The 240,380-nt window shown below is 42.2% G+C and overlaps 7 protein-coding genes and 1 long non-coding RNA gene across 19 annotated transcripts; 3 read left to right on the top strand and 5 right to left on the bottom strand.

The window, feature by feature from the left end:
* Positions 1-3,271: 3,271 nt before the first annotated feature.
* Positions 3,272-6,699, top strand: LOC113014791 (uncharacterized). Its single transcript, XR_003271016.1, has 3 exons — positions 3,272-3,480; positions 5,578-6,201; positions 6,306-6,699. It is a non-coding gene; the product is annotated as an uncharacterized LOC113014791 (long non-coding RNA).
* Positions 6,700-8,557: 1,858 nt separating this feature from the next.
* LOC113014578 (DEP domain-containing mTOR-interacting protein-like) lies at positions 8,558-13,543 on the top strand. The gene is made up of 5 exons (XM_026156208.1): positions 8,558-8,877; positions 10,736-10,954; positions 11,176-11,246; positions 11,583-11,687; positions 11,957-13,543. Exons 1-5 carry the CDS (start codon positions 8,859-8,861, stop codon positions 12,083-12,085), a joined length of 543 nt encoding a protein of 180 aa, XP_026011993.1. The 5' UTR covers positions 8,558-8,858; the 3' UTR covers positions 12,086-13,543.
* Positions 13,544-18,725: 5,182 nt separating this feature from the next.
* Positions 18,726-180,603, top strand: col14a1b (collagen, type XIV, alpha 1b). 8 transcript variants are annotated; one of them, XR_003271026.1, is made up of 52 exons: positions 18,726-18,757; positions 19,239-19,540; positions 19,943-20,125; positions 20,343-20,490; positions 21,964-22,078; positions 30,670-30,786; positions 42,754-42,897; positions 45,547-45,630; positions 79,432-79,590; positions 79,713-79,832; positions 81,930-82,094; positions 82,807-82,968; positions 83,307-83,476; positions 84,764-84,890; positions 87,651-87,796; positions 91,836-91,965; positions 99,279-99,418; positions 99,635-99,761; positions 99,852-99,991; positions 100,870-101,002; positions 101,210-101,254; positions 102,462-102,607; positions 109,866-109,995; positions 117,696-117,818; positions 118,800-118,949; positions 126,521-126,637; positions 131,795-131,944; positions 134,886-134,960; positions 139,396-139,535; positions 142,626-142,749; positions 144,775-144,918; positions 145,093-145,257; positions 145,430-145,468; positions 146,577-146,715; positions 146,983-147,125; positions 147,366-147,475; positions 151,242-151,400; positions 154,231-154,308; positions 154,963-155,049; positions 156,247-156,300; positions 167,598-167,693; positions 167,783-167,836; positions 169,034-169,087; positions 169,813-169,866; positions 170,115-170,186; positions 172,058-172,093; positions 172,558-172,624; positions 172,709-172,897; positions 173,175-173,252; positions 173,877-174,032; positions 176,924-177,108; positions 178,084-178,132. XR_003271026.1 is itself a non-coding variant. In XM_026156697.1 (51 exons), exons 5-51 carry the CDS (start codon positions 21,997-21,999, stop codon positions 177,502-177,504), a joined length of 5,349 nt encoding a protein of 1,782 aa, XP_026012482.1. In that variant the 5' UTR covers positions 18,726-18,757; positions 19,239-19,540; positions 19,943-20,125; positions 20,343-20,490; positions 21,964-21,996; the 3' UTR covers positions 177,505-178,151. The 8 variants fall into 8 exon arrangements, 7 of the variants coding, with proteins under 7 accessions (XP_026012482.1, XP_026012481.1, XP_026012484.1 ...); XM_026156697.1 differs by lacking the exon at positions 176,924-177,108 and having other exon boundaries at positions 177,476-178,151; XM_026156696.1 differs by having other exon boundaries at positions 176,924-178,151.
* Positions 156,676-159,075, bottom strand: LOC113014895 (C-type lectin domain family 9 member A-like). 2 transcript variants are annotated; one of them, XM_026156702.1, is made up of 7 exons: positions 158,869-159,075; positions 158,572-158,679; positions 158,282-158,371; positions 158,090-158,182; positions 157,939-157,992; positions 157,675-157,817; positions 156,676-156,982 (listed from the first exon to the last, which is right to left on the bottom strand). In XM_026156702.1, exons 1-7 carry the CDS (start codon positions 158,990-158,992, stop codon positions 156,917-156,919), a joined length of 678 nt encoding a protein of 225 aa, XP_026012487.1. In that variant the 5' UTR covers positions 158,993-159,075; the 3' UTR covers positions 156,676-156,916. The 2 variants fall into 2 exon arrangements, with proteins under 2 accessions (XP_026012487.1, XP_026012488.1); XM_026156703.1 differs by having other exon boundaries at positions 158,090-158,122.
* Positions 161,761-164,911, bottom strand: LOC113014896 (natural killer cells antigen CD94-like). Its single transcript, XM_026156704.1, has 6 exons — positions 164,602-164,911; positions 163,922-164,041; positions 163,698-163,817; positions 163,485-163,609; positions 163,045-163,163; positions 161,761-162,104 (listed from the first exon to the last, which is right to left on the bottom strand). The coding sequence occupies exons 1-6, from the start codon at positions 164,753-164,755 to the stop codon at positions 161,978-161,980; spliced, it is 765 nt and encodes a 254-aa protein (XP_026012489.1). The 5' UTR covers positions 164,756-164,911; the 3' UTR covers positions 161,761-161,977.
* A 1,072-nt stretch (positions 180,604-181,675) lies between the features above and the next one.
* Positions 181,676-188,175, bottom strand: LOC113014104 (CD209 antigen-like protein E). 2 transcript variants are annotated; one of them, XM_026155418.1, is made up of 8 exons: positions 187,877-188,175; positions 187,439-187,555; positions 185,870-185,959; positions 185,723-185,785; positions 185,328-185,467; positions 184,745-184,851; positions 183,733-184,016; positions 181,676-181,735 (listed from the first exon to the last, which is right to left on the bottom strand). In XM_026155418.1, the coding sequence occupies exons 1-7, from the start codon at positions 188,031-188,033 to the stop codon at positions 183,896-183,898; spliced, it is 795 nt and encodes a 264-aa protein (XP_026011203.1). In that variant the 5' UTR covers positions 188,034-188,175; the 3' UTR covers positions 181,676-181,735; positions 183,733-183,895. The 2 variants fall into 2 exon arrangements, with proteins under 2 accessions (XP_026011203.1, XP_026011202.1); XM_026155417.1 differs by having other exon boundaries at positions 185,723-185,959.
* Positions 188,176-198,962: 10,787 nt separating this feature from the next.
* On the bottom strand, positions 198,963-226,685 carry LOC113014107 (CD209 antigen-like protein C). 3 transcript variants are annotated; one of them, XM_026155422.1, is made up of 8 exons: positions 226,659-226,685; positions 225,791-225,994; positions 210,015-210,125; positions 206,467-206,556; positions 206,319-206,381; positions 205,924-206,063; positions 201,052-201,158; positions 198,963-199,340 (listed from the first exon to the last, which is right to left on the bottom strand). In XM_026155422.1, the coding sequence occupies exons 2-8, from the start codon at positions 225,933-225,935 to the stop codon at positions 199,220-199,222; spliced, it is 777 nt and encodes a 258-aa protein (XP_026011207.1). In that variant the 5' UTR covers positions 225,936-225,994; positions 226,659-226,685; the 3' UTR covers positions 198,963-199,219. The 3 variants fall into 3 exon arrangements, with proteins under 3 accessions (XP_026011207.1, XP_026011206.1, XP_026011210.1); XM_026155421.1 differs by lacking the exons at positions 210,015-210,125; positions 225,791-225,994; positions 226,659-226,685 and adding exons at positions 208,042-208,158; positions 208,479-208,735; XM_026155425.1 differs by lacking the exons at positions 201,052-201,158; positions 210,015-210,125; positions 225,791-225,994; positions 226,659-226,685 and adding exons at positions 208,042-208,158; positions 208,479-208,735 and having other exon boundaries at positions 199,215-199,340.
* A 4,890-nt stretch (positions 226,686-231,575) lies between these two features.
* LOC113015140 (C-type lectin domain family 4 member M-like) lies at positions 231,576-238,174 on the bottom strand. The gene is made up of 7 exons (XM_026157077.1): positions 238,018-238,174; positions 236,415-236,462; positions 235,705-235,800; positions 235,557-235,619; positions 235,162-235,301; positions 232,715-232,827; positions 231,576-231,986 (listed from the first exon to the last, which is right to left on the bottom strand). Exons 1-7 carry the CDS (start codon positions 238,172-238,174, stop codon positions 231,833-231,835), a joined length of 771 nt encoding a protein of 256 aa, XP_026012862.1. The 3' UTR covers positions 231,576-231,832.
* Positions 238,175-240,380: the final 2,206 nt, after the last annotated feature.

Below are 240,380 nucleotides of genomic sequence, written 5' to 3'. Positions count from 1 at the left end.
CACAACACTACGAAGAGAGCGCTATTAGTCAAAGCTATCTCGTCTCTGCACCCTCTCTAATGGCGCCCTTTGTACGGCGGGCGAGAGGCTTCAGAAGATGTTGATCTGTTCTGTAAGGCTGGATGATCACCGCAGAAAGTCACAGCTTAGCCATGTTTAACAGCACATGCAGGCTTTTAAAAGGCTCTGCTCTCACTGACAGTCTGGACTCTGCTGGGAACACGATGTTGGGGGGGACGTACGGGGGGAAGGGAGCTCTCTGGGCTTTGAAATGGATCTGTACATCCATCCCCTCAGGGGGAAACATCCTCGTCTTACAAAGACCACACACAGACATAAACAGTCACATATGCATGGGCACGCATTCATACAGAGGCATGGCCCACGGCGGCATGCCAGAAGCAAGCGCACGGTGATTTCCATGGACAAGAAGACAAAAGCCAAAACATTTGAAAACATTTTAAGAAACTGCGCCTCATTCGTGGTTGTTTCTGAGCCAAGCTTTGATGCTTCGGCTGGCTGATGCTGGTCAGGCCACAGCTTGAATTTCAAAGCACCTGGACAAACCACAGCAGCGAGACCAGTGAGATTAGATTAGATGAAACTTTATTAATCCCTCGGGTGGGTTCCTCCGGGAAATTCAGTTTCCAGTAGCACAGCACCGACAGAAGTTGCATGTTACAGATACAATAAAGGGGAATGTGAGTGAGGATATCAGCATAAATATACCATATGTACACATATATAATCCATATAATATGGATAATGTGGATGTGGAGGTGCATGAGGCTCAAAAACATCCAGACTTGTTGTGTACGAGCATCTTATTTCATTCTTCAGGGTCACCAGGGGCCTGCTGCCGTAGGCTGAGGATGGCTGGATGGATATTTAATTACCTTGCTTATCTCAGTATTTGAGTGCACGATGAAAATATTCAAAAGACTTTGCAGACATGCAAATATAAACAAATACACATGAAAACTTTGTAGGATTTCAACACTATTCAAATCTTCAAACTTCAAACATGAGACGAGATGACGGTTTGCAGCCAAATCTTCATGATCCTCAGCCTGAACTGAACTCTGACTCATGAAGAAGCGCTGACCTTACAGAATCTGAACTTCCTTTTCTCGTGGCTCACAGCGCCGCTGTCAGCTCAGCCTAACCGGAGAGGCAGGAAGAAGTGTGACGCAACCAGAAAGGCAGATGCTTCCTAAACAGTGCTTACACGTCTGCACTGAGCCAGCAGCTTACTTACTAGATGACAGTTATGTGACTGCATTAAGGTGCCAATGACACCATTTAACTTTAGCACATAAAAAAGGCAGCTAGCGAGAACAGCTGTTTGCATTTGTGTTATTATCAGCTGCAGGTCAGGCAAGAAGTAAAGGAAGTCAGTGACATGGCGTGTTTTTCTTTTTATGATCTATATTTTAAAACTACAAATACATTTCTGACAGATTTAGTGTGAAACTTCAGCTTTGTTACATCGATCACGTTTATGATGTTTGGGTCATTATTTGGTGGTTTTTCCTGCTTCATTCTAAGAGCTCATAGTCTTACTGTCATGGGGACCCAGGGTTCATGTGTTTGTGGACTTGTTTATATTTCTCGGGCTGGCAGTCCTCACTGGTTGCCCTGCCTGTGTGTCTGTTTAACATGTATGTGCTGTTGTTGTTGTTGGCGGTGTCCTGGTTTCCCTGGGACACCAGGCCTGGAGAGTGTTTCCCACCGTGAGGCCAGCCACACCCGAGGAAGGATAACTACACGCACCTATCGCTGATCAGCTGATCTGTTTAACAGAGTAGCTGAGCTGCAGTGGATTGTTGTGAGAAACCCAGTCAGCTAGTTTGCAACCGTGTCTTGGTTCCCAGGTCTTTGCATGTACTAACAGCAGCCTGTTGTTGTTTGCAGAGGGTTGCAGAAACAAGTAGAAGCAGTGGAGCGCTGTTGTACGTCAGGATACGATGACTCACCACAGCACAGGAGCAGGGAGCGAGCACAGGAAGAAACCCCGTGGAGAGGATTATTTGCACCTTTGTCCTTTGATTCATTGTAAATAAACGCACTGAACTCTGCACAGGACGTCCTGCGTTTAGGCCCTACTCTCTCCATCTCTGACACTCACTCTGGTTTTCTTTGTCTGTGCTTCTTTCCCAGCTTGTGTGATTGTTTAAGGAAACGTTTTGTTTCGTTTGTGTTCAGTCAGTTTTCACTCAGTTGTCGGTCAGTTTATCTGTCTGTGGGTGTTTCTTGGATTTTCTGTTTGCTTTCTGCAGCATCTTGTGTTTTCTCCTTTTTTAAGTTTCCTTAAGACCCCGGCCAGTTGACAAGAGGGCCTTTGGGTTTCTGTTTGGTTAGTTTAACCCAGTAAAACTGCAAATTTTAATAATTCATGTGTCTAGCATTCATGTCAGGTATATGGGAAACAGTACTTTTTTTTTTTGAGGTCTATAGAAAACATTAGTATTAGGAGAACCCGGTGAACCGACAGGCCAGACTCCCCAACGTTTCACCATAAAACTGCAATCATTGTTTTTAAGCCTTCATGACAACCTTAAAGTTGGCCTAATAGTCCCATATTTTTATTCTTGGACTAACGTATGTTTGCAAAATGATCCTTTTTACCTCTGCTTGGCCTTCGTCCTGCCCTGCGGTTTATCCATGTAACTTTTTGGCCACCTTCCCTTTAAACCACATTACTTCTGATTGGCCTGGAAATTTGGCTGTTGGCCTTCTGGGCTCACTGTCAGAGCTGTATGCCTGGTGTGAATGTATAAGGGCAACCACTCTCACTGACGTTCTACAGATTCAAACATAGAAAGCAGCTGTATGGTTTGAAGGCTGAGCCTTTGACTCGCATGCATTTATCTTATTCTTTGAAATGCTGCCTATTGTAATAGTACACATGAGAGAAAATAAAGAGGAGCAGAGTAGTCCGCTTTAAAACAATCACACTCAACATCTTCTTTCTTTATAAAATTGCTGCAGTAACACATTAACACGTGGTTGCAGTTCCCACCGTTGAACAGCTTCACATGTCTGAAGCAAAGCGTGGAAATGTTAGCATTACACATTTAAATGCGTGTTTAGAGACACATGTGCTCCTGAATGCCGTTTGAAGTTCAGATAGCATCGCACTGAAATACATGAACTCTTTGCTCATCGTAATTCTGGAGCAGTAATGTACTTTGGACGGGGTTAATATTTGCCTCACTACGCTCAAACACACACCCACACAAACAGCCTGGTCCAGTGTTCGTGTGTAACATGAGATATTTGATACATAAACTGCTTTTTGTGTCACTCAATTTCATTTTATTTCTATTGTCCCAAATCATTCAGCCCAAGTCACTTTATAAGGATCACAAGCCAACGGTGTCATTGGAAACAGGAACGAGTCAAAAATCAAACTCAGAAGCTTTCAACGGTTTTCAGAAAGAAAAAACTATCGAAACACCAAAGATGTGAAAGGCAGAGGTGAGTGCTGGTCTGGGATTAATTAACACTCAGGACTCAAGTTCTTCATTGGTGTTATTTAGCAGGTGAGTGTGCAGACAGCCAATGGAATAAAGCAGCATAACATTATTTAACTGTTAACAATTAAGAAGAAAATTTAGCAGCGACGTGTGAGTGAAGCTTGTGTCCAGCAGAGGGCAGCAGTGCTTCTTTTACAAAGGAGGTGAGGCGGTACCTGCAGAGAACAGAGGAGCGGGGAATGAAACAGATATTAAAGTTTACTCATAATCCTGAAAAGATGAACATAAATAAACCCTGCCAACACATTACTATGAATCAAAGTCAGATCTTTACAGCTGCAGCTTCATATTTGTATGTGCACGCAGCACTCTGGTGATGACCATCATTTTAATGGATGATCTTTCCAAGAGTCAGAATTTACAGCAGAGAAAGGGCCGCATATTTAAATACAGACAGTGGATCAATAGTGAAACACGTTAACAGTTCTGTAAAACATTATGTGTATTGACTCTGGTGCTCTGTGTCCTGTAGTCTGGGAGCTCATTGATCCGCGTAATCAATGAGACACGACAGCGTTAGATCACCGCTGCTGAGGACAGTGTTCGATTATTAACGAGGAAGTGCGCAGCGAGTGATACTTAATCACTGGAATTTACATCCAGCAGGCAGTTATTTAAACGGCCTCCAAACATGTCCGAATCACAAACGGAGGCCTCGTGCTTTGCTCAAGGGCACTTCTACTGAATATGCAGTGACAAAGAGACGCGATTAGTCTTTTATATTCTACTTTTTAACCTTTATGTTTTCCCAGACTGGGAATTTAATTACTTTGTGATTAAAGAACTAAAAACGGACATTATAATAAGCCACCAAGACAAAGAACCTCATTAGCGGCTCTCGCTGCTCCTTCTTGGGACACGTGTGCCTTAATGTAACCGCTGTCTCGGGTGATTGATTTTAAATGAAGCCCAATTGTGAAATAAGCTTTTAAATTAGGACAAGCATTTCCCATACAAAGGTTATTAACGGGCTGCTATTTTCTACATTCTCCGGAAGAGTATTGAAATATTATATTATCTACTGATTTGTGTCCATGCGCATCAAATTGTCCAATTTCTCCAAGTGTTGTGGTTTCACCACCCACACCAGAGACCAGTTTGATCAAAAGTGAACCACAATTTTGACACTTGTTGGTATCAAATAATCACTCATCTGCTGGGTAAAAGCACCAGTTCTTCCTGTTCGTTATCACATTGGTATACCAGCCTATATGCCAGCATCAGTCCAGTTTTAAAGTTGCCTGACTTACTTATCTGAATCTCAGATCCTCCTCCCAGACTGCAGCATGCATCTCTGTGTGAGGGAGGTGCAGGGGGGAGACACAACCCCCCTTTCCTGTTGCTAGAATTTGTTGCAACTTGAGTCACTTCCTGCATTTGTGAGTTCTGGTTCAGTTTTGAACAGGTTGGTTAGCTTTAATTAGAGTTACCATTTATTTTATTATTTTTGCTATAAGCAGTAAAGACGAGAAAGAAATGAGAATAAACTGCAGTAGCTCCTTAAAGAAAGAAAATAACGTGGCTGACAGAACTGGCTCTGTGTTAACATGTAGACAAAGGAGCAACGTGCAACACGAGCACTTAATTTAACTGAGACAGAAGATTGTTTTTACACTTGGATCTTTCAGAATAAGCTTTACTCAACAAACTCAGAACTGTAACCTGCCCATCCTGGTTTACTTCACATTATAGGTTTGTAGGCCTGCCATTCACACGTCACATGCAGTGAGATTCTCAGAAAATACAGAGAACCCCGGAGTCCTGCAGGTTTTAGATGTGTCCTTGATCCAGCACAGCTGATTCAAATGGCTAAATGACCTCCTCAACATGTCTTGACTTTCTTCAGAGGCCTGGCAATGAACTAATCATTTGATTCAGGTGTGCTGACCCAGGGTGAGACCTAAAACCTGCAGGACACCGGCCATGAGGCCTGGAGTTGGACACCCCTGCTTTAAACTATGAGCAAAGAGCACTTCAAATGGTCTAAAACATGCTGAAATGCTGTGTTTGTTTCATTTTCTACTCATATGAAATCAAGAAGTGCCACGTGGGATGAAGAAGCGTAAACGCTGCATGTTCGTTTCATGATGAAAGCACCTTTGCCAGCCTTCAAATGTCACTGAGGAGAAAAAAGTTAACCAGCAGCCTGACGCAGGTACTGAATAGTAGCAGCTCAGGCTCACACCTTTAACACTTCTCAACACTTTAATAATAAGTCTGAGCTGTTATTAAACTGCAGCAGAGATCCAGGCTTTAATCCAAGGATACCGCCTTTGAGGAAACATCTGAAGGCGATGAACTCCTGACTCTGTTAGTCCTGCGGCAGGTTGCCATCCTGCCCGGGGCGTACCCTGCACCTCTCTCCATGACAGCTGAAGACTCCAGCTGGGGCCACACTGCAGAACTGAAGTGGAAGAAATGAATGAATGGAACTACAACACAATCGGCTCACTGTTCCTCCTGGTTACATTTGGAAATAACTGGAAAAGTCATCACATAAAGAAAACCGTGTGAGTCACAGAGGTGTCCAGTGAAAAAGCCCAAGATGGAAACTGACTATAAAACTCCTTTATGGATGAGCTCACGCCCACATAAGCCCTAAACTGCTTTAAAGTCGTATACTTTACAACTACAGAGGCTTGCTTCATTTTAATGTTTCCAGGTAAATAAAAGAAACACATGAGACGTGTTGTGTTAGAGGAGTTCATGACCCACATGACTCGTGGGTCACTGTGTCAAAGGTTAAGAGCTTGTTTTGTTTTGCAGGGCTGAACTCCTTTAGCCGATGGCAGGAAATCCCACCTCATCATCCGTCCCCAGTACAGTGTCACATCTGCTCGCAACAGCAACAACTTCATATTAAAGAAAACTGTCCACGACCTTCCAGAAATTCCAATAATTAAATCCAAGTTGCAGGTGGAACAACTGAAACTCCATCATGCAGTAGAAGAAGGAAGTCACAGTAAAAACTGAACATGTGATTGGTCTCCAGCAGACAGTGAGGGTGGAAAAATGAAGGGCTTTTTTAGAAAACCATTAAATGAATGCATAACATAAAGTGCTGTGGATATTAAATCCATCTTAATTAAAGGAAATATTTGACAGAAAAGGTAAATAAATTAAAAGTACAAAATAAATGATCATCGTTTGATCCTGATACCAGAGCCACCTGAAAAAGGACTAAATTTTATCTCCAAAGTGACGACGCACAGGCTTCGTCGTTTTGTTTATTTGGTAATATATTCAGTTAAATGCAAATCTTGCTCCTGGATTCTTTTTGATGCATCTAAAAAGCTTTATTTATTTATTTATGCATTACTTGATGATTAGTTATTTATTCATTCGTTTTGGACATTTGTTTCCTCCAGAAACAAACACAAATGTCTTCTGGTTTGTTCAGTTTACACTCTCACCTTCATGTCACTCCAGGATTAAATCACTTTTTATTCAAACGGGTATCATTGGCAAAAAGTGTCGTTTAGCCCAAGATAATGTTAATGGTGTGAAACCGGATATTTCCTGATTCTATTGATCTGTTTGTCAAGCCAACAGCTGTCCGTGTATCTTTGTAGTTTTATCTTCAGTTTAACGAGCTCTGTTGGCCTCATGATCGACTCACTGATGAGTAACCTGAAAACTCGAGATTTTACCTCCAGACATTAGAAAGGAATGTGGATTTATCTCCCACATGTTGTTGTTGTATAACGATGATCACGACCACATGTCCTTCCGTGTGACTCAATTGACAAGTTTAAACCAAGTGACAACCTCGGGGGCTGAAACAGAAGCGGCAAAGGCTGCAGTTCCTCTGATGGCCATTTGAAGCTGTGTCCTGTAGCCCATACGTTTCTGTAGACCTCCAGGTTAAAATCAAGCTGGAAAAGGAAGCCAACGTAGAAGTTCTGTAGTTCCTCCAGAGTCCTCTATGTGTGTTGTTGGGGGAAACTTCAAAACCAGAGTTTTCGGTGGTTAACTTCACATTGGAAACGTTCTTGTCCTTCCCTTTTAGAGACTAACTGTGAGGGCCATTCATATGTGTGTTTATTGAGTTGTCCCTTAGTTTTACTTGAACTTTATGTTTTTATTTGTTTTTATGCCTGAAAGTGTGTGTGTGTGTGTGTGTGTGTGTGTGTGTGTGTGTGTGTGTGTGTGTGTGTGTGTGTGTGTGTGTGTGTTACTATTAAGGTGTAACAAGGAAGTCAAGAAACCTCATTACATGAGGCTCAGAGAAAATACTTCAAAGGACAAATATGGATGAAAACTCGCTGCTCTGTGCTGACCGATGGAAATCTCCACTGCTCTGCCCATCAGAGCAGAAATGATCTTTGTGTTTCCCCTTCCTCTCCACCTGCAGCTGCTCCTGCATGGCAACCAGGCTGAAGCTCAGTCCCATTTACGAGCAAAAACCTTCCTAAATCCTTCACGTCTCTGCATGCTTTCTTGTAAAGTTGCCAAAAGCTGCCAAATGTTTGAGTGTTTTTATCTTCTAAAATTACACAGTGCAAAACTGTAAATGCAGAAACCACCTGTATTATCACACAGTGACTTTCAGTGGGACAAAAGCTGAAACTGAAAGGTGATTGATCCTCAGGAACAGTGAGTTCTGTTTGAGGTGATGGCAACACAAAGCTTGATAGCTTGATGTGCTGCAGGAGCACTTGCTTTTGTTTTCTGCTCTCCAAACAAAGGGCATGCAAGCAAAGTCTGCCAGCAGGTAAACATGCATGCAGAGTGTGCAGGACGCCACTGTGTCTGCAGACAGAAAGCACAAGGTACAGTACTAAAACTCTAGCACCACACCGCAGATTCATCTATGTGCAACAGTCTGTGGAGATTAGTGCAATACTCATGAAATCCCCTCTTGCTATGGAATATAAGAGCTCCCATGCACTCTTTGCATTAAACCTGATTTTTTTGTGACAATAATTGTTTAACGGTTCATAAGTGACAGTTAATAATTAAAATGTACTGTGAGATTTCTACATTTACGAGTGTTATTTCTCATTTTTTACATTTTACTACATGTCGCCTCTCGCCTCCTGCTGACGGCTGGTTTGTTTGTTCGAGGGTTTAATATTTAACTCGGTCACGCACGTCTATTCCTAACCAGCTGACTACCCTCCCTTCAGACCACAGGTCCAGTAACTGAGTACTGAACTGAGAAAACTGATAGGTGTCATCAAGCCTGTGCAGAGTCTCACTTGAAGCCGGGCAACACTCAGAGACTGATGGTCCGTCCATCTGTTGGTGTGCGCCTTTGAAGCTTGTCGTCTTCCGGATTCATTTTCTGCATTTTGCTTTTCTTGGACTTGAACAGAGATGGGACCTCGTACAGGAGGTAAGAACATCTCGCTTTACTTTCCAAACTCTGAACATGTGAGAAAAAAGAGCAGAGACCCCTACAGGAGCCATGACTCTCAGCAACGTCACAAACAACACACAAGATACAAGAAATTTAAAAAGTTGTAAGAAAGTCAAAGTTCAGAGCTTTAGTCTTTATTTATTTCTTTCTCTTTAGTTTCAAAGCTGCTTGTAATAAGTCAACAACAGCAACTTCTCAGTTTATCCCACATGAGCTGCTTTTCCATCAGTGGCTGGCAGATGGTTCTCCTGCATGTGTCACTGATGCAGAGTTAATAGAGTTCAGCTTGTCTGGTTAATTCTTATTATAACCTTTAAAAATAATGTTTCTTTTCCATTTTTGTCACGTGAAAAAGAATTGTCATGTTATGACTGCATGTACTGATGGATACTGACTTCTCACATTTACTTCACTACACGAGGAAGACAGTAAATTATTATCCTGCAGAGGAAGAACTGTGATGACTCAAAGGCAACCATTTCCTTCATGAAGCAAATAAACGCACTTTATTGTTTGACTGTCGTTTTCTTATCCGGGTGAATCTTCGCCGAGTCAGCCGCTCTTAATAAAACGACCTAAGCGTGGATCTGTGTGATCGTGTGAGACTCCACAAACACTCAGCATCATTTTGTGTTCTGATACATTTATGGAAATAAATAAATGGACATGACGAAACTTTAAAAAGTGACCCAGAGGTTTTGGGCAAAATCAGTTTTAACACAAATTATTACATATGTGATAAAACTGTTTGCTTCAACACATTAACAGTTTTACACCTCAAGTCATCAAAGACTGTAAGGGCGAGGGAGCAGAGCGGCCTACACTTTCTCACGCTCAGCTAATCGTGTAATGATCACGACCCCCGGGCGTCACATGTCAGTGGTTTAACCTCTTCACTCATAGCAACCTCAAGAAACGTTCCTCTGTCTACTATATGTTTTTTAATGTTGCTGTTAATGTTACAACTGTAACCACTCAAACTGCTTCTCCGTTCTCATGACAACTGCAGCAGAGCAAACATGGCTTCAGAGTCACGCGTAGGTTTATGTGCTACAAAGGGAGAAAACGAATGAATCGCCGTTAAACTCGTCTGGCGTGAATGTGCAGCAGCGGCGAGGCGCTCGTCACACTGCCTCGTCTCACAGCAGAAGGAACAACTCAGTCAGCACCATGAACTCTGTTAGCCCGGCTTATCTCTGCTATTGAAAGAAGCGTAGCTTCTTATCAAAGCATGTTTGAACTGAATTGTTGGAAGTTAAATTCAGGAAGTCAAACACAGAACTGGGTCAGCTTTAATCGTTATTATTGAAAACATGGGAGTCTCCATCTCATCACTTCAACACTTTCCTTCTGTCCAGGGCCAAGTTTTCCCTGATGGGTGGGGTAGTGAGGGAGAAGCATAAATACATGCATACACATCATATTATTACTACAATGTGTATATTTTCATTCATTTAAAGGTGGCTTATTGTGAATAATCCCCCTCTTGCCTCTGTATAATATCAGGAAATATCTCTGATGTGGTGACGTTAGGCACACGGCTCTGACTCACAAAGCTCAGCTGCTGTTCAAACCTGTGTGTGACCTGCAGATGATCCGAGCAGCGCTGGCCTAAATCGGCTCAGAGGGCAAAGAACTAAAATAACTTGTTTCAGGGAGCAAACTTTGAGATTCAACCAAAATGAATCATGCAGAGCTGCTCTAGTACATCAGAGCAGGAACTCAAGATGTTGATGTCAATATTCATTTGGTAAATAACTCAAATGTTTTCGCTGACATGTAAAATATAATCAACAGAGTATTAAGGTTATAGAAACTTCTTTGTCTCCATCAGTCACAGCATCCAAGGATGAGAAAGCTGTCACAGGTGGATGTGGCGGAGGTCATGGTGGAGGTCGTGGCGGAGGTCGTGGTGGAGGTCGTGGCGGAGGTCATGGCGGAGGTCGGGGAGAAGCCCGGGTGAGAAGCTGCAGTGATGGAAACATATACACCCGAGGACGAGTCGGTCTCCCCAGCACCTCCTCCTCCCTGGTGCTCTCCAACCCCAAATCTGGTAATAAAAATGCTGAACAACTGAAGGAAGGAGCAGCTTTAGACCTCCACACTGTCAGCGTCGTCTTTGCTTTTCCAAATATGGAAACCAAACTGCTTTTAGTCATAAAAATCTGCCAAATCCAACATGGAAAGTTACCCACTGTGGCGACTCCTTGTGAATAAGGGAGCAGCCAAAAGCAGCTTGCATTAAATATAAAATGTCTTTTACTTTTGTCTCAGTCCTCAAGAGACCAGTGAGCACAGAGGAGCTACAAGAACCAGGAGGACCCTACATCAAGAAAACCTTCACGGTAAATTCATTTTACACACTTCAAAGAGTTTTCTATCAAGCTGAGGTAAAAACTTGTAACATTTTTTTCACAGTACAAGAGAAAAATGAGCGAATGGGACACCTTCTTTCTTTAAAAATGCTGTTCTATTATTTCAATGTGAACATGTTTCAAAGATGATTGTGGATGGTGTTGGTGCTGGAGTGAGTGTAACAGGTGTCAGGAAAGACAAATGCTTCACAGGCTTCATGAACAAAACACTAGATGAGAACGACGATGTCTTTTTCTCACTTTCTGTGTAAAAGACTTTTGCATAGCACACACCCACATGTGTGACTGTCGTCTGCGTGTCTGCAGATTGTCGGTGATGCAGTGGGCTGGGGCTTTGTGGTCAGAGGAAACAGGCCGTGCCACATCCAGGCCGTGGAGCCTCAGGGTCCAGCTGCTCTCGCAGGGATGAAGGTAAGCGTGACAGGCCACGTGGCTACTGAAGGAAGCCCAGTCACAACCAAAGCAGTTAGAAGTAGAGGAAGAAGCTACTGCTGTGAATTTATGCACCAAATATCCTGATATTGTGCTGAAGAGATACAACTGAACTGTACTGTACTGTTGTTTGTACCACAACACGGTGATGGGCTGGCAAAATCCAACTCTGTTAAGGAACTGATGTTGATTTGAGCAGAGGACACTTGAAAAAGTTTGTACTTCCTGTCTCGTGTCCTGATCTGCAGGTTCGCCAGTTTGTGGTTTCAGTCAACGGCCTCAACGTTCTTGATCTGGACTACCGGACAGTCAGCTATCTGATCCTTACTGGGCCCAGAACTGTGGTGATGGAAGTAATGGAAGAGGCTGAAAACTGAAATTAGAGTTATGTGACCTACGTGTGCCCTGTTCCAGTTTTTCCTACAAAGACTGCAAAGATGCAACCGTTTGTTAGGAATTACACGGGAAGTCTTCTGTTTTTAAACTGTTGCTGAGCTGATGATGGGTGCGGTTGTTTTCAGAAGGGACACTTTTATATATTTGAAAGATGATTTTGCAAAATCTGAGTAGCTTCATCAGGAATGAGTCAGGCTGCGATCCAGAGAGTAGAGTTTATCAGCGATGTGCGATCGGATAAAGTGGTGAAAGGTTTCTATTGAAATGAATGTTCAGCCATGACGGATTTGTTCATACATGCACCGTGGACAGGATATTTTCCACAGTTATTTCTCCCGTGTAGCACACATGCTGCAGGGAATAGTCCAGTCCTGATACTTTAAACTACTGGAAATAAAAATGAGGCAAAGCTGCTGAATGCAGTGTGTAGGAGGCGGCACACATGGTGCCAGCAGTGCGTGGAATACTAGCTGTGCTGCTCAGACATCACAACAAGTTACTAGCAACAATGTGCTGGCTTTGTACTGTAGCAGCTCTTATATTATATCAGCTAAATGCATTCTGGCTCAATGAGTCCAACAAGAATAACAGTGGAAAGGAGAAAACGTTGGCTGAACGCGTTTATTTTCAGGCGTTTTGAGACACGCCTGCACGCCGTCGACTTTCACAGTGACTCCCAAAGTGACATGATGTTGACAACAGTTGTTGTCTTTTCTTACTGTGACGGGTTGGACTTTTAACCCCACGCGCCACCTCACTTCCTCGTCCACACACAAATACATTACTTACGTCCATCACAAGAGTGTTTACACACACCTGAACCCCCACGCCTGGAAACTCTTCCTGCTCTTTAGCCCTTCGTTGTGTTTGCCTTTCCATCTGCTCGTGTCTGATTCCCAGTAAAGAAGCTTCGAGTGTAGAGAAGTGTGAAGTAGATCAATTTAAACTTACTGACGGAGCAGCTGTAACTGCACTGCTTAGTTTTGAAGCCTCTCTAAAGTGTCTCTTATTCTTTTATCTTTTTATACCTGTTTTTATAACGTGCCTGTGTGAGAGAGAGTTTGTGGGATATGTAAAGCCTCTCGGCGGGCAGCACTTTGCTCTCTGCGGGAGGATCCTGGAGACTCGGTGACTCTTTTGGCTCCTCTTGCGTCGTTAACGCTGTTTTCAGTTTGAAGGATCGTTGTTTAAAATACCAGCTGCTGGAGATTTTATTGAGAAACTGAATTTTTAAAATGTGTTTCACTTTTTCATTTTCCGACAAAAGAAATAATCAGTATTTAATGTGTAACTGTATATGTTACCTCTTTGCTTAATTATTTTGTAATTTGCTTCAAACTACTGTTCCTTTCTTTTATTTGTGCATGTTTAATTGCTTGCATTTCAGTTTCGTTGTGACTGTAAGTAAGCTTTAATTTTTTAATGCTGAATACAAATAAAACCCTTCAGTGACAAAGACAGGCTCTCCTGTTGTATTCTTTATAGTGATTAAAGCTCATTAGTTGGAAGACGTGTAACAGAAATGTTACAAAGAATGTTCTGAAAACATCAGACAAATTGTATAACCAACCAGATTAATACGAAGCAAAATAAACCAAAGTATATTGATCGGTTTGAGCTTAACTGTCTGTTTCCAGTAACTTAAAGTCCTCACAGATAATCTCATCCTCCCACTGATGGCTCGCATGTTTGCTCTGGTTTCTCTCACCATCACCAAACACGCCGCGTTAACGCTGACTAATAATTAACCGTTCATCTCAAGAGTTTCTTGGTTAAATGTAAGTTAGAAAAAAACAGCCAGTTCATAAAAACAGGCTTTAATGATCTCAGAGTTGCAGAATGTGCACTGCTGTTCCAAGAAGAAGTGATGTTACAGTCGACCCCGAGGAGCAAAGTTCACTGTCCTCTGTTTACTTTTAACCCTTTATCCCTGCAGCTGCTGACAGGGGCGAGTTTGAGAGCTTTGTTTCACCTTTTCAGCGTCACTTTCTCCGCTGCCCTGCTCATCACTACCACAGCTTTTACTTCAAGTGTTCACGCCTCACTAATGGCAGATCTATCTCTTATTGTCATATTCAGGTTCTTGCCCTCGTCTCAAGAGTGGCATCTTATCTTAAAAAGTTTGAGGGAGTTTCAGAAAACACATTCAACACAAACACACAAGCCTGCCAACATGATGTAACACAGCTCTGGCTGTGAGCACAGGAGCACCTGCCCACTTTAAAACCTTAAAATCTCATGTATAGCTCATGCACATATCTTTCTACGTAGCACTTTTAATTCTTATCCCTACTTTTATTTTTTCATGTCTATTTAAGTGCTATTTATGACACTATGTTTGCACTAAAGCACCGCAGCAATTTCCTAATGTTGTAAACCTGCTCAACATTTGGCAATAAACCCCTTTCTGATTCTGATTCTGATTCTGATTTTGTTCGTGAGAGGAAGATCATTCAGATGAACTTTGTCTTAAAGTAGCTAAAGCAGCTTATTTCATACAGAGGATGAATCGAGGGCTCGTGAATTATGCAAAGCTACTTCAGAGCAGATAAATAGTGACATGTGTCATCAGGATGAGATTAAAAAACTATTACCAGCCAGTAGAAAGGAAAATAAACCTTAGTAAACAACAAAGCAATAGAATTTGTCATAAACTACTGCAAGTGATTATAATCAGGTCACAGAGACCAATGGACAAAGTTAACGACTTCTACAGAAACCACAGCATCTGATGATGACAGAAACATTCAAGGTTATAAACTGATGGCATCTTAAACAGGCTGACATATTAAAACAAAACACTTGAACACTACAGGACATCAGACCAGCACAAGTCTCACCGAAGGCTCAGAAGCTACTCGAGTCGTTATCATTTAGAAACCAATATCTTCAAAAACTGCTCCCCACCATTACAGCTAAGATCATATCTAATATTTTAAATCTCATGAAAGAATCGAGGCTTGGCATGATAGTGATTGTTGTATAATAAATTCACTGTCACTATGAAGAGTGCATGAATGTACTGTCAGGAAGGGCAGCATAGTAATGCTAGAACAGAGTCACACTGGATCCCAGTCAGGAAATAAACATCAGGACATGATTTCAGGATATTTTACTCTTACTCCCCTGGATGGTGTCAGATGTGCTGACAGCTAACAGTGGCAGTGATAAAGGGGGGGATAGTATTGCACTTACAGCTGCGCGGCTCTGTTTCAAGCACGATCGTGGTTACTGTGATATCTACGCCAACAGCAACGTGTTGGACAGACGGAATAATAACGAGCTGCTAACACAGTAAGTGTGTGCAGGACAAAAGCTCAGATGTGGAAGAACAGGAACACACAGAACCAGCAGTGTGCTCAGCAGCTTCTCGCAGCTTGGTGTTTTTTATTATTGTTGCTTTGGAACAATTAAAATCAGTCCAATCACATTGCTGTGATGTAAATAGACGGGAGAGATTAACTTTGAGTTATGTCTTTTGCATGAGCTTAAAATATAATCTAGCACAGCCGTTTACAGAAACAAATAAACATGACAAAAAACTACCAAGGCTTTGGTGAATTTTTAAAGATTTTGTTTTTTGAAAGAGCAAACTGATGAGCAGGATTTGTTTCTGTTGATGTCACATGACTCTAATGTTTCAATTTTAAGACAATGAAGGGTTTGAAAATGGGCTGTAGGACAGCGTGATGTGTTGTTTTCTTTTAAATTAACCTGCTGAAGTGAGCCGAGAAAGAGCTGTCCAAAGAAATGTTTGGTTACTAAATGAAATATTCTTAAAATCACACATATGCCTCCTGACATCTAAACAGAGAATCTGTAAATAAGCTTCTCAGCAGCTATTTCTCATTTCTAAAGGTTAATTACTGTTTGCAAAGTGTTTGCAGGTCTCAGAGTATATGCAGGTGCAGCTTTGCAATTGTGTGTGCTGTCTGTTGAACCGTGACTAGCCTCTAAAGTAGCTGCAGTATCGAAAACAATACTTGCAGTTCAAATCTTTAACTTTTAGGTAAGAAGAGAATCCAGGATGTAAAAGAGTCCTTCACACAGATGTTTGACTGGTTACAACTGAAGCTTTAAGTCAAACACAGAAACAGACTGTAAATATGTCTTTGAAGCTGCGCTGTCAGTGCTGCAAAAACTATGGATCACCTTTGTTGCACTGCCCCCTACTGGCAGAACCAAGGTCCACCAAAAAGCCTCTTTTTTAGTAGATACTGTGAAACTATAAACCATATTTATAGTTTATAGTTTGCATAGTAAACGCTAATAAGAACAGATGCTCTGTGGGAGTAATCTGTAAATGATATTCTTTGAAGTGTTGTTGAATAGATTATGCAGAATAATTTCATACATACTGCTGTCCCGTTGAGACTGATGATGTCTCCCTGTCATCCTCGTAGAGCCGTGTCAGTGTGCTTCACGCAGCCCTCTGTATCCTCGGTGGGGGAGCGCATCATTATTATTTTCCTTTCAGTCACAATCAAGACGTGTTGCGAGACTCTATCTGTGACTCTGCAGGTGAACAGGGTCATATTTTCAGCTTCAGCATGAGCAGAAATATAATTTGTGTTCATTTGAATCTTGTGGTTCAGTCGGTTCATCTATGACCAGCCACAGGCTCCCGTCAGCTGAACCCTGTCACATAATGAAGCCTTGGCTCGCTGGCTGATCAGTGCACAAGGAGACACTTTGCTTATATTCCCAACAAAGAGTTTTCTTGCACAACACGATCAGACAGAGAAATGTTGGCATGAGAAATCAGCCTGGCTGCAACCAGACAGTCAGAGAAGAGTCATGACAGCAAATATCTGCTTTTTAGATTATTTTTTGTCACAAAGATGAAAAAGATAATGTTTAATGCACACGCCTAATTATAAATGTCACACGACACCACATACTGTACTGTATTTGCACTAGTGCCTATTCAGATTACAGTAAACTCTCCCGAGCTCTGTCGGTGTGAGTGTAATATGCTCTGAGGTGCACTGCACTCTAAAAATACAGTTTGGACAGAAACTCCCATTGAAGAAAACTCAGTGAGACACACTGTTTATTCAAGCTGCTGTTTGAGAGCCATGAAACTCAACATCTGAGGGGAACACATTTTTCCTGTTAAATATTTATGATTATGATAATACAAGAGACTCCAAAGACCTCAATTTCTACTGTTAAAAGCAACATGCTCACCAAACAAACCCGGAATATCCGAGGCACAAAAGAAACTTAACCTTCACCTTCAGGTCACAAAGCCCATTATTCATTCAAGGCTCTGCACTATCTCAAAGATAGCAACACCTGCTCATTCAGTGCTGAAACTTCTGTGTGGTTGTTACTATGTTGCTGTGAAATCCCAAAGATGACATGATCGGTGAAGAAATGAGCAATTTAAAATGTAGGGAAAAGGGAAATGTAGCGTCTTTTTCATCTTAATGCCAACAAAAGCCTTGACGGTGTCACAGTCCCTGGGTTTCTGGTCCCTGTCGTGTTGCTATTTCTTCTTTTATTCTAGTTTTTCAGGTTTTGATTATGTGTTTGTTGAATTTTCTGAGTTTCTATTATTTTAGTATTATGTAGGTCTTAGTTCTTTCATTTTTAAGTCTTTGGTTAGTGAGTTTAATTTATGGCTTTGGTAATGACGAGTTTTGGTTTTTTGTGTTTGGTTCTTGCCTTTCATTACTGTTATCAGCTTAAGTAGTGGTTTCCCCAACCCAGCCTTAGGTTATAACCCAGTGTACTGCTAGTGCTGATCACAATGGATGAACTCTGAGTTGAGGTCAAGCAGGATTGTCTATAAACTATGAGGTTCGCAGACAATCTGTACTGATAGTCAGGAGCAGGTGGAGGAATGAAAGTCGGTGGTTCAGCAATGGTTTTCCTGGTGTTCCTCCTTTTGTCTCTTTTACATGTTTAGACTTTGACTAGTTGTTGTTGCCTTGGTAAATTTTTCAATTCAGTTTTATTCATACAGCGCCAAATCACAACAACAGTCACCTCAAAGTGCTTTACACAGTAAGGTGGACCCTCCAATAATACATACAGAGAAAAACCCAACAATCAGCGCAAGTTCCTGGTTTTGCCTCCCTGTGTGTTCTCGAGTCCTTTCCCCTTGTGTTTTTGATTTTACCCATTGGATTATTTTTGCGTTTGGAAACTGGCATCTAGATATTGTAGGGACTACTTTTTGTTGACATAGCTAAGTTGTGAGTGACAGCAGCAAAAACAGATGAGGAAAATAGTTTAACATTTAACCAACAAGTGTAATTAGTGACATGATTGGGTATAAAAACATAATCGCAGACATCATAAAGAGGCTGGATTCAGCAAAGATGGAGAAGCGTTCACTGCCGTGGCAAATAGCTTAGCAGTATTTTAATAATGTTTCCCAATTTTGTTTCTGTGGTGCACAATATCATTCAGTCTCTGCACACGAGGCAAAGTGGTTTTTGAACCCAAAGGCAGCTTTGAATGAACACATTTATTGCTGCATCCACAAAGTCAGCTCAAATTCTACTGTGCAATGAAAACATTCAACCCACAAATGCGTCTCTGAGCTCGTTTAATAAAGAGAGCGCGCCAAACTGTCCTGGGTTTGACCAATCAGAACTGAACATGGCACAGCAGCCTGCACACCTGTGAAGACGCCATTAACGGTAAACTGTTTGCAGCTGGGTTTTTGAGCAGATGACAAAAGTCACACATTCTGCATGCATGACTGTGCAGTACGTTTTAAAATCCTACAGCTGGAGAAAACTGTGAAAACTGGGCCTCATCACTTCCTGAACATCTAGTGTTGTGAAGACAAAGCTCATCCAGCACCTTTCTGTTTGTTTTTCCAACATGCTGCAGGCATCAACTTCAAAATGAGAATATATTTTTCAAAACAGTAATGAAATTGTCTGTTTCGACATTCGGTTTTATTCCGTTTTATATAAGGTATAAATTACTGCCTTCTGTGTTTCTCTTTCTCAGATGAAGAGGGAATAAATGCAGATGTTTAATTTTTAATTCGCCATAGCTACAGCTCATTTGTGCCTTCACCACCCTCCAATGGATCTTAGTGACAGTTGCTATTCAGCCAATAATGTTTCGCAAAGAAAGTCCCATTCATCTTCCTTTGTCATGGATTTTTAGGTTTACAACGAGCCACCTGCCCCAAACTGAAGGAGGCATATTAACAGGATCATATTGGGCGTCTCGGAGCATTTACCCAGGGGTCACAGAAACACACATTTCGCTCCTGTCGGTGCTCAATCTGCCTGCCGCTCAAACGCATTTTTCTGCTGCCTCGTCTCGCTTTAAATGAGGTAAAAGGAATGAATAGCTGCAGGCGTGGATGGTGAATGAAGCGGGAAACACCCATCAATCCACTGCAAGTCTCAACTGAAGGGAGTCTTACGGAAGAAGTTAACTTGGATACAAAGTACCACAGAGAGGTGGGAAGTGAGACACTTTTACCTTCAAATTAAAAGAGAGACTGTAACGCGCATCGAGCCCTGCTCTAGGTCTGTTATACGTTACATGTAGCTCATCTGAGTAATGAGAGGACGCAAAAACCTGTTTAAAATCCGAATCTGACCGTCTATAAAATGACGGGCAGTGAATACAGGATGAGAAACAGATCTCTAAAAAGAAATCAGACTAATTATAAAATAAATACACAATAAATAATTTGCCTCTTTTCCAGTAGATTTATTTCTACCTTTAATCTCTTTAGATAACGACACAAGTTAAACTCAACTTCCTGTAAAACACTTAAAACAAACTAACTAAACAAGAACTTTGAAAGTATGTTGTTGTTTGTTTGTTTGTTTGTTTCGGACTTTTTCCTTTCATAGCTTCTGGACTGCAGCGCGTGCCTGTGTCTTTACTAAGGTCTACATAAATGCACCAGCTGGAGCTCGGAGCTGAAACATGTTCACGTGTTTGCTCAGCAGCGGCTCACTGGGAGGCTGGTAATGGTTTGTGGGTCCTTCAGAGTCTGTTGAACTGGATTCATCGTCCTACATCATATACAACACGTAAGCGTGTGTTTTGTATGTACTACTATTTTAATATTCAATACTGCAAAACTGGACCAATCAAAGCGAGTTCAGACGACATCAGAATCACAGCAGTGTCGTCGTGTTTATTGTTCTGGTGCGCACTGGCTCCTTCTGCATAATACGAAACTGGCCAAGAAGGATGAAACATGTTGTAGCAAGTTTGTAACTTTATTTTGAAATTTTGAATCGGCAGTCCCGCGCAGCACTCCGTGTAACTTGTCTCGGGGTCGAGAGCGGAGTTGGTGAACAGTGTGAATCAGAGTCGCTGTGGGGACTGCTGAGCTCGCCACACAGCTGTCAGGAGGAGAGCCGCGGAACCTGCAAACTTATGAACTGAGAAGGTAAAGCTGCTCTTTATTCACACGCCGCACAGTTGTTCCGAAATCAGCTTTGAAAATCTGCGACCCTTTTCTCCCCACTTCCACGCGCTGTGGTGCTGCGGGTGGCGCAGCGTGCAGACCTCACCTGCGCTCTTTTCAATTAAGAAACTTCCGCTGCTTTTATTTACTGTAATTAAGAGGTGCGGAGAGAGATGGCGTAGCATGTGTTATAGTGTTTGTTAGCACCGGGTGGCTGTGCAGGAGTGCGCAAAAGCCGATTCCACTGAACGCGCAGCGTCCGGGCTTCTCCTCACTGAGGAGCTGGTTTAGCTGTCAGTGTATTCACGACCCCAGCAGATCTTCAGCGGTGCCTTAACACGTGTTAGAAGCTGATCAGCGTCCTAACAGCCCAAGTCCTTCCTGCATTATTACAAAAACTGGACATTAAATATTTGTTTTCTCTTTTTTAACTTTAATTTCTTCAGAAATATTAAAGCAGTATTGCTCTCAGTAGCAAAATCTGTTTGATGGCAGCAGAAACGGTTGGTCTTAATACTGGGGCGATGAATATATCACATCAAAAATATCAGAAAATTGGCTAAAGAACCGAATATTAGAAACAGACACAGCCATTTCTGAGACAAACGTGTAGGTGCTGTAACGAACAAGTAACTGCAATTATTTTTATTTGTATTATTTAATACATTTTTTGAATGTTTCCCTCAGACATTTGCAGGAGTAAACATGCTTTACTTTATTTACCTTGAAATTCTTACAGAAGTATTATATTTGAGTAATAACTCAGTTCTATAAATGTTTAGAATTTACCACATTATTTCTTTTACATTGATAAAAAAATACTTTGCAATGTCCTGCTGTGGGGTGAAAATTGTGACAGTAAGCATAGAAAGACACTTAACACAGTCACAACCCAAAGGAATGTGATGGGAGGGGCACTGTAGTCCTGCAGTGGCCCAGAGATCACATCGTCACATCTCCATTAAGATCTCAGTGCAAAGCTCCACAAACACGTCTGCCTTCATATTTCTGCACATTCAGAATATGAATGTGTTTTAACTGTGAATGGATTCATAAACATGGACAGAAATGACTGAATTTAACTTATGATAACAGGATGACATGATGTTTTTCTCCATGTCTTCATCTTCTTCACCTTCCTCTGCCATGGCTCCCTTTCTCACTCCCCCTTCTCCTCCTCCCTCCTTTTTCTTATCTTTGCACTACTCCATCCTCCCTCACATCCTGCTTTGTCCTCTTCCTCATTCTTTCCTTTCTGCTCCTCTTTCTTTCACCTCTCTCTACTCCGTTCTTTTACTTCCTTTGTCATCCTCTCTGGGTTGTCTGACTCCTGTTCTGTTGCCTCCTAATCTCACGCCCTGACCCGTCCTTTCCTGCTCGTTCATTTCTTTTTTTACTTCCTCTTTTTTCCACCCTGTTGTCTGCTTTCTCCTCTTGTACTGCTTTACCAATCAGGTGTATCGTGTCCTTCGGTCTGCTGGTATCAGGATGTGGTTCACAGTCAGACTGAGTCTCTGCCTGCTGGGCTTCTTTCTCATCTCTGTGTTCCCTCACACAGCACAAGGCCAAGGTAAGTATCACTGCTATCCTGCTGTCCACTCAAGAATCAACAATCCCAGTTCACCACACTGGGCCCAAGCAGAGCTTTTTATACACAGCCCGGCAGGCCTAACCATGAAGTTCCCTAATGATACCCCACAGGGAAAGCCAGAGCTTTCAGACCGTGTGCTAAACTGTCAGGATTTGCACATGTATAGATTTTCTCCTGTGTAGAAGAGCGAGGAACGGGGCTACCTGACGATGTAGGACTAGTCTGGATTTTCAGTCCAAGGTTTTGCAAAGCTACATCCATCCACTGACTTCCCCAGACTGTTACTTATAGAAGCCAGGATTTAGTGAGTGTTGAACACAGGCCATACAAGGTCTTCCACTTTCTTTTAAATCTCATCATTCCACTGATTGGACCTTATCAGTCCCAAACATGTCGCCTGTAGGTGGCCTCCTACATATGACGTTCCTTGTTCCTTTCACACTGTTAAATGGGAGTAATGGTCAAAGTGTTTCCAGGTGAAAAGTTACATTTGGATGTTGTAGGGATTTCATTTGTAACCCAAAGTTACAAATTTCTTCAAAAGAGAATGTGGACCTGACAAAGAAGATAAAATGATTGAAAAAGTGTATACAGCACTGAGATGGGGAAACTAGCATGGCCAATTTAAAATAAATAAATAATAGTCATGTGCACCCTTTCACATATTTAAAGCTATCCTACAAAGCTAGTTAATAGCACGAACGGAGATTTTCCATGCACTCCTTTTTGCAACCACTAGAGGTCTCCTATATCTCCAATCTGTCTTTCTCCCTCATGGATAACAGCCTAGTAAGCTGCTAGATGGTGTAGTATCATGCATGTCTTTGGGTTGGTACTCCAAAGACATGCATCGCAGGTTCATTGGTAAGTCTGAATGGGCCGTAAACGACACGGTAATGAAAGTGTATAGAATAAAAGACAGTATTATTGATTGGTACAAAAAGATGCCAAAGCTCGAAAAGTGCTACTGATGACTGCATATCATTGACATGTATGGGCTGATACTGACTGATAACATGCGTTTAATGGGCTGATAACATCAGAATGGATGGATCATTGCCAGAGAAAACGGGGTTTTGCAGGCTTTCCATGATGGTAACATCCAGCAGAATTTTCTTGGGCCCACCGTTTTGGTGTCAAAGAAGCCCAGCGAGGGGTCTCCATATCAGGACCAAATATAGCCATAAAAAGTCGAGGTTGATATCATAATGGTATCAAATGGCTAGAAAGCCTGCAGAACCTTTTGTGCTTTAGCGTTCTCCTAAAGTTAATTGCTGGTTGGATAAACCTCAGTGTGGTCCCGCTCTCTAAATGTGAAGCTGTTATACTTTGCAGCCACAGTTTTACTCAGCAGGTCACATATCTGAATTTCACTGTGACTGTTTCGATGTGCAGCTTTGTTCTGGAAAAAAGGTTGTTTTTATTCTCTTGATCCTTTTGTCTGTTTCTCTGGGAAAAGCCTCGATGCCAAAGTCGGAATGAGAAAACCAGTTTTGCCGTCGCTTAGCCGAATCGCTTTGCTGTGGCACGTTTTGTCACAGTGTTAAAAAATACACGTGTTCATCTTATTTATGAGTTACCGTGGAGTGTTGAAATGACAGTGACAAATGTCTGTGTAACCCTTGTTAGAAGCTGTGAGATCTTCAAAAGTCCCGAATCTAAATTTGATCAAGTTTATCAACATGCTTCACCATGACTCTTAAATCAGCAGCTGTTTGTGTTGTTTTCCCTCTTTTTTTTAAATCACTCTACATGCCGACGTTGTCTTTCACCCTGTTTAACCCATTTAGGATTGAATATATTACCTTGTTAGTGAGAGATGACTCTTCATCTTAACACCATTACGAACAACCTTAAACACCATATTTTTCTAGACCTTTTGTCAAGAATGAAAATGACTGATTGATATTCATGACGTGTCTTGAATCGGCTGAGCTGAATGAGTTTGACCTGACCACATGGATCTCAGATGAAGTTTGGAATCAGCCTTAATGTGTCGAGCGTCACGTCTGGTGGGGAAAAACACCCTCTAACATACTCAAAAGTGTTTTGCTTTGAACACAGTCAGGTACTTGCGCTCCATCCAAACACCTTCTGCTTTGGCTAACGTTCAAAGGTTTTTGGCAACACTGAACATGAAGTGTTTCTAAACCTGCTGAAAACCAAAGCTTGGTGCTGTTCCACAGCCACACACTCAGGACTTGGGCCGATGCTGTGCCACGCCATAATAGCATGTTGAGAGTGTGAAAGTTCGTCCTGTGTGAAAATGAGCTTACCGTAGTTGGTTTACCTTTGTGCCCGCTACCAGGTGACTCGGGTATACCTCGTCATGATTGGCTGGAAGCTAGTCACTAAAGCTAGGACAGTACATGGGCGGTCTGCTTGCCCACCCACCCTTTACCCTGCACTGTGTTTCATATTAATCCAACTCTAATCTCATTCAGTCATATTTTTAATTAGCTCGACACGATTAATATATTCAACCACAAAAGTGACACTTTTTATGTTTGTGGTGTCTGATATTGTTGAATAGTGACAAAGCCGAGTGTTAGAGTACAATGGTGGTTTTCCTTCTTATTTACAACAATATGTTGAGAAACTCTGCGTCGCCTCGGTGTATTAAATTGTGACACCAAGGCTTCTTTTCATTACCATGAACATTATTACATTATGATTATTTTATTCTATATATGATAACTGGGAAGTAAAACTCTTGATGTGAAACATTTGAGGAAGAGAAACTTGAGAAAGTGAACAGGAAGTGAAACGCTGTCTTTTGTGAGTCCGTGTTCTGGACAAAAATAAGCAAAATTCACCAAACATGCTTTTTTGAAGGTTTTCAAAATGTTTTGCACTGGAACAGATCAATTCCTTTAGTGAGGATATTACCCTGATAAGCCTGGAGGGATAATGTCCATATTCACCCGTCGCTCTGCAGAGAGAATAAGTCTAGTAAACAACAGAATAACTCTTTCACAATAAGGAGAGTTGCTAGGTTTTGGCTAAAGTGCGAGTAAACTGAGAGAAACCGCAGCATTCCTCAGTGAAGAGGCTATAGTGCGTGAGCCTCGGCTACAGCAGTGACCTGGGAAGAGCTAAAGGTTTCCGAGCAGCTTGGACAGCTCCCACAAGTGAAACTGCTCACTGCAATGGCTCTGATTTATTGCAGAGAAGAAGAAACTTTATGGCACAAAGAAAAAATAAAAAAATAAATAAGTGGAAATGGTTCCTTTGCTTCATATCTATGGATAATTTAAATAGATATGAATTTGTTTCTGATATATTATAGCCATTCCTCAGCTTTTCATGTTAAAGTTGAGGCTGTTTTAAGAAATTACTCTGCGCTTGTCTTAAATTACCCTCGAGCTCAGCACCTGTCATTAAAAAAAAAAAAAAAAAAAGGTCAAAGAATGATTTCAAAGGCTCAGGCCCAGCTTTGGAGGAGCTTTTCATTTCTTTGTTGCCTGCAGACATAAAGGAGCAGGTATCTAAACCCAGGGGGGGGGGAACAGGCATGATGAGTGTGGTCAAATGCCAACGTTATTTTGAAGTCATTTTAAGGGTTTAGTTAAGAGAACTTCTGGGATTAAAGGGAATGAAACGTGTGGAATGATGGCCAAAGTTATCAAATAAATAATTATAAGATTATCATCATAATAGTTATTGTTTATTGAGATGTTACTTGCAAAAGTCTTGACTGTCTTTCACTGTTTTTTTTTAGACATTGGTTACTTTTTTTATTCATTTTCAGACCCGTCTTTGTAACTTACCATTATCAGAGATTTGTTGAGCCACTTAATGCTGACTTATGATTCATTCAAGCATATAAAAGTGATCTAACCCAAGGGAACATCTTAGCAAACAGACATTTTTACATTGTATTTTAAGCCACTTTGTTACAGCCTGTCACAAACCATATGATTTGTTCCCATTTCTTTAGTTGAAACTACAGAAAATGCCAAAGATAACAGTTTGACAGGCATAAAATGGCATTTTTGCACCAACAAGCTGATTCCCAAAATGTTCACTGAAATCTTGGCGTATCTCGGCAGTGTGTCATTAAAAAACACTGAGGAAATTGAACAAGTGTGGGAGACGAAGAAGCAAGATTCAAAAGAAAACTATTTACAGCAAGTGAAAAGTATCTAAAAGACAGGACACGAGACCTGAGAGATACGTCTGGTTCTTCAGTCCATCCATTCATTGTTCACTAAAGCATCAAACGGTCTCGGACAGTAACTCTCTAGTGTCTGATTGCAAAGTCAGTATCACAAAACACACTGCCAGTGCAGTAAGGGATACCTGGACCAGTCAATGAGCGGGCTCCACAACATGATGGAAGCTGTGTGGAGTGATCTTAACATAGAGTGAAACGTAAGACAGCCAACATCCAAATGAGAACTTTGAATGTCCTTGAAGAAGCCTGGAGAAATTTTCCTGAAGACTAGTTAAACAAATAGTCAGACAGCTTTCCTAAGAGGGTCTGAGCCAGGGGTGGGGTACTCCAGGCCTCGAGGGCCGGTGTCCTGCAGGCTTTAGATGTGTCCTTGATCCAACACAGCTGATTCAAATGGCTAAATTACCTCCTCGACATGTCTTCAAGTTCTCCAGAGGCTGGTAATGAACTAATCACTTGATCCACGTGTGTTGACCCAGGGTGATCTAAAAGCTGCAGGACACCGGCCCTCGAGGACTGGAGTTGGACACCCCTAGCTTTTCCCATTTTCCTAGCAAAAGAAATGAGCAGTGACTCAAACCTGTTGAGCTCCAATATTCATTTCCGTCACTGACAGCACAGTTTGCCTTCAGCACTGCTTTCTTGTTTTGTGGTGTAAAACAATTAAAGACCTTTTTCCACCTCAAGCCGTGGTGTTAGGTATGGGAAGGAAAAATAAGGAGTGCTGTGCAGTAATTATCCCGATGTGTAAAAATGGTGTTAAAATGTCCTGTGTTGCATCTTTAAGATGAGAGTGTGTTTGGTAACAAGAACCTCAGTGTCAGAGTATTTTTCAAAGTGACTTTGATTTGCAGAAAACTCTCCAGCTTGTTTTTTAATAGTTCCTGTTAAACCTTCTCATTCCTTATTCTTTCCTCTCTGCTCACTGTTGCCCTTTTGCCTAATATTGCCCTTTTAGTCTGCTCTCACTGACTTTAAATGCACTTCAAACTTTGCACTTCCGGCTTGCCACACCGCTCGCGGAGGGTGCGGTGGGGCCCTTCTCCATCCTCGGCTGTTTGCACAGGATTCTTCATGAAAAATAGATGAGAATTAAGTTCCCATCTCTACTGGTGAGGCCTTTTGTCGTCACCAGGCTCTTCGCTCGCCGTCCAATACTTGTCTCTGCGTGATAATACAATCCTGCAGAGAAGATCCACGGCTTTCTGTGAGTGTGTGTGTAAAAGGCATGTGTGCATGGAGCTGCAAAGGAATCGGCAGGTTTCAAAACAACCACCTGAGTTCCCCGGAACAAAATGCATGAAGAATGTTTTTTTTAATGTGGAAACATCAGAAAACACTTGCTTCCAGCTGCGGACACGTATACATAATTAATGCACACATATGCAGATGTGGCACACGGGAACACGCGACCGAGTTCAACCACACTACAAACAGAGCCGTGCGAAATCTGCTTCTCGAATCATTTGGGATTTGAGCAGCTCTCTTCAGACGAGAGAGCATCCTTTGTTTCCAAGACAGAGATCTGTAATACCTGAGCCGAAATCCCATGCAGCCCTCATTCTCATCCGCAGGTTGGTGCAATCACTGGTACTGTATTCCTTATGTGTGTTTCTGTATATTTGTCTGCTGTGGAATGCACCAGCTTCATATCTTCTCCACTAAAATCAGGATTATCCTTCCTGTGCTGAGCTCAAGTTTCTTTGTATACCTACATGAGTAGTTTTCTGCAGATAATCTCTTTGCATAAAGAGGTGGTTCACTCAAAATGCTGCAGAGGATTGGGGTGATGAGCCTTATCGGCTTGACTAAATCTTTGATTGCCATCTAAATCGACCTAAAACTGTTACTTTCTCTTCAAACGTGCCAGTTTCATGTTTAACATTGATATACGTTATCATGTTACACCTGGAGAAAGCGGCATGCACACATGCAGATATAAAGCAGTAAAAGAATTCTGTAAGAGGTGACTTTACCCACAGTTTGGGTTTTTTTGGGTGAACCATTCTTACAAGGCTCTTGTTTACTCCGCTCTTGAGCTTTTGAGCTACAGCAGGCGTCAATCTCCGTGTAGGTATTTAAAGAAGTCGGCAGCAGCAGATGGCTCACCTCATAATGAGTACACAAACACAGAGACGAGTTTGTGGGTTTCATATCTTATTTTCCACCCCCTGGCTTTTCTTTTTTTTCCACAGTTAACCAAAGTAAACTGGGGAATAATACATATTTATTATCTGGGATTTGGCGCTGCTGGTGTGGAAATGATAGGCTGTTTTGGTTGTTGACTCTGGAAATGTGGTTTCTGCCGTTGCAGTGCTTTACAATAGCCTTATCCCTGTGTTTTAAACCAGCGTCTATGCAAAAACACAACAACGCCACATACACGCTTGGTGAACTGTGAAAACAAAGTTCTCCCAATGCAGTGTTGTTGACCTTTCAGAGGTTTTGTGCACAGGTTGAGGCCATTGTAAAGTGTGTGTGGACATTGTGCAGCTCAGTGGATCAGGTGCTCCTGCTGAGGACAGGAGAGGAATAGTGTGGAGATGCTATTCCAGCGTCTTTCCTTTTGGTTCCTTTGTTATTTTTTCTCTTAACAGTTAAAAAGAAGTCGCATTCCCTCCTTTTTGTTATCCTCTTCTCACCCTGACATATTTCAAAGCACAGATGCAGAAAAAAATAATAAAAAGGGAAAGAAAATGAGATCAGGACAAGCAAGGATATATGGAATACAACTCGGGGACAGATGAGGTGACAGTGAGCACGTAAGCTGGAGAAAATGAATATAGGTGAAGAATGGAAGGCGGGAAAGGGGGGATATGTAGCCCTCTAGGGTGCGGACGGGGACAACAACTAATCAGGATGAGAGGCAGGGGTGTCGCTTTGATGCAGACAGGAGACAAGCACAGAGCAGGAAGACGAGGATGAGGAAAAGGAGGAAAATGGGACTTTTGGGGCTTTTTTTTAATGTGACATCTGTGCAAGCTAATCTCTCTGATGTGTATCCTCTACTTGGATGAGATACAATTTATCCTTCCTTATTTTTTTCTCCTCTTTCCTTACGGTTTAAAAGCACAGATGGATCGCCTGCCTCGACGCCATCATAACTCTGGAGGGAGTTCAATCTAACTCGAGTCAGTCACAGTTGTGTTTTGCGCTCAGCGGATGAACGAGTGTGTTGAAGTAAAACAGACGGAGAGCAGATTCTGTGAAACGTGCAGATTGTAAAACTTCCTGAGCGCCGATGCTCTATGTGACTAATTAAGGGGAAACGTTTTGTTGCGTACAGTTGCAGGGGAAAGTTTTTGGTGAGATATTTTTGCATAAATATGAACTAAAAAATCATCCTTTTTTCACAGAATTCAGTGTTTACCAGATATACGTAGACATAAATTAACAGCTGCCAAAATGATCCAAAAGAATGCCAACCTTGCTCAGTTTAGAAGTGGACAGGTTCCTTGCTCTTATTTTGAAATGTCAGCTAGCCCCAGCTCTTCCTGTTCCTTGTTTTTCTGTCAGCTGGCTATCCTTCTGCTGCTTCTTCAGTGAGTCTGTCGTGTAAAGATCGTACGGACTCCAGCTCCGCCATCTTTGAGCTGAAGAGTAGTTCCAACCAGAAGTTGCAGCAGGCGGAGAGCAAAACACCATGAGGGTGGAGTCTGCTGGAGGTGAAAGGCTCATGGAAAGGCAGCTGATTATATTGATCCATCATTTTTTTTGTCACAAAAAATAGATGCAAAGGAGTTTTTTTTATTTTAGAATATTGAATTTATAAAATTATACCTGCACATACACAATAGGTGAATATTACAACTGACAGAATCTTTATCTGTGTGAATCACCAACAGTCCTGTGAGACTAATCAAATGTAACCCAGTAAGTTATATTGTGATGTTACATATTTACAAAGGCAAAAGAGTGTAAATGTATCAGTTTGGTAGCTACAGAGGAGTAGTGGTGCTCAAAGCTATTCTTAGTTCTTAGAATTTTTGCTGAAGATCAAAAAGCCAGAGGTTTTTTGTGACTGGATGACACATAAACTTAACTTTCTGTACTTTTTGAGCATTTTATTTGGAGGAAGTGATGCAAATCACATGATGCTTTAGGTCGTCTTTAATTAGAAATGTGGAAATCTGAAAGGACTGAAACGTTTTCCTGCAGCTGTATGACACCATGTCGCGCAGTCGGCTAAATTGAACTCCATCCATTGTTATGGACACAATCTACTAATAAATTAATGATGACATCAGTTTCATTTCCAATATTACAGCAAAATATTGGATGTTGATGGTGCATGATAAGGAGTTTTATAACCACTCATTCTGCACATTTATACACTAAATATCAAACTGACAGTTATTGTGTAAAGCTGTGTATTGGTTTTTTTTATGTCTAGTTTCATCACCAAGAAGGCTTCGTACCAAAGTCCTGAGCCCCACCAAGCTGCACGTGTCTTGGAAAGAACCCAAAGGACAGTTTGAAAGCTACAAAGTCATTTACACCACACGACCAGGTAAGATCCAGAACTGATCCTGAGTCTGTGCCTACACTGTCTCCACCTGTTATTAGTAGCTTCATCGTTAAAAAGAGGGAAATTGGTTTGGGTCTGACGGTGACTATCACATTTAGTTGTTTAGTTTGTTGGTTTGATTAACTTTTTCGGCAGCAGTCAGCAGACTTAAAGCTTTGGCCACTGCTGGAGGCTGCTTACAAAATCACACACGATTAGTTTTTCTGCCACAGTGTGGTTCGTTTACGATGATGGCTGTGCTGTGATTTTAACAATCGCTTGCGGAGCCACAGAATGCGTCTTTTGTCTCTCGGCCCCGCTGTGAGCTGCTCGCAGAGAGAAATCTGTCCCTGTGCTGACCTCCGGTGTGGCGCAGCGAGAGCCCTAAACTTTTCTCTACACTCCTCCTGACGGGAAAGTTGCTACACCTAGTGAGAAATTTGCTAAGTTGGGAGAGACGATGTGAACTGAAGTGTGATATGATGACTGCTGTGAGAGTGGGATATCAGACTGAATCTGCAGCTTTGTGCTTCATCATTTGCAAAAATCAAACAAAATGAATAAACTAGCAAATTCTTTGAACATGACAATCCCACACCACGCGCCACAGGCTGAGCGCTTTCAGGCTTCACCTTTGCACAGAGCTGCTGCAGAGACCTTCCAGTTTAGACTTGATTTGTCCGGGAAATTTGACGAGGAATTCGCAATCTTCTCTGGTGTTCACACAGCTGCCCACAGTCACACCTCTGTGATGGATCGGCTGTCTCGTGCTTTGCTCAAGGGTCCCTCAGCAGTGATGGCTGCAGGAAGGCGTGTCATTAAAGACCAATCACCGTCAGCAGGAGCAGTAAAAAGCTGCACCGGTTTTGTTCTCAAATGACAAAAAAGTGCTCTGAAATGAAAAACAGATGCAGATTAATGCATCTGCAAATTAATATGAATGATGTCTTTTCATAAATCATGTTTTAACAATGCGGTATTTGTCTTTTGCTTGTGGGACAAAAAATTCTAGCTATGCACGGCGGAGCACAGCAGTTGAACTTCTTCCCCTGAGGGGAAACAAATCGACCTTTTTATGCGGTTTTCGCTTGCATGCAGGTTCATAACTCACTGTGCAGAGAGAGACACGTAACCACACACAGGATCTGATATAACTGATACTGGAGCTGTTCGTGTGGCCAGTGTGGTAGCCTGTGGTTGGTTGCGGCTGACATTTTCTTGATTTATTGATTAAGGCTTTGACGCGTTTGGCTTTTACAGCTCTGTAAAACGACGTCCAGCTGAACACTGGTACGGCAAAGCTTTGGCTGAATCTGAGGTTTTATTGATGACAACGGGATTTATTTTGTATCCAGTTCAGCTGCATCTGTGTGTACATAAGTGAAGACTTCCCCACAGCAGCGCTGTGCACCTCACATCCTCAGTAGTTGGCATCTTGGCTGCGTGATGAAAGAAGGAAGATTTTTTTATTTATTCTGTTCTTTTTAAAAATTGCTTCTCTCACAATTTCACTCACAAAACTGGAGCCCAGACGTCTCGGTTTGGACACTTAACCGCACAGCCAGTCAGGAGGTACAGCTCGGTACCTCGTTGCTTTATGTTGTATCAGACAACATGCTGATTTCTGTTGGAGTGAACAACACTGCTGAACTCTCATCGTTTTCAGGGGAGTGCATGTGGGATACTACATGCAAGTGTCCTTGGAAGTAATTGAATAGAGACACACTGAAATTAATATATTTATTTATTTATAGTCAGTATGCACAAATGGAGTTGATAAATTAGTTTCCAGGATGACTCTGAAGTTGACTCGATGAGGTTCTTGAAGGAGGGTTTGTTTAAAGGGCAAGCCTGCATACGTTTTATCCAGGTGCACCTAATTAACTGGTAGCTGACTGTAAACTGGCACTATACTTACTTGGCTCTCACAGACTCTGTCATCCTGATGCAGCTTTTCGAATGAAAAGCTCTGCACTGCTTTTTTGATCTGAATTCCTGACTTTGAATCACGGAGCGTATGCTGTTTTTATTGCTTTTACATTTTAAAGGAAGGAATTCTTTGTCATACGCTGACGATAATTACAGCTGTAAAATGATGATGTGTATATAGTTGTTGTATATAGTTGTTGTATATAGTTCCTAAGCTACATTGTGATTATATGCATAAGTGGTATTACTCGGTTTCAAACTTGTGGCCAAGGCTTTTTAATCACTGTTAGTGGAAGCAGGTGCACTGCAGACATCTTTACTGTCTGTTTATATTGATGCAAAGCTTGAAAGCCTGGAATTTGAATCATACTGCTGTTTGCAAGTGTTATTAGTTTATAAACTACTCAATGTGTCATAAAGAGACTTTTATTTGGATGATATAGGAGCCGTGTCAGCATCTTGGGAATGTATTTTATTTAAAATATATGATTCAATTTCTCCATAAACAATAAATTCTGGAAATTCTTCAAAAGACAAAAAAGTTTGGATCCCAGTCTGAGAGAAGATGAATGCTGGGTTTATTTTTAGAGTTGTTCAAGGTTTTTCTACCAACAAGTGTTAAATATAAAGCTGCTTCATGGGCATTCATCTGTCTAAATGAGAATAGTTGTTTTATTTTTATCGATACACAAATCGCTTTGATTCAAAGCTTGTACAGTCTAATTTAACACTGCTCAGCTCTCTTCAGAGTGCTGCCAAATAAATGCCAACACTTCCTCTGATTCAGGTTAATTTTAGGTGTGTCTCATTTGGTGGGGAGGATAAAAATGGATTAAGAAATGGAGAACACGAAGCCCTAATTAGAGAGATTGTGTGTGTGCTTGAGTATGCTGAACTTGGAGAACAACAGTGTTGTTTTTAATCCCCTCAGTATTCCCAGGTGAACTGCAAGAAATGCTGTAAAAACTGGAACAGATTTGTGAACTCTTCTGTTGAAACACCCAGTTTGGAATCAGCTGCTGATATTGAGAGGGTGTCCAGAGCAGAGAGGCAACATTTTTCTTAGAATTTCTTTTGCCGTTTCTTATCTGTCGTCTCGATGGATATTTTTTCCTCTGAGGGAGACATCAGGGTAAAAAGGGATATTTTATTGCAGTGGGAAAAGGTGCTGCTTTTAAAACTGTCAACCTGTCCCCAAGTCCTGTTACCGTTATGATGGAGAGTTACAAGGATTGGTTCAGTAACAGCACAGTTTGAATGTTCCCACAGCACGTGTGGGCAGCATGAGGCGTCCTTCAGAGCATTTATAAAGACATTATCAGAAAGGCTGTTTGGACGGATCATCAGCAGAGGAGAAAAATAGCTCCTACTCTTCATCTCAGTGAAGTAGCACCTAAATGTACTAAAATCATAGTGCATGCATAACCACATAGAAATGGCAAAGAGTTGGTGGTAGTTGGGGCTACCTGTCAAAAGCTACAACTTCCTACAAACTTGGTCTTATTTCCAAAAGAATGTCTAATGTCTAAAGATGGATGAAGCAAATCTGTAAGGCCAAAGATGCCATTGACTTAATTTCCAATATTCAGTTCAAATAGATTCAATGTTTTTCACAGTTCAGTTCACCACAACATAAATAAGAAACCATTTTCTTCTATGAGGAACAACTCTGAAAATATGGAACAGAACTTGAGCCATCAGGTAATGAATGTTGAATAAGTGGTGATGGTGGGGAGGAAGAACTCCCTTTAAAAAAAAAAAAAAAAAAAGGATTCGGGCAGACATCTGATCGGGTGGGGAGAAAACAGGGGCGTGGAGAGCTTATAGTAGAGCTGGGCGATAGAACGATAACGATATGTATCGCGATATAACTTTTACTCGATAGAGAAATTAAGCTATCGCGATAGACCTCGCCGCTCTCGTCCTCTTAAAAAAAAAAAAAAAAAAGGTCAGCCAATCTAAATTAAGTAGCGCAGAGCCGAACCAATCACAGCCGCAGTGTCACGTCGCGTGACTTGTTACGTACAGCACAAGTGCCAAGCCGCACGTGTGTTTGTTTGGGAAGCAGCCAGCGGGTAATGGAGCCAGCGCGTAATGGAGGAAATGAGTGTGCCGACTAGAAAAATCAACCGAGCGTGACCGAAGAGAAAACGGATGACGGTTCCAATGCCGGAGAGATTGTCGAACGGAAGAGCCATAGAAGTTCCGTAGTGTGAAGGTATTTCGGCTATTTCAAGTCTGACAAAAAACAGAGTAGCGTGCACTGTAAATTGTGCCGAAAGCAAGTCTGGAAATACAATAAACTGGTGCATGCGTCACACTGTGCGCCACGTTATTGTTTCGGTGAAATGAATTTCTACAATACTGTTAATTCTACTCTCTGCAGTGTTTAAATGCTTACATATACACACAGTTACTGTCCCTCCACACATACGACTCGGTTCTGCTTCTATGCCGCAGCTTTGTTTACTTTTTCCCACCGAGGCTTCTAGACTTCTGATTGGCCAACATTTCTGCACGGTTAGGAATCTAGCGCCACCTGCTGCTTTGGCATGTTCATAGCAGCGTTTTCCTTCATTTCTGCCTTTATGTGTGGACGGGATTATTTTTTAAAATGAAAACGGAAAATCTCAGTTTTCAAAAATACCCGTGTACGTGTGGACGTAGCCTCAGTCTCTGACTGGAAGCGCTAATTCGTCATTCGGCTTTTGTCAGACTAAAGTAACTGTTAAAACTGTTTGAAAAGCTAAGCTATACAACAAGGAGAGATTGAGAATTTCCTTTTAGTTCTCAGTTTATTTGATATTGACAAAAGTTAGTTTTGTCTGTTCTTCTGTAAAACAAACTAAGATTTATTTTTAGAATTAATATTTTGTTTCTAAGTGGAATTGACAATTTAGTCTGTTTTGTTTGTTCTGTTTTGAAACTTAAACGCTTTAGCGGCTGCCTTTTGTGTAGTTTGCAATATTTGCCTTTATTTATCTGAAAAAGTCTCATGTTCCTTAAGTACATCTACCCTGTTGAACTTATTATGGGAAATAAACATTTAAATAAAAACAAGCTGCTGATTATTTCACATTTTACTTGTGAGCAACAGCACATTTAAATCTTACAAATATAGTTATTTGGCTTATATCGTGATAGATATCGTTATCGCCTGAAATGAAAAAAACATATCGTGATATGAAAAAATCTCATATCGCCCAGCTCTAGCTTATAGTCAACAAACATGAAATGCATGGATGGTATATGGGTCTTATATAGATCTGCTCTCCTTGAGCACTTGAAGCACTTATACAACATGTCTCAGTCGCACTCCAATGGGCGCATTGGAGATCTCGCATTTCAGTAGCCAAGGACACCTTAGCATCAAGTAAACCTGTAGCTTTTGGTGGGGTTTGAATGTCTATTTGATCATAGTAATAGAGAAAAAGTCAGATAAGGTGCAGCTTTCCCCTGATACTCTAAGGTAGAATTGGGCAGATGGAGGGAGTGACACAGGAATACAAATGGAGGGAGATACTAGACGCCAGGATAGAGCTGGAGAGGCAGGAAGAGAGAGCAAATGGAAAGAAGGATGTTGGATATAAAACTGAAAAGAAGCAGATCCAGAAAAAATCTCTATCTGTAGCTCCTGTCAAAGAAAGAAAAACATGTTCATAACGTGTTTCTCTTTTTGTTTGTATTTTCAGAGAATGGCTCTGTTTTCATTTGGTGACTAAACTGAAGGCTTACTTACTGTTGTATGTTGTTTTTGTGGCACTGCGTAAAGGGTTTGGCAGTACGCACACAATCCTGTTCTGGTAAGCAATTCAAAACCACCTAATTGGAATTGTTTTAAGCTGCAAGAAACTGGCAAGCCAAAGGACCAAAATGAAGAAGTCAGATGAAAGACACCTGGCAGCCTCTTAATGAACCGAACAGCAACGGGAATAATTCATGCTGTTACACGATCAGGGTGCACTGCCTGTGGTGTGTGGATGGAAAAAATGGAAACTTGCTGGTAGATGACTAGCAGGAAACTCCCAGAGCATGGGCTTGGGAATGCAGAAATTAGTTGTGCACAGGAATGTAGACTTTCTACATAAGTATAGCCATGAGTATAAGCATGTAACAAGTGATTGGCATAAAAGTGAAATAATAAAAGTACTGGAAGGCTAGGTGCACAGTAAAGAGGTGGAGGTATGCTGAAGAGGAAGGAGGAATGAATGAATGATGTAGATGCCGAGAGAAGAGAGTGAAATATTCTGTTGCTCGCCTCCAGGTCACTACAGGAAGGTGAGGAAGAGAGTTTAGGCTGATGAGCATCAGGGGTGATCTGTGACAGAGAGTGGAGGAGTGGAAGGGAAGATGGTAGTGGGACCTGCAGTGATGCATTTTTTGGTGGCACTGCAAAAAAGACAGGAAATCAAGTTGGAAGAGATGAAGATTTTCCTTAAGATTTTCATTGGAAGTGACCAGAATGGACGAGATCAAAAAGGAGTACATCAGAGGAACAGCTCAGTTTGAGCGATTTGGAGATGAAGCCAAAGAGCCACGGGTGAGATGGTTTGGACATGTGCAGAGGAGGGTGTGGGCATGTTGGACAAAGGATGCTCCAAAGATGGAGCTGCCAGGCAAGAGAAGGAGAAGAAGGAAGCTGAGAGAGAAGATTCAAATATGGAGTGAAGCTTTGGTCTGACCGAGGAGGATGAGATGTCGGCGACCCCTATAGCAACCATGAGAAAGAAAAAGATTATAAAAGTCCTGCGAGTTAGTATGTGTGTGTTCCTGGTTACTTATTCACTGAGCTCAATTACCAAAGAGGCAGACAACTAAATTAGGCAAAGCAATCAAACAGCGATGGGCAACCACAGATGTTCTGCCCCACTCTTATGTATGATATTCTAGAAACACGAGTTTCCTTTAAGCACAGAGGCCTTTTCTCATTTTTCACACATTGTACTGTAGGCCGAGAAAGCTTTCAACTTCTCAGTCGAGAACACTGCAGCCTCACGAGCTTCATGGCTTTTTATACAGTCTTACGGGTTTCCAAATAGCCTTGACATTTTAGCAGAGCGTGATGCCCTTATTTCTGAAATGTGCTCGCACAGGCCCGCTTTGCAACATGTTGCCTAAGGAAGTGCTTAGTTTGGAAGAAAAGGATAAAAATTATTTCTAAAAAGTAAGTGAAAGTGCCGGGATGACTGAGTGCCTTCTGGGCTAAGTGCAGGGAGCAAATGACGGGAACGATCATCTTCACGCTGCAGGCCGCTGGTATCGGTGCGAGGGTAATGAAGGTGGAAAGGCAGCGACTGAGCAGCAGTTAATTTTCTTAATCAGCAGGGATGTTTTTGTAGAGCTCTGCCGAATGGTTTTCATCAGGCTTGTCTATTCCTGGTTGAGCCCAAGACTCGAGTCATTTACCTTTTTACTTCCAAAATGTGAAACAAACCAGTTATTATTTAATTGAATTAAAATGTCTTCAGGGTTGAAGATGCTGTTTTTGACAGTCAAAAGTTCAAGGAAGCAATTGCTATTGAAAAAGCGTCGTATCATGTTGGTTTTTGCTGTCAGTCAATTTGAAGGAGCAGCTGCTGCAGAAGAAATTAGATTTGGTAACTGACAGTTTAAGATTTATGAATCCCAACGGGAACGTTTGTTCTCCAGCAGCAGGAAAAGTACGAGAAATGAACAGAAGGAAAAGTGGCTAATTTTAATTAAGCCTCGTGAAAAAAAGGCAAAGAAAGAATAAGCACTTTCTTACATCACAAATTCTTAAACTAATTAGCATGTGCTACTCTGATGATCTTGGACTGCTCAGTAAATATCTGGTACACTCTCTCTCAAGCCAGGAAGCAAAAACCTACACTGCACAGTCAATTTGCAAACTGCTGACTTCTGCCAAAACTTTCTCCTGCTGCTACAGCAAAGCGCGTTTGGCAGAATCGGATGCTAAACACATACTCTTTATATGATTTTTATTTACAGTCTATTACATTTTTGCTCACATCCTCAGTTTCTCCCCTCAGCTTTTGAAGCCCGGGGCTTCTCAATATTTCTTGAGCAATTTAAGAGATCGTTTTAGCATATTTTGAGATTGCACAGCGGTGTGTGGCAGGTGTGCACGCTTCACACGTGTAATGATGGCCGAGAGACACTGAACTCAGAGTGTTCAACACGGGGTCAATGGCAATCTCATCACACCACGCATCTTCATCAGAAGTCATCTGCTTGTGTAAAGTGTTCTTGAGCAGGCCCAATTTGTTCAAGAACATTAAATACTCGAGATCCAGTAAAGGACCAACAAACATTACGCTCATAAAACTGATATCACTCAAAGTTAAAAACAGACATGCTTGGTGTGGCTGGTTGATCATCTGCCCTCAAGTAAGACACTCATGTGGTATGTGAACAGAAGGAAGTCTGTGAAGCCTCCACTCAAAGCTTACATGAATTAAATATGTTCTATTTTGCAGATTTATTAAATGATTGACCTTTTTTGACAAAATTTATTGTTAATCTGATAATAAAAAGTGATGTAGAGTCAGAGGGTAAATGCAAAGCTTCAGCATAGGAGTCGTTACAGGTAACGTTTTGAACTGAAAGACATTTTCTAAACAAAAAAAATCCCTTTTCCTGTTTGCAAAAGGCAATAACTTTCATGCATTCTTGTTAACTCGGACCAGCACACGTTTTTGTGCATTGTAAAGCTAATATTACACAAGCATAGCTGTACGAGGATGAACCAAAAATAGGAAAAAGTGGCTTTGACCCCACAGATGCAGTTCACAGATCTGAAAGCGTTTGCTCAAGGCTTTTTCACCGGTTAGTTTCAGCACAGCTGAACAGACGATTATTCATGCAGCTGCAGATATTTGTCTGCCCTACGCGTGAGTCACAGGTTAAACTGCCTTCATGGCCAAAAGGAGCCCAGTATACAGGGTGGGCCATTTATATAGATACACCATAATAACATGGGGATGGTTGGTGATATTAAAGTCCTGTTTGTGGCACATTAGTATATGTGAGCGGGCAAACTCCTCAAGATGGGCGGTGACCATGGTGGCCATTTAGAAGTCGGCCATCTTGGATACAACTTTTGTTTTTTTTCAATAGGAAGAGGGCCATGTGACACATCAAACTTATTGGTAATGTCACAAGAAAAACAATGGTGTGCTTGGTTTCAACATAACTTTATTCTTTCATGAGTTATTTACAAGTTTCTGACCACTTATAAAATGTGTTCAATGTGCTGCCCATTGTGTTGGATTGTCAATGCAACCCTCTTCTCCCACTCTTCACACACTGATAACAACACCGCAGGAGAAATGCCAGCACAGGCATCCAGTATCCGTAGTTTCAGGTGCTGCACATCTCGTATCTTCACACCATAGACAATTGCCCTCAGATGACCCCAAAGATAAAAGTCTAAGGGGGTCAGATCAGGAGACCTCGTAGGCCATTCAACGACGACCAATCCACTTTCCAGGAAACTGTTCATCTAGGAATGCTCGGACCTGGCACCCATAATGTGGTGGTGCACCATCTTGCTGGAAAAACTCAGGGAACGTGCCAGCTTCAGTGCATAAAGAGGGAAACACATCATCATGTAGCAATTTCAAATATCCAGTGGCCTTGAGGTTTCCATTGATGAAGAATGGACCCACTATCGTTGTGCCCCATATACCACACCAAACCATCACTTTTGTTGTTCCAACAGTCTTGGAGGGATCCATCCAATGTGGGTTTGTGTCAGACCGATAGCGGTGGTTTTGTTTGTTAACTTCACCATTCACATAAAAGTTTGCCTCATCACTGAACAAAATCTTCTGCGTGAACTGAGGGTCCTGTTCCAGTTTTTGTTTTGCCCATTCTGCAAATTCTGTGCGCTGATCTGGGTCATCCTCGTTGAGATGCTCCAGTAGCTGGAGTTTGTAAGAGTGCCATTTGTGAGTAGCTAATATCCGCCGAAGGGATGTTCGACAAATCCACTCTCCAGTGACATGCGGCGAGTGCTACGCTGAATGAAGCTAGGACAGCCACTGATGTTTCTTCATTAGTGACAGTTTTCTTGCGTCCACATTTTGGCAAATCCAACACTGAACCAGTTTCACCAAACTTAGCAAGCAGTTTGCTGACTGTAGCATGGGAGATGGGTGGTCACGTAGGGTGTCTTGCATTGAAATCTGCTGCAATGACCCGGTTACTGCATTCACCAGATATCAACACAATTTTGATCCGCTCCTCACGTGTTAACCTCTTCGACATGTCAAAGAGAAACTTGTAAATAACTCATGAAAGAATAAAGTTACGTTGAAACCAAGCACACCATTGTTTTTCTTGTGACATTACCAATAAGTTTGATGTGTCACATGGCCCTCTTCCTATTGGAAAAACAAAAGTTGTATCCAAGATGGCCGACTTCTAAATGGCCACCATGGTCACCACCCATCTTGAGGAGTTTGCCCCCTCACATATACTAATGTGCCACAAACAGGACTTTAATATCACCAACCATCCCCATGTTATTATGGTGTATCCATATAAATGGCCCACCCTGTATTGTAGCGGTACAACAGTGCTGGTGCCAAGTCAACTCAGTGGTTTGTAAAATTTGGGAGTAGAGAAAACTGAACAACATAAGGTTGTTTTTTAGTCATAAATTTTTCAGTCCAGAGATTTACATCTATTTTTAATTTTTACTTAATCGTCATGATGACCTCATCTTAGAACAAATTACAGCTGTTACAGAAAATGAAATGTACTCTTAAGCTTACCTGTTCTCTTTGCCCTTTCGGGCTCTTTCTGCATATATCTGGGCCGTGTGTTGTATTACCAGCTGTGTCCATGAACATGTTAAATGTAAAAAAAAAAAACATTTCTTATAATGCACATCTGAAACACACCTATTGATGTGGATGGATATCTAGCCTGAAAGTTTAATTTAAAAAGTTTTGAAGCTTTGCAGTGATCTTTATGCTCCTAAACAGGCGTTGTGTTAAATTGAAAACATAACTACATGGAAATTACTGAAGTTGTGCAATATCTACAAAGTGATTGTCACATTATGAAGGAGGCTGGCACTGAAAATTATTCTGCCAAATCTACTTTAATTGTAAGGTTAGAGTTACAATAGAAAGAAAATGAAAGGTAATGAAGCGTTTTTTGTATTTAATTTGTTTTTGTGCAGCAGTCTTACTAAAGACACTCAACACAACACAGAATCCTCCTGAAATTCTCGATAATATACTTTCGCTGTGTGACCGACAGTCTTGCTGTCCAAAATGACACTGAATTGTTTTTTCTTGACACTAAAAAGGTCAAACAAAGCCAGATTTCTATTGCATGCAGTCCAACCGCTGCTGTCTACCTGTGTGAGGTGATTTATTGATTTAGCTATGTTTTATCTTCACTGGTTTAAACACAGCCTTAAAATTCAGGTTGTGTCGTGCTGTGAATAAGTCCTGGGGGATGAGCTCGTACCCTCACCGACTGATAGCTGCACGGACATCTTGTCCTCACAGTGTTTGTGAGGACAAGATGCTATCACTGTTGAATTAACACCATTTCTGTGGCAGCTGTTTTGGACAGATTTACGACTGATTTGATAAATCTTGGCATATCTTTAGCTTAACCCTCATGTCTACCATGGTCTCTGTATTAAAACGACTGGCTAACACCCTGCTTATTCTAAAGTAAATGGTCTGTCTTACCCTATGGTAGGTTTTAGACAATGAAAGTCATAAAACTTCAGGAAAATGTTTACTGAGATGAGACTTTGAGTCATTTTCTCATAGACCTCTATATTGTTTTGCCAACAGAGGTTTATAACGGCTGCAGCTTAAAGAAACTTAACTGAGACTTTGGCTTCACTTCTCAGATCCAGAGGCTTCATCGGTTTTTATCATACAGAGTCTATCAGTTGACTTGAATGCATGTGGGGGTGAGGTTTAACATACAAACAGAAACAAGGAGAAAGGGCCGCACACCCAGAGGGTGGGGTGTGTGTTTCTTGCTTGTAATTATCAGTCTTAAGTGTCTGTGCTTTTTCTTTAATAGGCGGAGAGCAGAAGGTGGTTCAGGCATCAAAGCAGGAAGCAAAACTGGTCATCGAGGACTTTGATCCTTCTAAAACGTACAACTTTAAGATCATTGCAGTCCATGAGGGGCAGGAGAGCAAACCTCTTCAGGGCAAACATGAAGGTAAGAGAATGACTCCACTGATTATTAAATCTGTTGCTTCAGGGATCCTCCAGCTGATTTCTGATTGGACAGCTTGATTGATGTAATTCGAGTTGTAAAATTAAGAGAACTGAAACGGCGTCGCAGTCGCACCGAATCGGACAGAAAACTGCCTCCGAGTTGATTACGGTGTGACACCAAATTGCACTTTTGGCTCCAATCAGTGATGTGACAGCAGGTGCTTTCCATCAGCTGTGATTGGCAGAATACCTGCTGTGACATCACTTATTGGGGTGTGGCGACAAGAGCACACTTTAGTTTGAAAGACTACAGACCAGTGCAGCAGCTCTCTCGTGGGGAAGAGATCCCGACCTCCTTTGTTCTGTAAGAACTTCTTATATGTTATTTAAGCTGCATTGTTGGATCCCAAAAGGTTCTGTTCATCTGGACGTAGCATTATTGTTGGAAGACGAGAGCAAAGCAGTGAAGAATTCAAATAGCCACCTCATCTCAGTGTTTCAGTTCTGAATACAGAGCTGAGTGTTTACTTAGTTTCAGTCATTGACATTCAGCGACCTGCTGGTATTTACTTGCTTTCATGCTGTGCTTTAGGAAAACAAAGCTTTTAAACCTGATGCTGAATGTACATATCCACAGGTGCTGAGTGTTTCCAGTATTCATGTCAGGCTACAAAAGCCCTTTTGACTCAGCATTTAGAATACTGCTCTGCTCTTCAGAGCTGACGAAATGGTGTTATATAACTGTGTCCTGATGTCTTCGATTCACAGCTCTGACTAATGTTCTGTTGTTGCACTGAAACTCTGATGTGCTGTGTTCGGTTTTCACCAGTGTGATGTTCTCATTATAACCAAACTCTGCCCCACTTTGGACTCGTCTGTCCAGAGAACATTGTTCGGTCTTGTGGGTTGTTCAGATGCAGCTTTGCAAATGTGGCTTGTTCTTTTAGGGAGAACAGGCTTTCTCCTGGGAACCCTTCCTGACAGGCCTTCACCTGTTCAGTCTTTTTCTAATTGCACTGTCATGAACATTTAACATGTTAACTGAGAACCTAAGAGTCTGACATGTAGCTCTTAGTTTCTCTGAGCATTTTGCAGTCTGACCTAGGGCTGGGCGATATAGCCTAAAATCCATATCGCGGTATAATTTGAAGCATCTGCGGCAACGATATATATCGTGATATACAGTGACTTGCAAAAGCCACTGTATTATTTTCTTCTGTATAACATATTTACACACTAAAAGGCACACTTAAAATCCTTGAATTTTCTCTAAATGCATCTTATAATCCGGTTCACCTTATGTATGAATTCTGGTTGTGCTCACTGACCTCGAACCGATTTTATGTGGTACACGGCGCACAGAAATCTGTCAAAAAATGTTTTAGTGTGACTTTGGTAAGCTATGAAGGCGCACCGCTTGATGGATTGTTGGAGCATTACTGCTGCCGTAGTCAGGAGCCTCGCGGAGTAATCTGGGTCCAAAACTCCGTCGACTTGAGGTCCCAAAGTCAAACGAACACTGCAGCATCACTGAGAGTTAAAAACTGTCTAAATTCTTTCATCTTTGATAAAATGATCAGTGTTGCTGCTTTACCAGGTGTAACAATTAAGTTTAACATCCAGGCATCCTTGAAAACAGAATTTATTACATTCAATGGAGTTAGAAGTTAGCAGGAAGTAAGCGGAAGTTAGCTCGCTAGCTTCCTGCTAAACATGATATAGCATGTTCTGACTGAGAGATTTCTGAAAAAATTCAAACATGCAGCTCTGCTGTCACTTCCAACATAAATGAAGACAGAAAACTAAACAGCAGTGACGTTTGCAGGGTTACTGAAGTTGGACTAGCTGGTATATAACGATGTGCTACGTGATCGCTAGCAAAACAGCTATGTTAGCATAACATTAGCACAGTGAAGCTGGAGGATGAATGCTAACTTTTTTCCACTCGATAAAAGTTAACGTGAGAGTTCCTGATGGTTAGGGACAAATGCAATCGCATGGCAGGATGCTGTAAACGGACCAAACTTCAGTCAGGAGAACAACTGAGATAATCCATCCACAATACGAAGTTAGTCATTAACATACTGCAACAACATGGGAATAGAGCAGCTGTGAGAGAATTCAGCATTAATGAATCAATGGTAGGGAAGTGGAGGAAGCGCAGGTTTTGGCTTTCCCCATATTCCCAAAGTGCTTCGTCTCTTTGCTATTACTGTCGCCGGCATAATTTGCAGTTGTTTGCAGCCGCTGCAATGCTTTCGACCAAAACAGGCGGAGCTTGATGATGACACCATCAACATGCGCTATCGCGGTAGAGCGTTATAGTCAAAATCTCTACTGTTGGCCAAATTTATACCGTTTCTAACGCCCACCCCTAGTCTGACCTTTGGTTGAATGTAATAGAATGCCCACGCCTGAGGAATCACGCAGCTGGATGCTCCAGACAAGCAAACCTCTGCTTTTATAGAGGAACTCACACCTGCTGATTATCAGACAAACGCTTGAATTTGAATGACTGGCTGCTGCGAAGGTTGTGTGTATTATTTAACACATGTTGTCATATGTCGATGCACACATCGAGTCCTAGGCTTCTTCCAGTGTCCTACCATTCGTTAATGTTGTTTTTTGCATCATGTGTTATATCTTCCAGCTCAGCAATCAGCTGTTGAAATGGCTCCATCCCAAGGGAGAAAAAACGGCAGCGTCACACAGGAGAACAATGAGATCTCAGAAGGTAAGATCTTCAACAGGGAGACGGGAGATGATCCAGGTGAACAGACACAATGAAATGATAAAGATACAGCCGTCTGCTGAAAGTCTCGAGTTGTCTGGATTCAAGACCAGTATGGTGCAGTGACAGAAGATGATTTGCTGAAATACCGTTACAGGAAGACAACCTGCTGTTCCTCAAGAACAAGTTTGAAGAAGAGCAATTTTCAAAGTATCTTGTAACACATTCAGGATCAAGATTTCATATCAATGGAAGATGTCGTCGCCGACCTTTTATGTCACAGCTGCTCTTCTTCTGGCAGTTTTAAACAGATGCCATGCAGGAAGCTTTCGTTTTAGTAGCTGGAGATTTTGAAAGAGAAGAAGAAACGACTGACACAAAAGCAGGTAAGTGTGAAGCTGCAGGGCTCTGATTTTTGCCACAATGGTGGTGCGGCTGAGTCACCGACTAAATCCTGATCCGTCCGTTCGTTTCAACAACACCGCCGTTTCACGATGTGTCAAGATTACTGTTCTGTGAATGTAATACTTCTGCAAATTGCACAGTGATTGTCAGTGAGACATACCCAAGGAAATGGAGGGAAAGGAAATGAAATGGCACAAAAATGGGAATTTAAGCAAGAGCCTCCAACAAACAGGAAATGAATGGAGAGAGGAGTGCGGTAAACAAGCCAATTGTAATTTCTGGTAAGTGGCGCATGCTGAGGCAAACAATCAGATGCCACAAAAAGAAAAAAAAATCTTTAATCTCTTTACGTCCTGCAAAATGCAGGAAAACTCAGTTTTGTTTGAGCTGTAATTCACATTTCTACCTCAGAAAAATTGAACTCAGAACTGTTCTTCAAATCTTTTTCTCATTTTAAAGATGTGTTTTTGTATTCCTGTTGTATTGTGATGAAATAATGAGTATTTTTTATTTTACTATGAAGTGGACAAAATATAATAGGACTGCAAAATTGGAAAAAGTCTGCACACTAGTTGGATCAAATGTAAGACAAAGCTTTGATTCAGTTTTGCAGACATTTGCCTCTCTCTCTCTATCTCTCTCTATCTCTCTCTATCTCTCTCTATCTATCTATCTATCTATCTATCTATCTATCTATCTATCTATCTATCTATCTATCTATCTATCTATCTATCTATCTATCTATCTATCTATCTATCTATCTATCTATCTATCTATCTATCTATCTATCTATCTATCTATCTATCTATCTATCTATCTATCTATCTATCTATCTATCTATCTATCTATCTATCTATCTATCTATCTATCTATCTATCTATCTATCTATCTATCTATCTATCTATCTATCTATCTATCTATCTATCTATCTATCTATCTATCTATCTATCTATCTATCTATCTATCTATCTATCTATCTATCTATCTATCTATCTATCTATCTATCTATCTATCTATCTATCTATCTATCTATCTATCTATCTATCTATCTATCTATCTATCTATCTATCTATCTATCTATCTATCTATCTATCTATCTATCTATCTATCTATCTATCTATCTATCTATCTATCTATCTATCTATCTATCTATCTATCTATCTATCTATCTATCTATCTATCTATCTATCTATCTATCTATCTATCTATCTATCTATCTATCTATCTATCTATCTATCTATCTATCTATCTATCTATCTATCTATCTATCTATCTATCTATCTATCTATCTATCTATCTATCTATCTATCTATCTATCTATCTATCTATCTATCTATCTATCTATCTATCTATCGACACAGTATATATAAAAATAAATAAATTTTATATGGATGTGTGAACGCTCCTAAACAACAGATGGAATAAACCTATCGTCAGTGTAATTGGCTGAGCATTGTTCTTTAAATCCTGCAGGATCATTCCTTTGCTGTGACCTGATATTTTGCTGTGTTCCTTTGCAGCTTTTCAAAATGTGATGTGAACACTTGTGTGATTGGTTTTGTGTTTTGAAGACCAGAACTGATGGAATGATGGTGGGGTGAGACTTGTGGCAGCCGGTTAGACACCAGTTTAAAACCCAAATTACAGCTTTTGCTTTCAGAGTTGTAACAATGGAGAAAAACACTTGACATTTCTTTCTTTCTTTCTTTATGAACAGCTAAATCTATGCTTAACCACTTTGTGCATTTTATCTTTGTCACGTTTTTTTGGAGCAGGTAAAATTGAATCTGTACAAAAAAACGAAAAAATATTTTGCAACGAGCTCCAACTTTATCACTTCATCCTTTTCCATGAATTCTTCAGTAGGACTTTTTATTCCCCCCTCTAATCTGTCAGGCCTCTGGAGGACAGCTTTGCTGAACTGTTTGTTGTTGTTTTTTGTCTAAAGTTGAATGCAGTTCTTGGCTTTCTCGTCTTGCAGCTCATGTTGTTTGCAAGGATGTAAGATCTGATCCACAGAGTGAAAGAATGATCCTGGTGAAATCTTTGGGGGACATTAACTACAAGTAAATATAGAAGTGTCATACGCCCGAGTTTAGTACCACAGAATTAAGAGCTCCGTGTTATTAAGGGTTTACAGCCAGCATTGTTGTGGTTTGTTTGTTGGTTTGTTACAGACCATGAAAAGAGGAAAAGGTGTTAAAACTGTAGCTTACAGCGGCGCTGTTATGCCAATTTCCGTTTTATAGTGTGATTCTTGGACTGTGCTCAGCATGATTGGCACAATACTGGTTTATCTCATACGAGCCCTCCCAGTTCATCCTCTACCTGAGACTGCTGTTCTTACACCCTGAGCTGTAGCTGATGTGGAACGAGAGCGCATAGCTGCTGTCTGTGTAATGACCACTCAGTGAGTCTTCATCCAAACTGTGCTCAGGGTCAGATTTGTTGTTTTGCTGTGAACTGTGATGGATTGTGAGTCGGATGAGCTGTTACACACAAACGTGTCATATTTATGCTGTAAATGAAACCACTGAGGTTATTGGGACATGTAGGCTCAAATCAGTGAGGACAGCTGCGTCAACACTTGGACAGCACGCTGGTTAAAATGATCGTGTGATGCAAATTTGCCTGATGCAAAGCGTGAGGGCCCTTGTTGCATGGCAGGTGACTTGAAGTGGAAGCTGGAGTTTGCAGACACTGACTTGTCCTGTTCAGTGAGCGATACGTGGAGATGGTGAGGAACAAAGGTGTTAAGTACAGCCAACAAATCGCTTTTCTCTGATTGTTCATTTTCTTCTTTCTGCATCTGTCATGTTGCCAGTTTGAATTCTCACCTCATCCTTATGTTAAAATAAGACGGGATAAAAGAGTTACTGTAATTCATACGGTGTTTTGGAAAATGTGTCGCATTATTCCACGAGTAGTCGGGTTGATGCAGGTTCTCGTTTGTGTGTCTTTGGCTTTACTATTTTTCTTTCTGTATCTCACCTACGACCTTTCCCTTTGTCAGGCTGTCTCCTGCAGTTTACCATCAGTAGAAGCTCTCAGTGGAGGAGGCAGGCCGTTAGTATAAGAGTGAGAGTGAGGTGGGAGTAAGTAGAGTAAGAGTCGATGGTGTTTGTCAAAGATGCCATGGTGCAGCATGTCAAATGTCCTCGGGTTCGGCAAGAGGAGGAACCGTTTGGGTCATTAAAGGAAAGGAAGAGGAAAGAAGGTGACTGAGCTTCAGTTATGGACTCAGTCTGCTCAAATGAAGTTACTTACAGTTTTGCAACTACAAAATTAACCAAGCGATTGTAGTGAAGAGCGAACTGAGCTGATCGAGATGATCTGTGTTCTAATCCTCACCTATGGTCACTGAGAAAATGAGGTCACAGGTACCAGCGTCAAATATGAGTCTGTGGAGGCCCAGAGTGAGGCTGAGAACAAAGGTGCTGAACCAGCTGCAGTGGTTCAGGCATCTGATGTCCTGGGTGCTTCCCAATGGAGACCCAGCGTTGCACGTTGCTGAGGGAGCTGTGTCCTGTCAACCTGGGAACACCACAGAATTCCCTGTAAGAAACTGAAAAACATTGCTTAACCTCCTTCAACACAGCTTCAGATAGATGGAAGAAATGCGGTCTGAGTGATGTGTCACAATTTATGCCCAAAAGGATCAAGACATTTGCATTGGTCTGTGCACGAATCTAAACTTGGTTCCTGTCCTCTGACCTTTGTTGTTGGCACTTTGACTTATCGGTTACTTTGTTTTCAGTTGCTTGTTACTTTCACTCGCAGAGACTCCTCGGTTAGGTTTAGGAAAAAGATCGCAGTAACCTGTGAGTTTAAAACTCAGAGTAGCAGAAAACAGGCAGAAAAGTCCAAATGCGTCTGGTTTATGTGTAAACGAAATGCTAACAATCATTCTGACCTTTTAAATCTGACTTAATGAGTCACTTATCACAATTAAATCAATTAAAAGACATTTTTATGCTGACAGAAGCTTAAGCATTAAGTGCACCCTAGCCGTTTTGTCTGTTTATGTATGCTTACTAAGAGCTGCAAGCCCAACTCATGAATACAAACACTGAAAAACCAACTCTACATTTATATGCCATCAGTCTTTATGCTCATTTGATCATTTGTAATGGTTGGGTTTGTTTTTTTCTGGTAATGAGTGAGAATTCAAATAAACCTGCAGTACTGCTGCAGTGAAACACACTTCCCCCAAAAACTTCTCCATGTAAATGTCCTGTATTTGTAAAGCGCTTTTCTAGTCCTTAAGGACCCCAAAGCGCTTTACACATGCAGTCATCCACCCATTCACACACACATTCACACACTGATGGCAGCTACATTGTAGCCACAGCCGCCCTGGGGCGCACTGACAGAGGCGCCTCCTTAGTCCTCCGTCACTCTCACCTCTTTTAATCAGTTCTCTGATTTAAGTCTAAATTTCTGCACAAGTCGCAGCAGAAATGAGCAAATTAACCTGATCGTTCTTTCTCTTCTAGCACAGTCACTGTCACAGTTTCATGTTTTAGTGCAGTTTAAGGTTGCTGGGAGCCGTAAATTTATTACTTCTGAATATATTTTTCCAAGTTTTTTAATAAGAGCTCTGCTTTATCTCTTAAAACCAAAATGTCTGAGCTGGTGGAAATGTTTGTTTTTGTCTTCTGTGTCGATTTAAATTTCTCAGTATTTTTATGGTTGATCGTCTCTGTGAAATGGCATATCTGCTGACTGCGAGGCGTCTTTCATAGTCAATAGATTCTGCTAATACGCCTAATATAACTGACATTTGTGTGTCTTCCTGGTGAAGTGCCCTCAGTGCTGATCCTATCTAGTCTGCTTTTTATCAAACTGTGTCGTGAGCTGGGTAGCTTCTCCGCACCTTTTTAATTTAGTTCCTTATATTTTTTGTTATATGATCAAACTCAGCTATGTTCCAGGCAGATCAACAATTCAGTGTCAAAGTCATCAGCTCCACATCCACCTGGCAAACTTCATTATTTAACTTGCTTTACCCCAGCCACAGTCACTAAACATCTGCAAGCCAACTGGCAACCCACTTCCACTCCAGCTCCTTCTTTCTGTGCTATTAACAACTGAAACAACGCCATGTCTGTTCTGAATGTTCATGTAATTCTTCTGATTTATTTTTGATTATTTTATTAATTATTTAATGCCAAAGGACTTTTTATAGCGTCTTTAGTTCATAGAAAAGATGGGATAGTGAGGATGCTTTCAGAATTAGTAGGTATTTATCAATTGAATTCATTCAACGTGCACTAAAACATAAATTAATATTTGTTGTATTTTTCAAGGTGCTTGGCAGGTAAGTCGTTCATCATCTTGGAGAGCGTACGTCAGTGCTTCTGTGGGTTTAGTCTGTCTCCGTGTCTTCATGTAGTTCCAGACTCCATGATGTTGAGATCAGTGCTCTGTGGGGGCCAGACCATCTGTTGCAGGGCTTCCTGTTGTTTTTGTCACTGCAAGTTTGTTTTCCTGCTGCAGAATAAATTTGTACCGGTTAGATGCTTTCTTCTGGTGCTGCAAAACAAATAAACCATAAATCTGAAATGCCGAACATTCAGAGTAAATATTCATAATTAGCCTGTGCGTGTGGCGTTTTGTGGAGTAGTTTGTTTGTGTACATGGACAGGATGTGGCCTGTATCATTTGCGTCTTGTTGCATGTGTCACAGCAATATTTGATGCTGAGAGACAACAGTCATTTTTTTTTTTTTTTTTAAAGGACCGATTTTCACATTTTGGTGTAGGACAGGTGGAGTAATTCACGAGTACACCAGCCTGCATGATGAAAAATCAGGCTTAGCCAGTGCAACTGAACGTGACACTAAGTGGAGCCTTTACAAGCATCTATGTGTGACGAGCTGGAAGCAGAAGGAGTGCTCAGAGTTTCACTATTGTAAGACACACACACACACACACACACACACACACACACACACACACACACACACACACAGTATTTGATGCTCTCGGAGTAGGAACATGTTGCCCGTTAACGCATCTGTACCTGGATTTACTTGGATTTTGTAGAATCAGTCGTGTGTTTGTGTATCTCAGGTGTGTGTTGGGTTTGAGTGTGCGTCATCTGCTCTAACTCGCGGTGGGTGGATGTGGGTGAGGGTGGGGGTTGTGTGGGTAGAGAAGAGCCAAACGCTGATTAAAAACACTGAGCTTTTTATACGACTCCAAATCACAAACAACTTCTTCACCCCCTCCCTCCAAACTCTCACACAATCCTTGAAAACTCCACAATCATCACCTCCACCTCTCCTTTTCATCAGCCCTCCACTTTCTCTTTGCCGAGTGCTATCTCTGGTGGAGCAGTTATTTCTCTCTCATCTCTTTTTCTCATTACTCTGTTCGATTTCTGGTCCTTTGCCACTTTTTGGCTTTTTTTTCTCTTTGTCCCCTCCCTATTGTCCTTAACCACCCTGTTCTTCACTTTATATCTGAACTATGACCCTTCATCATCACTGTACCTATTAAGAATCCCTCTTTTACAGACCTGAAACCCACACCTGTAGTCTCTTTTGCTTGTTTGTGCCTGGTGGCCATGTTTTTACATTCAGAAGCTGAAAACATGGAGGATTTGTTTGCTTCTTTCTGACTGCTGTAATCAATACTGCATAGATATGTATGCTCCCTGTGGTAATTAGAATAAAACCTGCAGATCATATTCTCAGCGTACGTATATGGCGACTTCATTTTCCTGGACTTGTCTGAAATGTGTGTCCTCTTTTATTACAGTTTGTCTTCCTCTCTTTTCACCCGTCTCGGCACCATTGTTGTTTCCTTCCACCCTTTTCTCCCTCTTTCCCCGCAGCTTCACCTCTCTCTCTCTCGTTCTGCTTTTCCATGCTCACAGCTGATGCTCTCCTCCTTGCCCACACTTGCTGAATACCTCAGCTATAGCCTCACAGGCCTGTTCTTGGGCTCCTGCCTTGCTGCTGATGAGACCTTTAACAGCTGTCTGCTTGCAAGGCTGTCAGTCTGAAGCTTTGGCTGCTTGTTCATCTGCTGGTGTTGTTTTGTAGGTCTTCTCGTCTTCACGCTTGGCTCGCACGGGTCCCCTAGGTGGTCACAGAACATGTCTTACTTCCTTCTAAGACTGGCGGGCTCTACATGTCTTAGAGGAAAATCGAAAGCTTCAGTATTTCAGCCCTGTAAACCTCAGCGGTTGTCTTAAAGAGTTTGCAGCTGGTCTTTGACAGAAGGTGGTGGTTTTAATTAACTTCACGGCAGATACAATTATAACAGCGGTTACTAAGAAAACACTTCCTGAAGCACGGCATCCTTCTCTGATGTTCACACATCTGATTCAGATAATAATAATAATAATAATAATACTGAGCAAACCTCAGCAGATATCTGATGCATATAAAATACACAGCCACTGTACTATTGTTATGAATGGAGAAACTGGCTGTAGGGACCCACTACAGCTCTTATTTCATGTTATTCTTTTAAACTAGGCTGTAAATATCTTTTTCTGAGTGACCCTCAGGTGGCCGTTTGAGGAACTGCAGCTTCTTTCCTGAAGGTTGCATATTAGGCTTAATTACGCTGAAGAAGGATAATTATAGAAATATCCTTTAAGAGTGAGTTATTATAGTATGGTCCTCATTTCAAGCCTTTCTAGGAGACGGGGTTGTTTAATATTGATGGATTTTTTCCTCTGTATCTTGCTGCCATCGCAGGTTTGTATGAAGGTGATATCCAGCTCTTTTATGCTCGTCAGTAAAAGCGCTCTCACTTTAGAGAAAGCCTCCAGCTATGCACCTTTTTAAAGACACTGAGAATTAATAGAAATAATCCTCAGTCTCTCGTCTCCTCTGCATGTGCAGTGTGTTAGGAAAGCCTTTTTAGAGTACAGCCCGGTGAGAAAACGCTGCTTTGGCTTTGAGTCTGTTTTTATCAGCTTGACCTGCAACAGTTTGTCGGCTTGCCGAGTTTATATTTCAGCATCTCTGAGTGTCTGAGCTTCCAGGTAATTCCAGCTCATCAGATAAATGTTTTGTGTGCGTTTAACTCTCGTCTCATCCGCCCTCCATCGTGTGATGGATGTGGAGTGTAATCTGACACGACCGCGCTATAACTCATCGGATCTGTTGCTTCGATGTCAGAGCGCCCAGGTGGCACCCACAGGTGTCCCTGCAGGTCGGCACATACATTTCACTTTCCTCTTCGTTGCTCTTATAATGCTCTGCAGTATGAGTATTCTACTAATAAAAATAAAACTGTGTTTAAAACATTTTGTAATGATCCCTGTAACGTCTGCTCTTCGTTGCCTGATCCTTGTTGTTCCCCGATGATTTTTCGGATGCAGCTCAGCCGTCCACCGTGCAGCAGCAGCATTTAGGTTAATAACCTCACATAAGACCTGAGTGCCACATCAGACGGTTTAAATAATTAATGAAGTTACTGCTGCTGTGCATTTATTACACGTAGCCTGCGTCTCAGTATGAAGACGTATCTGCAAATGGTGCTACTTTGTGACGGCTGCGTCCACTTTCTGTTCGGTCGGTGTAAATCTGAAGAGGAGTGAAGAGTTTGGTGAAGCACTGCCTCTCACAATAATCCAGATGCTTTAATGAACTCAGCTCTACTTTATATTCCTGACAGTTGAATTTATTGATTCACTTGTTTTTTTTTTTTTGTCTTTTCTTCACTTTAAGTGCTGAAAAAAACAAAGAAAATACAGACGGATCAGTATCTGCAGTGAATCCAGTCAAATACTGTCAGTTCTGATGGCTTTCCAGGGACAGCTCAGTAGGTAGAGTGCTGGCCCCATGATAGGAAGGTCGGTGGTTCGAATCCACTGACCTGAGGTACCCCTGAGCAAGGTACCGTCCCTACACAGTGCTGCCCACTGCTTCACTGAGTGAATGGGTTAAATGCAGAGAGGAGTCTCCCCACAGGACTCAATAAAGTATACTTTCTTTCTTTCTATGAGGAGAAAAACTATCTGCAAACACACATTTTTATTATTATTTTATTTACGAGTTATGTTATTAATTCAGAGGTGTTATTTTGTGAAAGGTGTGATTACGGTTTGATCGCGTGGTTTCAGTCTCTTTGCGGCCAAAAAGAGTGTTAAACTTTAGTTGGTGCTGTGTGTCGCTGTGACCGGCTCTTGTAGTGACTTCCACGCTTGGCCTGCAGCCACCTTTAGGGTGGTTGTTAAAAGATTTATTACAGCGATGTCCCAGTAACCCCGAGGAGCACAGATTGTGACAAAACCGATGTCATAGTTCAAACAATATAAGAAACTGAATCCAGGGTCCGTGGGTGAGGACGCCGTTTGTGTTCCAGTAATAATGTGTTTATGGAGGGGAGAACACTGTACGTGGTTTAATCTATAAGCCACAGCACGTATATTTTTAAGAACCTGTTGTTGTTGTTGGTTACATTATAACTAAAAGGTCTCGCTTTTTTCTTTTAATATAATATAAAAATGAGAATGACCATGTTCTTACGTTTTCAGCTTTGCAAGTCCTGTAACGCAGCCACTTGGACGCTTGCTTTTCCTCTGACCACCAGACTCGGGCACATTTTTTAGAAACTCCTGTAGATAATTACGGGTGCGCGTTAGCCGTGAAACATCTGTGATAGGTGGCTGCCTGCTGAAAACTGTATGCACATGTCTCACCTTTATCTCACCTGCAGCAGGACAAGTTTTTATGTTGAGGCTCGTCTCCTGTCGAAACTACCAGGAGGCAGTTACAGGTGTGACAGTAAAAGTACTTCTGAGGACACACAGACAATTAAGCTTTAAGGCACTGATTGAGGGAGCAATGCAGGAGTGTCAACAGCGGCCTCGAAACTCCTCGGCGCTGTGAGCTGTGCGTTGGTGTCTATCACCAGTCTGACAAAACGGCACTCTTTTACTAAAGTGACCAAAACTGAGAACAACCAAACTGTGACATCTGACAGTTAACATAGTTCACGCTGCCACTTCTGCAGCTGCCAGTCAGACTTTGCCTGAACATGTGAAAAAGGAACACATGTCACATGCTGATAATAACATTCTATTGTGAGGCGTGTGCGCGCTCTCTTTTTGCTGTCCAAGTCGCCTTTTCTGTTTGCTCGCAGAACAAACGGGCTGCACAAACACAGGTACAGTCTTGACACACGCCCAGAGATTTCTTTTGAAGAATGGATAAACAGTAGGACTCGTGCCAGTTGCCATGGCACAGTTTATTGTCTGAAGGCCCATATGTTGGCTGCTGGTTGTTAGTTCTTTGCATCATTCTGGGATGGAGAGTTTGTGCTTTTAATTTAGTGAATTTCAGACAACTTACACTCTAGATGCTTTAAAGAAAACCAAACTGGTTCAAGCGTGTCTGTGCATTGACTTCTGCGTTTTAGCTGTGCTTTTAGATTTTGGCAACAAAGTAACTGCATGAAACTATACTGAGCTCTGTCTTTATTATATCAGCCTTATATCCTGATACACTATCTCACTCAATTGGAATCCAAATTATTCACATCCATGGTTCAGTGATCCAGCTGAATGAGCACACACTGCCAGGATTTGTCTGAAGACTGTCAGTCTGACTTACATCACTGTCTTGTTGCTTTAGTCTACTCACCTGTCCACAGAATAGTGGCAGGAAGGTGTGTGTGTGTGTGTGTGTGTGTGTGTGTGTGTGTGTGTGTGTGTGTGTGTGTTTTCCTGCATTCCTTATCTACAGTTTGTGAAGCTAATCTCCTGAAAGGACGGGAGATTAGCAGGAGGGCAAATACTGATTCAATAAATCACACACACAGTGCTGCTTAGCTTTGTATAAGAAAATGACACCTTTTAACTTTTCTTTCATGCATGTAGCCATTAGTTCAGTTTGTTTCACTACATCTACACTGACCATCAAAATGAACTTGCAGAGACTTGAAAGTTTCTGCAGACCGAATAATCTGCTTCAGTGTTAAGAAGGACATTAAAGTGTGTGCATCTTAAGCTAGGAGTCCTCACTAGGTAGCATGGCAGCGTGGCAGCGTAGCAGCTAGCACGCTCATGTCACAGTAAAGTGAGTCAAACCTCTCGGTCATCTGACTTTTCTACATGGAGTATTCATATTCTCCTTGTGCGTTGTAGGTTAACTGCTGATTCTAAATCAGCTGAATACGGGGATGTAACTTAATGTATGTAAGTTAACTGTTTCCTGTAATGTAAAACATGATTTGTGTGTGTATAAGTGAGATATGATCTAAAGGTTCAGCTATAGTGCTGCTACACCTCTCCCACACTTCAGCCAGCTGAAAGCCTAGCTCATCTGAAATCACATTTTTGGACTTCTAAGTGATACAAACTGAATCTCCTCCAGTGTGTCAAAGCAACACTCCTTACCTCATTTCAGCTTGTTTCCACCTTAGGCCACCTGATTAGAACCAACTATCTCTAGAGACACTATCTCTACTTTGGTTCCTCTGGAGGTTTCTTCCTGTTAAAGGGAAGTTTTTCCTTCCCACTGTCACCAAAGCGCTTGCTCATAGGGGGTCATATGACTGTTGGGATTTTTATAAATAAAACTGAATAGTTTTCTTCTGAAACCATGGATGCTTCAAATCCCAGTGTAGCAGGACAGCAGTGTGCACAAGGAGAGATGTTTGAAGGGAAAATATGTCACAGTTAGAACAATTGTGTATTTGATACTAAAGCTCGTTAGTGCATCCATCTTCCACAAGCTTTCCTGCATACGACAGCAATGCTAACAAACCTGCACCACTTACAGAAATCTTGTGTTTGCTTTAAAAATTCAAGTTAAACCTGCATGCTGATAAATGGGGAATGTGGAAGATGCTTGGACAGCAGAATATTATCCTTCAGGAGGCAGATTGGGTGTTTTATTAAATGTGTAGTGCTTCTGTCCTGGCTCCACGTCACCGTGTCCTTGAACAGGACACCCGACTTTAATGACTCATTATGGTTTGGCCAGTGCTTTACATGGTTCTGCAGCATCCCTGAAATAAGTGCGTATGTCTGCACCAATGCAGCCAATTACATTTTAATGCTGTTCATAATTTTTCCCGTCTAAATTTTCTGTCTGACTTCATGTCAGTTTTTGTAATAGGATCAGTTCTAAATGTATATTTAATGGCATCACTGAATCTGTTTACCTCTACCCAGTTATTCCTCAGTTATTCCAAATACTTTACTCCTTTTCTAACTGGACATTTCATATTTTGATTTCGTCTCAGAGACTTTGAACGTGTGGCATGGACCAGCTTGACCCATTTACTGAGGTGTAATTCCTGCCACGTTTGTTCGGCTGCAATAATTCGACGTTGTCACAAAAGGATGGACAGGAATTTTGACATCACATAGCACGGATGTCTGTGTGTCTGTGAAGGACAAAATAAAGAACGTGTGACAGAAAATTCAGTTAATGAATTGTGTACTTTTCTAACATGTATCGATCCAGCAGGGGTTGTATGAGCAGTATTTTCTCTAACATTCAGCTTTTCTGCTTATAATTAAGATTCATTATATTCAAATATATAATAAGGTGAAAGCAAGATTTCCTCCTTAATTTCTCCACTTCTGCCTGATTTTCAAGCTTTTTAAATTAAGATTGGAGACGTAATGAACCCATAGACCCATTTGTCTGGGTTCTGTTTCAAAGCCTTGTTTTTAGCATTTTGGCCTCTCTGTGGCTTTTTCAGGAGCCAGAACATATTTGAATGTGAGGCGGATGGGAAATGTGAGCAAGCCTGCAAGTTGCATCCATAAACAGTAACGATGCAACACAAAGACACAGATGCCTCCTAATTTGTGGTTAGCAAGAGAAAAATAACTTCACTCACCAACACTTGAGCGCATGACTTTCTTTTTGTATTTTTCAGATAATTCTGTTAAGAATTAAAACCACGAACACGAGAGAGAGTTGGAGACAATGAGCGCCTGCAGCCGTTTGTATAATGCATGGATTGAAGCCTCAACACAATTTGAATCGACAAGTTAACACAAATCAATCTGCAGTCTGTAGAAGTTTAGACAAACCTTTTATGAAACTCTTGAATCTTTTGGTGCATCGTTTTTATGACTCTGCATCTTTTTGCTTGATCTTTACAGTCTTTGCAGCATTGAATGTCTGATGGATGCACTTGGTTAGAGATTGTTTTTGCAATGCACGAATTAACTGATCAGACTGTTTTATCTCATTTGTTTTATCTCATTTGTTTTATCTCATTTGGTATAATCTGGATGTCAGAAGAAAAATCCAAATTCAAAAGAGACGTTAAATGTTAAAACAAAACTTCATATAAGTGGGAAAGAAGTGAAGCTTCAGTGTTTCTGTGTTTAGCATCTTGAGTCAAAATCCTTTTGAGTCCAGTGAGGCAACTTGAGACACTTTTTCCCACATAAACTACGTGAACCAAGCTTTGCAAATTTTTAGGTGATACACTTGGTATAACTTGTATTTTTCTGGGCAGATCAATTCTCTGCATCGATGAACCAAAGTGAGACGGTGGGTGTGGACGGATAGTCAGGCTTGGGTAAACGGCATGAAAAGTGAGTCATCTGCGGCATCAAACAGCTGCACACAGACGGTTTCGATATGGATCTGCACTGTTGCATTTGGCAATACTCTGACATGTTGATGTGGATTCGTTCATGTTTTTGTTTGATTTTGTTTCTGGGCACAGGCACAGAAAATCAGGCTGTAATGTTCCCCATCATAGTCGGATTTGGGAAAGCGTTCAGTGTTTTCAGTGTTGATGAATCTCTGGAAGCGTTTGTTCTTACTGAGGGGAGGGGTTACACGGAGTTATGAGGCGGGCGTACAGGGTCCAGTGAGTTGGTCATTTGGTCTGGGTGGGGCTTGTTATTTTACTCGCACGACTGCCTTACAGTCAGAAATGAGCAGCTTCCTGATTTAGATAAAAAGCTCAGATATGAGAATAACTAAAGCAAACAGGTCAGAAATATGTGATGGATTTCTTCCCTGTCGTTTATATACTCGTGCACTCAAAATATGTGTATGTGAGCAGAGTTTTAATCAAGATGATTCATCTCTTAAAGGTTGGAAAAATAAATGTTATTTTTCAGGTGATTTATCAGTTTTTACATCAGCATGTAGAAGGAGCCTCTCTGGATCTATAAAAGTGTAATCAGGGTGGAGACGTGGGGTTTGCAGGTGGGGAAGCCTAAGATCCTGTGTAGCAGTGCAGTGGGAGGAAATGAGTCACTTAGAATTGAGCTCCATAATCATTTCTGTGTTTTTATAATGGGGCTGAAATTGGCTGACCTGTGCTGTTGAAGTCCAGCTCTGTTTGTGGATTAATGCAGTCAGGGCTCATGTTACAAGAGAATTTTAACCCTTAGCCATTATAAACCTTTAGCCTTTATAAATGACTAATAATGGTAACAAACTTCTTCCAGAATCAAAGAAGCCGTACATTCCAGTTCAGAGTTATTTCAATGATGTCTTATAATGTATCTGCTGCTTCCCAGTACCTAACCTGGCAGTGATGATGGCTACCAGTCTGCTATGCCCCATAATACTACTAACTACCCAGTTTAGCCTGCATCTGCCCAGTAAAACCTTTAATTTTACAAAATAATTGAATTTCCCTGCATTCTGAGTCAGACTTGGAGACATCTTCAGCAAACATCGCACATCAGCGGATTAAAAAACCAGTTGGGACATTTCATGTAAGTTCAGCAAATTATATTTTTAAAAAGTTGAGTCTTGAACAGTCCTTAGTTTTTCTTATCTTCCTCTCTTATCCTCATCTTTCTCCATCTCTGCGAGTTCTTATCACATGTTAACCTTTGTTTTTCTTTCTATGTCAAAAGACACAGTTTGACAAATTGCACTGAAACAAAGAAAAACTTATTGAACAATCAAGGTGAGCCAGCCAGGCGTGCACCACTCCGGTTAGGCTTTGCAGTTTGACAGAGCTGTGATTGGCCCTCTGAAACAAAGGTTTAAAGCCTGTTAGGTATTCTGCATGTGATCATTAAAGTCCTTCTACTAGCTGCTTCAGTCTGATTTAAAACTAATATACAGTTATGCTATAGTAGGTTTCATGTGGGAATGTGTTCCATACGAGATAATTGCATAAATTCTAAACGCTGCACTGTACTTAAGGCTAAGTAATTATGCCACATGGGTGTAATTATTCTTATTTCCCTGTTGTTGTAAAACGTGTGCACGTGATTCATTAGCCATTAATAAGTCTGGAATTGGAGGCTGAGATAGCTTCAGCACACAGCGTCCTCCAACTGCATGAAGAGGCCTCGCACAGCAGCTTTAACAACAACACAGTAATGTCAGTCTGCAGTGCCACAAATAAAGATGAATGATGAACCAGTACATCAAACGTGGAGGGCTCTAGGAAGGCCAGAGGAGAAGAGATGTTGATTTAGTGAAATTGGAAAGGGAGGGAGAGGGAGAGGAGGGTGGTGGTGATGTGGGTTCAGTGCAGATGAAGCTCCATCGCCTCCTATTTGACACTGTGACAACCTCATTTAGATCTGAGAGAGAAATGAAGGGACGCAGATGGAGGAACAAGGAGAAGGACCAGAGGACAGCTACATCACAGAGCCAGCTGCATGGAAATGCTTGGCGTGGGTTTTGACATCTGGTACTCTGAAAGAGGAAAACGAGGGAGCAAAAATCTTTGTCTGCACAGATTTGCCATAAAAGGCTGCGAGCTGAGAAACGGGCTTGTTTGTTTATTGCATTTCTTATCCATATATATTGATCACTATTAACCTTTGTGTATCCGTGTCATTCAGTGTAAAACGTCCATGCGTGGCTCCAGTACGGCCTTTTCTCCATCCTGGCGTCTCCACCGTGGGAATACAAAGTAGCATATCTGTCAATTCCTCTAATGATTTTCTGCCTTTTTTGTTTGTTTGCTTCAGTCTCTGTTTCCATGCTGTAAATATCCAGTCAGCTCGTCTCTCCCTCTGGGTGTTTTTGCACTGACTGTCAGTTTGTTCTTTCCTAGATTCAAAAAGGAGAAAAGACACTTCATCCACTTCTTTCTGCATCTTTTGTCTCGCTCTCTGGCTCGCTCTGTTTTTGTCTCAATAGGGTTCGAACCCCGGAGGTGTCGAGTCCTGTTCAGTTTGTGCTGCTTTATGATTTGTTGTCTTCATGCTTTGGCTCAAATGTTCTCTTTTCTCCTCCTTGTCTTCCCTCTCTCATTATCACCTCTTCTTTCACTGTCACACTGTTACTGCCTTTATATCTCTGCTGCTCTTATCTTTTCCCACCTGTGTTCCTTCCTCCGTCTTCTGTATATTTCCTGAGCCTCTCCTCACTGGATTGGTACCCAGCATTTTAACCTTTAACCTTTCTCTTGCCAGCTTTCTTTCTTCGGTGTTTTCTCCCTTTTGCCATCGCTTTTCTTCACATATTCCTCGATGATGAGACTCTTTACCTTCTCTCTGTTTGACTGGCAGATGATTCATATTCAACCTCGTGTGCTTGTTTGAATAATAACACATTTTCTCCTCTGTCTGTCCACCTTTCTCTGCTTCCTCTTATTTTCTCCCCACATCACTTGTTTGACAAACAACTCATCTAATTTGCTTTTTTTGTGTGTGTGTGTGTTGAAAATGACATCAGTGGTCAAACTTCTCCTAATAAAAATAGATTTAAACACGAGTATAAAAGGCCAACAGCCACCGTTGGACCTGCAGAGACGAGCTGCTGCTGCAGGGATTATAAAACCAGCACTTGGATCTATTTATAGCTGCTGATGTTGCTACAGTATTTGTACAATTACATCGTTATTCCCAAATATTAGTATTGGGTAAAACTTAATTAGAGCCCAGTATTTGAATGGAAGTCCAAACACTTGTGATAATTTTCTTTATCTCAAACTTTGAGGGCATCAAAGCGACAGTTTAAGGATATTTTAATAATAGAACCACTGACTCAACCACTGTTTGCAGAAATACAGCCACAAACAGCATGAAGGTAACTGGAACTCGGTGTAAAGCGGTTAACGATGCTCCTTTTGTCGGCTGAGCTCTGAGTGCAAAGACTAATGAAGCTAATCTGTTTGTCCTGGTCACACAAACACTGCTTCACACGCTGCTGTTCCAACAAGGAAACAAAAGTTAAAGAGGCCCAATTTCTGCTTCCACATTTCACTCTCAGACCTAATGAAGCTGTAGAGTCTGAGAGGTGAAGCAGTCCACGATCCTCCGGTTCAGTCCTTGTTTAACATAAACTGGTCTCGGTGCCGCTCCTCACTCACCCTCTGCCCTCAGTGTTTGGAGCTTTGTCTGAAATCAGTGGAAATGTACACCAATGCCAGAAAATGACTGATGGCCTTTACCTTAGAGATGCTTGCTTCAGCTGTGATACGGGAGTGTGTATATATGCTGTCACAGAAATAAATCATCTTTAATTTCATGATAGTTTCGTTTTAGTGGAGAGAGAAAGCGAGCAGCTGAACATGTAAATGATTTAGAGGAAGTGTGGGAGGAAGTGTGGGAGGAAGTGCCGTGGTCAGAGGAAACCAACAGTGGCATCAGCTCGTCTGGTGGAAGACGAATGCTGAGCATGACCCCGAGAACATCTTCCCCAACACCGGAGCGTGAAGGTGGACTCGCTGTGCTTTGGGACTGTTTTTCTGCTGGTACAGAACGATTTCACCACGTTGAAGGTCCGATGGGGTCATGCACCATTAAAATCGTGGTCGAGGAACTCCTCTCATTCAGAAGATGGCTCTGATGGCATGACAGTGATCCAAAACACCGCCAAGGTAACAACAGAGTAGCTGAAGAAGCACATGGAGGTCGTGGAGTGGCCTCCTCAGTCTACAGACGGCAACCCTGCAGAAAACGTGTGAGGGAGCTGAAGCTTCGAGTTGCCAAGCAGCAACCAAGGAAGCTAAAGGTTTATTTAGAGTTTGTGTAGAGAGGAGTGGCCCAAACCCTCCTGTGGTCTGAGCAAACCTGGTGACCAACTACAAGAAACATTTCACCGCGCGTTCTACCAAGCACAAAGTCACATTTTGTTTTGAGATCAAATAATAATTTCAACTTTTATTAAATCAATGCTTTGGCTTCACGTTCTCTCCCCGCTGAAGTGAAACTACCATAAATATGGAGCTTTTTTCTCATAACAGTGATGCTTTATATATTTTAGCATTCATGAAATGTCTGAAGCGTTTCCTCTGTCGTGTCACTGCAGGGTGTGAAAGTGTTTTTGAATTTAAAGAGGGAGAAAGAAAAGAACAAACACACACATTCACCATCTGTGTTATTTATACCTGGAACATATTGGATTTAACGTTTATTGTGACCAATCCAAGGACTTTTGTGCAGTTTTTACTTTCTCTCTTTTTCTTTTTTTACTTTGTAGTTGAAAAAAAAAAATTCAGCAAACGGAAGTGACACTTCCGGCTCGTTGGAAAAACAGCTGCAGTCGAAGCCACAGTGACTCAGTGCTGCCTGTCTCTCTCACACACTCTGCTTCTCAGTTTTGCTCTTTCTGCTGCTGCCGAGTGTGTGCAGCTCGGCGTGTGTGTGTGTGTGTGTGTGTAAGCCCCGTGGGACTTCCTATGGTTTCAGTTTCTCTCAGTCTTGTGACGGTGCTCATTAAAGAGCTTCAGGTTTTCTTCCTCTTCGTCTCTCATCTTCTGTCTGATGCTGTCTGTGCTTCTCACATCTGCACACACAGACTGTCTTTTACAGCTTCGTGTGAATTCCGTCCCCGGTGGTGGCAGCGTACCCGTGAAGTTAATGTCAACAAGAAGTCGCAGCAGCCCTTTGGTGACAGGTGTGTTGTCACCTGTTCAACCTGCGCGCAGTGAGGAAAGTTCACTATCACCTTATGATGAGATTAGATCAACTTTAACACTATTCTGTCTTCAGGTAACACTGAAATCGAGCTTGTCTCCTTCTGCTGAGAAGGGAACTGAAGAGGAAATTAAACCGTGCCGACACTGTTTGATAAACAGTTTTTTCTTACTGTTCATATTCTTGTTTCTGAACACAGATAATAACGATTCTAGACTTTTAGAGTTTCAGCGTTAATGAGGTGTTTGTAGATTTATGGGTCGTGTTTTTGGAGCTTTGCTCTTTTTGCCCCAGTTTGTGTGACTGCTCACTTCCGTCAGTGTCTGCAGTGGAGGTTGAACGTGTGGTGATAGCCCAACCCATAGAGCCACAATGCCCACAGTGACAGAGGAAATGGTACAAAACAAAACAGCTCTTCTTCTTCTTCCTTTGTTTGAATGTTTCATATTTGAACTAGAGCTGGACCAATCCGATATTACGTATCGGTATCAGTCCGATACTGACCTAAATTACTGGATCGGATATTGGAGAGAAATAAAAAATGTAATTGATCCATTAAATATCAAACAAACACCTCACAAAACTTGTGACACAGTCTAACTCAGCTCATAACCGTAGCACGTCGCAGCAGTGTGGTCACGTGATAGAGCGGCTGTGTGTATTTGTAGCCTCAAACCAGCATTTCATCCCTGAGGAAGTTATCCCAGAGAGAAGTAAAGCAAGTGTGTAAGTTCATCTCTGAATGTTTGTAAAGCATTCCCACGTTAAGCTTAACAGCCGATATATGGAGCTACTGCCCCTCTCTCTCTCCCTCTCTCTCCTGCTGCTACTTCAATCTTGAAACTGATCAATGATCAGCTGATCGTCTCTCTTCTTTGTTTTTGGCCCACTTTGCACCAGAAAGAGGAAACCAGCGGCTGAACAACAGCAGCACGTTTAAGCTTGATCAGCTGTTGTTAGAATTTATTTAATATTACTTTCTACTCCAGGATCTTTTTCTACAGCTGACGGCTGGTAACTGTGCAGGGGCGGACCTAGCAAAGTTTAGCCAGGGGGGCCGATAGGGCATGAACAGGGAAAAGGAGGCACAAAGACATACTTTTCTTTCTTATTCTCATTTAAAATGTCGAGCTTTTAATCAATAATTATCTGACTCTTACACCCAAAGTTTTCATCTGATGTAAAATGTATAGAAGTTCATTACTGTATATAGTAACTGTTAAGTCTAATATACCCTAGTCAGCTATAGTACTTTTTCCTTTGGGAACCATCTGTGCAGTCTGCAGTTCTGTTGAAGAAAGATGTTGATTTAATTTTAATCTATTTAATTATTCTTGAAAAATTATTTATTTCTGTGCATTTTTTCACACTGCATCAAATTAAAGTTGATTACATCGATTAAGCATCATGAGGTGGAGGGTGGGGGGTGGTTCCCTATTATTTTTTGCTGGGAGTTTGCAACCCTATTAGTTAGGTTGCTTAATATTTCTGCTAAGTTCTCTTTAAAACACCAGAATAGGGAGGATGGAGCAGGTTTAAGTTCATTAGATTGATCAGTTTTGCTGAACTATGAAATATTTTGGGTGCAGTGTGTTTTTTACATACAGGTATAACAGAATAGCTTTAGTGTTGTTGTTTATTTAAACTTGAGTATAAACTTATACAAAATCCAGCAAGATATTAAAAAAACAGTTTTATTGATTAAAAACACACTATATCGGATTCATATTGGTATCGGCCGATATCCAAATTTATGGTATCGGTATCGGACATAAAGATGTGGTATCGTGCCATCTCTAGTTTGAACCAGTGTTAATAATGTCATAACAGGAAGCTAAAATGAACCGAAGTTGAGTTAATCTAGTAAAAGTCCCGACAGCCTGCAGGTGCTGCGTCAGAGTGGTCACGAGCAGAGATTAAAGTGATGTTTCTGCAGCTCAGTTAGATGCTGAACTGCTGTGACTGAAACTTTATGTCTGCACCTGAATGCATCACAGGGATGAGAAGGAAAAAACTGTGTAAGTGTGATGTTATTATTTTCATATTATATACAAGAGTCCATGAACCTGCCCAGCAGATTTAGTTGTTCTGGAAAGTTCCGGGTGGTTTAACCGCAGGTAATGAAGGAGAACTGGAAACCGTGGAAACCTTCATTTAGTCTTAAAGTCTTTAAGTCTAAAGATGTGCGACTCATTGTGTGTCTCTTTGTGCTTCAGTGCAACCTAAGCTCAGCTGTTATCACTGGAACTACAACAGAAGATTGTAATGTCTTTTTCAGACATCGTAACGAGAACATATCGTACGACGTCTGCAGGTTGTGTGTCTACACTCATCTAGTGTGTGATTCTGTAGAGAGGGCAGTGGGCAGCTGTGGGTTGTTTTTAAAGCCAGAGACACTGGAGCAGGTTGAATCCAGGGATATACAGTCACAGCTGGTGTCATGAGCTGAAGGCCGACTGACACACCTTATAAAGGCTCCAGTCTGGGATCTTCAGCTGCTATGCTGATTCCCAAAAAAAGTAATTATGTAGTAGTTAGGCACAATTTGGCTCAGTCAACCCTGACAGGTGCAATTACCACAGCTCTGTGCTCGTGTGTGTGTGTGTGTGTGTGGTGGGGGGGTCTTGATTTGAAACAGTTCATTGATTTGTCCTGATTGACTTGCTGTCAGTTTTATCTTTTCTGAAAATGGGCTGCAGCCAAGTGCTGATTCATCTGCAGGGAGCCTTTAATGCTGCGCCGGTGGAAGCTGGAGTTGGATTCTTGACTCTGAAAAAATGAAGATGTACGAGTAACCCTGAGATAATATTTCCTGTGCTAATCACAGTGTATCTGCTTGCCCTCCGGTTTGTGAGGATTTGTACTCTAGGTGGAAAACTCTACCAGAATGTGAACGTTTGCTCACTAATACGTCTGCTAATTAGCTTGAAACTGTCTCTTTTTTAATCTTTGCTGTGTTGCACTCATCACTCTGGTTCTTCCTTCCTGCAGTCAGTCGATCGAGACTGTCAAAGTGTGCAGGACAGGATGTGCGCTGTTCCATTTCCTGTGCATTTAACTGGAACCATGTTCTTTATCTGTGGGGTGGTATTTTTGCCACTGTGCATCTTTTCCACAGCATTTGATATTTTATAACAAAACTTATTTAAATGAAACAAGTCTTAGAAATCCTGCTGCTCGTGTCAAATGCAACTCACGTTTTCAGGGTTTCTGAAAGTTTTGATGATAATGATCGATTTCTCCAAAGACTTGTGGAAACCCTTTAGTCTTCCTAGGAAACAGGTGGTCTGCCCTCCCAGAATCTCATTGCATCTCACCCTTTGATGTTTTTAATGACCTCTACAGCAGAAAACGAACGTTTTTATCTCAATATTACATTTCCTCTTTCATGACACCAGATCGTTTTTTCACCTCAGTTAACAGAAGTCACAGAAACAGACTTTTTAATGCATTTATGATGCAATTATCTGACAATGATGTGACTTGTGGAGTAGTTAACTCTGCTAACAGCTCACTGAAAAGCCTTTGCTTCAGTTTTAATGAGTGAAATTTTAGTATTTTATTAGTCTGTTAAATGAGCACCAAGCAGACGTTACCTACGTCTCCAAGGATGCAGCGTGCCAAACAAGCTAGCTAGCACCTACACCTACCTGTAGCTCCACCCTCTCATACAGGTAACGTCACTTTTGGCTGCAGAAAATCAACATCTATGCTCGGATATTATTTGAATGTTTTTGTGTCTTATGCCGCCCCCCTGCACCCGGGCCCTCTCCTGTTTCAACAAGCATTAATGTAGTGTTAGAGTTTCACTTTATCAGACACATTAGTGCTATAATTGGTTAATTTTAATATGCTCCTCTAATTATATATATAATCCCTTTTCTTCCCTGTGGTACTGAAAGCAGTATTGAGTGTTTTCCTCAGTATCACAAGAAGAACAATGTTTTTCCAGCTTTGAGTGGTTCTACTGAGGCGGAGGAAAAGTTCATGTTTGGATGATTCCCAATCACAGCTCCTCTCCTCAGTGGTGAACCTGTTGTTGGGGCACCAGTCTCACATCTTCATGCATGAGAGACGTCTCGTTTTTATTGTAGGGCAAGGATTCATTTCTGTACTCCTGGCAAAGAATAAATACTGCTACTGGAGCTGATTCTTTACACTTTGTTTGGAGCCATCGTTTCTTTTATTTTGGGGTAAATAGTTCTCTGGACTTTGTGAACGTCTTCAGTGCTTTCACTCACTTCACTTCAGTTCTTGTACCTGAGAAGTTTCAGAGGGATTTTTATGTTTGCTAACGTTGATCTATGAATCACTCAAGAATAAAAAAGCACCTAGCTTACACAATGACCCTGCTCTGTGTAAATAATCATTTTAAAATTTGATCTTTAAGCACTTTGTTATTAACGTCTATTAAAAAAGGGGGTTGTTTAGTTGACTCTATAAAACCCACCACAGATAAGTCTGACTGGTATATAATAGTATTTCTGCACCACTAAGGTGATTCTCAAAGAGCTTCAGTATTAGTAAATCTCAATATGCTGTGTAGTGTATTCTTAAAAAAGTTAAGTGAGCTGGACACGTGAAGGACAAAAATAAACAACCCCTCAGCAGATGGACAGTATCTGAAAGTCGTATCTTTAAAAAAATAAGAAAACAAAAGCAGCAAAGATGTGACACAGGACCCGAGTTCATCCTCCTTCAGTTGTTCTTCAGTTGTTGAGAGGCCTCAGTGAACAGTAGGAGGCAGAAAAAGGCTCAGAGACGCCCAATTATACAAGAACCCGGTTGAATCAGTAGCAACAGGTGGTAACAAGTGATGAGTGGGTACGTATGGAGGAGGTGATCTGTCAAACACAGTGGAGGCTCTGTTGTTGATAGAAGAGGCCTCATTACAGAAAGCACTGAAAAGTACCCTCAGCTATTGAGCCACCACATCAGATCGTTTCATTATCAGCGTGACGACGATCCCAATCATACTGCCAGCGTAGGAAAGACTCAAGACTTTTGCACAGCACTGCATTTTCTGGATAATTATTTCATTGCACCTGACTTTACATGACCTAATCACACCGTGGTGTGATGCACACCTGTTGGCCAGCTGTGCGTGGCTGATGTGTTCATGCAGCTACAGGAGGAACACATTCAGACTGGGTTTGTTCCTTTTCTACCAGAACTTTTAAAGAAGTTTGGCTTTTTGAACTTCTCAGCTCCGCACTCTCCAACAGAAATATTACACCTTCTTGAAAACTTGTTACAGTTAATTAGAGTAATTTAATGTTACACACAGTTAGATGTAGAAGGTGAAAAAAGAAGTCTTTGATCAAAATTGCTTCAAATTGGGGTGCCATTACCCCAAACAGTGGACCTTTCCTTACTTTTCCTGCATTTGCATGAGAAATGTTTCCTGCCACAGCCCGACACCTGAAAGCAAACTTTTCACTCACCACCCACGAGCTGAGACTCATCGTGGTAACAGGAAGTCACTGTGGCAGAATGCTGCTGAGGGCTCAGAGCTTTCAAGAAATCTTTACGCCATAATGAAGACAAATTGATTGTAGTAGCTTGGTCTCGATGTTATAATGAATTCAATTACAAAATTCTTTGGAGAATATTTGATGCTGACCGGAGAATCACCTCTGAGCTGTATTTCAGACCTTTGTTTCTCACTCAGCTTCTCACGGCTGAAATGGGCAACTGTTCATGAGCTCGCCTGTCCCGGTTTAGATTTATGTTGACTCTGATGAGGTGCATTAATCTACTGCAAGCTTGTGACTCAGGTTCATCCAGCCAGTTAATTTCTGCGCCCCGTAGCTGGAGACGTTCCTTCCAGAGGCTCGGCAACGATAAAAAACAGATCATTCATTTGACACTTAATGAGATTTCTACATCACAAATAACTATCTGGCCTAATACTGCTGAATGTATCTGAACCTGTTTTAGATTTACAGCACTGCAGCTTGTTTCTGCACACTGTGCACATGACCGTGTTTCTCTACTTATTTGTGACCTTTGTTTTTCCAGCCGCTCTCTTTATGCTGAGCTCGCGTGTTCACCACTCCAGCAGGAGTGACCACTGCAGGAAAACCAGGAGCTGAGAAGCTTCATTTGTGCAAATTGGAGCTTAGTGCCTTGCTCAAGGTCTAATGAAAACAAATGAGTTACGTGAGTATCGGTGATCGACGACCGGGACCTCGCCTGTTGGTCAATTACATCTCGTTAAGCCTGGAGCATGTTGGTGTTATGAAAGCTGATGGCACATTAAAGGCTTGGATTTGATTAGTCATAAGTCAGATCTGATTAACACATGTTTATTCTCTTTTCTGACTCTAACAGTGACCAGAAATTATAAAAAATAACTTCATGTCTTATGCTTTAAGACTGGTGACTATACCCATAAACTCACCAGGAAACTGTTCACTAAGCCTGTTTTCCTGTTGACTTCGGTGCCACTAGAAGTCGTGTTTGTAACTAATGGAGGTCCCCCTGCTGGTCATTAGGAGTAATGCAGGTTAAATATCCGCTTTGGCTTTTCTTTTGAGAGATAACTTATCTGTAATATTCCATAATTCAAAGATAATTATGTAAAGTGAAAAAGTCCTGGATATTTAAAGTGTGAATATTAATGAATAAATTGAAGTAGTTAACAATCACTCTGTGATTTTGTGACATTACTGGCTGCATGCTAACAACCTGCTCCGCTTTAATGTCCCCGACAGAAACTGGACGAGGCGGTTTTCCACAGTCTCGTTATTTCTCAGCGACTCTTTAACAATCTGCAGAGCACCTGGTCTTTTCTAAGTAAACAGTTTTTGTTACATAAGTAGGTAGATACTGCATCATTGTTTCCAGGTGACTATGATGATCCAGATGATGGGAAACAGGAAGGCACAGACGTTTTGTAAAAACCACGTTTACTGTTGTACTTGCTGAACTTTCCAGGCAGATGACCATGTGGAATCTGAACTCAGCTGAACGCTGAGTTTCTCTCATGAGCTTTTCCTCAGTGTGTAGTGATGAAATTGACTTTGCTCGGAAGTTAACGTTGACCTTTGACTTCCCGGCACGTAGGTTAGCTCTACTGTAGACAAACCCATCAGAGAAAGCGTTCAGGTGGGCTAGCTCACCTTTGACACAGCAGATATTGGCAACGCAGCTCTTCTGCTCTTGCCTCGGGCGTCTTGCTAAGTGCTGGACTTGCTTTGCTACTTCTCCACCTAAATAAGCTTCACACTGCTAAAGAATCACAGACATGCTGTATTTTAAAGCCAGAAATGTTGCACATGCGCTTCAGATAAGCTTCATCAAACAGTCGGTGGCTGTGGGCTCATGGACTCGGTGTGATAAGGAGTTTTGGGTGCTTCCTGAGACGGGCTGGATGTCTGGGCTTGGTTGCAGCATCCTGCTCTATTGTCAGTGTGGCTGTCTGATTGAAACATGAGACTTTATTCTTTCAAATCTTCATGCAGTCTCTCTGCTGCAGCTCTGCTGATCGCTGTCTTGTCTAAATCCATGCGAGCAGTAGCCGCACACACACTGTGTAAACATAATGGAAGGGAAACATGAACCGTGACTCATTCATTACACAGTGAATGTAACTGAACCTGTAACCTGACAGTTACGCTGCCTTGTTGTGGACATGGTATCAGGCTGAGCTTGGACCCAGCTCTGGGCCCTGCTTTCACTCATGAATATGTAATATCAGTAAAGAGAAACAGACTCATTATAATATTGTTTACACTGAGCTGACTCGGGTCATGTCCTCTGTTCGCCGGTCTCGACACTTCCTGTCTCAGCTGTGCTGCAGACCTGCGACGCTTTGACTTCTCGACCTGGAACACTTAAAGGTCTTTTTATGATCTGGTTGAAGAAACCATCAATGAAGCTTTTTTTGTTTTTTGCTACTGTCTGTTTGCCGCTCTTCTTGCCCTCCTTCCCAAACGGCATCTGTACACTGCAGCACAGTGAGCTGCAGGACAGGTGATGCATGCTGTCTATTTATTTTTATTTAAATACCAAGAAAACCCAACAGTCTTTGTTAATGACTAAAACTCACTCTTCTCTCCTAATTCATGACAACTTTGTTCAGTGATTATATCAGGAAGTAAACAGCTACAGGGACACAGCTGGCTCACAGCTGGATTGTGACAGTGAAAGAAAATAATTCTTAATTACAGAATCAGTTTAAAACCGAATCTTTGCTGACTCATTACATATATTTAGAGACATGTTTGTAGTTTGTTTTGCAGTGGACGAGCAACCCAATTCCTTTTTTTAATAATGTATCATCATCATCACCATCATCATCAGGGATGAACTAATTCCTTGATGCAAACAGTCTCAGGGTAACATACAAAACTTGGTTATATGAGTAAAATCCCAGCAGATGAGCCAGTCTCAGTCTCAGTACCGGATCCCAGCATCTTATCCTCCTCTCGACTGTCAGTCAGCTACGCTCGTCTTCGGGCTGACGCTCGGCTCTGTTCTGAGGCAAAGCGTGAACAGCAGACAACATTTCAGTCTATAACAGTTACAATACTACCAAAACATATAAAACTGCAACTTTCTGTGTGGAAACAATCAAAGTTGTATCTCAGGATTATTAAAGATATAGAAAACTGATGCTCTGCACAGACTGTTCCTGTAAGGAGACTTCCTCATGTTTCTTCTGTTTGCTCTTTTTCATCCCGGTTGGTGTCACACTGGGTTGACCTTTGACCTTTGCTCTTTTCTCCTCCCTCCATTGTTGACTTTTGTTAGCTTTGTGCTTTTTCAACCAGTGTTTACTTTTGTTTCTTTGCCTTTAAACAAAGTTAAAACGAGCTTTAGTTTTACATTTCAAAATAAAAGTTCATTGTTTTACTAACATTTCTATATGACATCGATCTCAAACGTGGCTTTATTCACATTATTATTGCACTTTCTGCCATGTATATGAAAACACCAAATTATAGACACATCTTTAGAAAACGAAAGGTTTCTAATACCCTTTCCTACATGTTACTTATGGCTGCTCATGTGAGCCTGTGGCAGGTACCACTGTGTGGCAGGCAGAGGTCGGACTCAAACACAAAGGGATTAACTAAAAAAGACGAAACATGAAACTCTAAAACTACAAACTGGGAGCTATAAGCTACAAACAACTAATAATTAACAACCAGAACATTAAGAGGGAAACATGGCACAAAAGGAAGCACACAGCAAACAGGGACGACACAACCACGAGCAGAGAGTGAGGACTTGAACGAGGGGCAGCAGGTGAGAACACAGGAGGAACAAATCAACACATAAGGAGAAAGGGGAAGCAAAGCAATGCACTACTAAAATAAAACAGGAAACACAAAACGGAGACTGAGCGACAGAGACCACGACGAGCAGGACACGACCAAATAAACAAGTAACAAAGAACCAGAAATACACACGACGAAGCTCGAAAGCACATGGAAGCTAAACAAATATGGATCATAGAGGTAAACAGAATGCACAAAAACACCGTCACAGACACAGGATGGCCTCTAACGAAGTCATTAATGTTACGGTTTTGCAAAATACCCAAAAACAATGATATTCTTCATTTTTGCTGCTGTAGTAAAAACAGGTGTCAGTCCGCTTCAATGGAGCTGTGACGATAACGGTCTGTGTGCTTCCTTTGCAGTTTGTGCTGTGAAACCAAACAGTGTTTCCTTTGTGTGATAACAAATGTCAGTCGCTTGTGTTGTTACACTCATTGCTCAGAGTGTGTTGGCCCCGCCCTCTTTTCTCTCTGCGTGTCTCTTTACCTCCATTTTTTTGTTTGTATTCTCACATTATCCAGTTTGCTTTTATCCTGTTTGCTGCTTCTCGTGTGATTAGTGTGTGCACAGTAGTTATTAAGTGAAAATATAGATGTGCATTGCAATTACAGCATAATAAAACAGAGCAGTGCTGATGATTAGTGCTGGAGGAGAATCAGTGCAGCGCACTCACAGAGAATAAGAAATAAAAGAAAACAAATGCCAAGGGGGGCATTAGGAAATCAAGCAGAGAAAAACACAGCATTGGTATTCGCAGCAGACTCACTTGTGTACTTTCATCCTTTAATACGCGTCTGCCACTTTTTTTCCCAGTTCTTCTTCTTCTTCTTTATCTTTTGTCCTCTTTCTGCCATCTGTCCAGGCACTAGTCTGTTCCCAGACGTGCTATTAAAAGAGAGGTAGTTCTTTCACCTGCTGCCCCCAAGCACTGCTTTGCCCTTCTGTTTCATTTCCTGTGCTGACTAAGAAGAATCCGCCTCTTCCATCTTTAATTCTGTTCAAATCCTTCATCTTTAGACGATTCTGTGTTTAGTTCGGTCTTTTCAAGCTGTATCGTTTCATTTAATGCCAAATCTGGCAAACTAAAAATAACACCAAAATAGTTCATTCCAAACTAGAAAATATCTGTTTATTTACTTTGTGTTATAGAGTTAAAACAGCACTTTATAAAAACTGTAGTCTTCTCAGGTCAGCCCAAGACTGCTGAAGGTTCTTCATTTGTCAAACTGTTGTTGGCTGAATATGATATGATTAAGTTTTTGTCCTTTTATTAGTGACTTGAACCGATCTAGACTCAGAAACAATTTGCTCTTTCACTTCAGTTCAACATGAATCAGAAACAATGGGAGACTTCAAAGAAACGAACAGGAAGCTGATGCAACCTGAGCCTCTGTCTCAAATCGTGTTAATGATGTCGCCGTCAGTGCTCACACATGCACCGCGTGCTTTCAGCACTTGACACACGTATTGGACAACAACAGCTGATGACTTTTGAAAAATGAAGAAGTTGGATGCTGCAGTGTGACCCTGAGGTTTGTCAGAGGCTGCGGTTCATGTCAGGAAGCTTTGTTTATTCAGGAAGAGATGATGGTTTGGCTGCTTCACCACAGCAACTCTGCACACTGACTAATCTTTCTTACCCAGTGCATTAAAATGTGTCGTGAACCGGTCCTTAGGCATGCCGGATGAATCGCTCGGTATCACGGTAAAACTTGTGGCCACAACACCAACATGAAGCGAGACCATGTGCATCACAGCAGCTTGTACAAAAGCGTTTGGTGCAGTAAAACTGGACCAAAGAGAGGATTCACTGTGTTCAGTTTCTGCTTCGTCCATCTGAAGTAAGTCTTTCCTCCAGCTGCTTTTATTTGTCTAAATCATGAGCAAAAACAAACAGGTCAAAAGTCTTTAAGCCTCCAAAATGATAGTTTGGACCAGAAGACTACAGCACATTGATACAGACAAAACTTTCAGATGTTTGTGTGGTGCAGACAGCAACCCAAAAACGACTTTCAGTTTCTGTCTCACCACACAAACCTGATGCCAGGCTCACAGCTCGTCTTTCCAGAGCCGCGGAGTAATTGTGTGTTTTATGTGTCACTGCTTTCATCTGAAGTCACGCTGAACAGCGGCTCCGAGACTCGGCTGGAAGACCGAGGAGGAGGCTTAAATTCCTACACTGTAGAGACTTGTAAGAAGTGATACCTTAGTTAGTTCCTGTCAGCGATGAATGAAATGACTGCTGAAGAATGCCCTTGCCCTCCTCCAAACACACTTAGCGATACACCTCTTGAGACATGTTATAACCCGAAAGAAATATTCTCCTTTACATCTGCAGGATAAGTAATTGGGTGCCACGGGCATCAGCGACACACGTTAGATCTCACGTATAGAGACGCAGCAGCACTGAGCCAACTATGTGTCAGATTTGTGCTCATGCTTGAAATCAATGCTCGTGTTTCTTCCTGGGAGTAAAATGGTTATTCTACTTAATCCACTGTTAGGGCGAAGCATCGAGGCTCTGTTTTTATAATCGGTATGCATCATGGCTGCGCTTTTGTATGTCAGTGTGTACTGATAAGCTTTATTTGTTCAAGGAAAACATGCTGGGCAAGTATGACCCTGTCTCTGGTCCCTGCTTGCTTCATTTGTTTCCACATTTTAAACCTTGGAGATCCTCCCCGAATGACCCTCCAGGGTTCCTGATGGGTTTTACGTCTGCTTGAATCCTGTTGCTAGTAGGAAGAAATTAAAAGCCACTCATCAGTGAATATCCTTGAGCCATTTGTAACTTTTTCTGCCAGTTGGTGCCGGGCAGGTAGCGCACGGTGGATTTATGGTGCTTGAACCTTTGAGTCTAAAACATTTAATAAATGCACCACAAAACTGAGCAAATATAAAGAGGCCATTCCACAGAGCTGCACAGATGGTGGTAATTACATGTGATGAAGCCACCGTGAGCGACCCCCGTCACAGTACACATTCAGAATGACACAAGGGGCATGTCAGTATTTTTAATTAAGCTTTTAAACGTAGAAGGGAGAGCCTCTGTGTCCCAGAGGCAAAGGATGCTTCTGCATTTAATCTTTTTGGATGACACTCCGTATTTCTCCTAATGCTAAAACATGGAAACACAAAATCAAAGTTTAACACAGCACCATACGGCCATCTGTAGCCTGGTTTCAATTAAAGGGAAAACCTGAACCTCTGACCCTTACACTGATGTCACCTGGTGGCCTCTTATGATGTGAGGGCATGGTGCTTTCTCCACTTTGATGAAAGGCTCACTGCTAATTAATAGAAAGCTTCTTTGAGCAGAGGCACTTGTGTCCTGATGACAGCGGCCTCCTCTATCCAGAGCACACCGAGCTCGGTGAACAGCCTGATGAGACGAATGTGAATCGTATGCTTGGAGCGTCACAGTCACCTCATCTCAACCCAGCTGAAAACCTTTTTTAGAGTTTTTTCACTGATGCTTTAGACACAGATCTCCAGCACTATCCTCAAAACATCAAATCATGGGAAATGCACTATAATGCACCTACACATTACACCTACAGGAGACCCGTGCCATGAAGCTCCTGGTGCACAGTGATTCAGCTGATATCAATGCCAGATGGTGTTTGGAGACTTTTAAACACCTTCCTCTGTTGCTTTAAATGATCTGCTTGTTTGTAGCTGCTGTTTTTCCTGAATTCTTCCAATTTGTAATAATTCCACTTACAGTTGATGGTGAAATATCTTGCTGTTAAACGTGTATGCAGAGATGTTAGCGGCTGCTAATAGCAAGCTAGTGTGGTGGGCGTGGTATTCATCGCCGTGGGGCAGACATTTGGATTCATCTGCTTGCTTCGTTCACGCTGCATTGACGGTTGGTTCAGGGGTGTGTTGGCATTAAGATGCAGGTGCAGTCACCTGTTCAGTTTACCTGGTATTGATCAGTGCTGGCCAGGGTGAGCTCGAGGCGACAGAGTTCTGTTGGCTGTTGGTTGAGCAGTTTCTATCTGTACATGAGCACACGCCTGTTAAAACTGCAGTGCAGGGATATGGAAATAAAGAGGAGCTAACAGTCTCTGAAGTCCCTCACAGCCTTTCTTCTGTGCATCGTGTTTATTTTTTCTTACACTGGACAGTTATCATCTTCTTATAATATATTGTTGACTGTCCAATAAAATATAGAAACCTGCTGTAAGTGTATGAATGCATCATGTAAATAGTAGCTGCAGTTAATCTTACAGCAGCTGCTAACCCACAGTAACACTACTCATGAACTGTAACACGATGGGATGTCTTCATTCACATTTAGCATGGGATTTTTGTGAAGTGCAATGTCATCATTAAAAGAAGCACTTAAATTTCAAAAGTTATATACTCTGATTTTCTATGAACATCAGCCACTGGATGGAAAACAAAGTTTTAAAGAAAAAGTGTGAAACAAACTTGGATCTTGATTCTGTCAGTGGAAGGGGACATCCTTATTACATCATCTCAGGCATAGAAGCCACACCCACCTGCTGTTCAAATGCTTTGTGACCGACAGCCAATCAGTAGAAAGTTGACTTTAAAGGAGCGGCTGCTGAAAGCAAACAGAGGATGAGGGGCTGCAGAGAGGTGATGAAGCTACACATGTTCCCACTGGGAAACTCCCCAGTATAGCGACCCTCTTCCAGTGGATCTGCTGGGAGTTTTAGGTGCCATATTCAACTCCGGTTTGAAGCAGTTTGGAGGCTTCTTGAATTCAAACCCAGCACCCTTAACGATTGCAGTATTTCCCATCGAGACCCAAACTCGGGTTTCCTCAGCTCCGTGTGAAAGATAATTGGTGGACAGAAATATGTCTGTTTCCTAATTTGCTTGGCCTTTGGCTCACTGTGTGCTGCACTGGCTTTTGTAAATGAACTGCTGTTTCCTCATTAGAGTCAGGTCTGTTTTATCACCCAGTAAACTGTTGAGACAAACAACAGAGGGGGCTGTTATTTTTCATCTGCTAAAACGAAGCGCCTCGCTCCTCTAGGGTTTAATTATACTGTGTTGAACTGAATTAGAATTAATGAAACACTTTGTAATACTTTGGGACAGAAGCTGCACATCAAACTGTCCTACTTTTACCAGTGCAGATTTATCACGTATGTGCTGTAGGCTGCCGTGGAAGTTTGGGATCCTGTTTAGAGTCTCAGTCACATGTTAGGCAGAAGGCTAAATGTTTTTGTGGTCCACCATCATGGCGGGAAACCTTCCTCTGCTGATTTAGCTTTTCAAAGTTCAGAGTTTTCCTGTTTTCAAAGTCTTTTCTAAATTCCTGTTTTCTTCTTGTGATTTTAAGCTGAAGCGGGATTTATGTGTAAGACTCCAGCCATAGCCGACATCGTGATCCTGGTAGACGGTTCCTGGAGTATCGGGCGGATCAACTTCAGGCTGGTCAGGACCTTCCTGGAGAACCTGGTCAAGGCGTTTTCAGTGGAGATTGACAAGACTAGGATTGGTGAGAAGATTTCAGTCCCTTTGGAGGATGGAGTCTGAGCCAGACTGGAATCTGTTATTAAGTTACTGTTAAATATTACTACCTAATTGTAGTTTAAATTCCACTCTTACTTTTGCACGCAGGTCTGGCTCAGTACAGTGGAGACCCCAGGATCGAGTGGCATCTGAACGCTCACACCACTAAAGAGTCTGTAATCGATGCTGTGAAGAATCTGCCATATAAAGGAGGAAACACACTGACAGGTGCGAAACCCCAGCCTCCCACTGGTTATTATGGTCTGCTCTCCCCATCAGAGTGAACAGATAATGCTCAGAGGTGCACTTGGACCAAAGCCCGTCCTTTTGCCCGAGCTTATTAAACTGAGGGGAGCTCATTTTGGATTAGTCTTCAAGTGTTGGTGACCTTGCCGCATTCGGCTGATAAGAGCTGAGTGTGAATCAGAAGGTCAGCTAGCTTTCTAAAGTTTCAGCATCACTTTTAACGGACAGTAGAAGGAAATAGCTTGATGTTCACGAATCTTGGCCTTTCATTAATATAACCAATAAGATCTGCTCTGGGACTGAAAGCAGATCTTATTGGTTATATTAATGAAAGGCCAAGATTCGTGAACATCAGGCATATTAAAACATACGGTACTTTGTTATCGATACCTAAGCACGTGTACGTCCACACAGGCTGACTCAGGGTTCAGCATCTCGCCCATGTGTTACTGCGCCACACTGACAGGAGGAGCCAGGATTGGATGGAGATGACCTGCTCGGGCTTAGTGAACATCACAAAACAGTCAATATCATTAAATGCAAACTGACTGGACTTGAGTGGGCGTCTTCCTCGTGCACAAACTTTAGTTATGGAGTTCTGAGCAAAGACTGATGCATTTCCATCACCATCCAGATGATGTGCAGTTACATTTCTAAATTATGAGTTTGACCCTAGAAATCTCTGGAAGGTTTCATGTGTGGCTGCCCTCCGGTCACGTTGTAAATACTATTGTTTTGCTCTTAAATTAAAAAACCAAAAAATTATGACAGCTTTGTTTTATCTGACAGAATATTCACAATTAGGAACATTCAGTCTCAGTTTGGGCCTAAAAATCTCCCCCACTCATCTGACACTTGTAGACTGAAATTGTAATATAGTCTTATGGAGGCGTCCTGATAGCTCACTGTGAAGCCTTCACTTTATCTGTTATTCTGATTGGAGAGTACAAACAGGATCGGAAAAGAAAAACCGTTTCACCCCAGGGATTTATCACAGACGTCCACCCTCCCCGACCCTCCTCGTGGTTTTGTTTTTGTTGATAGGGAATCATTGCAGGGTCTTTACCGTGAAGTATGGATCACCTTGAGACAGGCTGTTGTAATTTGACCCTCTTTAAATAAAATGTAATTGAACTTCTTGTGTTGCTAATGAAACTGATCTATCGCTCGAGGGAGCAGCAGGACTTTAACAGTCTGTTAGAAGTTGAAGAAGACGTCTGTAATGTCGTTAATGGACACAGCTGAACTCAGCTGCTCATTATGTTATCAAGCTCATTAGACAAAAACCTTGTTGAGCTAATAAGGCGCTCTATAACAATCATTTTCAAGTCTTTGATTGCAACTCTTGAGGCTACGTCTCGGCTCAGAGGCATTTATCTGTCCTCGCTACACCTCAGTGGGAAACTTTAAGTACACTCAAACTGTCAGCCAGGACGTAACTGTTGCTTTAAAAGTGCAGACGATAAACGGCTCGAATCTCCCGCATTTTATCCAACTCATGATAGATTTAATATGTATGCAGAAGTATGTTATAGTAAAAGTAAACCATGTTTTTATGGTTTTCCTACATTTAATGTTTTTGACTCGTCAGCTTTGCTCCACGCAGCAGGAAAGCTGAATGAAAACAACATTTTCTTCATTGTTGTGACTAAAATGTTCATGTTTTCTATAGGAATCTGTGAAATTCAGCTATATATCACTAAGTGACATTTACAAGGTTTTTGTTGTTTTTTTTACTGGTTTGTGCCCAAATTTGGGACTTTGGGTCTTTTTTTATATTTCAACTAGCCAGTACTTTTGTTCCCAAATTACAGATCCTGGTTTAATAGTTTTTGAGATATTTATGTTTGAATATTGCTTCAGATTTCAATGTGTGAAAAAAATATCTGGTTTTCAAAAAAATATTTGATAAATGAAGCAAAATTTCCACAGCACTCAGTATCTAAGTCCAGACTTTAGAGTATTTAAACAAATCGTAGATGGCCGAGGCTGCGATGATTCCAGATCAAATGGCTCCTCTTCTTATTTTTATTTCAGCATCTTCATGTTTTCGCTTTGTCTTTGTTTGAATCCGACCAGGTCTGGCTCTGACCTTCGTCCTGGAGAACAGCTTCAAACCCGAGTCAGGCTCCAGACCCGGTGTTCCCAAGATAGGAATCCTCATCACGGATGGGAAGTCCCAGGATGATGTCATACCCCCAGCGCAGAGCCTGAAGGATGCTGGGATAGAACTGTTTGCCATTGGTATGACAGCACTAAATGCTCCACACACCATGGGCTCGGCTGTTGCTCTGCTACACGTGCAGCTGGTTGATGGCAAACATAGAGCACAATGATACATCTGTCTGTATGTGTTGAAATGGTGCAGCTCCTTTGGTTCACTGAGCTCTCCTTCATATAAACCAGCTGATGTCTTTAAAGATTCACAGTTTTTCCTTTGGAGTTTTCTAGGCTGAACTCTGTTTTCTTCCTCAGCACAGTCACAGCTTAATTTCAACATTTCCGCCGTTCTGTGTTTGTGCTGAAATAGCAGGTTATTAATTAACTGACAAAAATTGAATAAAAGACCTTTAATGATATTTGCAGATATTCATGAGGCAAGAACAGCAGGCAGCATCTTAGATTCATGCTGATGCTTCTTGTCTTATAAATATTTTTAATGCATTTCATTTCGGACTACCCCTGATGCTATGCTACCTTTGGACTCAGTCTGTTGCTCTTGTCAGCCTTCAGCTTTAGCTTGTAGTTTCAGCAGGGGGAAAGTTTAGAGATGGAATAAGAAACCCTGTTGCAGACAGCGCATGTCACAGCCTGGCGAATAGTTTTGCTGTTGTAGATGAAGTCCTGTGTATATATTCATGTTCTGGTTGCGTCATGGAAAACTTATTTCCAACACCTTTCATGTCACCGTTGCTGACAGTCGGATCACTCGGTTTTCTCTCTCCTCTCCCTCCAGGTGTGAAAAATGCTGATGAGAATGAGCTGAAGGCGATTGCCTCACCTCCAGAGGAAACTCACGTTTACAACGTGGCAGACTTCAGCGTGATGAGCGACATCGTGGAAGGTCTCACCAAGACCGTTTGCGACCGCGTGGAGCAGCTCGACAAGAAGATCAAAGGTCTGAAGAGCAGCAGGAATCAGCAGAGTCGGAGATGATACCGCGAAGATGCTGCTGTTTGCATCGGTGTTGCTTTGTTGATGCTGTTGGTTATAAAAATAACAAGACCACTTCCCCACCAAATATATTGCAGCCTTGTTATCTTTGTAATGAAATGCCCACAACGTTGTGCCGCATAAACACAGATGTGGCTTCAGATAGCAGCAGAGATGTTGCAGTTTATTACTTTCAGAGTCACTTTGCACACACAACAGGATCATTTCAGCTCTCGCAGGCTGGTCTGACCCGAGTTTCACACGTAATAGAAGAAAAATCTCTGCTTTCTTTATTATCTGCAGGGGGGGCGGAGCCTGCCCCGCCACCAGCAGTCGTGGCTGCACCTCGTGACCTCGTGACCTCGGAGATAACTGCTCGTAGTTTCCGGGTGACATGGACACACGCATCGGGTCAGGTGGAGAAATACCGAGTGGTGTACTACCCTGCCAGTGGGGGGCAGCCAGAAGAAAAGGTATTTTACTTGTTTTATTGTTGGTCCATTATTATTTTAATTATTTTCATTTATTTTTGGAGTTTTTCATGCCTGAAAGAAACACACTTTTTCTTGGCGATTAATGCAAATCATGCAATTTTCAAGAAACTACAAATAGTTCTCTTTATTTTTCACTTTAAATTTTCAGCTTCCATCATAGTTTTTCCACCACAGCGAACGGCCCTGCTTTTATTGTAATTGTGCAATAAAGTCTAAACTACTGTGTGATTGTTAGGCGGCTCATCTGGCTTTCTGGCTTCTTATAACTGACTGAAGGGAGCGCTTTTCTTTTGTCCCCTTAATTAGTGGAACTTTGGTCCTGATTCGCCTCCACAGAGCAAATAAAATACAAACTGTCTGTGATGTAGTGGCAGCATTTTAATTAAAGCTGCTCGGCTAATCCTTTTAAGGGTCACTTCCAGAAGTTAAGTAATTTCTCAGAGTGATCTGCACGATAAATGCCAACAATTATGCAGGATTTGCAGTAAGGGAATAATAAAAGCGAGCACTCTCGTATGCTGTGGTAAACTATATTCTGTTATTTTCATTATTAGCCATTAGCTGTGGAAGATGTGAAAAACTGGAGCACTGATGTGTCTTTTTAATCAGTGTGCCTAACTACAGACATCCACTGACTTATTCTGTGACGTAGGTGTTTTCCCATGTGCGGAAATGTCCGGATAATACATTCAAACTTTGTTTCCATACCTATATCACCACGCAGACATGCAGTGCTGTAATTTTCCAAGTTTATATTTATGCTCCTGCAGTTCCTTCTTATTTTTATCCCATTTCTCTTTGATGTTTATTACAACTTGCAGCTGGAACGGCCCAGTTTCCCCACAAGGAAAACTGAGGTTTCATCAAAGCTAATCTGATCTAGTTACACTCAATTTAAATCTCTTTGGAGAGAGCTGAATGCCTGCAGCAACATGTGGTGCTTTTTTCAACCTTGTGATATGCACTCGCTTAATAAACAGAAGATTTTTTTCTGTATTTTAATGCTTTTTGACAAACAAAGTTCTGCTGTCTATTACAAAGACATGAAGAGCTCTAATTTAGAGCAAATTAAGATTATTTTAATCCCAGCTGTATCAGACAGTTATGTCCCTGAGAGCACAGCAGAAATGAATGAGCATCACAAGCAAACGTACTTGTTTAGTGTGTCTGACTGACTGGCTTATCTCATTCCAGCATTGTACACTTACTGCACTTGATAACACTGCTGTGATATCCAGGCTGTGACCCACTGGGATCTGTTTTTAGGTGGTCCAGGGGACACAGAACAGCGTGGAGCTGAGCTATCTGAACTCTCTGACAGAGTACCAGGTGGCTGTTTTTGCCGTCTATCGCAGCGCCGCAAGTGAAGCCCTGAGAGGAAGTGCTACTACATGTAAGTTTATATGTTTACGCATTCAAACAGATGGAAGCAGGAAACATGGTAGTAAGCACCATGCAGCATCTGATGGTCTGTAAGGCCCATTTTGAAGCCTCAATTGCAACAATATTGGCGTCTTCATTGAGACATGTTGAAGCTAACAGTGACTTCTCTGCTAATGCTAGCAAACCTGGTGCAGTCACCTTGCAGTCCTGTTGCCTTTGAGTTGGGGACCAGGTCTGCGACCAGTCATAGTCAGTTTTTTCATGCATTAGTTCAGTATTGAGTGGAAATGAATGCAGTATGTTTGTGAAATTACAAACCTGTTACTACCTACATACACAGAAAGCCACACTAACTCTTTATACAAAGTTTTGTCAGAACCTCACAGATTTGAAACAATCTGTGGTTAGCACTGTTGCCTCACAGCACGAAGGTCCTGAGTTCAATTCCACCATCAGGCCGGGTCTTTCTGTGTGGAGTTTGCATGTTCTCCCCGTGTTTGCGTGGCTTCCTCCCACTGTCCAACGACATGCAGCTTGTGGGGATAGGTTAATTGGATAATCCAAATTGCCATTAGGTGTGAATGTGCGAGTGAATGTGAGTGTGAATGGTTGTTTGTCCCTGTGTGTTGGCCCTGCGACAGACTGGCGACCTGTCCAGGGTGTACCCCGCCTCTCGCCCTATGACAGCTGGGATAGGCTCCAGCGCCCCCCGCGACCCTGAGAAGGATAAGCAGAAGAGAATGGATGGATTCAGAATTTCGTCTACAAACAGTTACACAGTTTAGTGATGCAGGGACTAGGCAGCCGTGCTTTTATGAAGATGTGTAAGCAGAATGCAGCCAGTTGGCAATCAGCTGAGTCGAGTCTTGAGTTGCAACGTGACATCTTGTGGCGAAGTTGCGCTCATAGCTCATCGTTACAGACTGAGACTGACTGTAATGTGTCAGCAGTTTATTTGCATCTATGATCGAGATGTGATTACCTGCAAAAACCGGTGAATGTGTCTGAGAGCGACTGCAGTTCCTTTGAGTCAGACGGGTTCCCTCCCACTAAGAGGCCTGAGCCATCGCCAGTGGTTGAGGGTGTTTCACATTCAGGTGAACGTTTGGTGACCGTGACTACTTCAAATTGTTCAAAGAGCTCCAAAAGGCATCGCCAGCACAAACACAGGTCAGGGACGAGATGAATTCATTAATACATTTTTAATGAATGAATGAATTTTTCATATTTCTGTTGTAACTTGGCTTGATAGCGATTGATTCACTTTTGGATTGAGTCTCAAGCGGCCGTTTGAAGAACTGTGAAAACCACACGATGAAGATTTACCTACATGTTGCAGAGGCAAATGAACAATGTCCATTTGAGCCTCATTTAAGAATTAAGTCCCAAATGAGGGATCTGAACTCTTCATTTTTCCCAGCATGCACCTCTTCTATTATTCACTATCGCTCTCAGTCTTAAACCTCCAAGACAGTCTTCCCCTGGGATCTTTCATTGTGCTGTTAATTCTCTGCATCAAACCATTTCTGCTTCTGTGCAGTAGAAATGTGTTCTTGCTCACACTGAAGAGAAAGACTCAGTGTTAACCTGCAGAGCTTTTAATCATTTATTTATTGCTTTAATTTTGCTTTGAAGAAACTGACAGGACCGAGATGAACAACACACCTTTGGTCTTTTCACTCAATTCCAATGAAGCCAATTTATGACTGTTGAGTTGCAGCATCTGTAATAGCAGTGATAGAGCAGCAGACATGTGTTGTACTACAAAGGAAAACAGTGAATTTGGGCCATAAAAGCTACACAGGTGTTTCATTATTTATTCGTGGCCCGATCCTCCTCTGACAGGATGCCTGTGGCGAGCTCTAATTCTGGTGGTATTGCCTGAGGCCTCGTGCTGACATGTGTACCCCGAGCCAGAGCCTGGCTGGATTCTCTGACCTTCTCGACCTGGCGTTCGCTGACGAATGACAGGGGATTCCTCCCTGTTGGTCGAGGATGAATGCAAAGTCACAAGTTGACCTTGTAGCAAAGTTAATGTGCTGTGGCTGTTTGCTGGAAGCTGCCACTTCTGCCCTGCTGCACTGTCTGGTTAAGGCAGCAAATTAAACATGATGCTAGGTACTAATTGATTTGGGGGTTTGAGCAGAGTGTGGTACAAAAGTGGAACATTTATCAAAGCAATAAGTGAGGACTTCACTCGTACTGTCTGACTGTCTGAAATATATTCGATTTCATGAAACCAGACCTCCATTTCAATCACATCAACTGCTTGACTTAAAATACACTGTGGTGGTTTGCAGAGGCAAAACTACATCACGTCGGCCGTCGGCCCAAAGCTTCAGGACCTGGTTGTAAATCTCATTAGTCTCTTTTCTAGTTAAAGCTCGTTTGGCTCATTGCCGTGCAGGACAATGACCTCTGAATAACTGCTGTTTTTAACAACCCTGACATTGTGCATTACTGTTTAAAATACATCAAAGAAGATTTGGATTTCTGTTTAATCATGCATGAACTTACAAGACCTAATTTACTTCTATTGCTGCCGGAGAGCCGTAGGATAACGAATTCCTTAGACTTTAGAAAAGAGCGAGTTTTCTATGAAATGTGAATTTTCAGGACTTGTCTGGCCCAAAACAGTCGAAGGTTAGTGTAAAAGTGCCAGATTACTGTTTTAGGTAAGATTTAATCAGCTACACTTCCTTATTGTTTAAAAGTAAATGTGTCAAAGGAAGAAACGCCGTCATCCAAACCCTGTGCTTGTGTCCGACAGTGGCCCTGCCCACGGTGAACAACCTGGAGTTGTTTGATATTACCCACAGCACTATGCGGGTCCGCTGGAAGGCCGTCGCTGGGGCTTCTGGGTACATGATCCTGTACGCCCCGCTGACTGAAGAGGATGCTTCAGATGAGAAGGAGGTGAGGAGTGTGCTCGTGTGCAATGAGAGTAAATGTGAGGCAAAGAATGAGCTGTATGATGCAGAGCAGGGTGCTCCCTGCTGGGCGCCAGCTCCTTTTCCAAAACAATGTTTCCTCAGATTTCTTTACATCACACAACGTTCCTCACAGGCCTACTTTAAACTCTGATCCAAGTAAAATATCTCCTACTTTATGTCATTTTAAAAGCCATTCAAATATAGTGTTCAAAACTTTGTGAAAGTAACTGAACTCCTGTGCTGCCTTGTGTTTATTAATTGATGAAGTCCAGTTGCCCTCATCAATTAGTCCATATTTCAAAAAACCAGACGCCAAAATGTTGACAAAGAGACTTTAATCAGGTTGTAATCAACCTGAGTGGTAAGCAAAGACTGTGTTAGTGTGGCTGAAAAATGTGGTTTTTAATATGTGCCAGTGTGAATATTTAACATCTTACAACTCAGCATTGTTTGTCGGAAAAACATGAGCTGAATTCTTGATGTTGAGACTGATGATGGAAAAAACCAAACGACTCCGCTGCTCCAGGTCATTGTGCTCACCTGATGCGCCGCTCTCAGGCTTGGACACATCATCCAATGAAGGCTGCTCTCTGGTCACTGACGTATAGACCCAGCTCTCACCAGCAGAGTATTTCAACATGAGAGGCAGCAGTGATGGAAGAGTTGATATTTGCTCTTTGTCGAAGTTTGAAGTCTAAGACGTCCAGCCAGACAGGAAGTGGTCCTGTGGTGCAGGCGGCGACCCTGGAGGAGGTTCAACCAACTTTACTTCAGGCATTTTTAATCAAACAGAGTAACCGTACTGTATGACTGCACATCGTATACTTTATAGAAGCAGAATTCTGGATGTGCACTTTTCAAATTGTTAACTCCAACACTGTTAGAGTTAACATGGATGTCATTATGGTTTGATATAACCAATAAGCCAGCATTCAGGTTTCTGGTGTGATGAACAGTCTTTTGTTAGAGTGAACATGAATAGAAAAACTTGAACTATAACTTCAAATACCTGCAGGTTTGAGCGGAAGAAACTTTGGACTGAATGTAATCAGCAGCTCCGGATCTCACAATTTGACTTTTTGACTTTGGAGAAAAATCACAGGATATCGTTGGACATTTGCATAACAAAGACTTTCTGCGCCTGTTGACTTTTGTCTGTGGTTTTGCTTCTCGTTTGGTATTTTTGTCTTCGGCGTTCGCAGGAATTCCACCTAAATTTGCTTTGAAATAGTCTATTAAAGACGGTGACTGTCGGAGCTGACAGACTGCTAATTTGCATTCAGCTGAATAAAGTTGACCTTCTTAGATGTCTTTGTAATTATAATTGAGTTGCTTCAAAGTAAACGTCTGCTTTCATGTGCCGTTTCTGTTATTTTTCTACATATTCTGTATCTTTGACTACTTTGTACTATGAGTCTCAGGAAGGAAACAAAGGAAGGGGGATAGAAGGAAATGGCCAAAAACATGTACCAGAAATATCAGATAATATTAGAGAAAGCGGTGGCAGTAGAGAGTCTTTAATTCACTCTAATAAACAGCACGGCTGATCCTGAGCCACCTTTCAGTGTCCCCACCATGCAGGAGTCAAAAAAGTGCAGCCACCCTCTGAGTCACAGTAATATATCTTTAAAACCTGTGACCAATTAGAGGACAAAACACAACCAAAGCATCAATTACACCTTAAAGACTGAATAACACTTCAAAGTGAAACAGGCACGCATACAAAGACCAGCACTGATTGGAAAGAAGACATTAAAAGCAAACAGCACGACAGACTGGAACATGGGGATCCTTTGCAGGTAAATTCAGCAGTTAAGGAAGACGAGACATTCAAGGGAGAGGAGGAGAGGTATGAAGGGCACAGGCAGCCGTCCTTATCCCTCCTTCTCCCATTAGACCTCATTATGCCTACCGTCACATTCGCCTCCAGGCAGAAAGCAATAAAAACAATTTAGAAAGGAATTTGGAATCAGGATGGATGTTTTCCAGCGGTGAGGATAAGCCTGGCTCTGAGGCACTCCGTCAGAGCCCAGGCTTGGCTGGCTCGTCCTCGTGTGGCTTCCACTTATGGGCCGTGCGGTGACTTGTCTGGGCCAAAGCCAGCCTCAAATCCAGCCCAGTTTGACTGGAAAAGTGCTTTCATTCAAACAGGGACCCAGTGTAGGTCTGCACAGACTGAACCCGAGGGAGAGAAAGGACGAGCACAAATGTGAACAAGAGGTAGATCTTACAGCAGGATGTGACTCCAACGGTCCCCGAAGCTGCTAAATGTGTCCACGCCAAACAAACACAGCAGTAACACGAATGTGGTGCACGTAACAAAAGGGCCTTCTTGTCGAGCAAGAAATGCTTCAGCTCATGTACATCGGCCCGGGTCCAACCCTACACCCACATCAAGCACCGCTCCAAACCTACTAGCTTTAACTGGAGGTGAGTGATGAAGCCAACTCAGAGTCCACACCGATGCAGACTCCACCTGCTTTGAGTCAGGAACGGAGGAAACTCCACACAGCACAAATATAACTGTGGTTCTAAGAAGGGTTGGACTCTGCTGGGTAAATGAAAGCAAAGGGATGAGATGATGTTTAAAGGCGGTGATAGAGAATAATGTTGTTTCAACAGGAGCAAAGGGGCAGTGACCTTTATTTAAGTAAAATTCCACGTAGATCCATTTTGATTGTTGATGGTTATGTAGGTCATGTGCGCTTCAGAAAAGGAAACTGTATTTCCTTCCTCTGCACAGACAAGAAACAGGGTTAAGAAATTCCTCCTGTGTGCCAAGCTACTTAGAAAATGTATGACCTGAAGTCTTTTACGGTGTTTATCACAGAAAACAGACAAAATGAAAAAAGTCAGCAGATTAAATAGGTCACATTCTACTAAAAACACAAAACATGCTTTAATACCCCTCCTGTAATGATGGTAGACGCTCATATCAAACCGAGACAGAATTTGAAGTGGTAAGATGTGGACATGCAGCAGCTCTGGCTTCACTCTACATTAGTTGATCTTCAAAGAAGAGGATCTAAAATCGCTGCACCAAGTCTTTGTAAAGGAATAAGGATTTTTTAAGGATGCAGAGTCGCTTTGATAGAATCCAAGAATAAAAATATGAAGTGAGAAACAAGCAGAGTTGGTCCTCTTTAAGCCATCCTATCTGATTGCAGCAGCTCTGATTCTGATTGAAATTCCTACTTCAGTGTGAGAAAGGCAGGGGCGTCCCAAAGCTCGGCGGTTAGAGTCTATTCAGAAAATTGTCTCAGGATAAAAAGAGATAAAGCCTTTAGTTATTTAGCTGTTACATCTTAGGCCAAAAGATAAGGTGGAAATATTCTAAAATGAGGTAAGAAGTAAAAAAACCTGTGAAAGTATTAACAGTAGTTATTGATCACGTTGACCCTTCTGGCTGATTGTTCCTGTTGTACGTTGTAGTTCTCTAAGGAAACAACAAAAGCCATTTGTTGTATTATGTCTGCATCCAGTGTATGTTTGGCAGAATAAGCGATGGTGAAGTTGAATATTTGTGTGCGCGCTGTGCAAGCAGCTGCAGACTGGTTGAGTTCTGTGTTGGCGATTGAGATGAAACAAATCGGCCTCTGTGGGGACAGAAAGGTCTGTTTCAGCTACGCAGATAAGCTCCAGCTGCAAAGCAGAAAACAACCGATGTTTTTCTCACATTTTAAAATCGACCACTGCGGTCCTGCAAACAGAGTTTCATCATCTTCCTTTGTTCTGAGTTTCAGCTCAGTAGATGTGGGACATACTACAAGAGCCTGATTGGCCCCTCCTGCTTAATGTAAAAGGAAGATCTCCATATTCAGAAATCATCTCATGCAATCACACTTTAATTCTCTGCTTGCCTGGACGAGACTGCTGATGATAGAAGAGTAGACGTGCAGAGAGATGAGTAACAGGGCGGATAAACGACTGCATGAAATCCACTGACAAGACAGAGATTTAAAGGATCTACTAGAAAGTCTCTGCGTCTTCGCTAAATGCACATACCTGCTGTGTGTGCGCAGGTGAAGGTGGATGACTCGGTGACTGAGGTGGAGCTGGAAGGATTGACTCCAGCTACTGAGTACACAGTGACAGTTTACGCCATGTACGGAGAGGAAGCCAGTGACCCCATGACCAGCCAGCAGACCACATGTAAGTCTAACATGCAAAACACTCCCATCATCAAATATTTCTTTGATCTGTTGTTAGCAGCCAATACATGAAGAATGAAGCCAAAATCTTCAGTTCGCCAAAGATTCTCATGTCTCATGTCTCAAGTATCTGTTTAAGGCTTAAACTTGAGCATCACTCGAGCCACAGGCCCAGCCCGGCTCTCTGCTCGGTGCCACCTTAGCTAACAGGCGCTGGTCCTCATGGCCACTATTTGTTTTTGGTGCCATTAGTAGCTTTTTAATGGAATTATCTGATACCTGAACATGGATTATTATGTGGCCGATTGGTGTAATAAAGTTGTTGTATTTTCTGTTAATGTTATTTAGATGATTAACATTCATAATAATAATCAAACAAGTTTTCTAGGATTTGCTAATAACACTGTTAGGTCTCCAGAACATTGTCAAGCTTTGGCTGAACCTTCAAAACAGGCGTCCAAACCAATCAGTAATGACAGAGTGGCTACATTTATGCTTTATATACAGTCTGTGGTTACCATGCAGACTTCACTGGTTGGACTTGTCCTGTTGGCAGCCATTAAACTTTGGCTGATTCTTGACTGAACGACATGGATCCACCTCAAACTCTGGCTGAAAAATAAAGTGTTGATCTGATCACCAGAGTTATGTAACGACAATGTTGACGTCATCCAGGTCACACAAATATCAGCATCACAGTTCAGGAGCTTCAAGTGTAAACAGTTGTGCCTGCATAAACAATTTCAGTCAATATTTAAGCATGCAAATATTTTTTTAAAGACACAAGCCTTCACAAATATTCCACGAGGGCTTTGTAATCCTTCACACACTACAGCCGGATACAGTTTAAAAATGAGGCGCAGGCACACAGTTTTCACAAAGTGTCCTCATCTTCTTTTAATGTCCTGGGAGTTGAGATCTGAAAGAAAGGCAAACTGGTCCTCGCAGAAATGGAAATATAAGGCCGCCCATATGCTTTACTAACTGTTGGTGAAATTCAATTTCATTAAATCCCCGACAGATTGTGTGACCCTTTGAACTCGAGTCACTGCTATTCTCATCTCTGAAAGCAGCCGGCACATTTTTCATTTTCCTCAGGACGTTAACTGTCAGCTGTCTGATCAGGAGGAAACCACATCTCCAAGCACTTAAACCTACATCCTCCATGTACAAACCTCCAAACCCTTTATCAGCTAATTTCTTTCATTATCTTTTTTATGTGTTTTCTAATCAGAGGGATCAGCTGCCGCAGACATATTTGCTTTTCATTTGCTGAGTGTTTGCTCATAGTTTCTTCCCAGACGGCTGCAGCGTGCTGAAGTCCTGTCCCAACACGTATCCTGCTCCTGACAAACTAGCAGCCAGCAATGCCAAATTCTCTACATGGCGCCAACTTTGATTCCCTTATTCCAGCTATTTTCTGCACCTCGCTGTCATTCTGTAGAGTTTTGATGAGAGTAACTCGGCGCTCCGCCCACCCTAAATCCCCACTGTGCTCACTAATTAACATTTTATGAAGTCTCCTTTAAGGTTTGAGGCCTGCGGCTTTAAGTCAGGGCATGTTTATGTCTTTACGGTGTGTGTAAGGCTTTGGATGCGGGTCAGAAGAGGACACTCTGTCAAATACATTTTCATAATAAAATAACTTTTATTGTTCCATGCAGGCAGGACTTAATGCCCTTGAATGAAGATGGGACACATTAAGTTTTGGTCATCATCTTTGTATCGGCCCCGTTCCCTGAAATATTCCTTCTGCATTATAAAAACGAGGTTCCTCGTTAGCTACACACCACATGATGCAAATGACGGTCGTGATGTGCTTTTCACTCAACGAGCTTGTTCGTATTCATTCAGTCTGCCTCTCTGTGTCATCAGAGGCCTCTCATCCCTCATTTCCTCTCGTCATTTAACTGTCGTTTCTTCCATTGTTAAGACAAAATGTGCTTTAATGATCATTGCAGTGAAACGAGGCCGTTGCACATGCAAATGGGTTGGATTTCTTTTTCTTTGAAGGAGCATGATGGAGATTAAAGATAAAGACTCATACAAAATCAGACTACAGAGAGCTTTGCACATCTTCCCACTTTGTGGTTTTACAACCAGAAGCAGGTCGTGAGGCCACAGAATGCAGATTTGATTTTGAATTGTTTTTTTCATTGGTTGTTTGTTATTTAGCTGTAGCTCTAAGTGTGTGCGCTTGCAGAGGTTATACATGTCATGAGAGACTTGCAAACACTTGATCCCTTTTATATAAGAAAGGATTTAAAACAAAAAGGGTTTTTTTTTTTCAATAATTTAGCTACAATAAAAAAACTGAATATTCTTCTGTGGAAATGGGACACTCAGAAACAAGAACTGCACTACAGAAGCTGACAGATGTTTGAAGGTTTCTTGTGCTTCCCACACAACTTTTTAATGACATGCAAATCTCCAGTTTGACTTGGCCAGTCTGTATCTGTCCATTTTCCTTTTTTTGTTTGTTTGAGGGGTTTTTGGGGATATTTTCTCATTGGTCGCCTTTAGCTCTCAGAGACATGGCTTCACTTTGTCTTCAAGCATTCTTGGACATGATGTGGTGTGATGCAGAATTCAATTACTAATCACACTGTGCCCTTCAATCTGCCCCATCATTGAAGCAATGAGGCAACCCCAAACCACGGCCGTTGTATCACTGTTATGGGATTTTACTGTATTGATTGATTTTCTTTTGCCTATTTCATCTGTGGTCTTTATTTTCTCCACAACACATTATTTCAAAAGGCCTGGTGTTTAACTGTGTGTTCTCTGAAAAATGTCAACTTTCTTTTTGGACAGCAGGACCTTTTTTGTTGTTGCTGGCTTGATTCCAATGCATTTATGTGCAGGCACATTCATATTGTAAATGCTCACATTCTGATGCCAACAGTTATTTGCAGATGCCGTTGTAAAACACTGGAGTTCTTGAATATGTCTCTTTGCCTCAGACGGTGTGTTGCTGGAAGTAAGTGAGACTGTGCTAGCTTTATGGACAGAAGATGTAGGCATAGACAAGCGCTGAACGTTTTCTGCTTTGGTGCCCTGAGGAGCTTATTACTGCTCTTCGCAGAAGCTGGAGTTCTTCTGGCTTCATCGGGCAGTGACCTCCACCTTGCACTGGATCAACTTACAGTCGAAAGAGAAGTAGCTGGGATGAGAATTAATTAGCACTTCCAAGGCTGATACCATGGTTCTCACCCTGAAAAGGGAGTTCCCACTCCAGGTCGGGGAAGAGTCGCCATCCCGAATGGAGGAGTTTAACTATTTCAGGGTCTTGTTCATGAGTGAGGCGAGAGATTGACAGAAAGATTGCAGCAATGTTAATGGTGATGCAGAGGCTTTCTTGGTCTGCTGTGGCAAAGAGGGACCTGAGCATGAAAGTCAAGCTGTTGCTTTGCCAGTCAAGCTATGTCCCTACCCTCACCTGTGGCCACGAGCTCAAGGTAGTGACTGAAAGAATGAAATTGTGGATACAAGAGACAGACAACAGGGTGCCCCTTAGAAATGTGCTAAGTGGCTCGGTCAGGTGCTCGGAGTAGAGCCACTAGTCCTCCAAATTGAAAGGAGTCAGTTAAGGTGGTTCGGACATTTGGTCAGGATGCCTAGAAAATTTCTAGGTGAGGTTTTTTGGCCATGTCCATCAAAGCTCTAGAGCAGGGGTGGGAAACTCCAGGCCTCAAGGGCCAGTGTCCTGCAGGTTTTAGACGTGTCCTTGAGCCAACACAGCTGATTTAAATTGTTAACTGACCTCCTCATGTCTTGAAGTTCTCCAGAGGCCTGGGTTTAACACACCTGAATCATTTGATTCAGGTGTGTTAATCTAGGGTGATATCTAAAACCTGCAGGACACCGGCCTGGAGTTCCCCACCCCTGGTCCAGAGCCACATGGCTTTGACCTTGGTACAATGATACTACATACTCAAAAGTGAGCAAAACAGCAGAACCTTGATGTCAGAGCTTTAAATAAGATGGGTTCCACTAGGGCTGGGCGATATGGCCTAAAATCCATATCACGGTATAATTTGAGGCATGTGCAGTAACAATATATTCTTTTCTTCCTTATAACATATTTTAAATAATATAAGGCACACTTAAAATCCTTTAATTTTCTCAAAATTCGACAGTGTTCCTTATGTTTGAATTCTGGTTGTGCTCACTGACCTCGAACCAATTTTATGTGGTACACGGCGCACAGAAATCTGTCAAAAAATGTTTTAGTATGACTTTGGTAAGCTATGAAGGCGCACCGCTTGATGGATTGTTGGAGCATTATGGCTGCCGTAGGAGCCTTGGAGTAATCTGGGTCCAAAACTCCATCGCCTTCAGGTTCCAAAGTCAAACTGTCTAAATTCTTTCATCTCTAATAAAATAATCAGTGTTGCTGCTTTACCAGGTGTAACAATTAAGTTTAACATCCAGTAATGGAGGAAAACAGAGGATTTCACAGAGGATTTCACAGTGTTTGGACACATTTATTTGCTCACACTGGCTGCTGGTCTGCTTGATCTGCAGTTGGAAAATGAAACTGAAACTTTCATATTGTTTGTTTACTTTTAGTATCTTCAGAGGTATCGTACTGCTAATCGCTCTACTGGATATCAAACCAGCCTCCTTTTCATTTGATTAACTACAAAGTAGCTCTAGAGCTTTGGCAAAGTCACTCTAAACAGGACATTTTTCCTCCACTTCACAACAGTTCTCATCTTTACGTAATAAAAAGTACACAATTTTAGTTATTGTTGTTCTATAATTTCATAAATGCAGCAGAAATATGGTGTTACTGTAACCATCTAATGATAAATAGCCCACTGCAGAGCAGACACATGAGTAATGTTGGAAATTATCCTTCTACTTCAGGCTATGTACTCTTCATTAAGACAAGAGAAGAGAAGAGTTATTCAAAGCTAGGACATTTCTTGTTACAGCAAATAAAAGTTAAAAAAGTTAAAGTTGAAAAAACAAATAAGTTAAACACAACAAACCTATAAAAATAGCTTAAATAAGTAGGCACTGTAAGATTCAGTATTTACTGGGTCTCCATTCACATTTTTTAAACTCAATAATTTAATAAGCTTGGCACAGTTCCTTTAATAGCACTAAACCTAAAAATATTCGCACTTTGTGTGTGTAAAACAAACCCCCCCTCACCCACCCACAACACACACACCTCCACATGTTACCCAGAGGTTACCCATTAGATAAGACAAATTATGTCAAAATGTTTGAACTTTTTTTCTAGTCTTGCAAAAAAGAAAAAAAAGAAGAAAAAAAAAGAGAAGAAAAAGAGAAAAAAAATTTTTAACATCCAGACATCTATGAAAACAGAATTTATTAAATTCAACGGAGTTAGAAGTTAGCAGGAAGTTACCTCGCTAGTTTCCACCTAAACATGATATCGCATGTTCTGACTGAGAGATTTCTGAAAAAATTCAAACATGCAGCTCTGCTATCACTTCCAACATAAATGAAGACAGAAAACTAAACAGCAGTGACGTTTGTAGGGTTACTGAAGTTGGGCTGCTATATAATGATGTGCTACGTGATCGCTAGCAAAACAGCTACGTTAGCATAACATTAGCACAGTGAAGCTGGAGGATGAACGCTGGACAAAAGTTAACGTGAGGGTTCCTGATGGTCAGGGACAAATGCAATCGCATGGCAGGATGCTGTAAACGGACCAAACTTCAGTCAGGAGAACAACTGAGATAATCCATCCACAATACGAGGTTAGTCATTATTATACTGCAACAACATGGGAATAGAGCAGCTGCAAGAGAATTCAGCATTAATGAATCAATGGTAGGGAAGTGGAGGAAGCGCAGGTTTTGGCTTTCCCCATATTCCAAAAGTGCTTCATCTCTTTGCCATTACTGCCGCCCGCAAAATTTGCAGATGATATTGTTTGCAGCCGCTGCAATGCTTTCAACCAAAACAGGCACCATCAACATGCTATTGCGGTAGAGCTGTATAGTCAAAATCTCTACTGTTGGCCAAATTTATACCGTTTCTACCGCCCACCCCTAGGTTCCACCTTTCACTGCCTGATCTGGAACCCCTAATTAAATTAAAGGAGCACACTTTTCCTGTATTGGTGATCTGCTTAATGAAACTTCATCAGAGCTGTTATAATAATGTTGAAAGCTCTGATTGGCTGAGCTGTCAGTTAAAACAACACTAGAGTTATGTAGGTGTTGAGCAAAGCTGCCAGCTGCAGTGACACCCCTGAGCTGTAGCGTCATCTATATGGTTCTTGTAATACTTTATATGGAAACGTTTGGAAACTTTAGCGACTTACCTGTTGTTAAACTTTTTTAATTTGCTTTTTGCTCATTGCTGTTGTGACCCTGGGATACCCCGCTGCAGTATCTCACTCCCTTCAGCCCACTCTGGATTTCTCTCTGTCTGCTGCTTTGTTTTTAATCTGACCCTCGGTATAATTGAGGTGAAGCACTGGTGGGTACAATCAGAATTATTTTTCTTTTCTTTTGAAGAAAACAGATCAGTGATTCTAAATGTAAAAGTTCCAAAGCTCAGAGAGAATCAGATTCTACGGCAGAATTTTTAAAGTGAGGGCAGGGGGGGATTTTTTTTAGACCTCCGAGACGGCGAGAAGAAATGAGAAAGAGAGGACGTTTAGGCAGAGCCTGAGGGAGTGCGGTGATGTAATGAGCTTCTGTCCACTTTATAATTAAAAGTAGTGGAGTCCAATAACCCTTGTACAAACCCCCATGAGTGCGAGTGTGAATTAGACAGACCTGCTGTTATCAGGGGTCACGATTTCAGGCCCCTCATGAAGGCTCGGCTGTGTTTGCGTGTCCATGTATCTGCTGTTGATAAAGAACATAAAGCTATTTTGTTCTTTCGTTCTTTCTTCGTCTTTTTGCGATGTATACGTTCAGTTTGAAAAATATTCCATTTCCGAGGCCACACACGCTTTCTTAGTGTTGGATTATAACTATGCTAATATGAGCAACTGGGAAGTTTATATGATTTAAAGTTTTGGAACATTTTCTGAAAGGCACATTTAATAAAGTAGTATGGAGGAACAAAGCTGCCAGTCTCCCAAAGTCAATGCAGGAACGCCAAGTTAAAAAATAAATAAATTAGTGAAGGTAAATAAACAGGTTAATTCATTGGTATACAAATAAAGCATAATAATATTGCATTATCTGTCCAGTAGTCATACTGATTAATATATATTTTGGCTGAATCCATCCTCCATAGGGAGAGGAATTTATAGTCAGTTCACAGCCGTTTCTTTCCAGATGTTGTGTTTATGGTTTGCTTTCTGTCCCTCAGTACCGCTGATCCCAGCGAGGAACCTTCGTTTCTCTGAGGTGGATCACAGCTCTGCCCGAATCACATGGGACTCCGCCTCCAGGAAGGTTAGAGGGTACCGCATCATGTACGTCAAAACCAATGGAGTCCAGACCAATGAGGTGAGGGAACTCTGGAGGACACAGGTCATCAGGCTAGCCCAAACTTGTCAGAGAGGAAGTAGTAACGTGTCGTTCCTCGATGAAGTTTAACAATTCCAGCAGAGCCTGATCATTGGTCCAGCATCTGTGCACTGTCCGTGCTGCTAATTCCAACATGACAAACAAACCGAGTCGCTTAGGAACAAATGTCATTGTGTTTTGGTCCTGTGTCTTCAGGTGGATGTTGGCCGTGTGACAGCCTGGCTGCTGAAAAACCTGACATCACTGACGGAGTACACTGTCGGTGTGTTTGCCGTCTATGATGAAGGACAAGCTGAGGTTGTGACAGACAGCTTCACCACAAGTAAGAAACTAACATCATTGTAAATAGAGATTGTTACATTCAAAAGTGTTTCTGAAATGGTTTCAACCAGAATTGTTGGTGTTTGTTTAGAAACTGTCCCAGACCCAGTGGACCTGAGGAGCAGTGACATCTCCACGAACAGCTTCAGGGTGTCCTGGGCTCACCCGGCGTCTGATGTGGTGCTTTATCGACTCACCTGGACACCCACCGACGGAGAAGAGAGCAGTGAGGTGTTCACGTGTTTCTTATACGCTTATATGTGTATTTTAAGCTTAGAAGATGAAAGAAAGTCACCTGGAAATCTTATGATTTCTGAAGTGTCATCTCTCAGGATGGAAAACGCTCATTCTTTTAAGTAATTCAGTCCTTAATGACCATTAAAACTCTCTTTATAAAGTTTTAGACTGCTCAATGCTTAAATTAAACACATGTTGGCAGTGTTTCATGTGGCCAAATGGCAGTTTCTACTCTCAGCTCTGTGTAATGTTACAGAGGGAATATCCTTATATGATCATATCACACGAAGCTGACTGTGAGCACAGAAGACTGAACCACCTTCTGTTCTTCTCAAAGGACGATGGATAAATGTCTTCATCCAGGCAGTGGACAGACTGAGAGGCTGCACCAAACTCCTCAGTCTGACTGTCGCAGAAATAAGGATTATTTTTCATCACCTCCATAAAAATATGGAGCTAGAAATGAGCAGATCGGATCCTTTGAAACACTAACGAGCACTAACGAACGAAGCTGCTCCTGCCAGCACAGTCAGGTTTAATAACTGTGTGCTGACTTTGTCGCAGTCATTGTTGACTGGCAGCGTCTTTGAACCTGATAAGCACCAATCAAATGATTTCATTAAGATATGAGAAGAAGTGCACGTGACAGCAGATAAAAGCCAACTTTGTCACTCCAGTGAGTCTCTGAGAGATAATGTGGGCGTCACCGGCCTTTGTATGTCTTCTGATCTTTGTCTTAACTGATGGTGACTTTGCTTTTATGTACTCTGCAGAAAGAGGTTTTATCAGGAAACTCTTAGAATGAAACATTTTGGAACATCTTTTTCTGTCACCTGTCTGTCTAAAGCAGATTTGTTGTCCTGCTGTTTCAGGTTTTGGTGAATGGGAATATCAACACGTACCTGATAAAGGAACTCACCCCCTCGACAGAGTACGAAGTCCTCCTGGCCGCCATTTACGGGAATGAGCTGGAGAGTGATGAGGTGATCCTCGTGGAGTCCACCGGTAAATTTATTGTTACAAAACCTCAGATTTCTTCACGCTTTCATGTTTGTTGTGTTTATTAATGAGACTGTTTGTCGTCTTTCTGTTATTATTCTCTGATTTTATTCTGTAAACCGCTCAGAGGAATCAGACATCAAAGGATCCTTTAAACTTTCTGAATTAATGGATCAGTCGCATCAGTGACATGTTTCTGCATTTGATTTTCAGCTGAAAAAACAACCACCATTGCCACGACAACCACCACCGTAGCAGGTAATTAATCCCGGGATGAATTTGGATCTTTTTTTCTCTTCTCTCCATCGTCTGTGTTTTACTTCATCCTTCATCAACTCTGTCATCCTAAGACTTTCATTTCTCACTTGGCTTCTTTTCCACCAACGTGTTGCTGAGGTTTAATGTAACGAAACGCACTGAAGCAGCGTTTGTGGTCCTGTGCTGATGAAGAACATGGGTAATAGATGCCTTTGAACTGTTGGTGTGTTTTTATCAGCTCTAACTTGCATGAAACGAGGGATCTTCATCAATCAGCAGCCCTGTAAGTGCATGTGGAACTGCAGACTAACGAGTGCTCATGGGAATTCTTTAGGCAACAGAAATCTTCCAGGATCTGTCGAATAATGACTCAGAATTTCCAGAAACTCTGGCAGTTTTCATTTCTCCACGCAGTACGTGTGCCTGAAGATCAATGTTTTTTTTTTTACTGTAGTAACCAATTAGCTTTTAAATGTGAAACACATATTTTCCATGAATTTGAAATTTTCCAGACTAAATAAGAAAAACCACACTGTTACCTGTGGGTGCAGTTTGGATCCAGTGCAGTTACTCAGTATCGATTATTTAGTCAGATTGACAGAGTAAAGCTGCAGATATGAAGTAAATGTCTGGTTCTTTCTAGCCTGGCACAGGACAGAGACACGTAAATGCAAACCAGCCGAAGTCGTCTCAGTTTGGATTTCGGGAAGCAAGAAATCTCGACAGGATGGAGAGCAGTTATTGTCTTTTAGAAATCAGAGAAATAAAGAAAAAAGATAAAGATCATAATATTAGGACTCATGTCAGAACACTCTTTGTGGTTTTGTGTTGAAATGGCAGCACTGGGAAAAAAGTTTCCAAAAATTCGAGCGTGTAAGTGACGCTATAAATGCTGATGTTATAAGATCAAAATTCTGAAACGGTAAATCAGATAAGAAGTTTGCTCCTCCTGTTTCACTGATAGCGTCTGTAAACCTGTTTCTATATTATCAGAGGGAGGGTGCGTTGTTCCGATATGTTCTCCGAAGGAACGTTTCGATATTCCGAAGACACTGATGTGATATGAAAATCTGAGCAAATTAAATGCCAGAATGATGACATTTTGATACCATCGCTTTCTGTGATAGGCTGTGACAGCTTCACGCTTCACTGAGTTAATCTTTGAGTCACTGATCTGCAGCCAGAGTTTCTCTGTCCAACCCTTCAGCTCCTCGGTACGGGGTGAGAAGCATGAAGATCGATGAAGAAACTACGTTCAGCATGCGGGTGTCCTGGCAGCCCGTCGACCCCAGAAATGCTCGACATTATCGACTGAGCTACATCAGTGCGAGGGGAGACCGAGCAGCAGAGACAGTAAGACAGAGAGAGACACTTCATTTCATAATAATTACCTCCAGGTCTGATGCTCATTTGAACGGTCTTCAGCAATGCCTGCTTTTCATTCCCAGCATCAACACTCAGCAACACTATCTTAGCCTATAGAAGCCGCACATTAATAAAGTCAACAAACAATCAGCCCCAGCACACAAACACCACCTAAAAACAACAGGGAACTGACAGCGATGTGTTTTCCATGCTGATAGAGCCTTCCCCTCTCATTTAAAATAAATGGAAATCCCTTGTGGCAGCCATCACGACCACATCACCAATTTGCAGAAGTTTAATTTGCAGAACATTTCCAGCCGTAAACTTTACTAAGTCACGTTTGTGTGATTTCTTTGAATACTCTTCAAATTTTATGCTCTGAAAGTCAAACTCCTACAAATTCATACAATGGAACAGACAAAAGAGCATCAGTCTTCAACAGGAGGAGGGTGGGAGATTATTGATGAAGACAATGGCAGGCCCTCAGATTAGAAGTCCTCCTTGGAGAGAAAGTCAGTGCTACTGAAGTTGATGGCAGGCCTTCAGAGTCTAGTTAAGGGGCAGAGACGAGAGCAGGAAGAGGATAATGATGATGAAAACAGTGGCAGGCCTTCAAAGAGTTTTTCTTTTTTTTCAGTGAGGTAGAGAGAGCCTGGCAGCTTCTGCAGTAATGAGCAGAGAGAGAAGGCTTTTATAGAAAACAACACTCGTGCAAAAATATGCCACAGGCGTGCGTGACAATACATCAATAATGGGGTACAATCGTGGCCCCGCGTGCCGAAAATGTCCAAAGGGAGCCAAATATTATTTTTAATAACGAAATATGAAAGTTCGCTCACAGGTTCTGGCTCCGGGTCTCTACCTTAACCCCGGAAACTGTGACTTTTATTGCCAGAACTTGCTTTCATGCCTACAAAGTGACTCATGCAACCCGTCAGGATGTTGGACCAACACTGAGCACAGGCTCAAAATCCCAGCTTGGTTTTTGTCCAGTTCCACTTAAATGGCAATTTAATCAAAGGGGGAAAAGGGCATTGATGCTTTCTGCACTCCTGCCACACAGGAAGGACGCAGGAGCTGGATGGTGCAAAAAAACCTCTCGACACTGTGATTTTACCAACAACACGTGCATGTGGGAAACCTGAATGTGGAATATTCCAGGGGAGGGGGTGTGCTTTAAAAGATAGTTGTCCTCGGTAATCAGGGTCAAACTTCACGGTTCCTGCTCAACTAAGACGTCTGTCTGGTTCTCGGTGATGAGGAGAGTTTTGACTAAAAGTCCCCGTTAGAAGGCAGACATGTCATGTTTACAGTGTGATTAGTTTTCATGATAAAAGCTGCTTTGAATCCTAATTAAAGACAAACTCCCAGATTTCCTGTCTTTAAACTCTGCTCACACACACACACACCTTTACATGCATCACAAACACTTTTTTCTTTTTCATGCTCTCATTGTTTTCTTTCACATTTGTGCAAATCACATTTATTCTGTAATAATTGTCTCTTTGGTGTTAATAAATGTAGAGCATGGCTTCCAAGGTTCTTTGTAATCCTAAGTGGTCGGGTGTTCCCTTTGCCAGGTTAACGCGTGTCAAATATCTCCAGAACCGTCTCATCTTCCTGTGACTTTTGACTTCACTGGTGTGTGTTGTTGTGTGCTGGTTGTGCTGCCACCGCACCAGAGGCCCACTCTGGACACAGGTCCCGCTTCAGCCTTTTCATCCTGACAATAAAGAGCCACCAGCTGCTCGCACCGGCGGCTTGTTAAATGAGATCTCTTATCAAAGCACGAACAGCTGTGGCCTCTGTTTGGCAATCCGGTCAGGTTATGAATCACCAAGTGCTGTGCTCAATAGCTACTATTTAGATGTCTATCTGCTGTGGGGGGAGAAAAAAACACCTGCTTTGTTCAAAGTTTCACTCTGTGGTTCTCGGCTGCCAAAGCAGGGCAACGCGCCACCGAAGGAGCGCGTCTCATTCACGTGTTATTGATATGTGGCTCATCCCACTTCATCTTCACTGGTGGAATCTTGTCCTAAAGAGCTAACGTGTAGTCAGCATGTTAGATCTGCAGCAGCAACAAATCATATTATATGTAATTAAATTGTGGACATTAGTGGTTTTGTAACACGATTACAGAACGCTCTGCATCACAGGAACACGCAGCAAAGAAAAGCCAGAAATCAGACTTCCTTGGCCTTTTTGCAACTTTTGAATTATTTACATTATTTAATTATCGAGTGGTTATGTCTTAGTTTTTGTCCTGTTCTTCTCTGGCTGATAGAAATATCTGCATTTCCATTGTTATCGTCAAATTTTGACCTCCTGGGCAGAAGCATGAAGCCAGCACAGAGGTATTAAGAAGCCAGCTGTCCTTCAGACGGACTCCACAAGTCAGTCTGTCCCCAGTGCCTCCCACATCAAAATGCCCAATTTCCTGACACGGGGAACTGTAGGCAATCAGAGCTCGCCTCCTCTGACTGAAGCCACTGAGTCTGTTGGTGCCTTATGAAGCTTTTTTCATCTGACAAACACTGTGTGGCCTGCTGTCAGATACAGACATCAGGGAGTGAAATGCTAGCGTGTTATTAGTCTGTTACTTAGCTGTAATTAGCAGGTATGATTGTGTTTGTGGTGCACCTGTGCAGTCTGACGGGAACATTTCCAATCCGGACTTTTTGGGTTACAACCTCTAACCTGGTCTGGTTCTTTCTTGCTAGACTTGTACTAGAAAATTAATGCACGAATAAATGAAACATTTCTCAGTGCTTAGGTCTCTACAAGCTTATGAATCTAGAAGTTAATGGTTCGGTTCATTCAGATGGCTGTGTCACTGCCGTACCAGATGATGGTGTCTACACCGTAGCCATGGCGTGACTCAACTCTGAAGCCATCTGTCCACAGGCAGCTGTGATGCTCAACTCATTGAAGCTCCATTATTTCCCTGTGCCGCTTCATTCAGCGTCCAATAAACCAAAGCTGCCGGGCATCAAGAGCAATTCCACCGTGTGCAGGGTTCTGGCTCTCGCTGCTCGGGAGCAGATTCTTGTTCCAGGAGGTTAAAAACTGGGGATTAAAAAGTTTAAGGGATCTTTTTCTTAAAAAACTGTAACTGTCTGTGTGTGACACTCACAGCTATTAGAAAATAATCAATAAATACAGTGTTTTGCACTAAAGCTTTAATTTCTGATCTTTGAGCCATGTCTCAATTGCCGGTTTTAGCTAATGGAAGCCATTTAGGTTTAAGCACCATAAGTGTGGTTTCATGAGGGAGAAATCCAAACTGTGATCTTTGGCATCATTCAGCAGAAATGTCTGTCCCCTAACTGCTCATTTAGTGTGTCTGATCCACTTCCAGTTCTCTATCTATTTGTTTTTTGTTAATGTTAGGTCTGTTTCTGATATTTAACAGTAAGTGTCTCTCCAAAGTCACAAATCCTGGAGGATTTGTGACTTTGGAGAGAAAAAAAAAAAAAAAAGAAAAATTTTATATTATATATATATATATATATATATATATATATATATATATATATATATATATATATATATATATATATATATATAATATATAATTTTTTTTTTTTTTTTTTTTTTTTTCTCCAAAGTCACAAATCCTCCAGGATTTGTGCGTCCAGCAGCTACCAGCTGTCAATAAACTGAAGGCTTCTTATGACTTGACCTGAGCTCAAAGTCCTCATCTAAGATTAAAGGTGTTTCTTCTTTAACATCGTCAGTGATGTCGACCACTACTGCAAAGCTAGGCATGTTAACACCAGAGTTTATGAGCATTTTTCCCCAAGTGGCCACTAAAGGAACTGCAGGTATGGATAGTTTTTTTTCTCAGCTTCAGTTTTCAGCCCCTGGAGGTTCCCGCTTGGTTGGCAACATAAGGGATGCGTCCCCACTTGGATCTAGGGCGACTATTTGGATTTATCATAAAAATGATTTAAACAAGATTACTGACAGTTCAACATTATTCATTAGTTTTGTCACACTGACTGGCTGTGGTGTGTTTATGTATTTATTAGGGGTGCAACACGCTGACAGCACTAGTGGGAACACAACGAATATGACTGCACGTTTACTCCGACATCATCCTCGTGCAAAGACAAGTGGAAGCAGACAAAAACACATGCTACAAATTTTACCCGAGTCATTTAGACAGCCGTTAGCACATGATTCTCCTTATGGGGACCTGATATGTTTAATATGCTGCTGAGAATATAGCCCAGAAGAAGCGTATAGTAGAGCTTTTATTTTGAAAGAGCCATTTCTCTGTAATAAACTCTCTTTTCCAAAGATGAGGGATTTCTCCATCAGATAGATGAATTTATTTTTATTACTTTGTTGTTTCAGCAACATTACATTTAAAAACTGTACTTTTGAGTTAAAATATATATTTATAATTTTAATAAATGACAAATTAAAAAGGCATGAACATTTTTTTGTATCGAAAAAATATCGAACTGTGAATTTTGTGTATTGTTGCAGCCCTAGTATTTATGTATTTATATTTTGGTTTTAGGTCAATAATTGTTCTGTAATCTCAATATTGACCAAAATATTCTTCGTAGTAGTCTTTCTGATTTTTTTTGTTGGTTCCAGTTGTTCTGGTCTGAAGTCTTGTTTCTGCTTTGGCGTTTTGTCTGTACAGCTCTTCTTGTGTCATCGCACTCTGACTCTGTCAGCTGTGTGTTTGACTGTCTACCCTGCAGTTTACCTTTAAGCCTGGTTGTTCCAGCGAAGGTGGATCAAACTTAATATTCCAGACCTGCGTGGAGCCTCTGTCAAAACAAGATTGTGTTTCTGGATCACATAAATACTTTATGAGACCGCGTTTGCATTTACAAAGAGGTTGGAGTAAAAAAGGGAGTGCAGCTGGAGGTGGTTTATTCCAACTGTGTGACACTGTGACAGTTTAGAGACTTGCTGCCTTTTTCATCAGACTGGGCTGAAATTGATTTGTTAAGGCCCACAGTGCTGCTCTGACTGACACGTATAAGAATTTCTTTCTGTTTTTTTAGAAAGTGGAAGTTTTGCGAATGGAGTCGGGCCAGACTCTACATGCTCAGAATGCAAACTGGCCCAGCAGACAGACAGCAGAGAGAGCTCAACCTTTAAAGATTTCTCCTACGCACAATACAACAATAGCTCTGGTTACCTGGAGCGAGATGAGCTCTGTGTTCAATCATATGTAAAATACAAACATTTCCCTTCACAGAGCCACTTAGAGCATTCACAGCATGCTTTATGCAGATCAAATAACAGACGAGTGTTTCTTAACTGTATCATAAGGCTCGGCTGATATAATATGTTCAGTTTACTGAGAGAAGATTTGGCTTCTTTCTAACCAATAGAATGTGAGGAGCCACTTGAATTTGTCAAGATTTTCTTTTATTATGTTGCCACAACCAGACGACGCCATCCTTTTCAGTTTGCTCCAATTGGATTTTGTTGGAAATTACTGTCATCATACATAAAATATATATATGTGTATCATAGAGTTTAATAACAGAAGGGGGAAGAGTGTGGAAGAGAAGGTGATACTTTAAGATGAGCGGAGGGGAAATGAGCCAGAGGTTTTGGAGAATAAAAACAAAGAGAGCTCCACTGGGTTTCGGATTCAAAGAACAAAAATAAATAATATAAGTCACCATATAAGTATAATTTATGAACAGCAGATGTGGTGAGACAAACAACAGCAGAGAAATCGAGAGAAGCAGAGATGAAGAGCGAGGAAAGATGTCCACGGGGTAAAGAAGGAGATTAGATTGTCTTCAGTGTGAGATCATCAGTTTTAATAAAAGACTAAGCTCGCCCACAGGTGAGGAGGACACCTGGACACAATTAACCTCTGCAGCACTTTGAAACCTCGCAGTCCACTGCAGCCACTCTCCCTCCTTCACCTCTATTAAAAAGGCTAATGCTATTTTTTTGCTAGCTCGTGCTTTAGAAATCTTAATTCTCTTTGTTAACTCATTTTTAAATCCGCCCTTGTTAGACTCTAAATCCATGGCTCAGAGGAAGCCAACACATGAGACAGGAGTTCAAAGAATGGAAAATAAAAAATGATAATAAAATATTAACAATAAAAAATACACAAAGCACAAAAAAGGGAGACGGGAGTCAGAGAGACCAACAAACCCAGCGGTGAGCTGTTGGACTGAAGATCAAGCGAAAAAGAAACAAAAACTGGTTTGATTTTAATTAAAAAAAACAAATGAATTTGATTTAATTTTAAACACATATGACCTGCTAATGTAAACACAGTAAAGTTATAATGAAATTAGTCAATTACAGTTAAAAAGTCTCCCATGGAAACTTGTTCCTGTCACAAAACCTGCAACATTATCATTTGACCTTCAGATCAGACTTTGAAGGAGAGGTCAGAGGTCAAATGTGACATGATCATTTAAATCTATATGGTACTTCCTAAATGTTGACAATAAACACAACATGTTATGTCAGTTTTCGACCATTAAATCTTCAGGTTGACCTTGATGACCTCAGTGGACGAAGCTGTGATGAATTGTTAACGCGGCTCCTCGACGTCCCTGCAGCGTTTTATCATAATTCATTCAAAAGTTTTCAGAGTGCGTTTAAAGACTGAATGCAGATACAGAAATGCTACCAAAAACATCAACAAACAGAGGGAAGAATGCAGAATGCTTGAAGACGTTCTCAGTCGCAGTCTGTCACCTCGATCATGCTGTGAAGGAAGAGGGAGGGTAATGAGAATGATCAAAGAAACAATCATTTAGACGCAAACGTATCTCTGCATGTGGACACAAATTATAATCAAATCACTGAAGACATGCACAAGTTTTTTGGGTTTGCAGAAACATCATTTTCCTATTTTTTTTTTTTTTAAAGCAAACTCGAGGTCCTGTTAAATCGAGAAACCTCGGCAGCCACGTTATCCTGCTGTTACATCTGATCTACATGAAGTGATCCTGCAGTGAGCGTATGTGGTGCAACATGATTAAGAAGCAGCTACAAAAGTCCACACGTTTAATATTACAAAGCAAAACTGGACGATGAGCTGTGGAAACTATCGAGATTAGAAACAAGAAAACGTCAGAGTGCAGTTTCTCTGTTTGACTGGCAGCTGAACTTTGGGAGGTGAAATGTCACATCAGTGCAGAGAGACTGAGGATGGGGAAATGTCTAAATGTTAAAGTCAAACATTAACGGCTTTGCTTGTCTTTCAAAACTGTCCTGACTGGTCTTTCTGTGCTTACAGAGAACAGTGCCCACTGGTCAGAACAGCCTGGTTCTGCAGCCTCTGCTGTCAGACACAGAGTACAAAGTCTCCATCACTCCTGTTTACCCCGAGGGAGACGGACCGGCAGCCGCCGCGACGGGACGGACGCGTGAGTCATATTGATGCTGAGTTCGCTTGACTTTTGTTTCTTTCACTTTCTTTTCTTCACTCTCTGCTCTTTTTAAGTCGTCTGCAGTATCGTGTTTTATCATTAACCTGTGATCAGGACCTCAGAGCAGAGCTGGAGTTCCACTTGACACCAACTTATCTGCTGTCTAACACAAGCATACAAATTAGACCAGGAAACAGCGATACAAGAAGAAAGACTTTTTTTGATGCATCTCTGCATCTCTACGCTGTTTACAGGATGGATGGTTTGGTTTACAGGAAGTCCTGCTCTAACGTTTGAGTCTGGAGAACAAATCCCAGCACATGCTCCTCCCCTCAGCCTGGCTCTGATCAGGTTTCTTCCTTCCCACTGTCACCAAGTGCTTGCTCATAGGGAATTGTTTGATTGTTGGGGTTTTCTCTGCACTGTTGTGGGGTCTTTGCTGTACAATATGAAGCACCGTGTGGTGACTGCTGTTGTGATTTGACTGTCAGTTTGAGACACAGACTTTTGAAGGACAGCAGCAAGTGGTCAGACGTGAAGAATAACCACACTGGAAAACAAATATGTAACCTAGAAGGGACAGAACATTGTGGAACCTCTTAATATCATTTAGCTCTTTGAGTGTTCAGTCAAAAAGAGCTGTATCATCATTATTATTGTTGTTATTATTAGAACCAGTCCATTTACCATTTTATTCTTTCTTTTTTATGCTTATTTATTCATTCAGCAAGTTATTTGTATCATATCTGATCTTCTAAGCCAGTTGTACTCACATTTGTTCAGCTTCTTGTGTCTAAAAATACTGGCATAGTGTAGAAAAAGAAGAAACACATGGAGGAGAAACTTCATGTTGTCCTCCCAGCTGACTGTAGGAGTAGTTTGTTATAGTTGGACAAATAACCCCGGCTGGGGTTTGAAAGTAGAGCTGAGAAGCTGCTGTGGATCAGAGTGCCACACTTGTGACCCTCCGACACTCTCTGGCATCTTTGCGCTCTGATCTCCGGCACAGTCCTGCTGCTGTAGACAGACTAAAGTATTATTGGATTTGTGCCGGGAAAATCTTGTCATGACAGAGCAGACAGGAAGAAGGATGAAAGTGAACAAAGGCAAGAACGGGATGAAGAAAGGTGAAGGTGCTTGTTTTCCACGATGATCTCTTCCCTGTTGATCTGATAGAGGTTGATTTCTACATTCAGTGGCAGTTTTCAGGATTCCTCTTTCACCCTCTGTTTATTTATCGTTATTATTCCTTTTTGTCCTCTTTGAAAAGTGGAAACATCTCAAGCGAAAACTAACAGAGAAATGCCCTCAAAATCTGTGGATGTTATGTTGTGACAGTGTTATGGTATGACAGTGGCAGGATATGCTTCGAATATTAAATGATTAAATATGTGAAGCTAAAGTGAATCCAGAGTAAAGGCAACAAAGCACGTGTTCGACTAGCCTGTGTCATCCTGACTTTAAAGTTTCTTTGCCACCACAGATTAAAAAGATGAGCTCTGCAGAAGACCGTCTGTCCTCACTGTGCCATCACGTTTTGTTGTTGTTGTTTTAGGACCTGGTTTCATTTTTAGTTTCTCTTTCTTTTGGTTGGTTATGTTTACATTTATCATGGTTTGGATAAAGATACATCATTTGAAGAATAGTCAGTAGTTGGGGTACGATGCCGTCTTTGGTGATGTATGAACAGCTCTCAGGATTATGTTGCTTCCTTCAAGTCGTGCTGTTGCTGCTCCTGGTGGCTCCTGGATCTCCAGTGTGGTGAATGTTGACCTCGTGCTCCAGTCTCCATTTAGCTCGGTCCCGACTCTCCAGTTTAATAACACAGAAGGCTTTTCACTGCGGGCCAGCAAAGCTGTTGCACACTTCAACAATGGCCAGGCTTTAAAAAATAAACGGCTCAGTGGTATAAATCACACAGAAAACAAAGAAGGACAGAAAATGTGTTGTCCTGTACATCTGCTGTCCATCTCAGCATGTTCTAATATTACACTAAGTTTCAGTATATAATGATTTAATTATGCCAACAGATAACTCATTGAAGAAAGCCATATGTATTCATAAAATCATAATCATACGTCTCTTTTAACAAACAATCAGTTCAGCATAATTCAAACCAAGTACATGAAGCAAAGTTTGGATCTGAAAGGCCAAAAAGATTCTGGGAGATAGAAAATCCTCCAATCCTGGAGGTGTTGAGGGTCAGCGAGGACCAGGAGACAGGCCAGAACAAAGCAGCGCTGTGGTTTGCAATTAAAAGATAGTGGAAATGTCAATGTCATGTTCACAACCACAAGGGTGCAAAAAAGTGAGCATTTTCAGGATCAAACGTGGAAACGACTTCACTGATTGGGAAAAGTTTGCTAATGGGACCCATAACGAGGTGCTGGTGTCTCGGGTGTTTGTGCCTCCTGAGAGGGAGAATCTGTTGTGGGTGAGTTGAGGATGAGAGATGCATTTCTGCCCACAGCGGCTGTCGCTTTCTTAAAGTCTCATTACTGTGAAACAAACACAACAATTTAAGCCGAGCAGCAAAGTGTTCGCCATTCATCTTGTTCAGGACGCTCAAGAAAATGTTGCCGGAAGCTGAATGATTGAGGGGGCGTTTTTCTTCCTGCCAACACGGGCAAAGAGAGGGTTCAATTATATTGTAAAGTTTAAATCACTGCACAAGATAAAACGTTGATTGATTTGATGAAATATGTAACAAGATAGAAAAGTCTCTGTCAGTGCTAGATTCAAAATACTGGAGCCGAACCTTTATTAGAAATTAGGTGTGCGCTTCCAGTTTTGCTTTTCGTTGCAACTTTGCCTTCATTAACAAGTATTTAGATGAAAAATAGGAAGGCGTACTTTCTCCCTAACCCAACCCCGGAGATCTCTGCAGCTCATTACACCTGAGACAGTTTCCCAGGAAGGAAAAGAGACGGCGGCCGCTCAGTGCTCAGCATCCATTTGCTTTACTGTGGAGCTGAAGACAGAAATATGCGGGAAGCATCTTTTCCTCTTTTGTTAAATATGACAGAGCGCCGCTGCGAGTGCAGCAGAGGCTAATGATTTTCTCTGCCGCCAAGTGCATTACAGAACAAACACTCCACTTTTAGCGTGGAGGAAACTCTAAATTTAAGTCGTTCATCTTTCCGCTCCGTCCCATCATGTCTCCCCCGTGCGACGCGTTACACACATTAGCAGACGCTAACGACGTTCTCCGCTTTTTAAGCGACGAGCCTGCGACACCCGCTGATGATGAATGGCTCCTGTTAGGTAGTGAGGGATGAGACGATCACCTGGGGAAGAATGACGGGGATTGCAGAGAGAGAGGAGGGGGGATGATTGCGTTTTTTAAGGTGGAGATAGATGATGTGACAAACGGCGCCCGTGTAATCTTGGGATTTGAACCTATGAGGGATGGGGCGAACGCCGAGGGAGGCATGACAGGGAATGCAGAGAGGATGATTGGGTTTTTAGCCCCAAACTGAAGATAGATAATGTGGCAGAAGAGGCAGATTAAGCTGCGTTTGATCCACTGAAGGATGGGCCAATCAGAGAGAGACGTGGGGGGTAATACAGAGAGGGCGGCGGGGAAACAAATATAATGTGATAGAAAAGTCACTACCAACTTGATGGCAAAGAGATTTAAGACCGAGAATTAGAAGATAATTGACTTTCATAGCCTCGGTGTGGAATATGTTGTGACGAGGAATGAATGAGGAATGAATTTAAGAGACAGCAGGGTGTTTTAATTTGTGCGATTTGGATTTTGAAGCAGCTTCGAATCTGTAAGAAGCACTAAAAAGCAAAGATTGTAAAGCAGCAGAATCACAGTCTGCAGTTCATTTTATTTGGAAAAATACCTTCAGACTAGAAGAGTCCTGCTTATCTTTTCAAACGAGGTGGTTTCAGGTCTTCTCATTAACAGAACATCACACAGTGTTGTTTTGTCAGAAGCTGCTGACATCACAGAGAAGCGGACGTGTTTACTGTGGCGGCGATGCGGCGGTCTAAGCATTCGCAGCCTGTTAAACATCAACGCTGGTGCAGGATGCCTGCACTGACTGAGCCTCCCACAGCAACTTAGCTGATTTCAAACACAGCCAGACAACAGTGTGTTTGTCAGGTGACGAGTAAAGTTGGTAATTCCAGCATGATTCTCTTTTTCTGTAACATCATTTAGTCAACAGTTGATGACCAGTCAGATAGAACCACGCTTTTAAAGATGACACCTTCAAAAGGTGCTTCATTTTGAACCAGTGCTGGTCCCTCGGTGCTTGTTACCCTTCCTGTTGGCTCGTGTGGCTGTTGGAGAAAAAGAAGCAGACAGTTACTCCTGTAGCACCGTGGACGAGTGGTTTCTCCAGAACGCTGCAGCCCACAGTCTGCATCACAGAGTTTGTCTCTCCTCAAAAAGATTAAGTCAGTGGCTCGTGACGCTGTTAGGAGCCATCTGTAAACATCTGGGTAGTTCAAGTAAACATGCATTTAAATTTGAAAAAATAACAACACTCAAGCAAAAATAGATGTTTTTAGTGCTTTAATATTTCGATTTACTTTGAAAAATGGGACAGAGTCAGGTTTATCCCCGTGTGACAGCCTGGAAACGTCTGGGAACCGAGGAGAGACGTTTCTGGACTGGAGAGGAATGTTGTCCCGTTGTTGGCTGATAGAAAATTCTAGTTCTTCAACATTTTAGAGTTGTGTTCATAAAAGTTTTTGTTTGATGCTCCAAATGTTTCAGTTGGGCATTGGCTTGCTGAGAAATGCAAAGTCTCCCCTGGATGTTGCTCTGAAACCCGAGCACGCCTTTCAGCACTGATGGTGCTTTTCCAGATGTTCAAGCTGCCACTTCCATAGACATCCATGTGTTCCTTTGCCATCAAACATGCAAACTTCAGAACAGAAATAAAGAGCTTTCCACTTTGTCCCAGTCCAAAAAGAAGGAGGTGGTGTTTCTGGGTCATGTTTCCATACAGCTTCTTCATGTGACCGAGCTTTAACCTGCAGTGATGCCGTGGTTTCCATGACAGAATCATGCCAGTTTGTAAAGGAGCCCCAAAGTCACGTAGACTGATTTTTGCTGTTTCCTGCAGACAGAGATTCCTTCAGATTCCAAAAACAGTTTCTTTACTCTCTCCGTCTCTCAGCTGTTTTTGAGATTTTCTGCTGTCATCCGATTAAAACTGATCTAATATTTAAAAATATTGTTGATCTCTGAGTTCTGTGTTGGAGGGTGAATCAAATATAGATTTATGAGATTTATACACGATTGCATTCTGCTTTTGCTGACTTTTCCACAGTTTTTTCAGAATTGGGTTTGTAATTAGATCATTTTCCTCGTTTTCTAACTGAGACTCAAGAATAACATTTTGCTGCTCAATTAAATTGTTGGCTGTTGTCTTGGAAGACTTAATGCTCTGCTGTGTAAAAATGCTTTAATTTCCCACAGGAACTAAAAAAGTGGGCAGCAGCTTGGGGACTTGATGTCATCTCAACAACTGTTAGATGATAGATGCACAGAGTACAATGGAGGAACCAGTACGACGTCTGCATGCAGAATTAGTACCTTAGATCCTCAGCACCCAAAAAAAGCATTTTTTTACTCTGAAAGTTTCATTAAATCTCCAGATTCTCATTACCCTCAGGCCTGAAGGGCGAAGACATAGTGGGAGGAAATGCAGACGGAGTTCAGAGGATGATGGTAATTTTCTCAGGACCAGGAAGGGCACAGTGAAAATAGATAATACGACCGAAGAGGCGGGTATAACAGAGGGATTTGAACATATGAGGGTGCAGCAGATACCGGCGGTGTGGGGGGAGTACGGCTTTCTTGCAGAGAGCATGATTAGCTTTTTAATGGTGAACGGCCGGGAAGGTGAAGAGGGAAAATGAGGCAGAAGAGCCGGCATAATTTGGAGGGTTCAGTTGCAGTAATGGTGAGACGGCTGCAGCTCAGGGAGAGTGATGGGAGGTTTTTAGCATTTCAAATGTGCAACTCAACAGCCAGCAGATTCACTCTGGGATTTCCACCCGAAAAGTCTCACAGCTTCCCATTAACCACGGCGATCTGGAATCTATCACGGCTGTGGGAGAGCAGAGGAGGCTGCACGGAGGTCATAAATGTATGTGAATGTACAGACGGCTCGAAAAGCACACGTTCCTCAAAGAAAGCACTTTATTTTAAGATTCGTATTATTCCATTCGGCCATTTCAAAGGACGTGTCCCAGCTGTCGAGCCAGTGATAAGTCCTCTGGTTTTAATATCACTCTGGCAGATTAATTCGACTGTACACTCTGTAACAGTGGGGAGACTTTACTTTTCTGCTGTGCCGACAGTTGAAATTTTATTAGGCGTTATCAAACTTTTAGGCCTTTTTTGACTCGTCATTATCTTCCTTTTGCCAACTCGGCGTCTGCCCTTGCAGTTCCTCTCTGTACTTCCTGTCTCATTATTAAAGCTCATACTAATCATTCTGTACTGAGGAATATATTCAGTACTTTTGCTTCTGCTGGATTTACCTTATTTCGATTTAAACTGTGGCTTCAGTTTGTTGGTATACAGCCGACTTCTCTTCTTTCCCTTTCATGTTTTTTCTCTGTTCTCTTTGTTAATGATTTTTCTGCTTCACCATCTTTCTCTCTCACTCTGCTTTTATAGTTTTTTCCCTGTTTTGACTCCAGACACTCACACATAAAATGCCCAAATATTTGCTTATATCGATATTTGTTCCTTAACCCTTTAAGACCTACCATTAAAACCAAGTCCGCCAGAGCTTATATTATATTTTCACATGCTGTGGAGCCATTTTTGGGAGCATTTCAAGTTGATATACATCAATACGACCATTATATTTTAATAATATGCATGCATTAAGTGCATAGTAATTACATAAATTGCAAAAAAGTACAATAAACTACAAAAAAATTTGAAAATCGTTTTTGTTTTTTTAACATATATTTCTAGTTAGAGAAATTTAAGAGGCTTATCCCTCAAAACTGTAAATACAAAAAAGTTGCACAAAATAGTTTCCCACCACAGGAAATTTATTTTAAGTGTCTTCATAGTTTTATTTTTGAAATACACCAATTTTTGTACACTGCAGGAAAAATGAAAATAAATATTATCATGCAAATTTGCAAAAAAAAACAGCATGTGCATCAAAATAAACTATTTCCAGCAGTGCAATATGAGTCCTCAGCATCCCAGAAACGACACAGGAAGTCATAAAGTCAAACATAACTTTTAAAAACACCAGTATAGGCTCATGAGGCGCTGATGGTAAAAAACTACATTTCCGCAAAATGACGTCACTTCCGGTTTCGGGCAGGTCATGCTGTCATGTGATAGTTCGCGCTGATGGACGTAGGAAGTGTTACAAACAGCTGATCGGATCGGCAAAGCGTGTTTCTGTAATATTATGTTTTTGTTGCTGCAAGCGCTTTTTATGTAGTTTTTGCAAAGCTATATGTGGAAGGAAACCGTGACTGAGGACAAGCTGATGGCATAAGATGCAAGTACAACTCCTCCGGTTTCATATGCAAAACAAATTATTGCGCTAGCTTACGTGGTTGCAGAGCTACCGGGATTTAAAAATAGTTACGCAAAATGGAGCGTGCTGCTCTGACCGGCTTTAAAGGGTTAATATTTGTTAACACTTTGCATACATATAATCTGTCTTTTCTCGTCCCTCTCTGCTTCTCAGTTCCTCTCTTAGCTCCCAGGAACCTGCGTGTCTCAGAGGAATGGTACAATCGCTTCAAGATCAGCTGGGATGTTCCACCGTCGCCCACAATGGGCTACAGGGTCATCTACCAGCCTCTAACTGGTAATTTAAACAATACCAATTATTTCTCCCTAATCTCTCTTTTAGCTCATTTCAAATATTACAGTTTAAGTCCCATCGAGTCCAGACAGTTTTAAGAAATGTTTGCAAACCATAATTCTATAATTTTGTCAATTTCATAAATATGTGGATAAAAACTAAAAGACAGAAATGCTGATGGATGGGGGCAGGCATGCTGAAGGAGTTTCTTACTGTAACAAACCACCAGGGATAAAAAATGTAATCCAGTGCTGAAATGCACATTTGAAACTGTCACTGACACTTAAAATGCCAAACTTTACCTCAGAGGAAGGATCAAAAAAGGATGTTGGTCTTACTTCCTCACCAACGCTGGAGGACTCGGACTGGTTTTTAGTACAATTACCCACACAGTGTACCGAATATGTTTGCAGTAAAATCCTTTAAATAGCTCCAAAACCACAACGTGGTCGAGAAACCGAGTTCAGTGACAGATGAGTGAAAGTGAAGGCAGACAGCTAACTGCAGCTGCTAGCATCTGAGCCGCACCACTAACCCAGTGTAAGGCTCGGAACAATTTAAAGTTTCACCCTCACGCACAGTCTTTGCATTCAGAGAAGAGACCCAAACGTTTTTTATAGAAGGCTGTTAGCATATTTTTCTGTTGTAAAGCTGAGATTTAAACTCAGCAGTCTGCGGGACTGATCTCAGGTGGAGTAAAATACCTGAGCTTTATTCAGCTGTTACCTGGTTCTCATCTCTTTTTTGTTGGGTTTTGTCAAAATAGGATTATGTTAGGAACAAATGAAAGTATCCCGGACCTGCTGCACTTCTCACAGCTGTCAGTTTTAACAGTATAGAGGAATGTGAGAGGAAAACTGATATTTTATGCTGCAGCTGAAGCTAATGATGACCTCTGAAGGTGCTCCTTTGTTCTCCTTCTGCTTCACTGACCGTCTACTCATCCTTGACGTGTCTCCTCCATTATCCCACCGCACCCTGCAGCCCCTGGACAAGCCCTGGAAACCTTTGTGGGGGAGGATGTGAACACCATGCTGATCGTTAACCTGCTGAGCGGTACCGAGTACAGCGTCAAGGTCATCGCCTCCTACTCGACCGGATCCAGCGAAGCCCTGACAGGAAGGGCCAAGACCTGTAAGTTCATCATTCATTCCTTTAATTCTATAGTCCCGGTCACACTGAATTAGATACAAATGTGCTGTTTAAGAGCGTCTCTGGAAGTTATTACTGTAACAACATAACTCGGGCCCTGTTCAAAGCAGCAAATAACATTAGAGAGCTTTGTGGCCTCCAGTTAAGCTCATTAAGTGTTTCCTCGGTTTAAACCGATGCTCTTCAGCAGTCGTACAACTTTTCTAATTTAATTTTTCAAACCAATATTTCAGTCACTGGAAACTGTTCATGGATCCTTCCAACAGTTTACAGTGTAATCTCTTTTTGTAATGGAGTTTGTCTCCATTTTTAATATCACGATATTTTGCAAAAAAACAATTGTTCTGAAAAACAAAGCAACACTTTTTATTTACTTCAAATCTGATTTCATCTCCATCTAATAAAACTACACCTGCAGATTGTATATATAATGTTTTTACCTGCAGCTTTATTTCATTGCCCCAAACAAATCTCTGCTTGTTGTATTTCGTCTTGAATGTTGCTTTCAACCTTTTTAAAGATTCATTTTTTGCTGACCTTCCTAAACTCCACCAGCTTTAATTAAGAACAGCTGCAGCCTCTTAGTTTATTTCATTTCAATTACAACAGGCAGTCAGACACTTCAGAGGTTGATTCCTAGATACCCGTGCGATGCTCTTAGCAGCAGTCGCAATCTAATTACAGGATATTGTCTTTAAAATTTTATTATGTTTGTCTTCACTGTAACTATAACCATGATTAAAAGAGTAGGATGAAGGAGTCTTCAGCTGTTGCCTCGTAGCATCTCAAATCCGTCTCTTTTTACTCTGTTATGGATTTATAGTGTTTTACTCTTTAGATGTAAAGTAAGAGGAGCCTCGTATTAACAGACGGGGTTTGTGTTTTCATTGAAATATTTATACCTGCACCTGTTTTGAGTGCAAATTTGGTTTTTTGTTAGTTGTAATCAGAGATGGGCAGTAACGCGTTACTGTAATCCGATTACTTTTTTCAAGTAACGAGTAAAGTAAGGGATTACTATTGCAAAAACGGTAATTAGATTACCGTTACTTTCCCGTAGGAACACTGCGTTACTGCGTTACTAAAACCATGATTTTTTTGCGAGAATGTCTCATGACAGTGACGTAAGCGAGTGCGCCGTTGGTGACAACAGCTGTGTGCAGATCAACAATGGATCACATATCGAGTGCAGAGAGAGTATGAGCGTGCAGTGTTTAAAGGGTGGAAGTACTGACCTTACTTTGAGTTTGATTCCATAAAAAGTGACAAAAACATTAGTGTCCGCTGTGCGTGGGAAGAAAACTTCTTTTTACAGCGAAAAAAACCCCTAAACTTCCAACAAGCACCGAGTAGCTACGACGTAATGGGAAACTCACAGAGAAACTCGCGGATTCTTCCACTGACCGCAGCACACCTACACCAGGGTAACCCTCCGCCTACCCCACTCCTGCTTTACAGGTGAAAATAGAGCAACAGGACCGCTGAGTCTTTGACTTTATTTATTTTCTGCTGTGTTTTACTTGCATCTATTTGAAAGACTGAGTGTAAACACAAAAAATATTTTATTTTATGAGCTGGAATGTGCAGAAAATAGGTTTAAATGTTAAACTAATTTCTTCCAGTCAGAGAATGTTGCAGATAATTAAATGTTTGCTTGATGCATAAAGTTAAAAGATTAAAACTAATAAAACAAGTTTTAAAAAGAGACTTTTCCATTTGATTACATTTTGTATGATGGATTATGCAGAAAAAGTAGAATTGGGCTGAAAGATCTATCGCTTTATCACCTCTTCAGGTTGTAAATCGTGTTTTTAAAAAATAACTAAGTAACTAAGTAACTAAGTAATTAATTACTTTTGGAAATAAGTAATCAGTAAAGTAACGGGATTACTTTTTGGGGGAATTAATCAGTAATTAGTTACTGATTACTTTTTTCAAGTAACTTGACCAACACTGGTTGTAATGCACTGATTTCATCAGTCCTTTCAAAGACATGTTAACTGTTTGAATGTTATATCCTATATGCTTTAATGAGGAAGAGCACTGCATCTTCCTCTTACCTAATTCTGCTTTACCTTTATAAAGTGTGATATTCTCTGTGGAGCTGCAGAAGGAGGGATATTCATGTGCGACTTGCTTTATTATTATTATTTTATCTGCAATCTTCATTTTAAATGACTTGTGAATGTGCTGAGAAGTGCATGCACTGCAGCACGTGCATTTTGGCAGCTGGTAGTGTAATTGCGACCATAAAAGCCATGAACATTAACACGCCACTCAGCTGCTTGTTAATGCAAACGTCCACGCAGCCAATCACATTGATGGTGCAGTTAGGGATGACGTGATGGAGAGATGACCTGCTGTTCAAACTGAGCGTCAGAATGAGGAAGGAATGACATTTAAGTGACTCTGAACATTTCGTTCTAGTTGGTGCCTCATGAGTTGGTCTGAGTATTTCAGAGGCTGCTGATTGGCTGGAACTGTCCTTCCCGTAACCATCTCCGGGGTTTTCAGAGGTCAGAGGAGTGAGTGCTTGAGCTGAAATGAAGGCGACAGTAACTTAAACCAGTGTTGCAACATATGCAGAAGAGCATCTCCAAATACACAACACATTGAACCTTGAAGCAGGTGGGCAGCAGCAAACAACACTGCGTGCCACACGCACATTTCTATTGCAACATTCAAATAGTACAATCAGAATCTGACACAAACATGAAAGCATGGATCCGCCTGCCTTGTGCAGGTTGTTCCTCATGGTGGTCTAAGGGTGTGGGGAATCGTTTAAACACTACACCTCTATGACCACAGTCTACCATCTTCACTGCACTCAAATGGCCTCTACAGTCACCAGATTTCAATTCAACAGAGCACTTTTGGGATGTAGTGTAATGGAAGATCCTCATCATGGATGTGCCGCAACAATCCTATGATGTCAGCTTGGACCGAAATCCCTGAGAAATGTTTCCCGCCCTGGTTAATGGTAGCAAGGCGTACCTGATGTAGAGTGTATTCCACCACTGTGGTGACTAGTCCCAGTTTAACAGGTGGTATTATAAGGAGAACCTAATTATTGTATAAATAAATGCACATGTAAATGCCATATTTGTCAGTATTGATGTTTAAGGGGATTTCATGAGCCGGTTATTTAATTTTATAATTGAGCTGAAAAACTCAGCACGTGGCCCCGCCCCTCCCTGAGCCTGGTTCTGCCGGAGGTTAAAAGGGAGTTTTTCCTTCCCACTGTGGCCAAAGTGCTTGCTCACAGGGGGTCATGTGATTGTATGTATTATTCTAGGGTCTACCATACAATAAATAGCCCCTTGAGGCGACTGTATAAATATTACTGAATTGAAAAGAACCAAATATTGCAAAAGCTATGATCGGCACTGACTGGATGTGTCAGACGATCATTATTATTTTTAACTTAAACAACTACTAAAGAAACACAAGAGTAACTGGTTTGTTTTAGCGTTGAAGTAAATGAACTTGACACAAATAACAAACCACTTTCATATTACCTGTGGCACTTTTTGAAAAAAGTCATTTGAAAGTCCAACCTTTTGCTCAATTTTGTATATATATATTTATTTTAATCAAATATGAGTTCAAAATCTATTTAAGAAAATAAAGATAAAAGCAACTATAAACTACAAAGTATATCTTTCCTGCACCGTGATGATTTCCCAATAGACCAGTACATCTTTGCTCTGCTTGTTCTTAATTGTTCTGTTGGCATTTTCTACCCAGGATCATTTATACACCTTGTTATTGGTTTTCTCGGCCCATTCTACCTCTTTGAGTACAAGTGAATAAACAATATCATCTAATCTAATCAGAGAGCAGTCAGACTCCTGCAGGCTCAATATCTTGATATCCATCTGACACCTTTAATGGCGACTCCACCTAATTACATCCCAGTGCTGGAATGAACTGTATGGATTTAAGTTATCTCACTTGTGATGTGGACACTTCCTGGGGCTCTGTGAGTGTGTGGCCTGGTTCAATCAATCACTTGCTTCTCAAGTACAATCATTAGAGTAGGAGCCTGGATTTTCCTCTCCTGCATGATAATTAATCACTTCAGTGCAGACTGGCCTATCGGTGAAATAGCCCTTTTTGAAAGGTCTCTGGTTTGATCTCCATGACAGCCAAAGCATCCAGTGAAAACTATGTGTCCTTTTGAAGTGTCCTTGAGCAGGACTCCGAACCTCTACCCTTTCATCCGCTCTCATTGCTCTCTGCGCGAGAGCTCTCGATACAAGTGTCAGCTAAATGCCCGAACACGCAGCTTTAAATGGAGCGTGTCACTTTGCATTGGAGCCACAGTTTCCGCTGCCTGCATGACAATTAAGCACTTCTTGGTTGACTTGAAGGACAAGTTTGGAAGGAAAATGAGGAAAGAAGAAGGGGATGAACTCTGACAAAGATGGAGAGATGGGTTGAGTCGAAAAGAGAGCAAGATGATGAGGCCAGTGGGATCCCAGGAGGTGAATGGAGCATCTGTCATATTGCTCACCAGCATGTTAATGAAGCCAATGGACCAGCAGAGCTTAGTGGGCTGATGTGTCAATGTCACGCAGAGGACGAGTATCATGGTCGTTGTGGCAAAAAGAAGAATGACACTCCAGGTTATCTGCTTACACTCGTATACCTAAAGGTTTATGAAAGAAATACCCCAGAAAAAATGTTGTATATGGCCTTTAATGCTTATTGCAAGGATGCAGCGAAAGGTTACTTGTTGTGAAATACTCAAAATTTAAGTTTTAAGTTCAAGAATTTCAAAAGTAAAGCAGTGATTTAGAAGTAAAGCATGAAACAATCAAAGCATGTTGAAAGCCACAGAGTGGCCATACTCCGGACACATGAGGGATCACTGAGGTTGTCCTTCCCTCCTGGATCGGCTGGAGCTTTCTTTAGGTGCCTTCACAGGTTTGACAAATGTCCAGCTGGGATAACCACAGTTACTCAGCAACGTCTTGCTCTCCTGCTTCCCTGGCCGCTGTGTCTGTGGGGATGGTGTTCGATCTGTATTGTAGCGTCCTGATGGCGCCCAGTTTGTGCTCCAGTGGATGTAGGTTTACGGTACGCATCAGCTTTTAAATGTCCCCCACTACTGATGGAAATCTCACAGTCTAAGAAGGCTAACCTGCCACTTTTCATATCCTCCCTGATGAATTTGATGTGTCGGTCCACTGAGTTAATGTGATCCCTGAATTTTGGTCGTCCTGAGATTTGATTTTCACCCACATACCTGAACCAATGACTCAGTGGGGTTCCACTGTTTCCATGTAGAAGTTGGCCACAATGGGTGAAACTGGGGAACTCATGGCACATCCACCCACCCACCCGTCCACCATCTCATAGTTATTCTTGTCACACAAATTGTTTTTGTGCTCTAATCAGCTGTTCAAGCCTTTTCACAGTGAAATCGAATCTTACTTTAATGAATTTACATCAAATATCAATCTACTGGTAACAATCTGAGCGACTCGATATTAAGGGAACAACCAGAAACATTATGACCGAAGCTTCCTGCACATACAGATTGTGTGGCATTTAGAAAAGTGCAGCTGTTTGGAGACGGGCTCTCTCTGCGAAACAGAGCCTGAGAAACTGACATATTTTGCATCTTAAAAGATACTAATTAGTAAAATAAAGCTGATGACCTAATCGTTAATGTTTCCATGTCTCATGAATGTTGCGCATTAGATACTTTTTCCATTGCAGTGGGAGCACGTTGGGCAGGCTAACGTAGCTCTTTATATCTAACTCTTTACAGGTGATCCTGCATCCTTTGTTAGGATATGTCTCCAGTGCTCGGTTTGCTTGAACATATCTGTGAGCAGCATGTATGTGCAGAATATAAGTTTCCTGAAGAGCCTCATTGTAGTTTTTACAAGACAAAGAAGCAGCTGCTTTACATCCATCTGAGCTCCTTTAACTCGCAGGGAGTGTGAGCGTCTCTGCCCAACGGGACAGTCTGAGGTCACTCTGCTTGTAAACGGTGCATTGCTCTTTTGGGGGTGGGAGTGAGTAACTGCCCAAATGAATAAGCATCATGGGTTTTTGTTAACGAGCGTGGGTGAGATGGAGTCTGAATGTGCCGCATCAGCAGAAACGGAAACGCTGCGCTGGATTGTCGTGGTGAAGTGGGACCACTGAATCAAAGTTACTGCTGATGATTCTCAACATTTTCCTCTGTGTGAAATTTACCAGTAATTCCTGTCGAATATTGGCAGATTATCAGTAGTAGCAAATTCAAACAGCTGGAGTGTTTTGCCTCCCGCTGCCTTTACTGTGTCGACATATATGTAGAGATGCTGACTTAAGAATCCCTTTGCGTCTCCTCATTAAATCACTTGCTGAGAGGTTTGCAGGAATATTATGCAGGGATACATTATGCATTTGTATGAAGTTCACAATAATGCAGATTAGATATTTGGCTCAACTGGAAATGTTCTGTTTTGTCAGAGGGAATGATACTGAGCTGTACAGGCCATTACCAGCTCACAGAGACACGCATGCTAATGTTCTTCAGCTGGGAACAAGAGCTGCTTTCAAACGTCGCACCATAAAAGCGCATACATACCATTTGCATAAACAGAGTGTGTGTGGGTTTGTTTGTGCGTGTGTGCATAAGCCAGACTTCTGAAGCAAAGACAGTGCAGCTACATTTCTGTGTGTCTGTAAATAACTTCAAGAAAGTGCACTTTGGTGTCCTTGAAACCAACTGGCCAGAGACTTTTGCATCTGCCGTGTGGAAACAGGATGCCGTGTGGTTCCTCAGATGTGAGCTGAGTGCTGTTAAACATATATATAGCTTTGCTCTTATGGCAGTATAGAGAGGAATGCTTACAAGTTTATAATGCACATTTTTAGGCTTCCAGAAAGGTTTAGTTTTATGTCTCAATGCTGCTTTTGTTCGTGTCCAGACTCATGACATCAAAACTCGTAGCCTCCGCCACAGCTGACTGTAGGAGAATAGCAGAGACATCAAATTACATTAAAATGTCCAATAATACAGCTGTCACTGACCCACATCACATCTGTTCTAAGACTAAGAGATCTGAGACAGATTTTAGCTTTAGTTTTTGGAAATATCTTATCATGTTCGGTTCAATTTAAATCTAAATAACTTTCTAAATAATTAAGTTTCTAAATAACGAGAGCAAATGTTAGATATGTACGTAAAAAACTGAAACCTCCACAGCTAGTCGGGGGCTCCTGGTGTGAGGAGGCTGCTGCTTGTCTGATTGGTGAAATGTTCTTGGTGCATGCCATGAAGAGGCTCACGGTGCTGTGATGTCATTGTTCCAGTATTAATAAGAGATGTTTAAAGTTGGTAGAGAAATATGTTTACTGCAGAAACCCCACATTCCTGAGCTGCAGCTCTTCATTCACTGAACCAAAGCAGTCGTTGAGCATTTAGTTCTTTTTGTAAAACTCAAACACGGTGCTCCGAGTGACACATTCAAGAATGGAATTTGGAAATAACGTCTGGGCCCGTAAATATCTGCTCTGCAAGTAAAAACACCTTTTCTGTTTCCCTGCAGTGTACCTGGGCGTGACTAACCTGAGTACCTATCAGGTGAGGATGAACGGGCTGTGTGCCCAGTGGCAGCCTCACCGACATGCCAGCGCCTACAGAGTGGCCCTGGAGTCGGCGGTTGGTGAGTGCAGTGATGGCAGCGTGATTTTAAAGGTGGTTTTATTCCTTCTGTGTGATGTTTTGCTCGTACTCCCATCTGTACTGTGTATGTAAGCAAATGAAGGTCAGCCTGAGGCGTTTGTTGCATCATGTAAGTAAATATTTCTCAGTATTAACATTTTAAACTTATGAACCTGTTCTCATCATGAAGGTTTGTAGTTATTATATTTGCAAGTGGGATTCCTTTCATCCCAGTATCTCTGCTTGACTACGTGCACAATCTCAAGCTGCTAAAAAAAGACTCGTTTGTAGGTGGTGGAAGATCTGTCAGCACGTTGGACGGTTCCAGTGTTTGTGCCAAGCTTCGTAGGCACACCAAGGAAACACATTTCTGATCTCTCGTTCTGAATTAGGGAAAGACATTGTGCATGTATTTTATTAATGTTTTAAGATTATGTTATTGAGAAGTATTTACAGCTTTGTTTGCAGATATTTAAGATACAGCTGTGTGAACATGTGAACCCCAAACATCCAGGTCACACGTATGGATACAACACAGAGCAGTTTGGATTTCTTTGTCCTTAATAAGCACACAGTCTCACGGCGCACACCTGGAAGAAGAAAAAACGAACTCTGTGCTCTGTTGGAGGAAGAAGGCCTGCTCTTTGAAACTGTGAAGCACCGTGGAGGGAGCGTCCCGAATCGGGGCTCATTTGGCACCTTGGGGCACGGATGCCTTCCAATGACTTGGAGAGCAATAAATTTCAAAAATGTGTCAAGAAATTTCAGAGGAGAATGTCAGGGAATCAGCCCGTGACCTGAAACAAATAAATCGAAACCATAATGATTAAAAAAGAATACAAAAGGTCCCAACATTAACCCAGCTGAGACGATGCAGCAGACCTCGAGTGTGCTTTTTCAATCAAACCGTCCCACAAGTGCCGATGACCCGGAACCCTTATATAGGAGTTCTCCTCATTGTTGTGCGAGCTTTATGAGCCATGAGAAGAAATGGTTGCTGCTGTTGGAGCTAAATTCAAAGGTTCGCTACCTTCTCCCACCCTGCACGTGATTCCTCAGTCTGTCCTGTTTAGACATGAAAATGACTCAGATGAAGATCTCACCGTTCTCCTCCATATTTATATAAAGCTCCTATAAACACTGTTAAAACAAAACATGTCCAGTAATCTGGAAAAATCTTGCCAATAAGCTTGTGTACCAGATCAATATTCGATTATCTTTGTGTGCCTGCAAAGCTTGGCACAAACACAAACGCTTGGCTTTACAGTGGGAGTCACTGAATCAAGAAAAACCTGCTTGCACATATTTTAAATACACAATACGCTAAATTTTCAGTGTGAATTCACAAACATTTTGCTGCTATATGTTTGGAGATGTTTGCAAATGCGATATCAGTGCAAACGTGCGAATCTGAACTCTTCTCCCATCATGCTGCTGGCTTTGGATTAAGGCGAGGAGTTAAACGTGACAGTGCATCGCTTTAGCATTTACAGAATACTGCATGCGTAACTGTAATTCTTCCCATCAAACTCCTACGCTGCATATCCAGTGCAGTAGGAGAGCAGCCTCATTCATACTCACATGCTTTCATCAGTAGGAGTTTCAGTATGTAGCTGAAGCAGAGGGTCCAATTTTCTGAATCCCTAAGCAGCCGAAGATGACAAAGATATTGTTGTATCCCATCGGAGACGTGCTGACACTTTAAAGGTTTAGCTGTACAATCAGACACTGTGCCGCTCTGTAGAAAAGGAAGGCTTACGGATCACAGCACGGGTGACATTTACATTTGCTGCACGAGGTAAAATAAAGCGAACAAAAAAGACAAAAGGTCGCGATTACGGCTGCCGAGCGAGGAGATGTGCTTGTTACAGCAGTGACAGTAATTATGCCCTGTTGTGTCTATTCTCAGAGGTAAACTTTAAGGAGGGGGAAGGAAAAAGTACAGTTATTTTCTTCTTATGAAGTTTTCTGTTGAAGTTTTGGTTGCACCTGCAACTTCTTTCCTCTGATTGTGACAATATATAATTTTTTAAAACAATAAAAACTGAACTGCTTCTATTTAGAGTTCATTATGTGTGGGAGTGTGAAGAAGAAGGGAAGTGAAGCCTGCCGTCTGCATGAGTCAGTGCGCGCGTAAACGGCAATCAAGCCGTGCATCCCAGCGTTAGCTTGAAGTGTGCCGAGACTCTGGCAAATTCAACAGATACGTTCTGCTTGCAGAAACGTGTTTTTGTTTATAGCCCACCGCTGACGTTCGTTTAACTAGACTGTCAGCTAATTAACTTTAGTGTCATGCTAAATTATGCCTGCATCGTTAAACATAATAATATAAGCTAGGTGGCTGTAGTGGCTCAGTAGTACGTGGTTTATGTATGTATAGCAAGCAAAAGCCCCCGGGTTTGATCCCAGGAGGAGACGCAAACCCCTCGGCGGGGGGGGTCTCGAAAGGGAACCCAGAGTATAAATCTGCCAAACATCAAACATGCGACAGTACCTGCTGTGGTGAGGCCTTGTGAATAAGGAAGCAGCAAAAGTACAAAGGTGTCTGCACGTGTGAGTAATAATAATAAATGCCCTTGTTTTTACGGTGAGATTATACTTTTAGACGCGCAACAGAAGGAAAAGCACCTTTAATTTTTTATGTTATTTGCACTTTGGCAGTAAAAAGCTTCGTCCAGCTCTACAAAGTTTGATTCAGGATAGGCCGACATGTCCACACATCCTGCTTCTGCCAAAGGTTTCTTCCAAGTGCTTGCTTATAGGGTCCATTTGACTGTTGGGGTTGTCTCTGTGTTACTGTAAGGTTTACATTACCAGGTAAAGTGCTTTGTTTAGGTTGGTGCAGAACTTTTATAACTGCAGTTGATTAAGACTGGAACAAACAAACAAGGATCATTCCACCTTTCATTAATACATGCACCGTACAAACAAATTCAGATTTACAGGAAGACATGTCCTCTCGGTGGAAGTCAGATGTAAAGCTTATAAGTAGCAGCTAGTTGTGCAGCTAGTTGTGCTTCTCTGTTGCTTCTTGCTTCTTACCCTGACTTTGGTGCTGTGATGATCCCTAAAAATAAAAATCTAATAATATCTAAAAACATGATCAAGGATTACAAGATTCCCACAGAGAGTGGGCATTCTTGCTAACAGTGTAGAAGTTCTCCAAATGCATATTTAAAGGAACGGTTTTCTAATACATGGTTCACCTATGATCCTTTTCTAAATGGAACCAAGTAGATCGTGTCCTTATAATCAGATATAATATGTCCACTAAAATCCTGCGTTTGTCCCTTACATCCCTCACAAACATGTCTTTATTTAGAATTCCTCTTTAGCTCTGCACTTCCTCCACTACAGAACAAATTGGCTGCAAGGCCTTATTACAGCATTTTGATTGGCCGTCAGTGATGGTCCCCAAACCAATATTAACTTGATGTTCTAGGAAGAAAAACAGCCACATGGCGACAGCAGATACACTTTCACGTTACCTCCAGTGTCTGTTAAACTCTCCTGAAACTCTCTGCAATTTATTTATGAACTGATGAACTTTAATGTGTTCGTTCGTCAGCTGCCAAACAGGCCACTGCACCAAAGTCACCTCTGTGAAGCAGCCGTATGCTTATAAAAGTCATTTCCTCAGTTATGATTCTGTGCAGCCACCAACAAAAACAATAGTTCTTTGTCTGACACTGAGAACACGTCCAAATAGCATCAAACAACAGATGGTCTGGCCCTGAATCGATTTTAAACATCCACCACTCAGTCAGCACCTCAAAGCTAAGACTAACTTTTAATACAGCCGTCATCCACCAAATAGGAAAGTAATAGCTGTTATTCATCACCTTTAGGCGTCCAGCAATAACACTGGCGTCATTAACGTCACATAAAAGGCACAAATTCCCCCGTGTCTCCTCGGGGAGATCCAATGTGTTGGTTCTCTCAACACACAATGAAGCTAAATAATGACTTATGTTAGAACAGCTGGTAAATAATTACACCTGCTGCTGAGAATGGGGGAAATGTGTGATTATCCTGTTTTATTATTGAACAGGCTGGAATTTAAAGGGAATGGAGGGAGGTAAATGTAGGGAATAGGGTATAGAAAGAAAGACAGAGTGTAAAGTGTGTTTTCATACATCCTCCTGCAGGACAGAAGGATTTACCATGTTCAGCTAGAATTTACAGAAACAACTCTTTGATCTTTTCCTGCACAGGATCCATTCTTCACCCTTATTATGGTCTTATCCCAGTTTAGCTACACAGGAATGTTGTGGTGCATTTAGGCGTCTCATAGGTTCCTCTGCCTGATGACTCCCTCACAGCTCGAGCTTCCAGCCAATGTGATTAAATCATGTCACAGATTATATGCAGTATTACTCATAGCGGCACTTCTGGCATGGATTCTGAGGGATTGAACTCGATTTGATGATGCCTGAGGAAAAAGGAGCATTTATGGGTTCAGTGACCTTCGGTGCAGAGGTGGCGAACTCCAGGCCTCGAGGGCCGGTGTCCTGCAGGTTTTAGATCTCACCCTGGGTCAACACACTCAATCAAATGATTGGTTCATTACCAGGCCTCTGGAGGACTACGAGACATGTTGAGAACTTAATTTAGCCAAATAAATCAGCTGCGTCCTGCTGCTGCTGCTCACATTGGTTTGATTCACTTGACTTGACTTAAACTGAGATTTTTCCACCCATACACTCCCACCTGTGTAGTTTCGTGGTGAGCTTGTCCCATTATCTTTGCACTCGATGCCTCTTTAAGTCATTAAAATGTTCCACCAGTTCCCTGTAATGAAGTGAATGCTTGGTGTTTCATGGATAACAGGTTTTTCTTGGAAAACTGTTTGACATGTTACCAATGGACCCTGACTGTTAGGATGGAGTGAACAAGTACAACAGGAAGGTGTTTGATTGGTTCAATAATTGGATTTGATTCATCAATTATTAACAAACCAAGCGAACAGTAGCATCCTAATGACAACAAAGATAAATAAATGCTTTCATTTTCAATCTGTGACAACGTGCTGGGTTAACGATGTTTGCAGATTGTTCTACACACTTGCATGTGCATGCACTTGCTTTTATTTCTGCATGTGACAAATACAGAATCATTTTTGAGAAAGATAAAGATGTTCTTTGTACTTTTGTTGCAGGCAGCCAGAAGCAGGAGACGAGACTGAGCGGGGGAGCGAGCAGGCACTGTTTCAACAACCTGAAGCCCAACATGCAGTATAAGATCAGCATCTACGCTCAGCTGCAGGACGGGACCGAAGGGCCTGCAGTCACCACCGCTGAGAAGACACGTAAGGACCTGAGCTTTGAACACACGTGTCATTCACATGTTGCAGGTCGAGGTGCACTGCAGTTCCACGACTGGATTTCTCCTGCTGCTGCTATTTTAAGATCACTGCACAGAAGCCTCGTTTACATTTACACTTGTGTGTCTCTGTGTGTGCTGGGTTGCTTCCACTCTTTCAAATTGGGCACACTTATATATTGCATGCCATTGCACAAGATCTTAATTTCTGACGCCAGTGGCCAACGTTTATCTGATGCCAACGTGTCCATTTATCCCCGGCTAAATATTCAACAACAGTGTAATGAGGAGCTAAAAGGCTTTTAAGAGTGCAAATATTTCACAGTAAATGCATTTGTTGAGGGTTTCTCCACACCCCCAGAAACTCTTGAAATCAATGCCTCAAATAAGCTTAAAGATTTATTTTTAAATCTTAAAACGTTGATACTTTTCACCAGAATATAACGAATCGTGTTTTGTGATGCCAAAGTTTAAAATGTAAAACGTGGTCTCCAGGTTGCTGACAGCTGCTGCCGTGTGTATTTTGGGCAGAAGGTTTTTCCAACTTGGCTTTGTGGGACTCAAAGCAGTGATCGCCAACACAGGACTGAGTCAGGCAGCTCCAACAAGGCAGGCTGCAGCAGTCCCCTACATTTATTCAGCAGTTGCAGATACAGACAAAGAATAGTTTGCATTAATGTAAACACAGCAAACAGCTGGTGTAGAGAGAGCACGTGGGAATTCATGTAGTTTCATTGAGTTCTGATTGGTTATGTTGGTCGTTCATCATGTCTCTGGAGAAACAAAAGAAATCCACTGACAACAGCTGTGCTGCAAATATTTATTGTAATCGTCAATATCAGCCTAAAATTTCACGATCCCTACATGACCTTTGTGTGGAGACTGGCCACTTTTATTTCTGATAGGGATGCATGTGTGTAGTATTTCCCATTTAGTGTGAGACAAATGTTTCAGAGCAGGCGCTCTGTCCTTTTTCTTATTTGTGTGTTCTATGAGAGAACTAATGTGTACGACCGTAATGCCGTCGCTCAGTCATTCTCGGGCTCGTTTATTTCGACCACAAACAGAGGACTGAAAACTTTGGCTGCCTCTAAGGTTGTCAGATCTGCAGCCAATTTGAAGCTGAAAAACTGGGAAATCCTGTAAACTGCTTTTTGATGTGCAGCGTTTCGCACAAACCCACTCGTGCACTCACCGCCGACACATCCAGAAGTACTTTGCCTCCTCCATTCGATCTGCCAAACGCCCGTTTTAAAAGCGCCCTTACATGTGTCATAATAACAATATAGCAGAAGCACACGGCGGGGAAACACACACACAATTATACACAAACTGCTGTCAGCTGTCATCGGTTTAAGAAGAAGCCCGGTCCGGGCTGGGAGGACGATCACGTCATTTTCAACATAAAACATCTTTTATCCTCGCCGGAGCGCCGAGTGCTGAATCCTCTTCCTTTTCAGGATGAGCCTTTTGTTCTGCAGCAGCAGCCCCAAACACTAATCAAGACCCACTGTCTGGAGACGGGAGGGTGACGGGGTGGGTGGGCTGTTGTTTTATTTTCAATGAGGCCCGTGTGCAGTAAATTCACTACTCGCTTTAGTTACGTTCAGCTGTATTCAACACTTTAATCACCAGCTTCACTGCAGAGATGAAGAAGTTTTAATCAACTGCTTTGAGAGCGCGCACACGTCAGCGTGTCTCACGTGTCACTTTATAAGATCCACCGTGTGTTGAAGAAGCGCTCGAGATCACAGCCAAAGCTGCGCGACGGTGCAGCTTTAATAACGAGTCGACCAAATAACTGGATACAGGTTTGTTTTCAGTCAGCACAGCTGCCAGCAGCCGTGCTGTGAGACTCACAGGGTTCCAGATGGATGCAGATATGTGCGTGCTGTTTTATCTGTTTTCCATTGTTATTGAAGCAATAGCAGTATTGATTTAGTAACGGCACTTGATTAGTACAATCAGCAGAGGGTGTAAAAAATACAATAAAATGGATAAAATAAAAGTTTTTGGAACTGCAGGCAAACTCAGTTTCTGATGAGAAGTTATTTGGCTAACCTCCCATTCCTGGTTGTTTCCTCTGCACTGTGTTCAGTGCTGCTCTGAGTTTTACAGTGCAGGTGATGATCACTGGAGGTCCTGCTCTGCTCTCATCTATGTGCACATTTGCAGTTTCAGCTCAGACCCACAGACCAACTTTTACTTTGAGCACTTTTATTGTTCCTGAGGTCGCCGTGAGTAAACTCAGAGGTGAGGAGCCTGTTTCCTTTGCCAACTGTCTGCAGTGCACTGAAGTGAAGTGAGAATGACGAGCCGGGAGAAAAGCATAGTTCAGAGGCGGCACGGAGACGAGAACCCGCAGAATTGAAAACGAGACAAAGAAAATATCCAGAGATACAAGAAAGAATGTTCCCTCCTCGAAGCTAAGCAGACATTTGTTTGCTTGAAGCTGCTCCCGTCTGTACCGCAGCTCTGCAGTGAGCCTCCACAATGATTTATTGCTTTGTTTTGATGCAAATGAAAGCCAGAGCCTTTCCTCCAAATGACTATCCCCATCGCTGCAGGCAGCCACTACTGAATGCTCCCTACCTGCCATCACAAGTAATTCTCAGCCTCAGGTAGCTGATTTACTGCCTAAACAGCGCTGAGTGCATAAACGCACAAAGACGCTCAAAGACACACGTAGAATACAGGCAGGAAGTCGAAGGCAGAGACAGTGGGAGTGCGCGTTGGACCGCAGCTAACACTGTGATCAGTGCAGCAAATTATACATGAGCTGAATGTAGTTACTGTACACGTTTGGGCCATACGTGAGCGCTCTGTGCAGTTTCACCGCGTGTTTCACTCAGGGTCATGTGGCACACGAGGGTTGTTTTGTTATAGTTACAGGCTGTCACATCCTCATGTGTTTGTTTGTTCTGCAGTACCCGTCCCGACCCCACCACCCACCAAGCCCCCGACCACCACGCCTCCACCCACAATCCCTGCTGCCAAGGAAGGTATGAGAGCAGTTCTAATACTGTTATTGATCGTCTCATCTTTCGATCTCTTTGTGTTGATGTATTGTTGTTGATGTGTTTTGGTGACATCAGGCTGCATCCAAACAGCTTCTTTTATTTATTTCTTTTGCTCAGTTTTCAGTAAATATGTATAAATATTTATGTATTCTAGTTTGACTGGTTTGTTTTTATGAAACGTTTTGCATAACCAGCTTTGATATTCTGATTTGTAGTAGGAGACCTTTTATTATTTTACAGGTGTGCAGTCAGATATGTCAGTGGCCCCCAGCCCCCGGTACCGGTCCGTGAGTCGTTCGGTACCGGGCTGCGAGATTTGAGGCTCGGGTGTGAAATTTCTGGTTTTCAGAGTTTTTATCGTTAACTTGGTTTCCCTGGGTTTTATTGTGTCTTATTTTGAAATAAATATTTACGCGTTACCATAGCGACCAGAGAGCATTAAGGGGCAGAGAGGAGGACGTTACTCTCAATGTTGTTGGTGCATTTCAGGAGGACGCTGCTAATAACGTTACACAATTACACAGTACATCCACATTTACTATTATATTTACAGAGACAGTTTTTGTCGTATTATTTTATTTTGTTGTATTTATCCGTGAAGATTAAACCGGCCCGTGGCCGCTGTGATATGTGACACACTGTCTGGCACGATGACTTTTTCTTTATTAACATGACTGAAGTCCAGGCACTAACGTTTTGTACAATTCACTTGATAAGTGGAGGACAGTGGGTGGATAGACTGTACTGTAGTATTTTATGTGTGGACTGTGTACCACGATTGGACGAAGCCTGGCTGAGTCTGGAAAGTGAAGCCAGAGGCTCGAAGAGGCTTTTCGGGGACCTGGTGGTGTTTCAGCTGCGCCCCCACAGACAGCTGTTCAGAGACTCCCGCTTCACTCACCATCCTCTCAGTTCACAATAATTCAGCTGTTAGGTGCTGTGATTGTCAGTGTCACATCTCTCCACCTGTCAGATCCACAAAGTGCTGCACAAGCCAGTTACATTATCACACAGCAAAGACGATGGTTTTGTAACCTGGTAACAAGAGTTTGAGATAAGTTCACGAGCTCTTTCCTCATCTGGCAGCCATAGTTACCAGTTACCTTTATTTACTTCTTATATAATCTTACAATGTGGAGAATGGATCTTTGAAAGGCAGAATCTTCATTCACTGCACTTATTATGAGATTTCTCATTTAAGTTAAATATAATCTCTCTGTACTTGACACGAGCTTTAAATAGGCTGCCAGACGCATTCAGGGCGAGCGTTAAATGATGCACTTAATCTTCAATTTAAGGCCAACTGTTGCCTTTTTCACTCGGTGCTTTGTTTGTTTCCTCGTGTGGACGACATTGAATAGTTGTACACTCCACTGGAGCGCCGTCAGAATAATAGCATCGCGTGAATGTGAATGAATGTCAAAGATGTAATGAAGAATATTCTCAACGAGTCTAAATGATGACTGCAATTAACGCAGAACTGCAGCTTCCACACAGCCACAAGACACTAGAGCCATTACAGCTAAAGAATTATAAAGTACGACATAATCAGCCCGAGGAATTCAGTGTGCGGATAGCTCTGAACATTAGTAAGGGAAGCTTCATTTTACCATGGAAATGTCTTCATATCAGACAACACTGCAGATCGTCCTCATCCTCACAATGTGACAGTGTCTCAGGTCAGGTTTTATCCTCAGATCATCTTTGCTGGGACAGAAAACATGTATATCAATGACACTGTTACAGGAAATATAAACCCAATCTGCAGCTACAAGCTGAAACCGATAAAAACTAAATGCATAAATACTTCCGTTCATTTTTAAAGTATACGTTTTTTAAGACGTCCTGTGAAGTATTTTGGGGGGCAGAGTTTGATCCATATGCCCACCTATCAAATGTCACTCGTTAAAGAAGCAAATCTGCAGCAAAGTCTGAAACTTGCTGTAATTTCTAATGAGATCAGCTTCAGAGACATATCAGGCTGAGAGTCTCAGTAGACTTTCTCTTGATGTCACAGACAGTCAAAATGCAGACAAGCTCACTGTGCTATAGAAGGAAGTAGGTCTCCTATTGGCTGCTTTTTGGGGTTCCTGTCACTAAAAGCCAACCTTGTTACAAACTGATCCTCACGCTGGCCGGGCAGGAGAATGAGAGCTGAACAAAGAAGAGCAACGCTTCTCAGCTCCAATAACAACACACACAGTAACATGTGACACACAGTGTGTCTGACGTCAGTGTAATTATAAACCGAGCGAGTCTTGGATCTGTTACAGCGGTTCTCATTCTTCTCCTGCCGTCACCACAGAATCACCAGCTTCACTTTCAAGCTGCCACAAAAGGTTTCATCACCTCTGAGAGAAGAAAAAAACACTATCAGGTGAAATGAATGAGTCTTATCTGTTATCAGTTATGTAGCATGTGCAGCAGGTTCGTGTGATTGAGGACAGACGTGGGAACAAGTGAAGAGTGTTGAGAAGGTGTAAGGAGTACTTTGAGGAGCTGAAGAGCATCGAAAATGAGTGAGAGAGAGAGAAGAGGATGGATGGAGGACAGTAAATCAGAAACCAGTCGTGGACCTCTGCATCCACAAAAGATCCACGATGTCCTTTCATTCCTGAATAAACCAGATTAATCAGAGCTGACCTGAAGAATCAATCCAGAGAGACCCAAACACGAACATCGACAGCAGCATGAGCTCGCTGCTTTGTCTTACCATTAACAAGCGCTCTCCATGGGACAGAGCAGAAATGTAGTAGTAAGAATGCACCAGCATAGAATCACTCTGCTTTCACGACACATTTATTGAACAAAAACAGAGAAGGATGCTGTTTACGTGCTGTCGGCATCAGCGAGGAACAAATAAGGACACATTTACACACAAATGAAGACCTGTGGTGATTTAGAGAGAAACAGAACGATCTGGACCGAGTCAGAAAGAATCCACTGACAACTAAACGAAATAAAAGCAATAAACCTTTCAGCCGCCCTGCACATAATGTGGAAATGTGCTTTCTGCATAAATCTTATTTGTGATGATCCAGAAAATTCAGAGGAATGATCACAGAGATCAACACATTCAAATCATTCTGGCTGACGAGGAGAACAGTGGTTGTTTCCTCCTCACGTGTTTGATTACAGCCTCCTCTACAGCCCCGGCAGGTACGCTGCGGCAGGTACTTAGGAAACACTTCCACATGTCCCAAATATGGGATTCATAAAGTATTTCTTATCTCATCATCGTCTCATTTCAGTTTTTTCATCACTAGATGTGCACTAGCTTTTTAAAGAGCATCATCATCTGGTCCCTGCTCAACCCTGAATAGGATAAAAGATGAAGAAGAGGAAAGGATGACTTCATCTTTTTACATCTTTCATCCAGTTTCTCCACATTTGATAAATTCTCTTTGAATTACTGCTAATATTTCAGTTGCATTTGATTTGAAATATGTTTAATTAGTTCAGCAACTCTCTAAAAAAATCCACACATCTGTGGGTGGAGTCAAAATGCTCTAGTTCTGTACAGTGTTATGCCACAAGGGGGCGCTATACTGACAACAGAAAAAACAAAATCACTACTATCGCACTGAAGGTTAGAAACACAGTTCCACCTTGAAAGCTCAGGCTTGTTAGGATGACAGTAATGTGTAATACCAGCGTAAAACTATAAATCTCTCTCCTGCTTTCAGCTGCTCTGTCAATGTTCTGCAACCACCTGCAGTTTTGACAGCAGTGAACCAAAGTGTCCTTACAAAGAACGGGTGAATAATTCTAACAATCAACTTACAAAATATTATATTTGAGCAAAACAGCAATTTGAGTTTCACTCAATCTGTTTTCAGACTTCAGAACAAAGTCAGTTTGATTCCTCCTGAGATGTGTTTATGAAATGTTTGCAATAAACAAAGAGTCGAATGCCGGATTGAAGCGTCTGCAGATCAATGTGGCGCCGGCTGACCCTTAAATAGGGTTTGATTAGAGGAGAGAAGGAAGTGATTGGAATGACTTTCGAAGAGCAGCAGAAGCAGCTCTGTGTTTTGCATTTAATGTGTTTCAATCGTTTACAAGTCGAAAGCTCTTTGAGTGCAATTAATCACAGGATTGCTTCACTCACAAGCTGCTTTTATTCATCGGTTTCTAAATGAAGCCAGTTTGTTTATTTTCACGGCAATAAAGCGAACAAATGAAAGCAAGTGGATAAATATGTGTTTTTAATGATAAATTATCCTTCAAAGTAAAAGAAAGCCAATCAAAAATGATCACAATGAACGTTCCAACAAAACCCTTCAATCAGCTATTTTCAAGCTTCCATACAGCAGACTCACAACTTTTTACTTATTCCCATTTGAAGTGTTGCCTTTGTGAGTCAACCAGTTGCTGTTGTTGTGTTTACTTCATGTTTCTCTGTCTCCTCGTTCAGTCTGTAAAGCTGCCAAAGCAGACTTGGTCTTCCTGGTTGACGGTTCCTGGAGTATCGGAGATGAAAACTTCCTGAAGATCATCCGTTTCCTGTATAGCACCAGTGGAGCTCTGGACCGGATCGGCCCGGAAGGCACACAGGTACCACCGAGGGCGACCTGTTAGCCTTTAGCAAGCAGTTCTCTGAGAGCTTTGGCGTGTGTTGCTTCTGGTAGCTCTCAGCGCCGTGCTTTGACTGACAGGTTGTTGACAGACATGCCACAGAAATACCAGAAAAACAATGACTTGATGGGAAAATGTGCACTTTGCCTGAGGCACAGCAGGCTCCTCGTCCTCACTGTGGATGGTGGAGGTTTGCCGCGCGCTGCTTTGGCAGCACAATGAAAGAGATCATCAGTGGCGGTGTCAGCGCTGACTGTGGGTGGGGCCATCTACAGCCCACTGCACATACCACACCTGTTTTATCAATGTGTGAAGACCAGCCTCACACTGTCATACAAACCCTGCATGTTGTTGTTTTTATGGATAAATATAGTTTTATTATTCAAATATTAATTAACCAAAGTGTTGTCGCCTGGAATGACGCTGCAACGGTGCGACTGCGAGCCAGCGATGGTCATCGTTTGTTGGCTGATGAATCTGAAATCATAGAATAGAATTCAACTTTATTGTCATTGCACATGTCACAAGTACAAGGCAACAAATGCAGTTTGCAGAAAGTGCTTTAGCAAAAATATAGATATATTACAAAAATGTGTCTATTATTGGTATGAAGGTGTGTTATGAATATGCTATAAGCTTGTACAGGCTGTGAACAGGATATAAATATGAGGACTATACAGAAATATGAACTATACAAGTTCTAACAGTTGTAGAACTATAATTATTATTGTACAGAGTGATTGTCTGTACAGCAGCTACAGTGAGATATGTGGCTCCTACAGAGGTTCTATAAAGTGCTGGTGGGTCAGTCCCTGTTATTATTGTGTGTATGAGGGTCCAGTTGTTTGTTTTTGTCCATTGTGTGTGTCTGTAGGTGGTTGTGGGTGTGTTTAGTCCATGAGTTTAACGTGGGTCAGATGTCAGGAGGCCGAGGAGTCTGACAGCTGTAGGGAAGAATCATCTCAGCAGGGTTGAGGTCAGGTGACTGTTCGTATGTCAGAGAGCTTTTACGTAAACGTATCCAACAACTATCCAAGTAAGTTCACACAGTGTGGAGATAAACAGCAGTGACCCCAGCAAAGCTGCTTCCCTCTCCATCACTGCTGCTCCTCCACCCTCCACACATGCAGGGACCGTCCTCTCACCTGTCTCACGAAGAAACCACAGCTGGATTCATCAGTGTCACAAATGTGACACTGATGAATCCATTGGTTTAATTCCCATCTTTATAGTCATGATTCTCAGCAGTTCTCTTATTATTATTATTATTATTACTGTCAGCCTGTGTAAGACGTGATTGTCTGTAGCTGTTAATGTGGAGACGTTTGTTCTAACGAAGACCATTTCACTCATGATGTAGCTGCATATTTATGTTTGCCAACACTACCATTGATACATCACAGCTGATCATATGAAATCATCTTTGTGGAAAGACTTAAAGACCGCGTGCTATGAATTTTCTTCTTACCAGATCACATTTGATTTATCTTGAGTCATATCTTCACTATTGTGGGACGTGACAGGAATAAGACTACCACGTGCACAGAGCAGCCTCCTGGGTAATTCAATTGTAAAAAATCTTTAAACTCAAAGATTTGATTTCTCGTGGTTGTTTCTTTGGCCTCGCTCGGACCTCTTCATCTAAATGAGTTTCCCCGTCATCTGTAGGAGCGTCTGATGCACTGTAGATGCAAAGAAAAGGGAAACTTTCCAGGACAAACGAGAGGAAGAGAACAAACTGTTTACATACAGCAGTTTTCTCCCAGTTGAGCTAAACCTCTTTTTCACTCCTGTGTTCAGAGCCTCGGTGTAGCGAGTCAGCACCAGCGCCAAGTTTCCTGTAAGCTGCTCTCATTTTGATTTTTTGTTATTTACAAATAAAGAATGTTCCTGAGTGGTCTCCCAGGTGGCCACAGCCCACTTCACTCATGAAACAGCTCATCTGCACGCTCTGTGTTACAGCTGCTCACGTGTCTGTCAGTGCTCCTCTTTCCTCCCCGTTCAGCTCCGTTCAGTCACAGTGGCATCAAGTATCGGCTCAGTTTGTCTGAGCTTTAGAGAACATTGTACATACTGTCTTTAAATGCTGTGATATACTGTAGAACAAAGCGTTCCAGGTGGAAGAAAACAACAAAACAGAAGGTAAATATGAACGTCAGCATGATTTTATGAAGCAGTTTAAACTAAGAGCTGTGGCTCTTTCTGAACAACAACCTGGATGTCGATCAAAGTAACTGAAAAAATCTAATCTGCCCTAAAGAGGGTTAAACAGGCTCTCACTAGCAGCTCAAACACACTGCCAGACTGATCCACTGGTGCTGGCCAAGAGCTCGCTGAGTGCTCCACCCAACTCACTGAGTCCTGTACCTGAGGCAGCGAGCAGCAGCACACAGCCACCCACAGCAGGTTCAAGCCAGGAACAGATGGAGAAGGAATACAAACGTTTTGAGTTCAAACAAACAAAAAATAATTGCTTAAAAATATATAGCGTGGGGTTAATGTACCTCACTGTTTTAAAATATCCCATCTAACACAGCCTGACTCTTTGCCCGCTGCAGGCGTATCATCCGCCCGTATTATCTCATACTTTATTATTGAAAACAAAACTCTATCCTCCATTTTTCATAGTTTTTAAATGTAATAATTCTTAAAGACCTGTCCAGTAATAACCTGATTCGTTAGGAATGATTTTGACGGGAGAATCGAGGCTCTCGTTGCAGCGGTGTAACCCTCCTCCGTCTCCATCCTGGGCATCATTATCCTTCTCTGCTCTTTGTGGTCGTTACAGTCGCTCTGTACCAGCCCGGGCTGTGATGCTGATCACGTGTAGTGATGCTGAATGTGGTTTCAAATAGAATCACGGTTGTATAAAAGTAATACAAACATGATGTTCACTTTCTAAAGGATGACTCCATTCGAGTCTGAAAGGAGGATTCATGGAGATCAGCTTTTCTGTATTCTGTGACGGTGCTTCTTCTCGTAGTCTCCTCCTAACCCTCGTCCCCTACACCTAACAGTGGCCTACTTCCTCTTTTGGTTTATTAGCTACGTTCATGTGTTTTGTGACAGGTGGCTATTGCCCAGTTCAGCGACGATGCCCGGACAGAGTTTAAGCTGAACTCCTACAGTGACAAGGAGGGTCTGCTGGACGCCATCAACAAGATCTCCTACAAAGGAGGAAACACTAAGACAGGTGAGGACGCGCACAGCATGCAGGCTGCTGCTTTTCTGTGAAAGCACTGCGTATGAGTCACTGACGCTGGACGAGCGTGCTGCTGGAGTCTGCTAGAGTTTCAGGATGACAGATGTTGGCGTGCGCGCTTGAAGCCGGTGCGATACAGTGTACGAATGTATACAAGCTGTGCGACTGTGACGGATCAAATCCGTCTTTACCGCGGCAGAAATAATCTCTAAATCTGAGAAAGACGCCTGGTCGAGACAAATCCACAGTGTAACGTGCACACGCTCAACACAACTCCCTCGTGACGTTATCAATGCTACTGAGCAGGAGGTGACCGCAAACAGAAAATGAAATCACTGTGGAAAAGTGTGTTGTCCTCTCGGCTCTGTGTCAACATGCGTGTGTGCAAGTCGAGCGTGTTCATGCATAGTCTTATTCATGGATGTGTGTGTGTGCGATGAGAGGAAGTCTGCAGGGAAGCAGTGAGAGTCATTAATCGCTGTTTACAAAGCAGCGCGGGCGGTTTCTCCTACAGGGATGAGACTGAGGAGAATAGATTTGTAACAGCGTCACTGGTGGGGAGGAATTCTCCCACTGCTGATGCGTTGCTGTAAAACACTAATCCTCCGTTTCTCACAGGAAGCAACAGTTTCTGGGATCGCCGCGTTGCAATTAGCAATGTGCTTTCTGTTGTTTCCAGAGGCCTAGAAAACGTCTGATCTCTGGATGTACTAACGGCCGTGCAGCAGCCTCACATCCAGGCAGGTGCTCATGGATTTGTTAATGACTCAGTCAAGCTGTGGTTTAAGGTGTGGGTCTGAGTAAATATACAGAAAAGAGACAGAAGAGGCTCAGTAGATGATCATTATTTGACTTTATGGGGTTTTTTCCATTTATGCACTAAAGACATAAAGTGCACTAGTTCCAGAGTTTCCTGATTCTTAAGCAACATGAAGACGCGGCGCCGGGAAACGTCATGACCAAGCACCAAAGAAGAAGACTCAAATCAAGAAACAGCTTATAATCACAATATATAACATAAATAGCAATAATAATACTACTAAAAATATAGTCATCTTCATCATTGCTCATTATGTTGGTCGTTGCTTTGTTAATTCTGCAAAATGAAATGAATATTAAAGCCTATGAAACAAATATTAAGCAGTGGAAAAACCACATGAGCCTGTATGAGCACATTTATAAGGCAGAAAAGAACAGAAACATTCAAATAAACATCTAAATATTAATATGTGATGGTAACTGTTGGTAGTAATGTGTAAAATTTGATCATAGTTGAAGAGTGTGAGTAAGTCGGGGGTCCCGGGTGTCTGGTGGGTGTCTGAGCCTGCAGCGCAGTGGCTCTGCAGAGTGGGGGGGGGGGGGCAGCCTTAGATGTTGAGCTGGTCCTCCAGCTGCTGCAGAAACATGAATTCTCTTCACACATTCAGTGAAACTTGTGATGTGATTTCCCTGGTGGGACGCTCTGATGCAACACTCTCTGATGTCCTGTACATCAGCAAGGCATGCATCAATAATCGTGTCCTTTCATCACGGTTAATGCTACAGTTTGGAGTCAGATCTTCATCCTGCACTGATGAATAATTAGCATGAAATTTGAAATTAACTGATCGTGTCAAGTTTATGTCGTACAAACCCTTAAGCTTCCTTTCTTTCATGTTTTTAATAGTTAACTCTGTAAACAGGGATCCTCTGAAGCTGATGGTGCTGCAGGATTTTCTGACTTCCTCTCAGAATAATGTCTGCCACACCGGAGACTGCAGCTGAAAATTGATTAATTTTGATTTCCCATCACTGCCAAGTCCGCTGTGACAGACCTGCAGCTCCGCTAATGACTTTTTTAACCAGAACAGATGGTGTGAAGTCAAATCAGCATAATAAAAAAATCCTCTGGTAATAGACATGTTGTTTCAAATAACTCGTCTGCTGCTGTTTCTCAACTACTGAGAATACGAAGCTGAAAACTAAAAGTAGAATATTTGGAGTTATTGGAGATGGTTGTTCTGTCTGCTCACTCAGGTCGAGCCATCCAGCACGTGAAGAAAAACATCTTCACAGAGGAGGCAGGAGCGAGAAGAGGAATCCCCAAAGTCCTCGTGGTGCTCACTGACGGTCGATCTCAGGATGACGTCAACAAAGTCTCCAAAGAGATGCAGATGGAAGGTCAGAACGGTTTCTGTGTGAAGCTCTGAAGAAGGCCTAGAGCTGCGGTCTGTGTTACTGGAAGGCCAAACTTCATCTGCCTTTAAAATGTGCAAGAGTCTGCGTTCATATTGCTCCTCCAGTTTTCCTGCAGTTGGAGACATGGATCTTTCTCTCTCTGAATTCTCATCAAAGGTTACATCGTGTTTGCCATTGGCTTCGCTGATGCTGACTATGGGGAGCTGGTGAGCATCGCCAGTAAACCCAGTGACAGGCACGTCTTCTTTGTGGATGACCTGGACGCCTTCAAGAAGATTGAAGAGAAGCTGGTGACCTTTGTGTGTGAAGCTGCAACTGCCAGTGAGTCCCTGACCTGACGTTAGAGCTAAATGTAATCCTGAAGAGATCCCTGCACTGGACATTATAGAGTAAATTATACAACATGTGGTGCTTTTTCCGTACATTAATAGAAATGGTTGAATGTGGTGGTTTCTAAATATTTGTCATCAAACTCACTTTTTGCCTTTCCCAGCGTGTCCGGCTGTGCCGATGAGTGGCAGCACGATGCCAGGTAAGAGCTGGAGCGCTACTGCAGCCAGCCTGCTGTGTCCACGTGTCCACGTGTCCATGTGTCCACGTGTCACGGTCTCCGTTATGAGTGCTTACAGAATAACTTCAAATAGGAAACAGAATATAAATCAAGTGTGAGCTGTGGCTTTAATGTGTTTGGATGAACACAATAATGTTAAAGCTCTAACCCTTCATTTCAAACAGTATGGAGAGCCAACACTGCCAACACATGTACAAACAAATAACTTAAACAACTGAGAATGTTGTTCATCAAAATGTCATTAATCATCAACATATCATTCTTTTTTATTATTATATTTAACTTTTCAGAATAAGCTGTTGCTCTGTTTTATTTCTTCTGTATTTTTTCTTTTCATTTTAATACATTTTAGTTATTTGTTTTATTTTAATAGCATAATTTACATATCCTCTTTTTGTGTGTTTTGAATAAATGCAAAATCAAATTAAATGGTATCTGTTTAGCTGACATTTCATGAATAAATAGATTTCTATTGGTTTTTGCCACATTTATATTCATTAAAAATGCACCAATACATTTGCTGAATATGAGTAAGGGCCAGTATTTAACAGATGGTGTTTACTGTTGACAGAGACATCTGTGGTATCACATCAATATCTTGCTGGGCGAATTGAAGCTCTGAAAGACAGAACAGGGCAGATATGTTTTATAATGAAGAGCTCTGACAAACAGCAACAACAGCTGAATAAAAGATATTAAGCTATTTGTTATTCAAACATCATCATCAGCCCCAGATTTCACAGTTGGCACATGTTTGTATTATATTATATTATATTATATTATTGAGTCACTTTGTTATTTCTTTTTAATTATTTTTATTTTTGGCAGTTTTGGCCCTCTATACTGGTGAAAACTGGTATGTTTAAAATGATTGGCTGAATTAAATATCTTGTATCCTGCTGTCATGTCTTGTATGTCTGGACTGCTTTTTCTGCAGCTCTATATTTCTTTACTTACAAATGTACAAATACTTCCTCTGAGCTTTTTTGCTGTTTTTCTGCTTGTTGTAACTTGTTGAAAACTCATTGAAATGGTTACAACAGGTGATAATTGCTCCTTGTGTCATCAGGCTTTCGCATGATGGAGCTGTTCGGGCTCGTGGAGAATCGGTACAGCAGCATGTCTGGCGTTTCCATGGTACCCGGCACCTTTAACACGTTCCCCTGTTTCCACCTGCACAGCGACGCGCTGCTGGCACAGCCAACCAGGTACACCGGACACAGTCTCCACGCTCATAAAAATAGCACCTTATTTATTGGAAGCTTCACTGCTGCACCTTGATGGAAAAGACATCATAGCATGTTTTTCAAAGACAGATGAAAGTGCAGCAAATAGCTTCTGGAAGGAGAAGCAAGCTTTGATTTCACCAGCTGAGTATCAGCATCCAGAGCCCATAACCCTCACTGTTTGACCTAAAAGAGACATCACCAATGAGGACGTTTACCCGGCTCTGATGTTTTCACCCTGGCTCACAGGTACATCCATCCTGAGGGGCTGCCTTCTGACTACACCATCACCCTGCTGTTCAGGCTGCTGGCCGACACTCCCGAGGAGCCTTTTGCGCTCTGGGAGATCCTCAACAAGAACAACGAACCTCTAGTGGGCGTCATCCTGGACAGTGAGCTGAGACGTGTTTATTTGTTTCCACTTTATTTCTAGACTCAAACCTACCAAAATAAATCAGTGAACACAACATATTTGCCTGATGTTAATGAAAAGGAGAGTCGGGTACAGTGCAAGCTGCTGTTCTACTTCTGTTAAACTCGAGTTAAAATTCTGAACAAGATTGTTGCTTCTTATAAATGTTGTGTTTTATTTGTTGATTTATGTTTTTTAATTCTCATGTTTCTTCCTGCAGATGGAGGAAAAACTCTGACGTTTTTTAACAATGACTTTAAAGGAGAGTTTCAGACAGTCACCTTCGAGGGGCCGGAAATAAAGAAGCTCTTCTTTGGAAACTTCCACAAGGTCAGAATCACACCCGACCTCCACTGTCTGTTTGCCTGACACGTGGATGATTGATCGTCTGATTGGCTGACAGGCTAGAGAATAATTTGAACTTTAACCCTTAAATATTTACCAAGATGATGTGTGACATAGTTGTTGTGCAGTCAGCAGAAATCATACAAGCAAAATATTTTATAAGCAATATTAAAAACACAGTGAAGACCAGTGGAAGCTGGGACAATGTCTGTCTGTCCTGCACATTAACATACAGTCTGTGGCCTGATGGAAGCTCCTTTGATAGCTAAATACAGCTGCGTGCAGGTGTGGGAGGTCCTGCAGGCTGCAATCACACGTTGAAGGTGCTTTTAGTTTTTAGGGTGGGGTAAACCGAACCCGCTGACAAAGGAACATGTAAAAACAAAGCAGATGCAAGAAATAGTTTGTGATGCGTCCAAGAGGGAAAACGTGTTGGTGGAAGTGTTTGAAGCAATACAGGTCTGGTAATATTTTACTGAGATTTTAAGTAAGTAAAGTTTATTTATTAAGCGCTTTTCAAAGACAGGCAGTCACAGAGCGCTGAGCATGAAGGGTGAAATAAACAGGTTAAGTGATAAAATAGAAAATATAAGCAATAGAAAGGGTTAAATGTTTAAAAGCGTTGATCAACTGAAGGCTTGTTTGAACAGAAAAGGTTTTATCTGCTTTCTAAAGGATTCCACAGAGTCAACCAATCGCAGCTGTGGTGGTAAACTGGTCCACAGACTGAAAGGCTCCGCCCCCTTTGCTCCAACAAACTCTGAGCCTGTGAGCAGAGGCAACGAGCTGCTGTGTATTTTATGAGGAGTTTGGATTAATAATCTGGGGGCCTGGTCATCTACTGCTCTGTATGTTAATCTACTGGGGGCCAGTGCACTTGCTAGAAGATGTTAGTAGCCTGGCTGCTGCGTCTTGTGTAGTTTGGAGGTGATGATTGTAGGTGGTCAAACATGCTGAGAAACTTTCCCTTCTTTAAGTCTTATTGGTGTTCTTATGCAGTGGATTGATTAAAATTATATAGATGTTTTTCCTCTGGTTTGTTGACTGACAGCTTCACAGGTTTCTATTGACAAGCTCCGGTCCTTTCCCTCCTTCCTTCCTTCCCTCCTTCGCTCCCTGCACTTGTTCCTCTGCCACGCGAGGCCCTGTCGAGCAGTGTGACAGTAGTGGAAGTCCTGACAGGCGTACTGTAGTTGAGTCATGCCCCGAGCCTGAACCTGCTTGCAGTCGTGTTGTGTTTTTGTCGGCGTGTCAGAGCCGAGGGACGCTGACTGATCTGCTGTCTGCGCGCTGTCAGCAGAGCTTATCCTCCTTACCTTTTCACCCTTTGTTCTGCTTGCTCTGCATGTGTGTGCGCGTCTGCCTCTGCATACATTTTTAAATCCTAGACCAGCATCTGTAGCGCCTACCTGACAAGTCTGTGTGACATTTGTATAGGACTCTGTGATTATGGATCAGAGGACTCAAATGATTTGATAGTCAGCTCAGTTTGGCAATTATCCTGCTTTTAAGTACTTTGAAGATTAAAAAAGTCTCCTGTAAGTTCTCAAGTTCACTTTTTCTTAAACTTTTTCTCAGTTATTTGACAAACGCAGGATGTGTGTGTTGTAGTGGCTAAAAAAACTGACATTTGGAAACATGACTGAACATCTACACTGCACACACATGTGGGCATCCACAGCTTTAAACCTGGTTTACATGTTCCAAAAAAAAGGTTTTAGGTTCTATCTCTTTAAGACCGCCCACTTAAAGATCCCTTTCTTCTGATTGGCTGCCCTCACTGGTTTCCTGTTCTTGAACATCTGGATGTTAGTGACATCATCATGCAGTATGAAGAAAGGTCTGCAGTTGCTCTTGTTTCATCATTATTATTATTATCATTAGGAAGTTTGGGATGTGTAGAAATTCTAGTCCCGTCCTTCCAAATATAAAACGCATGTTAGCTTCAGTGCAACACTTTCAGCTCTTCAGCTGCGGTGACTTCCTTCTCACTTTCTCGCTGTATTAACATTAAATTTAATGTTTAATTCCAAATGCAACACAACATTAACCAAAGTAGACATCAAACTGTCAAAGAACCGCAGATTGATTTCTGCAGTGGAAATGAATCTGACTTTTGCAGGCATTAGTAATCTGAATTATTATAATCATTTTTTTCAACCCATAATTTTGCAGACTATAATTATCTGAGGATGCAAAGCAGCCAGAAAAGTATTTCATCCAACATTAAGATCCCACCTAAAAGTAAAATAGTGTGTTTATCTCCTGTGATCCAGGTTATTACAGGAGCTTTGAAGGCTTCACAAACGTTCGTCTCCAGCTGTCGGAGAAAATAGAAACATTTCTTCATCCGTGCGTACGTGTCACAATTTGATGCAGGCATATAGAAACTCAAATTACAGAGCAGACTTTTTGGGTTTACAGCCTGTTGTCTTTATAGCAGCATGCGTATGTTTAGCATTTTCAGTGTTCGCTCTGCCAGGATAAACATAGACCCTTTTAACAGTTTAATTTGCACTTTTCAAAAGTAGCGAAACACGAACAAACAACTCAGATGGTCCAAAAACAGCTTCTCTGTAAACCGCATCACTTTCACCAACGCACAACAGTGCACTTACAGACGGAGGTCAGTGGGGTTTCAAGGTGTGTTAGTGTGTGTGCATTTGTGTGTACTGCTGCTGTGAAACCAGCAGAGTCGCTGACGGCAGCCTGGTGGTCTGCTGCCATATTGGGAGAGGAGGGGTAATGGTGTCGAGGAGCCACTCGGAGGAGACGGGCGGCGTTTTATCCGCCTCGCAGTTCAGCTCTCGACTGTCCGTGATGGTGACAGTAATACCTGTGTGTGTCTGTGTGTGTGTGTGTGATTATAAATAGTGATGTCACTTAGTCTCAGTCTACTCTGCTGGTTTGTGTCCCAGTTCCAGCTCAGGCTGTGCAGCTGCTGTAACACTGTCCTGTGGGAACAGTGCAATGTGCTCCCTGTGGGGTGTTTTTCCTTTAACATTAAATTAATTGGATGTGGCTCATTGTATTATTTTATTCCAGCCAAATATCCTTCAGTTCTTTTTTAACCTTATTAAAACAGTTTATTAGCTGCTGTGTGTTTTAATGCACATTTAAATGCAATTTAATAATAATAATAATTTAATTATATAAGTGCTGGAAACAGTTCAAATATAGTTGTACTCTGTGATATTCTGTTCCTGTTCTGTGGGGCTTTTTAGCCTCCCTGGGTGAAGGTGCAAAGGTCAAAAATCCTCTTCGACAGAAAGAAAACGGCTGAAAGAGGACAGACCTGTGCCTGGACTGGTGACTGAGAGGACGGAGAAAAGAAAAGTCCATAAATAAGTTCACATGTGAAGTAAGAGAGAAGTCGTGCGAGGTCTCCCAGCAGTCTGAGCTGTAATTTTAAATCCTTTGAGCTGTTCTTGTGTGTTTAATGTTTGTGCACTGTTGGTGCTCGGTGTTATTCAACTGTTACTGTGTCAGTGTGTGAGCACCGTACTGACAAACATGAAGAACAGCTCGGTCATGTTACGGCTTCACAGGAAGAGGGCGCTGTTCTCCTACTTTCTGCAGGCCGAGACGTCTGCAGGGCTTCTAAATGCTGCTGATGTTTGTGAGGAGTCATAATCATCACAGATATTAATAATAATTGCTTCTTTATTAACAGCATTTATCACTTGTTTTGCATTCATGTTTGGACCTCTAAAACTTTAAACGAGTGGCTGTATCTCTTCCTTCTCTGCAGCTTCACCTCGCCATCAGTAAGACGAGCGCCAAAGTGTTCGTTGACTGCAAGATGGTGTCTGAGAAGACCGTCAACGCAGCAGGAAACATCAGCACTGATGGGCTGGAGGTTCTCGGTAGGATGGTCCGCTCCCGAGGGAACAAGGACAACTCTGCACCGGTGAGAGCAGCACGCACACAAATACTGTGAACTGCAAAGGAAGCTGCTGGTTTGAGCCCCTGCTCCCTCTAGTCTGCATGTTGAAGTGTCCTTGGGCAAAATACCGAACCCCTGATGAGTCCATGAAATAGTGAGTGTTGGAAGGAACACTTTGACTGCTCAAATATAAGAACCAGTCCACACATCGTGGACGTTAGTCTGCTATAAAAATGAAATATCAAAATGTTTCTGCGTGTTTCGGCCTTTTATGTGAGCCCAGAATAAATGTCAGAGTAAATCTCATTCAGTTACATTTAAGGACCCTGCAGTAAGTCAGAGAAAACCCCAAACAATCAGATGACTCCCTGTGAGCAGCACTTGGTGACAGCTGGAAGGACGAACTCCCTTTAAACAGGAAGAAACCTCCAGCTGAGCCCGGCTCACAATGGGGCAGACAAAGATGCACTGTGGGAGCAAACCAGAGAATAAAATTCATTACTAATGGTTAAATGCATCTGAACTGTTGTGACAAAACAAACATTTAGCTGCTGAAAAAGTAGCAAACGAAAACTGTTGTGAGCCAGCCTCATATCGCCTTTGGGCTTTTGGAGCCTTGACCTGACTTTTAAAAAGTTATTGGAAATAAAGCTCTATGCTGCTAAAAAATTAAAAGAAAAACAGATATTTGCAAAATTCTGCCTAAATATGTATTTTACCTGGTTAATGTGTGTGGCGGGGGGGGGGGGCGTGGTCTGCAGCGCCACTGCAGGGGAGGAGGATGCACCTGAGCAGCACCCACAATCACGCCTCGCCGCTTTAACGTCTGTGCCATCTATGCTGTTGTGTTGTTGTTGGTGTGTGTCGGGCTGTGGGCTGAAAAGCTACAGCCGGCTGTGTGCGTACAGCAACCGTGTGTGAGAAGTGGTCAATAAAGAGATGCTGAAAAGCGTGTTCATGCAAACATCGTCGGGTCTGCTGTGATATGTTTACAACGGGACTTCTGCTCCTGAACCTCTGCGCACAGCGTCTGCAGATCGGGGCTGTACGCAGTCACTTTCATCTTTACAGGACTGTAAGCTGTCGTCTGTGAGGCGTGAGCGGTGTTTGTTTTTAACATAGTTCACGGTGGAGAACAGCTGCTGACATAATGTGGATCCGAAGATCCATAACTGACCTACCTGGGGTTGAAAGTCTCCATAAATGCAGGCGTTTAGGCGGGTACACCGGCTTCCACGAGTGTGACGCTTAAAAAATAGTTTTATTTTTATTTCAGTATCGCAATAATCTTCCAATTTAGAACTACAAGTTAACAAGAACGAACATAAATAAAATACACTTCAGCTCAATTCGTCTCATTTATTTTCCCAAACCACGCGGAGCCGCAGTATAAGCACTAAAGAGCCGCAGGCTGGAACAGGCCTACACCCAGGGACAGAGTATGGGTGCACGTCATGCCCTCCTCAGACCCAAATCCACCACTGTCAGCCTTCCTGTGGTTTACTGCACATGTGATACATGAATTCTAACACTCAGGGTTTCCTCACATGCATGCTGCACTTTGTTCACTCTTTTTTTCTCCATCTTTCCTCGAGCAGTTGTATGAATGCAAACAAATCAATTTCCGGCCTCTCCTTCAGAAATAGCAGCGGCACAGAGGCCGTGTCTGATTGTTTGATCTCCCTTTGAAGAGAAAACGTGCAACGCCGACTTTGCTCCGAAGCTGCAAAACTCAACCGTTTGTGTCAAATAAGCAGCGTAATTATTTACTTATTTATTTTATTTCCCCGCCAGGCACGGCCGTGTCAGCGCCCAAAACGAAGCAATCGAGTACGGATTTATACTGGTGTCAAAATGGCAGCGAGATAAGGCGCAGCTTTTCATTTTCACTCATGCAAAATTCCTTGTGCGTGCATTCAGACCCGCTATGATTCAGCAGCCAAACGCACAAAGAAGCCCTCGCACACACGACGCCAGGCGCTGCCACACACTCCCGCTCTCGCAGGCAGCTCTGCTCGCTCACCTCACTCTGACTTTTGGCAGTTTGGAGGGCGGAGCCCAACAACTTTGATTGACAGGTTCAGTTTTACACTCGTATTAAACTCAGCTTCATGGCATCGGCACAGCTGCCGTTTTGGATCGTACGTGTTTACAGTTTTGAAAATGAAGTTTGCAGAATGAAGCATCGGCAGGTTTTTGCAGGTAGCAGCAAACAACCATCACAAGATTACTTCTGTTCTTAGAAGATTAGAAAAAAGGACACTTTCTGGCCTCAAAGTTCAAACAGTTTTATGGATTTTGGCCTCCACGAGCGTTTAAATGTGTTCGACTCTGGTTTTTTAACTATTTCCCACAATCCAAGACGAGATGCAGAGACTCCCGCTGTGCTTTAAAGCCTGTGAATCGTAGGGCGGCCCTGACTAATGCTCTCATTTTACACCTCCAAATTCTCCACACTTAATTAGACAAGCAGAGAACAGGCATTTGAAAAGATTCAAAGGAAGGTGTAAAGCTGGGGTGATCTTCCCTTTCTTTATGGGTGCAATACAGGATTATGGTGAAAAGCCACACATGCTCAGCACCAAAATGAGTGATTTATTAGTGATTAGTTGCAGTGAGTCATCAGCAGCTTTTTATGTGCCAGGTAAAATAAAAATACCGCTGCCTGCTGAGTCCCATCAGCTGATCATAATTAGCTTTTATTGATCCTCACTGACGTCCTGATCCAGCCGTGCTTTGAACTACCTGCAGTTCTCAGTGCGTCTCTGTTTCTCTCTGTCATAGACACCTGGCAGCTGATTGGCTGTTGTTCATACCTGATGTGGATTTCATTTCTTTCTCTCCTTCTCTGCAGTTTCAGCTCCAGAACTTTGATATCGTCTGCAGCACCTCGTGGGCCAACAGAGACAAGTGCTGTGAACTTCCCAGTCTGGTGAGGTCAAAGTCTGAAGCAGTCTCGATGTTTGCTTGTTTAAAGCAGGAGGAGATGACCTGGAAGCTCTTAAGTGCTCATTTACACACAGTTTATTAGCACTGCCTGCACCAAGGTGACAGTTTCAATCTATTTGAGACTGAGAGAGAGATTTTTCCATTACAGTAATTTTCTTGATAGCATTCGGGGTTAGAATGAGTCATGTTTTCTTCCATTTTTCACTGTAAAACCATTGAAAGCAGTCGTCTAGACTTAAACTGCCTGCCTGGTTTTATTTGGATCTTTTCATGACGCCAAACCAACATCAGAGTGTGTCGGGAAGCAGGTGCTCTCAGGCGTCTGTGGCTAACGTGTTCTGCACAGTCGTGCAGGCTGAGGTCTTTACTGCTGGGGCCGAAGGTTTCCAAGCAGAACGTAGTGAAGTAGCAGCATGACAGTCACTGACTGCTGTGTGCCACAGTGACTGTAGTCTGAAAATATCTGAAATTCAAATCTGAGACGGAGAGCTTTGTCATATTTCCACCTTGTTTGGTTTGTTTTTTTTAATCACAATTCATGCCATTACGTTTTCTTTATTTTCTATTCTGTTATTATATTTATTTATTTGCTTTTGTTTTTTCTTTGTGTCATCCTCATCATGCTGTGGTCATCCAGAGGAAGGAGGTAGACTGCCCGGCCTTGCCTAAAGCCTGCACCTGCACCCAGGACAGCAAAGGCCCCCCAGGCCCTGCTGGACCACCAGTGAGACACACACACACACACACACACTTTGGTTACTGGGCAAGTCTCACCTCTGCTGCATTGCATTTCATCGTCTGCTTACTTGAATGAAACATGGACAACGACCAAACGTGATCGCACATCTGCATCACAACAATGACACAAACATCATTTTTCCTGCACTTTGTCACCTCACTTTTTACTCACATTACATGTTTCTTTGATATGGTGAAGAACAATCACCAAACGAGTAACTTTTTGTACCACTGCCAAAAGCACCATGACTCTAATATACCACCTGGTATTTAAAGAGTATGCAATTTCATTTCTCACCAGCAGAGAGCGACAGTGAGACTTTTTTGCCGACCTGTCATTATCCATATACTAAACACACACAAAATATGGAGGGCCAGGAGTGACAAAATGAATGCATTAAAAATGCCATTAAACAATGAAATATAAAAGTCAATAATTAAATAAAAATTTAAATAAATAAATAATGTATTACATGTTTTAAATTAAATGACTGGACATTTAATTAATTATTGAAATATTTATTTAATAAATGAATTCCAATTTTAATTATTTAATGAAACATTTAATTCATTCATTTTGTCACTCCTGGCCCTCCATAAAAGCCATTCATTCATGCAGTCACAAAAGTCTCGTCTGATCTGAGGTCATATTCAAATGGTCTTGCACCCCCTCCGCCTTGTGGAGGGTGGGGCAGAGCATTTGTGGCTCCCGGGAGAGGCTCACGTGCGCCGTGGTGTTTTTTTTTTTTCCCCGGACGCGGCGAGTGGCGGCGAGCTCCGGAGAGGCCGGCAGCCCTCTCGAGCCATGGCAACCCACCGAGTCACCCGCTGGAGCGATCCTCATCTGGTGAAATACCACTACTCTTATCGTTTTTTCACTTCCCCGGTGAGTCGGGGAGGCGAGCCCCGAGCGGGCTCTCGCTTCTGGTGTCAAGCGCCCAAAAGTCCAATAACAGGACAAAACACCAACATCCTGTTTTATGTTCCGTTTACATTTCTTTAGTGGAATTCCTTTTTTTTAAACTTTCACTTCCTGGCAGATTAAACCTTTTTTTTTCTTGCACCATGACTCATCTGTCAGCTTTGTGGGTTATAAAGTCATCTGTCCTCACCTTCAAACCTCAGCAGCAAACCTGGTAATCGTGTGTTTCTAAGCACCTCCTGCTGTTTGTGTATCTAACAGGGAGGCCCAGGAATCAGAGGAGCCAGAGGAGAACGTGGAGAGCCAGGCCCTGTGGTGAGTTGTTGGTTTAGCCTATCAGAAACCACGGCTGTGTCCGATGGGCCCGCCTTCAGCACGCTGCTGAATAATATCAACAGATGTTATCAAGAAATCGCATTTGTTTTTATTCAGTTTCTCAAAGTAAACACACATCCATTATGCTCGTGTTCATCCTCGTCCTAAAGAGACAGAGCCGATTTAACTCACCCACATCCCAACTATTCACACTCAGAAACACGCAGAATCATTTCTGATCAGTTTAAAAACTTCAGCAATAGTTTATAGATTGAAAAGAATTAGGATGCAGAAAGCTGTATACATAAATTTACAAAAACACTTTTATAGATATTTTTTCAAAAGTTATTATTATTATTATTATTAAATCCCTAATTTAAACAGAGTTCAATCAAATCATTTTTTCCAGAAAGAGCTGTCTGCAGAAACAATAAATAAATACAATAGTAATGATGATAATAATATGAAAGAAACGCACAGATAAATAAACATCAGGGAGGTCAATCAGTCGATTAAATTGGAAAATAAAAATAGCTTCTTTCCATATTTGCAGTAATTGTCGGGTTTACACACACACGCGAGTTCTTGATGTGACCGCTCTCATGAGCTCCTCCCGTCACGGCGGAGCAATCGCCGAGCCACACAGCAGGCCATCTTTAGGCGTTTCGCCCTCCAGTATTCTCTATGTGTAGAAAAATATGAAAGCTTCTAAGTGTCGACTCAGGTTTTATGCAGTTAAGACAACAAATGTATTAGTGAGTTAGTTTCAGAGCATAATTAATATAGTCATGCAACTCCTCCCTCTGCGCTCTGCTGCACAGCCTACATGTTAAAGGTCATTTCCTGGTTGGGCTCTTGCTGTTTTGAGCCACGCTTGATGGCGTGCTCACTGTTGCTGTGCCTGATTGTGGTTTAGATACGACGATTCAGTTTCCTCGAACAGACTCAGAGCTCCGGGCACGCCCACCTCTGCACAGTTCGAGTGTTTCATGCCTCGTGTTCCACTATCACAGCGCTGCTTTGTGACCTGCTCTGATGCTTTGTCAGATTCATCTCTTGCAGTGACGTCTTGCAGACTTTTAGCTTTTCTTTCAAAAGCAAAGGTGTTCAGTTTTCTGTCATTACAAAGTCAGAGGCATCATCGTTCGTGTTTATAGACACCTACATATCTGAGTTTTCTTCCGTTGCTTAAGAACCAGCTGCTGCTTGTACTAAGCTCACTTCCTTTCTGGCTCAACATGATTTTATCTGGGTGACTGCAGAGACGTCAGAGGACAGTTTTCTGCACTTTTTTTCATATTGCAGATTTAAACTTCTTGATTAGTTTTTATTCTCACGTTTTAAAGTCACGCTGCTTCAGACAAACGCACTCACCTTTTTTTCGATGCTGTTCACAACGATCAGCATTCCTCCCTTCTTCTCACAGTCTTCTTGGCTCTTCTGCAAAGCGGACACTATGATGTATTCATAGTAACAGCTGCAGCCGACCTTCACCCATCCTGGAGGACAGCCGTTCCCTGAAAACATACCGACACCCTCTTACTCCAAACTCCTGTCACGTGTCTTTGCTCAGTTAAAATGGCTTTAAATGAACATTCTGAGTTCTGTGTGTTCCACATTTTAGGGAAAGTGTAAAACCTTTCTCAGTCGCGTTTGAGGTGTTGTTCACTTCAGTGATGTTTGTGAAAGAGCCTTAAAAAAGGAAATAAAATGTGAAACACAGTAACTGCTTCAAACTGCAGATAAACACGGTTGTTTCAGTTACTGAGGGGAAAAAAAGCTTTGTAACCTCTCTCAGTTGCGTTTCGCTCGCGTCGATCATCTGGGAATTCAAAATCAGGCCAACCATCAGTTATGTTTGGATTCTCGAAGTCTGAGAAGTCTGGACACGGAGAACCAAAGAAAACTTGTTATGAAATAATTGTTCTTCAGCCTGTGAACTTTGCTGTCACTGGCTGTGAGTTTGATTTTCCTCTCTTACCTGAGCATTGGCTCTTCAACTCGGTCATTTCCTCATTTAGTTCATCCAATTTTATTTTGAGCTCGTCTCTCTGCACGGTCACTGAGATATCTGCAGAGGAACGTGCTCATGTGAAACTTTAACAAACGTTTGTGTGTTTATTTTTTAAATTAACAGTTTGAAATCATTAAAAAGTTCAGCACTTCTCTGGGAACGATGAGAGCATTGCTGTAATGTTCTCATCGTTCCCAGAACAGTTTGCTGGATGCTGAACACTGATCGTAAACAGCGCAGCACGTGTCGGCCCTCACAGCGGAGTCCTGTCGAAGTCAGCGTGAGCAGAAGAAACGTTCCCAGCACTGCAGCGATGACTCGAACGTCTCTTCTCTTCGCTGAATGTTTCTTTCGAGCACGCCGACCTGTAGAGATGAAAAGCGCAGTAACTATACTTCGTTCAGCACGCGGACTTTTAAATGAGCTGCTCTTCTCAGTACGAGGACAGATGTTTGCTGTATGACACATTTATTTATTTCATGTTTAAAATAAGACATCATCCATGTTTTATTTGCGTTTACTGCCAGGCCATGAGTGTACTTATTCATGCTTACTGGTTTTCTGTGACCCAGTCCTGGTGGCGTGGGCTTCAAGCTCTCGGATCTCCGCTTTGTTTTTCTCTCCACCGTCCGCTCGGACTCCTCTGCTGTATCTCACATGTTGGTTTCCTGTGGACATCTTGGGCGAAGTAAAAGTCTCGTCTGTCTGCTTCTGTCTTTGTCACGCAGCTGTTTTTAGAGACGAGCATGAAGGAAGTAACAGCTACCCACAAACACTCTAACTCTAATAAATGCTGTTACACCCACTCTCTCTCTCTCTGTGAGTTAAAGTGTAGGATCTAAGAAATCATTGACGTATCACTTCCGATCCTCTGACCTCAGGCAGGTGTCACTGAGACACTAATGACAGAGAGGTTGTGTTTGTCACAGAAACATGCAGCTGTGAGTCATGAAACTCTTTTTGACTTACTTACTTACTTACTTTTGGTATTTTGGTGAATAAAAACGAGTGAAGGTCTGTTCACCAGAGTTCATCAGAGTCTTAAAGCACATCTCTGTTGAACGTCTATCAGATAAAGATCCAGATTTTCCCCCGCTCACTGTGAAAACACAGAGCACCACACCGCGCTTGCATTTCAGTCGTATGTAAAAATCTTTTGTTATGAAAATTCTGTGCGAGCAGCTTTTCAGTCATGCAGAACATCTTTCAGGAGAGAGAAGTTATAAAATACTGTTTCATTTATGAAAAGTATTGTTTTTTCATAAATGAAACAATGTTTCAAAAATATTGAAACATTGTTTCTCTTAGCTCGCTCCTATCGTTACTCTTCCCTCCAGATACGAGAGAGCACTCTGTCTCTTTAATTATGTAAAATGTAGAAGTAGATTGATGTCATTTGGTGCACAAAGAGGTGTTTATGAGGGTTAAGGAGTTAGTTATTTGGTGGTTACATGTTTTGATATTTACATGTTTACATATCTGAATGTTTACACATTTACATTCAAACAGTTATAAGTATGTGCTGATTCCACCTGGTTGGTTTTCCTGCATTTATCCGAGTGCAAGATTTCCTGGCTTCTGAGTTGCCAGTGAAGTATCACGATGGCTGCACACAGGAAGTGCTCTTTTTTATGTTGAGCTGTGCAGAGAGTAAAGATGCTGCTATGGAAATTGGTAGAGCGGGAGGTTTTGTGTTTGCTATGTGTTGGTGTTAGTCTGTAATATAAGGCAGTAAACAGGAACAGGAGTCTGGGCTTCATTAAAGGAGCTGTAATTGCACAATGTAACTAAAGGTTCCAACACTAGGTGGCAGTGTTTTATCAGAAGATATCAGTGTCGTTGTGCCAGCAGTGAGAAACGGTCTGCCCTGTGAGTGTGGTGCTTAGTGCTGACGGATTTGTGTTCAGGCTTCCTGTCTGAGGCCTTTCTGTGTCGTTTGTCGTTCCACAGGCCAAACACACACTCGCTAAGCTGTGATCCTAAACGGGCCCTAGGTGAGCCTGCCTGTGTTGGTCCTGAGCCTGTGTGGGGGGCACCCTGCCTCACCCCGTAACAGCTGTAGTCAGCAGATTACATCATCTGTTGATGTTTGTGGTCTTTCTAACCCACTGTAATCCACAGAGGTGGAAAGCAGCTCCCCACACCTCTCCACTGTGTTTATTCCACTCTCTGAAGTCATAGTGAGTGGACACTGCTTCACTGATCAAGTCTACATTATGTTGCCTGCTCAGCGGTCCCCAACCCCCGGGCCACAGACTGGTACCAGTCCGTGAGTCGTTTGGTACTGGGCTACGCTGAGGCTTCGATGTGAAATTCATGGTTTTCGGGGGTTATATCAATTTTTAGCTTTTTATTTTAAATCATTTTTATCATTAACTTGGTTTCCCCGGGTCTCTTCCTGTGTGTTATGATTAAATCTTATTGTTTTGGCACCAGTACTGGTTTTATTTTGTTGTATTTATCCGTGACACCTTATAGTCCGCTCCGTGAAAATATTGTCAGACATAAACTGATCCGTGGTGCAAAAAAGGTTGGGGGCCGCTGACTTAGAAGACATGATTTACTGAGATACGATGGAGATTAGACTCCGATGACCTCGACATGGCAGGACAGCTTCTCAGCGGTGGGAGGATTTAGGAAAGGACCTCCCTGTGTGAGGTGGAGATGGGAGGAGGCGGGGTGCATGAAAGAGAGTCCGAGAGGGAAAATAATGGAGAGCACAGATTTACACCACGCGAAGCAGAGTTTGATCGGCTCCAAGAAAGATGATTGGACTAGAGTAATGATGTCATTACTGAGGTTGACAGCGTGATGGGAAATCTAAAAACTATTTTAATTTACAGTTCGTGCCTTCAGAGCCCAACTATTAAGCCAGTGTAATGTGTATGTGCTAGCATGTAACCTGAACCACCACATGCCGCAGTGTGCACAGCATAAACTCATTTTCACTGCCAGTGACTAAAATACATAAAGCTCAGCACTGCAAAGTTAGGGGACAGTGCAAAACACACTCAACAGTTAACATGTACAGTAATAGTTAATGAACTAAAATGCAACAAAAAGACAGAGCAATGCAAATCACAATAAAAGAATAGAAACTGACATAAACTGACAATGTTGACTGAAAACTGACCACCAGAGGAGACGCGTGTTTATTTCTGGTTGATTAGACTTTCACACATTGTTTTGTGTATTTCAATCCTTTTTAAGTAGAGAAGAAAAAATGCCACTGCATCCAGATTCAGAGGAAATATGGAATGAGCTCAAGTTCTTATTTGAACAGTTACAGTGTCGGTCCTCTCGCCTCTGAACGCCACCATCGCGTATTTTAAATCGAACAAATCAGGTGTGATTGAAGTTCAGACTTTCAGCTTTAATTCAAGGAGTTTAATAAATGTATGAAACAGTTTAGGACTCACTGACATTTTATACATAATCCCTGATTATTAAAGTTCTGTGGTTTTCAGTCTGGGATTTCACAACAACAGACTTTTGTTGACTTTTCAGCAAAACATAAAGGTCAGAACACCATTATGTCAGTTTTACCTTCACACAGCTGTACTGGGACTTCAGTTTCTCTATTAAAATCCTTGGTAAGGTTTAAATCTGATACAGTGCAGTTACATGTTACACATGTCAGACTGAGAGGTGACCAGCAAACTCTCAGTAGATGTCCCTCTCACAGATCCAGTGTTTCGATCCAGTGTTGGTGTAGTTCCATGTTCCTTGTAGATCCATAAATACTTTGAAGTCATCCTCAGGATTTAATTTTGCAACTGGATTCCAGCCTCTGTTGAACAAGTACAAAGTTGTTACAGGTAAAACCCTGAAAACACCACAGAGTATTTTGCAGAGAGCTCTTAGCAGTGCTTAGAAACACACATCAACATATTGTCCTGCTGAACTATTTAACTTCCATTTGTCTTCCCAGTATTCCCATTATTACCAGTTATGCAGTTTTCACACATGAACTGCAGCTCTGAACTTTTCTATGCAAAATGATGCAGGACGCATGAGAACCATATACTGTAAATAAAAGATGGACGTTGCCACTGTGACATCACCCGTTAGTTACAAAGCCGTGTTTTTAAAGCCTCCTGAGGATCTGGCCTTTAAATCCAGGAACATCACATACTCATCAGTCACCTTGGTAACCACACAGTCCCCTCCCACTAAAGCGTACCTGCTTTATCACCTGCTTTGAACATTAACAGGAGAATAAATGATTAAATGAAGATCACTGTATCCAGTAAATCTTAAACTGAGACCATGGACTCATAGAAAAGTGTTCATGAGGACTTGGATCACTGCAGCTGAAGGACATTTTCCCACAGACGTCAACACAAGCTGACCTGTGTATGCAACCACAGGAGACGCCCCCTGCTGGCTGTTAGAAATAATGCAGATTTAAGGGATTTCTACATTATCTTGGTGAGAACATAAATGTTCAGTGTAGTCAGATCAGACCTGAAATGATCTTTAACAAACAGTAACTGTGTGGTGTGAGCGAGTGGGTGTCATGTATCCTGCCTCCTGCACACTCTCTACAGACAGCAGCTCCTCCATCAAGTATCTCCAGCTGGGACAAACTCTCTCCTGTTCTGTGCTACATGGAAAAAGCGTCCCGTCCTGATTCTGTGACAGTGTTCAGAGTTCATATGTGAAAACGCCCATAGCTTTTATCCAGGAGATAGATCACAATTTTATAAACTCTAAATTAAATTTCTCACGTATGTGCTAGTGGTGATCCGTCCACCCACTCCCACTTCCACGTCGTTGACCAGCGCTTTCCCTTTCTCTCCAGACCGATCCAGAAGTCTCCACGTTTATTCAGCTCTCTGAAAAATTCCTGACAGTTTGTCAGAAACAGGAATGATTAGTTTTTCGTCTCATTCCAGTTTCTATAGGAGTAGATTCATGTTTCAGGTTTTTTTCATTTTGTTAATTTTTACTAATCCAAAAAATAACCAACATGAAGATCTTACTCATAATTATTGATTTAGAGATTCCATATTTAAACAGAAAACACTGAACAGCAACGAGAGACACAAAAACATATCACATGTACCGCCGCACATATTTAAATCATTCATGGACGACTGAGCTCTGACAACAACATCACGTATATCACACATTTAGTATCTTAAGTTAACAGTTATGACACACTTACATGTTTGCTCCTGGTCTTTATCACCAGCAGATCTGCTCCTCTCCTCTCACAGTCTTTCCTGCTCTCACTCCAGTTTTTCCTCTCAGTAGAAATGTAGTAACAGCTGCACTCAAATCTTTTCCATTCTTTAAGAAATAACACATCGTCAACACAAGGTCCAGTTTCAAATCATGTAATAACATTTAATAAGAGTCAGTTTGAGATGTTTCTCACCTGTGGTGTTCGCCTGTGTTTGGTTGTTGTTTCCAAACTGGCAGTTCATCGTTTCCAGATCCGACGTCAGCTTCTGATTCTCGGACGTCAGCTTCTGATTCTCAGACGTCAGCTCCACATCTCATGAAAACCATAAAACGAGACAGTTCAGGATGTAAATACAAATCAGCTGCTGAAGGCTTTGACCTTTTGACCATGTTATTTAAATAAATGTGAGTCCTCACAGAATTTGTAGAAGACTGTAAGCCCCGCTACCAACAGGAGACACAGTAGACCCAGTATCAAGGCAGGAACTCTGAACTGGTCTCGTCGGGCTGCTGGGAGGTGATACTGAGTGTGCGCTTCTACAACGTGAAGCAGAAGACACAGTTGGATTAAACACATTTAAGTTCCTCCTTCAGTTTATCTGAACAGATGAGATGAAAACATTTGATATTAGTGAAAACACCACGACACCTACTGCAGCAAGCAGCCACCAAACACTGTCTAACATGAGGGGAGATGCTAACAGGTGTTAGCTAGCTGCTTTTGGTTCATTACTACCTGAGCGAGGAGAAGAGAAGGCTAACCTCATCTAACCATCTGCTGTTACTCTACCACAAATGTCTCGGAGCAACAAGGACGTCACGGCTCCAAGCAAGCTAGCATGTTACAAATCGTCTCTCCTGATCGAATAAATAAACCAACAACATCTATTAAAATTTCCTGAAATTATTTCAGGCATTTTACTGATACTTTTCAGTGTCACTGCCATATCTCTGCTTTCAGGCAGCAGTGTGCTCAGCTTTGCAAACTGGTTGGTTTTAAAAGAAAATGCTAGTGTTTCATATAAAGTATGATCAGCCCACAGTTAATACTGCACTTTTATATCTAGCATGGACGTCTTGATTCTTGTGATTCTTACCTCCGTGTCGTGTTGAACGAGCCTTCTGGTCTGCGTAGACGTCCGAAGTCTCGTAGATGTCGACTTCTCTCTCCAGTCTCTCCTCTCTGTCGTCTCGGTTTCCATATTTAAATTTAATGGTCAAATCTGGATCCTCGTAAATGTGGGAAGACATTTCAAGGTGTGCGGCTTCCAGCAGACTCAGTTTTCAGTGCAGCAGAGCTGTCAGTTATGTGTCTCTGATGCTGCTGTCAGTTTCTCCGTCGTTCTGTGTCGAGCTGAAAAGGTTTGAACAGGATGTCGAGAGAAAGCTCTGGCAGGAAACCATAAACACAGATATTAGATTTTTAATGATTTGGAATTATAAAAGTGTTGTTTTTGTTCATGTTTGCTTCTAAATGTATGAAACAGCAACAGCTAAAACAAAACAAACTAGAGAAAGAGATGCTGGCGTGCAGTAAAAAGGCCAATGTGTTCGAGTCTGTACGTGCTGTTTCTCCACTGACAGATGTGATGATATGAATGTGCCTCACTCATGTCCTCATTTGACACCATGAGATAAAAGATAAAAAATGGAGCTGAAGAAGTTTCATAGACCAATAAGAAACAGTTTGAAGGTCATGTGGCACATATGGAGGAAATGGCTGAATGACGTGGACGATCCAGCCGGACGTACTTACACTGTAACTCTGCATTTCACTAAAATCTAAAGACACGGAGTACTACACAGGAACAATTAAAAATAGGTTGTGATAATTGAGGAAATGATAATAAATGTAATAATTGTGAAAGCAGGATTATTCAGGGAGTCCTTTTAATAATTGGAATGATTGAATATTAATAATATTAATTCACCAATGTCATCAGTTTTGTACCAGGCACGCACATCTAATCTTTTTAGTAACCTCATTATGACAGACCATAGTCATGCTCATCAACAAACATTTGGAAACAACAAAACATTAGGCTCCGCCCTCTGCAGGGCCAGTGTCCAGGTTTTCTTAGTTTTTCGGTTGAGTTTTGATCTGTAGAAATATTCTGTAGCTGTAACATTTCCCATGTTAGAAAAGCCAGTTACAAAGTAAAAGCATTTTTAAGAGATAAGATAAGATAGAACTTTATTAATCCCTCGGGTGGGTTCCTCTGGGAAATTCGACTTCCAAAAAAAGCACAGCAACGACCGAAGTTACAGTTACAGAACTGTTATATATATATATATATACACACACACACACACACACACACACACACACACACACACACACACACACACACACACATATATAAATACAGAGACAAATATAAATAAAATATACAAAGGGGATAAATAGAATAAATAGGAATAAAAAATAAAAATACAAGTGAATTGCACATTTCAAGTATTGAGTCTATTGCACTGTTGACTATTTACAAAAGTATTGCACAAAAGGTATTGTACAGTGAGGTGCAGAGGCACTACAGCTTAGTTGTTCCCCCCTCCTTTGTCCTCCTGTCTCCCCTCCCTCTCCCCTCCAGAGAGGAGTTAAACAGTCTGATGGCGTGTGGGACAAAGGAGTTTTTAAGTCTGTTAGTTCTTGTCTTGGGGAGAAGCAACCTGTCACTGAACAGACTCTTCTGGTTGTTAATGGCCGTGTGCAGAGGATGCCCAGCATTGTTCATAATGTCCATCAGTTTCTTTAATGTCCTTTTCTCTGCCACTGTCACCAGAGTGTCCAGCTTCATGCCGACCACAGAGCTAGCCCTCCTGATCAGTTTCTCCAGCCTGCATGAGTCCTTCTTTGCTGTGCTGCTCCCCCAGCACACCACAGCATAGAAAAGTACTCCAGCAACCACCGACTGGTAAAACATCCTCAGGAGCTTCCTGCAGATGTTAAAAGACCTCAGCCTCCTGAGGAAGTACAGTCGGCTTTGGGCTTTTTTATACAGGTGCTCTGTGTTGTTTATTATTTGCTTCAGAGCTGAGCAAACATTAATGCTGCAAACAACAAAGTTCACTAATCAGCCCTAAATTTTACAGAAAACACAAATCTAAGAAATATTTAACAAGATTATTAAACCAAAGGGAAAAAACAGACTGTTCACAAACGAGGCGTCTCTGACCTTTGATCAGTAACTTTTAATGTTCGTCTGCTTGCACAGATCACGTTCTGATCATTATGAGGGAAATACACCAAACTACGCTTCATCTTTAATAAGGAGTCTTTAAATAACCTCGGACTGGATTAATGTCTAGTTTGAACTTTCACATGTTTGTAGTGACTTTGACTGAAACGTATCACGTAGCTGATCATAAACCCACTTCCTCCTCTATGAACTCACAAACTGATTTCCTCCCGAGTATTTGAAGCCGTCTTCTCAGACAGCAGGACTCGTTGGTGGTGGAGTTAGACGTGTTATTATTTCAGTTAAAGCACTAAAACTGATTCAGCTCACTGCTTCCACTGTTTGTGACTCTACCAGCCTGAGCTCATTTCCCACACAGATATTATAACTAGATCGGTTATGTGGTGTGTTTTGAGGTTTAGGTAACACAGAATAGTATCGTATTAAAACGTAATAACGCACAAAATATAGTGAACTTAATCAAATCACTATAAAGGCAGAATTAAGTAATTAAATAATGAAATGATGCAAAGCCTTTTTATCCAGCCTGATAAATACAACGCTCCCTGTTTAATCAAAGTCTGCTTTCCAGGTTTGTGTAAAATCCAGCAGCCATTGTAGCTGAGGGGGTGAATGTTACTGTACACTGATGCATGCACGTATTTGAAAATGATTAGAGCTGCTGTGTGTGGCGTGTCTCACCTTCTTGGATCTTGGATTGGCTCCGGCCACCCTGTGGTTGGTCAGTTGGTTCATGGGTCACCTGATAACCAGTAAATCTCTGGGAAAGTGTCCCACATGACCAGTTAAAGCCACCATCACCACCTCAGAATATCCAAACCTGCACGTTTGCCTACATCACATCCGTGTTTTTAGCACATTAGCTTCAACTTTCTCTGTCCTGCTCTCTTTAGGGACCAACTGGTCCTGTTGGAGATACGGGTCTTCCAGGACCTCAGGGACCCCCAGGACGGCAAGGACCCAGTGGACGCTCCATTATTGGACCCCCGGTGGGTTATACAGTTTTCAACAACCTTTTAGTCTTTTTTGTTACTTTTTTCCTTAATCTTTGATTTAAAGTGTGTTGTTGTGCCTGCAGGGCAGTCCTGGAGAGAGAGGTCAGAAAGGTGATGTGGGACAGCAAGGAACTCAGGTAATAATAGTGATCAGCTTTTATATACTGACAGATCACAGCTCTCATTGCACTCTGAGTAAGATACCAACACTCAGCTTCTCATTTCTTTACATCAAGTGATGCTTAAACACATTACTGTGCTTTCATAATTGAATATAAATTATTTAGAGAGATAATAAAGATCAAATTTAGACTGTGAGGTGGAATTACCTGTTACTTAGGAAAGAAGGAGACTTCCACATCACTTCTAAAATCCTTCACTCTCTGCGAGTGTTTAACCTCCTTTCATCCCGATGTCTGTCATGTTGTGTCGACCTCGAATAAAACGCAGGTACAGGACTTCATATCCTCAGACTAAGGCTACGTTCACACTGCAGGCGAAAGCGCATCAAATCCGACTATTTTGACCCCATGTGACCCACATCCCATCATGGTGTGACAGTGTGAACGGCACAAATCTGACCTGGGTCACTTTCGTATGTGGTCCTGAATCTGATACATATCTGATGTTTCAGAAAGCGACTGCTGTTTGATGGTCATGTCGCATTAAATCCGTCTTTTACGTCACTGACACAAGACAGACGCCAATTATCAGCGCCGGAGAAGACATCGCGAACGCTTCCTGGCCATCCAGCGTAGATGTCAGTGAAACTGTTGGGAAGACAACGTTGGAGAAACGTGAACATTTTATTTGTATAATCTGCAGATTCTGACAGAAATCTGCAGCTATCCTTTGAAGCAGCAATAAGGATCATTATTAGGCCAAATGTAAATAACAAACAAAATTGGGAAAGATAAAGTCTGAAACAAGTCTTTACATTAATCAGTCACACAATACTGTTGGTCTGGGTCTGAACAGAGCGCGTTGTGTGTCTTCTTTTGCACATGCGGCCGCGTTGAGGGTTCACACAGGAGCGCGTTTGCTGTCGCATTTTATTTGTAGTGTGAACAAGCAGACAAAAAGATTGGATTTGATCATTAAGACCTGCAGTGTGAATGCAGCCTAAAAGTGTCCCTAAGAGTAAAAGTCCGTGTCATGGGAGCACCTGTGAGTACTCTTCTCTTAGGAGGTATTTAGGAATCGTGCATCCAGAGCTGCATCACAGGCCCACTCACATATAATGAGTTACAGACACTGATCTTGATGCATGTTGAGGTTTAGGGCTGGTGTGAACGTGACCTGCAGTGACCTCTGCTCTCCTCGTGCTGTTTCAGGGGGTTCCTGGAACACCCGGAGGTCCAGGGAGGGAAGGACCTCCAGGACCCAGAGTGAGTCATAACAGACACACTAATAATTCAGCTGTTTGACAAGTTTGTTGATACTACAAATATTAACAGTCAGTAAACCACTGGGATGTTGTCAAATACTAATATGAACAATATAACCTGTAATGTAGATATTTTATCATCTTCACCTCTGATACTGTTCATATGAGTACTACTGTAGTAACACTGTTATATCTGTAAACTGTCTCTACTGTCATTGTACTACTTTTGTTTTTTTCTAGATTATATTAAGTTATATAATACCTGAATAGAATGAGATTATGTACAATTCTATAAACTGATCTGCAAATTTAAGACAAATTACATATCAGATGTTGAATTTGAGGCATTGGATTGATTTTAAATATGTTAATTTGGGGCAGGAGCAACAATGAAGTACAAAAGAGGTGCGATGCTTTAGAAAATGACACGTTAATGCACGGCATGGCTCCACGGAAGGACGAGTGGAAAAGAAAACAGAAGAAAGATAAAAGTTTCCTAAAAAGTCCAGAGGTTGAAAAAGGGAGACAGTCGAGCTGCTGTCAAATGAACAAAAAGACCCTTACAGAGCGAAGCAGCATCTGTGGCCCTGCAGCGCCCCCCTCTGGCCACAGTAGAGTCAGCATCACAGCCAAGGCTGGAAAGAGCGAGACACAGCTGCTGGGTCAAAGTCATCGGAGGAACTCTTTAATCCTTTTTTATTATAACATCTACTTTCACCTTCTCAGGGACTGCCAGGCAAAGATGGCCCCCCAGGCACACAGGGCCCCCCAGGAACCATCGTAAGTCACTGTTGCTGTTTTTGTGAATGTTTTGGAGGATTCAGAGGAGGATATATGTGCATGCAATGCCTGCAGCTTCTCTGTTAGGCACTTAAATGTAAAGTTTAATTAAAACTGTGACTTTAGGTGATAATGATGGAACTGGGTCAAGCTGGGCAGGGCTAATAAGCTCAGTCAGGCGTGTACAACAGGAACAACTTTATAATAATTCAAATAATATAATTAAAAATTGCTTTTGATTTCTTCAGGGAACTCCGGGAGCTCCAGGATCCCCAGGAAGTACAGGCCCTCCAGGAAAGCAGGGAGAGCTGGGCCCACCGGTGAGTCTGTCAATGAGTGGAGCTGCCTGTCCCCATTAACCAAACTGGCCGGGGTGGGCGGGGTTTTTAGCTCTTAGAAGGAACGCCATCATTTGTTTTATGAGCATGAGCTGCTGCATGTGAACAGAGACGCAGGAGGCAGCAGAGTGCAGCGAGGTGAGCGTCTGTCAAAGAGGTTAACAGCTTCCTGTCCAGTCTGAAGCTCTAGAAGCTGTTTGACACATTCACTGATATGTGGAGCTCAGTGTTTTGTGTTTATGTCAACAGAAAAGTGCTGTTTGAGCCTTCACCTCAGCCTTTCAAATGGCCAACACAAATCCTTCTTTCTTTCTCTCAGAGGCTGGCAGTGTCGTTATCCTTCTGGGTAAACGCTTGAGTGAACAGATCCATCACTGGTGCTGACGGCTCCTCTTTCTCTCATTCTGTTTCTACATCAGGACTTGTGTTATGTTGCTGCGATGACTCAGTGGCAGGAGTCACAGTTCACTCAAAGTCATTTTGTTCTCACTTAAACGTGTTTATTTCTGCTGTGAATGTGGAAGCTTTTGGAGCCTGCCTCTAGTGTTCAGAAGAGGAACTGCACTTATGCATAGCCTTAATGTTTCAGCCCCACAGTGTCGTTATTGCAATGTGTTAAAATATTTTGCCAGCAGTGGAAATAAACTAAAAATTCAAAGAGTTTCAAGCATTTAAATCAGACTAAAGGAGAAACAGGTGGGACAGCAGCTTCATGCAAAACGCAGCAAAGTGTCTCAGTTTGATCTCCAGCTGTTTGCAGAGTCACTGATCAGTATGTAGGCTGTGCATGTAAACCTTTGTCTGCAGTCCATTTGCTGTGCTGGTTTCTACTTCAGCCACTGTAAACAGAGGTGTGTGAGCGCTCGCTGCTTTCGTATTTATTCCTGATTATGTGAAAACTTCATGGAGAGTAAATCACATTCGAAGTGCAGCAACAAAGAAAGCACTGGACTCTGTGGGCGGTGATACAATCTGCTGACAAATGATTATTCATCACTGTGATAAAATCTTTATAAGCATGTAATTACAGATGCATGGGTGGCCTGCAGAAAGGCCTCATCAGCTCTTTACCTCATGCTGGCAGATTCGTAATGAGAATTTAGTAAAATATACAGTAGTTCAAGTTTTGGGTATTAACACTGTTTCCATAAATACTACATTCTGGGTTGTATTTTTTAACACTTTTTATTCTTTCTCATCTCGATAAACATCATTCAGTGAAAGTTTTGTATTAGAAAGAAGCACCGAGGTCACAGCAGCTCCATCGAAGTTGGTTTATTATGTGTTTGTTCCTCTGTTCTTCCTGGATGTTTGTCTGTTTCGTTATTATTATAAACACGGCGTTAAGTGACAGCGCTGCACAAATATTCATATTCTCTGTTTCGTGTCGACACATTTGAAGCTTTTAACGATGTTTCTTGTAGATTTGCTCCAGACTCTGAGAGGGAACGTTAAAGTCCCGACAAACGTACCACCATCACAGTCCTGTAGGCCAGCGGCCCAACCCCCGGGCCTCGGACCGGGGGTTGGGCCGCTGCCGTAGGCCTCTCGCTGGTCTCGACACGTTCCTGAAATCTAATCCCCTCGATTTAGGACGTGTCTGTTTCCCTCTGAGACATGTCAACGCTGAAAAGTATAAACATTTGAAATTATGTTTTAGTTATTATTCATATAGATAAAGATTTCCAACATTTTAAATAAATGACAAAAACAAGCAGGCTGCAGTTTAATCAGGACAGCAAGATGATCAACATGCTGCCCTGACGAGAGAATCACCTGCTTCATCTTGTGTTCGATGTTTCACAAGTTTGGAGGTTTTTTCCTGGTTTTTCATGAATTCGTTTCTCTTGCAGGGACCTGCTGGAACTAAGGGAGAGAAAGGTGAACGGGTAAGCTCTCTGTCTTCATGTTATTACTTCCCCCCAGTCACAAACGTCCTGTCTGTTGACCTGCACATTGAGATATATTGTTGTGTTGCAGCAGCAATGTCAAACTCAAGGACACACAAACAGTATAATAATATATATTAATATATGTTTTATTACTATGCAGTAAACATTAGTCACTGTTTCCTTCGTTGATTACAATAATGAAATATCAACATCATCCAATAAGTAAATATAATATGTGTGTATTTGAGTTTCATAAAATAAATTTACTTTAAATTTGCTGTAACTAAAAATTTGACACTAGCAGCTGAAAAAGAAACGAAACAAATCTGCAGATTTATGAGTGAATTTCAGTCCTAATAATTTGAGTCTGTAGCGCCTTCATAAAACGCAGAATATGAATCATTTAAAAACACTCGCACATAACTACGTGTGTTTTATATGAACATCGTGTGTTTTTTCAGGGAGATCTCCAGTCGACAGCATCAGTTCAGGCCATTGCCCGACAGGTCTGTGAGCAGCTGATCCAAAGTGAGTTAAAAAACCCCAAACCTTTATTTGTTAATAATAATAATAATAATAATAATAATAATGTTTGACCTGGACTGTTTTCAGGCCACATGGCGCGCTACAACAGCATCCTGAACCACGTGCCGAGTCCTCCGGTGTCAATCCGCACAGTTCCCGGACCACCGGGAGAGCCTGGTCGAGAAGGACCCCCAGGACCACAGGGAGAACAGGGACCCCCAGGCAGACCAGGCTTCCCAGGACAAAATGGACAGAATGGGCAACCAGGAGAAAGAGGCAAGTTTAACAAAACAGTAAAACTCTGTTACCGTTTAAATCAGTGTGAACTGAGGGGCTGCCACACGGCCCAGTATAAAATAAATACAAAATTATTTTGAACTGCAAACGATGCAAAGCTGCACTGGTTCAGTCTAACAGCAAAAAATAAATAAAAAGTCAGAAATGTGCAGGAAAGGTCGAACTTCCTGACTTTCTCCATGTTACAGTGTATCTGTATGGAATGACACAAAATATAGAAATTTAAGCAGTATTTATTTCTGTTGTGTGTTTCCAGGACAACCAGGAGAGAAGGGTGATAAGGGATCTCCAGGTGTGGGTGTACAAGGACCCAGAGGACCTCCAGGACCACCTGGTAACTTACCTGCTAAGCCTTTCTGAACCATCCCAGTGATGCAGTGAAGAAAGTCCTGAACACGATTGTCTGATTAGTAAAAGAAAAAATGTTTCACATGTTTCACATGGATCATTAAGATGTTGTAAAATCCACAAATTCAACAGAAAATATAATTTTTTATCAAAGGTCTTAACTGACATGGTAAGATTATTATTTTTATTATTAGTATTAGTACTAGTGTTGTTGTTGTTTTTCTGAACTGAACCAAAAAATGTGAACAAATTGTCTCTAAAATTAAATAGTTGATATAATTTTTCTGTAGTTTTAGTTGTTGAGATGTTATTAAGTTAATTCTGAGTGCCATTTAAAAATGTCTTAAACATTTGTTACCTGGAAACGTCTGGAAGTACTTTAACTACTCGACTCTGACCATAAAACCATTAAAATAATCACTTTGATAGCTGCACAGTGTTTTTCTGTCCTCTGACTGACAGAACGCAGGAGAAAACACAAACACATGTTGTGATAACTTCGGGCTCACAGTCGGGGTTCTTATGACTGATGATGAGTTTGACCTCAGAGTGATTCTGTAATTCTAACATTCAGTTTTGTTTTCTAAACTCTTCATCCTCTTCCTCCCAGGTCCCCAGGGACAGGGCAGACCAGGTAGCTCTGGACCCTCAGGACGACCTGGAAATCCCGGAGTACCCGGTCGGCCCGGAGCCCCCGGACCCATCGGCCCCCAGGGGCCTCCGGGTTACTGTGATCAGAACTCCTGTGTGGGCTACAATGTTGGAGGTACGTAGTCTCAGAAATATGAGGAAACTATGATCCACCGGTGTTATCAAGACTCTGATTCTGGTAGTTTTTAATCGTGCTGCTTTCTCTGGAGTTTTTCATCAAAGGAAAATACTGAGATCTTTGCCCTGGAGCTCTTTGCCCTGGAGCTCTTTGCCCTGGAGCTCTTTGCCCTGGAGCTCTTTGCCCTGGAGCTCTTTGCCCTGGAGCTCTTTGCTCTGGAGCTCTTTGCTCTGGAGCGCTTTGCCCTGGAGCTCTTTGCCCTGGAGCTCTTTGCTCTGGAGCTCTTTGCTCTGGAGCGCTTTGCCCTGGAGCTCTTTGCCCTGGAGCTCTTTGCCCTGGAGCTCTTTGCTCTGGAGCTCTTTGCCCTGGAGCTCTTTGCCCTGGAGCTCTTTGCCCTGGAGCTCTTTGCTCTGGAGCTCTTTGCTCTGGAGCTCTTTGCCCTGGAGCTCTTTGCTCTGGAGCTCTTTGCTCTGGAGCGCTTTGCCCTGGAGCTCTTTGCCCTGGAGCTCTTTGCTCTGGAGCTCTTTGCTCTGGAGCTCTTTGCTCTGGAGCGCTTTGCCCTGGAGCTCTTTGCCCTGGAGCTCTTTGCCCTGGAGCTCTTTGCTCTGGAGCTCTTTGCCCTGGAGCTCTTTGCTCTGGAGCTCTTTGCCCTGGAGCTCTTTGCCCTGGAGCTCTTTGCCCTGGAGCTCTTTGCCCTGGAGCTCTTTGCCCTGGAGCTCTTTGCTCTGGAGCTCTTGTTGTCAACCACATGATTAAAGCAGCAGCCTCCACCGTGACTGTTGTGTAATTACAGCCACAGACTGAAGAGGCTGTAATGAGACAAACCTGCATGTTTGTTCAAATATGTGAACAGAAGAAACTTTTTAACTGAGCATGAAAACATTTCACTGCTGATTGTACTTGGACTGAAGGCATGAGGACAGATGTTCAGTTCTTGTGGTTCATTTTCACACTGAAAAGCTGCCACTGAGTTAAACAGAGTGCATGTCACAGAAGTGGGCATGAAACACTGCGTATATAAAGGTTCATTTACACTCTGGAACCCTGCTTTCAAAAACTGACAGAAATTTAAAACCTCATGAAGCTGAATTTAAGAAAAAAGTGACGTCCGGCCACAAGGTGGCGCTAAACATGTTCTAAGAACTTTAGACACTTATTTCTTAATTCCACCTTAACAATCAGTCTGTGCCGGTCTGTGAGAGCAGCCTTCATGGTGTAAATGAGCCTTTATACATTTAGTGCTTCACATAAAGTCATCCACCCACACTCAGTGTATCTGAAGGTGAAACACGTTCAGATACACTCACAGCTAAGATGCAGGATTCAGTTTCACAAACACAGAAATTCATCTTCAGTGTGTGATTTTTACATTTTGTACAATTTCAAATATCATGCAGCGCACTGGGCTCAGAAAACAGACTCGATGCAGCGACAGAGACAGAGATGATGTCTTTAACCATTTAGCCTCAAAGTGGTCGTGCTACGGACTTTAAAGGCTCATTTCACCCAAAATAATCAACTCTGAGCAGAATTTGTTGAGACAGTTTGTTTCTGAACATTTGAGTCAAAACAGCTGAGTTTTTAAAGTTTATTTATTCTGCTGCTTCTTATTTTAAATATCATACACAGACTTTTACAGTGGTAGATTTTTCTGTTGATGCTAAAGATGATCAAAATGAGGTTCAGTTTGTTGAACTGAGACTAGATGTTGAGTAAAGATGCTGATTATTTGACTTCAAAGTGAAAAATAAAAGAACAGAATATTTTATTGTGGTTAAAGCTCATTTAAACGACAGATCTTTGAACATCAGCTCTGGAAGGAAGTAGAAGGAAAAAGCCTCAAAAACATGTTTTATTCCACACGTGGTCATAAACTCTGCATCTTAACATCTCAGTTGGTGCTAAATCACTCTGTGCAGTGAGTGTGGGTTTAATGTGTTGCTGGAAAGATGCTCCATGCAGGGTTTTCTAATGCATGCATTAGTTATTAAATGTCACCATATAAACATTCAACAAATGACTTTACAAAATCCACATGAAAGTTGCAGGTGATGAAGCAGCACTGCAGGCAGATGTTACCTTGCAGCATCAGTCTGTTCTCCCTCCTGCTGCAGGCAAAGACCCAGGAGGCATTTCTATCTGAGCAGCTTCACAGCTGATCCCTCACATGCATCCTGATCACTGTTAGTTTGCACCAATCACAAGTCAGCAAACATGTTTTTGAGAGGCTAAAGAAAACCCTGCAGGAGTCATCTTCAGCATGTTCTGTGCATGTTGGTGCTACATCACTGATGTGTTTGAGGTTAAAGGTCACACAGTGGCCTAAACGGAGCTGTGCAGCTTGCAGTCTGCAGGGTGGTCATGTGAGTAATGTCTGCATGTTGTAATCACTCTTCTGTCTCTGTGTTTGTGTCTCCACATCTCTGTCTTCACCTTCTTTTATCCCCCATAATAACCCACAACAGAATATTACTGAGACGTTCACAAATAATCAAACAGGGCTGTGCAATTCATTTGTTTTGTCTCGTGCTATAAATCCAATGCACCCTTTTTCCTTCCCAGTGTCCACTTTCACCCCCTCTCTAAAACCTTAAATCCCTGACAGTCAGTGGCAGGTTCAATGTAGCACCATCAGAATTATTGCTATGATCCAAACAACCCCACATGTTAGACCACATGTGACTTCAACCATGATGTGGCTTCAGTTAAGTTTGCATACACTCACGATGGGCGGGAATGTGGTAGTAATTTGGAGCTTTTTAGGATTTCTTTGAACTCTTCTTTTTCCAGGCTGGAATGATTGTAAAGCTTAAATCTTTAATGACTTATGGATCTGGATTAAAAGTATGCAAACACCCAAACTAATATGTGGTTAAATATACCTTCAGGCAAGCTGCACTTCAACCAGATGCTTTTGTTAGCCATCAACAAGCTTCTGGCATATTTCTGACCTGATGATGGACCACTCATCCAGGAAGAATTGGGAGGGATCATTTAAATTTGCTGGTTTCCTGGCAGACATTCCTGATCTGTCAGAGGACTCACAGGACGTTGACCATAATCATAACATTTTGTAAGAGATATATTGCTCCCAGTATTACACAGACATGAATTACTTAGAGAACAACATGCAATTATATATCATCATCTGAGCTGATCATCAGCAGATGTAATCTTAACCACATCAAAGACCATTATTATTATTACTTCCTGTAGTTGTAGATCCCTAAAAGTCAAACGTAGATTTGGTGCACATGAATCTAGAGTGGCTCACTGAGGTGCCGTATACAAACAGCACTACTTTATGTGATGCATTTGTTGCTTGTTTTAATTTTTTGTTGTATTTTTTAGGAGCAAGAAAAATATGGAATTATCAGTAGTTTGATAAAGAAATACTGTGAGCATTGACACGGTCGTCCTCTCCTTACCTTTTCTTCTAGATTATGATCGTCCAATTCCTCTTTTTTAATTCCCAGACTCCACTGACTTAATACAAACTCCTGTAACTCGTCCCAAACACTCATCTGCACGACAACTTTGAATATTTTTGCACGTTAAGTATCCAGATGCTTATCATTTGAAAGACAATATCTGAAAACATTGTTACTTAAAATATGACAGTTTGAATGATGTCATACTTGGCTGGTAATACTTAGACATTTGTACAAAATGTCTCACAAAACGTAAACATCAAAGCTCAGTCTGACTTATTTAAAGCTTTTTATCCTAACGACCCTCAATATTGTCAACACTGACTTTCTAACCCAGACTCACACATCCTGACTGGGTAACCCAAACTTTAAACTCCTCACCTTATTAACCGACTCATAAACCTGACCTGGTAACCTTTGGTAACCCTTGTCTCTGTGTCTCTTGCTCCTTCCTTCTTACCCACCCCTTTGTTCTTGCTAACCCAATCAAAACCCTACAAATTGCTCCCAAACACTGCTTCCTGTGGTGGCGGGGTCGGCCATCTTTGTTTTGGGCTTTTCACTGCCTATCCGCCGGGCTGCTGGTTGGCTCATTGCCTGGTTGGTCGGCATCACAGAAGGCGAGGATGTCACTGACGGCGGCGCTGTCCCCGCAGTCCAACTACCACCCAGCGTCTTCCAGAACTACGGCGAGGTCGAGGAAGACGATCCGTACCGCTACTACCAGCCCAACTACCCGGCCCCTCGACCAGTGGCGCCTGATGATCCCGCACTGGCCCTGGGTGACATTGAGCTGAGGTCTCCTGGCGTCTACCGCACCTCTCGGAGTGTGAAGGAGGAGGAAGAGAAAGTCGGGACGAAGAGGCGACTAAAGAGAGGCGCTGCGTGGACTAACTGAGAGGAGTTGATTCTGATTGGGCGGCTCGGCGCTGCTATGGACTAATCAACAAGTGCCTGATGTAAAGGATTTCTTATGGACATTGTAGAGGGACGGGAAGGGATACCAGTCGGGACTATTGTAACATCTATGCTACATTAAGAAAACTTTCAAAACAATTTACATTTTGTTTTTCATTTGTCAACAATATTGTTTGGAAATCGTCGGATCTTAAAGAGGGTTCATGTTTCACAGGTGAACTGTTCTCACAGACTGTATAACAAAGGTTCATGTAGCCACCAATGACGTTCCCCGCTGGTTTCTAACGTTTCGTTTTGAATCCTGTTTGGTTTCCTGATGCTGTTTAAAGAAGCAAGGGATCAATGTGAGAAACCAGTGGAAATGGTCAAGGGGTCGTGACCTCTCAGTTCATAGACACATTAAAGTACAGTAACGTGTCAAAACTGGGCAAAAACACAGCCGTCCATTATTTTTAACTGCTTCAATAAAGATCATGGGGAGGAACAGAGTCTCTCCTAGTTAACACACAGTGAGTGGTTTATCACAGGGCTGTCGGGCTGTTTGCTTCAACCAGTGGAATATTTAATTCTATCCACAAGAAGGGAAACCAGTACAACAAGAGACATAACCACTTATAGATACACATGGAAAATGAACACTAGGAACACTGGTGCCCTTCTCATTGTTCAGTCATTAACAGTTGTGCTTTAACATGAACTGACCAAGATGTAAACGATCTAAATGGGCCTCAGAATGTAAATGTCTTTGAAGCAGAGTTTGAATCTCTGCAGTCATCAGGACACAGCTGCTGGATCCCAGGTTAACTTCAATCTACGACTCTATACTCCATCGACTTTAATGTCTGCATTAAATTCTGTCATTACAAAGTAAACACAGCTTGAAGCAGATTGTTGAACAAAGTAAATAAAACCCTGACAAATATCTAAATGTACCACTGCTTACCTTCAGTCCCTCTGATGATAAATGGTCCCTCAGCTAAATCAAACCTGCTCCCTCAGTCCTCACAACAGCAGCTGAACTGCTCTGAACTCTGCATCTACACACAGATGATCTAAACTAATGGAGCCTTAAACCACGCCCCACTTTATCATTTTTATTCTTTATTGGACAGTTGATTAAATAAAGTGGGTTTTAAAGAAGACTGAAAACGACTGATTTTGACCCTGAAAGTTTCAACTTTAAGGTCACAGATCAACTATGTCAGTTTCCCCACAGACTTCTGTCAAACGCTGCCACCTTCTGGTCATCAGAGAGAATTTAGGGTTCAAGGCTAATCAGACGTAGAAGCTACATCCTTCTTTTATATACAGTCTGTAACTGTCCCTGTGGTCGTTAATCAGAGACTCGTCTGTCATTTATATTTTTAACCTGGTTGGTTAAGTGCCTCCAAACGGTCCAGCAACAACTTATTTCAAACGGTCTCCTTCATTATTTTTTCTTTAAAGCCTGTTAGTCTTACAAGATTTTATTTTACTCTGTTGCTTCTCTGACAGAAAAAATAAAATAAAAATATCCAAAAGGTTTTGATTTAAATTGCAAAGTGTTTGATGACAATGATGTAATCTGTTAGTGTGTTGGTCCTGTCCTGCATCAGTCTGATTATTACCTCCAGTGTCTTTGTTTTAAAGCCTTTTTATGTAAAGTTTTGCATGTTTTTGTTTATTTCAGTTACCATGCAGTGTATCATTTTCTAATCATAGAGCCATACAAACATTTTATTGTTACATATTCATATTATTTTGTAGTGCAGGTGTTGTCGCAGTATTAAGCTCAAACTGGTCTCTGTGTTTGGGGAGGCTGATGAAAATATAAGTTGTAAAAACTGAGATTCTTTCTGTGTAAATGTATTTTGGTTCAGTTTGTCAACCCACAGTTTTACTCAGAGAAGCAAATTTAACAAAGTTTAGTTGGAAAAAATGTTATTTTTCACAACGCTCTGTTTCTTACTTGGTGTTTTTATTTAGTTATCACTTCATTTCTTGTCTTTATATTCAGACTTTAATCCTTTAGTCTCATTGTCTGAAAAAAATCCCAGTTACGTGGAGGACTATGCTTTTATTCAACCTTGTTTGATGTGAATTTGGCCAGAATTTGAACTTTGAACTTTCCTTCTGAGTTTAGTGTTTTGAAGCCTTCAGGTCTGTGAGGAGAGCAGTTCCCTCTACACCTCCGACCAGAATGTTTAAAAAATAAAATCAAGGAATTAATTTATTTTTCACTGGTGTTGATTTCTGAGAACAATAAAACTGAAGTACAACCATCAGTGCTGCCTGTGTGTGTGTTGGTTGTAAATGTGTTGCTGGACTGAAGTCTGATTAAACTTGAAGTGAGCAGGAAGCCTGTTGGAGCTGCAACAGCAGGAGGCTGACTGGAAACTTTGAGGTGAGTTGAAGTTTAAAATTACACACATTATATTTGTTACACAGCAGACGATATTTAATATATTTAAGGGACAATTTACATTAAATGAAAGAAAAACTTGTGGTGACCAGGAACATATGCAGATGTGATCTGACAAATGTTCATTTACGACCCATAAATGTCCATAACACCAATTCTGGGACCAATGATCAGCCTGTCCACCCGTCCCCACCTCTGACTGCTCCAACAACAACAAAGCACCAGTCAGTTTGTAGCGCCTCCTACTGGCAGAGGGCCCACAGTCCTGTTAACACAAAGCTCAAGGTGGGATCCTGACGTCACGTTCATTATTGAGGTGAGTCTTGTTTTTCTCTTCATGGAGGTCACACTTGTTCACACTCATCCTTCGTTTATATGTTTATGTTAAATCTACACTGACCTGTACCCCGTGCTGTGACCTACACGGCAGCCTGTGACCAGAGATGTAGCAACACGTTGCACAACGATGTTTCAATGCACAAAACATCTTCAGTTTAGAGCTGACACGTTTGGGACGTTGCAGACGATTACAGATTTTGTTCATGTGCATTTTGTCTAAAGAGTGAAACATTTCAAATCTGACACGACATCAAAATATTTATGCAAACAAATCAATCTTGTTGCTGAACTTTGAATTAATCTTTGACAGAGGTCACTGGTGGTGATTAGACTCTTATCTTCCAATATTTATTATATTGGGAAATATAATGAATATTGTAAAAATAATGAAAAAGCATTAAACTAAAATTTAATGGGTAAAAAATCATGAAAATATTTGAAGTTGAAAAACCTGAAAAACACCCAGAACTGTAGTTTTAGGACCAACAGGCTGATGAATAAACCGAGTAAAGCAAAGTAAAGACAAGCTGCACTTTGACTTTTATTAAAACAATTTGCTGGAACTACAGAGTAATGAAGTACTTCAAGGTTTTGTGTGGATGACTTCCAACCTGTCATGAATCGCTGTGCGGCAGGCAGGAGTTGGACCCAAAATGCAGGACTCACAGACTCGGGGAGGTGAACTCAAAACACAGCTTTATTTGCTGGCAGGGAAAAAACATACAAACTAATCTAAACTGGGAACTAAAAACTCACAGGGAGATCCACACAGCATGAGGGACGACGCGACACGGACTCAGAGAAACACAGGGTTTAAATTAGAGATGGACCGATCCGATATTACGTATCGGTATCGGTCCGATACTGACCTAAATTACTGGATCGGATATCGGAGAAAAATAAAAAATGTAATCGATCCATTAAATATCACGAAAGCACCTCACAAAACTTGCAACACGCCAACTCACCTCAGAACGTTAGCACGTCGGAGCAGTATGCATCACGTGATAGAGCGGCTGTGGCATGCGGGACCTGTCGGTGGTCTGGATAGCATGTGGAGCTTCGCTAGCAACCCGGCATTTCATCTCCGACAAAGTTATCCCCGAGAGAAGTAAAGCAAGTGTGTAAGTCCATCTCTGAATGTTTGTAAAGCATTCCTGCGTTAAGCTTAACAACTAATATATGGAGCGACTGCCTCTCTCTCTCTCTCGCTCTCCGGCTGCTACTTCAATCGTGAAACTGCTTAATGATCAGCTGATCGGCTTTTCTGTCGCGAGTCTGTGTCTCTAGTTTGTTTTTGGTCCACTTTGCACCAGACAGAGGAAACCAGCGGCTGAACAACAGCAGCACGTTTAAGCTTGATAAGCTGTTGTTAGAATGTATTTAATATTAGTTTCTACTCGAGGATCTTTTTCTACGTAGCTGACGGCTGGTAACTGTGCAGGGGCGGATCTAGCAAAGTTTAGCCGGGGGGGCCGATAGGGCATTAACAGAGAAAAGGGGGCACAAAGACATACTTTTCTTTCTTATTCTCTAGCTTTTAATAAATAATTATCTGACACCCAAAGTTTTAATTTGATGTAAAATGAATAGAAGTCAATTACTGTATATAGTGACTATTAAGTCTAATATATATACCCTAGTAAGCTATAGTACTTTTTCCTTTGGGAAGGTACCATCTGTGCAGTCTGCAATTTTGTTGAAGAAAGATGTTGAATCTATTTAATATTTCTTGAAAAATAATTGATTTCTGTGCATTTTTTTTTCACACTGCATCAAATTAAGGTTGATTATGTCGATTAAGCATCATGAGGTGGAGCGTGAGGGGTGGTTCCCTATTTTTATTTATTTATTTTTGTTGTTGCTGGGAGTTGGAACCCTATTAGTTAGGTTGCTTAATATTTACGCTAAGTACTCTTTAAAATACCAGAATAGGGAGGATGGTGTAGGTTTAAGTTTATTAGATTGATCAGTATTGCTGAACTATGAAACATTTTTTTTTGCATACAGGTATAACAGAATAGCTTTAGTGTAGTTGTTGTTTTAAACTTGAGTATGAACTTATACAAAATGCAGCAAAATATTTAAAAAACAGTTTTGTTGATTAAAAAACACTATATCGGATTCATATCGGTATCGGCAGATATCCAAATTTATGATATCGGTATCGGACATAAAAAAGTGGTATCGTGCCATCTCTAGTTTAAATACACTGGGAAGTAACGAGGGGAATGAGACACAGAAGGAGGGCACAGCTGGGAGAAATCAGGACTGACGAGACAAGCAAAGCAGGACGCATTCACATAAGACACGGACCTTCAACGTAAAACAGGAAGTATCATACAGAGACGCGAACTAGACTAGGGGAGACAGAGCAACTAAGAAACACAGAGACATAACCATTAGGCAGAGGACTCTAAGAACCGAAAGACACAGAGGGGAACTCAAACATGCAGACACAGACTTACACAGAACAGAGGGGACACAGAGAAACATGAAGGACAAGGGATCGAAACTAGAAACCATAGAATAACTCACAAGTACAATAATACAAAAATCACAAGGAACTAAAAACGCTGAGTCAGGAGACCCAGGACCGTGACACAACCTTACTGTACAGCACAGAGCACAGAGGGACAATATATGTAATCAATATATGATGCAGAATGAACAAGTAAAGACTGTAAGCTGAGTCTGAGGCTCATGCAGGACATTTCATAGTGAGGTGTCTTTGGTTGGATTATTCAAACATTTACATCAAAGCACCAAACTCATTTCTCACAGATGAAGGTCTTTGATTCAGAATAATATGACCGTGTCCATCTCCCATCATCGTCACAGCAGACTCCACGGTATCCAGAATAAGGATCTGACCATCCTGTTCCCCTGAACCTGTCAGAGAGATCAAATCTGATATGAAACTGGACTAAACTCATAACTATTGTCACATTCATATAAATATGCGTCTCTTTTGGAATATTTCCAATATTTGCTGTATTTCTTTCCCAGGTTTCTCGCCCACTTTCCCTCCTTTAGACTTTTCTCTGAGAATCATCATTCACACTAAAACAGCTTTCAAGCTTTGATGAATATGAAATCTTCCTGCTGTAAAAATGGAGAATAAAAAGAAGTCAGAGCTGACTTTCTGCTGTTTGAAACTGTTTTGTCAGCTGTTTACAGACATCACTTTGAAATGTGTGTCTATCAGGTCATATTTACTGAAGCTTCTTCCTTCATATGTTCTGAAGTTTTACAAACACCAAAGAAGAAGAGACAGGAATTCTCTGAAACACTTTTTGTTCTGTGAGAAAAGAAACATTACAGCACAAAAACATGAAGACAAATTGAACAAAGTGAAATGTGTCGGTCGCTGCTTTGAACATGTTTCAATCCTGATTCCTTCAAACTGACTTGTTGTAACTGAACGTCATCACAGACTGCAGATGAAGAGAGTTCAAGCACAGCTGTTCATTCAAAGGAGGATTTCTGCTTTTCTTTACATTCAGTTTGTGGGGCTGTTGGAAAATAGCTCAGCTCATGTATTGCTGATCTATCTTCCAAAACATCAGTGTTTCACTTCTAAATAATAACTCTGGAATAGAAACAAACTAATGTCTCACGTTTCTGTCAGCGCTGATCCGTCCACCCATTCCCATTTAGATCTTCCTGATGTCTGGTTGGCTCTCAGACCAATCCAAGAGAATCCTCTGAAATTACTGACAAATTCCTGTTTGAGAAGAGACACAAATATTGTCTCCAGTCATAATTCAGCACTTCTGTTGTAGTGACATCATCTTGTGAACATGTCTGAAGGAAGAATAACTGTGATGAAACTTTTCTTCCATTGTGCAGAAATCAGAAAGAGCCAAAGAATCAATGAATATCAGCTCCTCCTGTAGCTCAGTCAGTGTTGCAGTGGAATCAGTGTTAACAAATCATTTGATTCAGTTGGATTGAATCAGAAAAATAATCTGGATTATGAGGATTTCTCTCATTTTATAACATTTCTGTGTAAATTAAATGTTTGTCAAATGTGTAAAAACTTTACGTTTGAATGTGTCTGCAACAAAAAAGGAGAATCCAAGAAATCCATCAGAGTGGAGACAGGAAGCAGGTCACAGACTGACAGCAGGTCACAGACACAAGTAACAGATGACTGTCAGCTCCATCAAAGATCACACAGACATGAACAAACACACCCACCTGTTCCTCTTTGCTGTTTATCATCACCAGATCAGCTCCTATATCCTGACAGGCTCTCCTGCTGTCAGACCAAGTTTTGTTCTCAGTGGATTTAAAGTAAAACTTGCTTCCAAATCTCGTCCATCCTTCAGGACACTTCTCTTAAAGTCAAACACATGTTTTAAAGTCAGACTTTGTGTCCTGTTGTATCACATTAATCTTTGGTTCCTGTCATTTTCCCTGTAAATGCTTCATTTAAACTCAGGTTTTCTCTCTTATTCATAATGAACTGAAACTTACATTTATACAGAGAAACTGTTACACAGCATCAAACATTTAGGATTCAAAACAAAGACACAATCAGGTTATCACTGTGTAACACTGATGTTTTCTATCAGTTATTCAAACTTTATTACCTTCTATCTTCTCCTTCAGCTTCTTCACTTCTTCCTGTAACTGACTGTTGAGTCGTTTTGTCTCTGTAGAAAAAAACATGTTAAAAATGTAAATATAAATTTTATCTGACATTAGTATTTTCTTGTTAATTTTAAATACTTTCTTACCTTGATGTTCAGTCTGTAGCTCGTTGTAACTGTGGTTCAGTTTATTGTGTTTGAAGTGAAGTTTGTTGTTTTCACTCTTGTTCAAAGCATCTGAAATATTTCAGTGAAAGCAAAATAAAATAAAATAAAATGAGTGAAACGTTGAACAGAAATAATCTTCTTCCTCTGCTTTGTCAAATATCAATAAGAGTCAGAAACTTGCAGCCATTGCTCTTTAACATGTCCTGTGGGTGGAGGTGTTAGAACTACAGGAAATCTGATGAGCTAAATACGTATCAACTGTGAACAAAACCACTGACAAGATTCAGAATAATTGTGCTTCAGTGTGGAGGAAGAAGGTGAAGAGTCAAACAGCATTTCTACACCTGTAGTCAGAGATGTTATCTATATGCTTTGAAAGAATAGATGCTGACTCATGTGACATGTGCCTGTTCTCACTGAAAATATGTCTTTTTACATTCAGTCAAAGCTGCTTTGAGGCTTCAACACTTCCTCTTTCTGCTTATTTATAATTAATAAATGTTTCTTCCTGCAGCTTCCAGGAACTTCCTGCTTTCAGACGTCCTTTTGCAGGCGTCTCTGTTCTCACATCATAGATTTGTGATGTTTCTGCTGATCCAGCATTAAGTCTGTCACAGCTCCACCAGGAGCTAAAGGTCAGCTGAAGATCATCAACTGATTTAAAACATAGAATCAAACCACCTTAAAATCCAAACATCAGCAGCTGCTGGGAGTTTTCTCTGTGTTGTTGTTTTTGTTATTGTGGAGTCTTTACCTGATAATATAAAGAACCTCGAGGCAACTGTTGTTGTGATTTAATGTAATAAAAAAAGATTCATTGATATATCCCAGCAGATGAATGGAGCTAACATTAGCTTGTTAGCTACCTGCTTAATACACCAAGTGAACTAACTAGTCGCACAATGACAGACGGCCACTGTCTAACATAGTGTGGCTGCACCTGCATCAGTCTGCAGCAGATGCTGCTGCCTGTCTGCTTTGTTGAGATAATCACAGAATCAGCGTGTTGAGTGAAGAGTTTGAAGGAACAACAAGAACATTCACTCCACAACACACACAAGATATGAGCCAGGAATCATGCACACAGACACACACCTGCTAATCAGTGCTAAGTAACAGACTGATGAAATACTAGAAGCTCAGTCAGCAAAACCAACGTGTTGGTCAGGCTGTACCACACAGCAGCTCATATTATTGATCAGAGAATTCCATTTAAAATGCCACCGTGCAGTTTTTATGAAGAGGAAACTATCCTTAGAGACCAAAACTCATTTGGTCCTGAATGGAAACATGTTTTTACTGCAGCAAAGGTGCTCATTTTAACATGGGAGTCTGTGGGGACTGACTCGCTTTCAGCATCAGCCTCCAGTGGTCATTAAAGGAACTGCAGTGTTTGCTGCTTCTGTGTTGGCTTCATGTACTTCCTGTATTTGCTGTGGCAGAAGGACACGTTCTGGTTGTGAAGCTGCATGTTTGTTGGCTGCTGGGGTTCAGTATCAGTCATACATTCATTTGCAGGAGAAGTTCAGAGGTTGTATCTTATCTTACAGCATATGGACAGGATGATGATCCCAGCTAACATCAGGAGGCACAGCACTCTTAGACCCAGTGTAGCACATCTGAAAGAGCCCTTCAGGACTGAAGGAGGATTCTGAGTCTGTGGTCCTGTTAGAAAGCAGTGTGGATGTTGGTTTGTGCTTATTTCCTGTCAGTCTGTGGTTAACAGACCTGTGGTTGTGGTTGTATCAGCTTAGCGTCAAAAAAGGGCCGGTTGCCAAAAAACAAAGGAAATATAACATCTGCGCTGTGACTGAAAGAAGTTCCTGTTAATCAATAAGTGACGTACAAACTATTGTGGGAAAGAATTTAAATTAAAAAGGTTCATACAGCAAATGGAGAAACAGATGTTTGGTGGGCTGCAGTAATTTGGCTTTAAAAGCTGACTGTAACAAACTGGAAGTACATTTAGATTCATAATTGACTTACCTCCTTCCTGTGACTGAAAATGATCATAACTATCTCTGATCTCATCTGTACTCTCGTAGATATCCACCTCCCTCTGCTCCCACTCTGCTCCGTCCTCCTTTCTGCTGTATCTCACCTTCTTTGATAGATCTGGTTTGGCATAAATATCTGAGGACATCGTGAGAGGACGGAGACGCTGAGCAGGAGTTTAAACTGTACTCTAACAGTTCTGCAGTACTGACCCTGGAAGATATCGAGCTGTTTTATTCTTGTCCAGCCTTCTGTCTGCTTTCAGGCAGGAAGAAGCTTTGAGGAAGTGGCAGCGTGTAAGGAAACACAGACCGTGTGATTAATTTGCATAAAAATGTCTTAACTGCATTTTGTGTTTCTCTTAACTACAGATAAAACTCTGTGTTGTACAATACAGTGGGGCAAAAAAGTATTTAGTCAGCCACCGATTGTGCAAGTTCCCCCACCTAAAATGATGACAGAGGTCAGTAATTTGCACCAGAGGTACACTTCAACTGTGAGAGACAGAATGTGAAAGAAAAATCCATGAATCCACATGGTAGGATTTGTAAAGAATTTATTCGTAAATCAGGGTGGAAAATAAGTATTTGGTCACCTCGAACAAGGAAAATCTCTGGCTCTCACAGACCTGTAACGTCTTCTGTAAGAAGCTTTTCTGTCCCCCACTCGTTACCTGTATGAATGGCACCTGTTTGAACTCATCATCTGTATAAAAGACACCTGTCCACAGCCTCAAACAGTCAGACTCCAAACTCCGCCATGGCCAAGACCAAAGAGCTTTGGAAGGACACCAGGAAAAGTATTGTAGACCTGCACCAGACTGGGAAGAGTGAATCTACAATAGGCAAGCAGCTTGGTGTGAAAAAATCAACTGTGGGAGCAATCATCAGAAAATGGAAGACATACAAGACCACTGATAATCTCCCTCGATCTGGGGCTCCACGCAAGATCTCATCCCGTGGGGTCAAAATGATCATGAGAACGGTGAGCAAAGATCCCAGAACCACACGGGGGGACCTGGTGAATGACCTGCAGAGAGCTGGGACCAAAGTAACAAAGGTCACCATCAGTAACACACTTCAACGGCAGGGAATCAAATCCCGCAGTGCCAGACGTGTTCCGCTGCTGAAGCCAGTGCATGTCCAGGCCCGTCTGAAGTTTGCCAGAGAGCACATGGATGATACAGCAGAGGATTGGGAGAATGTCATGTGGTCAGATGAAACCAAAGTAGAACTTTTTGGTATAAACTCAACTCGTCGTGTTTGGAGGAAGAAGAATACTGAGTTGCATCCCAAGAACACCATACCTACTGTGAAGCATGGGGGTGGAAACATCATGCTATGGGGCTGTTTTTCTGCCAAGGGGACAGGACGACTGATCCGTGTTAAGGACAGAATGAATGGGGCCATGTATCGTGAGATTTTGAGCCAAAACCTCCTTCCATCAGTGAGAACTTTGAAGATGAAACGAGGCTGGGTCTTCCAACATGACAATGATCCAAAACACACCGCCCGGGCAACAAAGGAGTGGCTCCGTAAGAAGCATTTGAAAGTCCTGGAGTGGCCTAGCCAGTCTCCAGACCTCAACCCCATAGAAAATCTGTGGCGGGAGTTGAAAGTCCGTGTTGCTCGGCGACAGCCCCAAAACATCACTGCTCTCGAGAAGATCTGCATGGAGGAATGGGCCAAAATACCAGCTACTGTGTGTGCAAACCTGGTAAAGACCTATAGTAAACGTTTGACCTCTGTTATTGCCAACAAAGGTTATGTTACAAAGTATTGAGTTGTATTTTTGTTATTGACCAAATACTTATTTTCCACCCTGATTTACGAATAAATTCTTTACAAATCCTACCATGTGGATTCATGGATTTTTCTTTCACATTCTGTCTCTCACAGTTGAAGTGTACCTCTGGTGCAAATTACTGACCTCTGTCATCATTTTAGGTGGGGGAACTTGCACAATCGGTGGCTGACTAAATACCGTAATTGTCGGGCTATAAGCCGCTACTTCTTGCACAAGCTTTGAACCCTGCGGCTTTTAGTCAGGTGCGTTTTTTCTATGGATTGTCCATGAGCGGATTTGTTTTGTTTGTTCCGCTGTTGTACGGCACTACGTTGCTTGGCGGAAGGATCGGGGTTCAAGAGGGGTATGTTGGTCACATGTCCATCCGCCAGGCAAAGTAGTGCCGTACGAAGTAGCACGAAAAACAAACTTCAAAGTAGCACTACGCGTTCAGCGGGAGGCGTGGATGACGAGCGGCGATAAACTTGCGAAATGCAAGTTATGCTCAACTCCACCATTGGATTCTGACAGCGTAGAAAAGTGTGAAAACATCCATGATCACCAACGGATTTCGAAGGGCTGGACTGCTGCATGATGGAGAGGAGGACACCGCCACGGCCCTTCTGAGGGTGTTCGACTCTGACACTGACAACGAGGATTTCTTTTGTTTTGAAAGGGACAACGAAGGAGAAGCGGAGAGTGGATGACGAAGCCATCCTGAACCTGTTCGTTTCCGACACTGGAGGAGAGGACTTTGGTGGTTTTTTGCGCAGGAAGAAAAGAAAGATGGTGAATGACTGACTTTTCTTCTTGTTAAAGCCGTGTCACTGCACCTGAGCCTAAAAGGCCGAATCTATTTTTCTGGTGTGCTGTAGGTTATTGTTATGTACTACATTTGTTACTCATTTATGAAGCACAGTACATGTTTTGTACTTGTAATTACCGCTACTTGTACATATGCCCTAAAAAGTGATGTGATGTGTCTCCAAACAGCCATCTCTTTCCTGACAATTCCCTTTGTGCATATTCTCCTACATATGATAAGTCAACATTGAAACACCTGCGGCTTTTAGTCAGGTGTGGCTAATGTATATACAAAACAGGATTTTCCCCTGATTTTAGCTTGTGCGGCTAATATTCAGGTGCGCTCTGTAGTCCGGGAAATACGGTACTTTTTTGCCCCACTGTATGTGTACTTTGTTGAGCTTTTGACTGAGTTTGCATAAAGCAGAAAATGTATAAACTCTTCTTTTTCTAAAGACGTTGAACGTTCACACATAAAAGCACAAACACAGTCACACCTCAGTGTCACAGTTGGTTCGACCCAGGAAATGTTATTTTGTCAGTTACAGTTTGTTTTCTTGCTGTTGCCTTATAGAGAAACAAACTGTTGAACTGTTGAGGTTCATCCAGTCGATGTGGAAAGTTTGAACCACGTCTCAAACACTCTTTAAATGAACAACAATTAAATTTAGCTTCACTGCTGACCGAAGATTTTAAAAAGAACAAGATGTTTGTGTTCATTCATTTGTGTTTTTCCCTTTTTAGGTCACTCTGTAACTTTTCCTTTCAATTCTACATTTTGCACTTTCAGGAAAACTGATGCAGTTCATTTTTTGTGTTCTTTGATTTGATTTTCAAAGGAATACAGAAGTACTTGTGTGAAAAAGTGTCCAACATAAGGAGGAAAAGTTTTTTGAAATTACAGTGCACTTAAATGTTGCACATCTTACTGTGAGGTCACCAGGAAATACTCCTTGTTGTTGGGCCGTCCTGGTTAACACACCTCTGCAACATTACATGAGAGTCGGGCACTCGGCCTCTGGATTTGTAAATCTGGGCTGGTGGGTTCAAACACTCCTCAGCCTCCCTGAGAAGGTTTATGTCAGAATATTGAAGGAGAAACTCCATCCAATTGTGAAATCTCAAATTCAGAGCAACAGTGTGGTTTCCATCCTGGTCATGCAGCACTGGACGAGCTCTTCATTCTCTCCAGGATGTGTGGGAGTGATGTCGTCCAGCTTACTGTAGGTTGGTTGAAGTTGAGTGTGAAGTAGTTGGGATGACATTTAGCACCTTCAATTCTGAGGTTCTCAGCTGGAAAACGGTGTTGTGCCTGTTTAAGGCTGGAAATGAGTTTCTTCCAAGTAAAGAAGTTAATGAATCCTTGAATTTTGTTCTCGAGTGAGAAAAGAAAGCAGCAGGATGTTAGAAGCCAGATTGGTGCAGTGATCCTGTCTGTTGGGGTGAAGAGAGAGCTGAGCATGAAAGTGCTGCTGATTTATCAGATGAGCTACATTCTTACCTTCACCTCAGTAATGAACACAAGCTGTGAGTACTGACTGAAAGAGTGAGATACAAGGGGTGGAAACAAGCTTCTACCTAAAGGTGTCTGTGGGCTCAGAGCTGGAGCTCCTCCACACTGAAAGCACCTGACTAGGATTACACCTGTGTGCTACTTAGGTGTTGGAGGTTTGTCCAACTGGAGGACACACGTTGTCTTAATCATTCAATTCACTTTGACTTCTACAGCTCCAAATCACAGCAACAGCCTCAAGGTCCTTTATGTTGTGAGGTCGACCCTACAATAACATTACAGTAACAAGTTTGCTGTTTGTGTGTTTTCCAGTGAAGTAGGAGAAACTCTGCAGTGTGGGAACAGGAACTAAACACAATCAGGTCTGCAGCATCAAATCATTTCACTTCTAATGTTCAAAATCAAACATCTAACATATTGGAATCAAATTCCTCACAGCGTGTCATGATTCCCACCACAATCAGCAGATACAGCACTCCCAGGTTCACTTCAAAAGCTCTGAACCAGCTTCTTCTCACAGCTGGAAGCTTCTTCTCGGTGTGAACATCTACAAAGATAAAACAAAAAGTCCATTTATGAAGCACTAATGAGAGACTTTGGAGCTTTTTATTAATCCTCACTGTAGGAATGATCCCAGTAGAAAGTAAATCAGATTTACCAAACAAATTAGTCGAGTTTGTTAAAAAGTTACAGGAACTCAAACAAGGACAAAGTAACATTAGTCCATTCCAGCTGTTGTGATCGGTCGGTGCATTTCTGGCCACTTCTTGGTCGCAGCTTTTGAATAGATCAGTGAGAGAAAAACAATCCTCCTCTCAATATAAGGACTAAATGAGCAAAACTATCCTGATGGACGTGAGGGAACGTAGAAAGAAGTGTAGAAACCTGAGGGACAAATATGGAGGAGAGTCCCAGAATATTCGTTTGTATGATGATCATCTGCACGCGGGTCAGAGCTGTGAGGAAAGTGTAATGCTGAGGAACAACCATGAACTGTGGAAACTTTAAAGCTGATTTATAACAGAGTGGTGCTGGGTGTGTGTTACTCTGTGTTTGTGCTTCAGTTACACTCAGTTAGCTTTCTGCTAGCTGTTTCCATCAGTTTGCTTCTCTCCTCTCTACACTCACTCATACTGCATTTTGATGCAGCTGAACTCACAATGAATCTGCATCTTTCTGTTCCTGTTGTCAGACCACAGAACAACTATGACCTACTGATTTAAACGTGCTGCATTAACTACAGGGGGAAGCTGCTAACACACTGCAGCTGCATACCAAGCTGCTGCTCTGCACCTCTGAAAGACGCATTTTTGGAAGCACAACATTGTCGGACAAACTCGACATTCACATATGTTTAAAACAATGACTGTGTGGACAATCTGGCTGTATTTACAGTCATGTTATCACTTGGAGAGGAAGCAGAAAGAGCTGTGCTGCTCCTATTGGCTGCTTCTCTCTGCCACTCACAGACCTCTTCCTGAAAGCAGAGCAGCAGCTGAACCAGTTGGACTTGAAGCCACAGACACTGAAACAGTCAGACGGTTAGAAACGGAGCTCCTAACTGGGAGTAAACAGGCCCAGTGCAACAAATGATCTGTGTGCCAGTTTGGACTGGAAACATATTCTGGGCACATGTGACACGAACACTAATATGTCTTAAAGTGGTCGGATATCAGAGCTTTAAAAGACACTGAACAACACTTTCATCACCAACATTTTCTTTGGTTTGGTCACTTTGATGATTTCCTGCTTACCAGCTTCTTGTAGGCCAACGTCAGGGTGCTGCTCTCCATCATCTAACACCTCCACCTCACTCTGCTCTCTCACTCCTCCATCCTCTTGGGACCCTCTGCTGTATTTCACCCTGAAATCTTCAACACTTTGAATTTCTGTAGACATTTTGAGCTGAAAGATCTTTGAGCAGCTTCACCGTCTGTCTGTGTCTTTAAGTCCGACAGTTTTGACGAGAAAACAAAGAGGAAGTAAAACAGGACGAGTCACAGTTCTTCTGACACGTCATGATACGTGTAAGAGTCAGTTATGAAGCACTGCAAACAACATCCTGCAAGACCTCCAGTTCCATTATATAAATTAAAAATGCTGAAATTCCATTAATACAGTAATTAAATCATTAAAAATGATAAATGACAGAAACTTGCAGTAGCTTAAATACATTTGTGGATTTCAGTGGGATCGGGAAACCATTTAGTGCTCATTAAAATACCTCCAACAACTTGTTTTAATATTTGCTGCTTATCATATCACAAACATACAGGTTTAACACAGCAGCTGCAGTATGTTTATAATAACACGGCTTTGTTAGACGCTGCCTTCTACAAACTGTAAGTACATCGAAGCAGCAGAGAGAAGAAGTGTTTGTGACACAGGAAATATGTCAGAGTGAACTATTTATTTTTACCAGCACAGAAACTAACAGGGCAGCGTGGTGCTGCAGTGGTGAGCACCATCACTTCTCAGAAAGAGAGTTCCTGTTTTGGGTGGAGTCTTTCTGTGTGGAGGCTCATGGTCCTGGTCTGTGAGCCAGCGTTTGTGTTTGACGTCTGATTCTGGTTCATTTCATGTTCTGAGGTGAAGTTTTGGTCATGATTGTTGTGTCTCTGTTTGTGTCCCAGGTCTTAGTTTGTTATCTAGCCTCAGGTTTTCTGTTATCATCCCTCCTCTGTGTCCCCGCCCTCTTCCTGTGTTAGTATCTCTCTGTGAAGTCAGTCTTGTCTCCATGCTGATTGGCCTGTTCCCCAGTCGTGTCTCTGTTTCTCTCCCTCCCTCTGTTCCCTGTGTTCAGTCAGTCTGTTTCTGCTGTTTCCTGTTTTACTCTGACAGTCTCTCGTCCTGTGTGCATCTTGTTTAGTTTTGCTTCCTGGTCTCGTTAGTTTGATTATGTTCAGCTTTGTTCCCACCTGTGATCTGTTCCCTTGTGTTTCTTCTCACAGCCTCCTTCATTCCCTCCAGCTGTGTGTTCGTCTGTTTAGTATTTCTTGGTCTAGTTATGGTGTTTTGTAGTCAGTAATAAATTGTCTTTAAGTTTGGTTTCTGTCTCCGACTCCCACATTTTATCTGCTATCCTGCCTTGCCTCACACAGCGGTACATGACAGGAGATCTCGAGCACTAAAATAAAGCAGCAGACTCCGACCTACAAGTGGCAGCAAGTAGCCGTTTCCTTTCTTGAGGAAAAGCTGAAGTGGAAGCGTTGGCTCACCCCTGGTAGGAGCACATTTTCAGTGGTACTCACCGGGCTCTAAGGGGTCCTCAAAGACGTCGTGTTCGTCCACCTGCTGCCCCGCCTGCACCTGATGCTCTGCAGCTGAAAGTGGGCATCATCCACCCATCTCTGGTTGCTCACGGTTGTTGATCAGCCTCTCCGCTGCCCGCTCATTGGCCTGCCTCCTCATAAGCTCTTCCACCTCGATCCTCAAAGAGTTTCCTTTCTGGGGCCATCAGAGGCTCAATTATCCGGTTTCCCTTTTTCCTTCACCAAGAAGAAAAAAGTGCAGATTTCCTTCTCACGTGGAGCAACAACCTATCACCAGCTGCCGACTCCACCTGGATGATGCCGTTTTGCTCGCCGGAGATTTTACTGGCCGGCTCATCACAGGCTCTTCAGCTGGAATGATGTTGCATCAGCAGCTCCAAACTCTCCTGTTTCCTCAGGCCGGAGGAGACGACGCTCCTACTATCCTCCCTCTGTGAGTAAAACTGACGATTAGACTCTGCTCTTTGTTCCCACCTGTGGTCTGTTCCCTTATTGTTTGTATTCATTGTCTGCATTCCCTTGTGTTGCTTGTTGTTGGGTCTGAACATACGACCCTGCTGGATTCAGACCACGAGAGACTGCAAACACAACACAAGAGCCACTGGTACGGTTTGCTTGCAAGGGGAGATTGCCTCCCAGAACTGACACAAGCTCCCTGTAGCCAACTGCAAACTCCCCTCACAGCCTTTTATTCAGAGAACACACACTGTGAATGTGTTTGTATGTGTGTGTGTGTCTCTGTATACGTGACTTCCTGCTACACAACATCTGTTTACAACCATTTAACAACATCCCTATTCATAAAAGGGTCATCTCCCCCCACCCTGTATATGGCTTAACCCCCTTAATGCTCCCCCATATACAAGCATAGATGAGCCCATGAAGGGCAGGAAGTGGACGTTCCTGAGCAAATAAGCAAACCAGAATCTTTACCTGGAATGTGCCTGCAGTTGAACACTATAGCTGTAGCCTCCCCCACCATCCTACATGCAGGGAGGAGAACAGAAACAAGAATATCTTCAATCATGCAGTTTAAACAAGGTTCACAATTCGAAGCACAACGATGACAATTTTTAACAAAGTCACTCCAACACTTGTCATGATCTCCCTCATCCCTCCAGCTGTGTGTTCTAGTTAGTGTTTCCTGGTTTACTTGTGATGCTTTTGTAATCAAGAACACCATAACTAGCGCAGCAGCCAGACCCTGAACTTCAGCAGGTAACTGATGAGCAGTCAGGCTGCAGCCTCCGTCTCCACCTGTTCATGCTTCTATGATAGAATCACTGGGTAGACCCAGAACAAGCTGGAGAAATTAGATCTCTTGGCTGGCCTGGGAACACCTTGATGTTCCCTTGGATAAGCTGGAGGAGGTGTAACTTCCGAGTATCCTGAGTCCTCTGAGTTATCCAGCCAAGCCCCAGCAGGGCTCCTGTCTGCCTCCAAGTCTCCAGAGAAACTCTGCCTTTGCAGCCAATCTTCAAAGCAGCCCCTCCACTGTTAGCAACACGTCCGACCTCCAGAGACGTTCTTTCATCTCCTCCGTTTTCATACTGTCCACATGTTCTGAGCCTCTTCTCCTCTCTGCTTCCGGGCCAACCCCACCATTGTTTTTGTTCTTTTACATTTCTGCTCTCTGGTTTTCATTTTAGTTCTGGGTAAAAATCTTCTTACCGACTGCTGTTACCGTCAAATCTGAGCTTCTCTTGGTCGACTCTAAATCAACATTATCCAGAACCAACAGTTTCTCTATAACGATCAATAACTCGCCGGTCTCCGTTTCTTCCTCTGTGAAAAGTTTGGGTATCATCCTCGACAGTACTCTATCGTTCAATTCACACATTAATGATGTTACTCAGTCTGCATACTTTCAATTGTGCAACATTAATCGTCTCTGTCCTTTCCTCACTCCACATGCCGCTGCCGTTCTTGTTCACAGTGTTGTTACTGCTCGGATCGATTACTGTGATTCATTTCTTTTTGGTCTTACTCAAAAATCCATTAATGAGCTTTAATGTGTCCAGAACTCTGCTGCTCGTATCATCACCAGGACCCCTTCTATAGATCTCATCACTCCCAGTTAGATATCACATCATTGTCAAAATACTTTTGTACACATTTAAGGCTGTTCATCATCTATCTCTGATGATGATCCCGTCTCGGTGTCTTAGATCTCCTTCTTCTCTTTCTCTCTCTAGCCCCGCCCCCTGTCTTGCCACCGTGGCTTTCAGCTGCTCTGCTCCTCGACTCTGGAGTTCACGACCTCCTGATTTAAGAAATATCTCTTCCTTCTCTCTCTGTAAGTCTAGACAAAAACTCACTGGTTCAAAATAGCTTATCCCACATAACCTCTCCACTCTGCTATGTTAAATTAGTTTTATGCCTTATGACTTTATGATTGTGTAAACTGCCTGCTTTTCTGTTGCTTTTATTATTCTGCTGTGTACAGTGTCCTTGAGTGTTCTTCAAATAAAATGTGGTAAAATGAAAGTGATGATGGTGGTACTCTAATGTTTCCATTACTGCCACCATCAGGCCAAACTTTGCTATGATTATAATTATTTAAAGTTGTAGTTATTCTGGGACCACTAACTTTTGCACATTTACATATTTTACACTATTTAACCGTTTTTGTTTTTAAAGAAAAGCAGAACGATGTGCAGCCAGAGTTTATACAAACCTGTGTGTTACACCAGTGGAAGAAGCTTTTCCTTCATCAGTCTTCTTGTTTCTTACTATAGGGCTGAACAGCTACACTAACACTCTCTGGCTCTATGCTGCCCCCCTGTGGTCACAGTTGTAGTCAGTGTTGGTATGAAATGTTTGAAAGCTTCAGCACCACAGACAGCTGCAGGCAGCTCCACCCTCTCTGTACCATGTCTGCAACCTGTAACTTCAGTGTGTTCATTTAAACATTGAAATAAACATGAAGTCACACTAACTAACCAGCAGTAACCCACATTTGATCAAAGCAGGGGCAGAACTTTAATAACAGGTTATAATGTGTCATCACAGTTGTTGTCAATCCAAACACACTTTCTGATTGTTGCTGTTTATTGTAAAAGAACAACACACTTGTGGTCTGACCTAATGCTGTAGTGCAACAACAACTATACAAATGTGAGCTCAGTGCAGACTAGATGCTGACTCACTGCACCATCCTGTGGTATTACAGGCTGACATCAGCTGGATGCTAACTTCAGTTCATATATAGATGTGTTGAACATGACGTCAGAGATGTTTTCTTTATATTCTGTTGATGTTTTGAAATATTTCAAAGTGTCTCCAAGTTAAATGTTGAACCTTTAATATAGCGACACTTAGAGCTCTGAAGCCGTTTTCTCTCTTTTACTATTCAACCAATAAGTTACTGAGTAAGTTATTTTATCTGTAATTAAAGTCATCAACACTTAAAGCTTTATATGAAATATTTGTTTTTCAAATCCATCATACAAAAATTAAATACAACTTCCATATAAAATGCAAAACTAAATATACATGACTCACATAACACAATTAACATTTAATGTCTTTCTGTCACTTTCACATACACAGAGGTTTAAAAATGTCCTTCTGATGTTCCAGCTGATCAGAACCTTTAAAATTCTTATTAATCAAACATATTTTTTTCTGAACTTTTTGAAACAAGACCAAGAACTGTAGTTTTAGGACCAACAGGCTGATGAATAAACCAAGTAAAGCAAAGTAAAGACAAGCTGCACTTTGACTTTTATTAGAACAATTTGCTGGAACTACAGAGTAATGAAGTACTTCAAGGTTTTGTGTGGATGACTTCCAACCTTACTGTACAGCACAGAGCACAGAGGGACAATATATGTAATCAATATATGATGCAGAATGAACAAGTAAAGACTGTAAGCTGAGTCTGAGGCTCATGCAGGACATTTCATAGTGAGGTGTCTTTGGTTGGATTATTCAAACATTTACATCAAAGCACCAAACTCATTTCTCACAGATGAAGGTCGTTGAATGAGAATAAGATGAATGCATCCATTTCCCATCACTGTCACAGCAGACTCCACGGTATCCAGAATAAGGATCTGACCATCCTTCTGCCCAGAACCTGTCAGAGAGATCAAATCTGATATGAAACTGGACTAAACTCATAACTATTGTCACATTCATATAAATATGCGTCTCTTTTGGAATATTTCCAATATTTGCTGTATTTCTTTCCCAGGTTTCTCGCCCACTTTCCCTCCTTTAGACTTTTCTCTGAGAATCATCATGCACACTAAAACAGCTTTCAAGCTTTGATGAATATGAAATCTTCCTGCTGTAAAAATGGAGAATAAAAAGAAGTCAGAGCTGACTTTCTGCTGTTTGAAACTGTTTTGTCAGCTGTTTACAGACATCACTTTGAAATGTGTGTCTATCAGGTCATATTTACTGAAGCTTCTTCCTTCATATGTTCTGAAGTTTTACAAACACCAAAGAAGAAGAGACAGGAATTCTCTGAAACACTTTTTGTTCTGTGAGAAAAGAAACATTACAGCACAAAAACATGAAGACAAATTGAACAAAGTGAAATGTGTCGGTCGCTGCTTTGAACATGTTTCAATCCTGATTCCTTCAAACTGACTTGTTGTAACTGAACGTCATCACAGACTGCAGATGAAGAGAGTTCAAGCACAGCTGTTCATTCAAAGGAGGATTTCTGCTTTTCTTTACATTCAGTTTGTGGGGCTGTTGGAAAATAGCTCAGCTCATGTATTGCTGATCAGCACATTTTGAGCCCTTTTGAGGATATTTGTTACCATTGTTATGCGGACGATATCCAACTCTATATATCTTTTAAACCGGAAGAGGCTTCTAAGCTGCGGCTTTTAAATGTGTGCTTGGAAACCATTAAAGGCTGGATGGCTGAAAACTTCCTCCAACTAAATGAAAGTAAAACCGAAGTCCTCTTATGTGCCCCAGATAGACATATACCCAGTTTAATAAATGCTCTTGGTCCTCTTTCAACGTTTGTAAAACCATCTGTCAGGAACTTAGGGATTATCCTTGATCCTGCTCTTACGTTAGATAGTCATGTTAAATCTCTTGTTCGGTCTTGCTTTTATCATTTAAGAAATATTTCTAAATTGAGCTCTATTATATCCTATACCGAACTGGAGATTGTTATTCATGCTTTTATCTCTTCACGACTGGACTATTGCAATTCCCTGTTTACTTGTTTAAATAAAGGTTCTTTGGAGCGTCTGCAGATCGTTCAGAATGCTGCAGCAAGACTTTTGACGAAAGCTTCTAAATTTTCACATATAACACCGTTGCTCATGCAGTAACATTGGCTTCCTGTTGAATTTAGAGTCCAGTTTAAGATTTTGGTTTTAACTTTCAAGGCTCTTCAACAACAAGTACCACCATATATCATTGAACTTTTACAGCCCTATGCCCCTAGTAGGTCTCTGAGGTCGAGTAGTCAGGGCCTACTTGTCATTCAGTATACGAGACTGAAAACTAGGGGTGATAGAGCTTTTGCTACTGTGGCCGCCAGACTGTGGAATTCCCTTCCTCAGGACTTACGATCCGCTGATTCATTGATTACTTTTAAAAAACAGCTAAAAACACATCTTTTTAAAACTGCCTTTTGCTAACTTTGTTTGTATTTTGTCTTTTTAATCTGTTATATCTTGTAAAGCACTTTGTGATCTCTATCTAGAAATGTGCTATATAAATAAAATTTTACTTACTTACTTACTTACTATCTTCCAAAACATCAGTGTTTCACTTCTAAATAATAACTCTGGAATAGAAACAAACTAATGTCTCACGTTTGTGTCAGCGCTGATCCGTCCACCCATTCCCATTTAGATCTTCCTGATGTCTGGTTGGCTCTCAGACCAATCCAAGAGTATCCTGCAAATTTACTGACAAATTCCTGTTTGAGAAGAGACACAAATATTGTCTCCAGTCATAATTCAGCACTTCTGTTGTAGTGACATCATCTTGTGAACATGTCTGAAGGAAGAATAACTGTGATGAAACTTTTCTTCCATTGTGCAGAAATCAGAAAGAGCCAAAGAATCAATGAATATCAGCTCCTCCTGTAGCTCAGTCAGTGTTGCAGTGGAATCAGTGTTAACAAATCATTTGATTCAGTTGGATTGAATCAGAAAAATAATCTGGATTATGAGGATTTCTCTCATTTTATAACATTTCTGTTATTTCAATGTTTTGTGTTGACTTGGTTTCTAAGGATCATCTGAACTGGTTCCCATTTAATCCTGGTTCTTTAACTGCTTTGAATTCCTCTCCTTCATAATTCAATGTGAATCTCCAGTTTGCTGTATTGTAATCGATCCACCTCCCAAATCCTGCAATCATTTCCTGAATGGATTCTCTAATCTTCTCTCATCGGTTATTGTTCATAAAGTCATTTTAGTAGATGAGTCTAATTTACTTATTGATGATCCCTCTAACAACACTGCCACACAATTGATGAACACTGCAGCATCATTTCATGTAGTGCATCATGTTGTCGGCCCCACACATAACGCTGACCTTCCACATGTCTGACCTACTATCCAATCACAGATGTATCATCTTTGACAGGCTTACAGTCAGTGTTGTCTTCCCAGAGACAAACTGCTGTCACTCCCATGTCTTCTAATGACTGTGGACATTTTTCGATTTCTTCACTGGCAACATCAACAGTATCAGGTCAGAGTTCAAGTCTGTACCTCTTCAACCGCCCCAAGTCTCTCCTCCAGTTCTGTTGTTGGAGTTCAAACTCCTTCCTGCTGCCATCTCCCCCTGACTTCTCTCTATTAGAAACCAGTCCCTTTCATTTCAGCTGACTTTCAAACAGCCAGAGTCTTTCTGAGTGGGATCAACCCTCCTTACATCCCACTGTTTTAAATCAAGTTGCTCGTCAGCTCCTTCAGATCTTTGATCAATTCCAACCTGGTTCCAGACAAACCACAGCACTGAAACAGCTTTCATGAAAGTTACTAACCAGATTCTTCTGCGCTGGGATAAAGACTCCATTTGAGTCCTGCTTGACTTCTCTGCAGCCTTCATACTGTTGATGGTGCTCCTCTTATTAACACACTACAAACTGGCATCACTGGTGCTGCTCTCACATGGTTTTCTTCATACTTATCAAACAGATACTTCATATTACAGTTTTTCTCGATTGCTTAAACACTATAACCAGGCTTTTAAACTAAAATTTCAAAACCGTAACGCTATTTTTCAAAAAGCTCACCCATTTCCCTGAACTATAAACACTATTCCCTGCTTTGACACATGAGTCAAATTTGGTGAACTGTTACTGCAAAACTCTACACACAAATCCCTACATTTTTCAGTGCTTACACCATGTAGTCATTTAGAAAGCACTAGCATGCAATAATGTTAACTTAAGTCAGCATAGCTTGAGCTCAATTAGCACACAATTAACCAGGTGGAAACACTAGGAGTCAAAATTTATCACACACCAATCAGAACCTTCGATGGATAGATAAAAGGGCCAAAGTCAGCTCATTCAGGTTTGAAACAATGGATCCAAAGAGATGCAAAGGAAGAGGACGTGGTGAAAGAGGAGGACGTGGTGAAGGAGGAGGACGTGGTGGAGGAAGAGGACATGGTGAAAGAGGAGGACGTGGTGAAAGAGGAGGAGGAGGTGGAGGAAGAGGACGTGGTGAAAGAGGAGGAGGAGGTGGTCTAGGACAACAGGAAGGTGGTGGAGGAGGAGGGAGAGGTGGAGGAGGAGGAGGACGTGGTGAAGGAGGTGGAGGTGGAGAACGACGGCGACAAGGAAGGGGAAGAGCAAGGGCAAGAAGACAGTCAGTCTCGGATGAAATTCGAGCCACTTTAGTTGACCATGTCCTTGACCATGGGATGACTATGAGGGAGGCTGGGCAACGAGTACAACCAAATTTGAGTCGCTTCACTGTTGCCTCCATCATCAGAACCTTCAGGGAGGAAAACAGGTAGGTGTACTTGCAGTAAGACTGCTTTGTACAGTAACTTTTAAGTTACTGAACTTATGTTTCTTGAGTTTCAGTATGTTTCCATTATTTTCCTGTAAAAAGAATGTGTGACAGTTACAGTAATGAGTGCTTCTATTTTTGTAGGACACAGAGACGACCACCTGGTGGAGGCAGGTTAAGGCTTTTGTCGGAGGAGCAAGAGAGGGAACTTGTAAACATGGTAATTGCAAATAATGTAATCCGCCTGCAAGAGATTCAAAGGAGAGTGATTGAGGATGATCATCTTTTTCGAGGCATAAATGCCATCAGCCTCTCCACAATTGACCGCATCCTCCGAAAGAATCAATTCCGGATGAAACAGGCATACCGAGTCCCTTTCGAACGAAACTCTGACAGAGTGAAAAACCAACGTGTGGAATATGTTCAGGTATGAGTTTTGATACTGTATAAAGTATTGTGTACCATCACAGCATGGCAGTTTATGCTGCCATTTCAGCACTCTTGAACTGTGGTTCAGGGTACCGATTGACTCTACTGTGTTATGTGTTTTGCAGAGAATCTTTGAGATTGAAGGACGGCCTGTTCCCCATGAAATAATCTTTGTGGATGAGGCAGGTTTTAACCTGACCAAAAGAAGGAAAAGGGGGAGGAACATAATTGGCCATCGGGCTATTGTAAATGTCCCTGGTCAGCGTGGGGGGAATGTCACTATGTGCGCAGCCATCAGCCAACGAGGGGTACTCCACCGCCATGCCGTACTAGGACCCTATAACACTATGCTTCTCCTTGCTTTTCTTGATGGTTTAAGACAACATATGTTCCAGCTGGACTACAGGGAACCAGCACAGCCAGAGCAGCCTCACTACGTTGTTGTGTGGGATAACGTCAGCTTCCATCGCGCTGCTCTGGTTCGTGACTGGTTTACCAATAACCCAAGGTTTTCTAATATCTTTCTGCCTGCATACTCTCCCTTTCTAAACCCGATAGAGGAGTTATTTTCGGCATGGCGGTGGAAAGTGTATGACCGAGAACCTTATGTCCGTGTTCACCTCCTTCAGGCCATGGAAGAGGCCTGCCTAGACATATCAGTAGATGCATGCCAGGGGTGGATCAGGCATGCAAGAGGATTTTACCCCCGCTGCCTGGCTAGGGCCAATATAGCCTGTGATGTGGATGAGATTCTCTGGCCTGACCCAGACCAAAGACAAGATGCTGAGGTGGAATAATGTTTTTTGGTGTGTGTTGTACTGTATAGTACATGAATAAAAATGTGCCACTGTACATACATTGGTTGCGTCTTTTGTGTTTATCATGTGAAAAGGTTTTTGAAGGGGAGAACCATAAGCAACCTAATTGTTTTGGAACTATTGTTTTGAATTAATTGTACCAGTGTGCAAAACTCTGTTGTAGTGTGTGTGTTTTGAGGGCTTGTGTTTGATGTCTGAGGGCAAAGTTTGGTTTTTCAGCAAGAGTGAATAGTTTTGAGTGTAGAGCTTCATTTTGACCTGGAAATAGGATGTTTGGGAAATTGAGTGAGATGTTATGGATTTGTGTTTACTGTTGTGAGAATATGAGGCATAGTTTCAAGAAATGTGTTTTAGCAATCGAGAAAAACTGTAATCAACGTGTGTCCTCATCTGAGTCCCACATGCCTCAGTCCTTGGACCAGTTCTGTTCTCTTTATAAATGCTGCCCCTGTGACATCTGCTTAATGGTTTTAATGGGATCTCCTAGCACTGCTGTGCAGATGACACACACACTAATGCTTTTCTGTCGAGCCTCTCCTGCCTCAGTGAATGCTTCTCTGTCATCACTTCATGGATTTAAACTTCCTTCATCTCAAACTGAAGTTGTGCTGTTTGGCTCAGTTTCTCTGAGGAGGTCAGTCAGTACATCGTCCCCCTCACCAGTAACATCCAATCACCTGTTAAAGATCATTTTGAACCAACAGCTGCATTTTGAGCCTCACATGTCAAAGGTCAGCCAGTCTTGTTTCCTTTAGCTCAGAAATATTGCAAAGATCAAATCTTTACTGTGATTCAATCATCTGGAACTTTGAGTTCATACTTTCTCCTGCCTGATTATTGTAATTCACTTTTCACCTGCATTTCTCAGTCCTCCATAGTTGGTCTGCAGTTAGTGCAGAACTCAGCAGCAAGGCTGCAAACAAAACCTGGCCTGCAGTCTCATATCTCACCTATTCTTGCTTCTCTTCACTGGCTTACAGTGAACTTCAGAATCCTCTTTTAAATCCTGTTATGAACATATAAAGCTGTGCATGAACAGGCCCCTGCTTATATAGCAGAGCTTCTTGGACCTTATCACTGCAGCCGGCCTCTCTGATCATCTAATCAGTGTCTCCCAACTGTCCCTCGCTCTGATTTGAACACCAGAGGCCATCGTGCTTTTGAGCTTGTTGCAGCCAAACTGTGGAACAGCCTTCCTCAGACTATCAGGTCAGCTGACTGTTAACGGCTGAAACTCATTTTTACAGGTTAGCTCTCCCTCAATCTTTTCCCCTTTATTTTCCTCCATAGTTTCTAACTGTTGTGTTTCTGATGGAATGAATGTGCTGCTTTGTTTATGTGTCTGTATGTTTGCACATGTATACTTATCATCAATGTGTGGCTTTAATTCACAGTATGAAGAACTTTGTAACTCACTGTCAGCTCCATCAAAGATCACACAGACATGAACAAACACACCCACCTGTTCCTTTTTGCTGTTTATCATCACCAGATCAGCTCCTCTGGTCTTACAGTGGTTTTGACTCTCAGACCAAGTTTTCCACTCAGTGGATTTAAAGTAACAGCTGCTTCCAAACCTCGTCCATCGATCAGGACACTTCTCTTAAAGTCAAACACATGTTTTAAAGTCAGACTTTGTGTCCTGTTGTATCACATTAATCTTTGGTTCCTGTCATTTTCCCTGTAAATGCTTCATTTAAACTCAGGTTTTCTCTCTTATTCATAATGAACTGAAACTTACATTTATACAGAGAAACTGTTACACAGCATCAAACATTTAGGATTCAAAACAAAGACACAATCAGGTTATCACTGTGTAACACTGATGTTTTCTATCAGTTATTCAAACTTTATTACCTTCTATCTTCTCCTTCAGCTTCTTCACTTCTTCCTGTAGCTGACTGTTGAGTCGTTTTGTCTCTGTAGAAAAAAACATGTTAAAAAATGTAAATATAAATTTTATCTGACATTAGTATTTTCTTGTTAATTTTAAATACTTTCTTACCTTGATGTTCAGTCTGTAGCTCGTTGTAACTGTGGTTCAGTTTATTGTGTTTGAAGTGAAGTTTGTTGTTTTCACTCTTGTTCAAAGCATCTGAAATATTTCAGTGAAAATAAAATAAAATAAAATAAAATAAAATGAGTGAAACGTTGAACAGAAATAATCTTCTTCCTCTGCTTTGTCAAATATCAATAAGAGTCAGAAACTTGCAGCCATTGTTCTTTAACATGTCCTGTGGGTGGAGGTGTTAGAACTACAGGAAATCTGATGAGCTAAATACGTATCAACTGTGAACAAAAACCACTGACAAGATTCAGAATAATTGTGCTTCAGTGTGGAGGAAGAAGGTGAAGAGTCAAACAGCATTTCTACACCTGTAGTCAGAGATGTTATCTATATGCTTTGAAAGAATAGATTCTGACTCATGTGACATGTGCCTGTTCTCACTGAAAATATGTCTTTTTACATTCAGTCAAAGCTGCTTTGAGGCTTCAACACTTCCTCTTTCTGCTTATTTATAATTAATAAATGTTTCTTCCTGCAGCTTCCAGGAACTTCCTGCTTTCAGACGTCCTTTTGCAGGCGTCTCTGTTCTCACATCATAGATTTGTGATGTTTCTGCTGATCCAGCATTAAGTCTGTCACAGCTCCACCAGGAGCTAAAGGTCAGCTGAAGATCATCAACTGATTTAAAACATAGAATCAAACCACCTTAAAATCCAAACATCAGCAGCTGCTGGAAGTTTTCTCTGTGTTGTTGTTTTTGTTATTGTGGAGTCTTTACCTGATAATATAAAGAACCTCGAGGCAACTGTTGTTGTGATTTGATGTAATAAAAAAAGATTCATTGATATATCCCAGCAGATGAATGGAGCTAACATTAGCTTGTTAGCTACCTGCTTAATACAGCAAGTGAACTAACTAGTCGCACAATGACAGACGGCCACTGTCTAACATAGTGTGGCTGCACCTGCATCAGTCTGCAGCAGATGCTGCTGCCTGTCTGCTTTGTTGAGATAATCACAGAATCAGCGTGTTGAGTGAAGAGTTTGAAGGAACAACAAGAACATTCACTCCACAACACACACAAGATATGAGCCAGGAATCATGCACACAGACACACACCTGCTAATCAGTGCTAAGTAACAGACTCATGAAATACTAGAAGCTCAGTCAGCAAAACCAACGTGTTGGTCAGGCTGTACCACACAGCAGCTCATATTATTGATCAGAGAATTCCATTTAAAATGCCACCGTGCAGTTTTTATGAAGAGGAAACTATCCTTAGAGACCCAAACTCATTTGGTCCTGAATGGAAACATGTTTTTACTGCAGCAAAGGTGCTCATTTTAACATGGGAGTCTGTGGGGACTGACTCGCTTTCAGCATCAGCCTCCAGTGGTCATTAAAGGAACTGCAGTGTTTGCTGCTTCTGTGTTGGCTTCATGTACTTCCTGTATTTGCTGTGGCAGAAGGACACGTTCTGGTTGTGAAGCTGCATGTTTGTTGGCTGCTGGGATTCAGTATCAGTCATACATTCATTTGCAGGAGAAGTTCAGAGGTTGTATCTTATCTTACAGCATATGGACAGGATGATGATCCCAGCTAACATCAGGAGGCACAGCACTCTTAGACCCAGTGTAGCACATCTGAAAGAGCCCTTCAGGACTGAAGGAGGATTCAGAGTCTGTGGTCCTGTTAGAAAGCAGTGTGGATGTTGGTTTGTGCTTATTTCCTGTCACTCTGTGATTAACAGACCTGTGGTTGTGGTTGTATCAGCTTAACGTCAAAAAAGGGCCGGTTGCCAAAAAACAAGGAAATATAACATCTGCGCTGTGACTGAAAGAAGTTCCTGTTAATCAATAAGTGACGTACAAACTATTGTGGGAAAGAATTTAAATTAAAAAGGTTCATACAGCAAATGGAGAAACAGATGTTTGGTGGGCTGCAGTAATTTGGCTTTAAAAGCTGACTGTAACAAACTGGAAGTACATTTAGATTCATAATTGACTTACCTCCTTCCTGTGACTGAAAATGATCATAACTATCTCTCATCTCATCTGCACTCTCGTAGATATCCACCTCCCTCTGCTCCCACTCTGCTCCGTCCTCCTTTCTGCTGTATCTCACCTTCTTTGATAGATCTGGTTTGGCATAAATATCTGAGGACATCGTGAGAGGACTGAGACGCTGAGCAGGAGTTTAAGCTGTACTCTAACAGTTCTGCAGTACTGACCCTGGAAGATATCGAGCTGTTTTATTCTTGTCCAGCCTTCTGTCTGCTTTCAGGCAGGAAGAAGCTTTGAGGAAGTGGCAGCGTCTAAGGAAACACAGACCGTGTGATTAATTTGCATAAAAATTTCTTAACTGCATTTTGTGTTTCTCTTAACTACAGATAAAACTGTGTTGTACAATATGTGTACTTTGTTGAGCTTTTGACTGAGTTTGCATAAAGCAGAAAATGTATAAACTCTTCTTTTTCTAAAGACGTTGAACGTTCACACATAAAAGCACAAACACAGTCACACCTCAGTGTCACAGTTGGTTCGACCCAGGAAATGTTATTTTGTCAGTTACAGTTTGTTTTCTTGCTGTTGCCTTATAGAGAAACAAACTGTTGAACTGTTGAGGTTCATCCAGTCGATGTGGAAAGTTTGAACCACGTCTCAAACACTCTTTAAATGAACAACAATTAAATTTAGCTTCACTGCTGACCGAAGATTTTAAAGTTTTTTAAACTGTAACTTTTCCTTTCAATTCTACATTTTGCACTTTCAGGAAAACTGATGCAGTTCATTTTTTGTGTTCTTTGATTTGATTTTCAAAGGAATACAGAAGTACTTGTGTGAAAAAGTGTCCAACATAAGGAGGAAAAGTTTTTTGAAATTACAGTGCACTTAAATGTTGCACATCTTACTGTGAGGTCACCAGGAAATACTCCTTGTTGTTGGGCCGTCCTGGTTAACACACCTCTGCAACATTACATGAGAGTCGGGTACTCGGCCTCTGGATTTGTAAATCTGGGCTGGTGGGTTCAAACACTCCTCAGCCTCCCTGAGAAGGTTTATGTCAGAATATTGAAGGAGAAACTCCATCCAATTGTGAAATCTCAAATTCAGAGCAACAATGTGGTTTCCATCCTGGTCATGCAGCACTGGACGAGCTCTTCATTCTCTCCAGGATGTGTGGGAGTGATGAGCCCAGCTGGAGCTCCTCCACACTGAAAGCACCTGACTAGGATTACACCTGTGTGCTACTTAGGTGTTGGAGGTTTGTCCAACTGGAGGACACACGTTGTCTTAATCATTCAATTCAGTTTGACTTCTACAGCTCCAAATCACAGCAACAGCCTCAAGGTGCTTTATGTTGTGAGGTCGACCCTACAATAACATTACAGTAACAAGTTTGCTGTTTGTGTGTTTTCCAGTGAAGTAGGAGAAACTCTGCAGTGTGGGAACAGGAACTAAACACAATCAGGTCTGCAGCATCAAATCATTTCACTTCTAATGTTCAAAATCAAACATCTAACATATTGGAATCAAATTCCTCACAGCGTGTCATGATTCCCACCACAATCAGCAGATACAGCACTCCCAGGTTCACTTCAAAAGCTCTGAACCAGCTTCTTCTCACAGCTGGAAGCTTCTTCTCGGTGTGAACATCTACAAAGATAAAACAAAAAGTCCATTTATGAAGCACTAATGAGAGACTCTGGAGCTTTTTATTAATCCTCACTGTAGGAATGATCCCAGTAGAAAGTAAATCAGATTTACCAAACAAATTAGTCGAGTTTGTTAAAAAGTTACAGGAACTCAAACAAGGACAAAGTAACATTAGTCCATTCCAGCTGTTGTGATCGGTCGATGCATTTCTGGCCACTTCTTGGTCGCAGCTTTTGAATAGATCAGTGAGAGAAAAACAATCCTCCTCTCAATATAAGGACTAAATGAGCAAAACTATCCTGATGGACGTGAGGGAACGTAGAAAGAAGTGTAGAAACCTGAGGGACAAATATGGAGGAGAGTCCCAGAATATTAGACCCGCTGGGTCCACAACGCGTGGTCGGGTCATTCTGTCAGCGGTAGTGTCGTGGATGAGAGAAGGAGGACCCAAACGCTGGACTCACAGGCAGGTAGGTGAAGGTGGATGTTTATTGCCGAAGGAGCAAGCAAACAGTACAGAGGGAGGAAATGGCTGGCTGACTGACTGACTGACTGAATGAATGACCAAAAGACTGACTGAACATACAGACGACATCAGACTTACATCATCAATGACCCGACACTGAATGGGTAGAACAGAGGGCTTAAATACACAGGCTGGTGATAATGAGGGACCGGTGAGTACACAGCTGAACACAATGAACTAATGATAATGGGAAGAGGACTGAACATAATACACACAGACCAAGGCTAACACAATAAAACAGGAAGTGGAACAGGCAGTAGATAAACAGTGAGTGTGAACTGAAAACACTGGGTCACCGACCCAGGAACCCTGACAGGACCCCCCCCCCCAAAGGCCGGCACCCGACAGCCAAACGAAAAAGAACCAGAACAGGGCGGGCGGAGGGGGCCCAGGACGGAGGGACGGAGGCCACACAGAGACAGTTCGGGTGGGTGGCCACGTGGCCCGAGGCCGAGACGAGACAGGTCAGGTGGGCGGCCACGTGGAAGGCAGCAGCGACCACTGAGCCGGTCCGGTAGGTGGCTGCGGCGGTCGAGACGAGACTGTTCCGGTGGACCGACCGTGCGGAAGGCAACGGCGGCCACTCAGGCGAAGGCGGTCCGGAGGCCGGCCGCTCGGAAGGCAGCGGCGGCCACTCAGGCGAAGGCGGTCCGGAGGCCGGCCGCTCGGAAGGCAGCGGCGGCGGCGAAGGAGACGACGGAGCAGTTCAGGGGGCCGGCCGCGCGGAAGGCAGCGGCGGCGGCTCTCCAGTGTTAGGCGTGCTGGCCATGGCCCGGTGGGCACAGGACCAGACGAGGACGAAGGCTCTGAGGCTGGAGCCAGACGAGGACGAAGGCTCTGAGGCTGGAGCCGGGCCGGGCGTGGGTGCAGCTGAGGCAGAGGCCGGACCGGGCGTGGGTGCAGCTGAGGCAGAGGCCGGACCGGGCGTGGGTGCAGCTGAGGCAGAGGCCGGACCGGGCGAAGCTGAAGCCTCTGGCTGGAGACAGGCCGGGCCAGCGGGTGCGGAAACCCCTGGCTGAGGAGCAGGAGAGCTCACAGCTGGCTCTGGGTGCTGTGGCTGCAGGTCCGGGAACCGAACAGGATGGTGGACAGGCGACTGGAGGACAGGAGGAGACTGGAGGACCGGAGGAGACTGGAGGACAGGAGGAGACTGGAGGACAGGAGGAGACTGGAGGACAGGAGGAGACTGGAGGACAGGAGGGAAAGCTGAACAGCAGGTGAGGGAACTGACTGGAGGGAAAGCTGAACAGCAGGTGAGGGAACTGACTGGAGTGGAGATGCTAAGGGAGGAACAGAGGCAGGCGTGGCTGACGACGGAGCTGAGGTTGGTGTGGCTGATGGCTGAGCTACAGACTGGGCTAGTAAAGCTGGTGCCTGAGCAGGGGACACTTCAGCCAGCCTAACCAGGGATAAAGCTAGTGCGTGAAAGGCTGGATCAGGTGGTGGATGAAGTGGTGGACTGATTGGCTCTTCCGTGCTTCCAGAGCGTGAGGGCACTGGCTGGAGAGCCTCAGCTGAGTCTCTAGGGGGGGTCAGGCCAGATCCTGGCCGCCCACAGCCTAGGCGCTGGGACAGGCATGGGAGGTGGCTGGACACCAGTCACCCCCACCCGAGGAACAGAGGTGGGTGTGGAGGTATACGGGGTCACAGCTGCCCTCGTCCTGGGTGCGGGCACAGGTGTGGGTGTCGGCTGACTGACAGGAGTGGAAATGATGACTGGGCGAGTGATACTGACAGGTCTATCTGGATTTATTCTGGTCCTTCTGCCACCACTATTTATAGTCTTTGACTGAACAGTCTTTGGGGGAGCAGAGCAGAAAAAATCTTCCCAGTCCACTTCATCCTCTAGGAGGGAAACATCCGATGAATCAGAAAAGAGTCTATTGTGTGTTTTAAGTGAATAATCAGATGGTGAGTGCGAAAAACAGTCACTGGAGCTCACCATCGGGAGTTGCTGGAAATAGTCCTTGTTATGGCGACGTGTGCGCCGCTTTCTCCGGGAAGAGGCAGTGGGCGGGGTACACAGCCGAGCCTCTGGCACGGGAGCCTCCATTGAGCCGAGGTGGGAGGCGGAGCCACCGTGCCATGGCGAGGTTGAAGGTCCGGTGAGTAAAATGGCTGGTGGGCGAGCGAGGAGCGGAGCAGCGGAAGAGCGAGCGGCCGAAGCCTGGCCTGTGACGCCCACTCTCCGCGGCGAATGCTCCGATGCAGGTGAGGCAGCAGGTGGAGGACCGCGGCGTCTCCGAGGCCCGCCCAGAGCCAGGCGAGTCCCCTCAAAGACGTGCTCCCTCTCTGAGAAGAGCCGCTGTTTCCACCTGAGCTTCTCCGCCCAAATGGAGAGCGCTACGTCCTGCCGCTCGAAAAGGTCCGAGTCCGCTGGGTCCACAACGCGTGGTCGGGTCATTGTGTCAGAGGTAGTGTCGTGGATGAGAGAAGGAGGACCCAAACGCTGGACTCACAGGCAGGTAGGTGAAGGTGGATGTTTATTGCCGAAGGAGCGAGCAAACAGTACAGAGGGAGGAAATGGCTGGCTGACTGAATGAATGAATGAATGACCAAAGGACTGACTGACTGAACATACAGACGACATCAGACGTACATCATCAATGACCCGACACTGAATGGGTAGAACAGAGGGCTTAAATACACAGGCTGGTGATAATGATGATAATGAGAGACCGGTGAGTACACAGCTGAACATAATGAACTAATGATAATGGGAAGAGGACTGAACATAATGCACACAGACCAAGGCTAACACAATAAAACAGGAAGTGGAACAGGCAGTAGATAAACAGTGAGTGTGAACTGAAAACACTGGGTCATGAAGAAAATATAATCTGATCAAACATTATTCAGCTTTAAATATTGTTCAGCTTTAAAGTTACTGTGCAACTGTGTAATAAAAATGTGCTCACGACTTTGGCCTTGAGAGCGATAAGAAGCGATCGCCTCATCCTGCAGGTGCAAGATATCTGCAAGCGAAGAGACTAGAACACCCAAGGCCGCTTTCCTTTTATGGAGTTGTTTTTCTGCTAATGCAGCACTTTCCTCACAACCCCCTCCTGTAAGTTTTAGAGAATATATACCCATCCTCACAGCAAATATGAGGAATCTCCTGATGTGAGCTGTGTTGAGAGGTTGTCTCTGTCTCAATAAAAGTTCACTGATTCCCCATCTGCAGCAGGTGTCCGGTTGTCTTCATTCTCCGCCAGCCTGGTTAAGTCAATTCCTCCTTAACATCTAAAAGAACCTATTTAATGAAGGAAGACGGGTTCACTTTGTGTTTAATATTATTCTATTGCTGTTGTTGTTTTTTTTATATCCTTCAATTGGCGTCACGGAACAGGATCCGCTCCAGGTCAACTGGAACGGATGGGAGGACATCGGCCGTGGTCTGAGTGAACGGAGTTTGGACAAAAGCTGTGCGCACACAAAAACAAGGTAAGCAGACCTTTTATTTCTGCTATATTGAACATTATAAAAATACTTAGTGTCCAAACTCCTAGTAATTCATAACCAAAATTGTCTGGCTTACTTAAGGCTTGTTGAGAATCAGACAAGTAAATAAGAGATAAGTGAATAAGAAATAAGTGAATAAGTGAATAAAGATAAGAGTGAACTGAGGTCTGACCACGGTTGCAGCCGACGGGTTGCTCTCCGGTGTCGGATAAATACCTCAGTGCAGGTCTGGGACCTTGAAAGGGTTTATTAGTAACGCCTTTCTAAACAAATTAAAAGGTTAAAGGCCTTGAGAATATTTTTTAGTAATATTCTCTAAACTACAGAAGGGTTAGGAAGGCCCAGAGGACTTTATTAGAAAAGATCCTCTAAAACTTAAAAAGGAGAAGTACTGGTTGGAGTCCAAAGGAGGGGTCCCTTTGATCAATAGGAGAAAACGGATCTCTTCTTAAAACCCCGATGATTTTAGTGTTTTAAATGTTTTGATGTTCTGTTTGATATTGGACACACATAAATACACGCTGAATGCTTGCTGTGGAACACTGGGCAGGACAGTTTGGTTCTCCGTTGTTCACAGATTACACAATTAAAGGAACTAGGTTCCTCTTTTGGTTAAAATAATACACCACACATAGAATTTTTTTTACACATTTATTACATACATAAGGAGGGTAATGAGTGACTGCAGGTAATGTATGAAGTGTGAATGAGACGTGTGAACAAGGTGACAACCAACTAGCACCCCTATCAGGAAGCTCTAGGCAAGGTTACCCGCCAGACTCCGGTTTGGTAGAAGCTTGGTAACACCTGAAGGGATATTTCAGTGCTGACTCACCTTTAAAGCAGCGCCCCAGCTGTTAGTGCCTAACAGAGGCAGAAACCCAGCTGGCCCAAATTCTCCTTTAAAATCAATAAAAGAACACTCCTCCATTGACAGTAAAATGGATGGAGAATTAGATCGAGAAACTAATGATGATGGTTGGGGTCCCGGTGTTATTCTTAGCACATTGGGAGAACAATTAACATGTGTTGAGACAGTCATCAACTCCACACACCAGCCTAAAGAAGCAAAAAAGCAGAAAGAGTCATTGAGGAAAACAGCTGAAAGGTTAATGAAAGAAAAGGGAAAGGACGAGGGGAGTAGTGGTAACTGGGGAATAATTTGGCAGAATAAGGCTATGCAGGCAAAAGAGAAAGAGGAAGAAGCCAACTCAGCAGCAGCAGGTGCAGGTGTGATGAGCGGGGTGAGACACAGAAAGGAAGCAGATAAGCACGCAGGCCGCAAAGCTAAATTTAATCACTGGGTGTGTTTATGGGAAACTGCAAAACCACACATGAAGAAAAATAGGTCTCAGCCACCTCCCTATTCTGCCTCAACTCCTCCCTCAGCAGGCATATATCCGGTACTTAATATCTCTGGTGGAATAATGACTATTGGAGAAGAACCGCCCGTAGCTCCAACTCCCATAGATACCAAGCATTTTTGCCCAGGAAGCTCCTCTCTGTCGGCGACATCCTCAGCTAGTAGTAGAGCCCCCTCTTCCATGTCCCATTGTTTTGGAACCGGATCTGAGGGCCTAACTGACCCATTTGCGAGCGCACCATTTGCGGTTCGAATGAACAGACAGGAACCCACTGAACAACAATTAACTGATCAAGAAGCAGCATTACGCAGCTGCTTAAATGAACATAGGTCAGTGGTCCAGGTGAAAAATCGTGTTGCGTCAGCCCCTCTTTCCCGGTCCAACCCCTTTGCCAGCACTCCTGTCGCTGTTAAGGGAGATCTGACCGCTACTGCAAAAACTGAGCCTGGCACTTCACCAAATGTCACAGTTACCATGTCTTTGGTGGGCCGTCAGGATCCGGAAACACAGATGAGTTTAGCCCACGTTTTTGCTGACACTGATACCCCACCAGGCGGGGAAGAAACTGAGGATACTGATGATGAACTCAGTGACCTTAACCATACACCCCCCTCTACCCCTCCCAGTTTAGGATATCAGACTAGATCTAAGGGCCCTGTGCCTCAGCCTCCAGGCATGTTTCCCCTGGTCCAGACTAAAGCGCAACGTAGACCAGTGTATCAACCTTATTCATTCGGAGATGTCCAGGCCCTAGTGGACAAACTCCCTGACATAATGGAGGGAGGGAATGCCTGGTTGGCTGGTTTGGATAAATACACAGCTGGACAGGACCTCGCACTGGGAGATTTTAGAGCTATTATAACTAGGTGCACATCCCGATCTCAGGCAGCGGACCTGGAACAAAATGCGGGTACTACCACGCATGAGAACGAGGTGCCACTAATGCAGGCCTTGAGGTTTATTGGACCGGCCCTGCGCAAACAATTCCCACCCAAAAATCAAGGCACCTTACAGAAATTTAAATGGGAGGGAAAGCAAAATCCCACCCATTATCTAAATCAGGCTGTTGAAGACTGGGTGAACCATACAGGTCATCACCCCAGTAGGACTTGTTCACAGAGCATGTGGTTTAGAAGGGCGGTGCTGAGGGGCATTCCGGAGTCAGTAAGCCAGAAAATGGAGGATAATCCTGATTTGCAGGACTGTGACTTTGCAATCTGGAAGAAACATTTGATTTTTAATCTTAACAAAGTGCAGATTAAGTCTGATGATAAAGCGGAGAGCGTCGAAGATTTACAGTTGCAACTGTTGAAGGTTCAGCTGCAGAAAGCTAAAAACGACCTGGGTGGAAAAGGTGACAAGCCTAAAAAGCAGCTTGTGGCCGCTGCAGCTCCCCCTCCTGGTCCAGTTGCCCCTGATTTGTATCCGAACCCATGGCCAACTGATCCACAGCCCCCCCAGTATGGTGCTTATCACTCCCCGGCCCCTTATGGGCAGAGAGGTTCCCCATTTGGAGGAAACAGAGGTGGTTTCAGGGGAAGGGGTCAGATGGGAGGTGGTAGGGGAGGCCAGATGTATGTTTGTTTTCGGTGTGGACAACCTGGACACTGGGCTAAAGCGTGCCCTTTGAACCCGGCTGCTGGAAGAGGCAGGGGAGCCCGTGGTGGGCCCTATCAGCATCCTGGCCACAGAGGTGGACCTCGTGGTGCTTTAGTTGAAGTGCCCCCGGCCCCACAGATGCCTGTGATGGGGTGGGAGTACTACGAGGGTGGTCCCCAGCTATAGGACACCCCACAGACTGCCCAGGACGGTGAAGGGACAACGGCGGACCCTATGCTGTCCATAACTGTAGATAGAAGAAGAAGCAGCTTTTTAGTGGACACTGGAGCTACGTACTCCACCATTAAGGATGTTGCTCGTGAAAGACTTACTGACACAGTGATTACAGTGGTGGGCATATCTGGGGAACCTAAAACTCTGCCTTACACCGTGCCCCTCCCCACAACGGTTGGAGATCAGACTTTGTTACACAGCTATGTTTGTTCAAAACAGGCGCCTGTGAATTTACTGGGAAGAGACTTGTTGATTAAATTAGGAGCCACAATACTCTGCTCTTCACAAGGCCTAACTGTGACTCTCCCTACTGGGGTTGTGCTTCCCTGTTCTAATGGGCCAGAGGGAGGTGGTCAGTTTCTGCTGCAACCCTCCTCCTGTTTGACGGACTCTGCTGACATCTACTGGGCATTATTGGAAGTTGAAACACCTGCTGAACCAGGAGTTTGTACTGCTTTTCAGCAATGGCGGCCGTGGCTCTCACTCCTACATCCTTATGTCCCTCCCCCTGACCCACCTCATGTTACACTGTTTTATGACAGGCATGACACCACCTGGTACCAGCACATGTTCCAAGAGCAGTGTGAGGGGCGGGCTTGGTCTCTGAACATGTCGTGCATTTTTGCGGCACCGGAGGGAGTGGCAGCAGCGGTTACTTTTACAACAGATCAATTACAGTGGTACATGATGTCTGATGAGGCAGCTCCCCATGTGTCACTGGCCTTACATCCTGGACACCAGGCTAGGGAGCTGGGTGGAATGGTTAAACGTTCCCTTGCGGCCACTGACTGGACACCTACAAAACTCCCACAGGTTTTGTTTTCTCCATCTACCAAGACATACCAAATTTTAAATGATTGCTTTAATTCCTCAACACTGCAACATGGAGTGGTCAGCGGGTCACATGGCAGAGAACACACAGACCACTGTGATGCTGCGCCTTTACTCGACTCTCTTCCAGATTGTTTGTGGTCCCTTGGACCCACAGATGTAGGTTTAGTTGATGTGGAGCCAGTCTCTTTTCAACTGTCATCTGCTACCCCTTTGTGGCAGCCTCAGTACCCACACAGACCGGAGGCTGAGGCTGGGATTGCAGAAACAATTTCTGGTTTGGTCACTGCCGGTGTCTTGGAGCCCTCCTGCTCTAAGTGGAACACGCCCATCCTACCCGTTGAGAAAAAAGGCACGGGGAAGTTCAGAATGGCACATGATTTGAGAAGGATTAATGCCTTACTTGGCACTCCTACTTTGCCTGTGCCTAATCCTTATGTTGCCTTGACCAACCTCCCACCATCTCATGCCTGGTTCACCTGCATTGACTTGGCTAATGCCTTTTTCTGCCTCCCACTTCGTGAGTCACTGCGTGACATTTTCTCATTTACATTTAGAGGCCGACAATGGCGTTACACTCGCTTACCACAGGGATTTGCCCTCTCCCCAGGACTGTTTAATCAGTGTTTGAAAGAACTTTTACAAACCAGCCCACTACCATCTGACTGTATGTTAATACAATATGTGGATGACCTTTTGCTGTCTGCCCCCACGGCTGACATCTGTTTGGAGGCCACCAGAGTGGTGCTTCAACACCTGGCCAACACAGGTTTTAAAGTGAGCAAAAACAAACTACAGATTGCAAGAAAACAGGTTTCTTTTCTAGGCCGCATGGTCTCACAGTCCGGTATTTCCTTGTCCCCAGAACACAGGAACTCAATTTTGCACCATCCAAAACCTCTAACTGTAAAAGACATGTTGTCATTTTTGGGCCTGACTGGTTACAGCAGGACCTATGTCCCAGACTATGTTGGCCTTACTTCCCCTTTGCGCGCTTTGGTAAATGAACAAGGCATGAGAAACCTCTCTGCTCCCCTCTCATGGACTACAGAAACAGAACAGGCGTTTATAAAGTTAAAACAACAGCTTTCTGTCGCCTCTGACCTTGCTGTGCCGGATTATGCTTTGCCTTTTCATCTTGATGTTTCTGGAACTGGAACCCATATCAATGGTATCCTGTTCCAGAAAAAAGGGGGAGAGAGAAAAGTGTTGACATATGTAAGCGTAATGCTTGACAACACTGAAAAACGCCACCCACCGTGCACACAACACGTTTCTGGACTTGCAAAAATCATTCAGAAAACAGCACACATAGTGATGAACCACCCACTAAAAATTTTGACATCACACAGTGTGGTGGCCTACGTCTCCTCACAGGCCTTCACACTCACTTCACTCAGGCAGAGACGCCTCAGTACCATTTTGGAAGCACCACACATCACCTACTCACATGAAGGCATAAACATGGCTGATCACATGGGATCGGGGGAACCACATATGTGTGAAGAGGTTGTGCAGGTACAGGAGAAAATCAGGCCAGATTTGCAGGCGGAACCTCTAATGGATGCAGAAAAAGATTGGTTCACAGATGGATGTTGTTTCAGAACTGAAAGTGGAATGTTGAAGGCTGCATGGGCAATAGTGGAACAGACAGACATGAGATGGAAAACAGTGAAAGCAGAGCAGTTGACAGGACAACAGTCTGCACAGAGAGCTGAACTGAGAGCGGTGATTGAAGCCTTAAGGATGGGAAAGGGACAGAAAGTGAATATATACAGTGATTCAGCTTATGCTGTGGGAGCAGTGCATGTGGAGCTCAAGCAGTGGCTAAGAGCTGGTTTTTTGACAGCCAGCGGAAAGCCTATTAAACATGAGATAGAAATGAGGGAATTAGCGGAAGCACTGTTGTTACCTGTTAAGGTGGCAGTGGTAAAATGCAAAGGACACAGTGCCGGATTGGACTTAGTGGCATTAGGTAACAAACAGGCCGACTTAGTAGCTAAGCAGACAGCTGGTTACTTACCCTCCCTGATTATGGTAATGGACCCAGAAGCCACACCCCCTCCAGAAAGACTACCCATACAACTAGGCCTAGCCACAATCAGAGAGTTACAGGACAAAGCCAGCCCCCAGGAAAAATCATTATGGGTAACAAGAGGGGCCACAAACACAGATGTTTGGCGTGGCCCAGATGGAAGGCCCATTCTACCGCCAGGGGTCAGACAGACAGCAATGGAAGAGGCACATGGAGTGGGGCATGTGGGACCTGCACAAATGATGAGGAACTTAGCCGCCTGGTGGCACCCTTATCTAAAAGACATGACAAAATACATGGTTAAAACCTGTAAGGAGTGCAACCAATTTGGAATCAAGCCCGCCTTCAAGCCAATAGCAGGGTACTTCCCCATCCCACTTTGCCCAGGGAAAGAAATAATCATTGATTACACAGACATGGTGGACAGAGTGGGTGGTTACAGGTACCTGCTGGTGGCTGTGGATGCATTTTCAGGTTGGCCAGAAGCCTGGCCGACAGCAAGTGAAAACAGTAGAACTGTGGTGAAGTGTCTGATTAATCATTATATACCACAGCATGGGTTTCCCGAGGTCATAAGGTCGGACAATGGTTCACATTTCAGGAACCACGATCTGCAGAGGGTTGAAGCCGCATTAGGTTTGAAACATAAGTTTGGCTCAGTTTACCACCCCCAGTCCCAGGGGAAAGTGGAAAGGATGAATCAAACTCTAAAAACTAAATTGGCTAAAATCTGTGCACAGACCAAATTAGATTGGGTTAAGGCATTGCCTCTTGCATTAATGTCCATAAGATGCTCAGTAAATCAAACCTCTGGTTACACTCCATTTGAGTTGGAGCATGGCAGGCCTTTTCCTGGCCCCTCCTCTCGCCTGTTAATGTCGGATGAAGCTGATTCAGACCTCGATCCGAGGACATATTATAACATGCTCCGCAGTTTTGTTGCCCAGTATTCCTCACAGGTCGCTGAAAGAAACCAGCAAGAGCTGAAAGAGGTGGCTACACCTGGAATGGACTACGTCCTCCTGAAAGTCACAAAGAGAAAGTGGGCTGAGCCTCGCTGGACAGGCCCTTACCGCATAACAGAGCGGACCTCCCACGCTGTCAGGCTCGAAGGGAAAGGTGACACCTGGTTTCATTACACACAGTGCGCTGCTGCCACCGAACCAGGAAGAACCTTGAGAGAGGTGCAGAAGGACCTGTCAGAAGGAGCTGCAACAGCATCACCAACCACTTGAGGGAGCCAAAACTCAACCTAAAAGCCGGCTGGTTACAAAAGGGGGTGTTCTTCATACTGAACTAAACATTTTTTTATTTTTAACATCTTTTATGACTTTGCTTTTATATTGGCTTGAGTTTTTAAGATTTACATTTTACATTGCAATAGTTTTAACCGCTGAAAGCTCATTTAAAGTTGTGTCACTGATACTTTTTGTTGCTCTTTAACTCCTAGAACACGCCCTTGGCGAGGTGGGGGGAACTGGACCACCTTTCTGTGCCCCATCATCCTCTATTAGACGACATCCAAGCTAAGTAAACATGTCTTGGCCCTTTCCCCCTGAAATGACAGGCAGGCAAAGATGTTGCGTCTTTGTTTGCTTCCTGGCCCTGGGTCTCATTCCCATTGGCATAATCCTGATCTGTGAAGGGCCCCCGACACTTCTGACACTTTCAAGTTCAAAAGCTTCGCCCCCTTCTGACAGTCCCAATCTGACAAATGTAGCCCCTAGGGTCTTGCCCACCACTTCCTCTCCAGTTTTGCCCACGCCCGATCCATTTAGAAAAAAACGACACACGGTTACCTCCTGCACCCCAAGTACGACTAGAATGATTACTCTCTGTGTCCCCAACAATAAAAGTTGGGTAGTCGAAATAGATTTCGCGAGCTTCCCAGTCACTCCCGTCACCAAAGACCAAGGGGGGGATCTTTTTAACCTTGCAGTACATCTCTCCTCCTCAGTGTGGTATATAACCCTGGGAGGTTGGCATCAGTGGAAGTGGTCCAGTTTAGTGTCAGAAACGGACCTCGATTGGTCCAAGCACTCTAGGGGTCAGGCTTTGCACTGGAGAAACCAAAATATGCTCAGAATAGCAAAAAAACCGGATCTTTCAGGCTTAATTTTTACCCTAAAGGATCTGGCCTTGACCTCCTGTCAACAATTTATACTTGCCCCTTGGACTGATCGCACCGCCCTGTATTGGCAAATGGAAATATGCCCTAGCGTTGGTGCAGCTCCAAGCTCTGTAGTTAAAGATGATAACCCCACCTTTAATGGCCCTCCGGTGACATATACAAACGGGGGGAGAAACGGCCGAATACGCATTGTAGACACAAATAAAATGTCTAAAGATGACCTCTTCCAAATTCTAACCGGTATTTCTGGAGCAACAAACAACTGGTTACTACTAGCTGAACAAGCTGCTGACAAGACGGCTTCCGACTGCATAGTTTGTATGGGAGCCCGCCCCACTTTACGGGTGGTACCGGCGCCAGTCAATAGTGCATGCCTCCTGCATCTTATGAACAATACAAAACGAGGTCATTGCTCATATCTGGAAAACCACTTTCCTAAAACTCAACGCTCGGTCTCTAATAAACCACCTTTCTTTTCTTCAGATGTAGCTGTGAACAATTTCACCTGTATTAACCTGACTGGCAATGCAGTAAAACTAGGTAGCTTGAACTCTTCTTGGTGCACTGAGATGACGGTTATGAAACCAAACTTCCGACCTACGGCTAGGGCTGATTTGTGGTGGTGGTGTGGCAATAACAAGTTATATGATGGTTTCCCTCGGGATGCGTCAGGTCTTTGCGCTCTTATAACTCTTATTTTACCTGTTTTAGTCACTCCAGTAGATCTCTCTATAAAAGTACACGAAGTTGGCCTCCCATCCTCCTCTGAACGCCGCTCTAAACGTTCTCTAATCCCAGGTTCAGCTCATAATCCAACCTATATTGATGCTGTAGGTATACCCCGTGGGGTCCCCGATGAATATAAACTGCGAGACCAGGTTAAAGCAGGATGGGCCTCGATACTTTGGATGGTTGAAATAAATGCGAATGTAGACAGAATTAACTACATTCACTTTAATGTGCAACTGCTGGCTAATTACACTCGAGATGGTTTTGAAGCTGTGCATGCACAGTTATCTGCCACTTCCCTAATGGCTTTCCAAAACAGGGTCGCAACGGATTTTCTCCTCGCAGAAAGAGGCGGAGTCTGCAGCCTTTTTGGTCAGGAGTGCTGTACCTATATCCCCAATAACACAGCTCCTGATGGTTCCCTCACTAAAGCTATTACTGGTCTCACAGCTCTTACTGTTAAAATGAAGGAACACTCGGGCGTTGATACTGCCATGTGGGACTCTTGGCTTAACATGTTTGGCAAATATAAGGCCCTTGTAGCTTCCATCCTAGTTTCCATCTCAGTTTTTGTTGCTATCCTAGTCACCTGCGGTTGCTGTTGTATTCCATGCATTCGATCCCTCATCCACAGACTGATTGTTACAGCTCTCACTCCTGAGGATAAGGATCTCGCCCGGCAGATGCCTTTATTGGCTAGTCAACTTCCCACCTCCTCGCCAACGGATGATGAAAACTCTGATCGTGAGGGTGACGAACATTATCGTCTTTCTCTTGTTTAAATTCTTCTAGAATGGTTGTTTCTCTGTGGTGTTTTGTATTAGGCTTGTTATTAATTGTTTCCCTCACCCACTTCCTCTTGAAGGATATATCTGGTTGAACTGTGTCTGGTCGGGTTGTGAGGGTTAAGCGATGTTCTCAGGGTCTCCGGACTTAAGCCTGAGCGAATGTGTACTCCCACCACTGGATATAAATTGTTTTATTCCACACCCCTTCCTCACTTTTTAACATATTCACTTTTGAATGTCCTTAGCAGTTACCGTTCTGAGTTTATTTTACGGTTGATTTATTCTTTCACATTTTCACGTTTATATCTCTCATTATTATAGTATACTCTGTACTCTCCACATTTTTATCATTACTTATGCTTTTTGGTTGCTGAGTTACAGGAACTGTTAATTTTGTGTCACTACCCTGGTTGCACTAACTCGTTGTATCCTTGTGTGCAGGACAGCTGTTACTGCTTTCGTCGGGAACCGAGACTGCTTGCAGCCGACCCCTGGGCAGGGTGGTGCCTGGACTCTTTTCTCCTCATCTGCAATGACAGATAAAGACAAATGATAAGACCCGAGGAGTTTTTCGAGCCAGGCTTCGACACGTCTCTGTGTTCCTTTGAATGTTACTTATGTTTGTGTGTTGACCCATTTAAGATGGGTCAAAAGGGGGATTTGAAGAAAATATAATCTGATCAAACATTATTCAGCTTTAAATATTGTTCAGCTTTAAAGTTACTGTGCAACTGTGTAATAAAAATGTGCTCACGACTTTGGCCTTGAGAGCGATAAGAAGCGATCGCCTCATCCTGCAGGTGCAAGATATCTGCAAGCGAAGAGACTAGAACACCCAAGGCCGCTTTCCTTTTATGGAGTTGTTTTTCTGCTAATGCAGCACTTTCCTCACAACCCCCTCCTGTAAGTTTTAGAGAATATATACCCATCCTCACAGCAAATATGAGGAATCTCCTGATGTGAGCTGTGTTGAGAGGTTGTCTCTGTCTCAATAAAAGTTCACTGATTCCCCATCTGCAGCAGGTGTCCGGTTGTCTTCATTCTCCGCCAGCCTGGTTAAGTCAATTCCTCCTTAACATCTAAAAGAACCTATTTAATGAAGGAAGACGGGTTCACTTTGTGTTTAATATTATTCTATTGCTGTTGTTGTTTTTTTTATATCCTTCAGTCACCGACCCAGGAACCCTGACAGGAACAACCATGAACTGTGGAAACTTTAAAGCTGATTTATAACAGAGTGGTGCTGGGTGTGTGTTACTCTGTGTTTGTGCTTCAGTTACACTCAGTTAGCTTTCTGCTAGCTGTTTCCATCAGTTTGCTTCTCTCCTCTCTACACTCACTCATACTGCATTTTGATGCAGCTGAACTCACAATGAATCTGCATCTTTCTGTTCCTGTTGTCAGACCACAGAACAACTATGACCTACTGATTTAAACGTGCTGCATTAACTACAGGGGGAAGCTGCTAACACACTGCAGCTGCATACCAAGCTGCTTTTCTGCACCTCTGAAAGACGCATTTTTGGAAGCACAACATTGTCGGACAAACTCGACATTCACATATGTTTAAAACAATGACTGTGTGGACAATCTGGCTGTATTTACAGTCATGTTATCACTTGGAGAGGAAGCAGAAAGCGCTGTGCTGCTCCTATTGGCTGCTTCTCTCTGCCACTCACAGACCTCTTCCTGAAAGCAGAGCAGCAGCTGAACCAGTTTGACTTGAAGCCACAGACACTGAAACAGTCAGACGGTTAGAAACGGAGCTCCTAACTGGGAGTAAACAGGCCCAGTGCAACAAATGATCTGTGTGCCAGTTTGGACTGGAAACATATTCTGGGGACATGTGACACGAACACTAATATGTCTTAAAGTGGTCGGATATCAGAGCTTTAAAAGACACTGAACAACACTTTCATCACCAACATTTTCTTTGGTTTGGTCACTTTGATGATTTCCTGCTTACCAGCTTCTTGTAGGCCAACGTCAGGGTGCTGCTCTCCATCATCTAACACCTCCACCTCACTCTGCTCTCTCACTCCTCCATCCTCTTGGGACCCTCTGCTGTATTTCACCCTGAAATCTTCAACACTTTGAATTTCTGTAGACATTTTGAGCTGAAAGATCTTTGAGCAGCTTCACCATCTGTCTGTGTCTTTAAGTCCGACAGCTTTGAAGAGAAAACAAAGAGGAAGTAAAACAGGACGAGTCACAGTTCTTCTGACACGTCATGATACGTGTAAGAGTCAGTTATGAAGCACTGCAAACAACATCCTGCAAGACCTCCAGTTCCATTATATAAATTAAAAATGCTGAAATTCCATTAATACAGTAATTAAATCATTAAAAATGATAAATGACAGAAACTTGCAGTAGCTTAAATACATTTGTGGATTTCAGTGGGATCGGGAAACCATTTAGTGCTCATTAAAATACCTCCAACAACTTGTTTTAATATTTGCTGCTTATCATATCACAAACATACAGGTTTAACACAGCAGCTGCAGTATGTTTATAATAACACGGCTTTGTTAGACGCTGCCTTCTACAAACTGTAAGTACATCGAAGCAGCAGAGAGAAGAAGTGTTTGTGACACAGGAAATATGTCAGAGTGAACTATTTATTTTTACCAGCACAGAAACTAACAGGGCAGCGTGGTGCTGCAGTGGTGAGCACCATCACTTCTCAGAAAGAGAGTTCCTGTTTTTGTTATGTGACGGCTGTGTGCAGGCAAGAAAAGGACCCAAGGTGCAGACTCCAGAGACAAACGTAAACTGAAACAGCTTTGATGCTGAACTCAAACAGAACAAAAGTAAGAATCCAAATAACTTACACAGGCAGACAAAACACACAGCAAAATAAACGGTAGATCACGACAATGACAAACTGCAACACAGGGCTTAAATACATCGAGGGAGCAATCAGGGAATGGACAACAGGAGGGAAACACAGCTGGGGCAAATCAGAACTGACGAGACGAGACAACACTGAGATAAGACAGAGACCTTCAAAGTAAAACAGGAAACACATAACACAGACTGAACAAAGACACAGACTCACACTGCCTGTGAGTCTGCACTACAACAGAGGGAACAGAGACGTGGGACCAGGGCAGACACAGACACTGACTGGACACGGGGATATAGCAACTAAGGATTACACAGAGACAAACCATAAGACATGACTCTAACAAAAACCCAAAGACTAGAAATTATAAATAATATAATAAACTCAAAAAACCCTGGGTCAACGACCCAGCCATCCTAACACTTTTGGGTGGAGGCTCATGGTCCTGGTCTGTGAGCCAGCGTTTGTGTTTGACGTCTGATTCTGGTTCATTTCATGTTCTGAGGTGAAGTTTTGGTTATGATTGTTGTGTCTCTGTTTGTGTCCCAGGTCTTAGTTTGTTGTCTAGCCTCAGGTTTTCTGTTATCATCCCTCCTCTGTGTCCCCGCCCTCTTCCTGTGTTAGTATCTCTCTGTGAAGTCAGTCTTGTCTCCATGCTGATTGGCCTGTTCCCCAGTCGTGTCTCTGTTTCTCTCCCTCCCTCTGTTCCCTGTGTTCAGTCAGTCTGTTTCTGCTGTTTCCTGTTTTACTCTGACAGTCTCTCGTCCTGTGTGCATCTTGTTTAGTTTTGCTTCCTGGTCTCGTTAGTTTGATTATGTTCAGCTTTGTTCCCACCTGTGATCTGTTCCCTTGTGTTTCTTCTCACAGCCTCCTTCATTCCCTCCAGCTGTGTGTTCGTCTGTTTAGTATTTCTTGGTCTAGTTTTGGTGTTTTGTAGTCAGTAATAAATTGTCTTTAAGTTTGGTTTCTGTCTCCGACTCCCACATTTTATCTGCTATCCTGCCTTGCCTCACACGGCGGTACATGACAGGAGATCTCGAGCACTAAAATAAAGCAGCAGACTCCGACCTACAAGTGGCAGCAAGTAGCCGTTTCCTTTCTTGAGGAAAAGCTGAAGTGGAAGCGTTGGCTCACCCCTGGTAGGAGCACATTTTCCGTGGTACTCACCGGGCTCTAAGGGGTCCTCAAAGACGTCGTGTTTGTCCACCTGCTGCCCCGCCTGCACCTGATGCTCTGCAGCTGAAAGTGGGCATCATCCACCCATCTCTGGTTGCTCACGGTTGTTGATCAGCCTCTCTGCTGCCCGCTCATTGGCCTGCCTCCTCATAAGCTCTTCCACCTCGATCCTCAAAGAGTTTCCTGTCTGGGGCCATCAGAGGCTCAATTATCCGGTTTCCCTTTTTCCTTCACCAAGAAGAAAAAAGTGCAGATTTCCTTCTCACGTGGAGCAACAACCTATCACCAGCTGCCGACTCCACCTGGATGATGCCGTTTTGCTCGCCGGAGATTTTACGGGCCGGCTCATCACAGGCTCCTCAGCTGGAATGATGTTGCATCAGCAGCTCCAAACTCTCCTGTTTCCTCAGGCCGGAGGAGACGACGCTCCTACTATCCTCCCTCTGTGAGTAAAACTGACGATTAGACTCTGCTCTTTGTTCCCACCTGTGGTCTGTTCCCTTATTGTTTGTATTCATTGTCTGCATTCCCTTGTGTTGCTTGTTGTTGGGTCTGAACATACGACCCTGCTGGATTCAGACCACGAGAGACTGCAAACAGAACACAAGAGCCACTGGTACGGTTTGCTTGCAAGGGGAGATTGCCTCCCAGAACTGACACAAGCTCCCTGTAGCCAACTCCAAACTCCCCTCGCAGCCTTTTATTCAGAGAACACACACTGTGAATGTGTTTGTATGTGTGTGTGTGTCTCTGTATACGTGACTTCCTGCTACACAACATATGTTTACAACCGTTTAACAACATCCCTATTCATAAAAGGGTCATCTCCCCCCACCCTGTATATGGCTTAACCCCCTTAATGCTCCCCCATATACAAGCATAGGTGAGCCCATGAAGGACAGGAAGTGGACGTTCCCGAGCAAATAAGGAAACCAGAATCTTTACCTGGAATGTGCCTGCAGTTGAACACTATAGCTGTAGCCTCCCCCACCATCCTACATGCAGGGAGGAGAACAGAAACAAGAATATCTTCAATCATGCAGTTTAAACAAGGTTCACAATTCGAAGCACAACAATGACAATTTTTAACAAAGTCACTCCAACACTTGTCATGATCTCCCTCATCCCTCCAGCTGAGTGTTCCAGTTAGTGTTTCCTGGTTTACTTGTGGTGCTTTTGTAATCAAGAACACCATAACTAGCGCAGCAGCCAGACCCTGAACTTCAGCAGGTAACTGATGAGCAGTCAGGCTGCAGCCTCCGTCTCCACCTGTTCATGCTTCTATGATAGAATCACTGGATAGACCCAGAACAAGCTGGAGAAATTAGATCTCTTGGCTGGCCTGGGAACGCCTTGATGTTCCCTTGGATAAGCTGGAGGAGGTGTAACTTCCGAGTATCCTGAGTCCTCTGAGTTATCCAGCCAAGCCCCAGCAGGGCTCCTGTCTGCCTCCAAGTCTCCAGAGAGACTCTGCCTTTGCAGCCAATCTTCAAAGCAGCCCCTCCACTGTTAGCAACATGTCCGACCTCCAGAGACGTTCTTTCATCTCCTCCGTTTTCATACTGTCCACATGTTCTGAGCCTCTTCTCCTCTCTGCTTCCGGGCCAACCCCACCATTGTTTTTGTTCTTTTACGTTTCTGCTCTCTGGTTTTCATTTTAGTTCTGGGTAAAAATCTTCTTACCGACTGCTGTTACCGTCAAATCTGAGCTTCTCTTGGTCGACTCTAAATCAACATTATCCAGAACCAACAGTTTGACTATAACGATCAATAACTCGCCGGTCTCCGTTTCTTCCTCTGTGAAAAGTTTGGGTATCATCCTCGACAGTACTCTATCGTTCAATTCACACATTAATGATGTTACTCAGTCTGCATATTTTCAATTGTGCAACATTAATCGTCTCTGTCCTTTTCTCACTCCACATGCCGCTGCCGTTCTTGTTCACAGTGTTGTTACTGCTCGGATCGATTACTGTGATTCATTTCTTTTTGGTCTTACTCAAAAATCCATTAATGAGCTTTAATGTGTCCAGAACTCTGCTGCTCGTATCATCACCAGGACCCCTTCTACAGATCTCATCACTCCCAGTTAGATATCACATCATTGTCAAAATACTTTTGTACACATTTAAGGCTGTTCATCATCTATCTCTGATGATGATCCCGTCTCGGTGTCTTAGATCTCCTTCTTCTCTTTCTCTCTCTAGCCCCGCCCCCTGTCTTGCCACCGTGGCTTTCAGCTGCTCTGCTCCTCGACTCTGGAGTTCACGACCTCCTGATTTAAGAAATATCTCTTCCTTCTCTCTCTGTAAGTCTAGACAAAAACTCACTGGTTTAAAATAGCTTATCCCACATAACCTCTCCACTCTGCTATGTTAAATTAGTTTTATGCCTTATGACTTTATGATTGTGTAAACTGCCTGCTTTTCTGTTGCTTTTATTATTCTGCTGTGTACAGTGTCCTTGAGTGTTCTTCAAATAAAATGTGGTAAATTTAAAGTGATGATGGTGGTACTCTAATGTTTCCATTACTGCCACCATCAGGCCAAACTTTGCTATGATTATAATTATTTAAAGTTGTAGTTATTCTGGGACCACTAACTTTTGTACATTTACATATTTTACACTATTTAACCGTTTTTGTTTTTAAAGAAAAGCAGAACGATGTGCAGCCAGAGTTTATTTCAATGTTTAAATGAACACACTGAAGTTACAGGTTGCAGACATGGTACAGAGAGGGTGGAGCTGCCTGCAGCTGTCTGTGGTGCTGAAGCTTTCAAACATTTCATACCAACACTGACTACAACTGTGACCACAGGGGGGCAGCATAGAGCCAGAGAGTGTTAGTGTAGCTGTTCAGCCCTATAGTAAGAAACAAGAAGACTGATGAAGGAAAAGCTTCTTCCACTGGTGTAACACACAGGTTTGTATGAAGTCACACTAACTAACCAGCAGTAACCCACATTTGATCAAAGCAGGGGCAGAACTTTAATAACAGGTTATAATGTGTCATCACAGTTGTTGTCAATCCAAACACACTTTCTGATTGTTGCTGTTTATTGTAAAAGAACAACACACTTGTGGTCTGACCTAATGCTGTAGTGCAACAACAACTATACAAATGTGAGCTCAGTGCAGACTATGCTGACTCACTGCACCATCCTGTGGTACAAAGTGGTATTACATGAGAGTACAGGCTGACATTAGCTGGATGCTAACTTCAGTTCATATATAGATGTGTTGAACATGACGTCAGAGATGTTTTCTTCATATTCTGTTGATGTTTTGAAATATTTCAAAGTGTCTCCAAGTTAAATGTTGAGCCTTTAATATAGCGACACTTAGAGCTCTGAAGCCGTTTTCTCTGTTTTACAATTCAACCAATAAGTTACTGAGTAAGTTAATTTATCTGTAATTAAAGTCATCAACACTTAAAGCTTTATATGAAATATTTGTTTTTCAAATCCATCATACAAAAATTAAATACAACTTCCATATAAAATGCAAAACTAAATATACATGACTCACATAACACAATTAACATTTAATGTCTTTCTGTCACTTTCACATACACAGAGGTTTAAAAAATGTCCTTCTGATGTTCCAGCTGATCAGAACCTTTAAAATTCTTATTAATCAAACATATTTTTTGCTGAACTTTTACAAACAAGACATTTACTGCAGTTTTAGGACCAACAGGCTGATGAATAAACCAAGTAAAGCAAAGTAAAGACAAGCTGCACTTTGACTTTTATTAGAACAATTTGCTGGAACTACAGAGTAATGAAGTACTTCAAGGTTTTGTGTGGATGACTTCCAACCTTACTGTACAGCACAGAGCACAGAGGGACAATATATGTAATCAATATATGATGCAGAATGAACAAGTAAAGACTGTAAGCTGAGTCTGAGGCTCATGCAGGACATTTCATAGTGAGGTGTCTTTGGTTGGATTATTCAAACATTTACATCAAAGCACCAAACTCATTTCTCACAGATGAAGGTCATGTACACATAATTATTATCATAATTATTATCATAATTATCGTATTCAAGTGACTGTGTCCATTTCCCATCACCGTCACAGCAGACTGCATAGTGACCAGAATAAGGATCTGACCATGCTGTTCCCCTGAACCTGTCAGAGAGATCAAATCTGATATGAAACTGGACTAAACTCATAACTATTGTCACATTCATATAAATATGCGTCTCTTTTGGAATATTTCCAATATTTGCTGTATTTCTTTCCCAGGTTTCTCGCCCACTTTCCCTCCTTTAGACTTTTCTCTGAGAATCATCATGCACACTAAAACAGCTTTCAAGCTTTGATGAATATGAAATCTTCCTGCTGTAAAAATGGAGAATAAAAAGAAGTCAGAGCTGACTTTCTGCTGTTTGAAACTGTTTTGTCAGCTGTTTACAGACATCACTTTGAAATGTGTGTCTATCAGGTCATATTTACTGAAGCTTCTTCCTTCATATGTTCTGAAGTTTTACAAACACCAAAGAAGAAGAGACAGGAATTCTCTGAAACACTTTTTGTTCTGTGAGAAAAGAAACATTACAGCACAAAAACATGAAGACAAATTGAACAAAGTGAAATGTGTCGGTCGCTGCTTTGAACATGTTTCAATCCTGATTCCTTCAAACTGACTTGTTGTAACTGAACGTCATCACAGACTGCAGATGAAGAGAGTTCAAGCACAGCTGTTCATTCAAAGGAGGATTTCTGCTTTTCTTTACATTCAGTTTGTGGGGCTGTTGGAAAATAGCTCAGCTCATGTATTGCTGATCTATCTTCCAAAACATCAGTGTTTCACTTCTAAATAATAACTCTGGAATAGAAACAAACTAATGTCTCACGTTTCTGTCAGCGCTGATCCGTCCACCCATTCCCATTCCCATTTAGATCTTCCTGATGTCTGTTTAGCTCTCAGACCAATCCAAGAGAATCCTCCAAATTTACTGACAAATTCCTGTTTGAGAAGAGACACAAATATTGTCTCCAGTCATAATTCAGCACTTCTGTTGTAGTGACATCATCTTGTGAACATGTCTGAAGGAAGAATAACTGTGATGAAACTTTTCTTCCATTGTGCAGAAATCAGAAAGAGCCAAAGAATCGATGAATATCAGCTCCTCCTGTAGCTCAGTCAGTGTTGCAGTGGAATCAGTGTTAACAAATCATTTGATTCAGTTGGATTGAATCAGAAAAATAATCTGGATTATGAGGATTTCTCTCATTTTATAACATTTCTGTTATTTCAATGTTTTGTGTTGACTTGGTTTCTAAGGATCATCTGAACTGGTTCCCATTTAATCCTGGTTCTTTAACTGCTTTGAATTCCTCTCCTTCATAATTCAATGTGAATCTCCAGTTTGCTGTATTGTAATCGATCCACCTCCCAAATCCTGCAATCATTTCCTGAATGGATTCTCTAATCTTCTCTCATCGGTTATTGTTCATAAAGTCATTTTAGTAGATGAGTCTAATTTACTTATTGATGATCCCTCTAACAACACTGCCACACAATTGATGAACACTGCAGCATCATTTCATGTAGTGCATCATGTTGTCGGCCCCACACATAACGCTGACCTTCCACATGTCTGACCTACTATCCAATTACAGATGTATCATCTTTGACAGGCTTACAGTCAGTGTTGTCTTCCCAGAGACAAACTGCTGTCACTCCCATGTCTTCTAATGACTGTGGACATTTTTCGATTTCTTCACTGGCAACATCAACAGTATCAGGTCAGAGTTCAAGTCTGTACCTCTTCAACCGCCCCAAGTCTCTCCTCCAGTTCTGTTGTTGGAGTTCAAACTCCTTCCTGCTGCCATCTCCCCCTGACTTCTCTCTATTAGAAACCAGTCCCTTTCATTTCAGCTGACTTTCAAACAGCCAGAGTCTTTGTGAGTGGGATCAACCCTCCTTACATCCCACTGTTTTAAATCAAGTTGCTCGTCAGCTCCTTCAGATCTTTGATCAATTCCAACCTGGTTCCAGACAAACCACAGCACTGAAACAGCTTTCATGAAAGTTACTAACCAGATTCTTCTGCGCTGGGATAAAGACTCCATTTGAGTCCTGCTTGACTTCTCTGCAGCCTTCATACTGTTGATGGTGCTCCTCTTATTAACACACTACAAACTGGCATCACTGGTGCTGCTCTCACATGCTTTTCTTCATACTTATCAAACAGATACTTCATATTAATCAATGTGTGTCCTCATCTGAGTCCCACATGCCTCAGTCCTTGGACCAGTTCTGTTCTCTTTATAAATGCTGCCCCTGTGACATCTGCTTAATGGTTTTAATGGGATCTCCTAGCACTGCTGTGCAGATGACACACACACTAATGCTTTTCTGTCGAGCCTCTCCTGCCTCAGTGAATGCTTCTCTGTCATCACTTCATGGATTTAAACTTCCTTCATCTCAAACTGAAGTTGTGCTGTTTGGCTCAGTTTCTCTGAGGAGGTCAGTCAGTACATCGTCCCCCTCACCAGTAACATCCAATCACCTGTTAAAGATCATTTTGAACCAACAGCTGCATTTTGAGCCTCACATGTCAAAGGTCAGCCAGTCTTGTTTCCTTTAGCTCAGAAATATTGCAAAGATCAAATCTTTACTGTGATTCAATCATCTGGAACTTTGAGTTCATACTTTCTCCTGCCTGATTATTGTAATTCACTTTTCACCTGCATTTCTCAGTCCTCCATAGTTGGTCTGCAGTTAGTGCAGAACTCAGCAGCAAGGCTGCAAACAAAACCTGGCCTGCAGTCTCATATCTCACCTATTCTTGCTTCTCTTCACTGGCTTACAGTGAAATTCAGAATCCTCTTTTAAATCCTGTTATGAACATATAAAGCTGTGCATGAACAGGCCCCTGCTTATATAGCAGAGCTTCTTGGACCTTATCACTGCAGCCGGCCTCTCTGATCATCTAATCAGCGTCTCCCAACTGTCCCTCGCTCTGATTTGAACACCAGAGGCCATCGTGCTTTTGAGCTTGTTGCAGCCAAACTGTGGAACAGCCTTCCTCAGACTATCAGGTCAGCTGACTGTTAACGGCTGAAACTCATTTTTACAGGTTAGCTCTCCCTCAATCTTTTCCCCTTTATTTTCCTCCATAGTTTCTAACTGTTGTGTTTCTGATGGAATGAATGTGCTGCTTTGTTTATGTGTCTGTATGTTTGCACATGTATACTTATCATCAATGTGTGGCTTTAATTCACAGTATGAAGAACTTTGTAACTCACTGTCAGCTCCATCAAAGATCACACAGACATGAACAAACACACCCACCTGTTCCTCTTTGCTGTTTATCATCACCAGATCAGCTCCTTTATCCTGACAGGCTCTCCTGCTGTCAGACCAAGTTTCACTCACAGTGGATTTAAAGTAGCAGCTGCATCCAAACCTCGTCCATTCTTCTGGACACTTCTCTTAAAGTCAAACACATGTTTTAAAGTCAGACTTTGTGTCCTGTTGTATCACATGAATCTTTGGTTCCTGTCATTTTCCCTGTAAATGCTTCATTTAAACTCAGGTTTTCTCTCTTATTCATAATGAACTGAAACTTACATTTATACAGAGAAACTGTTACACAGCATCAAACATTTAGGATTCAAAACAAAGACACAATCAGGTTATCACTGTGTAACACTGATGTTTTCTATCAGTTATTCAAACTTTATTACCTTCTATCTTCTCCTTCAGCTTCTTCACTTCTTCCTGTAACTGACTGTTGAGTCGTTTTGTTTCTGTAGAAAAAAACATGTTAAAAAATGTAAATATAAATTTTATCTGACATTAGTATTTTCTTGTTAATTTTAAATACTTTCTTACCTTGATGTTCAGTCTGTAGCTCGTTGTAACTGTGGTTCAGTTTATTGTGTTTGAAGTGAAGTTTGTTGTTTTCACTCTTGTTCAAAGCATCTGAAATATTTCAGTGAAACCAAAATAAAATAAAATAAAATAAAATGAGTGAAACGTTGAACAGAAATAATCTTCTTCCTCTGCTTTGTCAAATATCAATAAGAGTCAGAAACTTGCAGCCATTGCTCTTTAACATGTCCTGTGGGTGGAGGTGTTAGAACTACAGGAAATCTGATGAGCTAAATACGTATCAACTGTGAACAAAAACCACTGACAAGATTCAGAATAATTGTGCTTCAGTGTGGAGGAAGAAGGTGAAGAGTCAAACAGCATTTCTACACCTGTAGTCAGAGATGTTATCTTTAGGTTTTTGAAAGAACAGACAAGCTGCTGTGGGAATCAACACTTCCTCATATCAAAGGTGTTTCCATGTGATCAGGTACTTCCTGTGGAAGTACTGCTCTCACTGTGTGTTTCCTGTTTTACTCTGAAGGAGTTTGTAGGGCTGAGCTGCCCTTGACTGTGAACAGTTTCTCCTGTTTATGTTAGTTTGGGAGGTCAGCTGCGGTCATTTGGTTTGTTTCTTTTTTTTAACTTAACACAAGAAGCTGATTCAAAATGTCAAATCAGTTACCTTTCAAATCCGTCTCCAACTCTGACAGTTTTTAATAGTTTCTTACCTTCCATCTCGTCCTTCAGCTGCTCTTTTTCCAAACTCACCAAAATATCTGGTTAGAAATGCAACAAAACCGAAGATTTAAAATTTAAAATGATTTAAATAAAGTTTTTCATTTTCCAATGAGATGAATGGAGCTAACATTGGCTTGTTAGCTACCTGCTTAATACACCAAGTGAACTAACTAGTCGCACAATGACAGACGGCCACTGTCTAACATAGTGTGGCTGCACCTGCATCAGTCTGCAGCAGATGCTGCTGCCTGTCTGCTTTGTTGATGTAATCACAGAATCAGCGTGTTGAGTGAAGAGTTTGAAGGAACAACAAGAACATTCACTCCACAACACACACAAGATATGAGCCAGGAATCATGCACACAGACACACACCTGCTAATCAGTGCTAAGTAACAGACTGATGAAATACTAGAAGCTCAGTCAGCAAAACCAACGTGTTGGTCAGGCTGTACCACACAGCAGCTCATATTATTGATCAGAGAATTCCATTTAAAATGCCACCGTGCAGTTTTTATGAAGAGGAAACTATCCTTAGAGACCAAAACTCATTTGGTCCTGAATGGAAACATGGTGCTCATTTTAACATGGGAGTGTATCATGAGCATGATAATAAAACTCCTCACAGCGTGTTGTGATTCCAGCCAGAATCAGCAGATACAGAACCACCAGCTTCACTTCAACAGCTCTGAAACGGCTTCTTTTCACAGCTGGAAGCTTCTTCTGGGCTTTTATTTCTACGAAGGCAAAATGGAGAGAAAAGAATTTGTTAATTTAATTATTAAACATGTTTTAATCATAATTTGTTTCCCATTTTTCAAGCGTATTTTATTGGTTTATCGTCAGAAAGACTTTCCACCTGCAGCCGACCTGATGATGAGCTGAACAAGTTCATTCCAGCAGTTTTGATATTTACAGGAGACTTTGTCACAAGTTTGTCTTCAGGTGACTTTTACATATGTGAGAACAGAGACTCTGATTGACAGAGAAACGCTTTGATGTGACTCAGAAACAGACGAATGTGTATCAGCGTGTTTCACACAAAGACCAGATCATGAGGACAATGTTGGTTATTATAACATGAATATTATGTCATTAAAACAATATCTCCATGATTTGCTGAAATGAAAACAGAGTTGTTATTCATTGGTCTGATTTCCTGTCAGCTAAAACTAGCTGTGACAAGTGTGCTTCGAGTAGTTTCTGTGGTTATACTCGCTCCACAGTGTCGAGCAACACTTCCTTGTTTCTTATATTTCTGCCTTCACCACTGATCTGTGAGATAACTCCTCCAACACTTTTCTGTCAGCTTGTTTCTACACTTACTAAAATAACACACTGATACTTTAAACTAGACACTTTTTATCATTTATTCTCTAAATAAACAGAAAACATTAAAAAATATAGAAACATATAAACCATGATAAGAGCAGAGACTGCACACCTTCACCAAAGCTTGAACTTTCCTCCACACCATGAATAAACTGAGTCTCTGGATCCAAAAGCTTTGATGGATCTGTATTAGTTTGATATTTTATTGAGAAGATGGAAACAGTCTCTCCTGATTCCTGATGCCTCAGTATTTGATACTTACCTCCGTCCTGTGTTGAAACATGGACCTGACGGTCTGTGCAGGAGTCCACATTCTCATGGAGGAGGACCAGTCCCTCCAGTCTCTCTCCTCTGTCCTCTCCTTTGCTGTATTTCACATTCATGCTCAACTCTGGATCCTCATCAATGATGGAAGACATTTTAAGATGCTCAGTTTTCAGCAGTATCAGTTTCCTGTGCAGCAGAGCCGTCACTCAGTCGCTGTGTTTCTCTGTTAACTGGAGCTTTTCTATGTGAAGCTGATTCTGATTCTGCAGTAAATCATAAGTAAATGTTGGTCCTCTGTATTCTGATGCTGCTGTCGCTTCGCTGTCTCTGTCTCTCTGTGAGCTGCTTTCAACAGGAGGTACAGACGTCATGACAGGAAAAGCTAAACCACATTTTGTTCATAGTTAGAATTAAAACTGATAACACAAAGTCCAGATAAACAGAATCAACTTTCTGGGTTTATTCAACAAATTAAACTAAATTTCCTTCAAAATAAAATGTTTGCATTTTATTTTATTTATTTATTCATTCATGACTTGAGTTTATGAACTCTACTTTTTCACAGATATTTCTTTGTTCTTGTTTTTTGGACAGAGACCATTGAAACAGTAAAGAAAGTGGAGAGAGAGGGGCTGAGCTGCAGCACAGAGCCTGGGCTGAACATGAACCTGAGCCTCTGCAGTACTTTTTACTGCTGCTAGTCTTTCTGTCCTGACAGATGTGATGATCTGATCTGTGACTAAATAAGAACACAGACGTGTTTATATGACAGCCGAGTCACATGATGGAACAAATTTATAGGACAAAATGATAAAAGTGCATCTGAACGGTTTCTGAAAATATTTTTCTCATCTGATATGAAACTCACGAATACGTTGTGCAACATGTAATGTGCCACGCATCCTCGTGTCCTCATTTGACATCATCAGATGTTACAGCCGAGATAAAATGGAGGGAGAGAGGTTGACAGCGAGTCTTGAGATGTGAGAGATTTGTCATGTTTAGTGTGTTTGGAGTGTGTAGATAGCAGTGTCAGGAAAGTTCCTATGAAAAAGTAATTAATTATAGTAACTAGTTACTTCTTCAAAAAGTAACTGAGTTACTAGATTCTAAAAGTAATTAATTACTTGAAAAGTAACTTTTGTGTTACTTTAAAAAAATGTTTAACACTCTGGGGTCCAGGGTATAATCCATTTTTAACTACTTTTGATGTTTCCTCCACATTTCACCTTTAAAAACTATTTACTTGCCTTGTTTGGTCTCATTCTCTTCAGCACAACCTCACGTGTCTGAATTTACAGTCATGTTTTCATTTTGACAAACTGTATTAACACAACTGATCAAAATCAGACAAAAAACTGTAACAACCACATACATGTTTAATGATCATATTTCATAACTTTAAATGCAAATATAAACTGTCAATTTTAAAATCCTATGCACAAGTTTTGCAAACAACAAAGTTATTTGCATCCATTTAATTTTACCTTGATTTTTTAAATAACCATTTCAAACTATTTACAGAACAAATTATTTGTGCCAAATATTTCTGTCCACTATAAAGGAAACATCACAGCCTGATACCTGCAGGTCTGACAGCAGCAGGTGTGACACTCCTGTTCCTACCTGGAGACAGCAGTCGCCTCATTGTTCTGACACACAACACAAAACTATCCACAACACTACACACTAACTACACAAGACAACACATTAACCACACACTCCAAACACACTAAACGTCACAAATCTCTCTCTCTCTCTCTGTCACTCCTAAAACTTCCCCCTCTTCCTAAACAACCAAATGTCATGTTGCCATATCATTTTTTAATTGGTCGACATGGTGCATTTTTCCACCAACACAAAATGGGTGTTTTTGTTTTGTTTTTTTTATTTTTTGCTCATAAGCAGAGAGGTCTCGCTGCGCTGTCCTTAGACAGCAAACGTGACGAAACTATTGAGGGAAAAACGCTGCGTATATCTTGTTTATCATGACTCTGGTTTTACGTGGCACAATTTACAAACCTTGTTGCTTTGTCATCTTGAAGTGGTCATGTGATTGGCTTACCACGACTACTTTATTCTTCCTCAGTCAAACAGCAGCACTCGTGCCATTGTTTTGCCCCCTGAGCTCCAGGTGTTGTGCCAAAAACTGATCGTCTACCAGAAAGTGATTGCTGTCCGTGGGCAATCTGTAGCATCCAGATTACTTACAGCTACTCACGTGCAACTGATATAAGATGCAGTAAGCTGAACACAGCTTCAACCGTCTGTTTGTTGAAAAATAGTAACGCGAGTGCATTTTCTTGTTAGTAGCCACAGCTGGACTGGCGGTGATTTTTTGTTTTTACGGCCGATGAT

The sequence above is a fragment of the Astatotilapia calliptera genome, chromosome 22, assembly GCF_900246225.1.
Source record: "Astatotilapia calliptera chromosome 22, fAstCal1.2, whole genome shotgun sequence".
Taxonomy (NCBI): Eukaryota; Metazoa; Chordata; class Actinopteri; order Cichliformes; family Cichlidae; genus Astatotilapia; species Astatotilapia calliptera.
The sequence above is the reverse complement of the archived record's forward strand: the minus strand, read 5'-3'. Positions and strand labels throughout refer to the sequence as shown.

Coding starts and splice junctions, on each gene's coding strand:
- LOC113014107 (XM_026155421.1), bottom strand. CDS start 208,635: ATGTCCTCAGATATTTATGCCAAACCAGATCTATCAAAGAAGGTGAGA. Junction 206,557..208,041: donor CATCATCCTGTCCATATGCT/GTAAGATAAGAT, acceptor GAAATATTTCAG/ATGCTTTGAACAAGAGTGAA. Junction 199,341..201,051: donor GGATCAGCGCTGACACAAAC/GTGAGACATTAG, acceptor TCTCTCTGACAG/GTTCTGGGCAGAAGGATGGT.
- LOC113014104 (XM_026155417.1), bottom strand. CDS start 188,033: ATGTCCTCAGATATTTATGCCAAACCAGATCTATCAAAGAAGGTGAGA. Junction 185,960..187,438: donor CATCATCCTGTCCATATGCT/GTAAGATAAGAT, acceptor GAAATATTTCAG/ATGCTTTGAACAAGAGTGAA. Junction 184,017..184,744: donor GGATCAGCGCTGACAGAAAC/GTGAGACATTAG, acceptor TCTCTCTGACAG/GTTCAGGGGAACAGGATGGT.
- LOC113014578 (XM_026156208.1), top strand. Junction 10,955..11,175: donor GCTCTCCAACCCCAAATCTG/GTAATAAAAATG, acceptor CTTTTGTCTCAG/TCCTCAAGAGACCAGTGAGC. Junction 11,247..11,582: donor ACATCAAGAAAACCTTCACG/GTAAATTCATTT, acceptor GCGTGTCTGCAG/ATTGTCGGTGATGCAGTGGG.
- col14a1b (XM_026156694.1), top strand. CDS start 21,997: ATGTGGTTCACAGTCAGACTGAGTCTCTGCCTGCTGGGCTTCTTTCTC. Junction 131,945..134,885: donor CACCACCGCTGAGAAGACAC/GTAAGGACCTGA, acceptor TTTGTTCTGCAG/TACCCGTCCCGACCCCACCA. Junction 155,050..156,246: donor CAGGCCCTGCTGGACCACCA/GTGAGACACACA, acceptor TGTATCTAACAG/GGAGGCCCAGGAATCAGAGG.
- LOC113014895 (XM_026156702.1), bottom strand. CDS start 158,992: ATGTCCACAGGAAACCAACATGTGAGATACAGCAGAGGAGTCCGAGCG. Junction 158,183..158,281: donor GTTGAAGAGCCAATGCTCAG/GTAAGAGAGGAA, acceptor CTCCGTGTCCAG/ACTTCTCAGACTTCGAGAAT. Junction 156,983..157,674: donor TGAACAGCATCGAAAAAAAG/GTGAGTGCGTTT, acceptor TTCTACACATAG/AGAATACTGGAGGGCGAAAC.
- LOC113014896 (XM_026156704.1), bottom strand. CDS start 164,755: ATGTCTTCCCACATTTACGAGGATCCAGATTTGACCATTAAATTTAAA. Junction 164,042..164,601: donor TCGTTCAACACGACACGGAG/GTAAGAATCACA, acceptor TTCACGTTGTAG/AAGCGCACACTCAGTATCAC. Junction 163,610..163,697: donor AACACAGGCGAACACCACAG/GTGAGAAACATC, acceptor TATTTCTTAAAG/AATGGAAAAGATTTGAGTGC.
- LOC113015140 (XM_026157077.1), bottom strand. CDS start 238,174: ATGTCTTCCATCATTGATGAGGATCCAGAGTTGAGCATGAATGTGAAA. Junction 235,620..235,704: donor GCTACAGACTGAACATCAAG/GTAAGAAAGTAT, acceptor TTTTTTCTACAG/AAACAAAACGACTCAACAGT. Junction 232,828..235,161: donor TAAACAGCAAAGAGGAACAG/GTGGGTGTGTTT, acceptor CTTCTCAAACAG/GAATTTGTCAGTAAATTTGG.